The sequence below is a fragment of the Oncorhynchus mykiss genome, chromosome 11 (assembly GCF_013265735.2).
Source record: "Oncorhynchus mykiss isolate Arlee chromosome 11, USDA_OmykA_1.1, whole genome shotgun sequence".
Taxonomy (NCBI): domain Eukaryota; kingdom Metazoa; phylum Chordata; class Actinopteri; order Salmoniformes; family Salmonidae; genus Oncorhynchus; species Oncorhynchus mykiss.
The window spans coordinates 11,928,607-12,176,283 of NC_048575.1; the positions used below are offsets into that span (position 1 = coordinate 11,928,607).

At 42.8% G+C, this 247,677-nt stretch overlaps 1 protein-coding gene and 1 long non-coding RNA gene across 3 annotated transcripts; one reads left to right on the plus strand and one right to left on the minus strand.

Annotated features, from left to right (window-relative positions):
- Positions 1-22,406: 22,406 nt before the first annotated feature.
- Positions 22,407-232,734, minus strand: LOC100136701 (sodium channel protein type 4 subunit alpha). Of its 2 annotated transcripts, XM_036934870.1 has the most exons (28): positions 232,282-232,734; positions 199,927-200,235; positions 193,759-193,877; positions 188,467-188,556; positions 186,816-186,944; positions 183,124-183,215; positions 180,253-180,495; positions 172,478-172,541; positions 148,700-148,841; positions 148,404-148,601; positions 147,906-148,091; positions 147,261-147,599; positions 133,713-133,833; positions 133,064-133,302; positions 115,859-116,032; positions 114,581-114,937; positions 72,165-72,305; positions 71,582-71,926; positions 62,479-62,602; positions 56,470-56,624; positions 53,111-53,284; positions 50,773-50,895; positions 36,335-36,607; positions 34,688-34,741; positions 34,324-34,461; positions 34,121-34,225; positions 33,396-33,666; positions 22,407-25,343 (listed from the first exon to the last, which is right to left on the minus strand). In XM_036934870.1, the coding sequence occupies exons 2-28, from the start codon at positions 200,191-200,193 to the stop codon at positions 24,091-24,093; spliced, it is 5,916 nt and encodes a 1,971-aa protein (XP_036790765.1). In that variant the 5' UTR covers positions 200,194-200,235; positions 232,282-232,734; the 3' UTR covers positions 22,407-24,090. The 2 variants fall into 2 exon arrangements, with proteins under 2 accessions (XP_036790765.1, XP_036790764.1); XM_036934869.1 differs by lacking the exons at positions 193,759-193,877; positions 199,927-200,235; positions 232,282-232,734 and having other exon boundaries at positions 147,930-148,091; positions 188,467-188,551.
- LOC110535275 lies at positions 151,657-152,288 on the plus strand. Its single transcript, XR_002475232.2, has 3 exons — positions 151,657-151,802; positions 151,940-152,035; positions 152,169-152,288. It is a non-coding gene; the product is annotated as an uncharacterized LOC110535275 (long non-coding RNA).
- Positions 232,735-247,677: the final 14,943 nt, after the last annotated feature.

Below are 247,677 nucleotides of genomic sequence, written 5' to 3' on the forward strand. Positions count from 1 at the left end.
AGTTTGACCACCAGAGGCATCTTTGAGAAGCATTTGGTAGTATTCCATATTGGCATTACCAGTGAATTTAAAACTTTTTTTATAATAACATAGTATATGGGATTGATTTTAAGAAATTTGGCTTAATTAATGTGATTAATATTATGGAGTTTCTATTAAGAGGAAAAACAAAAAATTAAACCCTGAGGGTTTCTGTTAGGATGGAATGTAAAATATGGCAATGTATTGTACAACATGACAGTTGGGAGTAGGCTACAGGATTGGAGGATTCTAAATTGTTTTCCTTCATTAGACAACTTTGTTCCAATATTTTTGTAAATCAGTGATATTTATTCCCATAGTAATTCATTATGGATCCATAACTAAATCAACATCTGCATTTTGAAAGAGTCCCATGTTAACTATAGCATGTATTGTAGACTGCACAGCCACAGTGTGTTGTATATGCAAAAGTACTTTCTCACAACTATTGCGCAGACATTTAGAAACCAAATATGCCAATTTGAAAAATAAGCCATAGGAGATTTCTAAGCGAGACTATAGACGACTTTCGAGTAGTAGGACATGTATAAAAGCAACAGATACCATTAATTAGAAGGGGCTAGAAGCATCTTATATGGTGAGCTACCGAGTGACTAGGACAGGCAAGCCCCATACTATTGTGGAGGATATAATTCCTCCTGCTGCCATGGATATGGTTGGGACAATGCTGTGGGAATAAGCCCAAAAAACTATATAGACAATGCTTTTATCAAACAACACTGTTTTACGATGCATCAGTGACATGGCAGGAGATGTTTTGAAACAATTACTGCTTTGCATACAAGCCAGTGAATTCTATGCGTTACAGCTGGATGAATCAACAGACGTGGCAGGCCTGGCACAGCTCCTGGTATATGTCCATTACGTTTATGGGGGGGTCAATTAAGGAAGACATCCTCTTCTGGAAACAAGGACAACAGGAGAGGATATTTTTAAAGTACTGGACAGCTTTGTGACATCAAATGGACTTTGGTGGTCAAGATGTGTTGGTATCTGTACTGATGGCGCAAAAACCATGACAGGGAGACATAGTGGACTGGTAATGCGCGTGCAAGCAGTTGCTCCAAGTGCACTGAAGCACTGAAGACTCATGCTGCCAAAAGAATGCCTGACAGCTTGAAAGATGTTTTGGACACTACAGTGAAAATTATTCACTTTGTTAAAGCAAGGCCCCTGAACTCTCGTGTATTTTCTGCACTATGCAATGATATGGGCAGCAACCATGTAACGCTTTTACAACATATAGAAGTGTGTTGGTTATCAAGGGGCAAAGTATTGACATGTTTATTTATTTTTTTGAGATGAGCTTCAAGTTCTTTTTACTGACCATCATTTTCACTTGTCTGACCGCTTGCACGATGACGAGTTTCTCACAAGGCTGTCCTATCTGGGTGATATTTTTTCTCGCCTAAATGATCTGAATCTAGAATTACAAGGACTCTCCGCGACTATATCAATGTGCAGGACAAAATTGAGGCCATGATTTGGGTGGCAGGTAGCCGAAAGGTTGCTGGATCGAATCCCAGAGCTGACAAGGTAAAAATCTGCCGTTCTGAACAAGGCAGTTAACGCACGGTTCCCCGGTAGGCTGTCATTGTAAATAAGAATTTGTTCTTAACTGACTTGCCTAGTTAAAAATAAAGGTTACTTTTTAAAAAATGATTGAGAAGTTGGAGCTCCTCTCTGTCTGGACAACATATATGTCTTTCAATCATTGTATGATTGTTGTGTGCAAATGAACTCAAGCTTACGGACAATGTCAAATGTGATATAACGAAGCACCTGAGTTAGTTGGGTGCTCAATTACGCAGGTACTTTCCCAAAATGGATGACACAAACAACTGGATTCGTTATCCCTTTCATGCCCTGCCTCCAGTCCACTTACCGATAGCTGAACAAGAGAGCCTCATCGAAATTGCAACAAACGGTTCTGTGAAAATTGTATTTAATCAGAAGCCACTGCCAGATTTCTGGATTGGGCAGCTCTCAGAGTATCCTGCCTTGGCAAATTGCGCCATTAAGACACTAATGCCCTTTGCAACCACATACTTATATCTAAGATGGTTAAATAAAGAATGTATTGATTATTATTATTTGTGCCCTGGTCCTAAAAGAGCACTTTGTTACTTCCCATGAGCCGGGTTGTGACAAAAACTCACACTCATTCTTATGTTTAATAAACGCATTGTATAGTGTGTGTGTTGGCAGGCTTACAATGATGGCAAAAACAACATTTGAGAGTGTGCTGACCCTGGTGCTAGAGGGGGTACACTGCTGGAGGTTGAATGTTTGAAGGGGTACGGGACTATAAAAAAGTTTGCGAACCACTGTACTACGCGATATATAAAAAAAAGCTGTGTTAGACAGGATTACCTACACATACTGACCAGCTCAAATAGACAGAAGTGTTGCAGACCAATCCGAACTCATCCTTCGGCATGTCCAAGTTTGCTATAAGACACATGGAAGTTCACGTTCCAGAAGGTGTTTCTGCCAAAAAAATATGTTCAAATGGCTCTCCTGTGAAGTAATGACATGCGACATACACCTAGTTTCCTGAAACGAGCCACCTATAGTCAAATAAAATTGAGTAAACTGAAGGACTGTGGCTTTCTATAGGTCGTTGTCCTCTGATGAGACCTGCTCCAGTGGAGGAAGAGCTCATCTCTCTCATGTACAAACACTAATCTAATAGAAGACATCAAGGCAACTTCCTTCCCAATGACATTGATGAGGACATACAGGGAGTTGACTGCCTGGCTAATGTCGACATTTCCGCCACTGTCTGTCACTTGGCTTGGCTATTCTACGTTTCTCCCATACCACGGGTGTGTGTCCTGCCAGTGGTTGAGTGTGTCATGTACATTCACTCAGTTCCCACAGAGACATATGTCGATGTTGTCCGGGCATTTAGACATTTCAGACCAGGGTCAGACCAGGGTCAGATTAGGACCCTCCTTCACATCTTTACTACTAGGGTACATTTCCATAGTCTACAGTGTCTTTGGGTGACCCCAATCCCCTTGATTTCAGGCCCCCCAGATAGCAAATGAACACCTCATAAGCCCATAGCCACGGGAAGTAGGGGTGCAGCACCCCTTGAAAAATCTGAATTGACCAAATAAACCATGATTTTGTTGGCAGGAATGACAGGAAATTAGATTTAAAGTTGCAAAAATTATATCTCAGCCTCATAGCAAAATGTGTAGAATAGGAGGAAATTAGCTCAGGGATTCTTGAAAGTTAGGACCAGTGGCGACCCGTCATTCAGGATGCAGAGCCCCACATGTAAATTAATATTTTAAATATGTCACATATCAGTTTGAAAACAATGTAAAAAAAAAAATAATAATAATAAAAATAAATAACAAATAATACAAATATATAAAAGATATAAAACAAACCCCTGGGTGGCAGGTAGCCTAGTGGTTAGAGTATTGGACTAGTAACCGCAAGGTTGCAAAATCAAATCCCCGAGCTGACAAGGTTGTTCTGCCCCTGAACAAGACAGTTAACCTGCTGTTCCTAGGCTGTCATTGTTTCAACCTAGCTCAGTGCTTTCTGTGGTGGTAGGGCAGCCAGCGGAAAATAAAGAGCATTGGGGTTGATAATGTTCTCTAGTTGCACATCCGATCTGAAGATTACTGACGTCATGATTCAACCTAGTTTTTTTTCAGTTGTTTCCAGTTGTCTTGACAGCACCATAAATCCAGAGAATGTCAGACTTTGATGACAAAGTTTGATGACAAAATTTGCCCACAAGAAGGACTGCCACGCCACGCCACCTTCCTGTTCAAGTGAGCACAGCACAGTAAGGTGAGTCCAAAAATGTATTGTATGCCGCTGCATAAATTATGTAATATGCCAGGGAGATATGTATACTGTAGCTAAGAAAGTAATACTAAGTGTATGCTTTTAGTAACCCTAATAATTTGGTCCCTTTCCCCCTCATGACTTAGCCTACTGTTCTGACTTGGTGGTGTACATGTAGCCTAAAGCCTGTTTTAGAGAAATGTCATCATCGAATATTGTAAGAGCTTTCATGGTCTGCTTATATGACCCCTTTACTTGGTGTACAGGAAGAATACTGTAAGAACGGCCCATGTTCTGAATTCTATTGCTGTACATTTCAAAAGTGCTGAACAAATAGTTATGTTGACTATGTCCGTCTTAGCTCGCTCATTAATGTCTTAATCGAACTTACTCATTGCCTCTTATCCACTCATCGTTCCCTTATGCCATAGTTTGTACATCTCAAATGTCAGTAGAAACCACATTTCTTTCATCAAGTCAGCCATATCAGCTATGTTTTTTAAAAGGCAGTAAGTGAGGCTGAGTGAACTGTTTCGCTGCGAGATAAGGCTCCGCTGACAGCCAGGTGTAGCAGTGGTAAGGATTCACTACATGATTCACTACATAAAGCTCTGCTGTTGGGACAGCTTTATGTAGGCCCCAGGGGTGGAAAGAGTACTGTAAAATCCTATTCAAGTAGACATACTGTTACTTTAATGAAATTGTAATCAAGTGGAAGTTAAAGTACTTGAGTAAAAGTCAAAAGTAGCACATTTTAAAAGTACTCAGAGTAAAAGTTATTAAGTTACATCTAAAATAATGTTCTATTGAAATATTTGATGGTTCTTTTTATTTTCCTTTTACAAGAATGGAAGTTCTTGGAAGGTGTGACAATTGAATGCAGCTTCACAAACAAATCAATATATATAAAAAAAATCTATATTTTCTATATTCTATATTTCTGTATATGTAATATTGTTTACATGTAATGCTTGACAGACTAAATGTTTCATAAAACACCATAAAACAACCAACAAGATAAGATCCAGCACAGCTGACTTTAACCCTTGTGTAGTCTCAACATTCTGTATACTCCCCTTGTCCTAACGATAAAAAAGTATCCACCTTCACTAAACCCCTAAAATAAAGCAGCTTAATTGAATTTTAAACCTCAAATCTATTTGGCATGAAGAAACAACCTGTTGTTCATCACAACCTTTGTGAATATCTGTGTTTTCCCTCTTCACAATGAAGAAAGACTGCATTTAATCAATAGAGACACTACTTGTTTTTATTACAACACACCTGTCATAATTGTTTTCTTTACTAAATTTTATTGAAGAGAAACAATAACAGTCTTGAAAGTTTTTGGCAACATAGTGATATATTCTTATAAACTGTACAATGAGGAATGCAACTACAAAATACTAGTCTTCTCCCATTTTTTTTAACCATTGCCCCCACCCACAAGGTGTATAAACAACAACAATAAATAAGAATAAAATAAGATAATAGATACAAAACAAAAATGTGAAGAACATAAATCAATCAACTCTAATTAGCACATGTAGGACAGTATGTAAGTGTGTGTGCATGGACTTTGCAGATGTATTTCTCACAGCAGCACATAGTATTTGTTTAAAGGTCCTTTTTGGGGGGGGGGGGGGGGAAATTGGCATCTCCTCCTCTTGCCTGTCCCAGCTGCAGCCTCAGGTGGATCATGACAAGATTCAGACCCCTGAACAGCTTTCACAAGCGCTGCAGAGGCTGCTGTGCGGGGGAGGCGTTCCCTTCTTTGAATGTGTGGGGTTACAAGTGCCTTTCCCAGCTGCTCCAGGAACACCCTCCTCTTGTTCTGCTTATCAGGCATCCAGGTAGAGTTGATCTTGTTCCATATCACGAAGGCATTGTATGAGGACACATCAATGATGTTATGGAAGATGACCAGGGGCCAGCAGGCAGTCATCCTCCTGCAGCTGTAAGTTCCAATAACCTAGTCCAGGTTGTCCACACCTACTTTGTTGTGGTTGTAGTCCAGGATGATGGCTGGCAAACTGTCCTCATGATCACTGATCTCAGCTGTTTTGTGCAGTGTGCTCAGGAGGACCACATTCTATTTCGCAACAAAGCATCCTTTACTCATGCTGCCAAACATACCCTCGGAAAACTGACCATCCTACCGATCCTCGACTTCGGCGATGTCATTTACAAAATAGCCTCCAATGCCCTACTCAATAAAATGGATGCAATCTATCACAGTGCCATCCGTTTTGTCACCAAAGCCCATATAATACCCACCACTGCGACCTGTACGCTCTCATTGGCTGGCCCTCGCTTCATACTCGTCGCCGAACCCACTGGCTCCAGGTCATCTACAAGACCCTGCTAGGTAAAGTCCCCCCTGATCTCAGCTCACTGGTCACCATAGCAGCACCCACCTGTAGCATGCGCTCCAGCATTTATATCTCTCTGGTCACCCCCAAAACCAATTCTTCCTTTGGCCGCCTCTCCTTCCAGTTCTCTGCTGCCAATGACTGCAACGAACTACAAAAATCTCTGAAACTGGAAACACTTAACTCCCTCACTAGCTTTAAGCACCAGCTGTGAGAGCAGCTCACAGATTACTGCACCTGTACATAGCCCATCTATAATTTAGCCCAAACAACTACCTCGTCCTCTGCTGTATTTATTTATTTATTACGCTCAATTGCGCCCCATTATTTCTATCTCTACTTTGCACATTCTTCCACTGCAAATCTACCATTCCAGTGTTTTACTTGCTATATTGTATTTACAGTGCCTTGCGAAAGTATTCGGCCCCCTTGAACTTTGCGACCTTTTGCCACATTTCAGGCTTCATACATAAAGATATAAAACTGTTTTTTTTTGTGAAGAATCAACAACAAGTGGGACACAATCATGAAGTGGAACGACATTTATTGGATATTTCAAACTTTTTTAACAAATCAAAAACTGAAAAATTGGGCGTGCAAAATTATTCAGCCCCTTTACTTTCAATGCAGCAAACTCTCTCCAGAAGTTCAGTGAGGATCTCTGAATGATCCAATGTTGACCTAAATGACTAATGATGATAAATACAATCCACCTGTGTGTAATCAAGTCTGCGTATATATATGCATGTATAAATGCACCTGCACTGTGATAGTCTCAGAGGTTAAAAGCGCAGAGAGCATCATGAAGAACAAGGAACACACCAGGCAGGTCCGAGATACTGTTGTGAAGAAGTTTAAAGCCGGATTTGGATACAAAAAGATTTCCCAAGCTTTAAACATCCCAAGGAGCACTGTGCAAGCGAAAATATTGAAATGGAAGGAGTATCAGACCACTGCAAATCTACCAAGACCTGGCCGTCCCTCTAAGCTTTCAGCTCATACAAGGAAAAGACTGATCAGAGATGCAGCCAAGAGGCCCATGATCACTCTGGATGAACTGCAGAGATCTACAGCTGAGGTGGGAGACTCTGTCCATAGGACAACAATCAGTCGTATATTGCACAAATCTGGCCTTTATGGAAGAGTGGCAAGAAGAAAGCCATTTCTTAAAGATATCCTTAAAAAGTGTCGTTTAAAGTTTGCCACAACGCACCTTGGAGACACACCAAACATGTGGAAGAAGGTGCTCTGTTCAGATGAAACCAAAATTGAACTTTTTTGGCAACAATGCAAAACGTTATGTTTGGCGTAAAAGCAACACAGTTGAACACACCATCCCCACTGTCAAACATGGTGGTGGCAGCATCATGGTTTGGGCCTGCTTTTCTTCAACAGGGACAGGGAAGATGGTTAAAATTGATGGGAAGATGGATGGAGCCAAATACAGGACCATTCTGGAAGAAAACCTGATGGAGTCTGCAAAAGACCTGAGACTGGGACGGAGATTTGTCTTCCAACAAGACAATGATCCAAAACATAAAGCAAAATCTACAATGGAATGGTTCAAAAATAAACATATCCAGGTGTTAGAATGGCCAAGTCAAAGTCCAGACCTGAATCCAATCGAGAATCTGTGGAAAGAACTGAAAACTGCTGTTCACAAATGCTCTCCATCCAACCTCACTGAGCTCGAGTTGTTTTGCAAGGAGGAATGGGAAAAAATGTCAGTATCTCGATGTGCAAAACTGATAGAGACATACCCCAAGCGACTTACAGCTGTAATCGCAGCAAAAGGTGGCGCTACAAAGTATTAACTTAAGGGGTCTGAATAATTTTGCACGCCCAGTTTTTAAGTTCTTGATTTGTTAAAAAAGTTTGAAATATCCAATAAATGTTGTTCCACTTCATGATTGTGTCCCACTTGTTGTTGATTCTTCACAAAAAATACAGTTTTATTTCTTTATGTTTGAAGCCTGAAATGTGGCAAAAGGTCGCAAAGTTCAAGGGGGCCGAATACTTTCGCAAGGCACTGTACTTCGCCACCATGACCTTTTTTGCCTTTACCTCCCTTATCTCACCTCATAGACTTATTTTTCTACTGTATTATTGACTGTATGTTTGTTTTACCCCATGAGTAACTCTGTGTTGTTGTATGTGTCGAACTGCTTTGCTTTAGCTTGGCCAGGTCGCAAATGTAAATGAGAACTTGTTCTCAACTTGCCTACCTGGTTCTTCTCCTTGGTTCTTCTCCGGGCCGCCACTGGTCTGCTTCCCTGTGTAGACTTGCTTCTTCCAAGCGTAGCTGGATTGTGCGTCACAGACCACCCATATCTTGATGCCATACTTTGCTGACTTGCTGGGCATATACTTTAGGAAAGGACAACCTTTTTACGAAAGAGATTACTATCAGTAATTAGTATCACTGTCACAGAAAACAATTACATAAATCAATGATATTACAGCAATACATAATAAAATTAACTATGAAAATCACATTTCAGAATTGAAACTAAAAATGTACCTCTGAATTGAATGTACCTCCACTGTTACTTCAGGCCCAGGGTTGAAGAAGACGCTCCACCACTTCTCCCAGACCTCTCTTACCGCCATTTTGACCGCCAGGCCGCCAGTTCTCTCACACGTCTTGCAGGTCTTGACTCACGGTTATAAAATTCTTGAGAAAGTGTGAAAGACTTTCAATGGCATCATGGCACGAAAAATTGCCCTTCCACTCTCTACATCCCAGAGACTACATGTAGCATCACCTTGGGACTTACAGTTGAAGTCGGAAGTTTACATACACCTTAGCCAACTACATTTAAACTCAGTTTTTCACAATTTCTGACATTTAATCCTGGTGAAAATTCCCTGTCTTAGGTCAGTTAGGATCACCACTTTATTTTAAGAAGTGAAATATCAGAATAATACTAGAGAGAATGTTTATTTCAGCTTTTATTTCTTTCATCACATTCCCAGTGGGTTAGAAGGTTACATACACTCAATTAGTATTTGGTAGCATTGCCTTTAAATTGTTTAACTTGGGTCAAACGTTTTGTGCAGCCTTCCACAAGCTTCCCACAATAAGTTGGGTGAATTTGACCCATTCCTCCTGACAGAGCTGGTGTAACTGAGTCAGGTTTGTAGGCCTCCTTGCTTGCACACGCTTTTGCAGTTCTGCCCATAAATGTTCTATGTGATTGAGGTCAGGGCTGTGTGATGGCCACTCAAATACCTTGACTTTGTTGTTCCTAAAGTCAGTTTGCCACAACTTTGGAAGTATGCTTTGGGTCATTGTCCATTTGGAAGAAACATTTCCTGACTGATATCCACGTAATTTTCCTTCCTCATGGTGCCATCTACTTTGTTAAGTGAACCAGTCCCTCCTGTAGAAAAGCACCCCCACAACATGATGCTGCCACCCCCATGCTTCATGGTTGGGATAGTGTTCTTCAGATTGCAAGCATCCCCCTTTATCCTCCAAACATAACAATGGTTTTATGGCCAAACAGTTCTATTTTTGATTCATCCGATCAGAGGACATTTCTCGAAAAAGTACAATCTTTGTCCCCATGTGCAGTTGCAAACCGCAGTCTGGCTTTTTGATGGCGGTAATGGTGCAGTGGCTTCTTCCTTGCTGATCGGCCTTTCAGGTTATGTCAATATCGGGCTAGTTTTACTGTGGATATAGATACTTTTGTACCTACCTGTTTCCTCCAGCATGTTCACAAGGTCCTTTGCTGTTGTTCTGGGATTGATTTGCACTTTTCACACCAAAGTACGTTCATCTCTAGGAGACTGCATGCGTCTCCTTCCTAAGATGTATGACAGCTGCGTGGTCACATGGTGTTTATACTTGTGTACTATTGTTTGTACAGATGAACATTGTACCTTCAGGCATTTGGAAATTGCTCCCAAGGATGAACCAGACTTGTGGAAGTCTACAATATTGTTTCTGAGGTCTTGGCTGATTTCTTTTGATGTAGATGTCCTAACCGACTTGCCAAAACTATAGTTTGTTAACAATACATTTGTGGAGTGGTTGAAAAACGAGTTTTAATGACTCCAACCTAAGTGTATGTAAACTTCTGACTTCAACTATATACACACCCGCTAAGATTAACATCCCTATGTAGGCACGCAGGTCAATCTCATCCATTCTTTACCAGTTGTCTCCATATTTACGGAAACCCTCCAGATTTGTCATCTCAAGGATGATTTTTTTCGGTGGCTGGTGTGATGAACATGTAGAATGTTGAGGTGATGTCCTGGGCATGGGCAACTGACTGCATGTCTTGTGGGCCCTGGGGTCATCCTTATGACATTTTGTGCTACCATCCTGCCCTTGTTGTCATATGGTGACAAGGACCATGTTCTTTTTCTGTTCTTTGACAAAAATGTCTCTCTTTCAGCTTGGGGGATTTCTTCATCTGAAGATGATGCATCGTGCTCTGGGTTGTATTCTTCCCCATCTTCTTCTTCAGATACCTCCTCCTATTCTAAATCATTGTTCTCTTTTTCCTCCTGGACATCTGAAAAAATCAGATCTACGACCTCATGGCTTCAGCAAAGAGAGAATTGGGGGGACTGTTATCTGAAGCCCCTTTATAGCCTCTGACTGCATTCCCCATTAGTAAACATGACTGCATTCCCATCTTGAAAACATTAGTAATGCTTTCAAGAAATTTTTATTTTGTCTGAAAATGTGTTAATTTTGTCTGAAATGTTGTTTACTTTGTCTGTGAACTTGAGTCATGTGTGGGGTCGTGGAGGGGTCATGGAGGGAAGATGCTGCACATGCACAATAAAGTTTTAGTTTAGTCTAAGTTCAATCAGTAGCACACACAATCTCAATCTCTCATTGTGTCTGTGTGTGTGTGTCTTTGTGGTTTTTGTCGTTTGTCAATTATTTTATAACTGCCGGGTCAAAAATGACCCTAAGACAATCTTTGTACCCTGGTGGTGTACAGCTTTCATTGAAATATGATGTTGGTGATGTTTTACTTTTTGTAATGTTGGGGTCACTCTAGGAAAAGTAATCAAATTTCAAGTTGAAAAAATATCATTTAGGGGGTTTTCTCTGCTGTTAAACATAGTGGTGGGTCATTTTTGACCCTTAAGACAACACAATCTTCAACTTCACATACACAAATGTTCAAAGGGCATATGTTTTGTGGAACTACCTATTGAACACTTAACTCACTTCACTTCTCTCTGAATTTGCCATTCAGTTTCAGTAGGAGCAGATTTTCTAAGTTAATTGAGGCTCTCCTGGCTTGATTTGCATGAAGTGTAATCCAGCACAGCTAAAAAAAGACGCTCACCGGTGGCAGATGCAGCCAGGCCCGTGTTGAGTTTGATGGACAATTTCTTTAAGTACGGAAACAAATTAAGTAAATCCATTTTGTCCGATGGACTAGCAAGATACTCATCCAGCTCCCCTGTACCTTCTGACCGTTCAGTTGTCAGTGATGAGAAGAAATCCTCTTCATCAGATGAATGCTGCCTTAGATGCTCAGTCTCGTCCTGTGTGATTGTGTCAAGATGATTCTTCAGGTACAGCAAACTCTGTTGTATGTGGCTGACAACACAATCATAGTATTGGCATTGCAATAGCTCTAACACAGACTTCCACACTTGTTATTCTCAGATACTGAGATTGGTTTGAGTTGTTCAAATACATTCAGACCTAACAAATTCTCTAATGTTGAGGTGAGTCCATGTCTGGCTGTACCCAAACATAGTTATATGCAAAGGTTACTGTCCGGCACCTGTAATGCAACTTAAATAATGAAAAAATGAAAAACATAACAAAAAACAATTTAAAGAAAAGACCAAATGATATCATCCTATGGACAATGAGGTTAAAACCTTTTGGAGTAAAGAAATCATACCGGCTGTGATGACATCAGCTTTGTCCAAAACGTCTTGAACTTCGGCAGAAGGAATGCAGCAGCAATAAGCGGTGGCTCCTCCATCATTTCTCCAAAGCGCTTTTGGAGACCGTTCTGAATGGCTCTGATAAGTGGTAGGCACATTTGGCAAGATGCTTCCAGCCTTTGAAGTTTTGTTTTTAGTAAGAAGATCACTGGCAGCAGCCACCCCATATTCCTGTTGGTCTCAGACTGTTGAATATTCAAAGCTGAGACCAACGGCTTCATCACTTTGCAGTACTCTTTCAAGAAGGACATTTCTGCCGGGCTCAGCCTGAAAGATAAGGTAAGGTAAATGTAATACCTCTTAGAATTCTAACATTTCATGGACAATAAATATTACTGTAATAGGAAAACATTTTTATTGATTCAAAGAATTGCTACTCACATTTTCACTTTTAATTCGTCATACACATTTCTTATGGCATCCTCCCCCTTCTCTTGTATGATACGTGTGATCCACTCCACAGCCAGGTAAGTGGAGTTCCAACGTGTTTGATTTGGACGGATCAACTGCAGTTTGCACTCATTCTCTACAACTTCAGCAGCTAAGGTTGACCTCCCCGTTGTCCGCTAGCGGGACACCAGCTGACAACATCCAGGGAAATTGGAGGGCACGCAATTCAAATAAATAATTGTAATATTAAACATTCATGAACATTCATGAACATCTTATATCATTTGAAAGCTTAAATTATTGTTATTCTAACTGCGTTGTCAGATTTCAAATAGGCTTTACGGCGAAAGCATACCATGCGATTGTCTGAGGACAGCGCCCGACATCAACATATTTCTCAACCAGCACAGGCTTCATAAAATCACAAATAGCGATTAAATAAATCACTTACTTTTGAAGATCTTCCTCTGTTTGCAGTTTCAAGGGTCCCAGCTACAACTTGAATGGTCGTTTGGTTAGATAAAATCCTTCTTTACATCCCAAAAAGTCTGGTTAGTTGACGCCATCGATATCAGTAATCCACTCGTTCCACATGCAGACAAAGGAGTCCAAAAAGCTACCACTAAACTGTGTCCAAACAGGTAAAACAACTTTTCTGTTTAATCCCCAGGTACTCTAAAATGTAAATAAACTATAATATTTCATATAGCGCAAAAAAAAAAAAAATTCCAGTTGATTTTCTTCTGTTTTTCGCCTGCCATATCAATTCTGTTATAGTGTCAGACATTATTTTAATAGTTTTAGAAACTTCAAAGTGTTTTTACCAAACATGATTTTTGGCTATTATTCGAAACTCAGTGATCCAACCAGATATAGCTAGGTAATAAGCAAGCAAAAAAAGACAATGCACATACCTAACAATCCCAGGTCTCAAAATTCATTCATTTCACTTTTTAGCTATCTCCAACAACATACATTATGGGGATGGCTAGCTACTAGCCACCATAATGTCAATGCGGTAGTAGCCCGCACTACAGCTTATAGTTCCTTCAGCTGTGTAAAAGACATTGGACAGGGTTAGCTTCTAACTAGCTAGCAACAGGATGTGCTAGCTAATGTTAGCATTATGCTACAGATTAAATGCAACTGGCTAGTAGCAACACTTTTTTAGCTCCATAGTCTACACGACAAACGCCATTGATGGTGATGAAATATATGTATAATTTTACTTTTCATACCATTACATGTTTGACGCAGAGTTTTTGTAGTCAGCCACCTCCACCATCTTAGGTAAGTAGAGCTTACATTCCATCATTACACTGTCTCCTCTTCTCTGCTTGAAGCTGAAGTGTTCTTTGAGATGCTGCCAGGGATCGCCTTCCACATGGTCTTCAGAAGACCCAGCCTCTGGCTCTGTCTCTGTGTGTGTCTGAGTAGGTTCAGGAGACAATACAACTCATTAGGCTCCATTTATTTTTCAAGTTGATTAGGAAACTTGTTTTTTTTCATGGCACCTTTTTTTTACTGTTAGAAAATCATGCTACCGATCATCATTTGGTTTGCATACAGCTGTGATTGGGCCATTTTGGTGTGATGCGTGAAATTAAATTGTATTGGTCATGTTACTTGTCACTGACAAACAAGTGGACAGTTCTAGCTGCTACAAAAGGTGCAAACTTTATGTGCTTGCCATGATGATGTGTATCCTTTTTCTAGATTGTACTCTGTAACAGATGGTTTTGAAAAGATACCTAATTCAGGTGAAAATTCAGGAAACTAGACCCTATCCCTAAGTTATTTAAGTACTTTACTTCATTCAAAATGTACTTAAGTAAAAGTACAGCCTTTGAAAAATACTCAAAAAAGTACAAGTACACAGAAAGGCTACTCAATTAGAGGAACGTGAGTCATTGTAATTCGTTACTTCCACCCCTGGTAGGCCCTAACACTTTGTGGGCACCGTTTGTCTCTGTCATAGTGCAATTAGTATATTGTTCAGCGTTGTGTTGTATGCATGTGCTGGCATGTATTAACAATATTTAAATGCTAAAATTGCCACTGGCTAGGACTATACTTGTCTGACAGGGAAACTTAGTTTTTTAGCTTAAAATGTAAATTATGGGCAAAGGAAAAATATTTGTTTTAGGAATTTTCTAAATACTTTCAATATTGTTAATTTTCATGTCGGCTTTATGCTTGGAAATGCACTTGTCTGGAGCAAAGTATCCCAAATTTAAACTCTCCAAAAAAGTGTTTTACATTTGAAAAAACTGCCAATAATGAATGCCACTAGCACAGTCAGTGTAGTCAGCTCAGTTGACAGACCGTGCCTGTGCCTCGATCTAGGTTGGACAAAACTAAACATGGCGGTGTTCGTCTTAGCAATCTCACTGGAATTAAAGACCACCTTCATTCCTGTCATTATTGAAAGAGATTGTGATATCTCACATCTCAAAATAGGGCTACTTAATGTTAGATCCCTCACTTCCAAGGCAGTTAAAGTCAATGAACTAATCACTGATCATAATCTTGATGTGATTGGCCTGAATGAAACATGGCTTCAGCCTGATGAATTTATTGTGTTAAATGAGGCCTCTCCTACTGGTTACACTAGCGACCATATCCCCTGCGCATCCTTCGAAGGCACAGGTGTTGAAAACATTTCCGATACCAAATTTCAATTTACAACCATTTTTGTTTTTGTTTTTGTCTCTTGAGCTTCTTATCATGAAGCTTCTCATGAAATCTATGCAGCCTACAAATCCAGGAGGCCTACAGGCCGTATACAGCGTTCCTCACTAAGTTCCCTGAATTCCTATCGGATCTAGTAGTCATGGCAGATAATATTCACATTTTTGGTGACTTTAATATTCACATGGAAAAATAATAAATATTGTGGATCTCAATGTTTTTCCTCATAATCCTGGACTATCGGACCACCATTTTATTACATTTGCAATCGCAACAAATAATCTGCTCAGACCCCAACCAAGGATCATCAAAGTCGCGCTATAAATTCTTGGGACAACGCAAAGATTCCTAGATACCCTTCCAGACTCCCTCCACCTACCCAAGGACGTCAGAGTACAACAATCGGTTATCCACCTAACTGAGGAACTTAATTTAACCTTGCGTAACACTCTAGATGCAGTCGCACCCATAAAAACAAAAAACATTTGTCATATGAAACTAGCTTCCTTGTATATAGAAAATACATAAGCTCTGAAGCAAGCTTCCAGAAAATTAGAATGGAAATGGCGCTACACCAAACTGGAAGTCTTCCGACTATCGAAGAGCCCTCACTGCTGCTCGTTCATCCTTATTTTCTAACTTAACCCTCCTGTGTTCGTTTCATGTTAATTTATTCTGTGTTCCTGGTCCAAAATGACAGCCCCATTATAGCTGATTATAAATCCATAATAATACATATATTATCACCTAATGTTGTGTTAAATCTTTTTTATCACCTTAAGTTCTTGTGGACATTACAAGTTTTTAACTTCTATTTGCTATTTACGGCCTGTAGGCCTCATTGACCTGAGCTCATTAAACTCGTTTTTGAGTTTAAAAAAAAGCATCATGTGTTTTGTTTTTGTTTTGAAACCATTTCACATTTTTAAATAGTGGCAGGATTTTATGTCATCAACTCGGGATATGGTGTATCTCATTGGTGCTGGGTTCATCCTGATAACATTTTCAGCTGACAGCCGATCTCTCCTCTCAGGTGGGGATGAAGACCAGGACAAATTCCCATTCTTTGACCGGAATGTAACAACAACCTCAGCAGGGCCCTCTTCCTCATCACTGGATTGTTCCACATCGGTTGTCTCTTGTTCTGTGTTGTGTTCAACACTTCCTCCTCTAATGCATCTTCACTGTCAGTTTCCTGGCCTCTCTCCTTCTCACCAGTGTCATGATCAAAGATATGATCAAGAGCCTCATATACAGTATATCGTTTGGTCATTGTGCTGCCACAGAATGAATTGTGAGCCAGGCCTCAAAAAAGCTTTATATACCAGAGCTGCGAGAAAAGTTCTATATATTATTGAAACAATGTTGCAATTGTTTGTGAGAATGCCAAAAGGTGTGGTTCCCGTGGGGGGAAGATTCTATTGGGGAAAGGTTCATGTGGGGGTAGCCTAGAAGGGGAGTGAGGTGTGTGTGTGTGTGTGTGTGTGTGTGTGTGTGTGTGTGTGTGTGTGTGTGTGTGTGTGTGTGTGTGTGTGTGTGTGTGTGTGTGTGTGTGTGTGTGCTCAAACACATATGTATGTGGGGGTCTGGGAGAGGAAGTGTGTCCATCTGATGAATGGGCATGTGCCTGAACTCAATTTTATACACTAATTGCAGTCTCACCCATTCATTTCTAATGACCGGTCATTTTTGACCGGGAACACCACAAGTTAAATAAAACACTCAAAATGTATTTTGTGTGTTCAGACGCCCTGTGTGGACAAAGTCATGGAACCTTATGACAATCAGATTCAATTAAGTACATTTTTCAGAAAGAAAAACGGAACAATTCGACCGGAACACAGCAGGAGGGTTAATTGAGGAGAATAAGAACAATCCTAAAATTATTTTTGATACTGTCGCAACGCTAACTAAAAAGCAGCATTCCCCAAGAGAGGATGGCTTTCACTTCAGCAGTGATAAATTCATTAACTTCTTTAATGAAAAGATCATGATCATTACAAAGAAAATTACAGACTCCTCTTTGAATCTGCGTATTTCTCCAAAGCTCAGTTGTCCTGAGTCTACACAACACTGTCAGGACCTGGAATCAAGAGAGACACTTACGTTTTTTAATATTATATCTCCTGACACATTGATAAAAATAGTCATGGCCTCTAAACCTTTAAGCTGCATACTGGACCCTATTCCAACTAAACTACTGAAAGAGCTGCTTCCTGTGCTTGGCCCTCCTATGTTGACCATAATAGACAGCTCCCTATCCACCGGATGTGTAGCAAACTCACTAAAAGTGGAAGTAATAAAGCCTCTCTTGAAACAGCTAAACATTGACCCAGAAAATGTAAAAAAACTATCAGCCTATATCAAATCTCCCATTCCTCTCAAAAAAAATTGAAAAGCTGTTGCGCAGCAACTCACTGCCTCCCTGAAGACTAACAATGAATACGAAACGCTTCAGTCTGGTTTTAGACCCCATCATAGCACTGAGACTGCACTCGTGAAGGTGGTACATTTTAATGGCGTCAGACCAAGGCTCTGCATCTGTCCTCGTGCTCCTAGACCTTAGTGCTGCTTTTGATACCATCAATCACCACATTCTTTTGGAGAGATTGGAAACTCAAATTGGTCTACACGGAGAAGTTCTGACCTGGTTTAGATCTTATCTGTCCAGAAAAATATCAGTTTGTCTCTGTGGATGGTTTGTCCTCTGACAAATCAACTGTACATTTCGATGTTCCTCAAGGTTCCGTTTTAGGACCTCTATTGTTTTCACTATATATTTTACCTCTTGCTGATGTCATTCGGGAAACATAATGTTAACTTTCACTGCTATGCTATGCAGACAATACACAGCTGTACATTTCGATGAAACACGGTGAAGCCCCAAAATTGCCCTCCTTGGAAGCCTGTGTTTCAAACATAAGGTAGTGGATGGCGGCGAATGTTTTACTTTTAAACTTGGACAAAACAGAGATGCTAGTTCCAGGTCCTAATAAACAAAGAGATCTTCTGTTTGATCTGACAATTAATCTTGATGGTTGTAGGGTCATCTCAAATAAAACTGTGAATGACCTCTGTGTTACTCTGGACCCTGATCTCTCTTTTGACGAACATATCAAGACTGCTGCAAGGACAGCTTTTTTCCATCTACGTCACATTGCCAAATAAACTTTAGTTGGTGCTAAACACAGCTTCTAGATTCTTGACTAGAACCCCAAAAATTGATCATATTACTTCAGGGTTAGCCTCTTCCTGTTAAGGAAAGGGGTGATTTTAAGGATTTACTGCTAACCTACAATCATTACATGGGCTTGCTCCTACCTATCTTTCCGATTTTGCCCTGCCATACATACCTACATGTATGCTACGGTCACAAGATGTAGGCCTCCTAATTGTCCCTAGAATTTCTAATCAAACAGCTGGAGGAAGGGCTTTCTCCTATAGAACTAAATTTTTATGGAATGGTCTGCCTATCCATGTGAGAGACGCAGACGGTCTCGACCTTTAGGTCTTTATTGAAGACTCATCTCTTCAGTAGGTCTTATGATTGAGTGTAGTCTGGCCCAGGGGTGTGAAGGTGAACGGAAAGGCACTGGAGCGACGAACCACCCTTGCTGTCTCTGCCTGGCCGGTTCCCCTCGCTCCACTGGGATTCTCTGCCTCTAACCCTATTACGGGGGCTGGCTTACTAGTGCGGAGTCACTGGCTTACTAGTGCTCTTCCATGCCATCCCTAGGAGGGATATGTCACTTGAGTGGATTGCGTCTCTGACATGATCTTCCTGTCTGGGTTGGTGCACCCTTTGGGTTCGTACCGTGGGGGAGATCTTTGTAGGCTATTCTCGGCCTTGTCTCAGGGTAGTAAGTTGGTAGTTGAAGATATCCCTCTAGTGGTGTGGGGGCTGTGCTTTGGCAAAGTGGGGTTATAGTCCGGGGGTATAGTCGGACGGGGCCACAGTGTCTCCTGACCCCTCCTGTCTCAGTCTCCAGTAATTATGCTGCAATAGTTTGTGTCGGGGGGCTTGGGTCAGTCTGTTATATCTGGAGTATCTCTCCTGTCTTATCCGGTGTCCTGTGTGAATTTAAGTATGCTAGCTCTAATTCTCTCTCTCTCTCTCGCTTTCTCTCGCTTTCTCTTCTCTTTATGGGCATGAGCCCCAGGACCATGCCTCAGAACTACCTGGCCTGATGACTTCTTGCTGTCCCCAGTCCACCTGGTCGTGCTGCTGCTCCAGTTTCAACGGTTCTGCCTGAGGCTATGGAACCCTGACCTGTTCACCGGACATGCTACCTTGTCCTGGACGTACTGTTTTCGACTCTCTCTCTCTCTACCACACCTGCTGTCTCTAACTCTGAATGGTTGGCTATGAAAAGCCCATTGACATTTACTCCTGAGGTGCTGACCTGTTGCACCCTTTACAACCACTGTGATAATTATTATTTGACCCAGTTGGTCATCTATGAACGTTTGAACATCTTGGCCATGTTCTGTTATAATCTCCACCCGGCACAGCCAGAAGAGGACTGGCCACCCCTCAGAGCCTGGTTCCTCTCTAGGTTTCTTCCTAGGTTCCTGCCTTTCTAGGGAGTTTTTCCCAGTCACTGTGCTTCTACATCTGCATTGCTTGCTGTTTGGGGTTTTAGGCTGGTTTTCTGTACAGCACTTTGTGACATTGGCGGATGTAAAAAGGGCTTTATAAATACATTTGATTGATTGATACAAGCAAAAAATATACACACATACACAATAGATATACTCTTGGGGCACACACGAGAGCATGCACATAAGCTCACACACATATTTGGACACACACAATCACACAATTAAAGCTCAGGCTGTGTGCCATAAGACTTAGGGCTGAATTCAGTCAAACCTACCATGGAAATGTTTCTGCCATGTCTTGCAGTGTAAAATCACTGCTCTTCCACATGTACTCTGAAAACCATAAGCATTGGCGTGTGAACAAAATCAACTGCTTTTTTTCTTCTTTTTACAGTAACGACAGATGTGCATTCTTATCCTCAGAGAACCTCAGCGTCATCCTCTGGCATGACATTAGATGATAACCGTTTTAGGATTTTTCTGACAACAGGAAAAACATATATACTGTACACTGAACAAAAATATAAACACAGTAAAGTGGTGGTCCCATGTTTCATGAGCTGATCTTGTCTCAGAAATGTTCCACACGCACAAAAAGCTTATTTCTCTCAAATTTGTTTCCATCGCTGTTAGTGAGCATTTCTCCTTTGCCAAGAGAATCCATCCACCTGACAGGTGTGGCATGTCAAGAAGCTGATTAAACAGCATGATCATTACACAGATGCATCTTGTGCTGGGGACAATAAAATGCCACTCTAAAATGTGCAGTTTTGTCACACAAAACAATGCCACAGATGTCTAAAAATGTGTAGGGAGCATGCAATTGCCATGCTGACTGCAGGAATGTCCACCAGAGCTGTTGCCAGAGAATCTTATGTTAATTTCTCTAACATAAGCCGCCTCCAACGTTGTTTTAGAGAATTTGGCAGTACGTCCAACCTGCCTCACAATCGCAGACCATGTGTAACCACGGCAGCCCGGGACCTCCAGATCTGACTTCTTCACCTGTGGGATTGTCTAAACTCAGCCACCCGGACAGCTTAGGAAGCTGATGAGCATTTTTGTCTGTAATAAAGACCTATTGTGGGGAAAAACTCATTCTAATTGGCTGGGCCTGGCTCCCAGTGGGTGGACCTGGCTCCCAAGTGGGTTGGCCTATGCCCTCCCAGGCCCACCCATTGCTGCGCCCCTGCCCACTCATGAAATCCATAGATTAAGGCCTAGTGAATTTATTTCAATTGACTGATTTTTTTGTGTGAACTGTAGCTCAGTAAAATAATTTAAATTGTTGCATGTTGCGTTTTATGTTTTTGTTCAGTATATTTATAAGCTACAGCATAAATACTGCTTTCAATTCGATTGGATTGAGCCCTAAAACAGGTTTAGGGTCCATTTTGAATGTCTCCTTCTTGTTGCACATAGCAATATGCACAGTACAATGCAAATAGGCTTAAAGTAATTTCCTCTACTGTATTTAACATCTATACCTTTAATGTGAGTTTTTTTTCAGCAGTTTCTGTATTGTTGGCCCTACCTCATGATTTGATTATTTTAGCTTGCCTAATTATGTCCCCTTCAATCTGTGTTTGAAAATAAATGAATTACCAATTTACTGTTGCCAGAATGAACCCAACTGAATCCAAATTACATTATCTCTTTTCAGGGTTGTTGGGACCATCTGCATTCTAACCCTGGTGTGGTTTCTGCTTCAATAGCCAATCTTCCTTGTGTGACCATCCACTGGGCAAAAACTGGTTGAATCAACGTTGTTTCCACGTCATTTGAACCCCACTGAATCAATGTGGAAAACTCATTTTCAAAAAGTCCTCAAAACGTAAGCACATTTCTTTTTTTTTACCCAACTTTTAACCTAAATCCAATGAAATTGTGATTTTTTTGTTGTTGAATTCACATTGAATTTCAACATCTCACGGCACAATACTTCTCTCCCCTATTTGACCTAGGTAGTTTATGTGCATGTATTGATATGTAGGCTACGTGTACCTTTAAAAAAAAGTTCTGTCCTTGAAAAAAAGGTTGTTCTTGTCTATTAATGTTCTGTATTATGTCATGTTTCATGTTGTGTGTGGACCCCAGGAAGAGTAGCTGCTGCTTTTGCAATATCTATTGGGGATCTTACTAAAATACCCAAAATACCAAATACCACTTGAGTTCATGTTCTGAGCTACTGTAGCATGATGCTGCATTCCTTCTTCATGCCAAGTCCCAACGTCTTCTTCATGCTGCGGCATCACACTACAATCTATCGCATTCTTCTCAATATAATGTCACTCTCATTTGGCAAAATAAAGACTGCTTGCATAATACTGTACCACATGCCAGACCTGCATTCAAAGTATCTGTTTTCTTTCAAATCCCTGGATTGGGGGTGAGTTTACCCGTTTGGGACTATCTCATTACTTCCATGTCACCAGAAAAGCTCAATCGCGCACAGTTATTATATTATAACAGTAAAAGTATTTGAAAGAAAATAATATTTGAACCTGGGTCTGCCACATAAATGACTCTGAAATCAAAAGAATAATCAGTGATATTGTAGGCTCTCTTTTATTTCACAGGAGGTCGTTATCTTATATACAGAGGCATGTGTTTGCAAAGTACAAAAAATATTTTAACTTAAAGTACTAAAATGTATTTATAAATAATATTTACTGCAATGTGGGCATTACTGAGGCACTGCATTGTGGTTGAGCAGTGAGACATGTAAAGCCATTATCTACTGACTGCTGAGAAGATGCCTGTTGTAGGCTACTGCATTTATGACAGTTTATAAGAATGGAGAGAGAAAAAAACATTTTCTGTTCATGTCTTGGATGTTATTATGATGAAGCAGCTCTTGTTATGATGAAAACAGTACATTTATGACAGAGATGTGTCGAGTTGACTTTTCACCATGATGTTTTTGTGTAAAAATGTCCCCCCCTAACAACAAATAGGACCGCTCCCGAGTTCTAAACATTTTCCCCAATGTTCCCGATAAAAAGCATGCAATCAGAAATCTCTTTAGAAAAGTCCCCCGTAGACACTGATAAATAGCAGTGTGATCCCAGTCACTCATCCATGGCATCTAATGGGGCAACGATGTGGGTAGAGAAACAGGACAGGGGTACTGTATATACCAGGCACACACTGGATCTATTGCTACAGAAAACAGCCCTTCAACACACCTGCAACCATAACATGAATATATACAGTATATCATATTAAAGTTGAGCGGTGTCTTTTTTATTATTATTCTAGTCGAATAGAAACTATATGTGCCGGTATCAGACCTACAGTGGAGAGTAGTCTATGGGTAACCAAGAGAAGCTGAATGGCCTGTAGAGCAAACCAAAAAAATGCTGTACAAACGTTTACACTTTTATCTGTAAAATAATTCATTAAAAGTATCTTAACCATGAGATGTAGGTTTGATTGTCACATACTGATCTTGGTTACTGAATTGCTTCTTAGCTTTGTGTAACTAAGACCAGATCGTTATGAATGAAAAATGAACTAATATGCAGGGAGCCCGGGATATTTTGACATGTAAATGCAAGAGAAAAAAATGCTTAAAACAGTTCAAATACAGCGTTTTTTAATGTGAAAAGTTATTACCTGCCCGTTCGTCTTGTTACAGTGTGGAAGTATTCCCTTTCATGGTAAGCGACTCCAATTCAGAAGAGGCCATGTTTTTTTTTCTTACTCTAAAAATATCAAAAATAGTAATAATTGTACTGCTATGAAAGACTGGCAACATCAACAAAGTTATACTTACTACGAAAAATTGTATCCCTTTGTTTTTTTCTCCCACATCTCACAGTTATAAAACTGTTGATCATAAGGAATCACACCAATAATAATAAGACCTTTAATGAACTCATACGGTCAGGCATTCTTTGTAAATACTGATAAACTGTATTTCTTTTAGTCTAATAAATGATTATTACATCAGTGATATAATTGTTGTGACCCTGCAGAGGTTATTCATGCATATTAACTGTGAAGCAAACTTGACATGAGCAGGGTCAATGATCATCTAGGATTTACACACGCCCCCTTTGTGTACTCCCACAAAGCATGTTCACCAAAAATAAACAAATAATTTGCCTTTTCTCTATGAAAACCCCTAGCAGAACCACATGTACTAAACCAGGGTAATTTGAGCTATTTTACATTCGGTAAACAACAACAACAACAACAAAAAATGTAAAAGAGAAAAAAAAGCATTTCCTAGTCGCTGTTACAGAAATGTCTCACGGTCTCTGTCGGGGGCAAGGCAATGTTCGCTTAGGTCACTGTTCCTGGACTGTTTGAGAATTAAAACTTGGAAAAGTTCACTAGTCGCCCGTGTGACGCTGTCGTAAGACGGTGGAGAGGAGGTGGAGGACAGGGTCTCCATCAGCTCCATCTCAGGCCCCCCGTAGTGCTCCTTGATCATGGAGGCTATGAGGCCCTCTTTCTCCGGGGCGGTGACCCTCTTGTCCGTGGAGCTTTGCGTCAGATTGATCTGCATTGATCTGTACATGAAGGAGGCTTGCTTCATCTGCCTCCGCAACAGGTGCCGGCGGTAGCACCTCTGGATGACTGCTGCGGACATGTCCTCCTGTTTTCGCCTCAGCGTGGTGGTGATGGGCTCGTAGGAGATCTTGGATGGGTTGGCCATCATGAACTTCTCCTCCATTTGCTGCTTAAGAGCGTCCATCTCGCCCGACTCGCCCAACACACGCTTGGTGAAGGCAAACAGAATGTCCAGGCAGTGGATCTTGTCTCCACTGACCATGGGCAGGTCCATGGAGATCAGCTTAATCTTGTTAGGCTTGCCAATGCGCAGTGGCTCCGACAGTGTGTTGGCAAAGTCTGACAGCTTGGCGTACTCGATGAACTGCGTGGCCTCTGGGTCGAACTTCTCCCACACCTCATAGAACATCTCGAAGTCATCCTCACTCAGCGGCTCGGTGCTCTCCTCGGTGGCCACGCTGAAGTTCTCCAGGATGATGGCGATGTACATGTTGACCACAATGAGGAAGGAGATGATGATATAGGTGACAAAGAAGGTGATGCCCACTGAGGGGTTGCCACAGTTGCCCCGGGCGTTGGTGCCTGTGTGGACGAGGTTGGGGTTGCACTCTTCCGGGGAGTTGTTGAGGATGGGGCTGAGCAGGCCGTCCCAGCCCGCTGACGTGGTGATCTGGAATAGGCAGATCATACTGTTGCCGAACGTCTCGAAGTTGAACATGTCGTCGATGCCAGCCTGCTTCTTGACATAGGCAAAGTTGGCCATGCCAAAGATGGCGTATATGAACATGACCAGAAAGAGCAGGAGGCCGATGTTGAATAGGGCGGGAAGGGACATCATTAAGGCAAAGAGTAAGGTCCTTATTCCTTTGGCTCCACGGATTAGTCGAAGTACTCGTCCGATCCTGGCCAATCGAATGACTCGGAACAGTGTCGGCGACACAAAGTACTTCTCTATGATGTCAGCGAGAACGATACCTGGAAGATAGGGGGAAAAACATGAGATCTCTGTACTTCTAATTAGACCATCATTAACAGTAAGGCTAGCTCTTTCCCACACTACGCACGCAATATCATATGGAATTAGATTGACTATTGGTAACCAGGAGTAAATTAGGCTGAAGGACAGAGTCTCACTGCTATCACCAATACGCTTCCTTCTCCTTCATGTCAATTCTAGCTTCCCCAAACCCATTTACCAATGAGCTCATGATAAAGGCTTCCACTATTACTGGGTCTGCCTGCCTTCAAATGACATTCAAGTTGCCTCCAATCCCTCTCACCTCCACGACCACTTTACCATCTGTCCCTGATTTGTGACCCTCCTCTCCCATGGACCAGGAAGGTCACACCTGAGTTATTGATTGTGGAGAGGGGTTGGGGATCACCCTTTGGAGCCATACATTAAGCCCCCAACCCCCCACCAACCACAACCCTCTGATGCAGCACTTCAATCATGCCCAAATCACCCCCGCTGACAACCCTGATTGCTACAATTACCTTCACCTCAACAGAGGCATCCTTGCCCACGCATGTAATTTAGCATGGGGACGGATACTTAGATTCAATCTATATGTTAGCCCTTTGGTTTGTTTTAGTTCCCCATTAGGGCCATGCAGAACATACATGTGCCTCTGATTCATCAGATAAAAGCCCCACTTACTATCAATGACTTGATTGACATGATAGATAACCTTGCCAAATGGATACAAAATCTTGGATGCCAGAGGTGATGGCCAAGGTATATTGCAAAACACAATTACGGTTCTGAAATGTGTTCTTCAGGTATGACTTATTGTTTAGAACTAAACAGCAATCTTATCCAGAGCGACTTACAGTAGTTCCCTCTAAGCTGCACGCGTGTGCGGGTAGTAGCCCTGACACTATCGAGTAGACTGCCTTGCAGGAATATCAGCCCCCCGAGAGAAGCACGAAATTGAATTTCACTCAACTTTCTAGAGCCGTGTTCACCAACTGGTCGATCTCCAACGCATTCCTAGTCGATCACTAAACATTTCTGTAAAACTGTTGGCAGTAGGTGCACCCGATTCAGCTACCCTGTGAGATTTCAAAACGTTTAAAACCATGACTAGAGAGAGGCTGTCAACGAATAAAGCAATGAGATGCTGTTTTTATGAGTGAGTTCATGTTTAAGTTCTTACTCAGCATTGTCAACACTTTGTATCCAACACTTCTTTCTATAAACCATAAAATGCACGTTCTTCCTATTTCCACTCAGCGCTACAACAAGCACTGCAGCATTAATGAATAAGTCGGAAAGTGTCTCTATAGACTTGCGCTGTTGTTATTATTACCATTTGGGTCTTTTTTAATATCGAGGAACATTTCACTTTCTCTGTTCATCGGAGTAATAACATGAATTTGTGCGTGAGGCAGAAATAATGCGGTGCTAATCGAGTTTTGCCATCAGCTGGAAGACGGTGTCCCTTTTTGGTCAGTGTCAGTGGAGGAAAGGGAGAGTAGGGATGTTAAGAGGTGGACCCTCAGTCTGCTGCTCTCTCCCTACGCTGAGACTGACCATCAGATGCAGGCACCATCAGCTCAGTAAAAGAAAAATACAATTATTTAAAGGTATGCTCACTCAGCTGTGATTCACAAGTAATACATCAATGGATCTATTACTGGCGTGATCATATAGCCTACCTCAACTTTAAAAATGGCCTGAACAACATGTTGCATTGGCAGGGCAATTCAAGCAAACCCAATATGCTGTGATAATGTATTGGGCCTATGGCTTACTGTACAAACATCATTGTTACAGTACTGTTTTTAATTGGTTAATGTTGCATAGGCTTACATTTTTTAAGTCATGTTAATAAAACATCAGAGCGGGAGATCTCGGCTTGCATTTTGACTCAAAGTGATCGAATTAACGCAACAGTAGCCACGTTCAATGCAACAAAACAAAACAAACTATACAAGAGATTTTGTTGTAGGCAGAAAGCATCGGAGTAGGATTTTATTGCATTGACATGTACTACTCAGCCCGTACTCTACCGAGACCGGTGCGGCATAAACAATCAGAGCTACAGTAGGCCTATATGCAAGTAGACAATTGCCATACATGGATCTGTGCAATTTATTTTGAACTGGACTGTGTTCACAGCATGAACGGTTGTGAGTAGATACGCTTGTTTTGAGATAAAAGCGAGACCTGCATGTAGCCACTTCATATCCTTTGCTACTTCGTGAGTTATTAGCTCAGTTATAGATAATTTATAGTCAGCAATAGGAGAGTGATTGCTTCCTACAAGAGCAGAAAATGTGTACATTTCTCTTTGAAAAGAGAGTCAGGTAAAGGGTTAATTTTTGTCTTAAAGGGGCAGTGTTGTATTTTGGATAAGCTAAGTAGCCAATAGCCAGAGGGAAGCATAATTTGTCTGATTCTCTGTAATAATGGTATGGTAAAATGTATGCATTTTATTTTGTAAAGTGATTTATTGCATTAAGCAACACAACAACATTTTCAGTCACCTCCTTGTCCGAAGGACGAGTGGATAAACAGGTTAAGGTCAAGCCCTGCATGTTTTTTTTTCAAAGGTCTCATGGAATGTAGGCCTACATTGAACACCACACATTGGCTGCTACTGTAGACAGACTAGCTATTTCCATGTTAAAATGTTATGTGATGCATTTTCATTGTTCTTTTATGGTAAGCCACTCTGGTAGGCCTCCATTATGATCAAATAGACACAGTAGCCTACACGGCCACAGTAAAACTGTAACTTAAAGCGGGTACAGCCTCAGTGTTCACAGTAAACGCAAGCTGGAAGTTGCACAGAATTTTCATAACGTTCAAGTTTGCACTCAACAGACCTAAATTTTGCTCAGTGATAAAAAAAAATGAGAGGGAACATTGCCCATAACCCTAGCGTTTGCAAGCACCCAGGCACTAAAACTGAGCTACATGGGTAATCTGTCAATATAATATTTATTGGTCAATTTGAAGGTCCCAAGCTAAATGTCATTATCTGTGTATGAGCCAGCTAGTGACTTGGAATGCCTTGCTTATAGGCAAACAACCAAGGTCATGAGTTCAACTGTATCACCCAAGGATGTTGACCTGCCACAGCGGCATTAGCCGAGAACTGCAGTGCCTTCGGAAAGTATTCAGACCCCTTGACTTTTTCCACATTTTGTTCTATAACAGCCTTTTAAAATCGATTAAAATAAAAAACTCCTCATCAATCTACACACAATATCCCATAATGACGAAGTGAAAACAGGTTTTTAGAAATTTTAGCAGACAAAATTAAATATAAAAACAAAAATACCTTATTTACATAAGTATTCAGACCCTTTGCTATGAAACTCTAAATTGAGCTCAGGTGCATCCTGTTTCCACTGATCATCCTTGAGATGTTTCTACAATTTGATTGGAGTCCACCTGTGGTAAATTCAATTGACTGGACATGATTTGGAAAGGCACATACCTGTCTATATAAGGTCCCACAGTTGACAGTGCACGTCAGAGCAAAAACCAAGCCATATGGTCGAAGGAATAGTTCGTAGAGCTCAGAGACAGGATTGTGTCGAGGCACAGATTTGGGAAAGGGTACCAAAACATTTCTGCAGCATTGAAGGTCCGCAAGAACACAGTGGCCTGCATCATTCTTAAATGGAAGAAGTTTGGAACCACCAAGACTCTTCCTAGAGTGGCCAAACTGAGCAATCAGGGGAGAAGGGCCTTGGTCAGGCAGGTGACCAAGTACCTGATGGTCACTCTGACAGAGCTCTAGAGTTCTGTGGAGATGAAAAAACCTTCCAGAAGGACGACCATCTCTGCATCACTCCACCAATCATGCCTTTATGGTAGAGTGGCCAGGCGGAAGCCACTCCTCAGTAAAATGTCAGTCCACTTGGAATTTGCAAAAAGGCACCTAAAAGACTCTCAAACCATGAGAAACAAGATTCTCTGGTCAGATGAAACTAAGATTGAACTCTTTAGCCTGAATGCCAAGCATCACGTCTGTAGGACACCTGGCACAATCCCTACCGTGAGGCATGGTGGTGGCAGCATCATGCTGTGGGGATGTTTTTCAGCGGCAGGGACTGGGAGACTAGTCAGGAGGGAGGCAAAGATGTACGGAGCAAAGTACAGAGAGATCCTTGATGAAAACCTGCTCCAGAGCTCTCTGGACCTCAGTCTGGGGCGACGGTTCACCTTTCAACAGGAAAATGACCCTAAGCACACAGCCAAGACAAAGCAGGAGTGGGTTCGGGACAAGTCTCTGAATGTCCTTGAGTGGTCCAACCAGAGCCCGGATTTGAACCTGATCGAACATCTCTGGAGAGACCTGAAAATAGCTGTGCTATCCTCTCAACCTGACGGAGCTTGAGTATCTCCAGAGAAGAATGGTAGAAACTCCCCAAATACACGTGTGCCAAGCTTGTAGCATCATACCCAAGAAGACTCGAGGCTGTAATCTCTGCCATAGGTGCTTCAACAAAGTACTGAGTAAAGGATCTAAATACTTATGTAAATGTGATATTTACGTTTTTTAAACATTTCTAAAAACGTGTTTTTGCTTTTTCATTATGGGGTATTGTGTGTAGATTGAGGAGGAAAGAAAACTATTTAATCAACTTTAGAATAAGGCTGTAACATATCAAAATATGGAAAAAATGAAGGGGTCTGAATACTTTCCGAATGCACTGTACATACCGATAGCCATACATAAGCTACATATAGCAACCATATTTCAGTATAACTGCCAGTTAACTTCTTGGATATAGCACTATTTTAATATTTGGATGAAAAACATTCCCGTTTTAAAGAAGATATTTTGTCACGAAAAGATGCTCGACTATGCATATAATTGACAGCTTTGGAAAGAAAACACTCTTACGTTTCCAAAACTGCAAAGATATTGTCTGTGAGTGCCACAGAACTGATGTTACAGAAAAAAAACAGATAAAAATCCAATCAGGAAGTGCCGCATTTTTTGAAACCGCCTCATGGCAATGACTCCTTATATGGCTGTGAAGGAGCTAGGAGTCTTACGTTTTCCACATTTTCCCCAAGGTGTCTGCAGCATTGTGATGTATTTGTAGGCATATCATTGGAAGATTGACCATAAGAGACTACATCTACCAGGTGGTCGCATGGTGTCCTCCGTCGCAATTATTGCGTAATCTCCAGCTGCAGTATTTTTCAGTTTTCTTCTGATGAGAAGGCAACTGCCACCACTGATAGATTTTTTTTTTACATTTTTTTTTATTTCACCTTTATTTAACCAGGTAGGCAAGTTGAGAACAAGTTCTCATTTACAATTGCGACCTGGCCAAGATAAAGCAAAGCTGTTCGACACATACAACGACACAGAGTTACACATGGAGTAAAACAAACATACAGTCAATAATACAGTATAAACAAGGCTATATACGATGTGAGCAAATGAGGTGAGATAAGGGAGGTAAAGGCAAAAAGGCCATGGTGGCAAAGTAAATACAATATAACAAGTAAAACACTGGAATGGTAGATTTGCAATGGGAGAATGTGCAAAGTAGAAATAAAAATAAGGGGGTGCAAAGGAGCAAAATAAATAAATTAATTAAATACAGTAGGGAAAGAGGTAGTTGTTTGGGCTAAATTATAGGTGGGCTATGTACAGGTGCAGTAATCTGTGAGCTGCTCTGACAGTTGGTGCTTAAAGCTAGTGAGGGAGATAAGTGTTTCCAGTTTCAGAGATTTTTGTAGTTCGTTCCAGTCATTGGCAGCAGAGAACTGGAAGGAGAGGCGGCCAAAGAAAGAATTGGTTTTGGGGGTGACTAGAGAGATATACCTGCTGGAGCGTGTGCTACAGGTGGGAAATGCAATGGTGACCAGCGAGCTGAGATAAGGGGGGACTTTACCTAGCAGGGTCTTGTAGATGACATGGAGCCAGTGGGTTTGGCGACGAGTATGAAGCGAGGGCCAGCCAACGAGAGCGTACAGGTCGCAATGGTGGGTAGTATATGGGGCTTTGGTGACAAAACGGATTGCACTGTGATAGACTGCATCCAATTTGTTGAGTAGGGTATTGGATGCTATTTTGTAAATGACATCACCAAAGTCGAGGATTGGTAGGATGGTCAGTTTTACAAGGGTATGTTTGGCAGCATGAGTGAAGGATGCTTTGTTGTGAAATAGGAAGCCAATTCTAGATTTAACTTTGGATTGGGGGTGTTTGATATGGGTCTGGAAGGAGAGTTTACAGTCTAACCAGACACCTAAGTATTTGTAGTTGGCCATGTATTCTAAGTCAGAGCCGTCCAGAGTAGTAATGTTGGACAGGCGGGTAGGTACAGGTAGCGATCGGTTGAAGAGCATGCATTTAGTTTGACTTGTATTTAAGAGCAATTGGGGGCCACGGAAGGAGAGTTGTATGGCATTGAAGCTTGCCTGGAGGGTTGTTAACACAGTGTCCAAAGAAGGGCCAGAAGTATACAGAATGGTGTCGTCTGCGTAGAGGTGGATCAGAGACTCACCAGCAGCAAGAGCGACCTCATTGATGTATACAGAGAAGAGAGTCGGTCCAAGAATTGAACCCTGTGGCCCCCATAGAGACTGCCAGAGGTCCGGACAGCAGACCCTCCGATTTGACACACTGAACTCTATCAGAGAAGTAGTTGGTGAACCAGGCGAGGCAATCATTTGAGAAACCAAGGCTGTCGAGTCTGCCGATGAGGATGTGGTGATTGACAGAGTCGAAAGCCTTGGCCAGATCAATGAATACGGCTGCACAGTAATGTTTCTTATCGATGGCGGTTAAGATATCGTTTAGGACCTTGAGCGTGGCTGAGGTGCACCCATGACCAGCTCTGAAACCAGATTGCATAGCAGAGAAGGTATGGTGAGATTCGAAATGGTCGGTAATCTGTTTGTTGACTTGGCTTTCGAAGACCTTAGAAAGGCATGGTAGGATAGATATAGATATAGATTATCGAATAGATATGTGAAAAACACCTTGAGGATTGATTATAAACAACGTTTGCCATATTTCTGTCGATATTATGGAGCTAATTTGGAAAAAAGTTTGGCGTTGTAAGTGACTGCATTTTCCGGTGTTTTTCTTAGCCAAACGTGATGAACAAAACGGAGCTATTTCGTCTACACAAATAATCTTTTTGGAAAAAATGAACATTTGCTATCTAACTAAGAGTCTCGTCATTGAAAACATCCGAAGTTCTTCAAAAGGTAAATGATTTTATTTGAATGCTTTTCTTGTTTTTGTGAAAATGTTGCCTGCTGAATGCTAAGCTTAATGCTATGCTAGGCTGTCAATACTCTTACACAAATGCTTGTGTAGCTTTGGTTGAAAAGCGTATTTTGAACATCTGCGATGACAGTGTTGTTAACAAAAGGCTAAGCTTGTGTTTGAATATATTTATTTCATTTCATTTGCGATTTTCATGAATAGGAAAAGTTGCGTTATGGTAATGAGCTTGAGGCTATGATTACGCTCCCGGATACGGGATTGCTCGACGCTAGAGGTTAACAGACCCATGCAATTACATCGCAATGAGCATCATTGAAAACCCCTGATTATTTATGACATTTTTTGGTACTTTTGACCTTTTTTCTCCCCAATTGGTAGTTACAGTTATTTCCCATCACTGCAACTCCCGTATGGACTCGGGAGAGGCGGCTGTCGAGAGCCATGTGTCCTCCAAAATACGTTACCCTGCCAAGCCGCACTGCTTCTTGACACACTGCTCGCTTAACCAGGAAGCCAGCCGCACCAATGTGTCGGCGGAAACACCGTACAGTTGGCGACCCAATTCAATTTGCATGCGCCCGGCTCGCCATAAGGACTCGCTAGAGCGCGATGGGACAAGGACGGCCTAACCCGGACGACGCTGGGCCAATTGTGCACCGCCTCATTGATCTCACAGCCAGCTGCGACACAGCCTGGGATCAAACCTGGGTCTGTAGTGACACCTCTAGCACTGCGATGCAGTGCCTTAGACCGCTACGCCACTTGGGAGGCAGACCCCTGATTAATTAAGCCCAAGCAACAAACTCACCAACGATGGAGAGGATGACCACTACAAAGTCGAAGATGTTCCAGCCAATGGTGAAGAAGTAGCAGCGTAGCGCCACGATCTTGATGAGGCACTCGCAGGAGAAGATGATGATGAAGGCCAGGTTGATTTTGTTGAGTATGTACTCCATGCGGGCCGGCTGCTCGTCCGTCTCCACCATCATGGTAATCATGTTGAGCAGGATGAGGACCATGATGATGATGTCGAATGCCTGCTTTCCCACCAGGTCGAAGAAGAAGCCCTGTACTTGGTTCTGGGAGAAGAGAGGTAGTGAGTAATAGGTGTTATTTTGAAACGCAAGAGGCTTATGCACTAAGGTGAAGAAAATTGAAAGAATAGGAAACTTTTTTAAGGTTTGAACTTTTGTTATATATATTTTTTTTAACTATCCTGCCCAATACTTCGCCCAGTACTTTTTTTTAAACATATTTTTATTTCACCTTTATTTAACCAGGTAAGCTAGTTGAGAACAAGTTGTTATTTACAACTAATTTACAACTATCCCTATAAGATCCAGAAATACCAGTCATTGGAACACAAGAGGCTTATAGGGCAAAGAAAATAAAATGAATAGTTCCCTTTTTGGGGGGTTTTAACTTATTTTCTACTTATCTGGCATGTTATCAAAAATAAGCTAAAAGTTCCAAAAACGTGAACTATCCCTTTAATTAGATCAAGAAAATAGGGTTCAATTAGCTCCAGCTCACCAATGGCCTTGGAATTGGTTTCTGAGGCTTTTTAGACCCTAGCTTCTTCATGGCATTGTAGTACTTTTTCTGTTCCTCTGTCATGAAGATGTCTTGCCCACCTAAGTAAAGAGACATCCCTTTTCTGTTATTTTCACTGTGAAAATAACCCACTTTTTTAAAAGCTCATGGCATTTGTTGGCCATGATGGTTTTGATACTTATCTTTCGTTTCTGCTGGTTGAAGTTGTCGATGATGACACCAATGAAGAGGTTAAGGGTGAAGAAGGAGCCAAAGATGATGAAAATGACGAAGTATAGGTACATGTACATGTTGACCTCTCTGATAGGCTGTTCGTCCACCTAGTGCAGCCAGAGAAAAAACATGTTAGGACAATACACCGTTCAGCTACATACGTTATTCTGGTAAATGTTATGGTGGTATTACATCAAGGCATGATTATGACAACAACAAATATTTTCAAATGTCAAGTCATTTTTAAGACAGTCTTATATAGGCTTTATGATGGAATATTAAAATGTTAAAATCATGTTATACAAAACAAGTACATTGACGTGTAATACTTACAGCACGAGAATCCACTGCTGCATACATGATCTCCATCCAGCCTTTGAATGTAGCCTTGTAACAAAGGACATGAACGTCAATGAGCATGTGCCACTATCAACTTCAATGAGCATGTGCCACCATCAACTTCAATGAGCATGTGCCACTATCAACTTCAATGAGCATGTGCCACCATCAACTTCAATGAGCATGTGCCACTATCAACTTCAATGAGCATGTGCCACCATCAACTTCAATGAGCATGTGCCACTATCAACTTCAATGAGCATGTGCCACCATCAACTTCAATGAGCATGTGCCACCATTACATTCAATGACATGTGCCACCATAAACTTCAATGACATGTTCCACTATCAACTTCAATGAGCATGTGCCACCATCAACTTCAATGAGCATGTGCCACCATAAACTTCAATAACATGTGCCACTATCAACTTCAATGAGCATGTGCCACCATCAACTTCAATGAGCATGTGCCACCATCAACTTCAATGACATGTGCCACTATCAACTTCAATGAGCATGTGCCACCATCAACTTCAATTACATGCGCCACCATCAACTTCAATGACATGTGCCACCAACTTCAATGAGCATGTGTCACCATCAACTTCAATGACATGTGCCACTATCAACTTCAATGAGCATGTGCCACCATCAACTTCAATGAGCATGTGCCACTATCAACTTCAATGAGCATGTGCCACTATCAACTTCAATGAGCATGTGCCACCATCAACTTCAATGAGCATGTGCCACCATCAACTTCAATGAGCATGTGCCACTATCAACTTCAATGAGCATGTGCCACCATCAACTTCAATGAGCATGTGCCACCATCAACTTCAATGAGCATGCACCACTATCATCACTATATAAAGGCATACATAGGAACATTATTTTAAAATGCAAACGATATATGCTTGTATTTCTATATGACCCCCTTCAAAAAACAAAAACATACAGTCTCTACAAAATAAATACTGGCCATGTGCCATGTTAGAGCTGAGATGTTATGAATGGCAGTGGAAAGGATTTATATGTGCTTCCTCCTGACCGCATGGAGTGTCTTTCTAGACGGAGGAAGAAGGAGAGTGAGCGGGGTGCCCTACTTCATCACAAGTGAGTTCTTATCAGCCAGAAATCACGGTGGTGGGTCTTTTCGCCTTGGTTACGGGTTATTATTGGCTTTTGTGAATGACTGAGGGCCAGACTGTTTCCAGATGCAAATGGGGGAAGTTAGAATGAAGGGAAATCACAAGAAGGTGATGGAAAGGAGCTAAGTGAATTGTTGCTAGGCACCCACACCAACTAAGTTAAAGCGAAGAATGAAGTGCATGCACTTGCCATTACAGAGAATGTTGTGCATTTAGCAGTGATGGAGGCCATTATAAAGAATGTTGTGCTTTTAGCAGCGATGGAGGCAGAGAATGTTGTGCATTTAGCAGCGATGGAGGCCATTACAGAGAATAACATTCTCTGTAATGGCCTCCATCGCTGCTAAAAGTAAAAGCTTGCGACTTGTTGATCGATTCGGGGATCTCTGGACAGACATGGTGGGCAACGTAAAAAAGTATGAGCGAGGAAAGAACGTCTCAAACTGTGAGAAAAACTAAAAGGAAAGGGGAAAAAAAAGTCCAACTCACAACTTGTAAGAGGGCAAGGTAACCAGCGCCCACGTTGTCGAAGTTGACCTTAACTCTGGTCCAGTAGAACTGCGTGTCATTCATGGCCCGGCAGTCGGTCTTGTTGTTGACCATGGACACATTGTGGATGTAGCCCGTCTGGTTGACGCAGCGTCCGTACTTTCCGGCGAACAGATTGACCCCCATGATGCTGAAGATGAGCCAGAAGATCAGGCACACCAGCAGTACGTTCATGATGGACGGGATGGCGCCGATCAGGGCGTTTACCACAACCTGTCGCCATGGAAACACACACGTCAAGCGTCCATCTGCCCCATTCTGCTTTCACATGACACACTCCATACATGATGCCAGTAACTTAATCAGAGAAACTCATACCAGTGTGCACGTGCTTGTGGTTCACTTACTCTAAGTGCTTGCCCAACGCCCCCCCCCCCCCCCAAAACACGAAGTATATATACATTTCAAACTATTCAAACACACTTTGTAGAATAATCCCACCACCTTAAAAACATCACATTTCCAAAATTCATGCAAACTAGTGAAACTGGCAAATGAGATTAGAATGAGAATGTTTGTTTGTCTCATATTCAATCACAAGCAGCAGCAACTTTTTAAAACTACCCTGGTAAGATTTTTCCTGGTTGAGACTAACCTTAAAGTGCTAGACTAGAGGAACAGGAGGGTAGTGTGCAGAGCTAGGAGTTCCTGAGTGTGACTGCTCTAATAGAACGAGTGGATATTGGGGGTTTAGCCCTGCACATCCCTTAAGGTGTCACAAAGAAAGCTGCTGCTCACTCACTCCTCTGTATACTGTAGCCGGGCTGCACTTCCACTTCGCGTTCCCCACTGAGGAGTAGACCCAGACGTTTTCAAGCAGCGTGACGCCTTATCCCATTTGCCAAATTTACAGTGGAGGAGAGCAGCGAGCTCGGCGGACATCAGCCCTCCCATTTCCGACAGCATGCAAATTTCATGGGCAGGAATTCAAATTCATTCCAGTGGATGTCAGGGGAAATTATATACATATTAAAGGGCTACAAGCTAGGCTGACAGCTGTTGAGGGAACAGGAACAGGAGGGAACAATAGCCCAAAATCTTAACTTCCGTGTGCATGAACTGTTCGATGGGGTTTAAGGATGTGTTTGAGGGAATGAATAATGATTATGGAAATGTTACAGGCTAAACATTCATCTGAATATCTGTACACAGAAATGCATGTAAGAGAACGTGATAAGAAAATCAGCCACTTAAACAAACAGTGGAATAGCAATGAGATTTATATGAATACTGCCAGAAGTGAGAAACAACTTGTAAAGCAGTATCACAGGCAGGTAAAGATGTGAGAAAGGATACAAAGATTGGAATCAGATAATGGAAATGCTACATACTAAGTATACGTATTATGTACAGTTGAAGTCTGAAGTTTACATACACTTTAGCCAAATACATTTAAACTCAGTTTTTCACAATTCCTGACATTTAATCCTAGTAAAAATTCCCTGTTTTAGGTCAGATAGGATCATCACTTTATTTTAAGAATGTGAAATGTCAGAATAATAGTAGAGAAAATGACTTATTTCAGCATTAATTTTTATTTATCACATTCCCAGTGGGTCAGTCGTTTACATACACTCCATTAGTATTTGGTAGCATTGCCTTTAAATTGTTTAACTTGGAAAAACGTTTCGGGTAGCCTTCCACAAGCTTCCCACAATAAGTTGGGTGAATTTTGGCCCATTCCTCTTGACAGAGCTGGTGTAACGGAGTCAGGTTTGTAGGCCTCCTTGCTCGCACACACTTTTCAATTCTGCCCACAAATATCTATAGGGTTGAGGTCAGGGGTTTGTGATGGCCACTCCAATACCTTGACTTTGTTGTCCTTAAGACATTTTGCCACAACTATGGAAGTATGCTTGGGGTCATTGTACATTTGGAAGACCTATTTGTGACCAAACTTTAACTACCTGACTGATGTCTTGAGATGTTGCTTCAATATATCCACATAATTTTCCTTTCTCAATATGCTATCTATTTTGTGAAGTGCACCAGTCCCTCCTGCAGCAAAGCCCCCCCACAACATGATGCTATCACCCCCGTGCTTCACGGTTCGAATGGTGTTCTTCTGCTTACAAGCCTCCCTCTTTTTTCTCCAAACATAACGATAGTCATTATGGCCAAACATTTTTGATTCATCAGACCAGAGAACATTTCTCCAAAAAGTACGATCTTTGTCCCCATGTGCAGTTGCAAACCGTAGTCTGGCTTTTTTTATGGCAGTTTTGGAGCAATGGCTTCTTCCTTGCTGAGCGGCCTTTCAGGTTATGTAAATATAGGACTCGTTTTACAGTGGATATATATACACATTTCTACCGGTTTCCTCCAGCATCTTAACAAGGTCCTTTGTTGTTGTGGGATTGATTTGCACTTTTCACACCAAAGTACGTTCATCTCTAGGAGACAGAACGTGTCTCCTTCCTGAGCGGTATGACAGCTGTGTGGTCCCATGGTGTTTATACTTGCGTACTATTGTTTGTACAGATGAATGTGGTACCTTCAGGTGTTTGGAAATTGCTCCCAAGGATGAACTCGGGGAGGTCTACAATTGTTTTTCTGAGGTCTTGGCTGATTTCTTTTGATTTTCCCATGATGTCAAGCGAAGAGGCACTGAGTTTGAAGTTAGGCCTTGAAATACATCCACAGGTACACCTCCAATTGACTCAAATGATGTCAATTAGCCTATCAGAAGCTTCTAAAGCCATGACATCATTTTCTGGAATTTTCCAAGCTGTTTAAAGGCACAGTCAACATAGTGTATATAAACTTCTGACCCACTTGAATTGTGATACAGTGAATTATAAGTGAAATAATCTGTCTGTAAACAATTGTTGGAAAAATGACTTGTGTCATGCACAAAGTAGACTTGCCAAAACTACAGTTTGTTAAAAAGAAATTTGTGGAGTGGTTGAAAATCTGTTTTGAATGACTCCAACCTAAGTGCATGTAAACTTCTGACTTCAACTGTACATGAAGTATGGGCATGCATGACACTGCTATATTTATTAGCTTTTCTGGTAACACTTTACAATTATGTGTCCATATTCCTGTGTAATAATGCTGTAACAACATTGATTTAGTGAGAACTGGGCTTTTTAACGGAAACCCCTTGATAAAGACAGGCAATAATGATTGTATAAAATAAATCATTCAAACAGTGAGATATATTGTATGCTCCAAAAAAAAATGTAATACTTTTTTTCTCTCAGAAAAAGAAGGGGTCAAAATGATTGACACCCCTAAAGATTCTTATTAAAAACGTAATCAAAAGTTTAGTATTTGCTCTCATAATCCTAGCACTTAATGACTACATAAATCTTGTGACATGTTGGATGCATTTGCAGTTCATTTTGGTTGTGTTTCAGATTGTTTTGTGCCCAAGACAGCTAGCCTCCTCTGTTATTGGTAATGGTGAGAGGTTAGCACATCTTTGAACCTCTGTAAGTTTCTCACTCATCATTATTCATGATTATCCTTAATCATGGTAGCATCATCATTAATGTAGAAGTGTATAGAAACATATTTTATTCTTATCTATAATAAAAGTGACTCCAAAATGACACAAAACAACAGCTCTTGTTCAACCTCAGAAGGCTGAAGAAATGGTTATTGTTACCTAAAACCCTCACAAACTTTTACAGATACATAATTGAGAGCATCCTGTCGGGCTGCATTACAGCCTGGGAAGGAAACTTCCCCGCACACAACCGCAAGGCTCTCCAGAGGGTGGTGCGGTCTGCACAACGCATACCCGGGGGCAAACTACTTTCACTCCAGGAGACCTACAGCACCCGATGTGACAGGAAGGCCAAAAAGATCAACAGCCACCCGAGCCACTGCCTGTTCACCCGGCTACCATCCAGTAGGCAAGGTCAGTACAGGTTTTTTATTTTATTTATTTCACCTTTATTTAAACAGGTAGGCAAGTTGAGAACAAGTTCTCATTTACAATTGCGACCTGGCCAAGATAAAGCAAAGCAGTTCGACACATACAACGACACAGAGTTACACATGGAGTAAAACAGACATACAGTCAATAGTACAGTATAAACAAGTCTAAAGTGCCTTGCGAAAGTATTCGGCCCCCTTGAACTTTGCGACCTTTTGCCACATTTCAGGCTTCAAACATAAAGATATAAAACTGTATTTTTTTGTGAAGAATCAACAACAAGTGGGACACAATCATGAAGTGGAACGACATTTATTGGATGTTTCAAACTTTTTTAACAAATCAAAAACTGAAAAATTGGGCGTGCAAAATTATTCAGCCCCTTTACTTTCAGTGCAGCAAACTCTCTCCAGAAGTTCAGTGAAGATCTCTGAATGATCCAATGTTGACCTAAATGACTAATGATGATAAATACAATCCACCTGTGTGTAATCAAGTCTCCGTATAAATGCACCTGCACTGTGATAGTCTCAGAGGTCCGTTAAAAGCGCAGAGAGCATCATGAAGAACAAGGAACACACCAGGCAGGTCCGAGATACTGTTGTGAAGAAGTTTAAAGCCGGATTTGGATACAAAAATATTTCCCAAGCTTTAAACATCCCAAGGAGCGCTGTGCAAGTGATATTATTGAAATGGAAGGAGTATCAGACCACTGCAAATCTACCAAGACCTGGCCATCCCTCTAAACTTTCAGCTCATACAAGGAGAAGACTGATCAGAGATGCAGCCAATAGGCCCATGATCACTCTGGATGAACTGCAGAGATCTAAAAAGTGTCGTTTCAAGTTTGCCACAAGCCACCTGGGAGACACACCAAACATGTGGAAGAAGGTGCTCTGGTCAGATGAAACCAAAATTGAACTTTTTGGCAACAATGCAAAACGTAATGTTTGGCGTAAAAGCAACACAGCACATCACCCTGAACACACCATCCCCACTATCAAACATGGTGGTGGCAGCATCATGGTTTGGGCCTGCTTTTCTTCAGCAGGGACAGGGAAGATGGTTAAAATTGATGGGAAGATGGATGGAGCCAAATACAGGACCATTCTGGAAGAAAACCTGATGGAGTCTGCAAAAGATCTGAGACTGGGACGGAGATTTGTCTTCGGAAAGAACTGAAAACTGCTGTTCACAAATGCTCTCCATCCAACCTCACTGAGCTCGAGCTGTTTTGCAAGGAGGATTGGGAAAAAAATTCAGTCTCTCGATGTGCAAAACTGATAGAGACATACCCCAAGCGACTTACAGCTGTAATCGCAGCAAAAGGTGGCGCTACAAAGTATTAACTTAAGGGGGCTGAATAATTTTGCACGCCCAATTTTTCAGTTTTTGATTTGTTAAAAAAGTTTGAAATATCCAATAAATGTCGTTCCACTTCATGATTGTGTCCCACTTGTTGTTGATTCTTCACAAAAAAATACAGTTTTAAATCTTTATGTTTGAAGCCTGAAATGTGGCAAAAGGTCGCAAAGTTCAAGGGGGCCGAATACTTTCGCAAGGCACTGTATATACGATCTGAGCAAATGAGGTGAGATAAGGGAGGTAAAGGCAAAAGAGGCCATGGTGGCAAAGTAAATACAATATAGCAAGTAAAACACTGGAATGGTAGATTTGCAATGGAAGAATGTGCAAAGTAGAGATAAAAATAATGGGGTGCAAAGGAGCAAAATAAATAAATTAATTAAATACAGTAGGGAAAGAGGTAGTTGTTTGGGCTAAATTATAGGTGGGCTATGTACAGGTGCAGTAATCTGTGAGCTGCTCTGACAGTTGGTGCTTAAAGCTAGTGAGGGAGATAAGTGTTTCCAGTTTCAGAGATTTTTGTAGTTCGTTCCAGTCATTGGCAGCAGAGAACTGGAAGGAGAGGCGGCCAAAGAAAGAATTGGTTTTGGGGGTGACTAGAGAGATATACCTGCTAGAGCGTGTGCTACAGGTGCTATGGTGACCAGCGAGCTGAGATAAGGGGGGACTTTACCTAGCAGGGTCTTGTAGATGACATGGAGCCAGTGGGTTTGGCGACGAGTATGAAGCGAGGGCCAGCCAACGAGAGCGTACAGGTCGCAATGGTGGGTAGTATATGGGGCTTTGGTGACAAAACGGATTGCACTGTGATAGACTGCATCCAATTTGTTGAGTAGGGTATTGGAGGCTATTTTGTAAATGACATCGCCAAAGTCGAGGATTGGTAGGATGGTCAGTTTTACAAGGGTATGTTTGGCAGCATGAGTGAAGGATGCTTTGTTGCGAAATAGGAAGCCAATTCTAGATTTAACTTTGGATTGGAGATGTTTGATATGGGTCTGGAAGGAGAGTTTACAGTCTAACCAGACACCTAAGTATTTGTAGTTGTCCACGTATTCTAAGTCAGAGCCGTCCAGAGTAGTAATGTTGGACAGGCGGGTAGGTACAGGTAGCGATCGGTTGAAGAGCATGCATTTAGTTTTACTTGTATTTAAGAGCAATTGGAGGCCATGGAAGGAGAGTTGTATGGCATTGAAGCTTGCCTGGAGGGTTGTTAACACAGTGTCCAAAGAAGGGCCAGAAGTATACAGAATGGTGTCGTCTGCGTAGAGGTGGATCAGAGACTCACCAGCAGCAAGAGCGACCTCATTGATGTATACAGAGAAGAGAGTCGGTCCAAGAATTGAACCCTGTGGCCCCCATAGAGACTGCCAGAGGTCCGGACAGCAGACCCTCCGATTTGACACACTGAACTCTATCAGAGAAGTAGTTGGTGAACCAGGCGAGGCAATCATTTGAGAAACCAAGGCTGTCGAGTCTGCCGATGAGGATGTGGTGATTGACAGAGTCGAAAGCCTTGGCCAGATCAATGAATACGGCTGCACAGTAATGTTTCTTATCGATGGCGGTTAAGATATCGTTTAGGACCTTGAGCGTGGCTGAGGTGCACCCATGACCAGCTCTGAAACCAGATTGCATAGCAGAGAAGGTATGGTGAGATTCGAAATGGTCGGTAATCTGTTTGTTGACTTGGCTTTCGAAGACCTTAGAAAGGCATGGTAGGATAGATATAGGTCTGTAGCAGTTTGGGTCAAGAGTGTCCCCCCCTTTGAAGAGGGGGATGACCGCAGCTGTTTTCTAATCTTTGGGAATCTCAGACGACACGAAAGAGAGGTTGAACAGGCTAGTAATAGGGGTGGCAACAATTTCGGCAGATAATTTTAGAAAGAAAGGGTCCAGATTGTTTAGCCCGGCTGATTTGTAGGTGTCCAGATTTTGCAGCTCATTCAGAACATCAGCTGAACGGATTTGGGAGAAGGAGAAATGGGGAAGGCTTGGGCGAGTTGCTGTGGGGGGTGCAGTGCTGTTGACCGGGGTAGGAGTAGCCAGGTGGAAAGCATGGCCAGCCGTAGAAAAATGCTTATTGAAATTCTCAATTATGGTGGATTTATCAGTGGTGACAGTGTTTCCTATCTTCAGTGTAGTGGGCAGCTGGGAGGAGGTGTTCTTATTCTCCATGGACTTTACAGTGTCCCAGAACTTTTTTGAGTTAGTGTTGCAGGAAGCAAATTTCTGCTTGAAAAAGCTAGCCTTGGCTTTTCTAACTGCCTGTGTATAATGGTTTCTAGCTTCCCTGAACAGCTGCATATCACGGGGGCTGTTCAATGCTAATGCAGAACGCCATAGGATGGTTTTGTGTTGGTTAAGGGCAGTCAGGTCTGGGGAGAACCAAGGGCTATATCTGTTCCTGGTTCTAAATTTCTTGAATGGGGCATGTTTATTTAAGATGGTTAGGAAGGAATTTAAAAAATATATCCAGGCATCCTCTACTGACGGGATGAGATCAATATCCTTCCGTTTTACAGTGATGAGTGGAGGTCGTTTGACCGCTGACCCATTACGGATGCAGGCAATGAGGCAGTGATCGCTGAGATCTTGGTTGAAGACAGCAGAGGTGTATTTAGAGGGCAAGTTGGTTAGGATGATATCTATGAGGGTGCCCATGTTTAAGGCTTTGGGGAGGTACCTGGTGGGTTCATTGATAATTTGTGTGAGATTGAGGGCATCAAGTTTAGATTGTAGGATGGCTGGGGTGTTAAGCATGTGCTGCTAGGCGACCTAAACTGGAACGCGCTCTGAAGATAGATGGGTGGCAATCAGTTCACATATGGTGTCCAGAGCACAGCTGTGGGCAAAGGGTGGTCTATAGCAGACGGCAACGGTGAGAGACTTGTTTTTAGAGAGGTGGATTTTTAAAAGTAGAAGTTCGAATTGTTTTGGTACAGACCTGGATAGTAGGACAGAACTCTGCAGGCTATCTTTGCAGTAGATTGCAACACCGCCCCCTTTGGCAGTTCTATCTTGTCTGAAAATGTTGTAGTTTGGTAGGATGTGAATACAGTGGAGGTAAACCTAGGTTTTGAGTGATGAAGAGAGAGATATTGTCTCTAGAAACATAATTGAAACCAGGAGATGTCATTGCATGTGTGGGTGGTGGAACTAATAGGTTGGATAAGGCATAGTGAGCAGGACTAGAGGCTCTACAGTGAAATAAGCCAATAAACACTAACCAGAACAGCAATGGACAAGGCATATTGACATTAAGGAGAGGCATGTTTAGTCGAGTGATCAAAAGGGTCCGGTGAGTGGAGAGGTTGGTTGGGGGTCACAGCGATTTAGACAGCTAGCCATCGGTAGCAAGCTAGCATATGATGGAGGTCTGTTATTAGCCACCTCTTGCGTTCCGTCAATAGATTAGTGGGGTTCCTTGTGGTAGAGGGGATTAATCAAAATCACACAACAGCAACAATAATAAAAACAATATATATAGTTATAGAGGCCCAAAAAGAAAAAAAAAATAATCATAATAATAAAAAATAAATAAATAAATTGTCCGATTGTCTATTCAGATAGCAGCCAATAAGAAGGCCAACGGCTAGCAGGCCGCAGATGGGCGCCCAGGCAACGTCGCGACGGAGGAGCCAGCCGGACAACTCCCTCGGGTAGACAACGTCGGCAGTCCAGCTGTGAAGGCCCGGTGGTGCTCCGCGTAGGCAGCAAAACGGGTCCGGATAGGTGACTGCAGCCCAGGAGCGATCGATGGAACTCTTCAGCTGGCTAGCTCCGGATCAATTGATGTTTGCTCCGGAATCGACGAAAGCCGATAGTCACACGGATAGCAGCTAGCTAGCTGTGAGATCCAGGCATGAAAGTCCAGAGCCAGCGGTCGAAATCCAGGGACATGGAGAGAAAATCTGGTCCGGTATGTTCCGAGCCGCGCTGCGCCGTACAAAACTGCCGATAGACTCTCGAGCCAAAGGACAGCCGATGACCACAAACCGTGGTTAGCTGAACACCAACGATTTGCCAGCAAAGAAGCTAACTAGCTTCTGAACCAGCTTCTGATTAGCTTCTGGCTAGCTTCTGGCTAGCTCCCGGCTAGCTTCTGGCTAGTTTCTGGCCAGCCTCCTGGAGCCTCCGGCTAGCTTCTTGGAGGACCACTGTTCTGAGGTAAATAATACTTTTTTATAAATATAAATTGGTGAGGCGGGTTGCAGGACTTGCGCAACCGCGACATTCAAATGAGGCTGCACTGAAAACTAAATGGGACTATAGCAACTGTGTTGACATCAAAATCTTGGGTGTGAACTATGTTTCTATTCAAGCATTGATTGACATGGTAATGTCTCAATAGTACTGGAGAAAAGTTGAAAAAAAACGGACCCCTCCGACACTACGTTAAATTGTGACGTGTCATGACGTAACGTACAGCACGCATAAAGCAACTAATTATCTGTCTTACCTCTCTCCACCAGGTGTAGCACTTCTCTCACCATTTAAAAACAAGACAGGGACAGGGACAGGGTAAGGGGGATACCTCGTCATTTCTTGGTTCATCACTGCAAGCCATCGTGACTCTCAAAAGCCGCTGTTCACTTCTGAAGATAACTTTAGCGCCGCCTTAAAAACTTGTTTCAAATTTGACACAACTCTTTAAATAGGTATGTAATGACACATTTACATTTTAGAGGTTTTAAGGTGATAAGTTGGACAGATCGAATGAAAACCCAGCTTCCCCACACAACATCTCTCCTTCTTACTATCACGCATTAGATTCACTTCCCCACCCGCCATTTTTAAAAAGACCCGACGGAGCTCATTGCCTTCTTGAATCATGCAGAGATGGGCATCATGAAGGTCTCGTCAATGATTTTTTCGGAAAGGAGAGAAATTGTGCTTTACAATGGTATTGATATTATGGTATTATATGGTATCACGTTTTTTTGGGCGCTAAAATAAGGTCAATTGTACGGACCAGCACGATGTACACAAGTGAGTTAGTTAACGTTATGCATTGTAACATTACTGCATGATTGTAGCAGGTTTACTAATGCATTAGTTCTATTATCTATGTTGACTAGGACGATACTTAAGCTAATATGGGGACAACGATGTAGGCTGTGTGTAGCGGTTATGACATGGTATGGCAAGTTTTTTTTTCGGCTGGTCAAACACAGCTTATGTGTTGTGCATTGAAGTCCACAAGTGAAGAGAAGAGAAGGAATACAAAGTGGCTGTTATGAGAGTGAACTCTGTTTACACGTGATCAGGGGTGTATTCATTCCGCCGATTCTGTTGAAAAAAAAGTTTCTTAAACAGAAGCAAATGGAACAAAACAGGGATAAACATACCTGAATTTGTCCAATAGAAACTCTTGTTTGCAACTGTTGGACTAATGATTACACCCTAGATCAGATAGATGCATTCAAGAGTGTGCAAGGCGGTATTGAATGTCACTGTGTGTCATCTCAAATTTGTTTCTCGATCTGTGTGTACCTATGTTGTAAACGTTCATTCATAGGCTAGGTTGTAGCAACCTCATGATGGGTATAGGGACAATTCGAGTATCATGTAGTAGCTTAAACCTATTGCTGATACATTGAACTAGGTGAATGGAATATGAATGAGAGTCATCCAATGTGCTGTAACAGAAACATGAAAGAAAATTTTCCTCCCTCATCTTAAACGGCACTGACCCCCACTGGTATATACTGTATTTCATACCATCTATTACATCTTGCCTATGCCACTCTATCATTGCCCATCCATATGTATACAGTGCCTTGCGAAAGTATTCGGCCCCCTTGAACTTTGCGACCTTTTGCCACATTTCAGGCTTCAAACATAAAGATATAAAACTGTATTTTTTTGTGAAGAATCAACAACAAGTGGGACACAATCATGAAGTGGAACGACATTTATTGGATATTTCAAACTTTTTTAACAAATCAAAAACTGAAAAATTGGGCGTGCAAAATTATTCAGCCCCTTTACTTTCAGTGCAGCAAACTCTCTCCAGAAGTTCAGTGAGGATCTCTGAATGATCCAATGTTGACCTAAATGACTAATGATGATAAATACAATCCACCTGTGTGTAATCAAGTCTCCGTATAAATGCACCTGCACTGTGATAGTCTCAGAGGTCCGTTAAAAGCGCAGAGAGCATCATGAAGAACAAGGAACACACCAGGCAGGTCCGAGATACTGTTGTGAAGAAGTTTAAAGCCGGATTTGGATACAAAAAGATTTCCCAAGCTTTAAACATCCCAAGGAGCACTGTGCAAGCGATAATATTGAAATGGAAGGAGTATCAGACCACTACAAATTTCCCGAGACCTGGCCGTCCCTCTAAACTTTCAGCTCATACAAGAGGAAGACTGATCAGAGATGCAGCCAAGAGGCCCATGATCACTCTGGATGAACTACAGAGATCTACAGCTGAGGTGGGAGACTGTCCATAGGACAACAATCACGTATATTGCACAAATCTGGCCTTTATGGAAGAGTGGCAAGAAGAAAGCCATTTCTTAAAGATATGCATAAAAAGTGTCGTTTAAAGTTTGCCACAAGCCACCTGGGTGACACACCAAACATGTGGAAGAAGGTGCTCTGGTCAGATGAAACCAAAATTGAACTTTTTGACAACAATGCAAAACGTTATGTTTGGCGTAAAAGCAACACAGCTGAACACACCATCCCCACTGTCAAACATGGTGGTGGCAGCATCATGGTTTGGGCCTGCTTTTCTTCAGCAGGGACAGGGAAGATGGTTAAAATTGATGGGAAGATGGATGGAGCCAAATACAGGACCATTCTGGAAGAAAACCTGATGGAGTCTGCAAAAGACCTGAGACTGGGACGGAGATTTGTCTTCCAACAAGACAATGATCCAAAACATAAAGCAAAATCTACAATGGAATGGTTCAAAAATAAACATATCCAGGTGTTAGAATGGCCAAGTCAAAGTCCAGACCTGAATCCAATCGAGAATCTGTGGAAAGAACTGAAAACTGCTGTTCACAAATGCTCTCCATCCAACCTCACTGAGCTCGAGCTGTTTTGCAAGGAGGAATGGGAAAAAATGTCAGTCTCTCGATGTGCAAAACCGATAGAGACATACCCCAAGCGACTTACAGCTGTAATCGCAGCAAAAGGTGGCGGTACAAAGTATTAACTTAAGGGGGCTGAATAATTTTGCACGCCCAATTTTTCAGTTTTTGATTTGTTAAAAAAGTTTGAAATATCCAATAAATGTCGTTCCACTTCATGATTGTGTCCCACTTGTTGTTGATTCTTCACAAAAAAATACAGTTTTATATCTTTGTTTGAAGCCTGAAATGTGGCAAAAGGTCGCAAAGTTCAAGGGGGCCGAATACTTTCGCAAGGCACTGTATATTCTTATTATAAACGCGAATCTGACCGTCACCCCTGGTGAGACAAAACCACGACTTGTCAGTGAGAGCACCTTTTGCCAGTCGTGTCTGGTCCAGCGACGGTGGGTTTGTGCCCATAGGCAACGTTGTTGCCAGTGATGTCTGGTGAGGACCTGCCTTATAACAGGCCTACAAGTCCTCAGTCCAGCCTCTCTCAGCCTATTGTGGACAGTTTGAGCACTGATGGAGAGATTGTGCGTTCCTGGTGTAACTCGGGGAGTTGTTGCCATCCTGTACCTGTCCCGCAGGTGTGGTGTTCGGATGTACCGATCCTGTTACACGTGGTCTGCCACTGCGAGGACGATCAGCTGTCCGTCCTGTCTCCCTGCAGTGCTGTCTTAGGCGTCTCACAGTACGGACATTGCAATTTATTGCCCTAGCCACATCTGCAGTCCTCATTCCTCCTTGCAGCATGCCTAAGGCACGTTCACGCAGATGAGCAGGGACCCTTGGGCATCTTTCTTTTATTTTTTTCCCAGAGTCAGTAGAAAGGCCTCTTAGTGTCCTAAGTTTTCATAACTGTGACCTTAATTGCCTACTGTCTGTAGGCTGTTAGTGTCTTAACGACCATTCCACAGGTGCATGTTCATTCATTGTTTATGGTTAATCGAGCATTGGAAACAGTGATTAAACCCTTTACAATGAAGATATGTGAAGTTATTTGGATTTTTACGAATTACCTTTGTAAGACAGGGTCCTAAGTTTAGAAGCACAAACATTTCGCTGCACTCTGCTAACCATATGTATGTGACCAATCAAATTTGATTTGATTTCTATTGGGTACAAAATCTGACACACAAACAAAACAAACTGCAAATAAATCCCACACGTTTGTAGAGTCACAAACTTAATGTAGCCATTGCGTGGTAAGAATACGGGACCAAATACTCAACTTTTGACGACTTTATTCATAAGAATCGTTACAGGTGTCAATTTTGACCCCTACCTTTTGAGATTTTTTTATATATATTTTTATTAAACAAAATCATTCTCTGAGCAATTGAATTAGTATAAAATAATATAATTTCCCTATTTTTTTGGAGCATACTCAGCATTTGAAGTATTTATTTTTTACAGTCATTATTGCTCAAGGGTGTCAATAATTTCAGACCCTACCGTATCTGTCAAGGATTTACTTGGAAATGATGTGATGACAATAGGCCATTTTCTGTTCTAACTTAAATATGGTGTAAACATTTGGTATATGTTACCTGTTTTGATGATTCCTAAATGGTGATGTAGGGCCTAATAATGATTTCACTATGAAAGGTTGAGGTAAAAAAAAAGACCACAAAATAAAGCTTAATATGAAATAAAGCTTATCCAAATTGATCAAATTGATAATCTGGATAATGATGTAGTAGGGGAGAGTTGAGGGTAATTATGAAAACATAATTAGCTCTTCATGCTAATATTGCCACTTTGTGCTAATATTGCCACTTTTGGCTCCAAGGGAAAGATTGGCTAGGGATTAGTGGCGTTAGCTGGAGAATTAAGAGATGAGCAATTCATGGATTTGATGGCATTATAACACCATAAGAAGAGATATGAGTATTCTAAAAAGAAACTGAAAATTCTGGTAAGGAAAAGAAAGGGTGGCAACAGAGGTAGAGTGTGACAGATGAGAAGGTTCGAAGACATCAGGAGTGAGGGAGTTGATGAGTTAGAAAAGAGAGCGGAGAGATGACTCTTACCCGCATGCCTTCAAATCGGGACAGTGCTCTTAGCGGCCTCAGAGCTCTGAGGGTTCTAAGTGATTTGATGGCAGCGAAGTCCGAGTAGCCAAGCGTGTTAGCCACTAGGCTCACCAAAGACACCTAGGAGGATGAAGAAAGGGCAAGTACCCACATGGTTAGGGGGGCTGCCACAACCTGTTCAAAGAAATGTCAACACAGTACCTGAAAAGGAACACTGGACCACTCTGGCAAGTCCCTCCGGTTAGCAACTATGTTAAGGGTTTATAAGTCAACCCAGAGTGGGAGCATCGAGGTCGTCCTTTTAATATTCAAGGGGATATAATGTTCAAATTCGGTTATTTCATAGCAGAACATAGAATGGTCACAGATCTTCTGCTTTGATCTGTGTAAGAGAGAGAGGAAGAGAGGTCAATCAAAAGCCAACCTCAAAGCCAACCAGAAACTACAGTTCTAGGTGTCTACTGTGTACGGTCAGTGGTGGTGTTTAGGGGTCAGATTGGGCCTCACCCTTATGCCGGCAAACCGGGCCACCACAATGCTCACAGGGTCCTGAGGACTCGTGGGTGCCAATTTGCTCTTCATTGACGGCACTGGTCAACAGGCCAATCACTGATATCTTGCCAACAGTGAATCAAATTACTTACTTTTAAAAATGTAGTACAGACTGATCCAATACATACAGGTTTTTACACAAGCAAACTTGAATGTAGTAAAGTGGGTGGTTTTGAATTCCCTTTTGCCTCTCACAAATTAATATTCAACTGCCCTCCATGCACTGTCTGAGACTCATACCACAATCAGATAAATGACTGAAATGATTCTCCAAGGTTCACAGACATCTGTGCTTCGTCATGTTGTTTAAATGAATCACTGATTCAAGAGCAGGGGCTTTTTTGTGCTCTTATGCCTTGGGGTGTAAGAAAATGAATACATCACAACACTTTTGTTGAACACGATCAGCACAGCACACAGAGATGGACAGAGGGAGTAAACCCACTGGTGAGCTTCTTGCCAAAAGGGTTTGGTACTTCAGCACTTGGAGACCTTTCGGCATTACGCATACTGTTTCGGTATGAATTATAACACTTCGGTGAGGGGGTTTAAAGAAGATTCAGCAAGCACACGTACACATTGTGATTTCCCCTCCAAATCTAGATCAGGAATTTAGAATATTGAATCACTCAGGAGGAAACTGCACATCACCACCAGTGGTATGAATCCACCGTCACATTTCCGTTACTTCCGTGTACAACAGGAAGGCATGATCATTTTGAATTCCATGTTTGGTTATCTTTTCAATTCACTTCGTCTCACAATTTACATGAACAAAAGGCAATGAAAAGCGCTGAAGAAACACAGGCAATATGGCAGATTACATAGAACAACATCTGCTGCACATCCTAAAAAAAGATGCATAAAGGTATCATCTATCATTAGAAATAGTCCCAACAAGCTGTGTAAGGGGAATATGGATTGACTTGGCAGTTTTCATGGCAATGGTAAAACATGAAGCCATGCTGGAGAAATTTCCCTGGGGAAAAAATGCTGTTTACATCTATCTAGTCAGCTCTGGCCTCTTTTTCTTTCTTTCTCTCTCTTCTCTCCTCCTCCCTCTCCCACTCCACCACTCTTTCTCTTCCTTCCCCCCTGCCATCTCTCTCCCTCCCTTTGAGCGGTGTGTCTGTGTGCAGAGAGCAAACACTAATTGCTCAAGGCTCTCTCTATGCCTAAAGACTCTCTGCCACAGACCAATATGTCCAAACTACTGACGTGAACTCAGCTCTCATGTTTCTCCCCGAGGATAAAGTGGTAACAAATAAGTGACGTATGAACCCAGGGGATTGTGGTGTTGCTAGACTCGCTACAGGGCTGCACTGATTGGACAAAGCGTTTTTGAGAACAGCAGTAGGTCGGTGAGCATTCCAGAAATGTGCCCAATCCTGTACATACTGTACATTATGAGCAGTTTTCCCACATACAAATTAAGATTCCCTGACAATATTCTCCATTCAGCATCCTTATTAATTTGGGATTAGGCTTTTCTGAATCCGGCCCTATGACTGTCTGGCATGACAGCCAAGCCATCCAGAAAGTGAAGTGCCTCAATAATGTTCAATGTGTTGGAAAACTATTATTGACAGAGTAAGACAAGACAAATCAGGATTCCACATTGTCCAAGTCACAGAGCTTTCAGAATGCATGCGACAAACAGATCGATTGATCGCGTCTGACCAGATTATAAAACACAATCAAGTGAAGTGGGCCGCCGTTTTAGCAAATGACCTCATCGTCTCAACATCATGTCTGAGGGTTTGGAAATAAACATGGCACTTACATCCACAATCAGGAAATCCAGCCAGCACCAGTAGTTAGTGAAGTACTTCTTGAATCCGTATGCAATCCACTTGAGGAGCATCTCCAGAATGAAAATGTAGGTGAAGATCTTGTCGGCGTACTCCAGCACCACTTTGACCACTTTTCTCTGTTCGATGTAGATGTCCTCAAAGGCCTTCGAAAAGACACATGGGGAGACGAGCCATGATTAGGGCTTTTAAAATAGTCAATAGGCAATTAGTCTCATGCTGTAATTCTATGGAACGTCCCTAGTCTCGTAATCACTCGGCAATCAATCTTACCATAGCAATATTAATGCAGTATCTTAATGACATACATACTGACTGTGTGTATCAGTGTCTTATTCTAATCACTAGAAACTGGCAGTATGTATTGTTATGATGTGGGGGAAGGTTAGTGTTGGGACAGACACACTACCAGGATACACTTCCACACTCCATCCCCAGGTGGCAGCAGCAACTGGTTTAGATGCTGAGCCAAGCCTTTATTTGCCCAGACGTGCTGCCAATTAAGGTGATTGTCAGTCAGTGTCCCAGCCGGCATGGCTGTGAGGCTGCTGGCTTTGTTAGGTGGCAATTGAGTCTTTAGGTTAGGCATGCCTCCTTGTAGTTTTCTTTTTGTATGTTTACTTACGTCACCATCTGAACAAATAATAATCTGCTTGGACTGGCTGACAATGGGAGTCAAGACTGAGCTGGCCCTGGACCTGAGGTATAAGGTCTTCTGGGCACAAGCACTGAACACCTGGTCGCATATGCTTATGTCTCACATTTATGCACACATCAAATCAGGTTACAGACCATGTAGCTAGGCCTAAGATCCCTAGACATAATGAGTCAGATTACAGACCATGTAGCTGGGCCTAAGACCCCTAGACATAATGAGTCAGGTTACAGACCATGTAGCTGGGCCTAAGACCCCTAGACATAATGAGGTAGGTTACAGACCATGTAGCTAGGCCTAAGACCCCTAGACATAATGAGTCAGGTTACAGACCATGTAGCTAGGCCTAAGATCCCTAGACATATTGAGTCAGGTTACAGACCATGTAGCTAGGCCTAAGACCCCTAGACATAATGAGTCAGGTTACAGACCATGTAGCTAGGCCTAAGACCCCTAGACATAATGAGTCAGGTTACAGACCATGTAGCTGGGCCTAAGACCCCTAGACATAACGAGTGCAGCAAACCCAGTAGGCTAGTTTCTGGTTTCGTAACAGTATGTACCCATGAGGGAAGTCCACATGCTATTTTTACATGAAACCCTTTCAGTGATTTTATTTCACAACCGGAAAAATGATATATTTAAACAGTATGCATCAGTGTATAATAATTGATTGAGGCCTTTTGCATCACAGTTATTACTCAGATAATAAAGTTGAATGAGAACAACAAAGGGTCTTTACAGATGATAACATTTCTAGAATGAGGAACATTGAGTTGAAAAATGTCCAGTATTGTATAATGTACCGTACGCACATCCAATGACTTGTGGCTGCTGGGTACAAAAATAAACTCAGGAAATAATAGATACTCACACACTGATGAAAGCTCCCGTTGTTTAACGTTTCAAACCAAATGTCCTCGTCAGGCTTAACCCACATAAAAAAATGTGATGATATTTATAGATTCAACATAATAAGCAGGCGATACAGGCTGTGTCTTTAACTATACCTTCATCATAATACACACACATTGCACAGTAAAGCAACAGGAATATTCATCACTGTGTCAGTATCTATTCTTTATCATAATGACTAACATGCCGCACACATGGAATATGCCTCTGCATGCTTTTCTGTAGAAGAAGGAAAGTGCTATCAGAGGAAAATAAACAAAATGGAGTGCTTTTGCTGAGCAACAAGAGCACTCGCTAGCTAGACGCGTCGTCGTCATCGGAAACCTTTTGCTTTACTCTCATGAGGTATGCCGCCATGCACCCGAAATTAACGCCACGCAGGCTTAGCCTGCATACCCATCACCGGGCAATACCCAGGAGAAGGCCCACACTGACAGGGAAAGGCCCAGGAGAAACAATAATCTGCTTGGACAGAGATTGAGGAGTAGGAGGGTGGATGGAAAACGGGTTAGGGGTCGGGGCGGGGTGGAGGGAGAGGGAGGGGGGGGGGGCAGGCACTGGTAGCACAGCTGAGGTTTGGGTACGCACCGACCAATCCACTGCTAATTAGGAGGAGAGCGGAGAAGGCTTGACTAATCATTGATCTGACTCCTCTCAGCTGCATATCTGTTCATGCACTACATCACTGTGGAGGAGGAAATTGAGGACGATGAGGAGTGAAAGGGCCCAGGCAGATGCAATGAAAAGCTGCACCTCAACCAATCATTCCTTGTTTCTGTGTGCCCAATTTATTGCAATAGACACTTTGTTTTCAATGTTTTTATACTATATATATATATATATATATATATATATATCACAATTTGTCTTATTTCAATTTCGCCGGCTTGACATTCTCAGCTAGCTCTACTATGTTGGGCACTTCATGCCTGCCAACCTTGGTGTTAGATTGTAATAGCAGGTGAAAGAGTGATTGACCTTGTTTGTGAGCTGCATCCTGGAACAAATGGTCTTAGAGTTAGTCCTTGGAGGCTTGTAGGGTGCTGTCTAGGAAATACTGTACAAGGGCTCATGGAAATAACGCCCATCATAGTGTTAGTGTTATTACAACCTAAGGCCAAGGTTAGCACATCACAAAAGCTGATCAAGAGTCGGCCATCCATGTTAGCATCCTCCCGACATCAAATATGGGGTTTTGAGCAGTCTATTGGCTAACCTATTTGATGAGATTATCTTATTATTATCTTATTAAATAGCCTGGATCTTAGAGTAAATCATTAACTGTGGAGACAAAGAGCAATAAAAAAAGAGATGAGGTAACAAACAACTTGTATGATCAGAGAGATTATTCCTAAGCATCACACACAGCCGGAAGCCTCTACTTACAGCATATAACACTCTTAGAAGAAGAAAAAGGTGCCATCTAGAACCAAAAAGGGTTATTTGGCAGTCCCCATTGGCGAACCCTTTGAAGGACCCTTTTGGTTCCAGGTAGAACCCTTTTGGTTCCAGGTTCCTTTCTACAGAGGGTTCTACATGGAACTAAAAATGGTTCTACCTGGAACCAAAAGGGTTCTCCTATGTTGACAGCGGAAGAACCCCTTTGGAACTGTCCTTGTTGGATATCTCTGTCATCCCCTGTTTCCCCCCCAGTCTCACCCCACACTGGGTGGCCTGGCCTGGCATATTGACCATTCAGCAGGCAGGGCCGACTGCCCGACCCGACCCCCGCCACCCCTACCCAGCATGCACGCTGCTTACCAGAGCGCCGCTGCTCAGCAGGATCATAAAAATGATGAAGGACTCGAACCAGCTGTGCTCCACGATCTGAAAGCAGGTCTTCCTCAACCGCCACCATGCCTGGCCCAGGCCCGCCGTGGTTTGGATGTCACAGCACTGGAAGTGGCGCATGCATACTGGGGGAGAGAGAGAGAGAGAAAAAGAAAGAGAGAGATAGACGGATAAAGAGAGACAGAAAAAGAGAATGACTACTACATTGTAGGTGTACAAATGGCTACTCTATTGACTGATCAGTGTTTTAAAGAGAGAGAGAGAATGGAAGTATTTGACAAGTGTACTGTAATGTCAATGTCTATTTTTTCCAATATGTATCCAAGGCCAACATTTTACCCATTAATTTAATGATTCAATTAGTATTTCTGCGAACTCATCTTAATACACATGAATACACAAGTAATGACAGGAAGTAGTGAACTTACAGAGATCATAGCCCATGTGAGTGCTAGCTAGCTAGCACACCTTAGCCTAGTGGTTAGAGCGTTGAACTAGTAACCGAAAGGTTGCAAGATTGAATCCCCGAGCTGACAAGGTAAAGATCTACCGCTCTGCCCCTGAACAAGGCAGTTAACCCACTGTTCCTAGGCTGTCATTGAAAATAAGAATTTGTTCTTAACTGACTTGCCTAATTTAAAAATGACTTTATACTAGCTCTCCAGCCTAGCCAGGAGGATAAGGACCGAGTGTCTTTGCTAATCTCGACTATGGTTTTGGAGCAACATATTCCCTGGTATCAATTACTCTTTAAAAGCTTTCCAGCCAGAACAATGGCTGAGGCTGGCTGCTATGAAATCGCATTTGAGCCGTCAACCCATAATGGCCGCAGAGTCGACCCAGCTCCTCCATAACCGTCATCTGAGCCCCCCGTCCAAATGAATTTATTGCCTGTAAACTTAATAATGATGGGATTATGGTAACGGACCACTTGCAACTCAATTTCTAACGATGATCCCAGGCTCTTTCTTGGAAACCGCGGACGTTTTAGCGCCCTGGCACTGACATCTGCCAAGCAATTAATGGCCATCAACAAGAAATCAAGAGGTTTTATTGACTTTGACAAGGCATTTACAGTTATCATCCGGTCGATATACGGTCAGACCTCGGAGTAGAGGCATTTCCTAAGGGATGTCTTTTTTTGTTTTGTTCTTTGAGAGTACAAATAATGTAAATATCCTGTGTTGAAATGCTGCTACCTCTTCTCTGAGTGTAAAACGCCATGAATTGCCCGCATAACCTTGTGCATGTTTGAGTACACGTCAGCTTTAGGGTGCTGGATAGAAACTTAACGCAGGGTCAAGACAGGCCTTCTTCTTACAGTTTGTCCGTTTAGCTCAGTTACTGTACAGTCTATTGATGGTCTGGAAATCGATACAGTTACTTATTTTGGAAGATATTAAGATATAGGTTTGTTTTATTTTGCTGGGCAGCATTAGCTAGCACTAGTCAGGTTTACCTGCGCCAAAATGCTGGTATTTTTCATCCTATAGCCTGTTCTCTCTCTTCTTTTTAAATAGTGAGCCAACATGTTTTCAGCACTTTCATTTCCATGATTGATCAAATACATTTTCTCATGCTCTCTCGTCTCTCTGCAGCAGACATATAGTGAGCAATATCAGCTTGCAATACATAAAGAATCATTTTAATTGTACAAATTTTGAGAATCTCAATACATATTGTATTGCAATACCTAAGTATTGTGATATTTCATTGTGAGCCCCCTGGAAATTTCCAGCCCAAGTAACGTCCCTCTAATGATTTAGTCCCTCGAGCTATCGTTAGAAAAGTCCAGAGAGTTGTGGTTTGTTAGGTTGGCGGCCATTTTGTATGAAAAACCATTAGTCATGGCACGGAGACATGGAGACAAAACCAATGTGACATGAGCTTGCCCCAAGCGCATGCCTCAAATGTAAACAATGGTCCTCATGTATATAAAGTGCCTGCCCCCAGCCAAACTACAATGCTAGCGCTACCTCCTCTAGCTGTGAAACGACCCTGCTGAACCTGAACCTAAACTACTCCATGTTTCTTTCAACAGGGAGGCAACAGCCATGTAGCCTAGGTGTCTCTTTTTGCTTTAACCAACTTTTGTTGAATGGTTAAATCCAGTAACAACAGCAACAACAATTATCACCATTTGACTTTATTCTGCTGTGCTATTCCTGTCTGGTGAAAAGCCCCACGCTAGGCTAGAGACAGAGGAATTGATAGGCAGCTGTAACGTCCCAGTACGTAGCTCCGGGATTGATCTGTTTTCATTTATTTTATGGCGGAACACCACCATTTTGTCTTTCTTACGCAACCCAGAACAGTGTGAAGTATGGCCATGTAACACCTCTTCATCTACTCTCCAGTGACAGTACTTCTGCTTCATCCCATTCCCATTTTGGGGAAGCACAGGAACATGTAGTGTTCTTAGTGTTGAAGGTGTAGATACACAATCACAACTTACTACATGCTTGTGTTGGGCTTAACTATACTATATTTAAGCAATAAGGCCTGAGGAGGTGTGGTATATGGCCAATATACCACAAATCCCAGAGGTTCCTTATTGCTATTATAAACTGGTTACCAATGTAAATAGAGCAGTACAAATAACTGTTGGGTCATACCTGTGGTATACGGGTGGTCTGATATACCACGGCTTTCAGCCAATCAGCATTCAGGGCTGGAACCACCCGGTTTATAAATGCCCTTTTGGGCTTTCCAGGGTGCACATGCTTCTGTGTTGGCACCACACCTAACAAACAGGCCGTGGCTAAGTCTACCGTGAGTATCATATGATTGATAATAAATCAGTGTCACTAAGAGCCTGCGGTACTGGTGGGATCAGAGTCCCGCCCACGTCCAAGGAACACAAATAGGTTTCCATGGTGAGGTAATCAAACCATTAGGTTTGCATTTAGGATATTATGACGTAACCTTAATAGAGTCCTGTGATTAGAACTATCCACCACCCACACCTTTGAGTTTACTAGCATTCTGAGGTAGTACTCTGAAAGGAATAGAGGGTTTCAGCCTCTACTATAGTCTACGTTATTAAAGTAGTGATGGTGCTCTGGTTGTTTTTCTACGGATACTTAGACTTCCTGTGTAATCGAAGGAACACGTACACATGGTAATATGATACCTCATACACAATTCACACTCTATTCAATGAATACCTATCAGTGTCAGCATTCAGGAAACACCTCTTGTTCATTGAACCCAGAAACACTTAGAATTAAAGTATTTCACAACCACAGTGTACGTGTAATCAAAGAGTGTGATCCCCTAATCAAATCTAGATTAAAAACACTGTACTTTTCAACAATTACCAGACCTTTAGTAATGATGTTACCGCTATAAAATAAACATGTCGAAAGCTTTTTAGAACAACCTCCAACGATGCTGACCGTTTCAATGTACACTCAGCCAATGCTGACTGTTTCAGTGTACAGAGAATTACCACGATTGTCTCGGAGGCATCACGTGAGTGGTCCAGCGTACTAGGTTACCTCAGACGGTCTGAGGGGGTTGATTAGTTGGGACCAAATTGAATTCGGGGAGTCAGTCATCATCAAATTAACTAGAGTCCATTTTGTGCCTGACACGCCTTTTCAAATCTCTGCTGACACAGGACATTCAATTTAATGCGCCATTACCCTTTGAAATGTCACTTAATTGTTTAATGTTTTATATCAAATGGCCTCCACTTGAAGCAAAAGCCAACCATTTTGGATAGTCCCAAATAAATGTTTAGATTCGGGCTCACAGAGAGAGTGAGTCAAACCCTATACTAACATAAACTGTTAAAAATATACACATGTTTAGTTTGGACTGCAAAGTTATCATGACATACTACTATGCACATTTGAAGTATGATGGAAACACATTCATTGACGTGATTGACATGTTTCTGTTCTGTTTCCATTTCCACATACAGTATACGGATGAACCTCAGGTCTAAATCTGATTTTTTTTTCCCAAACAGTAGAGAATAATGCTGCTGATAATATTACATTCAATAATATTCCTTAAATGTGCTTACCTGTCTTTTACATGTCTTTACCTGTCTTTACCTGTCTTCTACCTGTCTTTTACCTGTCTTTTCCTGTCTTTACCTGTCTTTTACCTGTCTTTACCTGTCTTTTACCCGTCTTTTACCCGTCTTTTACCCGTCTTTACCCGTCTTTACCCGTCTTTACCTGTCTTTTACCTGTCTTTTACCTGTCTTTACCTGTCTTTACATGTCTTTACCTGTCTTTTACCTGTCTTTACCTGTCTTTTACCTGTCTTTTACCTGTCTTTACCTGTCTTTTACATGTCTTTACCTGTCTTTTACCTGTCTTTTACCTGTCTTTTCCTGTCTTTTCCTGTCTTTACCTGTCTTTTACATGTCTTTACCTGTCTTTACCTGTCTTTTACCTGTCTTTTACCTGTCTTTTCCTGTCTTTACCTGTCTTTTACATGTCTTTACCTGTCTTTACATGTCTTTTACCTGTCTTTTACCTGTCTTTTCCTGTCTTTACCTGTCTTTTACATGTCTTTACCTGTCTTTACATGTCTTTACCTGTCTTTTACCTGTCTTTTACCTGTCTTTACCTGTCTTTTACCTGTCTTTTACATGTCTTTACCTGTCTTTTACCTGTCTTTACCTGTCTTTTACCTGTCTTTTACATGTCTTTACCTGTCTTTACCTGTCTTTTACCTGTCTTTTACATGTCTTTACCTGTCTTTTACATGTCTTTACCTGTCTTTACCTGTCTTTTACCTGTCTTTTACCTGTCTTTTCCTGTCTTTACCTGTCTTTTACATGTCTTTACCTGTCTTTACCTGTCTTTACCTGTCTTTACCTGTCTTTTACCTGTCTTTTCATGTATTTTACCTGTCTTTTACCTGTCTTTTACCCGTCTTTTACCCGTCTTCACCTGTCTTTACCTGTCTTTTACCTGTCTTTACCTGTCTTTTCATGTCTTTACCTGTCTTTTACCTGTCTTTTCATGTCTTTACCCGTCTTTTACCCGTCTTTTACCCGTCTTTTACCTGTCTTTACCTGTCTTTACCTGTCTTTTACCTGTCTTTTCATGTCTTTACCTGTCTTTTACCCGTCTTTTACCCGTCTTTTACCCGTCTTTTACCCGTCTTTACCTGTCTTTACCTGTCTTTTACCTGTCTTTTACCTGTCTTTACCTGTCTTTTACCTGTATTTTCCTGTCTTTTCCTGTCTTTTCCTGTCTTTACCTGTCTTTACCTGTCTTTTACCTGACTTTTATCTGACTTTTACCTGTCTTTACCTGTCTTTACCTGTCTTTTACCTGTCTTTTACCTGTCTTTTCCTGTCTTTACCTGTCTTTTACATGTCTTTACCTGTCTTTTACCTGTCTTTTACATGTCTTTACCTGTCTTTACCTGTCTTTTACCTGACTTTTACATGTCTTTACCTGTCTTTTACCTGTATTTTCCTGTCTTTACCTGTCTTTTACATGTCTTTACCTGTCTTTACCTGTCTTTTACCTGTCTTTTACATGTCTTTACCTGTCTTTACCTGTCTTTTACCTGACTTTTACATGTCTTTACCTGTCTTTTACCTGTCTTTTCCTGTCTTTACCTGTCTTTTACCTGACTTTTACATGTCTTTACCTGTCTTTTACTTATGTACCATTGCAGTATACTGTATTATTAGTGCATGCATACAGTATATTAAGCTGCATGACTGTTTATGCTTATACCTCTTGCGCCAGAGCTCCCTTGAAAAAGAGATTAGTATCTCTGCTACTGTACATAATGGCATGATGTACTTTAGCATGAATTACTACAGTACCCATAATGCTCTCTACCAGTTTCATTTTAGCAAAGATGTTCTAACGAAAACATAATGGTGTCCTCTCTCCTTATTGACACATGGTGTCATAAGTGGATTACGAAACCACGCCCCCTTACCAATAGAATCTCAAGGGGGACTCACCTGATTAAATAAAGGACGGATAAGCTTACCATCAGGGAAGCAGTTGTCAGGATCCATGGTCTCTTCGGCCATCTCCGAATACTCATCCTCTTCCTCCCCTGGCTTCCTCAGATCCACTGTGCTGCCCTCTGAAAGGCTGATGTCATCCTTTACCTGAGGAAAACAACCAATCAGAGCCATGTTAGATGAAAATATATATTTATATATTACCATTGATATATTGGTAATATAGTAGAAGGTGATCTGGTAGGTATGGAGAGAGAATTGTTCTGTCTTTTTCTCCATCTATGAAAACCATTCAGAAGGAAATAATGAATAACTACTACTGTCATGATGACGATTGTCTCTGGACATATTTGATTTTCACATTCTGGTGCGTATAAAGTCTGGGTATGTCTAATATGACATCTAACCTGGCATTTCCTTTGTGGCTTTTATCGTATTGTATTTTACAGCACATCTTAATCTGCAGCATTTGTTTCAATCTGATCTGGTAAATTTCAAGTCAAGCAATCAGAGATCTGGAGTGAGATTTATAGCATCAGCCTTTAATAGACAGACGAGGTGTAGTAGGATGGATATTTAAAAACAAATTCAGGCAAAACCCAGAGACTGCATTGTTGAAAATGGACCGGTAAGGAAGCGTTTCACTGTTGTTTATGAAGCATGTGACAAATAACATTTGATTTGACTCTCTAGATTGGGATTAATTTGGATATCTGTTTACTCACAGATACACTATAAAAAGCTAGAGGTTGCCATGTTCACCTGTTAGTAAACGCTGAGGCAATACAAGACCAATCTACTTGAAGACACACTTCCAGTAACCCTGTGTGTGTGTGTGTGTGTGTGTGTGTGTGTGTGTGTGTGTGTGTGTGTGTGTGTGTGTGTGTGTGTGTGTGTGTGTGTGTGTGTGTGTGTGTGTGTGTGTGTGTGTGTGTGTTTGAGCATGTGTGTGTGTTTGAGCATGTGTTTGAGTGCATTTCAGAGTGGGAATGTTGATGGAGATGATGAGTGAAGCCTAACGCCTCGAACACACCCACAGTGTCATTGGGCAAAATGGAACACAGCATCATCTGGATATGTACTGAACGCAACAAAACTTCAACATTCACCTTCTGCTACCATTTTTGTCAAGCCGTTTACACATACAATTTGATGCATATGTTCAATAAATCCAATGTACGCACAACACAGAACGCACTAAGGAGCAACAGAAAGAGCAAGAAAGGGGGGGAAGAGGGAGAGAGAGAGACAGAGAAGAGAGGGGGGAGATGGATTGAGAGAGAGAGACAGAGAAGAAAGGGGGGAAGAGGGAGAGAGAGAGACAGAGAAGAGAGGGAGGGAGGGAAGAGGGAGAGAGAGAGACAGAGAAGAGAGGGGGGGAAGAGGGAGAGAGAGAGACAGAGAAGAGAGGGGGGGAAGAGGGAGAGAGAGAGACAGTGAAGGAGAGGGGGGGAAGAGGGAGAGAGAGAGACAGAGAAGAAAGGGGGGGAAGAGGGAGAGAGAGAGACAGAGAAGAAAGGGGGGGGAAGAGGGAGAGAGAGAGACAGAGAAGAGAGGGGGGGAAGAGGGAGAGAGAGAGACAGAAGAGAGGGGGGAGATGGATTGAGAGAGAGACAGAGAAGAGAGGGGGGAGATGGATTGAGAGAGAGAGACAGAGAAGAAAGGGGGGGAAGAGGGAGAGAGAGAGACAGAGAAGAGAGGGGGGGAAGAGGGAGAGAGAGAGACAGAGAAGAAAGGGGGGGAAGAGGGAGAGAGAGAGACAGAGAAGAGAGGGGGGAAGAGGGAGAGAGAGAGACAGAGAAGAGAGGGGGAGATGGATTGAGAGAGAGAGACAGAGAAGAGAGGGGGAGATGGATTGAGAGAGAGAGAGACAGAGAAGAAAGGGGGGGAAGAGGGAGAGAGAGAGACAGAGAAGAGAGGGGGCGGGCGATGGATTGAGAGAGAGAGACAGAGAAGAGAGGGGGAGATGGATTGAGAGAGAGAGACAGAGAAGAGAGGGGGGGCGGTGGATTGAGAGAGAGAGGAACCTTAAGACAAAGCAGATCTCTCTTGACAAGTGGCCGCTGTGCCTTACTCTCTTAGAGACTAACTGTTGAAATGCGTCCTGTCTGACGACACCTCTCTACTGAGGAGAAGGAATCATCCGTAAGCAACCTTCACAAACCACATCTGACCAGATACAAAGGCACAGGATGCGAGGAGCAGGAAAAAAGCCCTTCTTTACTTCAAAGGCTCGTGTTTTACCAAGCTGAAACATCTCAATTTACTGTACGAGGCCAACAACAAAGACGTGAGCCCCTGACACGGATCTTCTCCTGAAAGTAGAGACCATTTTACCTCCATAAGGATAATGATGATGGGTTGTATTTACATGTATACAATGCCGGATTGCACTTCTTTTCAATATGTCTCAGTGCAATACATTGTTGTAAGGGTAACTCACATGATAAAACAGTCCCAAATGTAGGGAAAATTATGAATAGTTGGACAATATATATTTTTTTAAACCTGTATTTTACTATTGAATACTATTGAACACACACGTAAACTTTTCCAACAGGTTTTCAGTCTTCAACAGTGTGTGACTTATATACAGGATCTATTTATTTTCTATATGGGTCTAATCCTGAATGCTGATTGGTTAAAACCACATTCCAGCCAGTGGTTTTCCATTCCATTCTATGCACTTGGAAAAATAATGGATCTACTTTTGAACTACCTATTTGCACCGGGACTCTGTGGACTGCTTGCTGTTTATCGCAGTGTCTGAGGTAAGGTGACAACACCAGAGTCAATGAGACAGTCATGCATAAACACAGAGTAAAGTCTGGGTAGAGGAAGTTCCAGGGTGACGAATGTCAGCCTTCGGCATAATAGAACCCTCAACGCTCTCCATCTTTAATCATTCTTTAATTCATATCCTTCATGGCCATGTGTCATTTAAAAGGATGGTGCACCCCAAAACTGAAGTATGGCCAATGTTTTTATATTTGTAAAGTGGGCTAAAGTGGAGCACAATCCATACCTTAATTCATCTGTTCGGTGGAATACTTTTTCATTTTGGAATTCCCTATGCATTTCCTCCACCCTCAAGGATGCTAGCCTTGGAGAGCACCGCTGAGAGAGAGAGAGGGATGACTTAACAGTTCAGTAGATGTTCTCAACTGTCCAATACAGCCATACAGCCATTCTGTACAGACAATAAAATGAGGCGGCCCTTCAACAAACAATCTTTACTCCAATTTCGCTCTCACATTCTCTGGGCATTAGAGGATCAGTATTATATTACCGCTGCCAATAACCCACGAATGCCCGACAATAACTACAACATCAATCTAAAACCAATACTGTACAGTCATTGTCCTGCTCAACTTTATGAACTTTATTTTTTCTTTTCTTTTTCCTCCTAAATAAACAGATAAACCTTTTATGTCATCTCATCTCTTGAGTTTTACTGGTCATGCCATACCTATGTCAGACTTGTAACAACATATCATCAGATGGACAGTACCTGTCATGCGGGCATCCCATGAGCCTTTGGGTTTTACAGAATCGTCAAGCTCAGCTAAGGGGGGCCCTACTGTGACAAGGTCAGCTATGTCTGGTAAAAGCACCGATGATGGACTCACAAACCCCCACGGTCCTGATACACATTCCAGGGGCATTGCCCCCCCCCCCCCCCCATATGACAGACCCATAAATAGCCCCTTTGGAGAGAGAATGGATAACTAACAAGAGTTAGACACACACACACACACACACACACACACATATCCCAACTCTATGAAACAGGACTCCCCTGAATGCATGTTTAGCCATGTGTTGTTGTCAGAAGCCACCTGCGGGTAGTCTCTTTTCCTCTACGGGGTTAAAGGGGGTTAAGAGTCAGGGGTCATGTACACATGGTGTAGTGTCAGGCATTAAGGGTGGCCATGAGGTATTTAAGGGGTCCCAAAGAGCGACACAATAAGATAGAAGAGAAACTGCCAAAGTAAATGCCCTGCTCGAGTGACACTCTTCTTGGACTGGCTAGCCAAAATTGGAGAGGTATGTTTTATAGAACGCACCAGGGAGAAGTCTGTAAAGTGGCTATTGTTGGCAGTGTAATATATGGATGAATAAGGAGGTATCCGTAAATGTCAATATGAACGACAACTGTTTCTATCATCACTACCCATAACACTCTGGGGTGCAGCAAAAACCCTCCTGCAGGTTAGGAGAACTCACACAGCAGGTTAGGAGATGTAACGTAGCAGGTTAGGAGAATTAGGTTATGGTTAGGTGTTGGTGAAAATGCTTTCCTAACCTGCTACGAAAAGTCACTTGCATTGAAGTGCCGTATCTTATGGAGGCTAACCCCCCCCCCCCCCCCCGAAACCCTAATCTACCCCACCTGATGCTAATGCTTACAAGGACCTCGACTGGCTGATAAGCTGAATCAGGTGTGTTACAACAGGGTTGGAGCAAAAACCTGCATACCCATTTCTCCCAGAGGAGGCTTGGCCCCAACCCTTATTTAGACATTAAGAGCCACTGACATGCTAGGAGAAATTCCCCGCCAAAACAATTTCAAGCATGTTTTCAGTCAATGAATTATACCAGAAAAAAGGTCTCATCTCATCATGTATCCCATTTCCTCTTCAGTCTCCTCTGGGATCTGGGGCGGCCCCGGTTGTTGCCGTGGTTGCTTTCGAACACAGCTGTGCGGCGTTACACAACCGTTGGTCCCTGGAGGACCCGAGCCATCAGAGCCGACGCTCATACCTCACACTTCCTGCTCTTCTCCACGAGTGACAATGACACGTTGCTGCCAGAGACGTTCGTACCCCTTATAGGTACCACTACGCCACTTAGAATAGATGGCCAACACATACAGTAGCTTCATCCCATGCTATTACTTTGGTTATCAGAACGTTTTAAATGACTCAACTGTGAATTGCTAATAACATGCAAATTGCATAATTTACTAGCACTGAAAGGAACATGATTGAAAGTTTCAACTAGTTTACTAGTTCAACCCAAACAAATCCCATGTTCTATCTGGAGAACGCTGAGGTATTTACCCTTGGGGTTAGCAGAAGTAAAAGTTAAGCACACTGGCAGGAAGTGTAGCACTGTGACGTGAGCATGGTCTTTCTATGTTTTTACAGGATTAGCCTTGCACAATAACCTTGTTAGTGGGATAATCAACATAGGCTTCCCGCTAAAACATTATCAAGCCACTAGTGACAGAGTTGAATTTACAAGCTATGGTTCTGATATACAATGGCTCAATGGTGTGAGGAAATGGTCAGTAACAGCTCCAGCCTCTACAAACACTCACACTCACACACACACACACACACACACACACACACACACACACACACACACACACACACACACACACACACACACACACACACACACACACACACACACACACACACACACACCCTCCGAGGTGTAAAAAGTGGTCCTGGCCTTGGCCCCCTGTAGTGATGAATCAGACAGACAGGCTGTTGACTGAGGAAGAGGTAAGGTGGGGGTCAGAGGTTAAAACATGCCATCTACATTTTCCCAGTCTTTCAGCCGGCAGTGACATAACAGCTCATATGGGAGGTTTGTCTGCATGTGTGCTAGCACTGCTTTTCTCTCACCCCCCCCCCCCAGCCACACTTTGACGTTAAGGAGTTGTGAAAGGGACGAGCCACGTCTGCCTCCGCTGCACACTCTCCACAGCAAAAACTAAAGCAGAGACACTTTGTTTCCTGCTGCTAACCTATATGAAACTCTTCATTTCCAATGTTTTGGATGTTTCTATTATTTATTTTTATTACAATAGAAAACATACACATACAAACGACAACATACAGAAATATCCACAACATCACCCCTGCCCTGTTTTGAATGTTTCTAATTCACTTGTAGGTGCTAACTAATGTTTCAGGGCAATATTCTCTCTCGCTGCCCTTTTCCTGACAAGGGATAGCGACAGGCACGCATCCGAGGCCACGGTTACATGAATAGATGCAGACAGTTGATTTTTATGCCATGTTTTCCCTTGTGGGCCACATCCCTGTCTGCATGGGAAACTGGCTAGGGAAACAGAGGGAACGGCACACCACCATGATCATCTACACATTGAGCCACAGCAAACGTTTAGGGAACATTTCACAAACGTGGAAACCTGATAAAGCCTCCATGGGAGACATGTACAGAACAGGTTGTTGAGAGAGGACAGGTGTAGAGAAAGATAAAACAGAGTGAGTGGGTGTACGGGCAGGTGTACCGAGATGTAGTGAGTGTAGAGATAAAAGAGGGAAAAAGAGAACAAGGGAAGGTGAGAAGACAGGTGCGTCGTGTGATTAAAGCAGGTGGGCAAGACGTAACCGCTCTCTTAAAACTGATTGGAGCACAGGTGTGCAAAGAAACAAACCAGTCATCTCGGTTTAGAGTGAGAGAGAGAAAGAAAGAGAACACAGATGCTTTTTGTCTCTCACTCTCTCTCCCTCAACAACCTGTTCTACATGTTGGTAATTCTGCATCATATTCCCATAAACAGTCATTGCTCTATATACTTCAACCTTGTAGTGCACACCGGTGGTATGCCGAGCCCTCTCTCCCTCTCTCCTTGCCTCAACTATTTTAACAAGTCAAATTACAGTTTTACATTTATTCATGGAGCCTTGCTCATTTCACATGCCTCCTTATCAACATAAATTCATCTTTGAAATTGACCATAACCCCCAGACAACAAAGTAACGGCACACGATCTAGCTTCCTATAGTGGATGCAGACACAGAGACAGTAACGTTAAAGACAAATGCAGGCAAACAAATGCACCTTGCCCTTAAGGATCTAATTCCATATTCCTGATTGGGCGGAAATATAGAGGGCCATTGTTACCAAATGGAAGAAGGACCCAATTGCCAAAATAGTAGTATAAATCTTTAGAAAGGGGTAAAATTGGACAGGGCATCCATTTTGGGAAGAGTCCGCTTGGGGCCAAATTGCTCTGGAGGAAACGAGAAAACAAAACAAGGCATGAAAATAGCCTTTGTGCGTGGGCTTGGAGTGGCTCACTTGGAGAGAGGGAGAGAGAGGGATAGGGATGGAGTGAGAGAAAGGGAGGAGGGAGAGCATGAGAGATAGAGGGAGCAAGAAAGAGAGAAGGCTTTCTCTCTCCCTCTAAGGCTCTCTCTCCTGTTATTAGCCTAGCTAAGCAACCTCTCGGGCCAGAGAGCGATTGAGCGAGAGAGAGAGAGAGACAGAGAGAGAGAGAGAGAGAGAGAGAGAGAGAGAGAGAGAGAGAGAGAGAGAGAGAGAGAGAGATCTACAATAATTAATTAATCTATCTGATCCTCAATTAGTAGACACAAACAAACAGCACAGCTCTACCATTTCATGAGCGAGCCGATGTCAGAGAAGCACACATGATAATACCTGTACAACAGGGAGGGGCAAATGGTGGCCAGCGGGCAACAGGCCCTCAGATTTTAACTTTTTTTTAAAAAATGCTATATTTTTTAAATCTTAGTTGGGGAAAAACTTACTGTTGCAAGTTAGAACAGTAGAATCCGCAAGATGCAATTTCGAAATATGGTTTTGCATCAGAAGTTTTTATCTTGTTATGTCACTGATAGTCATTCAATTAGCCATGTTACTGTCAGGGGGGGGGCATAGGTTTTGTTAGTCAGTCTCAATCAGATATCATATTAAAAACTACAAACATTTGTAGAAATGTGTAGAATTGCATGAAATGAATTATACAATTCCAAATATTGTCTCCACCCCATAGCAAAATGTGTAGAATTGCAGAAAACTAGCTTTAATACTGCAATATTTTCACTACGCGCAATGGTAAAATGAGTAAAAATAACTCAAAATGTCTCTCTGCTGTCAAGAAGGGGGCTGCTAAAATGTTTTGCTCTCAATGTGGTAGTGGCTATGCGCATTTGGGTACGCAGACCTGTGAGCAACTGCGGATTTTGTGTGGCCCCCACCCCATCAAAGTTGCCCATCCATGCTGTAGAGAGAAACAAGACAAACTCTGTCACGATTCCATTCCTACCACTAGTCTGCAATCTGGAGTCAATTACTAATTAAAGATGCAGTCCGGGATCTTAAGTACTTACCAATTCAGAACACATTGTACCAATTAGAATTCGTAACATATCATACGAATTGCACTTTTTCTTTGCAGGACGTAACATATCATACGAAATGGATGACGTAGAACACAATTTTCGGGGACCCATTTTAGCTCGTGAGCAATACTTTCAAAACTATTGGCTGAAATTATACAAAAGCTCTGGAGCATCACTTAAAAGTAGGAAATATTAGCTTAACTAACCAGGAATCCATCCAACCTTTTTATGCACGTAAAGTACATGTTGGATACATTTCTTTACGACGGGCCTGATTGAAACAGCACATTTGGTTAGTAAACTTTGCAAATGTCAACAAAACAAAATCCGCTAGACAAGGTGGGATCTTTTTGTGTCTGTAAAATTAATCATGCAAGAAATGGCGATGGAAGCATTTTATTCACAAATAGTGATATGATAACCATCATATCAAAGTAAACGTGGAGCCATGTTGTGTGGTCCTCCTACAACAACTGGGGAGGACATGCAGTTTATTAGGCTACTGATCAAATCAGTTATGATGAACTTCACAGGGTGGTGAAAGTGCAAGGTGATGAGCTTGATGCTCCTGTCCAATAAATTGCACTACACAGCTGATTCAAATAACCAAAGCTTGATGATGAGTTGGTTATTTGAGTCAGCTGTGTAGGGCTCGAGGGGGAGTACATTTGCTATAAAACGCAACTTTTTTGGGTGACAAAACCATCAGTAGAGTTGAAAACACATGGAAACATATTTAACTTGTATTTTGTATTCAGTACACGGGAATTTAACCGCAAAAGTTACCTCGTCATCACGCACAGCCTCTTATCCGCAGCAAGTCAATTGTTTTAATGCAGATTTTTAAATATTTGCATAAAAATCTTTCGCCAATTGGTTGGAAACCTAGTTCATGAGGAGATAACAATATCTGAATAGCTCGTATCGCAAAGATGCAGCTGATATTGGTATAGACTTTCCAATATCGGTACCCAACACTACCACCAACCCATCCTACCTGCTTGCTCTCCTCCACTTCCTCCTCCTCCTCCTCCGAGCTCTCGCTCTCATCCTCATCATCATCATCCTCCTCAGGGAACTCCACGTCTGATTCGCCAGGAGCGATGGGCACGCTGATGGTCAGATTGGGGTTTGTCATGTAGCTGTCATCGACCTCCGGGACCATTATCTTCTCTCCGTGGCGCCCGATCACCCCGATCCCTCCCCCCACCGTCACCACTGTCCCGTTGCCCACCTCGCCAAGCGGAGCACCGTGGCTCAGCCTCTTGAGCTTCACCATGGCCTTTGTTTCTTTTCTCTTCTGCCGTCGCCTCTTGAAGTTGCCGTTGAAGAAGTCGCAGATCTACAATGAAGTAATGAACTATGTTTACAAGATGTGATGAACTTGTATTTATTTTTGTATGTACTTCATTTTTTCCCGGTGATTCATTTGTTTGTTTGGTTGTTATTGGTTGTTTTATTTTGCCCCGTCGTACGTTTTGTGTCATATCTTACCTAGAATCTATGTAATTGTCCACACTATATAGTAAAAAAAGTATATCATAATTATGAAATAAAAACATATGAAAAAAGTGTCCGACCTGGCTTCGGAGCCAGCCCATGCCGCTTTTGATGCGACCAAGAGCGATTTGCAGGTTGTTCATCTCGCCGTCGTCATCAGGTGCCGAGAGGTTGTCTGAGCTGAATGAGCTGAGCAGCAAGGCTAGGAAGAGGTTGAGTACCTGGGAGGAGTAGAGAGGGAGATGAGTTTGAATAAAACCTTGTCCTTCTGTTTAGTATAACTAGGTAAAGTCAGTGATGAATATATGCCCAACTGGAGTCCTTAAGATGTAAGGGAATACCCCCCTGATTTGGACAAAAACAAATGGCGGTATATTGGCATTGGACAAACCATATACACGATGGTCAATACCACCCAATTTGGCGTTGATTCATGCAAAGTATATTGCAAATGCCATATGGCAATTGCCAATTGTAACACTTCAAAATTCCAATAGGGGGCGTGTGCGTTCCACCGGGGCATTTCATATTGCAAATGGCACCCAAGTCAACATCCAAAAGCCAAATTTTGAAAAATGACATTTTTTAAAAAAAACTTAAAAACCCTTAAAAAAGTGCTTTCTGGACCTTTTTTCGAAATTCTTTCGAGTTTTTTGTCAATTACACATGGGTAAGTACTGTATGAGTATACTTTTGTCATCATATATATATATTTTTTAAGTACATGCGCATAAGGCATATGTTTTGTCCATTTGCAATATGATTTCATAGGAAGTCAAAAGTCAAAAGTCAAAAATGTCAAAATTTGGTAAAAAACTTCACACATCCTTAAAAAAGTGCTTTCTGGACCTTTTTTCAAAATTCTTTCGATTTTTGTGTCAATTACACATGTATAAGAACTTTATCAACATACTTTAGTCATACTTTATTATCATATATATATATATTTTTTTACTTGTGCATAAGGCATATGTTTTCTCCATTTGGAATATGATTTCATAGGAAGTCAAAAGTCAAAAGTCAAAAATGTCAAAATTTGGTAAAAAACTTCATACATCCTTAAAAAAGTGCTTTCTTGACCTTTTTTCAAAATTCTTTCGATTTTTGTGTCAATAACACATGTATAAGAACTTTATCAACATACTTTAGTCATGCTTTATTATCATATTTTTTTTACTTGTGCATAAGGCATATGTTTTCTCCATTTGCAATATGATGTCATAGGAAGTCAAAAGTCTAAGTCAAAAGTAAATATTTTCCTCCGTGCAACTGATGATCTAAAATGTGCAACAAAATTTTTTGGATTTTTTTTGTTTATGTTTCCTTACTTTTTCAAAGTCACTGTGCATTTGCAATACGTTTTAATGGGCAGATACCATCACGAATTTGTCATGCTCAAAATTCAAACTTTACTTTGCTCAAACTATACCTTGGTCAACTTGTATTACATATTTCTTTTTGTTTTACTTGTGCATAAGGCATATGTTTTCTCCATTTGCAATATGATGTCATAGGAAGTCAAAAGTCAAAGTCAAAAGTAAACATTTTCCTCCGTGCACCTGGTGATCTGAAATGTGCACCTGGTGACCAGAAATGTGCACCTGGTGATCTAAAATATGCAACTGGTAACCCAAAAAAAAAATTTTGGGATGTTTTTTTGTTTATGTTTCCTTACTTTTTCAAAGTCACTGTACATTTGCAATATGTTTTAATGGGCAGGTACCATCACGAATTTGTCATGCTCAAAATTCAAACTTTACTTTGCTCAAACTATACCTTGGTCAACTTGTATTACATATTTCTTTTTGTTTTACTTGTGCATAAGGCATATGTTTTCTCCATTTGCAATATGATGTCATAGGAAGTCAAAAGTCAAAGTCAAAAGTAAATATTTTCCTCCGTGCACCTGGTGATCTGAAATGTGCACCTGGTGACCTGAAATGTGCACCTGGTGATCTAAAATATGCAACTGGTAACCCAAAAAAAAAATTTTGGGATGTTTTTTTGTTTATGTTTCCTTACTTTTTCAAAGTCACTGTGCATTTGCAATATGTTTTAATGGGCAGGTACCATCACGAATTTGTCATGCTCAGAATTCAAGCTTGTGATCTAAAATATGCAGCTGGTTACCCAACATTTTTTGGGATGTTTTTTTGTTTATGTTTCCTTACTTTTTCAAAGTCTCTCTGCATTTGCAATATGTTTTAATGGGCAGGTACCATCACGAATTTGTTTATCGAATTTGTTTATGTTTCCTTACTTTTTCAAAGTCACTGTGCATTTGCAATATGTTTCAATGGGCAGGTACCATCACGAATTTGTCATGCTCAAAATTTTTTAGATGTATTTTTTTTTGTTTCCTTACTTTTTCAAAGTCACTGTGCATTTGGAATATGTTTTAATGGGCAGGTACCATCACGAATTTGTTTATCGAATTTGTTTATGTTTCCTTACTTTTTCAAAGTCACTGTGCATTTGCAATATGTTTCAATGGCCAGGTACCATCACGAATTTGTCATGCTCAAAATTTTTTAGATGTATTTTTTTTTGTTTCTTACTTTTTCAAAGTCACTGTGCATTTGGAATATGTTTTAATGGGCAGGTACCATCACGAATTTGTTTATCGAATTTGTTTATGTTTCCTTACTTTTTCAAAGTCACTGTGCATTTGCAATATGTTTCAATGGGCAGGTACCATCACGAATTTGTCATGCTCAAAATTTTTTAGATGTATTTTTTTTTGTTTCTTACTTTTTCAAAGTCACTGTGCATTTGGAATATGTTTTAATGGGCAGGTACCATCACGAATTTGTTTATCGAATTTGTTTATGTTTCCTTACTTTTTCAAAGTCACTGTGCATTTGCAATATGTTTCAATGGGCAGGTACCATCACGAATTTGTCATGCTCAAAAAATTTTAGATGTATTTTTTTTTGTTTCTTACTTTTTCAAAGTCACTGTGCATTTGGAATATGTTTTAATGGGCAGGTACCATCACGAATTTGTTTATCGAATTTGTTTATGTTTCCTTACTTTTTCAAAGTCACTGTGCATTTGCAATATGTTTCAATGGGCAGGTACCATCACGAATTTGTCATGCTCAAAATTTTTTAGATGTATTTTTTTTTGTTTCTTACTTTTTCAAAGTCACTGTGCATTTGGAATATGTTTTAATGGGCAGGTACCATCACGAATTTGTTTATCGAATTTGTTTATGTTTCCTTACTTTTTCAAAGTCACTGTGCATTTGCAATATGTTTCAATGGGCAGGTACCATCACGAATTTGTCATGCTCAAAATTTTTTAGATGTATTTTTTTTTGTTTCCTTACTTTTTCAAAGTCACTGTGCATTTGGAATATGTTTTAATGGGCAGGTACCATCACGAATTTGTTTATCGAATTTGTTTATGTTTCCTTACTTTTTCAAAGTCACTGTGCATTTGCAATATGTTTCAATGGGCAGGTACCATCACGAATTTGTCATGCTCAAAAAATTTTAGATGTATTTTTTTTTGTTTCTTACTTTTTCAAAGTCACTGTGCATTTGGAATATGTTTTAATGGGCAGGTACCATCACGAATTTGTTTATCGAATTTGTTTATGTTTCCTTACTTTTTCAAAGTCACTGTGCATTTGCAATATGTTTCAATGGGCAGGTACCATCACGAATTTGTCATGCTCAAAATTTTTTAGATGTATTTTTTTTTGTTTCCTTACTTTTTCAAAGTCACTGTGCATTTGGAATATGTTTTAATGGGCAGGTACCATCACGAATTTGTTTATCGAATTTGTTTATGTTTCCTTACTTTTTCAAAGTCACTGTGCATTTGCAATATGTTTCAATGGGCAGGTACCATCACGAATTTGTTTATCGAATTTGTTTATGTTTCCTTACTTTTTCAAAGTCACTGTGCATTTGCAATATGTTTCAATGGGCAGGTACCATCACGAATTTGTCATGCTCAAAATTTTTTAGATGTATTTTTTTTTGTTTCCTTACTTTTTCAAAGTCACTGTGCATTTGGAATATGTTTTAATGGGCAGGTACCATCACGAATTTGTTTATCGTTTTTGTTTATGTTTCCTTACTTTTTCAAAGTCACTGTGCATTTGCAATATGTTTCAATGGGCAGGTACCATCACGAATTTGTCATGCTCAAAATTTTTTAGATGTATTTTTTTTTGTTTCCTTACTTTTTCAAAGTCACTGTGCATTTGGAATATGTTTTAATGGGCAGGTACCATCACGAATTTGTTTATCGAATTTGTTTATGTTTCCTTACTTTTTCAAAGTCACTGTGCATTTGCAATATGTTTCAATGGGCAGGTACCATCACGAATTTGTTTATCGAATTTGTTTATGTTTCCTTACTTTTTCAAAGTCACTGTGCATTTGCAATATGTTTCAATGGGCAGGTACCATCACGAATTTGTCATGCTCAAAATTTTTTAGATGTATTTTTTTTTGTTTCTTACTTTTTCAAAGTCACTGTGCATTTGGAATATGTTTTAATGGGCAGGTACCATCACGAATTTGTTTATCGAATTTGTTTATGTTTCCTTACTTTTTCAAAGTCACTGTGCATTTGCAATATGTTTCAATGGGCAGGTACCATCACGAATTTGTCATGCTCAAAAAATTTTAGATGTATTTTTTTTTGTTTCTTACTTTTTCAAAGTCACTGTGCATTTGGAATATGTTTTAATGGGCAGGTACCATCACGAATTTGTTTATCGAATTTGTTTATGTTTCCTTACTTTTTCAAAGTCACTGTGCATTTGCAATATGTTTCAATGGGCAGGTACCATCACGAATTTGTCATGCTCAAAATTTTTTTAGATGTATTTTTTTTTGTTTCCTTACTTTTTCAAAGTCACTGTGCATTTGGAATATGTTTTAATGGGCAGGTACCATCACGAATTTGTTTATCGAATTTGTTTATGTTTCCTTACTTTTTCAAAGTCACTGTGCATTTGCAATATGTTTCAATGGGCAGGTACCATCACGAATTTGTTTATCGAATTTGTTTATGTTTCCTTACTTTTTCAAAGTCACTGTGCATTTGCAATATGTTTCAATGGGCAGGTACCATCACGAATTTGTCATGCTCAAAATTTTTTAGATGTATTTTTTTTTGTTTTCTTACTTTTTCAAAGTCACTGTGCATTTGGAATATGTTTTAATGGGCAGGTACCATCACGAATTTGTTTATCGAATTTGTTTATGTTTCCTTACTTTTTCAAAGTCACTGTGCATTTGCAATATGTTTCAATGGGCAGGTACCATCACGAATTTGTTTATCGAATTTGTTTATGTTTCCTTACTTTTTCAAAGTCACTGTGCATTTGCAATATGTTTCAATGGGCAGGTACCATCACGAATTTGTCATGCTCAAAATTTTTTAGATGTATTTTTTTTTGTTTCCTTACTTTTTCAAAGTCACTGTGCATTTGGAATATGTTTTAATGGGCAGGTACCATCACGAATTTGTTTATCGAATTTGTTTATGTTTCCTTACTTTTTCAAAGTCACTGTGCATTTGCAATATGTTTCAATGGGCAGGTACCATCACGAATTTGTTTATCGAATTTGTTTATGTTTCCTTACTTTTTCAAAGTCACTGTGCATTTGCAATATGTTTCAATGGGCAGGTACCATCACGAATTTGTCATGCTCAAAATTTTTTAGATGTATTTTTTTTTGTTTCCTTACTTTTTCAAAGTCACTGTGCATTTGGAATATGTTTTAATGGGCAGGTACCATCACGAATTTGTTTATCGAATTTGTTTATGTTTCCTTACTTTTTCAAAGTCACTGTGCATTTGCAATATGTTTCAATGGGAAGGTACCATCACGAATTTGTCATGCTCAAAATTTTTTAGATGTATTTTTTTTTGTTTCTTACTTTTTCAAAGTCACTGTGCATTTGGAATATGTTTTAATGGGCAGGTACCATCACGAATTTGTTTATCGAATTTGTTTATGTTTCCTTACTTTTTCAAAGTCACTGTGCATTTGCAATATGTTTCAATGGGCAGGTACCATCACGAATTTGTCATGCTCAAAAAATTTTAGATGTATTTTTTTTTGTTTCTTACTTTTTCAAAGTCACTGTGCATTTGGAATATGTTTTAATGGGCAGGTACCATCACGAATTTGTTTATCGAATTTGTTTATGTTTCCTTACTTTTTCAAAGTCACTGTGCATTTGCAATATGTTTCAATGGGCAGGTACCATCACGAATTTGTCATGCTCAAAATTTTTTTAGATGTATTTTTTTTTGTTTCCTTACTTTTTCAAAGTCACTGTGCATTTGGAATATGTTTTAATGGGCAGGTACCATCACGAATTTGTTTATCGAATTTGTTTATGTTTCCTTACTTTTTCAAAGTCACTGTGCATTTGCAATATGTTTCAATGGGCAGGTACCATCACGAATTTGTCATGCTCAAAATTTTTTAGATGTATTTTTTTTTGTTTTCTTACTTTTTCAAAGTCACTGTGCATTTGGAATATGTTTTAATGGGCAGGTACCATCACGAATTTGTTTATCGAATTTGTTTATGTTTCCTTACTTTTTCAAAGTCACTGTGCATTTGCAATATGTTTCAATGGGCAGGTACCATCACGAATTTGTTTATCGAATTTGTTTATGTTTCCTTACTTTTTCAAAGTCACTGTGCATTTGCAATATGTTTCAATGGGCAGGTACCATCACGAATTTGTTTATCGAATTTGTTTATGTTTCCTTACTTTTTCAAAGTCACTGTGCATTTGCAATATGTTTCAATGGGCAGGTACCATCACGAATTTGTCATGCTCAAAATTTTTTAGATGTATTTTTTTTTGTTTCCTTACTTTTTCAAAGTCACTGTGCATTTGGAATATGTTTCAATGGGCAGGTACCATCACGAATTTGTCATGCTCAAAAAATTTTAGATGTATTTTTTTTTGTTTCTTACTTTTTCAAAGTCACTGTGCATTTGCAATATGTTTTAATGGGCAGGTACCATCACGAATTTGTCATGCTATAAAAATCCTGCAGGAATGTGAAATTGACTGGCCCGATGAACTCGGGATGGCTTTGCAGTGATTCTGGGTCATCTCAATCGCTCGTTTGGGTTGATTTCAGAATGTCGCTTTTGGTGATGTTTTTTCACTATAGAATCATATTGCAAATGTACAAGAGTCAAGTGGACAAGAGTCCATCAGTCAATTAGATATCATTCTGACCACCAAACTGATACAAACTGACACCAAACCCACTTTTTCCAACTCGTTTAGTAGCCAACTATTACATACTTCAGAGCTGGCCCAAAATTCACAACGCCTTCGGTACAAACCATAAAAAAACCATAAAACACGTAGTTACGTTCTAGCTGCGGGTCCATTTCTTATGTTATGTGTTGGCCTAGCTGAGGCGACCCCGAATCCCAAGTTTCGGCTCGATAGGTCATTTGGTGTCCGAGAAAAACCCTAATTGGTGCTGAAAATCCACTATTTTCCATGACTTGCTACGGGGTCCTTGAATGAGATATCGGACAGAAACGTTGGGGTCTGTCTATATGGGCCGAGACGTTCGCAATGCACCTAGTCTTGTGACTCTGGGACATTTCTAAATGTCGTCATTTTCGTGATGCAAAAATGAATTGAAGTTATTTCAAATGTACGAGGCTGTTTCTCGGTCCGAGAACCTTCTAGAGCCACGTAACTCACCACGCACCATCTACGGGAGGTCTAGAACAGGTTTCTAAAGTTTCGGAACTCTAGGTCCGACGGTTCTTTTTTAGCTCCAACAAAGCTAACTATTGGAGCCACTGTCTGTCTCTACGCACCCCAATACGTCCCTCCATCCAAGTTGTGTTTTAGTGCAATTTTTTTTTCCTTTGATTTTTTTTGGGAAAAATGACTGATTTACAGTTCATGGGGGTTGCCTAATCACACATATGAAGTTTTGGAAAGATCAGACTTTTTTAACCCTTCGAAACAGCCCCTGAGACACCAATTATGGCACTTCCGGTTGGCACAGGAAGTTATAAATCAACACATATCCTCATTGGGGTATGCTGTTACAGAATCCTGAGTTTTAAGTCCTTACGTTAAGAATTGACTGATCTACACAGGGTTGAATGCACTATGTCTATCAAACTGCATGCATTGTATGGGTAAACACTTTTAGGGGCATTTTAACCACTTCCGGTTGGTCCAGGAAGCTTAGAATCAACACAGGTAGACCTCATAGTGGCCTGATGGACTGGTACCGAAGACAGGTTCATACGGCATTCATAACCCACATAGGCCTCAGGTTGAAATTAGGGGTGCAGGCAATGTATTCCTATGGGGAGAGATGACACTGTAATCTGTGAGATCAAAAAACACTGTTTTACTGTGAAGGGTTAATGCCACACGGTCAAGGTTAGGCTTGTTGAGATCGGGAGGACCTTAGGAACATTCAAGTGGTGGAATTTTTCTTCTCACCCTAACGGTTCTCTCACTGTCACTCAAAAGCAAATGACATTGTGGTGCAGGCTTCATTTTGGGCCTTCTATTCTAATGGTTGCTGCGCCTAGACCGAGCGAGCTACGGTCAAGCGGGATAGCTCGTTGAACTCAGAACAGTCTGGAGACTATGGTGATGCCATTTTTTGTGTTGATTTCAGAATGCCATTTTGGTGATGGTCCCTCTCCGTTTAAACATATTGCAAATGTACAAAAGTCAACTAGCAAGTCAGTGTCCATCAGTCAATTAGATGTCATTATGACACCAAATGGATATCAATTGACACCAAACCCACTTTTTCCTACTCATTTAGTAGCCAACTATCACATATGTCAGAGCAGGCCCATAATTCACAGCGCCTCTAGTTGAAAACATAATAAAAAGGTAAAACACATAGTTACGTTCTAGCTGCGGGTCCAGTTCGGACATTATGCGAAGTCCTATGTGAGGCGACCCCGAATCCCGAGTTTCGGCTCGATAGGTCATTTGGTGTCCGAGAAAAACCCTAATTGGTGCTGAAAATCCACTTATTTCCATGCCTTGCTACGGGGTCCTTGAACGAGCTATCGGACAGAAACTTTGGGGTCCGTCTCTATGGGCCGAGCCGGTTTCAACGCACCTAGCCTTGCGTCTCTGAGACTTTTCTAAACGTCGTCATTTTCGTGATGCAAAAATGAATTGAAGTTATTCCAAATGTACGAGGCTGTTTCTCGGTCCGAGAACCGTCTAGAGCCACGTAACTCGCCACGCATCATGGCCCGGAGGTCTAGAACAGGTTTCTAAAGTTTCGGAACTCTAGGTCCGACCGTTCTTTTTTAGCTCGAACAAAGCTAACTATTGCGGCCACTGTCTGTCTCTACGCACCCCAATACGTCCCTCCATCCAAGTTGTGTTTTAGTGCAATTTTTTTTTCCTTTGATTTTTTTTGGGAAAAATGACTGATTTACAGTTCATGGGGGTTGCCTAATCACATATATGAAGTTTTGGACAGATCTGAATTTTTTAACCCTTCGAAACAGCCCCTGAGACACCAATTATGGCACTTCCGGTTGGCACAGGAAGCTATAAATCACCACATGTCTTGATTGACATGGCCACTTACAGAATCCCGAGTTTTAAGTCTTTACGTTAAGAATTGACTGATCTACACAGGGTTGAATGCACTATGTCTATCAAACTGCAGGCAGTGTATGGGTAAACACTTTTAGGGTGATTTGAACCACTTCCGGTTGGTCCAGGAAGCTTAGAATCAACACAGGTAGACCTCATAGTGGCCTGATGGACTGGTACCGAAGACAGGTTCATACGGCATTCATAACCCACATAGGCCTCAGGTTGAATTTTGTGGTGCAGGCAATGTATTCCTATGGGGAGAGATGACACTGTAATCTGTGAGATCAAAAAACACTGTTTTACTGTGAAGGGTTAATGCCACACGGTCAAGGTTAGGCTTGTTCAGATCGGGAGGACCTTAGGAACATTCCTATGGTGGAATTTTTCTTCTCACCCTAACGGTTCTCTCACTGTCACTCAAAAGCAAATGACATTGTGGGGCAGGCTTCATTTTGGGCCTAATATTCTAATGGTTGCTGCGCCTAGACCGAGCGAGCTACGGTCAAGCGGGATAGCTCGTTGAACTCAGCACAGTCTGGAGACTATGGTGATGCCATTTTTTGTGTTGATTTCAGAATGCCATTTTGGTGATGGTCCCTCTCTGTTTAAACATATTGCAAATGTACAAAAGTCAACTAGCAAGTCAGTGTCCATCAGTCAATTAGATGTCATTATGACACCAAACCCACTGTTTCCTACTCATTTAGATGCCAACTATCATATATGTCAGAGCAGTCCCATAATTCACAGCGCCTCTAGTTTAAAACATAATAAAAAGGTAAAACACATAGTTACGTTCTAGCTGCGGGTCCAGTTCGGACATTATGCGAAGTCCTATGTGAGGCGACCCCGAATCCCGAGTTTCGGCTCGATAGGTCATTTGGTGTCCGAGAAAAACCCTAATTGGTGCTGAAAATCCACTTATTTCCATGCCTTGCTACGGGGTCCTTGAACGAGCTATCGGACAGAAACTTTGGGGTCCGTCTCTATGGGCCGAGCCGGTTTCAACGCACCTAGCCTTGCGTCTCTGAGACTTTTCTAAACGTCGTCATTTTCGTGATGCAAAAATGAATTGAAGTTATTGCGAATGTACGAGGCTGTTTCTCGGTCCGAGAACCATCTAGAGCCACGTAACTCGCCACGCACCATGGCCCGGAGGTCTAGAACAGGTTTCTAAAGTTTCGGAACTCTAGGTCCGACCGTTCTTTTTTAGCTCGAACAAAGCTAACTATTGCGGCCACTGTCTGTCTCTACGCACCCCAATACGTCCCTCCATCCAAGTTGTGTTTTAGTGCAATTTTTTTTTCCTTTGATTTTTTTTGGGAAAAATGACTGATTTACAGTTCATGGGGGTTGCCTAATCACATATATGAAGTTTTGGACAGATCTGAATTTTTTAACCCTTCGAAACAGCCCCTGAGACACCAATTATGGCACTTCCGGTTGGCACAGGAAGCTATAAGTCACCACATATCCTCATTGGGGTATGCTGTTACAGAATCCTGAGTTTTAAGTCCTTACATTAAGAATTGACTGATCTACACAGGGTTGAATGCACTATGTCTATCAAACTGCATGCAGTGTATGGGTAAACACTTTTAGGGGCATTTTAACCACTTCCGGTTGGTCCAGGAAGCTTAGAATCGACACAGGTAGACCTCATAGTGGCCTGATGGACTGGTACCGAAGACAGGTTCATACGGCATTCATAACCCACATAGGCCTCAGGTTGAAATTAGGGGTGCAGGCAATGTATTCCTATGGGGAGAGATGACACTGTAATCTGTGAGATCAAAAAACCCTGTTTTACTGTGAAGGGTTAATGCCACACGGTCAAGGTTAGGCTTGTTGAGATCGGGAGGACCTTAGGAACATTCATGTGGTGGAATTTTTCTTCTCACCCTAACGGTTCTCTCACTGTCACTCAAAAGCAAATGACATTGTGGGGCAGGCTTCATTTTGGGCCTACTATTCTAATGGTCGGTTATTGTGTTATTTCAGAAAATCATAGAAAATCACAGAAATGTCGCAGAGCTCCGCAGCACACTTTAAAAAGATTCGTATGAACACCCTGCAACTGGATCTGTAACCGTTGAAAAAAAAAAACGCCTATTTGTGACCATCACCAATTTGTCATTGTTCCGTTTCTCTTAAATGACGACAGATAAATGGCTGGTTCTTTTTTTATTGACACCGGAGGCTCCTTGGCTTTGACCCGAAGTGGAAAAATAATTTCTCTACTTCCATTTTAAGCCTTTAATCCCAGAAAAATGGCCGTAGCTCAAAAACCGTCGAGGCCTAGACGCCATCCCGTTCGGGGCCAACTGCCCCTTGAGCCAAACCTACGCTCGCCAAGTTTCGGCTTCGAAATATTTTCAGTTTTTGAGATAAGGCCCCGTCGCGATTCGTGATGTTTTGCCAAATTGCCATATGATTCCGTATGCCATCTGGTGGGAGTGTCCGGGACGGCGGAAAAACGGTCCGAAACTTGTTTTTTTTTTAAAACGGGAACCGAAAGTCCGACAAAGTTCATTCGACGACTTCCCGGTAGGTCCGGCCCTACCGCACGGCCCGACGCCGACCGCGAATTTTACAAACGATTTCGGTAAGGGACCGTACATTTGCAATATGGACTTTCTCACTGATCATACACGAAATGCCGAAATGTTCCCTTAAGGTATGTTATTACTTTCACGTTGATTGAAAAGTTAGTCACAAACAACATCTTACAGTTAACCATACAGCTGGATAAAAAGACTAGATAAAGCTAGCCTGCGGGTTTGGTTCCTGAGTCGGTGTGGATGGAGAGGGCCCAGATGTGTAACACTAGAAATGTAAACAGCAGGAGTGATTTGAGCCCGGTATAAATGTCAGCCTCCAACTGGAACCGGAGATCTCCTTGTCCATGTTAAACAAGAGAACCTACTCCTCTGGGTTGTAGGGCTGTGTGGTTTTAGTGTGTGTCATCCGTGCTTGTGTGTGTGCCTGCCTGCATTTGCGGATGCGCGTGTGTGTGTGCATGTGTGTGCGCTTGTTTGATTAAAGTGCACGCGGCAACCATGGTCCCTTAGACACAGGGCCACTTTTCCTCGGTTTAGTAAATGTCAACCGTGCATGCAGTTTCATGATGGAGTTTCATTACCACCGTGTAATGATTACAAACACCATTTTGTAGTCAAATTTAGATTTTTCTCCATGTCCTAACATGAGCTTCACTAATGAAATCCTTTCTGTGATTTGATAGAGCCTATCAAAGTAACATTACAATTTTTTTCCCGGGGGCCGCATTTGGTCTTCAAAGAGGTCTGGAGGACCGCACTGAAAGTTAGTTCTAGTTCCTCTACGTCTTCTGTTTGACACCCCTGTCCTAAGACCTAAAATGCATTGTTCACGTTTACCTGAGACGGTTCTCTCTCTGTTTCTCCAAAGACTCATAGCTGTTGTAGCAACACATCGATCAAATCAATCCAAATCAATTAATTGTCATGTCATTCATCTGTTTCTTGATAAACATCCATTTATTATATCTCTGCAGCCAGCATCAATCAAAGTTGACAATGTTCATTGGTTCTGAAATTCTGAAATTTGGTGAAGTGAAAACCAAAATTGCCCGTGAGTGTCTAGCGTGTCCCCAAATTACCAAAGGGAGCGAACTATCACAGTGCGTGCGTTGTGCATATATTCATCCATATGTGTATGTGTTTATGTGTGTGTGTGTTTGAGGATGGGAGTTGGAAGCAACATAGCCCTGGACCCCCTGTGCCGGCCCCTCCCACCCCCTGTGCCCCATACCCATCTCGCCACGCCTGGTGCCCACTGTGACAGGTGTAATTGGGTGTCTGGTTTTTCCATTTTCTGCCCTGCTACACTTGTCCTTTACAACACACCGTCCATGACATTCTGCCTTCTCAGAGAGGGATACAGCAAAACACCATGTTGTCCACTGAATCGCCACCTCATCTTGCTTCCAACCATTCAATTTTTTTCAGATCAAGAAAAGGTGTCCTAGGATGTAGGCTGGTTTTGGGACGGGGATTTTTAGGTTTACAGGATGTGGTCGACCTTAGAAATGATGGACATTCAGATCTACCACCAACACTCCCCCATTGAGAATCCACAGGAGACACATCATAGCAGCTCCTCCATAAACACCTCATATCTCATCCCATATATCCCAAGGGACCCACTGTGCTGCACTGGGCAGATGAGTGCGTGTCAAATCGCCACACTCGTCTCGCGTGCTGATATGTTGTGTTTGTCGCCAGGGGATCCCTGACACACCTAGCCAGGATAGAATCAGTAATAAGCTGCTTTGTCATGACTGATGTATATATGGCGTAGTCTGTTGCTTTAACATGACTATAAATATATATGGCGTAGTCGTCTGCTTTACCATGACTATAAATATATATAGCGTAGTCGTCTGCTTTACCATGACTATAAATATATATAGCGTAGTCGTCTGCTTTACCATGACTATAAATATATATAGCGTAGTCGTCTGCTTTACCATGACTATAAATATATATAGCGTAGTCGTCTGCTTTACCATGACTATAAATATATATAGCGTAGTCGTCTGCTTTACCATGACTATAAATATATATAGCGTAGTCGTCTGCTTTACCATGACTATAAATATATATTGCATAGTCGTCTACTTTACCATGACTATGCACATATATGGCGTAGTCGGCTGCTTTAACATGACTATATATATATATTGCATAGTCGTCTGCTTTAACATGACTATAAATATATATGGCATAGTCGTCTGCTTTAACATGACTATAAATATATATGGCGTAGTCTGTTGCTTTACCATGACTATAAATATATAGGACATAATCAGCTCAACCCTCCTCTTCCAACCTCCATCCACCCGATGGTGTTACAATGAAATCCCCCCCCCCACACACAGAATTACCAAGGGGTAATATAATTTAAGCTATAGAGCTATAATGCTAGGATAAACCTTATAGGCTAATAGGATTTTATTTTCCAGACCAAATTGGCTATTATGCTGAATGTGTTCTTTTTTTATTTAATGATGAATTTGCATTGTATGGCTACTGTAGCCTATAGGGGAAAAGAACGACTGTACATCCAACTTGATTAGCAGATATAATGTAAAGGGGAATTCTCAATTCCCAATGGGATTAATAGGGACTCACAAACACCTCGGGATGCTCTTCATTTGGTGATGTCAGTCATTCAGCCAGTCAGTCAAACACACAGATTTGCGCATTGGCACACACAAAGACACAGGGCGGGTTTAGGGTCATGAAATATTGTGTGGGTTGCATAAAGAGAAAACAATACCTTAAAAAATGTCAATTTATAGGTTACATTTAGGTTTTTCTTTGATTATTTAATATGGCATTAGTGCGTAAGCCTAACCGTTAGGGCCGAACTCTACAGGCGCCAAATAGCCTACATACCAATAGCCAAATGCTATTGGGAACAGGCATAAAAAGTGAATGTCAGTCCATCGAGGCAAAAAGGACAAAGTCTGAGTTTAATTCAATAAGAGAAAAGCTGTGGAGAGTTGAAAATCAATAGAAGGCAGGGCCAGAAAAGTAATGTTTTGGAGAGATTAGTGGTAAAAGATAACGATAGCAATGCCTATTTGTGATTATGGTGAGGCGCTACAGTTGAAGTCGGAAGTTTATATACACCTTAGCCAAATACATTTAAATTCAGTCACAATTCCTGACATTTAATCCTAAAAATTCCCTGTCTTAGGTCAGTTAGGATTACCACTTCATTTTAAGAATGTGAAATGTCAGAATAATAGTAGAGAGAATTTCTTTCATCATATTCCCAGTGGGTCAGAAGTTTACATACACTCAATTAGTATTTGGTAGCATTGCCTTTAAATTGTTTAACTTGGTTCAACAGTTTTGGGTAGCCTTCCAATAGCTTCAATTAGCCTATAAGTTGGGTGAATTTTGGCCCATTCCTCCTGACAGAGCTTGGATGCATATTTTATGTGGTTGAAATACTAAAAGATTTTATGATGCTGATAAAGATAGCATCTCTACAGATCGAAATGAGCATTCACATTTTCTAAAGATGCTGAAAGAAATTGGATTTCTCCTGTTCCTGATAATTTTTTATGTCTACATTTGATGTATCATTTTACTGCAAGAAATCCTTAATTCTGCAGGAGTTAATATTAAGCATATGTGGGAGGTTATAGACCTACAGTCAGTGTCCAGATTTCAGTTTCCATTCAACCCATCTGAACAGTATTCTAGAGTCCTTTGACATGTGAACTCACAGCCTGGTCTCATAGACTAGAGGTAACATAGTAAATGTAAATTCGGCACTCAAATGAGTATGATATGTTAAGTTTGGCATGGTTACATAAGACAGAAGGTTACTTAAGGCAAATATGAAAGGAGGTTGGTTGGTCGCGGTGGATGTGTAGGCTTATAACGCAAATGTCTAGCAACTCAAATGTCGCGTGTTCGAATCTCATCACATACAATTTTAGCTAATTAGCTACTTGCAACTACTTAGCATGTTAGCTAACCTGTCCCCTAACTTTAACCCTATCCTTAATCCTTTTAGATAACCCTTCCCCTAACCCTTAGCCTAGCTAACGTTAGCGTTAACCACCTGGCTAATGTTAGCAACAACAAATTAGAATTCATAACATATCGTAAATTTTTCAAAATCGTAACATTGTTCCTTTCGCAAATTCAAAAAAAATTGTCCGAATTGCAATTTGTAACATATCATACAAAATGGATGCTGGACATCTACAAATGAATACATACCATACGAAACCTAACAACTAAGTGCAGCGTCTCGGATTTACGTACAGAATAATATGAAATGCTGTGAGACCAGGTTGCTTTTCTTAACTCAGGACAATGACAGGACAATGCCAACACATCACATGCATTTGTGTGCCATTAACTGCACCCACTGATGGTAGATGTACATCACCTCATTGCGTAATAATAATAGAGGGAACAAAATAAATTGTGCTCCTGGTTCAATAAACAAATCCCTTCCTTAACATAATCTGACCTTCACAGTTGGGCCTGCACAGATTGAGATTTATTTGGATTCACCTGCAGTGTGTGTTTTTGTTTTACTATCCTTGTGGGTACCAGAAGGCCTCACAAGGATAGTAAAACAAGGAACAGTTGGACAAGTGGGAACATTTTTGCAGGTCCCCATGAGGAAAAATGCTGTTAGGCTTAGGGGTTGGGTTTAGGGTTAGGGTTACAATTAGGATTAGAATTAAGGTTGGAGTTAGGATTAGGGGCTATGGTTAGGTTATGAGTTAGGAGTTAGGTAACGTTATAGTTTTATGGTTGGGGGGTTAGGGCTAAGGCTTAGGCTTAAGTTGAGGGTTATGGTTAGGTTAAGGGTTAAGGGTTAAGGGTTAAGGTTAGGGTTAGGGGTTAGGGAAAATAGGATTTTGGATGGGAATCAATTATTTGTTCCCCACAAGGATAGCAATACAAACGGCTGTGTGTGTGTGTGTGTGTGTGTGTGTGTGCATCTATAAATTGATTATAGTGTGTGATCAGCGGTAAAGATCTGGGATGGGTGTCAGTCACCATCCACATGACCCCTTCCTGTTCCCACTATCCTGGGATCTGATTGGCTGTCGCACATTTTCAACCAGTAATGGATCAACTAGTCATGGCATGAGCTGACAGTGCTGGGTGGACGACTTCATTCATAGATTTATAGATAAATTGTATAAATCTATAAATATAAATTATATATTTTTTTACAGTCAACCATGCTCTATACCTACTGTACAGGAATATCATAATATATCAAATATAATAATTTATATATAATAATTAATATATAATATATCCTCCATCTTTGTCAGATATATAGTATATACAAATACTAGGCACTTCATTTATCTTGGAATTTGAACCCCTGGTTCAACCCGGGATTGATCTTAACACAAAGGAACAGCTGTCCAATAGGGGGACACGGACCCTCCCACCCACATCCTGCGATAGGATGAAAAAATGAATAAAACATTTGCTAAATGTCAACGTTTCAAGTCAATTTGGTGGATCTATCCGAGGCAGAGAAGATGTTTTGACGTGAGGGGTATGTGTCTGCCAGGGAAGAGCAGCAGGATTTTGATGATAAACGCTGAAGTGGAAGGGGAGGGTGCAGTAATGTCAGCTGCAGTAATTCAGGGCCACAGTGAATGACAGAGAAATATGTGTGTGTGTGTGTGTCTGTTGTTGTACTTGTTTTCCTACCTTATCAGGACCCCAATGTCCTAACAATTCTATCCAATTCACCTCAATGTCCTGACAGGGTAGCAAAACAAGAACTTCGTATTGACTACTTTCTTATGTCATTCTCGCTGGCACCAAACGTTTAAAAAGAGTTGATAGGGGACAGAATGCGGCCGGACCATCCTATAATTACGTTATAATTTCAACGTGGGCGAGGATATTGGAAATGTATTCAAAGCTGTTGTTTTTACACAGGACAGAATAATTACAGAATAATTAATAACGGACTTTTTCCAACATAATATAGGTACAGCATATCGCCTTATTGTATAGGATACTTTTATTCAATTCAATACTGATCTTTAAAACAAAAGCCATTTAGGTCAAAATAATTCATATTAGCAAAATAAATGAAGGGACTAACAGTACAGTTAGATAGCAATCCAAACTGTACCATAGAGGCACAGAATACGTTAGAGGAAAAACAAAAAGAAATGGAGGAACTTATTCAAGAAAGATCAAGTGTAATACTGTATATTATAAAAATAAAGCAAACTGGATGGAATATGCGGGAAAACGCACCAAATTATAGAAATGCTACCAAAAATAATTTACTGAAACTTTTTTTAAATGACGGAGTCACCCATGATTCACAAAACCATATTTAGAAAGAGGAAGCAAAGTACTTTAAGCAGATGTTTTCAGTTCAGTCTCCTCCATCTTCACTAACCAAAGTTAATTGTAAGGATTTTTCTATTAATAATGTAAAACGAACAGCTGTACAGAAAGACTCAAGTGAAGGCTAAAAATACAGAGGAGGAACTTAAAGATGCAATTAAAGCCTTTAAGTCCCGAAAACCTCCAGGGCTGGATGGCATACCAGTTGAGGAATACCAAACCTTTTTTTATGTACTAAGAGGACCGTTATTAGCATATTTTAACCACTCCTATAAAAATGGTATATTATTAGATACACAAGGTCTGATTTCAATATTACTGAAACAGGACCCAAATATAAATATGGAGGCCCCTTACACTTACACACTTACACAACCAGTGTTGTGATGCAAAAATTCAAGCAAAATGTATAGCGCATATAATTAAAAAGGTATTGTCGGATATTATTCATCCTAATCAGATTTTTTACATTGGTGATACATTGGGGATAATATAAGACCAGTACCAGTAGTGCATTTATATAAACAACCCAGTTTTTTTTGTTATTCGGCAAAGGGTAACGTCTACAAAACTTAGTCCACTTTGTTCGTAACAGATTTTAGTTTTGGGAACAGAAAACTGTATTGAGATCAAATATTTCATTGACGAGAACATTGCAGAATGTCAGTTTTTGCCATGTACTGTCCATGTGTGAGTGATTGAAGCAGGGAGAACATGGCATGGCCTGGGTGGCTGGGGTCCCTGATGATCTTCTTGGCCTTCCTGCGACACCTGGTATTGTAGGTGTTCTGTAGGGCAAGCAGTGTGCACCCAATCGTGCGTTCGGCTGCATGTATCACCCTCTGAAGAGCCGTGCGGTCCAAGGCGGTGGAGTTGCCATACCAGGCTGTGATGCATCCCAACAGTACGCTCTCGATGGTGCTGCTGTTGAACACTGTGAGGGCCCTCGGGGACAGCCCAAATTTCTTCAGCATCCTGAGGTTGAAGAGTCGCTGTCGTGCCTTCTTCACTACGCTGTCCATGTGGTTAAAACATTTCAGCTTCTCTGAGATGTATACGCCGAGGAATTTGAAGTTATTGACCGTTACACGGCGGCCATGTTGATGAGAATGGGGGCGTGTCCAGCCTGGTTCCTCCTTAAATCCACAATAATCTCCTTTGTTTTCGTAAAGTTGAGGGAGAGGTTGTTTACCTGGCACCACGCCATCAGAGTGCCTACCGACTCCCTGTAGGCTGTCTTGTCGTTTTTGGTGGGCAGGCCTACTACTTTTGTGTCGTCAGCGAACTTGATGATGGAAGGCCACGCAGTCCTGGATATACAGAGAATAAAGGAGGGGACTGAGGATGCACCCTTGTGGGGCTCCGTGTTGAGGATCAGTGTAAAGGAGGTAATGTTGCCTACCTTCAACACCTGTGAACGTCCCATCAGGAAGTCCAAGACCAAGTTTAATATGGAGTAGTTCAGACCCAGGGCTGTGAGCTTTGTTAGGAGCTTATAGGGCACTATGATATTGAAGGTCGAACTGTAGTCGATGAATGTATGTATTCCTTTTGTCCAGGTGTGTAAGTGCAGTGTGCAGTACAATGGCGATTGCGTCGTCTGTGGATCTGTCAGGGCGGTAGGCAATTTGGAGAGGGTCAAGAGTGTCGGGGAGGGAGGAGGTGATATGGTCTTTGACTAGCCTCTCGAAGCAGTTCATGATGACGGAAGTGTGTCCTACTGCTCGGTAGTCATTCAGTTCAGTTACTTTCCCTTTCTTGGCCACAGGGATTATAGTGGGTATAGAGGCCTGAGCTAGGGAGAGATTGAAAATGTCAGAGAACACAATAGCCAGCTGGTCTGCACTTGCTCTGAGGCCATGGCTAGCGACATCATCCGGCAGCCTTGTGGGGGTTAACACGTTTGAATTACATTACATGTCCTCAGTGGAGACTGAGTGTGTAGCCCATGTTATCATCGGGGGCTCTCCTCGGCAGCTCAGGGTCATTGTACTCTAATCTTGAAAAAAAGGTGTTTATCACGTCTGGTAGGGTGGCGTTGGTGACCATGATGTGCCTGGGTTTCTTTTTGTAATCGTTGATCATTAGGAGCCCCTGCCACATATGCCTTGTGGCCGACCCACTGAATTGCTCCTCCACTTTATATTTGTCTCTATGCTTGTGTTTCACCATCTTCCTAAATCTGCATAAATCCTACTTGTACTGTTTAACCAAACTATTGTCCCCGGTCACCTTGACTTGATTATAAGCAGCATATAACCACCATAATTTGCAAATAAATTCATTAAAAATCCTACAGATTTTGCTGCAAAGAGACAGAATCATTACATCATATGTTTTGGTAATGTCCATATGTAGCCTGTTTTTGGTCCAATCTATCAATAATATAATAATACTCATCTAAAATGTTTATCTTTCATTTACAATCTGTACAAACTATGAGAATAGAAAGGTTCAGAACTTTTGTGAAACATCACAGCACAGTTGAAATATATATGGCAAATAGAAATCAAAACTGGATGGTGTTCAGAGATAGATGGGAGGGGTTGAGGGTAGCTGAAGGATGGGACTAAAAACAAACAATAGATAACTCATGTAAAATATACTGCGTCTGTAAAATTTATATAGTATGTATAAGCTGGAATTAGAAGCCTTAGTGTTGTTGTCCATTGGTTTACTCCAATTACTGTAGGTGAGGGATGGTAGGGTTAGGGGAAAATAATAAAGGAAAATATATTTAAAAAAAATATATATATATTATATATTTACAAATAAATGTATGGGAGATTGGTAATTATGCAGACAATTACATTGATGGAAGCGATTAAAGCTGATCTACCCCATAAACATGAGAACAAAAAACATTGTTGAACATTTTCCAGGTCCTGATTTGTTCAAATGCTATTTTAAGCTTAAGGGTTAGGTTTAGGGTTTTTGGGGTAGGGTTAGGGTTATGTTTAGGTTTAGGGTTTTGGGGGTTAGGATTAAGGTTAAGGTTAGTGTTAGGTTTAGGGTTATGGGGTAGGGAATATATGATTTTTAATGGTCAAGCATTTTTACTCCTCAAAAAGTCCTGACATTTCACAAAAATAAAGCTCTATGTGTGTGTCGGGGTTTGTGCGTGTGTGTGTGTTTGTTAGTAGTACCTTAATTGGGGAAGACGGGCTTGTGGTAATGGCTGGAGCGGAATGAGTGGAATGGTAAACAAATCACCTTTAACAGCCACAGCCCTGCTTCCCCCTCCACAGCCTGCTCCCCCCTCCACAGCCTGCTTCCCCCTCCACAGCCTGCCTCCCCCTCCACAGACTGCTTCCCCCTCCACAGCCTGCCTCCCCCTCCACAGACTGCTTCCCCCTCCACAGCCTGCTTCCCCCTCCACAGCCTGCTTCCCCCTCCACAGCCTTCTTCCCCCTCCACAGCCTGCTTCCCCCTCCACAGCCTTCTTCCCCCTCCACAGCCTTCTTCCCCCTCCACAGCCTGCTTCCCCCTCCACAGCCTGCTTCCCCCTCCACAGCCTTCTTCCCCCTCCACAGCCTGCTTCCCCCTCCACAGCCTGCTTCCCCCTCCACAGCCTGCTTCCCCCTCCACAGCCTGCTTCCCCCTCCACAGCCTGCTTCCCCCTCCACAGCCTGCTCCCCCCCCCCCCCCTCCACAGCCTGCCTCCCCCTCCACAGCCTGCAGTTCTGGACCTCTGACTCTGTCCGAGACCAGAGGCAATATCGCCAAGTGAAGACCTCAACCCACAAAGGCGCTATAATCGCAACATACACAAAAACGTGCACATGCACACACCGGCTGTGGCAGCCTCACATCTCACTGGGGGCAAACCGTGATGCATTCATCAATTTCCCCCGTGAAGGATTACAGAATGTTAGGAGTCCCATCCCACCTGAGCCCGACTCATTTAGCAGGAGCGTACCAATTAGTTTAGATTGGGTCAGGCCTTTACTCCAGATAACTGGTATACTCTCATATAAATCTGTGAAAAAACAATATAACAACCTGGCTAAAAGGAAACTGGAGCTCAAACCAAACCACGTACTTAGTGTATTGGGGCACAGCAACAGAACGAACCAAGTAAGGCTTCTGCATCGTAAGAGGTTAGCTCAAGACTAGGGGAGAATACAGAGATATGTTGTGATAGCCTCAAGGGCCTTGAAGGTGCTGAGGCCTGAACGACAAGGCAGCAGTCTAGCCCCATAGCTCTCTAATACTCCCTGTCTGCGTCCCTCTCTGAGACCCAGGGCAGCGCAAATGTCACCTGAATCAAATCGCTCATCACAGCATGCAGTCATGCTTCCCACAACAAAACACCAGACACTGACTTGTGTTAGAGAGATAAACCCTGAGATACGAAGGCAGAATATTTAAGGTTGTCGGGATTGAAAGAGTTATGACTCTGTGTCTTTCAGTTGTATCGATGTTGCCCAGAATTAGCCATCAGTTGAGTAAAAAGCTACCAAGCTAAAGCTCACTAGCTCTCTCTCGCTCAATTCAATTCAAGGGGCTTTTTGGCATGGGAAACATATGTTTACAACAGTAAATATTACACTTCCAAAATAATAGAGACATTCAAAATGTCATATTGTGTCTATATACAGTGTTGTAACGATGTGCACATCGTTAAAGTACAAAAGGGAAAATAAATAAACATAAATATAGGTTGTTTTTACAATGATATTTGTTCTTTGGCTCCCAAGTGGCACAGCGAGACCGGCACTGCATCTCAGTGACTACAGACACCCTGGTTCAAATCCAGGCTGTATAACATCTGGCTGTGATTGGGAGTCCCATAGGACGGTTCACAATTGGCCCAGCGTCGTCCGGGTTTGCCTGGTGTAAGCCGTCATTGTAAATAAGAATTTGTTCTTAACTGACTTGCCAGGTTAAATAAAATACTTTTTTTTTAATTCACTGGTTTCCCTTCTCTTGTGGCAACAGGTCACAAATCTTGCTGCTGTTATGGCACACTGGTATTTTACCCAATAGATATGGGATCTATCTCTGTCTGTCTGTCTGTCTGTCTGTCTCTCTGTCTCTCGAACCTGGGTGGTAGGCATACCACAAGACTGTTAGCACGCTGAGCTAAAGACCTGGGATTGGCATGAAGAGCTAATGCAAGTCTTCAGGCCTGAGGAAAATATCCTTCTTCCTTCATCGTTGTCTAATACCCTTTCACACTAATGTACCATCCCGAACCATACAATACCACCTCTGATGTTGTCTGCTGGAACTGTTCTGGATACGTAACCAGGCCAGCTCAGCTAGGCTCAGTAGTGTGAAATGGGTATATTTGTGTCTGTGTCTTAGTTTATTGAGGAGAGCAAATGATGTTTATTAGGTCACAATCTCCCAGTGGAGGAGAGTCTAGTGCCTTAGCCTGCCACCCGAACACACAGCGGGCAATGAACGTGCCCAATGAAGCATAAAGACCACTCTTCCAGTCCACTTGAGGCCCTTTATAATGAAATAATGCACTTCAGAAAACATTAAGTGCCCATGATAGTTAACGATGCCATCTAACTTGATTCACACGCCTCTGATTGATAGAAATGTGTACGGCTAATAACATAGCCCTAATGACAGAGAGGAGAGGCGCAGTATTAGATATTGTAATTACAACCAAGGCATTTTTGCATTAAAGCATTTTTTAAAGCGTTGTTTGAAGCGTTCTTAGAAGCGTTGTTAGAAGCGTTCTTAGAAGCGTTGTTTGAAGCGTTGTTTGAAGCGTTCTTAGAAGCGTTGTTTGAAGCATTCTTAGAAGCGTTGTTTGAAGCGTTCTTAGAAGCGTTGTTTGAAGCGTTCTTAGAAGCGTTGTTTGAAGCGGTGTTTGAAGCGTTCTTAGAAGCGTTCTTAGAAGCGTTGTTTGAAGCGTTCTTAGAAGCGTTCTTAGAAGCGTTGTTTGAAGCGTTCTTAGAAGCGTTGTTTGAAGCGTTCTTAGAAGCGTTCTTAGAAGCGTTCTTAGAAGCGTTGTTTGAAGCATTGTTTGAAGCGTTCTTAGAAGCGTTCTTAGAAGCGTTGTTTGAAGCGTTCTTAGAAGCGTTCTTAGAAGCGTTGTTTGAAGCGTTCTTAGAAGCGTTCTTAGAAGCGTTGTTTGAAGCGTTCTTAGAAGCGTTGTTTGAAGCATTGTTTGAAGCGTTCTTAGAAGCGTTCTTAGAAGCGTTGTTTGAAGCGTTCTTCGAAGCTGTCATGTACTGTCATGTTGTGTCTTGTCTCTGTCCTTTCCCTTCACCCTGTCTCCCTCTGCTGGTCGTTGTTAGGTTACCTTTTCTCCCCCTCTTTCCCCCAGCTGTGCCTTGTCTCCTCCTAACCACCTCGTCACCCCTTTTCCCACCTGTTCCCTTTTTCCCTCTGATTAGGTCCCTATATCTCTCTCTGTTTCTGCTCCTGTCTTTGTCGGATTCTTGTTTGTTGTGTTTCATGCCTGAACCAGACTGTCGTCATGTTTGCTGTAACCTTGTCTTGTCCTGTCGGAATCTGCCGGTCCGTCTGAGCCTACCTATGTTTGGTAATTAAAGAAGCTCTGTTTAAGTTAATTCGCTTTTGGGTCCTCATTCACGCACCGTAACAGAAGAATCCGACCAAGAATGGACCCAGCGACTTCGGATCCTCTCCACTCAGCCGTCGGGATCCAGGGAGCGATGCTAGGCAGACACGAGCAGGAAGTGTCTGCTGCTCGACATGCCGTTGAGACCCTGGCCACCCAAGTCTCCAACCTCACAGAACAGGTTCACCATCTCCGCCTCGATCCACCGGCCACTTCCAGGGCTTTCGAATCTCCGGAGCCCAGAATCAATAACCCGCCGTGTTACTCTGTGGAGCCCACTGAATGCCGCTCGTTCCTCACCCAGTGTGATATTGTGTTTTCTCTCCAGCCCAACACTTACTCCAGGAGCACTGCTCGTGTCGCCTACGTCATATCTCTCCTTATTGGACGGGCTCGTGAGTGGGGCACGGCAATCTGGGAGGCAAGGGCTGAGTGTACTAACCAGTATCAGGACTTTAAGGAGGAGATGATACGGGTTTTTGATCGATCTGTTTTTGGGGAGGAGGCTTCCAGGGCCCTGTCTTCCCTATGTCAAGGTAATCGATCCATAACAGACTACTCTATTGAGTTTCGCACTCTTGCTGCCTCCAGTGGCTGGAACGAGCCGGCTTTGCTCGCTCGTTTTCTGGAGGGTCTCCGCGCAGAGGTAAAGGATGAGATTCTCTCCCGGGAGGTTCCTTCCAGCGTGGATTCCTTGATTGAACTCGCTATTCGCATTGAGCGACGGGTTGATCTTCGTCACCGAGCTCGTGGAAAGGAGCTCGCGTTCTCCGTTGCCCCCCTCTCCGCATCACTACCATCTTCCTCTGCCGGCTCGGGTGCTGAGCCCATGCAGCTGGGAGGTATCCGCATCTCGACTAAGGAGAGGGAACGGAGAATCACCAACCGCCTCTGTCTCTATTGCGGTTCCGCTGGTCATTTTGTCACTTCATGTCCAGTAAAAGGCCAGAGCTCGTCAGTAAGCGGAGGGCTACTGGTGAGCGCTACTACTCCTGTCTCTCCTTCAAGATCCTGCACTACCTTGTCGGTCCATCTACGCTGGACCGGTTCGTCAGCTTCCTGCAGTGCCTTAATAGACTCTGGGGCGGAGGGCTGTTTTATGGACGAGACCTGGGCTCGGGAACATGACATTCCTCTCAGACAGTTAAAGGAGCCCACGGCCTTGTTCGCCCTGGATGGTAGTCCTCTCCCCAGGATTCAGCGTGAGACGCTACCTTTAACCCTCACTGTTTCTGGTAATCATAGTGAAACCATTTCTTTTTTAATTTTTCGTTCACCTTTTACACCTGTTGTTTTGGGCCATCCCTGGCTAGTTTGTCATAATCCTTCCATTAATTGGTCTAGTAATTCTATCCTCTCCTGGAACGTCTCTTGTCATGTGAAATGTTTAATGTCTGCTATCCCTCCTGTTTCCTCTGTCTCTTCTTCACAGGAGGAGCCTGGTGATTTGACAGGGGTGCCGGAGGAATATCACGATCTACGCACGGTGTTCAGTCGGTCCAGGGCCACCTCTCTTCCTCCACACCGGTCGTATGATTGTAGTATTGATCTCCTTCCGGGAACCACCCCCCCCCCCCGGGGTAGACTATACTCTCTGTCGGCTCCCGAACGTAAGGCTCTCGAAGATTATTTGTCTGTAGCTCTTGACGCCGGTACCATAGTCCCCTCCTCCTCTCCCGCCGGAGCGGGGGGTTTTTTTGTCAAGAAGAAGGACGGGTCTCTGCGCCCCTGCATAGATTATCGAGGGCTGAATGACATAACAGTGAAGAATCGTTATCCGCTTCCTCTTATGTCTTCAGCCTTCGAGATCCTGCAGGGAGCCAGGTTTTTCACTAAGTTGGACCTTCGTAACGCTTACCATCTCGTGCGCATCAGGGAGGGGGACGAGTGGAAGACGGCGTTTAACACTCCGTTAGGGCACTTTGAATACCGGGTTCTTCCTTTCGGCCTCGCTAACGCTCCAGCTGTCTTTCAGGCATTAGTCAATGATGTCCTGAGAGACATGCTGAACATCTTTGTTTTCGTTTACCTTGACGATATCCTGATTTTTTCACCGTCACTCCAGATTCATGTTCAGCACGTTCGACGTGTCCTCCAGCGCCTTTTAGAGAATTGTCTTTTTGTGAAGGCTGAGAAGTGCACTTTTCATGCCTCCTCCGTCACATTTCTCGGTTCTGTTATTTCCGCTGAAGGCATTAAGATGGATCCCGCTAAGGTCCAAGCTGTCATTGATTGGCCCGTCCCTAAGTCACGCGTCGAGCTGCAGCGCTTTCTCGGCTTCGCGAACTTCTATCGTCGTTTCATCCGTAATTTCGGTCAGGTGGCAGCTCCTCTCACAGCCCTTACTTCTGTCAAGACGTGCTTTAAGTGGTCCGTTTCCGCCCAGGGAGCTTTTGATCTCCTCAAGAATCGTTTTACATCCGCTCCTATCCTTGTTACACCTGACGTCTCTAGACAGTTCGTTGTCGAGGTTGACGCGTCAGAGGTGGGCGTGGGAGCCATTCTTTCTCAGCGCTCCCTCTCTGACGACAAGGTCCACCCATGCGCGTATTTTTCTCATCGCCTGTCGCCGTCGGAACGTAACTATGATGTGGGTAACCGCGAACTGCTCGCCATCCGGTTAGCCCTAGGCGAATGGCGACAGTGGTTGGAGGGGGCGACCGTTCCTTTTGTCGTTTGGACTGACCATAGGAACCTTGAGTACATCCGTTCTGCCAAACGACTTAATGCGCGTCAGGCGCGTTGGGCGCTGTTTTTCGCTCGTTTCGAGTTCGTGATTTCTTATCGTCCGGGCTCTAAGAACACCAAGCCTGATGCTTTGTCTCGTCTCTTCAGTTCTTCAGTAGCCTCCACTGACCCCGAGGGGATTCTCCCTGAGGGGCGTGTTGTCGGGTTGACTGTCTGGGGAATTGAGAGGCAGGTAAAGCAAGCGCTCACTCACACTCCGTCGCCGCGCGCTTGTCCTAGGAACCTTCTTTTCGTTCCCGTTCCTACTCGTCTGGCCGTTCTTCAGTGGGCTCACTCTGCCAAGTTAGCCGGCCACCCTGGCGTTCGGGGTACGCTTGCTTCCATTCGCCAGCGTTTTTGGTGGCCCACCCGGGAGCATGACACGCGTCGTTTCGTGGCTGCTTGTTCGGTCTGCGCGCAGACTAAGTCCGGTAACTCTCCTCCTGCCGGCCGTCTCAGGCCGCTTCCTATTCCCTCTCGACCGTGGTCTCACATCGCCTTAGATTTTGTCACCGGACTGCCTTCGTCAGCGGGGAAGACTGTTATTCTTACGGTTGTCGATAGGTTCTCTAAGGCGGCTCATTTCATTCCCCTTGCTAAGCTTCCTTCTGCTAAAGAGACGGCACAAATCATCATCGAGAATGTTTTCAGAATTCATGGCCTTCCGTCAGACGTCGTTTCGGACAGAGGTCCGCAATTCACGTCTCAATTTTGGAGGGAGTTTTGCCGTTTGATTGGGGCTTCCGTCAGTCTCTCTTCCGGCTTTCACCCCCAGTCTAACGGTCAAGCAGAACGGGCCAATCAGACTATTGGTCGCATCTTACGCAGTCTTTCTTTTCGCAACCCTGCGCCTTGGTCAGAACAGCTCCCCTGGGCAGAATACGCCCACAACTCGCTTCCTTCGTCTGCGACCGGGCTATCTCCTTTTCAGAGTAGCCTCGGGTACCAGCCTCCGCTGTTCTCATCTCAGTTCGCCGAGTCCAGCGTCCCCTCCGCTCAGGCTTTTGTCCAACGTTGCGAGCGCACCTGGAAGAGGGTCAGGTCTGCACTTTGCCGTTATAGGACGCAGACTGTGAGGGCTGCTAATAAGCGTAGAACTAAGAGTCCTAGATATTGTCGCGGTCAGAGAGTTTGGCTCTCCACTCAGAACCTTCCCCTTAAGACGGCTTCTCGCAAGTTGACCCCGCGGTTCATTGGTCCGTTCCGTATTTCTCGGGTCATTAATCCTGTCGCAGTTCGACTTCTTCTTCCGCGATACCTTCGTCGCGTCCACCCGGTCTTCCATGTCTCCTGCATCAAGCCCGTCCTTCGCGCCCCCGCTCGTCTCCCCCCCCCCCCCCCCCCCCCATCCTTGTCGAGGGCGCACCCATCTACAGGGTCCGTAGAATTTTGGACATGCGTCCTCGGGGCCGTGGTCACCAGTACCTCGTAGATTGGGAGGGGTACGGTCCTGAGGAGAGGAGTTGGGTTCCCTCTCGGGACGTGCTGGACCGTGTGCTGATCGAGGATTTCCTCCGTTGCCGCCAGGTTTCCTCCTCGAGTGCGCCAGGAGGCGCTCGGTGAGTGGGGGGGTACTGTCATGTACTGTCATGTTGTGTCTTGTCTCTGTCCTTTCCCTTCACCCTGTCTCCCTCTGCTGGTCGTTGTTAGGTTACCTTTTCTCCCCCTCTTTCCCCCAGCTGTGCCTTGTCTCCTCCTAACCACCTCGTCACCCCTTTTCCCACCTGTTCCCTTTTTCCCTCTGATTAGGTCCCTATATCTCTCTCTGTTTCTGCTCCTGTCTTTGTCGGATTCTTGTTTGTTGTGTTTCATGCCTGAACCAGACTGTCGTCATGTTTGCTGTAACCTTGTCTTGTCCTGTCGGAATCTGCCGGTCCGTCTGAGCCTACCTATGTTTGGTAATTAAAGAAGCTCTGTTTAAGTTAATTCGCTTTTGGGTCCTCATTCACGCACCGTAACAGAAGCGTTCTTAGAAGCGTTGTTTGAAGCGTTCTTAGAAGCGTTGTTTGAAGCGTTCTTAGAAGCGTTCTTAGAAACGTTCTTAGAAGCATTGTTTGAAGCGTTCTTAGAAGCGTTGTTTGAAGCGTTCTTAGAAGCGTTGTTTGAAGCGTTGTTTGAAGCGTTCTTAGAAGCGTTGTTTGAAGCGTTCTTTGAAGCGTTCTTAGAAGCGTTGTTTGAAGCGTTCTTAGAAGCGTTGTTTGAAGCGTTGTTTGAAGCGTTCTTAGAAGCGTTCTTAGAAACGTTCTTAGAAGCATTGTTTGAAGCGTTCTTCGAAGCGTTCTTAAAAGCGTTGTTTGAAGCGTTCTTAGAAGCGTTGTTTGAAACGGTCTTAGAAGCGTTCTTCGAAGCTTTTTTTAAACTAATGCTTTTGTGATTCTCAACATTTTCTTTCAGTTCTTTGTAATGAATTACACCAGATACAATTCTGATGATTTTACTAAAATGCAAACTTTCTCTTGAAAATAGTTATTCAATCTCAAGAGATTATAATGGTTACACACACACACAATCCCCCACCACTGCCACCACCTACCAATACACACACACACGTGTCTTGACCCGTGCTCATTAGTGTCCAGTCTGCAGAACCCGATGGGTATTATAATATCGTATTAGTATTAAGAGCCATCTGGGTGACCAAACTAAACCAGTCTTCTCTCTCCCAGCCCACCACCATGTCTTAGCCACCACCATGTCCTAGGCACCACCATGTCTTAGCCACCACCATGTCTTAGCCACCACCATGTCCTAGCCACCACCATGTCTTAGCCACCACCATGTCCTAGCCACCACCATGTCTTAGCCACCACCATGTCTTAGCCACCACCATGTCTTAGCCACCACCATGTCTTAGCCACCACCATGTCTTAGCCACCACCATGTCCTAGCTACCACCATGTCTTAGCCACCACCATGTCTTAGCCACCACCATGTCCTAGGCACCACCATGTCTTAGCCACCACCATGTCCTAGCTACCACCATCTCTTAGCCACCACCATGTCTTAGCCACCACCATGTCCTAGCCACCACCATGTCCTAGCCACCACCATGTCTTAGCCACCACCATGTCCTAGCCACCACCATGTCCTAGCCACCACCATGTCTTAGCCACCACCATGTCCTAGCCACCACTATGTCCTAGCCACCACCATGTCTTAGCCACCACCATGTCCTAGGCACCACCATGTCTTAGCCACCACCATGTCCTAGCTACCACCATGTCTTAGCCACCACCATGTCTTAGCGACCACCATGTCTTAGCCACCACCATGTCCTAGCCACCACCATGTCTTAGCCACCACCATGTCTTAGCCACCACCATGTCTTAGCCACCACCATGTCTTAGCCACCACCATGTCTTAGCCACCACCATGTCCTAGCCACCACCATGTCCTAGCCACCACCATGTCTTAGCCACCACCATGTCCTAGCCACCACCATGTCCTAGCCACCACCATGTCTTAGCCACCACCATGTCCTAGCCACCACCATGTCTTAGCCACCACCATGTCTTAGCCACCACCATGTCTTAGCCACCACCATGTCTTAGCCACCACCATGTCTTAGCCACCACCATGTCTTAGCCACCACCATGTCTTAGCCACCACCATGTTCTAGCCACCACCATGTCCTAGCTACCACCATGTCGTAGCCACCACCATGTCCTAGCCACCACCATGTCCTAGCCACCACCATGTCCTAGCCACCACCATGTCCTAGCCACCACCATGTCCTAGCCGCCACCATGTCCTAGCCACCACCATGTCCTAGGCACCACCATGTCTTAGCCACCACCATGTCCTAGCTACCACCATGTCTTAGCCACCACCATGTCTTAGCGACCACCATGTCTTAGCCACCACCATGTCCTAGCCACCACCATGTCTTAGCCACCACCATGTCTTAGCCACCACCATGTCTTAGCCACCACCATGTCTTAGCCACCACCATGTCTTAGCCACCACCATGTCCTAGCCACCACCATGTCCTAGCCACCACCATGTCTTAGCCACCACCATGTCCTAGCCACCACCATGTCCTAGCCACCACCATGTCTTAGCCACCACCATGTCCTAGCCACCACCATGTCTTAGCCACCACCATGTCTTAGCCACCACCATGTCTTAGCCACCACCATGTCTTAGCCACCACCATGTCTTAGCCACCACCATGTCTTAGCCACCACCATGTCTTAGCCACCACCATGTCCTAGCCACCACCATGTCCTAGCTACCACCATGTCGTAGCCACCACCATGTCCTAGCCACCACCATGTCCTAGCCACCACCATGTCCTAGCCACCACCATGTCCTAGCCGCCACCATGTCCTAGCCGCCACCATGTCCTAGCCACCACCATGTCCTAGCCACCACCATGTCCTAGCCACCACCATGTCCTAGCCACCACCATGTCCTAGCCACCACCATGTCCTAGCCACCACAGCCACCAGGAGATATTCACCTTATCCCTTTTTAGAGGCAGACAGGGACAATTAATTTGAACTTTAATAATATCCCATATGCTTGCCTAGCCACCACCCCTGTCTCGTCATCCTACTCACAGTCCCATTTCCAACACTGTCTTTTTACCCCGTCCTATAAATCACTGAATAGTTAAGAAAGTGCTCAAGGTAGAATTATGTTGTCCCTAGTCTATGATCAGATCTCCCTAACCTCAAACTAAATTTTTACCATTATGGGACAATACATATCTGAAAGAGTATCAGTGACAACTAAGGACTGGCACAGCGGTCTAAGGCGCTGCATCTCAGTGTTAGAGGTGTCACTAAAGACACCCTGGTTTGAATCCAGGCTGTATCACAACTGGCTGTGACTGGGAGTCCCATAGGGCAGTGCACAATTGGCCTAGTGTTGTCTGGGTTTGGCCGGTGTAAGCTGTCAATGTAAATAAGAATTTGTTCTTAACTGACTTGCCTAGTTAAATAAAGAAAAAATAAAAGGGCAACTAGTACCTACTCTCACCTTAACCACACTGCTAAACTTAAATTACATTTTTGTTTTCATGACTTTTATAAAACGATATAGCCAATTTTGACTTTGTGGCTGTGTTATCTAGTGGAAACCAAAAAGTGGGCCTGGTCGGCCATCTTGGATGAGGTCAGATTAGTACGAGGTCACTGAGCAGGTAGCTCCGGTGCCATAGTGTCACCTGTTCTGTATACCCTAATAGCTGCATACCTCCCCTGGCTTTAGCTGGGGAGCGACATGAGCCATAAATAGACCATTGTCTCTACAGGCCTAGCACACACACACACAAGCACGTAGATTTACACAGCCCAGTTATGACATTCATCAAATGGTCTTACCTATTATCAACTTAGAAAAAAGCAGTATAATACCTCATCAGATCAGTCTGGATTGGTTTTACTGTAAATGTACAACGAGGATACAACTGGAGAACCAACAGAATTTCATCAGTAGCACCAACAGATTTTCTTCAGTAGCACCAACAGAATTTCATCAGTAGCATCAACAGAATTTATTCAGTAGCATCAACAGAATTCCATCAGTAGCACCAACAGAATTCCATCAGTAGCACCAACAGAATTTCATCAGTAACAGCAACAGAATTTCATCAGTAGCACCAACAGAATTCCATCAGTAGCACCAACAGAATTTCATCAGTAGCACCAACAGAATTCCATCAGTAGCACCAACAGAATTCCATCAGTAGCACCAACAGAATTTCATCAGTAGCACCAACAGAATTTCATCAGTTGCACCAACAGAATTGGAGCAAATATTGTTTTCATGCCTTATACTCCCTTGAGGATCAGTGACATCTTGACAGAGAGGAGAAACAGCAAAATGTCCAGGGCAAAATACCAAAAAGGTAAACGTTAATGCACTGTTGATTGGTATTTTACCAACTCACACAGTCTAGCCAATAACCATGAGTCATACAAGACCAAGTACAGCCAACCAATAACTTCAACCGCAGACATTTTAGGATATCTTGACAAACTGAATCTCAATATTGTGTTTGATAACGATTGACATTTGACATTTGACTTGGCATTTGAAGCTGTTCTCGAGTAAAAAATTGACCGAAACCCTGTCGTCTGTATCCAAGCAACGAATGTTGTGACAACTGAATATTAAACTGCAACCAAACACGCACGCACATGCATGAACACACACACACACACACACACACATTGCGTGGTTACTTTACCCATCCATGCAAAATGATAGCATTTCTGTGCCGATAAGTCAAATGAATGGCTGGAAGGCATTAGCCTTAGAGCAGTGTGGCCCATATTCTCACTGCTAAACCCTTTGAGGGTCTGCATCATTGTCTCCCAAAAACCTTATCAAACGAGGGCTCTTTTTACTATGAATCCTACTGTTACAGTGAGGATCAGGGTCCGCCTATGGCTAGCCTATGGTATGATTTGAGACACATGATTCAGGATAAAAGTAATTAAAATGCATTGCGTCAATGAATTTCAATGCTTTAATATTAGTAAGTACTAAACCACTGTGTTATTTGATTAGACTATAGTGAGACTACCCTGGCAGTAAATTCTCACATGAATTCAATTCTAATTAAAAATGTAGTGATTATTTGGTAATATTAGAATTACTTGGTGATGGCTTTTTCTAATCTGTAGTAATATGCTTTGAGGAAAACACAACAACAAATCCCTAGAAACTGTTGCCATCAGAGACGGTGTGTAAACATAAGATGAATTTGGAAAGAGCAAGGTGTAGCAGGCTCCTGGTTGCCATACAGTTAGTGAGGTGCTAACTGCTGCCAGTTGTGTCTGGGTATTAACACCTAGCATAGTTAGGAGTCCCACAGGGCCAGGGTCCAATGGAAGGACACCACCTAACATGGAACCTTCCAAAGAGACACCTTAGGAGTCCCATACACACTTAAAGTAGAGGTGGACACACACATAAACACACATTTAGTATGACTGTCACTGGGCTTTGGGTGTGTGGCATTTAACACTCACTGATGAGAGCATGAGACCCAATCTCTGCCTTAGTTTAGCTGATCTGGTGATGAATTATTTATTTTACCTTTATTTAACTAGGCAAGTCAGTTATGAACAAATTCTTCTTTTCAATAACGGCCTAGGAACAGTGGGTTAACTGTCTTGTTCAGGGGCAGAACGGCAGATTTTCACCTTGTCAGCTCAAGGATTCAATCTTGCAACCTTTTGGTTACTAGTCCAACGCTCTAACCACTAGGCTATGAATGACAGTGATACTGTCACGCACTGACCTGAAAAAGCCTTTTATGTCTCTATTTTGGTTTGGTCAGGGTGTGATTTGGGTGGGCATTCTATGTTTTGTTTTCCCGGTCTGGGGCCCGCAGCGAGGGTCCCCAGTCCCGCAGTGAGGGTCCCCACACCAGAGGCCCTACCAAAGTGAGGTGGTACTCTGTGAACACCCCCCTGTTCTACATGGTACTCTGTGAACATTCCCCTCTTCTACATGGTACTCTGTGAACAATCCCCTCTCCTGCATGGTACTCTGTGAACACTCCCCTCTCCTGCATGGTACTCTGTGAACACTCCCTTCTCCTGCATGGTACTCTGTGAACACTCCCCTCTCCTGCATGGTACTCTGAACCCTCCCCTCTTCTACATGGTACTCTGTGAACACTCCCCTCTCCTGCATGGTACTCTGTGAACACTCCCCTCTCCTGCATGGTACTCTGTGAACACTCCCTTCTCCTGCGTGGGACTCTGTGAACATTCCCTTCTCCTGCGTGGGACTCTGTGAACACTCCCTTCTCCTGCGTGGGACTCAATGAACACTCCCCTCTCCTGCATGGTACTCTGTGAACACTCCCCTCTCCTGCATGGTACTCTGAACCCTCCCCTGTTCTACATGGTACTCTGTGAACATTCCCCTCTTCTACATGGTACTCTGTGAACACTCCCCTCTCCTGCATGGTACTCTGTGAACACTCCCTTCTCCTGCGTGGGACTCTGTGAACACTCCCTTCTCCTGCGTGGGACTCTGTGAACACTCCCTTCTCCTGCGTGGGACTCTGTGAACACTCCCTTCTCCTGCGTGGGACTCTGTGAACACTCCCTTCTCCTGCGTCGGACTCTGTGAACACTCCCCTCTCCTACATGGTACTTGTGAACATTCCCCTCTCCTGCATGGTACTCTGTGAACACCCCCCTCTTCTACATGGTACTCTGTGAACATTCCCCTCTTCTACATGGTACTCTTTGAACACTCCCTTCTCCTGTGTGGGACTCTGTGAACACTCCCTTCTCCTGCGTGGGACTCTGTGAACAGTCCCCTCTCTGTGGACACGAGTGGACCAATTTGAACAATCCAATAGCTGCCCTGAATGTGCTTGTAAATGTCTGCACAATATCCCCATGGCATGAATGTCTTGTTTTCACTCAGGGAAAGGGAGAGTGAGAGAGAGAGAAAGAGGGAGAGAGAGGAATAGAGAGAAAGAGAGACAGAGACAGAGAGAGAGTAAAAGGGAGAAGGGGGGTGAGTATCGTGGAGATCCATGGCAATAGCATTCTCTAATCCCTTGTTCTGGGAATCCTGTGAACGCGGTGAGTGCAGCACAAACACAGGTCATTACGCCACCGCCTGCCACTCTCATCCCCAGCAACAATGTTCAGAAGCAATCTGACTGGAGAGTCTAGACTAGAGAGTCTGTCCTCTATCCAGGCAGCTTGCCAGCATAACCCTACACCCCTGCTCTCAAACATACTGTATGTGGGCCATGGCCAGTAAGGTTCAGTTACAGTATACAGTGTGGTCTTGGCTTGGGGGGTTGAATATACAGGTGTAGGATCTTAATTCGAGCCAGTTTGCTACAACAGGAATAGAATCCTGCAGCAACAGGAAATTAGAAGTACTATGTGGATTATATTTAATGTATATTTTTTTGTAGGGGTAGATACAAATCAAGTCTGACATTTTAAAGTGGAAATTTCAAACTTTAGAAGCCTTTTTAAACATTGAATACACTACAGTACAAGTTAGCATTTCTCAGCAACAAAAGAGTGATCAAATTAACATCCTACATTTTTTACAGGGATAGGGGATGGTTATCTCCTTTAATTATCCCTTTTCATCTCGGTGTCATGTTACCTTACCAGCCTTGTACCTCTCCTCCCCTTCGCCTCTAACTTTGAAAGGTTGTTTGGACCACACACACGGTGGAAACAAATGTGTCGTCAGTCAAGAAAGAAAGAAAGAAAGAGAGAAAGAGACAGAGAGAGCGAGCGAGTGGGTGTTGTGCACGTGTGTGTGTGTGTGTGTGTGTGTGGGAAGTGGGGTCACTAAACAGAGAGAGATGTGTGTGTCGGAAGTGGGATCACTAAACAGAGAGAGATGTGTGTGTGGGGGAGGGTAACTAAACAGAAAGAGATGTGTGTGTGGGAAGAGGGGTCACTAAACAGAGAGAGATGTGTGTGTGGGAAGAGGGGTCACTAAACTGGTACTGGTACTGGTACCCCGTGTATATAGCCGTTATCATTACTCATTGTGTATTTATTCCTTACATAAAAACCATTTTCTCAATATTTTTCACTCTGCATTTTGGGGCATTTAAGCATTTCACTCTTAGTCTACACCTGTTGTTTACGAAGCATGTGACAAATAAAATGTGATCTGTCTGTGTGTCTGTGCGTGAGTGTCTGTGTGTCTGTGTGTCTGTGCGTGAGTGTCTGTGTGTCTGTGCGTGAGTGTCTGTGTGTCCCTATCTGCTGGGAGCTTCAATCAGCGGAGCAGATGATGCGAGCGGATATGCTCTGGGTCCCTGCACCTGCGGGGGTCTGGTGCTAATCAGCATTATTCAAAGCAGAACGGACAGCCTGGTAACTGGAGAGGTGAAAGTAGGCCCGTTATCTGATGGGCAAGCCTAGATTATATCCTGGGCTGTGTATGTATATGTGCCGGACCAGGGACCAGACTGGGTCAGGTTGCGCTCAATCTTTCAGCCTGGCTGAGTCACACCATGCCCGTTGTACATGCAGGTTGGTTTTCTCTTAGCATCACAGAGGCGAGACATTCATCATTACCAAAACTGTTGAATTCTATATGAATTCCGTCCATTGAATGACCTATGTAAACGTAATTCTAGGTAACAAGATAGCTTTAAAATAACATCAAATTGATCAGAAATACAGTGTAGACATTGTTAACGTTGTAAATAACTATTGTTGCTGGAAACAGATAATTTTTCAGGGAATATCTACATAGGCATTCAGAGGCCCTTTATCAGCAACTATCACGCCTGTGTTCCAATGGCACATTTTCAGCTGTGTTAACATAATTGCAAAAGGATATTCTAATAATCAATTAGCCTTTTAAAATGATAAACTTGGATTAGCTAACACAACGTGCCATTGGAACACAGAAGTAATGGTTTCTGATAATGGTCCTCTGAACGCCTATGTAGATATTCCATTAAAAATCCACCGTTTCCAGCTACAGTAGTCATTTACAACATTAACAATGTATACTCTCTTTTTCTGATCAATTGGATGTTATTTTAATGGGCAATAAAATGTGCTTTTCTTTCAAAAAGAAGGACATATCTAAGTGACCCCAAACATTTGAACGGTAGTGTATACTATATCCTATTCTACTGTATCTTAGTCTATGGCGCTCCGACATTCCTCGTTCAAATATTTATAGATTCTTAATTCCATTCCTTTATATTGGATTTGTGTGTATTGTTATGAAATTGTTAGATATTACTTGTTAGATGTTACTGCACTGTTGGAGCTAGAAACATAAGCATTTCACTACACCCACAATAACATCTGCTAATCACGTGTATGTGACAAATAACATTTGATTTGATTTGACAACACTTGAGACAATAAGGGACCTGAGGTAGAAGATCACTTGAGGTCAGGTCTGGATACCTAGACGAGTGCTCATTTTCTAATGAACCTCAGTATGACTCGAGTCTTTTGACGTTGACGTTGGTTGATCTGGATCTGTTAACACGCTGTCCCACATCAGACATTTTGTCAGCCTCCCGACAAGACACTGGCAGCCATGTTATGTTACACAACACAAGGTCTCGCAGGCCAGGCAGTACTAAGTCTCACCGACCTCCTTTGACTGCTCAGCTAAAATAAATATGACAGGGGGAGGGAGGAGGAGGGAGAGAGAGAAAAGGAGGTAGAGAAGGAGGGAGGAGGAGGGAGAGAGAGAAAAGGAGGTAGAGAAGGAGGGAGGAGGAGGGAGAGAGAGAGAGAAAGGAGGTAGAGAAGGAGGGAGGAGGAAGGAGAGAGAGAAGAGGAGGTGGGGGAGGAGGAGGGAGGAGGGAGGAGGGAGAGAGAAAAGAGGAGGTAGAGAAGGAGGGAGGAGGAGGGAGAAAGAGAGAGAAAGGAGGTAGAGAAGGAGGGAGGAGGAAGGAGAAAGATAAGAGGAGGTGGGGAAGGAGGAGGAGAGATGGAAGAGGCTGAGAAGAGGATGAGGGTGGCGGAGGAGGGGGGGCAGAAGGGGAGAGAGAAGAGGATGAGGGTGGCGGAGGAGGGGGGCAGAAGGGGAGAGAGAAGAGGAGGAGGGGGCAGAAGGGGAGAGAGAAGAGGATGAGAGTGGCGGAGGAGGGGGGGCAGAAGGGGGAGAGAAGAGGATGAGGGTGGCGGAGGAGAGGGGGCAGAAGGGGGGAGAGAAGAGGATGAGGGTGGTGGAGGAGGGGGGCAGAAGCGAGGAGGAGAGGAGGAGAGGAGGGGTCCTCTAACACAAGTGCGTAAGCAAATGACAGGCGCTGACTTGACTAAGGGACTGGGGGCGACCCCGCAGAGAAAGATAATATTAGCAGATACATTTGGCTGGGTAATTGTGGCTTCGTTGCTCGGCTGCCCCGCGGATGGAAACAGTAGTGGAGTATGTAGTGAAAGAGGCGACCACTGAGGACAGAGAGGACACTGTAAATAGAGAGCGGTACTGGGAAGACTGAGTACCACTCCATTCAGTAGAGAGCCTTGACTCATTTAGTCCCTAATTAAGTGGCTCAATGGGTTGGGGTGGGGTAGGGCAGTGGCAAGGATGTGGGTTCACTTCCTGCATGGTAATCATGAGGCATTTTGTATTTAAACAACCCCAACACATACAGTAGGAGACTTATACACTAACCCTCAGTATGGCATTGGGCTGCCCAACGATGCCAGTGTAAACTTCAGCACCTGTCTACATGTCAGTTAGTGTGGAAAACCCCTCACCGATGACAGCCTTAAGGACATGGAATTAGGTCTGCCAGGACAAAGTGTGTGTGTGTTTGTGAGTGACAGAGAGAGAGAGAGAGATACAGACAGCAGAAATACAGTCAAGGAGGTCAGCCTTGTAAGTGTGCAGATATCCCCAGGATCTAACAAAACTGTTGAAGTCAGCCTTGTAAGTGTGCAGATATCCCCAGGATCTAACAAAACTGCCAAACTCAGCCTTGTAAGTGTGCAGATATCCCCAGGATCTAACAAAACTGCCAAACTCAGCCTTGTAAGTGTGCGGATATCCCCAGGATCTAACAAAACTGCTGAAGTCAGCCTTGTAAGTGTGCAGATATCCCCAGGATCTAACAAAACTGTTGAAGTCAACCTTGTAAGTGTGCAGATATCCCCAGGATCTAACAAAACTGCTGAAGTCAGCCTTGTAAGTGTGCAGATATCCCCAGGATCTAACAAAACTGCTGAAGTCAGCCTTGTAAGTGTGCAGATATCCCCATGATCTAACAAAACTGCTGAAGTCAGCCTTGTAAGTGTGCAGATATCCCCATGATCTAACAAAACTGCTGAAGTCAGCCTTGTAAGTGTGCGGATATCCCCAGGATCTAACAAAACTGTTGAAGTCAGCCTTGTAAGTGTGCGGATATCCCCATGATCTAACAAAACTGCTGAAGTCAGCCTTGTAAGTGTGCGGATATCCCCATGATCTAACAAAACTGCTGAAGTCAGCCTTGTAAGTGTGCGGATATCCCCATGATCTAACAAAACTGTTGAAGTCAGCCTTGTAAGTGTGCGGATATCCCCAGGATCTAACAAAACTGTTGAAGTCAGCCTTGTAAGTGTGCGGATATCCCCAGGATCTAACAAAACTGTTGAAGTCAGCCTTGTAAGTGTGCGGATATCCCCATGATCTAACAAAACTGTTGAAGTCAGCCTTGTAAGTGTGCGGATATCCCCATGATCTAACAAAACTGTTGAAGTCAGCCTTGTAAGTGTGCGGATATCCCCAGGATCTAACAAAACTGCTGAAGTCAGCCTTGTAAGTGTGCGGATATCCCCATGATCTAACAAAACTGTTGAAGTCAGCCTTGTAAGTGTGCAGATATCCCCATGATCTAACAAAACTGCTGAAGTCAGCCTTGTAAGTGTGCAGATATCCCCATGATCTAACAAAACTGCTGAAGTCAGCCTTGTAAGTGTGCAGATATCCCCATGATCTAACAAAACTGCTGAAGTCAGCCTTGTAAGTGTGCAGATATCCCCATGATCTAACAAAACTGCTGAAGTCAGCCTTGTAAGTGTGCAGATATCCCCATGATCTAACAAAACTGCTGATGTCAGCCTTGTAAGTGTGCAGATATCCCCAGGATCTACAAAACTGTTGAAGTCAACCTTGTAAGTGTGCAGATATCCCCATGATCTAACAAAACTGCTGATGTCAGCCTTGTAAGTGTGCAGATATCCCCAGGATCTACAAAACTGTTGAAGTCAACCTTGTAAGTGTGCAGATATCCCCAGGGTCTAACAAAACTGCTGAAGTCAGCGCTACAGTCGGTAACACTGCATAGGCTTCTGTGACAAATGGTATCTAGACCTACTAGGCCCAGGAGGCCTAGGACCCTGTTACTTCCTTTATCACTGTTAGTTTCCCCAGCTGAACCCCCTGACCTTTAAAGGGGTGTCTTTTAATTACTATACATGTGGAGCAGGACTGTAAAACGAAGCAGTCACAAAACAGAACCCTGTGACCTCTCAACATTTCATCCCTCTGTGTTCCTTTGCCAAGGCTAACAAGGCTAACAAGGCTAACAAGGCCCCCTGTACACCCCTCCCACCCTGCCAAAAGCTCCAAACATGGCAGGTAGAGAGACATTGGTAGGAGGGGGATAAAGTGGAAGGGCAGAAAGCTAGTTGAGGCACTCACCCCCTCACTCACACAAGCACACAAACAAACACCCCATGTTTTTTGAGGACACTGAGTAATGTCAAACTTGGGTATAAGCCCTGAAATTACACATCATCTAGACGTTTCATAAACAACACAGCAAAACTAAATCAGTAAAAACAATGTGTCCAATGTTTTCCTTTAAACTCGAACATGCTACTAAATTACATACTATTTATAACCCACCCTAGCCAAAGAGACTGAGTGACTTAGTTTGACTTAGACAGTCTTTATAACCCACCATAGCCAAAGAGACTGAGTGACTTAGTTTGACTTAGACAGTCTTTATAACCCACCCTAGCCAAAGAGACTGAGTGACTTAGTTTGACTTAGACAGTCTTTATAACCCACCCTAGCCAAAGAGACTGAGTGACTTAGTTTGACTTAGACAGTCTTTATAATCCACCCTAGCCAAAGAGACTGAGTGACTTAGTTTGACTTAGACAGACATCATAACCTACCCTAGCCAAAGAGACTAAGTGACTTAGTTTGACTTAGACAGACTTTATAACCCACCCTAGCCAAAGAGACTGAGTGACTTAGTTTGACTCACCACTAGGTTCCCGATCACCATGACGAGCATGAAGACCAGGATGCAGAGAGGTTGCCCGGCCACCTCCATACAATCCCACATGGTCTCGATCCACTCGCCACACAGCACCCTGAATACGATGAGGAACGAGTGGAAGAAGTCCTTCATGTGCCAGCGCGGCAGCGTACAGTCCTTGGAGATCTTACACACACAGTCCTGGTAGTTCTTGCCGAACAGCTGCATGCCCACTACGGCAAAGATGAAGACTATGATGGCTAGGACCAGGGTCAGGTTTCCCAGGGCGCCCACCGAGTTGCCGATGATCTTGATGAGTGTGTTGAGGGTGGGCCACGACTTGGCCAACTTGAACACCCTCAGCTGTGGGAGGGGAGATAGTGAGACCAGCTGTTTGTTAGTTGTCTGAGAAATGAATTTAGAAATTAATGTTAACTAGAAGCTGAATCAAGAGATTTAGAGACAAATTATATTTTCTTTGTCCTATTCTCATGTTCGAGTTTAAACTTTCAGTAAAATGTTCATTTGTCACATTTAACTTTTTTGTGTAATTTTTATCCCCCCCTTTCGTGATTACAATCGTCTCATCGCTCACTGCAACTCCCCAACGGGCTCTGGCGAGGCAAAGGTCAAGTGCTGCAAATCATGACCAGCTAAATCGCGCTTCTTAACACATGCTTGTATAACCCGGACGACAGCTGCACCAATGTGTCGGAGGAAACACAATTCAACTGATGACCGAAGTCAGCCTGCAGGCACCCGGCCCGCCACAAGGAGTCACTAGAGCACGATGAGCTAAGTAAAGCCCCCCTGGCCAAACCCTCCCCTAACCCGGACAACGCTGGGCCAATTTTGCGCTGCCCTATGGGACTCCCGGTCACTGCCAGTAATGACCAAACCCCAGGCAACACTGTGATGCAATGCCTTAGACCGCTGCACCATTCGGGAGGCACACATTTCACATTTCTAAATAAAGAAGTGGCTACTGACTACAATTCAAATTATTCTGTCAATGGGATATGGTAGTAAAATGGGGTTACATAACTCAGGCTGGTTTAGTAACTGTTGAGAAGGACTTGCCAATGGTCTCACAGTTAGGGGGACTTACAGTTCGCATACATGTACAGTACCATTGGGTGAGAGACCTAACCAGTGACACTGTCAAACAGTGCAGGCTTTAACACACCCATTCCAGACAACCATCACCTACAAACACACAGAGAGACAGACAGCACACAGAGACAGAGATAGGCCAGAGGGGTGACATGTTAAATGGTTAAATACCAGTCTGAAGGACCGGAGAACGGACAGTCCCTCCACGTCGGACAGGCCCAGCTCCATGAGGCTGAGGCACACGATGATGCTGTCAAAGATGTTCCAACCTTGTTGGAAATAGTAGTATGGATCCAGAGCGATGATCTTTAAAACCATCTCAGCGGTGAAGATCCCGGAGAATACCTAGGAAACACAGACACACACAGACACAAACAGAGAGGGAGAGCTTAGCCTGGGGGTAGGAAACTTCAGAGCAGGTTAGAGTCAGAATCAGGCCTCCCTTGAACATGAAGCACTGCAGTAGGACACTGGTGGCTGTCGCTTTGCCTGATTGTCTCCCAATCTACTGATCTTATCCATCTGGAACCATCTGGAACCATCTGGAAGTCAGGGCTGTACTTGGAGGACTAATGGGAGCTGATGAGAAATGTTTTTAAATAAGATCTAAAGTATTGCCCAAAACCATCCTCTTAGATTTGTTTTTTGCCAATGCCTACCCATACAAGCACAGCAGCTCTACCTGCATCGTTGACAAGTGCACTGCACTCAACAAAAGGTCATTTACGCTTGATCCGACATCCGCAGCGTTTAGTGTGAATGTGATCTCAGCGAACGTCAGGGAAATTACCAGTACAATGTACCTTTGATTAAATCCCTGTCTTGCTGTTTTCTTCATTGGAGCATCTGGAACTGCGACATCAAACTGCACAGTTAATGCAACGTCAATAATAAAACTGAAACCTCAGACTGGGAGCTTTCCTGTATATTGAATTAAGACTCACAGCCTTTACTGCACACAGTGAGCTGGCTCCTGTGTCCACCTAATCTCCTTAAGGGGAAATCTGCTTATGATATCAGTTTTCAGATGCTGTTTTAGGAGCATCCTCATCTCTTTCATGTTAGCCACCATCGTTGTTTTTTCTTCCTTTGGCTGGACCACTATGGAGATAGGTATTGCCTCTTGCTCTGTGTTTGTGTTGTAAAAGCTAAAGCAGCTGACAGGTCTGCAGTATAGGTGTGTGTGTGTGTGTGCGTGTATTTGTGCTTTGCTTCTGTGATCTCTGTGTGTTTTCGTCTTGCAGCTCTCTGCTAGTTGTTCCTTGCAGACGTGCTCCTCGATGTGACACTGAGTACGTGACACACGGGCGGAAGGCGAGGGTGGAGGGGGTAGCGGGTGGACAAGGTGAAATCGTCATAGGGCACGTTTGGGTAGCCTTGAAAGGATCTGATCTGGAGTCTGTTTAGAATAGCTGGTTATGTCCACACACAAACACAAACTCACACACACACAGTGAGTGGCTTAGTGAGCAGTTTGGTGTGATTACAGCTGGGATGTTGACTGGCACTGAAGCCCCCACTTTCAGTCGCCTGGAGGGGCCCAATGTCTGTGTGTGTGTGTGTGTGTGTGTGTGTGTGTGTGTGTGTGTGTGTGTGTGTGTGTGTGTGTGTGTGTGTGTGCACGCGCCTGCCTACCTGCTTTGGTGTGTGTGTGTGTGTGTATCTATTCTCATTTACATGGGGCTCATTAAGCTCGGTACACAGCTCGTTATCAATGACAAGGTACTTCACAATCATACTGTTATTACGCTGTCAGGACCCGAGGATGAGACAGGGCGTTTATTATGATTGGGCGGAGGAGTATCCTGCGAGCGATGATGCTGCCGCTGCATCTCACAGAGATCAGTGCCAACATGAAGCCAGGAAGACGTCCAACACGACATGGCATCGCCCCAGAAAAGGACAACACATGGACATGTAGCCTACTATATGAATGTATTGAGTTTGTGGCTCACACTTTATTCTGATAGTCCCATATAGATGATCTACAGATGGCCATATAATCAACAAATGACTAAATATGTTGATAAACAACTGCTTGCTAAGGTTACGGTTAGGATTAGGGTTAGAATAAATGTTAGGTTTAGGTTTGGATTATGGTTTGGTGTAAGGGTTAGGGTTAAGTTTAGTTGATAGTTCATTGAAATTTTGTTGACACTTATTCAACATCTACTGAACATGCACAAACCATCTACAAACCATGTACTTGGGACTATCCATATAAAGTGTTATCAGTTTGTGTGCTGTACTGTATTGGTTTGGGGTAGATATGGTGCAGGAGACAATAACTTAATGTCTTTAGGATGAAGTTGATGTCGCCTAGTGTGATGCTCAAATTACTGTGAGTTAATAATAACAGTTTGCTTGGGTGAATGACTTTCCACTACTGGAAATGCGCACACCAGAAATGTGTTGAAAAATTAATTTACTTTGTTGCAATGTTATTAAAACGCATTTTCATCAAGTCTGTACTTCAAATTAGCATCTCTGTAATTCGAAAACAGATAATGAGTATTTACATTTTTGTTATTTAACCTTTATTTAACTAGGCAAGTGAGTTAACTTATTTGCAATAACAGTCTACCAAAAGGCAAAAGGCCTCCTGCAGGAACGGGGGCTGGGATTTAAAATACAAATAAATTAAAGAAAGATATAGGACAAAACACACATTATGACAGGAGAGACAACACAACACTACATAAAGAGACATCACAACACTGCATAAAGAGAGACCTAAGACAACAACATAGCATGGCAGCAACACATAACAACACAGCATGGTAGCAACACAACATGACAACAACATGGTAGCAACACGATATGGCAGCAGCACAGCATGGTAGCAGCACAAAACATGGTACAAACATTATTGGGCACAAACAACAGCACAAAGGGCAAGAAGGTAGAGACATACATCACGCAAAGCAGCCAGAACTGTCAGTAAGAGTGTCCATGATTGAGTCTTTGAATGAAGAGATGGAGATAAAACTGTCCAGTTTGAGTGTTTGTTGCAGCTCGTTCCAGTTGCAAGCTGCAGTGAACTGAAAAGACGAGCGACCCAGGGATGTGTGTGCTTTGGGGACGTTTAACAGAATGTGACTGGCAGAACGGGTGTTGTACGTGGAAGATGAGGGCTGCAGTAGATATCTCAGATAGGGGGGAGTGAGGCCTAAGAGGGTTTTATAAATAAGCATCAACCAGTGGGTCTTGCGACGGGTATACAGAGTGGGCCACGGCACTAACACTGTTTGTTCAACTAATCTCATATGTTAATTCAAATATTATTTGGGCATATTAACAAAAATAGTCTGCACAACAATGTTTTCAACTCAGGTATTTGATACATATGACTACATTATACATATTCATTTATACAGTAATTATTATTCAACATGTCCTCATCTGGGATTTGAACTCACAACCTTTTGGTTCATGGCATTCTGATCTTCCTGCTACTGTATGCCACCATGTCTGTGTCAATTATCAGTTCATCTCACTATTCTCTCATTATTTATTTCACTTGTTTATTTCAGAAATGTTGGGGTTTTCTGTATAGTTGTCTAATGTTTGTGGGCCATATTAACCTGTGTAAATGTTACTCCTTAATTACTCCTTAATCACAATAATTGCAACTATTTTCAACTATTGCATGTCACTAGTTCCACAGCCTTATTTAGTGAAAATGCCCAAATAATAATTTATAGTTGAATGAACATATGAGACAAGTGGAACAAAAACATAATTTTAAGTTGACTGAATTTTGCAAGTTTGGGAAAAGCTTTAATTGAAAAGTTGAGTAAAAAAAAAAAAAAAGCAGTGGAACCAGTTACTTACTAATAATTAGTTTAAACAACTACAATGTTTTTATAGTGAATGTTGTGTCACAAATGGTACTCTATTCCCTCCATAGTGCACTACTTTTGACCAGGGACAATAGGACTCTGGTCAAAAGTAGTGCACTATATTGGGAGTAGAGTGTCATTTGGGACACAATCCGAAGGCATGAAGGTTAATTATTTCTGTCAGGCCAAAGCAGCAGTAATGAGTAAGTGTTTAGGATGCCCAGGCAGACATGGTAATTGAATAATACTGACGTGTTGGTCTGAGCATGTCACGGCATCGTGACCACACAATTCATATCTCCTGTGATAAGAGTACAGCTGGAATCATTAATTGGTGGAACTGCCACGTCCGTTTGGGGCATTACAAAAACAAAGAAATTACTGCAAATAAACGAACACAGTTTTTTTTGGACATCATTGCCAGTGGTGATCCGTCATTCAGGGCAGAGGGCTTGGTAATGTTCTCTAGTTGCGTTGTGATTGGGTCAGTGTTTTGTCACTCTAGGGGACACTACATCACTGCCAAATCTAAGGGTAGAGCTAAAAAATTTAAGCCCCTTAGGTGCTGCCATAGAGTTACATTAGAAGTGCCCATCCAAGAAGGCTCATGGTCATTGGCCATAAAGTTATATCTACAGTAGCTTTGATTGGACTGATACTTTCAAAATCTTAGCTAGCAAGCTACCATTCCTCATCATGACCCTTGTCGACAATCAACTGGCAAATCCTTTTTGATCCTTGTCATATGAATAGAAATAATGAATAGAAATTATAGACAAAACGTATCGGTGCTCATCGGCCATTGGACATAAACATTACAAGTTGGAAATTGCAAATTCAACAATCAGTGGTTTTGAAGGAATCAGTGGCTAACTGCAGGCATCGCAAAGCAATCACTAGCTTGCTATTCAGTGGAGTGGCTGTGTGGTCCCAAGTCTGGATTTGAGGGTCTCTTTTCCAAGCTTAAAAAGATAAACAATCAACATTGGCCCTGCTGTCATTCTAGTATGACTTTTGCCATGCTTCTACCATGAGAAATGTCATCATCAAATACAGTAAGAGCATTCATTGTCTGCTTATATGCCCCCTTTATTTATCATACGGTTCTGACTTGGTGTACAGGGAGAATACTGTAAGAACGGCCCATGTTCTGAATTCTGTCGATATGCATTTCAAATGTGCTGAACAAATAGTTATATTGACTACGCCCGTCCTAGCTCATTGTCTTAATCAAAATTACGGATTGCCTCTTATCCAGTTGTCGTCCCATTATGCCATAGTTTGTACATCTCAATTTTCTGTAGAAACCACATTTGTTTAAGCAAGTCAGACATATCAGCTATGTTTTTATCAAAGGCAGAAAATAAAGTTAAATGAACTGTTTCGCTGCAAGACAAGGCTCCGCTGATAGCCAGGTGTAGCAGTGGTAAGGTGTTGGGACTGCTGTTTGTGGGCACCGTTAAAGTGCAATTAATGTATTGTTTAGTGTTTTGTTGTGTTGTGTAGTGGCTTTGCTGGCATGCATCTAAAAAAAAATATTGCAGTACCTTGATGTACATTTACTGTACTTTGTTTTGCACGCATTACTGTCCTCTGTTTCTACTCCATAACATCAACAAAACAATAACAAAAACAGCAAGGCACTGTTTTCTCCAATGTGGATTGGATCTTTAGGAAAGTGTGCAGGTTGTGTGTGAAGTCTACCCTCTTAAGGACACTGAGACAAGCAACGTTATAGTGAATAGGTCAAGTGAAGCACTGAAATGGCACCCTATTCCCTAGAGCAGAAGTGCTCTACTGTAGACCAAGCTCTGGCAAAAAAAACATACACTATATAGGGAATAGGTTTCTTTGAGGCGGCAGGTAGCTTAGTGGCTAAGAGTTGGGCCAGTAACTGAAAGGTTGCTGGTTCAAATCCCCAAGCTGACGAGGTGAAAAATATGTTGATTTGCCCTTGAGCAAGGCACTTAATCCCAAATACACCTGCAAGTCACTCTGGATACAAGCTGAAAGAACAGAATGCCATTTCAGGTGCAACCATTCTGTTTTGTGCGGAAAACCTAATACAAAAATATGTTTAGTGTTTTTGTGTTGTGCGCGTGGGCGTGTTGAATATCCCACAACGTTGAACCAAATTAGCTTGGTTTCCAGGCTAAATGGGAATATTAAAATGATATATTCAATCAGATGAACCTACTAAAAGACTGAAAGGACACACCTGTGTGTTGCCTATCTGCTGAATCCTTACTGAAAAAAACACATTCATGTCACATGATCACATGTGAAGTGTTCCAAAAACATGTTTTTAATCATGTGATTTTCCACGTGAAATTATGTGTTTTATCTGTAAGAGATTACTCATCTAACCGCTGCCTCAGACAACCTGTCTGTCACTCTCCCACCCCAAACAACTCACTGTCCTCTCACAGAGATACAGATGTACGGTTCTGAAAAGAACATCATGCCAGCATCCAACACACTCATGTGTCTATCTAACAGCCCGGAGGTGTTGTCCATACATCTGTCCAGCTGTGTCTGTGTGACTGAGGGGTAGCTGAAGGGCACAGGAGGACAGCTGGATGGGTATTGCTGTGTAAACTAGGGCCTGTGCTGTGCTGGCTGTGGCTGTGATAGTAACAGCAAAGAGTCCTGGCTCAGCATATATGAAGATATACACGCATGCATACATAAATGTATACAGACACACACACACACACACACACACGTGTGTATACAGAGACACACACACACACACACACACGTGTGTATACAGAGACACACACACACACACACACACACGTGTGTATACAGAGACACACACACACACACACACACACACACACACACACGTGTATACACACTCGTATACACACACACACACACACACACACACACACACGTGTGTATACAGACACTCACACACACACACACACACACACACACACACACACGTGTGTATACAGAGACACACACACACGTGTATACACACTCGTATACACACACACACACACACACACACACACACACACACACACACACACACACACACACACACACACACACACACGTGTGTATACAGAGACACACACACACACGTGTATACACACTCAAATACCCACACACACACCCACACACAGCAGAGTGAGGCTCATGCGAGCGGAAGGGCGGTGGGCGTGGGCTCAACGGGGAAGGGGGCAGAGAGGAGATGTCATGTGACAAGCACTCTCTGTGAAGCACGTCAACAAGGTTTCGCTCCCACGGTCAACACAATCCACGTGACTACGCACGCCCAACTGGCCTCGGGTGAACAGTCCACACATAACGTATACAAACACACACACATACGTGTGCAGATGGAAACATTTCCAACACACACATTTCCAACACACACACACACGTATACACACACAAACACACACACATACACATTTGGGAGAATTGAGGGGAAATAAACATCTTTGTTTCAAGGAGATTCCTCCCGTCATAACGGTAACATCAAAAGGTTAAATAATGAAACAATATTTCTGTAGTCCAAGTGGTTGGAGTGGTCCTTGGGCACTTATAGAACAATTATGTCAGATCAGTTGTGTTTTGTGATCCCATGAAGGACAGTATAATAACATAACTGAATATCTGAACGTGTATTTTTCCAAGTGATCATATTCACATCCAAATGTTGGTGAACTGACATAATTAAAAATGAAACTATTTGTGAGAAGATATAAAGTGATGTTAGCCTTCTAAATGAGAGAATTGTTTTTCATGTGAAGTCTTAACCAAGTCAGTGGCCACATCCACGTGAGTACAGACATTATGTCGGCGCCATGGAACATCCCTTTTCCCAGAGTGCATAAAACTCATTTCTGACAAAAATGTACATTAGACCAAGCAGGCGGACAGTGTTGAACCATACATCACGAATGGTTAGACTCCACCAGACCAGCTACGTGCAGCGCCAGCTGTACACGTTGAAATGGTTAAGAAAACTACACTTTCACAGTCTGCAGCTGTATAGGCAAAATAGTCTAGGAAACTCGACCGAAGAAGAGAAAGAAGAACAATTTCCTCTCACCACTATAGATACCTCTAAAGTATCTATCTTAACAAACCGAGCACGAGAACAACCGGCTGGTACTTTGAAAATATCCATTCTAAAATAACATTCCCATATCCAACCACCTGGTACGTCTGGAAGACCCGTTGTAACAGACACAACCAGAGACTTTCTGTCGAATTACACCCCAGACGGACCGATTCCAACAGAGACAACAAAGGCATGCAATCATAAATATATAGAGTGGCTTGTGAAAGTATTCACCCCCCTTTTGAGGGTTTGTGTCATGTGATTTACACAACAAGCCTACCACTTTGAAGATGCAAAATATTTTCTCTTGTGAAACAAACAAGAAATAAGACAACAAAAAAAACAGAAAACTTGAGATTGCATAACTGTTAACCCACCCAAAATCAATACTGTGTAGAGCCACCTTACTCAGCAATTACAGCCTCAAGTCTCTTGGGGTATGTCTCTAAGCTTGGCACATCTAGCCACTGGGATTTTTGCCCATTCTTCAAGGCAAAACTGCTCCAGCTCCTTCAAGTTGGATGGGTTCTGCTGGTGTACAGCGATCTTTAAGTCATACCACATATTCTTAATTGGATTGAGGGCTGGGCTTTGACTAGGCCATTCCAAGACATTTAAATGTTTCGCCTTTAACCACTGGAAAGTTGCTTTAGCAGTGTGCTTAGGGTCATTGTCCTGCTGGAAGGTGAACCTCCATCCCAGTCTCAAATCTATGGAAGACTGAAACAGGTTTCCCTCAAGAAATTCCCTGTATTTAGCACCATGCATAATTTCTTCAATTCTGACCAGTTTCCCAGTTCCTGCCGATGAAAAACACCTCCACAGCATGATAATGCTACCATGCTTCACATGTGGGGATGGTATATTCTCGGGGTGATGAGAGGTTTTGGGTTTGCACCAGACATATGGCCAAAAAGCTAAATTTTTGTTTCATCTGACCAGAGTACCTTCTTCCATATGAACATGAATATGAGCATGAATATGCTTATTTTTTCTTTAAGCAATAGCTTTTTCTGCCCACTCTTCAATAAAGCCCACCTCTGTGGAGTGTATGGCTTAAAGTGGTCCTATGGATAGATATTCCAATCTCCGCTGTGGAGCTTTGCATCTCCTTCCGGGTTATCTTTGGCTTCTTTGTTGCCTCTCTCTTGCCTGGTCTGTGAGTTTTGGTGGGCGGCCCTTTCTTGGCAGGTTGGTTGTGGTGCCATATTCTTTCCATTTTTTATCATGGATTTAATGGTGCTCCGTGGGATGTTCAAAGTTTTGGATATTTTTTTATAACCCAACCCTGATTTGTACTTATCCACAACTTTGTCCCTGACTTGTTTGGAGAGCTCCTTGGTCTTCAAGGTGCCACTGGCTTGGTGGGGCCTCTTGTTTAATGGTGTTGCAGACTGTGGGGCCTTTCAGAACAGGTATATATATACTGAGATCATGTGACACTTAGATTGCACACAGGTGGACTTTATTTAACAAATTATGTGACTTCTGAAGGTAAGTGGTTGCACCAGATCTTATTTAGGGGCTTCATAGCAAAGGGGGTGAATACATTTTTTATTTTTTTTATTTTAAACAGGTCTTTTTTTCATTTCACTTCACCAATTTGGACCATTTTGTGTATGTCCATTACATGAAATCCAAATAACAGGTTGTAATGCAACAAAATAGGAAAAACGCCAAGGGGGATGAATACTTTTGCAAAGCACTGTGCAATGCAAATTATATTTTCGAATGAACGGCCGATCGTGTGCAAAGTATTACCATTTCCATGAGCATAGTTACAGTGCCTTGCGAAAGTATTCGGCCCCCTTGAACTTTGCGACCTTTTGCCACATTTCAGGCTTCAAACATAAAGATATAAAACTGTATTTTTTTGTGAAGAATCAACAACAAGTGGGACGCAATCATGAAGTGGAACGACATTTTTTGGATATTTCAAACTTTTTTAACAAATCAAAAACTGAAAAATTGGGCATGCAAAATTATTCAGCCCCCTTAAGTTAATACTTTGTAGCGCCACCTTTTGCTGCGATTACAGCTGTAAGTCGCTTGGGGTATGTCTCTATCAGTTTTGCACATCGAGAGACTGACATTTTTTCCCATTCCTCCTTGCAAAACAGCTCGAGCTCAGTGAGGTTGGATGGAGAGCATTTGTGAACAGCAGTTTTCAGTTCTTTCCACAGATTCTCGATTGGATTCAGGTCTGGACTTTGACTTGGCCATTCTAACACCTGGATATGTTTATTTTTGAACCATTCATTGTAGATTTTGCTTTATGTTTTGGATCATTGTCTTGTTGGAAGACAAATCTCCGTCCCAGTCTCAGGTCTTTTGCAGACTCCATCAGGTTTTCTTCCAGAATGGTCCTGTATTTGGCTCCATCCATCTTCCCATCAATTTTAACCATCTTCCCTGTCCCTGCTGAAGAAAAGCAGGCCCAAACCATGATGCTGCCACCACCATGTTTGACAGTGGGGATGGTGTGTTCAGCTGTGTTGCTTTTACGCCAAACATAACGTTTTGCATTGTTGCCAGAGCACCTTCTTCCACATGTTTGGTGTGTCTCCCAGGTGGCTTGTGGCAAACTTTAAACAACACTTTTTATGGATATCTTTAAGAAATGGCTTTCTTCTTGCCACTCTTCCATAAAGGCCAGATTTGTACAATATACGACTGATTGTTGTCCTATGGACAGAGTCTCCCACCTCAGCTGTAGATCTCTGCAGTTTATCCAGAGTGATCATGGGCCTCTTGGCTGCATCTCTGATCAGTCTTCTCCTTGTATGAGCTGAAAGTTTATAGGGACGGCCAGGTCTTGGTAGATTTGCAGTGGTCTGATACTCCTTCCATTTCAATATTATCGCTTGCACAGTGCTCCTTGGGATGTTTAAAGCTTGGGAAATCTTTTTGTATCCAAATCCGGCTTTAAACTTCTTCACAACAGTATCTCGGACCTGCCTGGTGTGTTCCTTGTTCTTCATGATGCTCTCTGCGCTTTTAACGGGCCTCTGAGACTATCACAGTGCAGGTGCATTTATATGGAGACTTGATTACACACAGGTGGATTGTATTTATCATCATTAGTCATTTAGGTCAACATTGGATCATTCAGAGATCCTCACTGAACTTCTGGAGAGAGTTTGCTGCACTGAAAGTAAAGGGGCTGAATAATTTTGCACGCCAAATTTTTCAGTTTTTGATTTGTTAAAAAAGTTTGAAATATCCAATAAATGTCGTTCCCTTCATGATTGTGTCCCACTTGTTGTTGATTCTTCACAAAAAAATACAGTTTTATATCTTTATGTTTGAAGCCTGAAATGTGGCAAAAGGTTGCAAAGTTCAAGGGGGCCGAATACTTTCGCAAGGCACTGTATCAGCTGTATGTACGATAGTGGAGTCCTTTGTCTTTTCTCCTGCTCTTTCTTACATGCCCCTCCCTTTTCGTTTGGTGTAACAAGTCGTCATATCGGGTTTACCACTTGGGACTTTTCATTGCATTATATAGTACTCAATGTGTAAGCTATTCTGTTGGTGTGTTTATGTCATTCTCTGTGATTATTTAGTTAGTAAATAAATAATTAGGACAATTTGTGTATTGCATATTCATCATTTATGCTAGAGTTCGTGCAGATATCCAAGGATATTGCGACATTCAGAAAGAGACTGATAGAAGATAAAATTAATGAATGACTGATTGATGACTGAAATGTCAGAGATATTTATATCTTTAGAGTTCATTCGGAAACGGTAACTCATTAAACAAACTTTTTCCATGGTGTCCTAAGATTGCTGATGAGTTAATTGTTACATGAGTAATTTAATCATCGTAATAATTAAACATACTGTAGTTAATCGATTTGATAAAGCAATTGTCATCACATTAATGATAGCCAAAAAACACGACACAAGCATGCACATAACACTTAGAGAGAGAGCCAATATCTCTCCACTATAATAGGGATGAGAGAAAAATTCCTCTTCAAACAAATCTCCACGTACAGAGACAAAAAAGTTTTTCATGTGTGATGCTGCATCTAGCAAACTGGCAGTTATCCAATACAGTCACCAACCCACGACAGTTCAGACTCTCTATTTATCCAACACAGTCAACACCCCACGACAGTTCAGACTCTCTATGTATCCAACACAGTCACCACCCCACGACAGTTCAGACGTTTGTCACCAAGGCGATAATGACTTGCTGAAATATGGGAAAGACCAGAGAGGGAAGTCATTACAAATATAGTTGAAGTCGGAATTTTACATACACTTAGGTTGGAGTCATTAAAACTTGTTAAACCACTCCACAAATGTCTTGTTAACAAACTATAGTTTTGGCAAGTCGGTTAGGACATCTACTTTGTGCATGACACAAGCAATTTCCAAACACCTGAAGGTACCATGTTTATCTGTACAAACAATAGTGCGCAAATATAAACCCCATGGGATCACGCAGCCATGATGCCGCTCAGGAAGGAGACACGTTCCATTTCCTAGAGATGAACGTACTTTGGTGTGAAAAGTACAAATCAATCCCAGAACAACAGCAAAGGACCTTGTGAAGATGCTGGAGGAAACAGGTACAAAAGTAACTATATCCACAGTAAAACAAGTCCTATGTCGACATAACCTGAAAGGCCGCTCAGCAAGGAAGAAGCCACTGCTCCAAAAGCTCCATAAAAAGCCAGACTACGGTTTGCAACTGCACATGGGGACAAATATCGTACTTTTTGGAGAAATGTCCTCTGGTCTGATGAAACAAAAATATAACTGTTTGGCCATAATGACTATCGTTATGTTTGGAGGAAAAAGGGGGAGGCTTGCAAGCCGAAGAACACCATCCTAACTGTGAAGCACGGGGGTGGCAGCATCATGTTGTGGGGGTGGTTTGCTGCAGGAGGGACTGGTGCACTTCACAAAATAGAGGGCATCATGCGGAGGGAAAATTATGTGGATATATTGGAGCAACATCTCAAAACATCAGTAAGGAAGTTAAAGCTTGGTCGCAAATGGGTCTTCCAAATGGACAATGACCCCAAGCATACTTCCAAAGTTGTGGCAAAATGGCTTAAGGACAATAAAGTCAAGGTAATGGAGTGGCCATCACAAAGCCCTGACCTCAATCCCATATTACATGTGTGGGCAGAACAAGAGCAAGGAGGCCAAAGAGGCCTACAAACCTGACTCAGTTACACCAGCTCTATAAGGAGGAATGGGTCAAAATTCACCAAACTTATTGTAGGAGGCTACCCGAAACGTTTGACCCAAGTTAAACAATTGAAGGCAATGCTACCAAATACTAATTGAGTGTATGTAAACTTCTGACCCACTGGGAATGTGATGAAAGAAATAAAAGCTGAAATAAATAATTATCTCTACTATTCTTCTGACAATTCTCATTCTTAAAATAAAGTGGTGATCCTAACTGACCTAAAACAGGGATTAAATGTCAGGAATTGTGAAAAACTGAGTTGAAATGTATTTGGCCAAGGTATATGTAAACTTCCCACTTCAACTGTATCTGCTGTGGACACACATGCACATACATACACACACACACACACCAGACAGATTGTCCACTGTAGCACACAGTGGCCAGCCAAGTGGAAGAAAACTCTATTGATTTTGACACCGTTGGCCTGAAATGACTTCCTTGTTGGACTACTCCTGGTACCACACAACCAATTACATAACACCAACAATACCATGGCTGTGTCCCAAATGGCACCCTATTCCCTATATAGTGCTGGACTTCAGACCAGGGCCCATACCCAGCACTATAGAGAACCAGCATATATCATACAAACACACATAACTGGTTCCAGTGAATTGTAATGAATCGAAACACCATATTGACTTCATAATGTGATTGTAAACTCATTGTTGTGAATGATGTCTGTTGATGTGTGATTAACAGGTCATTTCACGGTTATTATCCCAATGGAACCTTAGCCCCTACGCCCTATGGAGGTTTGATACTGTGAAAATTCAGTGAGCCAATCAGTCAGCCAATCAGATGCTACTAACATACTACTTGTACCTAACTATTCCTCTCAGGTCTCCACAAGTGCATAAGGGGTAGAGGCTTGGGGTTCATTTAGGTTTGGGTGTGAATCTCAGTGACAATATCAAATCAAGTCAAATCACATTTTATTTGTCACATGCGCTGAAGATGTAATGCTTACTTCCAAGCCCTTAACCAACAATGGAGTATAAGAAATAGAGTTAAGAAAATATTTCCAAAATATATATATATTTTTTAATCTAAAAGTAACACAAGAAAATTACATAACAATAACGAGGCTATGTACAGGGGGTACCGGTACTGAGTCAGTGTGCGGGGGTACAGGTTAGTCGAGGTAATTTTTGTAAAGTGACTATGCATAGATAATAAACAGCGAGTAGCAGCAATGCAAATAGTCCGGACGGCCATTTGATTAATTGTTCAGTAGTCTCTGTTAAGGAACCTTTTGGTTCTAGACTTGGCGCTCCACTACCACTTGCCGTGTGGAAGAACAGAGAGAACAGTCTATGACTTGGGTGACTGGAGTCTTTGGGCCTTCCTCTGACACCGACTAATATAGGTCCTGGATGTCAGGAAGCTCGGCCCCAGTGATATACTGGGCCGTACATACTACCCTCTGAAGCGCCTTACAGTCAGATGCCGAGCAGTTGCCATACCAGGTGGTGATGCAACCGGTCAGCATGCTCTCGATGGTGCAGCTATAGAACTTTTTGAGGATCTGGGGACCCATGCCAAATCTTTTCAGTCTTCTGAGGGGGAAAAAGTGTTGTCGTACCCTCTTCACAGCTATCTTGGTGTGTTTGGACCATGATAGTTCTGACCTCCTCCCTATAGGCTGTCTCATCGTTGTCGTGTTCAGGCCTAACACTCGTCAGCAAACTTAACAACGGTGTTGGAGTTGTGCTTGGCCCGCAGTTGTGGGTGAATAGGGAGTACTGGAGGGGAATAAGCACTTATCCCAGATGTGTTGTTGACAGATGTGTTGTTGCCTACCCTTACCACCTGGGGGGCGGTCCGTCAGGAAATCCAGGATCCAGTTGCAGAGGGAGTGTTTAGTCCCAGGGTCCTTATCTTTGTGATGAGCTTTGTGGGTACTATGGTGTTGAATGCTGAGCTGTCATCAATGAACAGCATTCTCTCAAAGGTGTTCCTTTTGTCCAGGTGGGGAAGGGCAGCGTGGAGTGCGATTGAGATTGCGTGATCTGTGGATCTGTTGGGGCGGTATGCAAATTTTAGTGGGTCTAGTGTTTCCGGCATGACGGTGTTGATGTGAGTCATGACCAGTCTTTCGAAGCACTTCATGGCTACAGATGTGAGTGCTACGGGTGGTAGTCATTTAGGCAGGTTACCAAGGCATTCTTGGGAACTATGGTGGTCTGCTTGAAACATGTAGGTATTACAGACTCGGTCAGGGAGAGGTTGAAAATGTCAGTGAAGACACTTGTCAGTTGGTCCGCGCATGCTTTGAGTGCACGTCCTGGTAATCTGTCTGACCCCGCGGCTTTGTGAATGTTGACCTGTTTAAAGGTCTTGCACACATCAGCTATGGAGAGCGTGATCACACAGTTGTCCTGAACAACTTGTGCTCTCATGCATGCTTCAGATTTGCTTGCCTCGAAGCAAGCATAAAAGGCATTTTGTTTGTCTGGTAGGCTCGTGTCACTGGGCAGCTCGCGGCTGGGTCTCCGTTTGTAGTTCTTAATAGTTTCAAGCCCTGCCACATGTGACGAGCATCAGAGCCGATGTAGTAGGATTCAATCTTAGTTCTGTATTGACGCTTTGCCTGTTTGATGGTTCGTCTGAGGGTGTAGAGGGATTTCTTATAAGTGTAGGGATTAGTGTCCTGCTCCTTGAAAGCTGCAGCTTTGGGCTTTCTCTCAGTGCGGATGTTGTCTGTAATCCATGGTTTCTGGTTAGGATATGTACGTATGGTCACTGTGGGGACGACGTTGTCGAATCACTTATTGATAAAGCCAGTCACTGAGGTGGTATACTCCTCAATGGCATTGGATGAGTCCCAGAACATATTCCATTCTGTGCTAGCAAAACAGCCCTGTAGCTTAGCATCCGAGTCATCGGACCACTTCTGGGGCGGCAGGTGTAGCCTAGTGGTTAGAGTGTTGGACTAGTAACTGAAAGTTTGCAAGTTCAAATCCCCCAGGCTGACAAATCTGTTGTTCTGCCCCTGAACAGGCAATTAACCCACTGTTCCTAGGCCGTCGTTGAAAATAAGAAATTGTTCTTAACTGACTTGCCTAGTAAAATAAAATAAAAATTGTACCACTTTCGTATTAAGTGTTAGTCACTGGTATTTCCTGCTTTAGTTTTTGCTTGTAAGCAGGAATCAGGAGGATATAATTCTGGACAGATTTGCCAATTGGAGGACGAGGGAGAGCCTTGTATGCATCTCTGTGTGTGGAGTAAATGTCGTCTAGAGTTTTCTTCCTCTGGTTGCACATGTGACATGCTGGTAGAAATTAGGTCAAATTTAAGTTTGCCTGCATTAAAGTCCCCACTAGGAGCGTTGATTTTGGATGAGCATTTTCTTGGTTGCTTATAGCCTTATACAGCTCGTTGAGTGCGATCTTGGTGCCAGTATCTGTTTGTCGTGGTAAAGAGACGGCTACAAATAATAAAGATAAGAACTCTCTTGGTATATAATGTGGTCTACAGCTTATCATGAGGTATTCTACCTCAGGTGAGCAATACATCAAGACTTCTTTAATATTAGACATCGCGCACCAGCAGTTCTTGACAATAGACAGACACCCCGCCCTTGTCTTACCAGAAGTAGCTGCTCTGTCCTGCCGATGCACAGAGAAGCCAGCCAGCTCTATATTATCAGTGTTGTCGTTTAGCCACGTCTAGGTGAAACATATGATATTACCGTTTTTAATGTCCCGTTGGTAGGATAGTCTTAATCATAGATCGTCCAGTTTGTTCCCCAATGATTGCACGTTGGCCAGTAATACAGAGGGTAGTCGTCAGCAAATTCTTACAAGGCACGTTGCCCTCCTTCCTCTTTTTCTCCATCTTATCTTCATGCGGATGACGGGGATTTGGGCCTTGTCTTGACAAAGCAGCATATCCATTGCGTCGGACTCATTAAAGAAAAAAATCCTTGTCCAGTTCGAGGTGAGTAATCTCTGTTCTAATGTCCAGAAGCTCTTTTTGGTCATAAGAGACGGTAGCAACAACATTATGTACAAAATGAGTTACAAATAATGAGAAAAAACTAACAAAATAGCACAGTTAGTTAGGACAATAGTGGAGCCAATAGTTTTTTTTTCTCTGAGTAACTGACCTGACTAGGGTAAACCTCTAGGCCCTAAACTTCCGTGGTCCTCCAACAAAAATGGTGGGTAAAAATTTACACAAAAATGTTTCTCCAAGAGTTTCCTTTGTGCCCTCTCCTCTCCACTTACCAGGTTGCCTATGGACAGCATGCCGTTGAATTCGTCAGTCATGGGGTAGTGCTCCATGGCCATGAACAGGGTGTTGAGCACGATGCAGATGGTAATGGCTAGGTCCAGGAAAGGATCCATCACCATCACCTTGACCAGCGCCTTCAACTGAAGCCAACGTGGACTGCTTTCCCAGATCAGGTACTTGTGGGCAAACTCATACCAGCAGGGGTGGCACTTCTGATGCGACTCCTCCAGTTCTAGGAGGGGATGGGGGGGAGGGGGGGGTGCAAAGGAGTACATTTTCTTCAGGGAGGTTATCACAGTGTGCCTTTGCCAGATGTGGGTGGGGCCTAGCTTGGGTGCATGCATGTGTAATGAGGGAGTTTGATGAAGATTGATAGCAAGTCACTGAGGATGAGTTGGTAGGGCCTAATGTGTGATCATGACTCTGCTAATGTTTTTATCTGTCGGTGTAACTTTGCACTGTGGCTTCTGCCGCACAGTCACCCTCTATCTAGTCCATAGGCACGGCCCGTGCACATTTGAGGACACCGTCAGCCTCAATCCTCATAGAGGGGTAAACAGCAGATAAGAGGAGCTGATGGGCTCACACAATTTGCCCCTCAATGAGGCAGTGGGGCGAACAGCAGAGGACAGAGGACCTTACCCTCCAAGGCATCTGTGAGGTAGCTGGCGGCGCTCAGAGCTCGGTCCCTGCGTGCGTGCTCTTGTCTGGATACCTGGCGAGGGAGCAGCATGTTGCTCAGCTCTGTGCTGGAGTTAGGCCTCTGGAGGAGAAAGAACAGTTGATATATATATTGGTGAGGAGAGGTGGCCATATTGGTGAGGAGAGGCAGCCATATTGGTGAGGTGAGGAATCCATATTGGACAATATAGGCAGCCATATTGGTCAGGAAAGGTGGCCATTTTGGTGAGGAGAGGCATATTTGGATTATTCAATGCAGTCAAATTTAATTTAATTATCTGCTAGTGATTAGGAAATGACTGGGCCATAAGTCAGGGTTAAAGCTTCAATATGTACTTTATCTCACATTGATTCCACAGACAGGTCTTTCAATTTATGTCGGGTCAATGGCAGTGGCATGATTCAGGACAGAGGCAGGTTGGTGACATTTATCTAAGACACACACCCACACACACAGAAACATGCATACACATTGTTGTGGCAATTTCCTGTATTACCAATTGAGGAGAGTTACAAACCACACAACATTCAGAGTTATACTTAAACTTCATCTTTAATAATATGAGCTTTACCATAGCCCTGTGACTTTCAACATTTCACTATCTATAATGAATTTTTGAGAGTCCCAACATAATGGCAACTGAGATCTTTTATAGCAAAGATACACCCCTCTCAACTTACATGACAAACCACAGATCTTAGGAACTCTTCACAAAGGGCCGTTTACTTGAGAAGGGAGAATCCCTTAGCCAGATTGCATTCGCTATAAATTATTGCTCAGTTTGGTCTCTAAAACGAGGTTCTAATCTCATTCCTGGTACTTCATAGTACCAAAAACATTACCTCATCCAAGGCATAACTCAATTGTCAACTATATCTACTCCCATCTCAAGTAAAACCCCTCTTCTCCCCACTCCTGGGCAAGCTCACTGAGGGGAGTGACTTGCGCACAAACATTGTGGGGTCAATTAATTGGTTCCCCCTTAATCACGCCATCCCTTCACATGTTTTAACAGATACATTCACATATGAAGACAATGTTCCATCCTGTCCTCTTCCCTTTCTGATATTCTGCATAGCACCAGAGACATGTAAAAGACAAGTCTGACCTCTCCCCTCTCTGGGCCCCAAATGACTGAGCCCCAGCTGAGAAGGGAAAAGTGCAACTGCCAACACTATAGTCCAAAGGGATACATTCTAATGACAAGTATCTCACATAAGCATATTATGTAAATAAAACATCTTATTTATCTATGTTACCCAACTAATTCAGATTCATCCACCACAACATACAAACACACAACACACACATATCATCCCTAGTGTCGTGATATCCCTATACCTAGTATTAGTAGTGTTCTCTACACTTCAGATACATTATTACACCAGGATTTCAAATATGAATGTCGAACATTGTAAATGAGATTCAAATGTAGTTATTTATTTTGCTGAGGTAGGATTAAGGGAGGATCTATTGTAATTTTCCTCCAAACATCCTACATCTTTCTTATTCTGCAGAATAACAGCAGTCCACCTCTTACCGCAAATATAACAAGATACACATTTCCTTCCAGCTGAATGTGTGAATGACAGGGGTTATATTGAGTCCAATCAAAGCCTTCCCGACACAAATCAGACTCCCTCTATGATTACATAGCATCTCATTGCTGTCCCAGGTAGTCAGGCTGGCAGGCATGTGTGACGCACATCCCCAGTCTCAGGGCTCACATAAAACCACCCACTCACTGTTTGGCAAGTAGGGAATCCACCACCGGACCATTCACCATCTCTCCCTGGTGAAAGGAGAGCAGCAGGCCCCTCCACCAAAACTGCCACAAATGCTCGTTTAGCATTTGTCTCTACTGTGGGTTGCCATGGTTGCATTTTCAAGACTACTGGGTGTCTGTGCAGCACACAAGCACGCACAATACACTATATCATATGTATATACTGTATTCTATTCAAGGCTTGTGCTATATAACTACTGCCATACAAACCTTTCTATTCACATGCTGTTCATAATGTCTATACACACCATTATATACAGTATATTTATATTCCGGACTCTGACATTCCTCGTTCTGATATTTCTTAATTTCTTTATTTGTATTTTGGGGATTTGTGTGTATTGTTTTGTATTGTTAGGTATTACTGCACTGCTTGAGCTAGAAACAGAAGCATTTCACTTCACCTGCGATAACATTCTTTAAAATATATGTGTACGAAATCAATACAATTTTACTTTATTTGACACACACACACACACACACACACACACACACACACACACACACACACACACACACACACACACAGAGAGAGAGATATATCTGTATTAGCAGACTTAAGAGCATCCTGGTGTAAAAGCAACACAGAGGTTTATTATTACTGTATTGTCCTCCAGAGGACAATAACTCTGGTTATTAGTTCCTCCAGGATTTTGGTGTCATTTTTTGTGGTATTTGCACACAAAAAAAATGGTTTTGCTGTGGTAAATCTGACATTTTGCATGGCAGTATGCAATGATTTTGTCAAATTTCTCCCAAAAAATTGCTGACGAGGGAAAGAGTTTGTTAACATGTGGCTTGATTGAACTCTATTATGTGGTAAAGGTGCTGTGATTGGTTGAAATTGCAAGCCCTCTTTTCTAGTGCGGTGATCGGTCAGTTTTATGAGATAATATTGTGATGATTTGACTGTTTTATGTGGTAATAGTGAGTTGATTGGTTAAGTTTGCAAGACCAAGCATGATATGCGGGAAATGTTGATTATGCAAAAAAAAAATGGTGGTCAATCTCAAAATGATCAATGAACTGTGCTTGTTCTTTTGTTTTGGGTAAATATAAATTATTGGTAGTCCTTTGAAATAGAATCTTTTGATTTGATTTCTTTTCATCATTTGTTTATAGTGTATTCGGAAAGTATTCAGACCCCTTGACATTTTCCACATTTTGTTACGTTTTTAAATGTCCTCAGCATTCTACATACAATACCCCATCATGACAAAGCAAAAACAGGTTTTTAGAAATTTTTGCAGATTTATTACAAATAGAAAACATCCTTATGTACACAGTATTCGAAAATGAGCTCAGGTGGATCCTGTTTCCATTGATCATACTTGAGATGTTTCTACAATGGGATTTGAGTCCACCAGTGGTAAATTCAATTGATTGGACATGATTTGGAAAGAAACACACCTGTCTATATAATGTCCCACACTCTACAGTGAGTGTCAGAGTAAAAACCAAGCCATGAGGTCGAAGGAATTGTCCGTAAAGCTCCGAAACAGGATTTTGTCGAAGTTTGGAGTCACTGAGACTCTTCCAAGAGCTGGCTGCCCGGCCAAACTGAAGCGGGGGAGAAAGGCCTTGGTCTGGGATGTGACCAAGAACCCGATGGTCACTCTGACAGAGCTCTAGAGTTCCTCTGTGGAGATGGTAGAAGCTTCCAGAAGGACAACCATCTCTGCAACACTCTACCAATCAGGCCTTTATGGTAGAGTGACCTGACAGAAGCAACTACACAGAAATGGGCACATGACAGCCCGCTTGGAGTTTGCCAAAAGGCACCTTAAGTCTGTCAGACCATGAGAAACAAGATTCTCTGGTCTGATGAAAACAAGATTGAACTCTTTGGCCTGAATACCAAGCGTCACGTCTGGAGGAATCCTGGCACCATCCCTACAGTGAATCACGTGGTGGCAGCATCATACTGTGGGGATGTTTTTCAGCAGCAGGGACTGGGAGTCGAGTCAGGATCGAGGGAAAGATAAACGGAGCAAAGTACAGAGAGATCCTTGATGAAAATCTGCTCCAGAGCACTCAGGACCTCAGACTTGGGCGACAGTTTACCTTCCAACAGGACAACGACCCTGAGTACACAACCAAGACAACGCAAGAGTGGTTTGGGTGACAAGTCTCTGAATGTTCTTGAGTGGCCCAGCCAGAGCCCGGACTTGAACACGGTTCAACATCTCTGGAGAGACCTGAAAAAAGCTGTGCAGCAACGCTCCCCATCCACCTTGACAGAGCTTGACAGCATCTGCAGAGAAGAATGGGAGAAACTCCACAAATACAGGTGTGCCAAGCTTGTGTTTCATACCCAAGAAGACTCTATGCTATAATCACTGCCAAAGGTGTTTCAACAAAGTACTGAGTAAACAGTCTGAATACTTACGTAAATGTGATATATCAGGTTTATACTTTTAATAAATTTGCAAACATTTTCTAAAAACCTGTTTTTGCTTTGTCGTTATGGGGTATTGTGTGCAGATTGATGAGGGAAAAAACAATTTAATACATTATTGAATAAGGCTGCAACGTAAAAAAATGTGGAAAAAGTCAAGGGGTCGGAATACTTTCCAAAGGCACTGTACATGATACCTGGTCTGGCAATAGACAGGCAGATAGGTTGGTCACCTAAGGGGGACCTAGGCAGGGAAGAAACACAGCCAGCCATAGCCAGGGGATTTGGCCAGCAAATCTCATTGACCCAGGAGACCCTGTTTTATCTGGCTCTGCTGTGTGTGTGTGTGTGTGTGTGTGTGTGTGTGTGTGTGTGTGTGTGTGTGTGTGTGTGTGTGTGTGTGTGTGTGTGTGTGTGTGTGTGTGTGTGTGTGTGTGTGTGTGTGTGTGTGTGTGTGTGTGTGTGTGTATGTGTGTGTGTGTGTGTGTGTGTGTGTGTGTGAGAGAGAGAGAGAGAATGAAAAAGAGATATAAAAAAGGATCAGTAATGGAGATAGGGTTAGTGGAGTGCATTGACACCCATGCTGGTCTGACACCAGTCTGTTCTGAGAGCAGTCTGTTCTGATATCAGTCTGTTCTGAGAGAAGTCTGTTCTGAGAGCAGTCTGTTCCCTGGGAGAGAGGAGCATAATGTTCTTTATTTGTGCCCACACACACACTCGCACTCTCTGAAGAGCCAGATAAAACAAGAGGGTCCCCTGCGTCAATGAGATTTACTGGCCAAATCCCCTGGCTGTGGCTGGCTGTCCTGTGTGTGGTCTTGCTGTTCCCAGCCTGGGTCCCCCTGTTAGGTAACCTACCTATCTGACAGTCTACTGCCAGACCACACAAATGACTACAGATGAGGGGAAAAATAGATTTGAACCTGTCATTTCTTGTATCACTTACTGTTATTTTCTTAAAAAAAACATGCCTCATTGTAAGAAATTGCAGGAAGTCAATCAATAAAATGTTGAATTGTGACAAATTGTTGTGCACTAGAGTTAGAAGGTGTGATGTTATGGATTACTCTGAATAATAACTGTGGATGAATAACTTTTAACCATTTGAGTCTAAGCCATGTTGAATTTTAAGACCCTTGCAATATATACAAAAATAATTTGATCAAAACATGTATTTCCGCCTTACTGCTATTAGCCCATAAAAACTAATTGAATAACATATTCACTACATGGAACAGATAGCCCCCCCCAAAAAAATCTAAAGGAAGTTTGTTCTGTAGTGTCTATCTTATATCTGTCAAGAAAGATAAGGATAGTTTTATTTTTGTATTTTTTACATGTATTTAACCTGTTATTTTTGTCACTAAACAGTATTGATATGCAGTACCAGTCAAAAGATTGGACACATATACTCATGCAAGGGTTTTTCTTAATTTTTTTTTTTTTTTAAATATATGTGAGAATTGAGATAGAATTGAGATTCTTCAAAGTAGCCACCCTTTGCCTTGATGACAGCTTTGTACACGCTTGGCATTCTCTTAACCAGCTTCACAAGGTAGTCACCTGGAATGCCTTTAAACTAACAGGTGTGCATTGTTAAAAGTTCATTTGTGGAATTTCTTTCCTTCTTAATGCATTTGAGCCAATCAGTTGTGTTGTCACAAGGTAGGGGTGGTATACAGAAGATACCCCTATTTAGTAAAAGACCAAGTCCATATTATGGCAAGAACAGCTCAAATAAGCAAAGAGAAAAGACAGCCCGTCAGTACTTTAACTTCTTATGGCTGGGGGCGCTATTTTCATGTTCGGATGAAAAGTGTGCCCAGAGTAAACTGCCTGCGACTCAGGCCCAGAAGCGAAGATATGCATATTATTAGTAGATTTGGATAGAAAACACCCTGAAGTTTCTAAAACTGTTTTAATTACGTCTGTGAGTATAACAGAACTCATATGGCAGGCAAAAACCTGAGAAAAAATTCAACCAGGAAGTGGGAAATCTGAGGTTTGTAGGTTTTCAAGTCTTTGGCTATCCAAGAAACAGTGTACATTTGGTCCGATTGCACTTCCTAACGCTTCCACTAGATGTCAACAGTCTTTAAAACCTTGTTTCAGGCTTCTACTGTGGAGGGGAGTGAATAAGAGCTGTTTGACTAAGAGGTCTAGCAGAATGCCAAGTTATGAGCGCGGTCGTGAGAGTGAGCTACGTTCCTTTTCATTTCCAAAGATAAAGGAATTGTCCAGTTGGAATATTATTGAAGAATAATGATTAAAAACCTTTCTATACATCGTTTGACATGTTTCTACAAACTGTAATGGAACTTTTTGACTTTTTGTCTGGACTAAGTGCCTGCGCCTCGTGAATTTGGATTTGTGAACTAAACGCGTGAACAAAAAGGAGGGATTTGGACATAAATGATGGACTGCTGCAGAGGATAAGTTCATTAGAGTTAGCAGACTCAGAAATTGAAGCCCAAATAAATGCTTCACAGAGTTCAAGTAACAGACACACCTCAACATCAACTGTTCAGAGAAGACTGCGGGAATCAGGCCTTCATGGTCGAATTACTGCAAATAAACCACTATAAAACACACCAATAAGAAGATACTTGCTTGGGCTAAGAAACACGAGGAATGAACATTAGACCGGTGGAAATCTTGGTCTGAGTCCAAATCTGAGATTTTTGGTTCCAACCGCCGTGTCTTTGTGAGACGCAGAGGGAAAGTAATCTAGGGAAAGGGTGACTACTATGAAGAACCTCAAATATAAAACATATTTTGATTTGTTTAACACTTTTTTGGTTACTACATGATTCCATTTGTGTTATTCCATAGTTTTGATGTCTTTACAATGTAGAAAATAGTAAAATAAAGAAATCAGTAGGTGTGTCCAAACTTTTGACTGGTACTGTATCCTTCCATACATTCGGGCGGGTCTTGTGAGGACTGTGGGCTTCCTTCCTGAGAGTCTCACCTTTACACAGAGGGGTCATATTAGTGTGTAGCCAAAACTGTACGGATGCTTCACAGAAGTTGGCAGATCTGTTGTATCGACATCAGACGAGTCCCTTGATCCTTGTGGGGGTCGTAGAGCAAAACCTGAGAGTCATCTTTCCATAGAGGGGTCATACATGTTTTTAGGCCAAACCGTTCAGACGCTACAGAAGATTTTGTGAGAAGACAATTTTCTGGATGTCTCATGGTCTAACAAACATCACTCTAGCTCTCTTACCTTTCACCGCAGTTTTACATAGACGGATGAAGTGTATTGAGATGCATCCAATGCAACAAAAAACGGATATCTCTAGCTTAAACTGACGGATTATTATGTTGATTTTTTACTTTATGCTAAATACATTTCCGCGTGGGTTGGACACCAGTTGGTGTTGAAGACTTTCATTAACGATCAAGTTGTAATGCTTTCTAAATGCATATTTCCCTCCACCTTTATTCAGGTATTTGATTTGATTTAGGTTTGTGGTAAAAGGAAGGATGCCTTTGAAAGTATCCAAATAGGGCCCTAGTTTAGATATTTTTTAATTTCTTTAATTATTTGACCCCTTTTTTCTCCCCAATTGATAGTAGTAACAGTCTTGTCTCATCGCTGCAACTCCCGCAGGGACTCGGGAGAGGCGAAGGTCGAGAGCCATGCGTCCTCCGAAACACAACCCAACCAAGACGCACCGCTTCTTGACACAATGCACATCCAACCCGGAAGCCAGCCGGACAAAGGTGTCGGAGGAAATACCGTACAACTGGCGACCTGGTCAGCGTGCACTGCCTGGTCAGCGTGCACTGCACCCAGCCTAACACAGGATTCGCTAGTGCACGATGAGACAAGGATATCCCTGCCAGCCAAACCCTCCCAACCCAGACAACACTGGGCCAATTGTGCGCCGGTCGCGGCCGGCTGCGACAGAGCCTGAGCTCAAACCCAGAATCTGGTGGCACAGCTAGCACTGCGGTGCAGTGCCTTAGACCACTGAGCTACCCGGGAGGCCTAGATATTTTTCTTGAGGTCATGCAGAGCAGCATAATATCATGGGATATGTAAGATATGTACAGTAGCTATCCAGACCAAAAATAAGCACATGCTCTGTTTCACTCTACAATAAACCCTGTCAACACAAACACACACAGACACTCACACACAAACAGCCACACAGACACGCACACACAAGGCAGCGACAGCATGGAAAGTGATTCATTGAGTATTAGAGAAAATGCAATTGCATTAAGGCTCTTTCCTCTTCCGTTCCTACACAGTTGCTAACACCTCCGCGGGGTAGTGTGAATCATCTGTATTGAAAAAGCAAATCAAACCGTGTGTTGTGTTAATGTTGAGGAGCCCAGTGGGGAAGAGGGAGCTGTTAGCTGTACCAGTGTCACAGAGGTCTTGGCCAATGACTCCAGACAGCCAGAGGCTACTAAGCCCTGAGTCTACACTGCAGGATACGAGCCTGGCCATTCCTTTGATACAGGCTTATATAATAGTTATCCAGTTATCCACAGAGTGAATTCCCATGATGCACGTAGATACGCAACAACACACACAGACACACAAAGCAACTCAGTAACTCCACTCAGAACATGACGCCGTGCTGGATAGTCGCACGTACTTTGCTATGTTGTGATTCTTTTGACGTTTATCTTTACTTTATTTTCATGAAATGTCTGCTATCATTTTTTATAACCGACAATAACTTTGAACATCAGATTGGCAGTTACTTCCCAAATTCCTGCTGCAACTTCGACTTATCTGCGCTGGGCTCTTTCTTAAAATTCCGACCCAATTTTCGGGGTATGCAAGAGGAGCGTCAGCATTACAGAGGCAGGAGAGGGGGAGTCCTGGCGAGATTAAGGTGAAGGGAAAACCAGCCACCTCTTCCCGACTTTCTATTGGCCAATGTACAGTGGCTTACAAAAGTATTCATCCCCCTTGGCATTTTTCCTATTTTGTTGCATTGGATGGATTTCATGTCATAGACATACACAAAATAGTCCAAATTGGTGAAGTGAAATGAGAAAAATTACTAAAAATTAAAATTACTTGTTTCAAAAAATTCTAAAAAATAAAAAACTGAAAAGTGGTGCGTGCATATGTATTCACCCCCTTTGCTATGAAGCCACTAAATAAGATCTGATGCAACCAATTACCTTCAGAAGTCACATAATTAGTTAGATTACACACATGTGGACTTTATTTAAGTGTCACATGATCTCAGTATATATATACCTGTTCTTAAAGGCCCCAGAGTCTTAACACCATTAAACAATGAGCACCACCAAGCAAGCGGCACCATGAAGACCAAGGAGCACTCCAAACAGGTCAGGGACAAAGTTGTGGAGAAGTACAGATCAGGGTTGGGTTATAAAAAAAATATCCAAAACTTTGAACATCCCATGGAGCACCATTAAATCCATTATTAAAAAATGGAAAGAATATGGCACCACAACAAACCTGCCAAGAGAAGGCCGCCCAACAAAACTCACGAACCAGGCAAGGAGGGCGTTAATCAGAAAGTCAACAAAGAGGCCAAAGATAACCTGGAAAGAGCTGCAAAGCTCCACAGCGGAGATTGGAATATCTGTCTATAGCACCACTTTAAGCCATACACTCCAAGGAGCTGGGCTTTATGGAAGAGTGGTTAGAAAAAAGGCATTGCTTAAAGAAAAAAATAAGCAAATATGTTTGGTGTCACCAAAAGGCATTTGGGAGATTCCCCAAACATATGGAAGAAGGTACTCTGATCAGATGAAACAAAAATTTAGCTTTTTGGCCATCAAGGAAAACACTATGTCTGGCGCAAACCCAAAACGTCTCATCGCCCTGAGAATACCAAGACATTTAAATGCTTCCCCTTAAACCACTCAAGTGTTGCTTTAGCAGTGTGCTTAGGGTCATTGTCCTGCTGGAAGGTGAACCTCCATCTCCACAGTGAAACATGGTCGTGGCAACATCATGCTATGGGATGTTTTTAATCGACAAGGACTGGGAAACTGGTCAGAATTAAAGGAATTATGGATGCTGCTAAATACAGAGACATCCTTGAGGGAAACCTGTTTCAGTCTTCCAGAGATTTAAGACTGGGATGGAGGTTCACCTTCCAGCAGGACAATGACCCTAAGCCCACTGCTAAAGCAACACTCGAGTGGTTTAAGGGGAAGCATTTAAATGTCTTGGAACGGCCTAGTCAAATCCCAGACCTCAATCCAATTGAGAATATGTGGTATGCCTTAAAGATTGCTGTACACCAGGGGAACCCATCCAACTTGAAGGAGCTGGAGCAGTTTTGCCTTGAAGAATGGGCAAAAACCCCAGTGGCTAGATGTGCCAAGCTTATAGAGACATGGCCCAAGAGACTTGCCGCTGTAATTGCTGAGAATGGTGGCTCTACAAAGTATTGATTTTGGGGGGTGAATAGTTTTGCACGCTCAAGTTTTCTGTTTTTCTTGTCTTATTTCTTGTTTAATTCACCATCAAAAAAATATTTTGCATCTTTCAAAGTGGTAGGCATGTAGTCTAAATCAAATGATACATAACCTATTTAAAAAAAATCTATTTTAATTCCAGGTTGTAAGGCAACAAAATAGAAAAAATGCCAAGGGGGGTGAATACTTTCACAAGCCACTGTACAGTCACATGATAATAAAATGCATGATCTCCGATCGCGGATTGGCCACCAACGTGACTCTCGTAACTGCAATATTCTCGTCTTTTCTTAAACATGGCTTTCGGACAACTCAAGAAGGTCAATGGATTCTCCATTCACCGAGTGGACAGGACAGTAGAGTCAGGGAAATGAAGGAGGGGAGGTTTTTGCCTCTTCATAAACAACAAATGGTGTGCTGACTTGAGCGCAGTGGTAGTCTCAACCCATTGTTTACCTGTCTTGGAATAACCGATGGTCAAATGCCGACCCTTCTACCTCCCTAGGGAGTCTTCAGCTGTTATTGTGACTGGTGTATACATTTCACCTCAGGACAAGAAATATAACAATCTGGCACTTAACAAACTGTACAAGGCTATAAACAAGCAGGAAAACTTACACCCAGAGGCTGCCTTTCTTGTCGCTAGCTATTTTAACTCCGTGGCATTAAGACACATGATTCCCTATTTCCATTAACAAGTCTCCTTCGCCACAAGGTACAATAAAGTCCTAGACCATTGTTACTCTACCCACAACAAGCATACAAGGCCCTCCTTTGTCCGCCATTCAGCAAATCAGATCATGACTCCGTACTGTTTACAAGCAGAAGCTTAAACAGGAAGTACCCTTGACTCACTTTGTTAAGAAATGGTTGTCAGAATCAGAGATTATGCTACAGGACCGCTTTGCTAGCGCTGATTGGAATCTATTCTGACACCCCGGCGATATCCATCGATGAGGTAACCATCTCCGTCACCGGCTTCGTATGGAAATGCATAGGCAATGTTGTCCCCACAGAAGGTTTGACGCTTCCTCAACCAAGAGCCCTGGATTAACACAGAGGTTGGCGCTAAAATAAAGGACAGAGCTACCGCACACAGGGCTATCACAGACGACTCTGAGCCTACTGGTAAGGACAGGAACAAGTACAAGAAGTCCCGCTACGACCTGCACAGAGTCATCGAACGAGCAAAAGGACAATATAGGAATAAGGTGGAATCATATTACACAGTTTCCGATGCCCACCGCGTGGCAGGGCATCGGAGTCCATTAAGGATTACAAAGGAAGATCCAGCCGTGATCTGCCCAACAATGCTTATTTTTCAGATTAACTCAATGCATTTTATGCACACTTCGACAATAACAACACTGTGCGTGAGGTCCCCCCCAACCTAGAGGACTGGGTGATCTCACTCTCTGGGGCCATTGTGTGTAAGGTCTTTAATCAGGTCAACACTCGCAAGGCCGCGGGTCCGGACGGGGCTGCAGTGGAGCATTCCTCGGTGTCCAAATCTCTAAGGACTAAAATGGTCAACGCGCACAGTCATGAAGAAGGAGCAACAGAGCCTCTTCCACTCAGGAAGTTGGAAAGGTTTGGCATCAAATCCTCAAGTTATACAACTGCACCATTGATAGCATCCATACCAGACGGTGATCCGGACAGCCCAATATATCAATGGGGCCGAACTCCGTGCCATCCAGGACCTCTATATCAGGTGGTCTGAAAGGAAGGCCCGGAAAATCATTAAAGACTCCAGCCACCCAAGCCATAGACTGTTCTCACTACTTCCGCATGGTAAGCGGTATTCATGCATCGTCTGGCACCAAAAGGCTCCTGAACAGATTCTATCCTGAAGCCATAAGACTACTAAATAGCTAACAGAATGGCTACACAGACTATCTGAGTTGACCCTTGTATTTAATTTGTATGTTTGCACTGTGACTATGCACACTCTAAGGACACTCACACACACACTGACACTCCAACACACATATACTGTAACATAAACACATATGTATACTGACTCTACACATGCACACACACTCACATACAATCATAATTTACACTGCTGCTAATCTGTTTATCATACACTGAGTGTACAAAACATGCTCTTTCCATGACATAGACTGACCAGGTGAATCCAGGAGAAAGTTATGTTCCCTTATTGATGGCACTTGTTAAATCCACTTCAATCCGTGTTGATTAAGGGGGGGAGACAGGTTAAATAATTATTTTTAAGCCTTGAGACAATTGATACATGGATTGTGTATGTGTGCTATTCAGAGGGTGAATGGGCAAGACAACACTTTTAAGGGCCTTTGAATGGGGTCTGGTAGTAGCTGTGTCGAGAACTTCAACGCTGCTGGGTTTTTCATGCTCAACAGTTTCCTGTGTGTATCAAGAACGGTCTACCACCCAAAGGACATCCAGGGAACTTGACACAACTGTGGGAAGCACTGAAGTCGACATGGGCCAGCATCCCTGTGGAACGCTTTCGCCACCTTGTAGAGTCAATGCTCTGACGAATTGAGGCTGTTCTGAGGGCAAAAGGGGGTGCAACTTAATATTAGGAAGGTATTCCTAATGTTTTGTACAATCAGTGTATATCCTGGTGCCTAGTCACATTACCCCTATACATATCTACCTCTATCCCTCCAGTATCCCTGCACATTGTACATATGGTAATATTGGAGTTGACCCTGTATATAGCTTCTTACTTTCTCGTGTTCTTTTTCTTATTTGTATTTCTTGCTTGTGTTTGTTCTACCTTGTGTTATTTTTAATGCTACATTGATATTGAATACTGCATTGTTGGGTTTGAAGCTTGTAAGAAAGGCATTTCACTATACTTGTGCACGTGACATTAAAACTTGAAACATCAAACTCAGTACTCACACTCTCCTCCTTGACCCTCTCAATGGTGCATGCTGGGAGGCCCTGCGGGGTGACCCCGTTCTGGTCCATGGCCACAAACAGCTTCCCATTGATGTTGAGGAAGATCTGGGAACCCCGGCTGCCCGTGCTGTAGGTACTGGGCCTGCGTCTGGTGCTCCACGGGACCACCAGGGACCCAGCACGACTGTGTGTCCCCTCATTGTCCCCATGGACACTGAGCTCATCGTCGGCAAAGTCACCCTCTGAGTCTTTGTTCCGGCGATTGAAGTTAAATATACTGACGTTGCTTCCTCGTCTAGTGCGCGTGGAGATGGTGCGGATGAGGAGGGGGTGTGTCGGCTGGTGGGGGAGTGGAGAAATAGTTTTGAGTGGGCTATAAGGTAGGGACGTCTTCTGTTAGAAAAGAGTAAGATACTTGACTCAAACCCTGGAAATCAGATAATTCTTTGACAAATTAGGATTGCCTTTAATCACTATAGATTCAGAAAGGTGAAAGATCTATATACCAAAATACATACTTCTCTACAAAACCTGAAATTCTACTTCAGATTCAGCATGTTTTGTATTTATCCATAATGTTTTATCCATGATGAAACATCATGATTAAATAACAATCCATTACGAATACATAATTATGATATTTACCCTGCCCCCATCCACTGTATCCACCTTTAATGTTTTCACGTCTCCCTTCTCCACGTCTCCCTCGTTCTCCGTCTCCTCCACCAGCCCCTCTAGACTTCTCCTCCTGCTCTGCAACTCCTTGTTGTCAGGCAGAGCCAGGCCAGGGGACAGGTCCAGGAAAATCAATGAATCTGTGTCTTGAGCTTTCTGAGTAGCGTTGGAAGGCAAAGCGTCAGTTCATTTATTTTTACCTAGATTTGCTATGAAAAACATTTTCATGTATGAGTGACTGGGTTTCGAACCTGAGTCTTTTAGGTCTATCAAGGCTATGTTAGCCTGTTGAACAGAATCCTAGGGCCAACAGCTATAGTCCTTTTTCAGGATATTGTCTCATTCCAAATGAACAGAAGTCCCATACCAGTACCTGATAACCAATTTAAAGAAATCTGCAGTTGTATGTCTACAGTCCAAGTTCCCAAAGCATTAGCCATAAAATGACGACATGAAACTCTGTCTTACCTGCGCTTCCTTCTTGAGGCACTCCATGGCCAGCTGGAACTCCCTCTCTTTCTGCCAGGCCTCCTGGATAGTGGCCTGGTTCTGTTCCTCGTAGGCCATAGCCACCACAGCCAGGATCAGGTTAACCAGGTAGAATGACCCCAGGAAGATGACCACCACGAAGAACACCATGTAGGTCTTTCCTGCTGACCGCAGAGTCTGAGGAGGGATGGATGGACACAGGATCTTTCAGACTATGACCTGCATTAGGAGATCGTTTGAAATAAAGCTGACCATTTCCAGGTGTCCTTACTGACCTGGTGATAGAGGTTCTCCCAGTAATCTTGTGTCATCAGCCGGAAGAGGGAGAGAAACGCCCAACCAAAGCTGTCAAAGCTGGTGTAACCATAGTTAGGGTTCCTTCCTGCCTTCCTACATTCAAACCCATCTGGGCAATGCCTGGGGAGAAAACAGAAACAAAACATCAAGATAACGCCGTAAGGCTCTCGTCCAGAAACAAAACATCAAGATAACGCCGTAAGGCTCTCGTCCAGAAACAAAACATCAAGATAACGCCGTAAGGCTCTCGTCCAGAAACAAAACATCAAGATAACGCCGTAAGGCTCTCGTCCAGAAACAAAACATCAAGATAACGCCGTAAGGCTCTCGTCCAGAAACAAAACATCAAGATAACGCCGTAAGGCTCTCATCCAGAAACAAAACATCAAGATAACGCCGTAAGGCTCTCGTCCAGAAACAAAACATCAAGATAACGCCGTAAGGCTCTCGTCCAGAAACAAAACATCAAGATAACGCCGTAAGGCTCTCGTCCAGAAACAAAACATCAAGATAACGCCGTAAGGCTCTCGTCCAGAAACAAAACATCAAGATAACGCCGTAAGGCTCTCGTCCAGCAACAAAACATCAAGATAACGCCGTAAGGCTCTCGTCCAGAAACAAAACATCAAGATAACGCCGTAAGGCTCTCGTCCAGAAACAAAACATCAAGATAACGCCGTAAGGCTCTCGTCCAGCAACAACACCTAGCTCCTTAACACCTAGGCACTTGTGTAAAGCTGAAGGAATTGGATATGTTTAGGCAATATGGCAAAAAATTCCACTTAGCCTATGAAGATGGAGAGCAAGATGGAGCTGCAACCATATTGCTCATACCTAGATGATTATTTCAAATCTACCTGTGCTTAGGGGTTAGGAGCCAGGGTTTCTGGATGGGGCCTAAGATCCTAAAAAAAAAAAACACATACTAAAGGAAATGTAGAAAAAGATTGGATCTCGTACCAATATGCTGCCTCTTTAAGGTGACCCCATACGAGGGTTGGTTTGCTCCTAGCAGAACTAGGCTAGGTGGCCTGTGCTTTGCACTTAATGTGTTGTGAAATCTGTTGTGAAATGTACTGTAATGTCAACTGCCTGAACTGTTTTAATGTTGTTGGACCCCATGAAGAGTAGTTGCTGCCTTAGCAACATCTAATGGGGATCCATAATAAATGCAAGTACAAATACTCCCTTAAAAGACCTTCGCTTGAAAAATCTGGGGAAAAAAGTAATTTGACTGTTTATCCCTTTTGAGACACCATAGCCAGTATACGCTTCCTCAAAATAGTCTGAATAATCTTAGATAAATCTGTAATAAAATCTGACATTTATGCCGAGGATGTCTTAGTCTCACAATTTTAGATTTAACTAAGATGTTTGGTGCAGTATTTCGCAAGTAAAAAAAACTAAACGCCATCATAAAAACCTACCGAACACCAAAACTATCAAAAACTTCACAACAACATTTCTGCGTAACATATACGCAAACTGTTTCAACTGGGAAGCATGCGACAGGCTTTAAGTGTGTACAGTTCATGCACATTCATTTGCTTGTCATTGCCGCACAGTGAGCTCATCCTATGCCTGTTATCTTAGAGAAGGGGGGCCATTAAGATAAATAACTGTGTCCACAGGATTTATCCAAGCGACAAGGTCCCATACAGGTCATGGCAGTCACTTATTACAGATAATATAAATTCAGCAAGGGGAAATTTCACACATATAGTACATCAGCTTATCGGAGTAGTATGGGATTGTTGTTCAAAATATGTAGATGACATAATGGGACAGGTTTAGATGCTTTTCCATGACTAAACCCTCGTGTAGACAACACTTATCGGGCCTAAGAGGGTGATGTCAGCCCAGAGCAATGCCACTGCATGCCACCCCACGTTAGATATGCCCCCCACCCCCTCGAACCCCCATGACAGAAAGGTGAGTGACTCCGACACCCGGCTTCCTCTGAGACACGGACCGAGCTAGAGTGGCTAGAGGAGCTAGGGGGGCATGTGAAATGGGTGGGTGTCTTGAAGAGGAGTTGAAAGGACGTGGCGCCACCAACCTGCCATCACGCCAGTCACTCGTCCTCTCACACCACCTCAGCCCTTCACCCATCCCTGAAAAGCCTACCAGGCAACACGTGTCAACCAGGGATAGGATTGATTTCAATTTAATTTGAAATTCTAATTCAACTCTTGAATTCACTCATGAAGTGGAAAATTTATGTTGAATTCAATTTCAATTTCAACAGTTCAAGTTATGGAATTGGAATTTAATTGGAAATAGACTGTTTGGACTTTTTGAATTGGAATTTAATTGGATTTGTAAAAACAAAATCTTTGGAATCTTTTAATTATATTGGAATTAAATATTTTTACATTTGCCAGTTGATGGGCTTAATTCACATACTGTAGTATAAAAAATGTACTTCAGGGTATGTTTTAAATAATGTATACTTGTACATCTACAATTCCAGTATAGCTAGGCTGTCTGAACAGTTACATGATCAGCCTCAAAGCATGAGGGAATTTTAATTTGTGGACGTGTTGGGGTTAATATTGAATCAGGTCAATTATAATAATTAAATTCCCAACACTGGAATTGAGAGAAATTGAACCATCTCAGAATTCAAATACTGACCTGGAATTTGAATTGAATTAAATGGAATTTACAGGGAGAGAGAATTGAATTAGAATTGAATTTGTGGAATTAACCCAAACCCTGCAGGCAACATCCATCTCTCAGCGGCTTTTGCCGCGGATGTGGCATGTGGAGGGAGAGTGTGAGGGTGTGGGGCAATGGGCTCTATCACCCACTAGACACATCTTTGTGTTTCTGAGGACGTGTTAATGGACAGGCCCCACTTCAGCCTCTGGGACGCTCTTAATGGGAGGCCCTAAACCCTGCTCTTCCTGGCCTTCGCCTCATATCACACACACACACAAACACACACACACACATACCCCAACACAATTCCCATACAGTGGCTCGACATAAACACGTCTGAAGTGGAGATAAAACAGAATTTAATCTATCATCGTTTTTAAGATGTATTTACTACTTTTTCAATTTCAGAATCTACATGTAAGTACACCCTTTTCATGTTTTCTGTAATTGTTATCATGGCTGCATGTACGCAAGTCCATAGTTAGCCACAAAAACACGGTAGCTGAACAATGTTTTGTTAATTTCTAGTGGCATAAATCCTTATGGCCTTTCAGGAAAACCAGGAAAGAGTGGCAGGGATTACACCGAGGAAGATGAGCACTCGTGCTATCTATACAGGGGTGGATATACTGTACTCCTCCCTGCCATTGGTAATGCCACGCATCGATGTAGACGGAACGTTCTGAACGTTCTGAACTCTGTCATTTTGTGATGGTTCCTGTCCTAGATCTGTCAATCTGAGACCCAGATTATAATCTCACCTGTGTTTGCAATCTCTAACAGTGGGGCACCCAGAGGCATCAATAAAATGGATCTAATTTGAGCCAGAAATGCTGGACTACAACATGAAGAGGAACAGGAAAAACCTTTTCAAACATAACAATGCCTCACACTGTAATTAAAAGGGCCATGGTTTGGTTAAATTAATGTTTTCACCCTTCATCTCTAATTTGACGGCACAGAATGTGTCACTACAAACTTGGCAGTTGATGAGCCCCAAACATGCAACAGCTACAGAATCAGATCACTTTTATAGGATACAGGTCCTACCCTGCAATCAAAACCCTGCCCGCCGTTCTTGTTGTTATGTGTAACGTGTTGTGTTCTTGTTAGCGAGAGATAGGGAGGAGTCATTGAGCAGGAAGGAGTCACTCAGCAGGGAGGAGTCACTGAGCAGGGAGGAGTCATTGAGCAGGAAGGAGTCACTCAGCAGGGAGGAGTCACTGAGCAGGGAGGAGTCACTGAGCAGGGTGAAGTCACTCAGCAGGGAGGAGTCACTGAGCAGGGAGGAGTCACTGAGCAGGGATGAAGTCAATGAGCAGGGAAGAGTCACTCAGAAGGGAGGAGTCACTCATCAGGGACAAGTCACTGAGCAGGGAGGAGTCACTGAGCAGGGAGGAGTCACTGAGCAGGGATGAAGTCACTGAGCGGGGATGAAGTCACTCAGCAGGGAGGAGTCACTGAGCAGGGAGGAGTCACTGAGCAGTGGGGAGTCACTGAGCAGTGGGGAGTCACTCAGCAGGGAGGAATCACTGAGCAGGGAGGAGTCACTCAGCAGGGAGAAGATACTGAGCAGGGAGGAGTCACTGAGCAGTGGGGAATCACTGAGCAGGGAGGAGTCACTGAGCAGGGAGGAATCACTGAGCAGGGAGGAGTCACTCAGCAGGGAGAAGATACTGAGCAGGGAGGAGTCACTGAGCAGTGGGGAATCACTGAGCAGGGAGGAGTCACTCAGCAGGGAGGAATCACAGAGCAGGGAGGAGACACAGAGCAGGGAGGAGTCACTGAGCAGGGAGGAGACACTGAGCAGGGAGGAGACACTGAGCAGGGAGGAGACACTGAGCAGGGAGGAGTCACTGAGCAGGGAGGAGACACTGATCAGGGAGGAGTCACTGATCAGGGAGGAGTCACTGAGCAGGGAGGAGACACTGAGGAGGGAGGAGACACTGAGCAGGGAGGAGACACTGAGCAGGGAGGAGACAATGAGCAGGGAGGAGTCACTGAGCAGGGAGGAGTCAATGAGCAGGGAGGAATAACTCACCAGGGAGAAGTCTCTCAGCAGGGAGAAGATACTGAGCAGGGAGGAGACACTGAGCAGGGAGGAGTCTCTCAGCAACCTGTTGTTATGTGTAACGTGTTGTGTTCTTGTCAGCGAGAGATAGAAAGGAGTCACTGAGCAGGGAGGAGACAATGAGCAGGGAGGAGTCACTGAGCAGGGAGGAGACACTGAGCAGGGAGGAGACAATGAGCAGGGAGGAGTCACTGAGCAGGGAGGAGTCAATGAGCAGGGAGGAATAACTCACCAGTATCTTCAGCAGGGAGAAGATACTGAGCAGGGAGGAGTCACTGAGCAGGGAGGAGTCACTGAGCAGGGAGGAGTCAATGAGCAGGGAGGAATAACTCACCAGTATCTTCAGCAGGGAGAATATACTGAGCAGGGAGGAGACACTGAGCAGGGAGGAGTCTCTCAGGAGTCTCTCAGCAACCTGTTGTTATGTTGTTATGTGTAACGTGTTGTGTTCTTGTCAGCGAGAGATTAGAGAGGAGTCACTGAGCAGGGATGAAGTCACTGAGCAGGGAGGAGTCACTGAGCAGGGAGGAGTCAATGAGCAGGGAGGAGTCACTGAGCAGGGAGGAGTCACTGAGCAGGGAGGAGTCACTGAGCAGGGAGGAGTCACTGAGCAGGGAGGAGTCACTGAGCAGGGAGGAGACACTGAGCAGGGAGGAGTCACTGAGCAGGGAGGAGACACTGAGCAGGGAGGAGACACTGAGCAGGGAGGAGTCACTGAGCAGGGAGGAGACACTGAGCAGGGAGGAGTCACTGATCAGGGAGGAGTCTCTCAGCAACCTTTTGTTATGTGTAACGTGTTGTGTTCTTGTCAGCGAGAGATAGAGAGGAGTCACTGAGCAGGGAGGAGACACTGAGCAGGGAGGAGTCACTGAGCAGGGAGGAGTCACTGAGCAGGGAGGAATAACTCACCAGGGAGAAGTCACTGAGCAGGGAGGATACACTGAGCAGGGAGGAGTCACTGAGCAGGGAGGAGTCACTGAGCAAGGAGGAATAACTCACCAGGGAGAAGTCACTGAGCAGGGAGGAATAACTCACCAGGGAGAAGTCACTCAGCAGGGAGGAGACACTGAGCAGGGAGGAGTCACTGGCCAGGGAGGAGTCACTGGGCAGGGAGGAGTCACTGCGCAGGGGGGAGTCACTGGGCAGGGGGGAGTCACTGAGCAGGGAGGAGTCACTGAGCAGGGAGGAGTCACTGAGCAGGGAGGAGTCACTCAGCAGGGAGGAGTCACTCAGCAGGGAGGAGTCACTCAGCAGGGAGGAGTCACTGGGCAGGGGGGAGTCACTAAGCAGGGAGGAGTCACTCAGCAGGGAGGAGATACTGAGCAGGGAGGAGTCGCTCAGCAGGGTGGAGACACTGAGCAGGGAGGAGTCACTGAGCAGGGAGGAGTCTCTCAGCACTCCGGCAGCTGGGTGTGTGATTGGCTGCTATCCTATCTCTGGCCAGGGAACTGGGCATTCTGATATGGGGTTATTTTGGGCACCAGCAGTGAGCCCTGGCCACTGTCCCGTTAGGAGGATCGGGGGGGGGGGGGTTGACTATATCCCAAGGAAGATAGTAACTACCTAACGATTCATCACAATACGCTGTTGAAAAGGGAGCAGTAATGTACACTATATATAGTATATGCCAGTGGTTCCCAAACTTTTCATAGTCCCCTACCCCTTCAAACATTCAACCTCCAGCCCCTCTAGCGCCAGAGGCCAGTGTTTTTTGCCATCATTGTAAGCCTGCCACACACACGCACTATACGATACATTTATTAAACATAAGAATGAGTGTGAGTTTTTGGCAGAACCCAGCTCGTGGGAAGTGACAAATATGCTCTGTCAAAATGGCACCGGAAGAAATGGCAGCAGTTTTACAGGCGCCCAACCAATTGTGCTATTATGTGTTTTTTCACATTATTTGAAACTCATTTTGTACATAATGTTTCTGCAACCCTATCGTATGGCAAAAAAGAGCTTCTGGATATCAGGACAGCGCTCACTCACCTCAGATTAGACAAATATTTTATCTTCAACAAGCAAGGACAAATGAGGTGCCCAATGTAAACTACCTGTTACTCAGGCCCAGAAGCTAGGATATGCATATGCACGGTAGTACTGGACATAAAACACTCTAACATTTCCAAAACTGTTAAAATAATGTATGTGAGTATAACAGAACTGATATGGCAGGCGAAAACCTGAGAACAAAATCCATCCAGGAAGTGGGATATTTTTGTTGTGGGTACTTTTCAATTGAATGCCTATACAGTATGTAATGGGATAGGACCCAGATTGCAGTTCCTATGGCTTCCACTAGATGTCAACAGTCTTTAGACATTGTTTCAGGCTTGGTTTCTGAAAAAATGAGGAGAATGAGACCATTCTTTAGGTGGACTGTAGAAAGAAGCAGAGCTGGTTTGCAATTTCTCTGCAATTTCACCGGATGTTGGCCAGGTGGGACGCTAGCGTAAGAAGATAATGCAGGGAAACTTAAATCAGTTCTACCAAATTTCCATCAACATGTTAAATGTGCAACCAGAGGGAAAACAATTCTAGATCACCTGTACTCCACACACAGAGATGCATACAAAGCTCTCCCTCACCCGCCATTTGGAAAATCCGACCACAACTCTATCCTCCTGATTCCTGCTTACAAGCAAAAATTAAAGCAGGAAGCACCAGTGACTCGGTCTATAAAAAAGTGGTCAGATGAAGCAGATGCTAAACTACAGGACTGTTTTGCTATCACAGACTGGAACATGTTCCGGGATTCTTCCGATGACATTGAGGAGTACACCACATCAGTAACTGGCTTTATCAATAAGTGCATTGAGGACGTCGTCCCCATAGTGACTGTACATACATACCCCAACCAGAAGCCATGGATTACAGGCAACATTCGCACTGAGCTAAAGGGCAGAGCTGTCGCTTTCAAGGTGTGGGACAATAACCCGGAAGCTTACAAGAAATCCTGCTATGCCCTGCGATGAACCATCAAACAGGCAAAGCGTCAATACAGGGCTAAGATTGAATCATACTACACCGGCTCCGACGCTCGTCTTATGTGGCAGGGCTTGCAAACTACTACAGACTACAAAGGGAAGCACAGCCACGAGCTGCCCAGTGACACGAGCCTACCAGACGAGCTAAATCACTTCTATGCTCGCTTCGAGGCAAGCAACACTGAGGCATGCATGAGAGCATCAGCTGTTCCGGACGACTGTGTGATCACGCTCTCCGTAGCCGACGTGAGTAAGACCTTTAAACAGGTCAACATACAGAAGGCTGCGGGGCCAGACGGATTACCAGGACGTGTGCTCCGGGCATGTGCTGACCAACTGGCAGGTGTCTTCACTGACATTTTCAACATGTCCCTGATTGAGTCTGTAATCCCAACATGTTTCAAGCAGACCACCATAGTCCCTGTGCCCAAGAACACAAAGGCAACCTGCCTAAATTACTACAGACCCGTAGCACTCACGTCTGTAGGCATGAAGTGCTTTGAAAGGTTGGTAATGGCTCACATCAACACCATTATCCCAGAAACCCTAGACCCACTCCAATTTGCATACCGCCCAAACAGTTCCACGGATTATGTCATCTCTATTGCACTCCACACTGCCCTTTCCCACCTTGACAAAAGGAACACTTATGTGAGACTGATATTCATTGACTACAGCTCAGCATTCCACACCAGTGCACATACTGTAGTACCCTCAAAGCTCATCACTAAGCTAAGGATCCTGGGACTAAACACCTCCCTCTGCAACTGGATCCTGGACTTCCTGACGGCTGCCCCAGGTGGTGAGGGTAAGTAGCAACACATCTGCCAAGCTGATCCTCAACACTGGAGTCCCTCAGGGGTGCGTGCTCATTCCCTTCCTGTGCTGCCTGTTGTATTCGGCGCACGTGACAAATCAACTTGGACTTTTATTTGAGCTCTTATAGGATGAGGGCACAAATAATAACATAATAATAATCAATAATTTTGCTCTTTATTTAGCCATCATGCTTAAAACCTTATTTGTTAATTGAAAATTGAAAATTGTGAATAACTCACCACAGGTTAATGAGAAGGGTGTGCTTGAAAGGATGAACATAACTCTGCAATGTTGGGTTGTATTGGAGAGAGTCTCAGTCTTAAATCATTTTCCATACAGTCTGTGCCTGTATTTCGTTTTCATGCTAGCGAGGGCCGAGAATCCACTCTCACATAGGTACGTGGTTACAAAGGGCATTAGTGTCTTAACAGCGTGAATTGCCAAGGGCAAGAAACTTTGACTGCAGCCATTTCCAGAAATTTGGCAGTGGCTTCTGATTAAGTAAAATTTTCACAGAACCGCTTGTTGCAATTTTGATGAGGCTTTCTTGATCAGATATCGGTAAGTGAACTGGAGGCAGGGCATGAAAAGGATAACGAATACAGTTGTTTCGGGAAAGTACCTGCATAAGGTGTATCCAAGAGGTGTATCCAAGATGGAGTAGCAGTCAGACGTCTTTGTCTCGTCCCATGTGTATATAACTTTTTCTTTGCGTTCTTTTTAATATTTTTCCTAAACCTCAACTTCAAAATACTCTCCTGCAACACGCCTCACCCAATGTGGTGTGGATCTGTTTTTTTTCCTAAAGTATTTCTATTTTCATCTGAACTAGAATACCAAAGCTAGCTAGCTAACTAGCTACCAGCTATCAATCAGCTAACCACTGCGAGCGGTCATCAGCTAACCTTTAGCTCGGAAAGCTCTCGCCAGCTCGTACAACGTGCTTCAAACCAGAGCATACCGGACCTATTTTTCTCTCCATATCCCCAAATTCCTACAGCAAACTCCATCACTCCTTGGCTACAATATCTGTACCCCTTCTACTGCCGGTGCGGGGCACGGAACCCCACCGATCCTCTACGACTGGAATACCGACATCATCTGCCCAAGGATTCCAACAGGCCCCTCAGACGCGACATCCGCTGAAGGCCCATTCTGCTAACCTGCTAGCTACCTAGAGCTACTTGGAACCCTACTAATCGATGACTGGTCTATCAACCTCACCGCACGAAGAGGCAAAAACAGACTTACCCCCATAGCGATGTCCCCCAAAGGCTAACTTGCTAGCCCCAGTCTACTAACTGCTAGCTTGCCTGCCCCAGTCTGCTAACTGCTAGCCCCTGCTAACTGCTTGCTTGCTAACCCGGTCTGATAACTGCTAACTTGTTTAGCCCCGGCCTACTAACCGTTAGCCTGTTAGCATCGGCCTGCTAACTGTCTGAATCGCCGTGTCTCCCAGTCATCCCAACCACTAACTGGACCCATATGTTCACTTGGCTACGCATGCCTCTCTCAAATACCAGGAGCTGTGCCAGGCCCGTCAGGTCTGTTGACTCATCCAGCTGTAACGCATTTAATTCACTGGCTTGTATGCAAAGCAGTAATTGTTTCAAAACATATCCTGCTATGTCACTGATGCATCGTAAAACAGTGTTGTTTGATGAAGACATTGTCTGTATAATTTTTTGGGCCTTTTCCCCCAGCATTGTCCCAGCCATATCCGCGGCAGCAGGAAGAATTAAGTCCTGCACAATAGTATGGGGCTTGCCTGTCCTAGTCACTCGGAAGCTCACCATATAAGACGCTTCTAGCCCCTTCTTATTAATGGTATGTGTTGCTTTTATACATGTCTTACTAATCGAAAGTTGTCTTTATTCTCGCTCAAAAGACTCTGGTGGCTTATTTTTCAAATTGTCATGTTTCGTTTCCAAATGTCTGTGCAAGAGTGAAGGTTTCCCGCGAGAGAATAACGGTTAATGTGATTGGATGTTCATTATTTGACTAGGCTACCTGTATTTGACATTGTGTTTTTATTTTTGCTGAACAGTAGATGGTTTAATTTTATTTTTGGTAGTGAAACGAGGCTACTCAGGCGAGAAAAAAACCTCACCCATATGTATAGCCCTGTTGGAAAATATAAATGTACTGGTTGAAAATGTGAAGTATTTGGCATACCCCCGACGGCATTGCGTGTAACCCTGGGTGTAAGCGCAATGCCGTACCCCAGTTTTGGAATATCTGGTCTATACTATAGACCCTCACTCTTTAGAAAAAAGGGTTGTAAAATGGTTCTTCGGTAGTCCCCATAGGAGAACCCCTTTTGGTTCCAGGTAGAACCCCTTTGTGGTTCCAAGTAGAACTTTTGGGGTTTCATGTAGAACCCTCTGTGGAAAGGGTTGTACCTGTAACCAAAAAAGGTTCTTCAAAGGGTTCTCCTACGGTGATAGCCATAGCATCCTTTTAGGTTCTTGATAGCATCTTCTTTTTTGAAGAGTGTAATCCCAGGGAAATTATTTGTCAAGGAAGGAAAAGTACACCACTGACAATAGTACACAGTGTTGTAAAGTACTTAAGTAAAAATACTTTAAAAGACTACTTAAGTAATTTTTGGGGGTATCTGTACTTTACTATTAATATTTTTTACTTTTACTTCACTGCATTCCTAAACAAAATGATGTACCTTTTACTCCATACATTTTCTCTGACACCCAAAAGTACTCATTACATTTTGAATGCTTAGCAGGACAGAAAATCATCCAATTCACATACTTATTAAGAGAACATCCCTGGTCATCCCTACTACCTCTGATCTGGTGGACTCACTAAACACAAATGCTTTGTTTGTAAATTATTTGCTTATATGCTTTCTGGTTTGCTTAATATAAGGAATTTGAAATTATTTATACTTGTACTTTTACTTTTGATACTTATGTATATATACTACACTTACTTTGATGCTTAAGTATATTTAAAACCAAATACTTTTAGGCTTTCACTAAAGTAGTATTTTACTGGCTGACTTTCACTTTTACTTGAGTCATTTTTCATTAAGGTATCTTTACTTTTACTCAAGCATTACAATTAGGCACTTTTTCCACCACTGACAACAGTACACCTCTGACAACAGTACACCTCTGACAACAGTACACCTCTGACAACAGTAAACCACTGACAACAGTAAACCACTGACAACAGTACACCTCTGACAACAGTACACCTCTGACAACAGTACACCTCTGACAACAGTACACCTCTGACAACAGTACACCACTGACAACAGTACACCTCTGACAACAGTACACCTCTGACAACAGTACACCTCTGACAACAGTACACCTCTGACAACAGTAAACCACTGACAACAGTAAACCACTGACAACAGTACACCTCTGACAACAGTACACCACTGACAACAGTAAACCACTGACAACAGTACACCTCTGACAACAGTACACCTCTGACAACAGTACACCACTGACAACAATACACCTCTGACAACAGTAAACCACTGACAACAGTACACCTCTGACAACAGTACACCACTGACAACAGTAAACCACTGACAACAGTACACCTCTGACAACAGTAAACCACTGACAACAGTACAGCACTGACAACAGTACACCACTGACAACAATACACCACTGACAACAGTAAACCACTGACAACAGTACACCTCTGACAACCATACAGACCACAACACGGATGGAGACCAAACAGATTGGCAGCAGCAAAACAGTATTAGTGGTCTACATGCATTACAAACTAGTAGGCTATTAAAAGTATCAATGCAGCTGTGGAGGATTTATTGTAACATCAGATCGCCATATCTGAGCACATGGCCCATGTAGCAGACAGGTGTGTGTTCATCAGATTGGGCCATTACATCACATCCCCCCCAGTAGTTGGCCGATCATAGAAGAGAATAGAAGTGGGAGCAGGGGGAGTGAGAGAGCATCTGAGGGTTCCCTAGGGTCGCGGGGTGGAGGGAACATTGGCTTGGCTGAGAGTTGAGTCACCCCTTTCAGATCCAACTCTTCCACCCTGTGAAACAACAAAGCCCAGTGGGGAAGCCTTCAAAGACTGGTGGGTGGAGGAGGCTGCCTTGACCTGGAGTTCTCACAGCTCAGATTTAGGCATCAGGCACCAAATGGAAGAAAACATTTGAATATCCAGAGGGACTACCAAGACAATAAATGCTCACCCCCCCCCCCCCCCCCCTAATGTGCCCTAATGAACATGAGCCATGATTCTGACCAACCACAGGCTCAGAATAGCCAGGGCTGAGTCTTTCATTAGAGCTTGCAATGGAAAACTCTTCAAAAAATGTTGCAGTGGAAAATGAAAATGAGTGTTCTTAAGTCCAGTTTATCCCTCCCTGATTCAGTCTGCTTTTTCCATTTGGTATCTAATGAACATGATCCTGATGAATAACTCTGCAATAGGCCTCAGTTCTCACAAAACCACACTTCCTCCCGAGGTACTGATACAGACAGAGTGAACAAATCAGAAAAATAATACAGAAATGAACTAAGATTCCTACACTGGTAATAATGATGTTCAAAATGTTACGTCAAAGAGGAAAATGAATAGTTTGGGTGTATTTTGTCACTACATAATACGTGTTTTAGCAGAATTACAACGTTCACTGGAAATTCAACTGCAGATACAGTATGTCTAGTACTGTCTGTCTACTGTAGGCACCCATAATGTTAGGTCCTCTCATCTCACATAGAAACAATCTCATCATTACAACCTACTACTAGAGAGGTCTAGGACTGAGGTCTATGATAATGAAAGTACTTAACATTTCTATAGCAACAGTATCCAGGAGGTTGTTGCCCATGGAGATTGTTTTGTGACACCTCTCCGGAGGATGTGGATCGGCCTCTCAGGGATTGGAGGAACTCAGTGGAGGCAGGTAATATGATTGTTTTGTCATGATTTATGTTTGATTTTATGACTTTTCTTATTTCCAGTGTAGCTCGTGAAGATTAGGACGGATTGACTGATTAGGTAAGAATGCCATAAGATTTACTTTCACAAAATTGGCATTTATTAGATATTTCATATGTTATTCATGCATTTACAAAATAGTTTAGTTTCCTTTAAAATTATTTCATATATTGTTTATAAGTTGATAGAATGAGTTTATGCCAATTTAATTTATATACTGTAAGTATATTCAGTCTGCTCATAACCAGAATCCATAATAATTTGATAAAGGGAAACGTCTGATCAACGTTTATCTTAGGTAAATAAGCTATGAAGTAAAACGTCTGGAGAAACACACAAACAATAATACAACTACGACTATGCTGTTTCCAATCAAATACTTTTAGGTGAACCTGTCTGGCTTTTGACCAAAACCTAGAACCGTCCGTTTGGTCAAATTATAGGAGGCGGACATACTTATGTAATCTTACGAGCATCTAAAATACATCCTAATTACAGTTTATTAATATAAAAAAGTACCTTAATGAAATACATTTACACTCTGTAATTATCAGTGTAATACAAGCTTGCTGATGGGTCTTTATGAACATTTACAGTTCTAAGAAAATGACCAGATCATTAGAGTCCTTCAGCTGGTATCATAACTGGGAAAATGTGGCGTAGTTGTTAGCATACCCTTGGCCTATCTTAAAGTATTCTGTGAAGTAGCCCCCTGAATGGCCACCCCTAACGACAAAGGCCTATAGCCTAAACCAGTGATAATGCCATCCCCCAAAAAATTCTAACAGCAAAACTAGCCAGGAAAAATAACCAGAAAAATAAAGGCCCTTCAACATGCACTCGATATAAATGCAATTAACGAGCTGTTACATTCAATTTGATGACTCATTCGAGTAGAACTGGATAGAACTGGAGTAGGAGAAATACCAGGAGTTAAGAACACTTCAACGGTTCTATAGAACATGACACATACGGAGAGCTTAGTGGGGGGGGGGGGGGGGGGGGGGGGGGGGGGGGGGATCGTAAGTGAGAGGCAATAATCTTCACTTTGCAGTCAGGGTAGCCATTAACAACCCCATTAGAGTGAAGCCAGAAAGCTTCAAATGGATTAAATGTGACTTAAATGGAGGGAAAAAACATTCCCCCTCCATCCACGGGTCCCTACACCCCCATTTGGAATGCTCCGTAGAACTGCCCACGTCGATTGTATTTAGACTGAGTTAGACTAGCCAAAATGCATATGCCAATCTAATGTAACTGTCTGTAACACACAGGGAACAAGATAGTGAACAACACATTCTCATTGACTCTCCAGTATAGCACAGTTCTGACAGAGTTTTTGCACTTTTTCTTGGATGGGACAGGAACTAGAATGATTTTTGATAAGGGAAAAGATACCTCTCTGATGCATTTTGTCTCTTGATATCTGAACTATTAGTCCTAGGGTATGCCTGGGCCGTTGTCATCAAGAGTCTCCTAAATCAGCATTTCACAGGATTCTTACGATATTTTTTCTCAAAAGTTTGATAAATATGGGCCCAGATCCATGTGCATTTTGATTGACAGCCAAAAGTTCCGGTGAGTGACAGCCAGTGAGCAGTTGAATGTGGGACTGGCCTATGGTAGAATTGATTTCTTCAGACCTTTATTTACACTATGAGAGAGTGGCAGCCAGACCAGTAAACAAACAAATATCATTGTCTGTCATGTATTTAATATAAAGGGTGCTGTGTCAATACAAACTCCCAAAAGGCATTTGACAGTTCAACTTGGTTCATCTCCACAAAAAATACAATATATATTATACAGTGCACTCAGAAAGTATTCAGACCACTTTACTTTTTCCAGTGGTGTAAAGTACTACTTAAGTAGTTTTTAATTTATTTTTGGTATCTGTACTTTACTTTATTATTTATATTTTTGACTACTTTTACTTTCACTTCACTACATTCCTTAAGAAAATATATGTAAGGGAGTTCGTAACTGGCAGCAGGGAAGTCAGGCGCAGGAGAGCAAAACTGGGTATTCAACAGAGCAGTTTTATTTAAAAAAACACCGGAAAGCAGAACAATAAACAAATGGGTACAAAACCCGTCGCGCACCAGAGAAAACGTGCACATGCACTTACAATAAACAATTCTGCACAAGACATGGAGGGGAACAGAGGGTTAAATACACAACATGTAATGAGGGAATTGAGACCAGGTGTGTGGGAAGACAAGAGAAAAACAAAAGGAAAATGAAAAGTGGATCGATGATGGCTAGAAGACCGGCGACGCCGACCGCCGAGTGCTACCCGAACAAGGAGAGGAATCGACTTTGGCAGAAGTCGTGACAATATAGCTTTTTACTCCACACATTTTCCTTGACAGCCAAAAGTACTTGTTACAGTTTGAATGCTTAGCAGGATAGGTAAATAGTCAAATTCACACACTTATCAACCGAACATCCCTGGTCATCCCAACTGCCTCTGATATGGCGGACTCACTAAACAGAGAACATCCCTGGTCATCCCTACTGCCTCTGATATGGCGGACTCACTAAACAGAGAAAATCCCTGGTCATCTACTACCTCTGATTTGGCGGACTCACTAAACACACATGCTTCGTTTGTAAATGATGTCTGAATGTTGGAAAGTGCCCGGGGCTTTCCGTAAATTCAAAAAACAAGAAAATGGTGCCATCTTGTTTGCTTAATATAAGGAATTTGAAAGGATTTATACTTTTAATTTTGACAGTTAAGTATATTTTAAACCAAATACATTTAGACTTTTACTGAAGTAGTATTTTACTGGGTGACTTTTACTTTTACCTGAGTCATTTTCTATTAAGGTATCTTTACATTTACTGAAGTACGACAGTTGGGTATTTTTCCCACATTTTGTTATGTTACAGCCTTATAATACAATTGATTAAATAGTTTTTTTTCCTTCATCAATCTAAACACAATACCCCATAAAGACAAAGCAAAAACTGGTTGTTATACATTTTTGCAAATGGATTAAAAACAAAAAAATGAAATATGACATTTACATAAGTTTTCTCAGTACTTTGTTGAAGCACCTTTGGCAGTGATTACAGCCTCGAGTCATCTTGGGTATGAAGCTACAAGCTTGGCACACCTGTATTTGGGGAGTTTCTCCCATTCTTCTCTGCAGATCCTCTGAAGTTCTGTCAGGTTGGATGGAGAGCGTCACTGCACCGCTATTTCCAGGTCTCTCCAGATGTTCGATCGGGTTCGAGTCCGGGCTCTGGCTTGGCCACTCAAGGGCATTTAGAGACTTGGCACCAAGCCACTTTTGCACTGTCTTGAGTGTGTGCTTAGGGTCATTGTCAGGTTGGAAGGGGAACCTTGGCCCCAGTCTGATGTCCTGAGTGCTCTGGAGCAGGTTTTCATCAAGGATCTCTCTGTGTTTTGCTCTGTTCATCTTCCCCTCGATCCTGACTAGTCTCCCAGTCCCTGCCGCTGAAAAACATCCCTACAGTATGATGCTGCCACCACCATGCTTCAGAGTAGGTATGGTGCCAGGTTTCCTCCTGAAGTAATGCTTGGCATTCAGGCCATAGAGTTAAATATTGGTTTCATCAGACCAGAGAATCTTGTTTCTCATGGTCTGAGAGTCTTTAGGTGCCTTTTGGCTAACTCCAAACGGGCTGTCATGTGCCTTTTACTCAGGAGTGGCTTCCATCTGCCCTCTCTACCATAAAGGCCTGAGAGATGGTTGTCATTCTGGGAGGTTCTCCCATCTCCACAGAGGAACTCTGGAGCTCTGACAGAGTGACCTTCGAATTCTCGGTCACCTCCCTGACCAAGGCCCTTCTCCCCCGATGCTCAGTTTGGCCGGGCAGCCAGCTCTAGGAAGAGTCTTGGTGGTTCCAAACTTCTTCCATTTAAGAATGATGGAGGCCACTGTGTTCTTGGGGACACAGTGCTGCAGACATCTTCCCCAGATCTGTGCCTCGACACAATCCTGTCTCGGAGCTCTACGGACAACTCCTTCGACCTCATGTCTTAGTTTTTGCTCTGACATGCACTGTCAACTGTGGGACATTATAAAGCCAGGTGTGTACCTTTCCAAATCATGTCCAATCAATTGAATTTACCACAGGTGGACTCCAATCAAGTTGTAGAACATCTGAAGGATGATCAATGGAAACAGGATGCACCTGAGTTCAATTTCAATTCTTAAAGCAAAGGTTCTGAATACTTACGTAAATAAGATATTTCAGTTTTTTCTTTTAAATAATTTGCAAAAATGTCTAAAAAACTGTTTTCACTTGATCAATATAGGGTATTGTACGTAGATTGACAAAAAATTTGATTTATTTTATACATGTTGGAATAAGGCTGTAATGTAACCAAATGTGGAAAAAGTCAAGAGATCTAAATAAGTTCCAAATGCACTGTATTTTCTAGTCAATATTTGGAGGGGAAGTTCAAGCCTCTGACCACTTAGATGGGTGTTTGGGTTTTGGAGAAAAAAAAACACATTGAAAAAATAAAGGTGAGACATAATGTAAGGCCATGCAAGGCCACCAGATTTAAATCCTTTATTGTACCATTTACATTTTAATTAATGGCTAAAATAAGGTGACTAAATCAGAGCTTTGGTGACCAATCACCATGCACCAGACAGACAAAGCTTAGAATCTGTCTGTTTATCATTCGTGGACACAAGCTGTATCGTGCGTTTGGATTGGCCGTTATCTCTCAGAGAGACAGACAGATCTGTCGTTTGTCTTTTTGTAGCTGGAGGCAGATGTTACATTCACCGAGTCCCCAGCCCATCATAACTCACCCCAATGGACCGTTACACTGCTCTCCCGTTAGGCAGCCTCCCAATAACTCACAACCCCAATGTCCTTTATATGTTCAATATATTCCCAGTCTTACAGGAATAATCAAAAATAGATTTGAATGTTGATGATATCACGTTGTCAATTACAGCTGCTTTAAAGATAATGTTTCAAACATTTGTGGAAGGGGGAAGTTGAAAGCATGAGCTAGCATCACAGGCATTGAGGGCATTGGAGGTGGTTTGCATCATGTGTCAGCACATCCTTTGCTCATAAAAGATGGAGATTGCCTGTGTGATTGCTTGTGTGAGTTCCTGGAAAAGACATGGGCGCAATGTTGTTGGTATTCATTTTCCATATTTCTCTTGTAACTATAAAAGTAGGAGATGAAATTGAAAGTGGGGACTATTTTGTCTGTGAGCATGACCCGACCTGTCTATAACCCTGATATGATGCAACAATGTCAGATCACTGGTTCAAAGAGCTCATAAAACCACTTAAATGATACTCTTCAAATCTGGCAAAACAGACTTCAGGCACGAACCAAATAATAAGACAGGGACATCTAATATTTATTGAGTAATTGAATCTATACAGAACAAATATATAAATGCAGTGTTGGTCCAGTGTTTCATGAGCTGAAATAAAATATCCCTGAAATGTTCCAATATGCACTAATAGCTTATTTCTTTCAAATTTTGTGCAGAAATGTGTTTACATCCCTGTTAGTGAGCATTTATCCTTTGCCAACATAATCCATCCACCTGACAGGTGTGGCATGTCAAGAAGCTGATTAAACAGCATGATCATTACACAGGTGCACCTTGTGCTGGGGACAACAAAAGGCCATTCTAAAATGTGCAGTTTTGTCACGCAACATAATGCCACAGATGTCAAGTTTTGAGGGAGCATGTAATTGGCATGCTGATTGAAGGGATGTCCACCAGAGCTGTTGCCAGATAATTTAATGTTAATTTATCTACGATAAGCCGCCTCCAACATAATTTGAGAGAATTTGGCAGCATGTCCAACCGGCCTCACAACCACAGACCACGTGTAACCACGCCAGCCCAAGACGTCCACTTCCGGCTTCTTCACCTGTGGTATCGTCCGAGACCAGCCACCGGACAGCTGGTGAAACTGATGAGCATTTCTGTCTGTAATAAAGCCCTTTTGTGGGGAAAAACTCGTTCTGATTTGCTGGGCCTGGCTCCGCAGTGGGTGGGCCTGACTCCCATGTTGCTTATGCCCTCCCAGGTCTATGCCCTCCCAGGCCCACCCATGGATAGGCCCACTCATGCCTTCTCCCATGCCGAGTCATGTGAAATCCATAGACTAGAGCCTAACAAATGTATTTCAATTGACTGATTTCCTTATATGAACTATAACTCAGTAAAATTGTTGAAATTGTTGCATGTTGCGTTTCAATTTATATTCAGTATAGTTACTTACTTATTGATCTGTTTCTAATACATTTATCCATGTATTCATACGGATAACAAGTGCATTCCAATAATGGATACCTTCCAGTGGTGTAAAGTACTTAAGTAAAAAATACTTTAAAATACTACTTAGTTTTTTTTGGTATCTGTACTTAACTATTTATATTTTTTGACAACTTTTACTTTTACTTCACTACATTCCTAAAGAAAATAATGTACTTTTTACTGCATACATTTTCCCCAACAACCAAAAGTACTCATTCCATTTTGAATGCTTAGCAGGATAGTAAAATGGCCCAATTTACACACTCAAGAGAATATCCCTGGTCATCCCTACTGCCTCTGATCTGGCAGACTACCTGAACACTATTTTTTTGTGTTTATAAATTATATCTGAGTGTTGGAGTGTGCCCCTGGCTATCCGTAAATTAAACAAAACAAGAAAATCGTTCCGTCTGGTAAGGAATGTGAAATGAGCTATACTTTTGATACGTAAGTATATTTAAAAGTAAATACTTTTAGACTTTTCCTCAAGTAGTATTTTACTGGGTTGCTTGCACTTTTACGTGTCATTTTCTATTAAGGTATCTTTACTTTTACTCAAGTATGACAATTGAGTACTTTATCCACCACTGATACCTTCCAATAATGTCCTGCACCAACACAAACCATGTATTTGAACCCATTACAGTTGTTCAAATATCAATACCAGACAAGAAACAGAGACTTACAGTGTGGTAAAAAAGTATTTAGTCAGCCACCAATTGTGCAAGTTCTCCCACTTAAAAAGAGGAGAGAGGCCTGTAATTTTCATCATAGGTACACTTCAACTATGACAGACAAAATGAGAAGAAAAAATCCAGAAAATCACATTGTAGGATTTTTAATGAATTTATTTGCAACTTATGGTGGAAAATAAGTATTTGGTCACCTGCAAAAGTTTATCTCAATACTTTGTTATATACCCTTTGTTGGCAATGACAGAGGTCAAACCTTTTCTGTAAGTCTTCACAAGGTTTTCACACACTGTTGTTGGTATTTTGGCCCATTCCTCCATGCAGATCTCCTTTAGAGCAGTGATGTTTTGGGGCTGTTGCTGGGCAACACGGACTTTCAACTCCCTCCAAAGATTTTCTATGGGGTTGAGATCTGGAGACAGGCTAGGCCATTCCAGGACCTTGAAATGCTTCTTACGAAGCCACTCCTTCGTTGCCCGGGCGGTGTGTTTGGGATCATTGTCATGCTGAAAGACCCAGCCACGTTTCATCTTCAATGCCCTTGCTGATGGAAGGAGGTTTTCACTCAAAATCTCACGATACTGTACATGGCCCCATTCATTCTTTCCTTTACACGGATCAGTCGTCCTGGTCCCTTTGCAGAAAAACAGCCCAAAAGCATGATGTTTCCACCCCCATGCTTCACAGTAGGTATGGTGTTCTTTGGATGCAACTCAGCATTCTTTGTCCTCCAAACACAACGAGTTGAGTTTTTACCAAAAAGTTACATTTTGGTTTCATCTGACCATATGACATTCTCCCAATCTTCTTCTGGATCATCCAAATGCTCTCTAGCAAACTTCAGACGGGCTTGGACATGTACTGGCTTAAGCAGGGGGACATGTCTGGCACTGCAGGATTTGAGTCCCTGGCGGCATAGTGTGTTACTGATGGTAGGCTTTGTTACTTTGGTCCCAGCTCTCTGCAGGTCATTCACTAGGTCCCCCCGTGTGGTTCTGGGATTTTTGCTCACCTTTCTTGTGATAATTTTGACCCCACGGGGTGCGATCTTGCGTGGAGCCCCAGATCGAGGGAGATTATCAGTTGTATGTCTTCCATTTCCTAATAATTGCTCCCACAGTTGATTTCTTCAAACCAAGCTGCTTACCTATTGCAGATTCAGTCTTCCCAGCATGGTGCAAGTCTACAATTTTGTTTCTGGTGTCCTTTGACAGCTCTTTGGTCTTGGCCATAGTGGAGTTTGGAGTGTGACTGTTTGAGGTTGTGGACAGGTGTCTTTTATACTGATAACAAGTTCAAACAGGTGCCATTAATACTGGTAACGAGTGGAGGACAGAGGAGCCTCTTAAAGAAGAAGTTACAGGTCTGTGAGAGCCAGAAATCTTGCTTGTTTGTAGGTGACCAAATACTTATTTTCCACCATAATTTGCAAATAAATTCATTAAAAATCCTACAATGTGATTTTCTGGATGTATTTTTCAAATTTTGTCTGTCATAGTTGAAGTGTACCTATGATGAAAATTACAGGCCTCTCTCATCTTTTTAAGTGGGAGAACATGCACAATTGGTGGCTGACTAACACTCGTGCTTGGCACCGAACAGAACACAGATGGGTATTATTTACATTTGTAAATTCCTAGATCTTTGCCCTGGCAGCGTTGGCATCAAGAACTCCTCTCCTGCCACTCCTGCCCGCCGCTCCAAAAGCACTTGGCATTACAGGATTAGAGTGTCAGTGGAACGGGCCGCGCTAGAGTTAAGGGTATTCATTACTTCTATGTCTATGGACAATATAGTCATTTGATGAGTAGCCGGGTTGAGAATGAGACTGAGAATGTCTCAGACCTACATCAGAGGGTTTGGGACAACACAGATATCATGTGCAATGAACAGCCCCTTCGTCCCCAAGTCTGTCTGTATGTGAAAGTGACTTAGATGTTATTTCTTGACTAAGAAAGATGCCACATTTTCAAGGACACATGTTTTTCACCGTTGCGTACTCAGTGTAGTTATGTCCAGGCTCATTTCCTTCTTTACTGTTGACAAAAAAACTGCCGCTTTGTCTCCTAAAATGTACACTGTAAACTCTGTGGGATTTTAGAGGTCACAGTCAAGCAGCAACAGGTATGTTCTCCAAATCACCACCCCCATCTCAGTCCAAAATAGAGTACATCCCCTCGCCATTCCAAATCTCGGTACAAAATATATCAGAGTTGGGTTTAGGTCAATTTCATTTCACTACAGTCAATGTGGGAGATAAATATTAATTGTAGAAAAAATTACTACAATTGTGCAAATTTGTAAAAGTATTATCAACTGTAAAATGGAGTTGTCCCCAATCTTTAAAACACAAAGATCATCCAATGCCAAAGTGACACTACAAAGTTACACACCCCAAAGTTATGAGTTACACAAAATTACACTGAATTTATAAGCTGGGTTTACTTCTATCCACATTCCTACAACTGTCCTACAATAACTAAAGGTTACGCATTTTGACAGCAAAAATATTTTTTTTAAACTATGGGATTCAGTCCTTCTTGCACCTGTAAGACTACTGCCTAGAACACCAGTGCCATCCACACGACTCAAAAATACATTATCCCTCTGAGCTAAAGCCTAAACAAGGCATTAGCTCTGGGAGCTAACACAAGTGTTCCCGTCCAAGACAAGGTTACTCATTAAGCATAGTTTGGGGTAACCACCTCAGGCACGTAATAAACATAACCATAATTAACATCACTGTCAAGGCCCACTCTCTTGTTGAAGCCTATTGGCTCTCACAGACTGGGTGGTGGATGATAAACCCATGGTCTCGTCTCTCTACAGCCTGAGGGCAGCTGAGTCACCATCGGTCGCCATCACTCCGTTTTGCTGACTCACACCCTCAGAGCCAGGCTATCTCTGTTGACTTATCCACACAGCGACAGGCATCACCTCAGCCACCTAAACCTTAACCTCAGGGCCCCTTCGTGACGTCCTTTGGTAATGCTCAACGGCATGTACTAGATTAGAGTATACAGCATGAGTCTATGGTTCATGAGTCTATGGTTCACAAGGCTATGGTTGTACCATCTACAAGCCACCGTTATACTAGCCTGGTGGTCCAGTCTGTTTGGGCTTCAGCCATGCAAAACAAGATTAATAAGAGGAGAGCTGGCCACAGCACGTACAGAATGGGACCAGGCTATCATCACTCTAACCCACATTCATAATCACTGGCTTTTCTTCACTGATAGCAAGAAGAGCAAAGGAAGGATGAGAAAGAGTAGTCACTTACCCAGCATCACTCCCGTCCCCGCATATTAAGGCATCCTTCGCTCCCTCCACTTTGTAGTAGTTATCTGAAATCAAAGAAAATAACAGAAGAGGCCTGGATTTGATTCATTTGATTACAAGGATTAATTTGAATACACTTAGTAGTAGTTTTCAAAAATAAAAATAGAATATAATGGATGAGACCTGGATTTGATTCATGTGATTAAAGGGATTAACTTGATTACATGGCACTAGTATTGCTGATCCTACAAACATTTTAATCTTAAGGTCAAACGTCTGTCAGTGGCACTCAGACCTTATGACCAGAACTCCTGCCCTGGTTGGGGAAAGAAGTTTATTGAATATATTAATCATAAGGCATCAACATTGATCTTACATCAGTCCACCCTTAAATAACCCACTGGATGTACGATTTTAGCCATTTATCAAATTAAGAAAATGGTTTTGTTTCGTGTTTCACCCAAGCTTTTAGGGATCAATACCGAGGCCTGCCTTGGACATTTTACACTTGTGTAAGGTGATGGATAGCAGAGACTGCTTGAAGTTGAAGGGGATGGAAATTAAAGAATAAATAGCAATAGCATGACCCGTTGACTGTGTTGCTGCCGACTCCAACTAGAGCACACTAAGAGATTACAAGACCAGAAGGTTCCATGTCCACTCCAACGCTCCTTCATGCTGAGCGTTCCTCCATTTTATCTTGCCTCCTTTTCACAGCGTTTCAGCTTCACTGTCCCACTCTAGAGGGTTTGAGTGCCGTTAGACCACTATGGGGCTGGGAGAGGAGCCGCAGGAGGAGAGGGGCTGGAGAAGGGCTCGCCTGACGGGCACTTTGGCAGGCGGCCCGAACCCTCCGTCAGTTGTCGGCATTCCTGGTTTCAGCATGGCCTTAAATGTTCCTCCTTTATGGACCATGGACCTCTCCAACACGCACGCACGCACGCACACACACACACACACACACACACACACACACACACACACACACACACACACACACACAAAAGCCGGACCCCAGAACCACTTTTCAGTGACAGCCCAGAGCCACTCTTCAGCGACAGCTTTCACCTTTCACCACCATACTGTGCAGATTGACTAGATGTGTTTTTGAAAGATGAGTCTTACATTTTGATAAGGGTGTTTTGTGTATTTTTTTAATTCATTTTACATTATTGCTGTTTTAAAGAAAAAAACAGTAGACGCAATCTCAGGAAATGCCTTGTTGGTTTGGCTGTCTCATGTACTGTCATCTTTAAGCGTCGTACAATGTGCACCTCTTTGGGTCCCCGGGACCAGGATTGAGAAGCACAGCCTTTGAACAATGTAAAACATGTCCATGACCCTCTGACTCATCTACACATATGTAACTGCATGAAGTAATCTGAAAATGTCAATCATGAAATATGTAATAACTTGAAATATGTAATAACTTGAAATATGTAATAACTTGAAATATTGAATAACTTGAAATATGAAATAACTTGAAATATGAAATAACTTGAAATATGTAATAACTTGAAATACGAAGTCCGGCCACGTGACCATTCATGATTAGAGGAATGACTGTTCATTTAAACATCTGCCCCACATCAGTGTTGTGCAGCAAAAGTAAGCATGCCATAATCTGTGTCAGTGAGGGAGGACCCACTCTAGTTGTGCAATCGCTGCAGGGCTGTCTCTGTTACTGCCTGTTTGGATAGTGCAGTAAAGAGGACACTGGAATGGAACTTTGCCATGTCATGCGTGCCCATGACAAGCTTCTGAACTGCTGTGTGGGACTTTTTTCTAGGCTACAAATTATCCCTTACAAACATGTCATGTTATAGCTGCAAGTAGCGTTTTGTTGACACCACTGTCACACAACTGCAAGACTCATCCAAAGCTAAGAGACCCACGACCAACATCGTGACCATATTAGTGCAGTTAAGAAACGTCAATCGCTACGACAGTATGAGAGCCAGATCTGAGTTTAACTAGATGAAATCAGTAAAATACTTTCACTGTGCTGGATTGAGCTTGACTGGCACAATGTAGCCAATTTAATAGTCCCAAACATACATACTCTGCCCATCTGGCCCTACAGGCAGGCTAAAGCAAGCATTGAAAGTATTTGAAAGATTTCAAATACTGTTTGAAACCAGGTCTATATTACAGCACATTCATCTTATACACTAACAGAGACAAAGAAACCATGGCTTGTGCCTTGGCCCATAGCTCATATGAGAGGGCCAGCGCAGGTCAGGAACAAAGAAGAGAGATAACAATGAATCTAAGACCCTTTTATAAGAATCTGTTGTTAGGATTCAAAATCTGTCTCGTTGACCAATAGCTTTACTGTTGAGTTAACTTCCAATCAGATATCAGACCTACATGATGTAAAGACAACAGACCCTCTGCTTCAAAGAGGTGAGACTAAATGTGGGTGGGAGAGACACTGAGGTGTTCTGAAGACAACACACACGCATCGTTGCATACAGCTGATAAGAGTCACTTTGAGGGCAGTAATACCATTAAACTACTGCTGCAGTGTTGTTCACTGTCTCATATGCTGAGGATATCGTATCACAAGTCAACAACACACATAGCCTTGAGTGAAAACTCAACTTCACAGAAACTTGAGGCACGCCCACGCCATTTCATGAGTCTAATTAGATTGTGCCAGTCTTTACATCATGTAGGTCTGATATCTGATTGGAAGTTAACTCAACAGTAAAGCTATTGGTCAACGAGTCAGATTTTGAATCCAAACATCAGATGCTTATAAAAGGGTCTTAGATTCATTGTTATCTCTCTTCTTTGTTCCTGACCTGCGCTGGCCTCTTTCTCTCCCTCTCCTATGAGCCAAGGCACAAGATATTGTTTCTCTCTCTCTCTCTCTATCTGACCATGCTTAGAATAATGCCTTGTAATGTTGTTAATGCCTTGTAACGTAAGCTTTATGTCTTCTATGTGAATCCACTCATTTTTACAAAGCAATTAACTCAACTATAGTGTTCTATTACTGTAACTCAACTATAGTGTTCTATTACTGTAACTCAACTATAGTGTTCTATTACTGTAACTATAGTGTTCTATTACTGTAACTATAGCTTTCTATTACTGTAACTATAGCTTTCTATTACTGTAACTACAGTGTTCTATTACTGTAACTACAGTGTTCTATTACTGTAACTATAGTGTTCTATTACTGTAACTATAGTGTTCTATTACTGTAACTCAACAATAGTGTTCTATTACTGTAACTATAGTGTTCTATTACTGTAACTCAACTACTATTACTGTAACCATAGTGTTCTATTACTGTAACTATAGTTTTCTATTACTGTAACTCAACTATAGTGTTCTATTACTGTAACTCTAGTATAGGGTTCTATTACTGTAACTCAACTATAGTGTTCTATTACTGTAACTCTACTATAGTGTTCTATTACTGTAACTATAGTTTTGGCAAGTCGGTTAGGACATCTGCTTTGTGCATGACACAAGGAATATTTCCAACAATTGTTTACAGATATATTATTTAACTTATAATTCACTATATCACAATTCCAGTGGGTCAAAAGTTTGCATACACTAAGTTGACTGTGCCTTTAAACCGCTTGGAAAATTCCAGAACATGATGTCATGGCTTTAGAAGCTTCTGATAGCCCAATTGAAATCATTTGAGTCAATTGGAGGTGTACCTGTGGATGTACAGTGCCTTGCAAAAGTATTCGGCCCCCTTGAACTTTGCGACCTTTTGCCACATTTCAGGCTTCAAACATAAAGATATAAAACTGTATTTTTTTGTGAAGAATCAACAACAAGTGGGACACAATCATGAAGTGGAACGACATTTATTGGATATTTCAAACTTTTTTAACAAATCAAAAACTGAAAAATTGGGCGTGCAAAATTATTCAGCCCCTTTACTTTCAGTGCAGCAAACTCTCTCCAGAAGTTCAGTGTGGATCTCTGAATGATCCAATGTTGACCTAAATGACTAATGATGATAAATACAATCCACCTGTGTGTAATCAAGTCTCCGTATAAATGCACCTGCACTGTGATAGTCTCAGAGGTCCGTCAAAAGCGCAGAGAGCATCATGAAGAACAAGGAACACACCAGGCAGGTCCAAGATACTGTTGTGAAGAAGTTTAAAGCCGGATTTGGATACAAAAAGATTTCCCAAGCTTTAAACATCCCAAGGAGAACTGTGCAAGCGATAATATTGAAATGGAAGGAGTATCAGACCACTGCAAATCTACCAAGACCTGGCCGTCCCTCTAAACTTTCAGCTCATACAAGGAGAAGACTGATCAGAGATGCAGCCAAGAGGCCCATGATCACTCTGGATGAACTGCAGAGATCTACAGCTGAGGTGGGAGACTCTGTCCATAGGACAACAATCAGTCGTATATTGCACAAATCTGGCCTTTATGGAAGAGTGGCAAGAAGAAAGCCATTTCTTAAAGATATCCTTAAAAAGTGTTGTTTAAAGTTTGCCACAACGCACCTAGGAGACACACCAAACATGTGGAAGAAGGTGCTCTGGTCAGATGAAACCAAAATTGAACTTTTGGCAACAATGCGAAACGTTATGTTTGGCGTAAAAGCAACACAGCTCATCACCCTGAACACACCATCCCCACTGTCAAACATGGTGGTGGCAGCATCATGGTTTGGGCTTGCTTTTCTTCAGCAGGGACAGGGAAGAAGGTTAAAATTGATGGGAAGATGGATGGAGCCAAATACAGGACCATTCTGGAAGAAAACCTGATAGAGTCTGCAAAAGACCTGAGACTGGGACGGAGATTTGTCTTCCAACAAGACAATGATCCAAAACATAAAGCAAAATCTACAATGGAATGGTTCAATAATAAACATATCCAGGTGTTAGAATGGCCAAGTCAAAGTCCAGACCTGAATCCAATCGAGAATCTGTGGAAAGAACTGAAAACTGCTGTTCACAAATGCTCTCCATCCAACCTCACTGAGCTCGAGCTGTTTTGCAAGGAGGAATGGGAAAAAATTTCAGTCTCTCGATGTGCAAAACTGATAGAGACATACCCCAAGCGACTTACAGCTGTAATCGCAGCAAAAGGTGGCACTACAAAGTATTAACTTAAGGGGGCTGAATAATTTTGCACGCCCAATTTTTCAGTTTTTGATTTGTTCAAAAAAGTTTGAAATATCCAATAAATGTCGTTCCACTTCATGATTGTGTCCCACTTGTTGTTGATTCTTCACAAAAAAATACAGTTTTATATCTTTATGTTTGAAGCCTGAAATGTGGCAAATGGTCGCAAAGTTCAAGGGGGCCGAATACTTTCGCAAGGCACTGTATTTCAAGGCCTACCTTCAAACTCAATGCCTCTTTGCTTGGAAACTCAAAATAAATCAACCAAGACCTCAGAAAAACAATTGTAGACCTCCAAAAGTCTGGTTCATCTTTGGGAGCAATTTCCAAAGACTTGAAGTTACCACATTCATCTGTACAAACAATAGTACACAAGTATAAACACCATGGGACCACGCAGCCGTCATACCACTCATTAAGGAGACACGTTCTGTCTCCTAGAGATGAACGTACTTTGGTGTGAAAAGTGAAAATCAATCCCACAACAACAGAAAAGGACCTTGTGAAGACGCTGGGGGAAACAGGTAGAAAAGTATCTACAAGTATATCCACAGTGAAACGAGTCCTATGTCGACATAACCTGAAAGGCCGCTCAGTAAGGAAGAAGCCACTGCTCAAAAACCGCAATAAAAAAGCCAGACTACAGTTTGCAACTGCATATGGGGACAAATATCGTACTTTTTGGAGAAATGTCCTCTGGTCTGATGAAACAAAAATAGAACTGTTTGGCCATAATGACCATTGCTACAGTATGTTTGGAGGAAAAGGGGGGATGCTTGCAATCTGAAGAACACTATCCCAACCGTGAAGCATGGGGGTGGCAGCATCATGTTGTGGGGGTGCTTTGCTGCAGGAGGAACTGGTGCACTTCACAATATAGATGGCATGAGATGGAAAATTATGTTGATATATTGAAGCAACGTCTCAAGACATCAGTCAGGAAGTTAAGCTTGGTCGCAAATGGGTCTTCCAAATGGACAATGACCCCAAGCATACTTCCAAAGTTGTGGCAAAATGACTTAAGGACAACAAAGTCAAGGTATTGGAGTGGTCATCACAAAGCCCTGACCTCAATCCTATAGAAAATGTGCGGGCAGAACAGAAAAAGTGTGTGCAAGCAAGGAGGCCGACAACCTGACTCAGTTACACCAGCTCTGTCAGGAGGAATGGGCCAAAAAGTCACCCAACTTATTGTGGGAAGCTTGTGGAAGGCTACACAAAACGTTTGACCCAAGTTAAACAATTTCAAGGCAATGCTAACAAATACTAATTGAGTGTATGTAAACTTCTGACCCACTGGGAATGTGATGAAAGAAATAAAAGCTGAAAGAAATCATTCTCTTGTCACGCCTTGACCATAGCAAGCTGTTTATTCTCTATGTTGGTTGGGGCGTGATAGTGACTAAGGTGGGTCATCTAGGTGTTTTTGTATTCCTATGGTGGCCTGCTACGGTTCCCAATCAGAGGCAGCTGTTTATCGTTGTCTCTGATTGGGGATCATATTTAGGTAGCCATTTCCCCATTGGTATTCGTGGGATCTTGTCTACGGATAGTTGCCAGTGTGCACCAGTAGCGGCACGGTTCGTTTGTGCTTGTTAGTTTTATTTTGTTCGGTTTCGGTTTATTAAAAATATGTGGAACTCTACTCATGCTGTGCCTTGGTCTACTCCTTTCGACGAGCGTGACATCTCTCCACTATTATTCTGACATTTCACATTCTTAAAATAAAGTGGTGATCCTAACTGACCTAAGACAGGGAATTTTTACTAGGATTAAATGTCAGGAATTGTGAAAAACTGAGTTTAAATGTATTTGGCTAAAGTGTATGTAAACTTCTGACTTCAATTGTATATATAATATACTGTATATTCAAATATCAAATATAACTTCCCACTGCAGAGTATTCGTTGGGGTTCTCATTTTGGCACAAAGCTCAACTATGCAGTACAGGAAAACTCCAATAGACGAGAGGTCTTCTAATAGTGACAAATTAACGGACTGGCTGACAAACAGACTGACTGGCTGACTGGCTTGCTGACAAACTAACTGACTGGCTGGCTGACTGGCAGACAAATGAACTGACTGGCAGACAAACAGACTGACTGGCAGACTGGCAGACAAACTAACAATGGCTGGTTGGCTGACTGGCTGACAAACTAACAATGGCTGGTTGGCTGACTGGCTGACAAACTAACTGGCTGACTGGCTGACAAATGAACTGACTGGCTGACAAAGTAACTGACTGGCTGGCTGACTGGCTGACAAAAGAACTGACTGGCAGACAAACTAACTGACTGGCTGGCTGGCAGACAAACTAACAATGGCTGGTTGGCTGACTGGCTGACAAAGTAACTGACTGGCTGACAAATTAACTGACTGGCTGACAAATGAACTGACTGGCTGACAAAGTAACTGACTGGCTGGCTGGCAGACAAACTAACAATGGCTGGTTGGCTGACTGGCTGACAAACTAACTGACTGGCTGGCTGACTGGCAGACAAATGAACTGACTGGCAGACAAACTAACTGTCTGGCTGACTATTTTCAGTCTCCTCAAACATAACAAATCTTTGCTCTCAATAGGGGTCAACATTTTAAATAAGTGATACATTCATGAATCAATTAAAAAGGCATTTAACTGACACACAGTGCTCACCTTCGTCTGCAATAAAGTCTTTTAGTGAGGACCACGTCCGGTTGTTGCAGAAAAAGGTTGTGTTGGTGTTGAGGGTGTTGTTGACGCAGTGCGCCGTGCTGCGTACGCACTTCTGTCGTAGGTTACCCATGAAGAGCTGAAGGCCGATGAGGGCGAACACACTGAGGCAGAAAACGGTTAGGATCATCACGTCCGCCAGCTTCTTCACTGACTGGATCAGCGCACCCACGATGGTCTTCAGGCCTTCCCAGGAAAACAGGGGCAGAGGTCAATAGGTCAGCATGCACACACATGGAAATGGACATGGTAATTATCTTTGGCTAGCTAGCTCCGTGAAGTTATGGTTATTGTGAATATGTCATTTATTAACAAAACATTTTGAAAAAATTATTTAAAATTCTGGAAGCTACTTGTCTGGTTACTTTTTACAATCACATACAGTATAGTAGTAACAGTAACTTAAGTACAGTGTATTACTATGTATAATACATTATACAAATTACAACTATTGTATTAAGAACAATACAACGACTCACTATCCATAAACATGACATGGATTAAATATACTGTACAGTAACAAATTCAGAACATCAAAGCAACAAAGCCAAACACAACTTTAAGACACCAACACCACAGTGAAGACAAAAATAAATCTAACGCAAACAAACTAACCACAGCAGGAAGAAAAATTGTCTTGCGTTTCTTTTCGAGATTTCAAAAATGCACAGCAAATTCACAATGTATGCTCATTGACAACAGACACTTCCCAAAATAATAAGTGAAACCATCTAATTGAACTAGTTTTGGCTGGCTGGCTGGCTGACTGGCTAACAAACTAAATAACTGACTGACTGACTGACAAACCAACTGACTGACTGAAAAACGAACTGGCTGGCTGGCTGACAAACTATCTGACTGGTTGACTGGCTGACAAACTATCTGACTGGTTGACTGGCTGACAAACTAACTGACTGGTTGATTGGCTGACAAACTAACTGACTGGTTGACTGGCTGACAAACTAACTGACTGGCTGACTATGGCGGCTGACTGGCTGACAAACTAACTGGCTAGCTGGCTGGCTGGCTGGTTGATCGGCTGACTAATTTACTGACTGGCTGGCTGGCTGACTAACATATTTAGATTTTAACCCTGTCTCAGAGTGTGCCCAAAGCATTTTCAAGCTTTCCTAGCATGTTGTTTGCTAGCTAACTATATATCATCTGAGCCTATGCTATTATCTCACTATCCTGATTCCTACTGGATTAAAGGTAGTGTAGCTGGGGCAGGGTCAGAATGCTGCACAGTACAGTATGAACACAAAGAAGAATTGACAGACTCTAAGCCATCACTTCCACTCTGGCATTTACAGCAGACGGCGTGGGCCAAAGGAGGTCAGCCGTGAAGAGCCTGACGCACCATGTCTCTGAAGAGCACCAGACAACAGGAAGTAGTGGTGGAATACCTGGGCCATGACTGATGTAAATTAGCCCTTTCAGAGTAGATACTGGGTACCTATGGTACTGGCAATCCCTATGTGACATAACCAGGAAAAACTTCAGGCCCTAGTTAGGCTAAAGTAAAAAGTAGGGTTGAGGGTGTTTCCCTGGTCAGGTCAAGTGGACATGTTATGTACTGTCGGATTACAGATGTAGGATCTTAATTTAGCCAGTTTATCACAGCAGGAAAATAATCCTGCAGCAACAGAAAATGTGAATTATTGTTTGGATTATAATGAATTACATTTTTTGTAGGGGTAGATTTATTTTATATTAGATCAAATCAATTCGGACATTTTAAAGTGGAAATTACAAACTTTAGAAGTATTTATAGACCATGAATACACTACAAGTTTGCGTTTCGTGCTGTGCATGACATTTCCTCCAACAACAAGGTGATCAAATTAAGATCCTAAATCATATAGGATCCTGCTCAGAAATATACTGCACTATATGTTCCTAAGGGTACTGTACAGCTATTTCATCCAAACAAGATTTAGTCCTACTTGATTAGAGATCCGTTCTGAATGGGGAGCGTCTGTTGTGAATTGAGATATTATTACCATATGAAGTGGTATTTGACTATACCCATGCATGTTTGATGTTAAACACTAAGGGTGAATGAGACCTGTTGAGTTTAACCTTAATTTAACTAGGCAAGTCAGTTAATTAAGAACAAAATAGTATTTACAATGACAGCCTACCAGGGAAGAGTGAGTGTGTGGACCTGCCTTGTTCAGGGGCAGAACGACAGATTTTTACCTTGTCAGCTCGGGGATTTTATCCAGCAACCTTTTGGTTACTAGCCCAACGCTCTAACCACTAGGTTAGAGCCACTAGGCTACCTGCCACCCCAAAGGTAGCATGATCTTTGGGCTTCAGGCCAGATGTCATGCTGAAACTTTATCCATGGACTACATTCACTTTGTTGATGTCTATAGCATAGTGTTTGCATATAGCAGGTGGACGCAAGCATGGGTGCATGGCCACTAGATTTTTTAAATGTATTTCATTTTTAATTTTTAATAAATTACTGACATACAAACTTAACATCTTAATAGAAAACAAACTATAGGCAAACATATTCTATAGAGTACCTAAAAATGTGAGAATCCTCCATTTTGAATCAGAGGTTGCCCAACCCAAAGGTCTCATTTCCTACACCTCTGGCATTTCCACTCACTGGTTTTTTAATCAACAGAAACAAAAATGAAATGACAAGGGACTCTGTTCCAATAGCCACACTAGCAGGCCACTTTGAATGCATTGCTTCATCCTAAGTAGTGTGCTAATAAGGACGTATTGGAACGAAGCCGGGGGGTTTAGTTCTTCCAGCGGTGGGTGGTGTCTTAGTGTTTGAAACTCCCTTCTCACCTGGGATGACTGAGATAGTTTTCAGTGCTCGTAGGACTCTGAATGTCCGTAATGCTGAGACATTGCCCAGGTCCACAAATTCAGTAACATATCTGCAATAAGCGAAAGTCAAGCAGACACAATGACAAAGCACCAACGACAGGCAAAACACAACAGGTGAAGGGCCAGGATTGGAGGAGAGAAAAGAGGGGGGAATGTGGCTAGAGGTCAAGGGTCATAGAGAGTGGCTTTGGATTGGAGAGAGGTGGAAGACGGGGGAGGGGCTTGTACAGAATAGTAACAGTACGTGGACTGGACAATAGAAGATGCAACCCATTTTTTCGGTAACACTGCAGCAGCAGGGGAGACTCCCTCTTACCTGGGATTACCGAAATAGTTTTCAATGCTCTGAGGACCCTGAATGTTCGAAGTGCTTGGAGATTGCCTACTTTAACAGACTCGGTTAGCAACCTGCAGGATCAAATTACAGTTATTTGGTGAAACACAAAAAAGGAAAGATGACCGTAGGCTCAGCACTGCTCACTGTGTCTTAGTGTGTTGTTTCCCTGGAGAACAGGACAGAAACAGATATTTAGAGGGACCCTTTTGACCTTTAAGACTGCTGTTAGTGTATCTCCAAACCAAGAGACAGCTGAGAGCCCAGAAAATGTTGGGAAAAACCAGTATGGTGCCAGTCCATGTAATGCTTATGTGAGTTACAGTATATCAAGTCTTCTGTGCCAAAGTGGTTCCTTTCCCTAACATGGCACGTTATTTCTCTCGAGGACCCAGGCCCAGCCTACTCGTAGAACAGCAAAATGTATTTTCCCCATTTAACACAACCGCTCTGAATTAGAGAGGTTGCCTTAATCTACGTCCATGGCGCCCTGGGAGCAGTCGTTATTGGGGGTTAACTGCCTTGCTTAACGGCAGAACCGAAATTCTTTCCACCTTACCGGCTCTGGGATTCAAACCAGCGACCTTACGGTTATTGGCCCAAAGCTCTTAACCGCAAGGCTACCTGCCAACCCACAGGGGGATGACATCCCTCTGTTTCCATGGGAACCCACGGGGTTGGGGGTGTGGACATTTATCAGCGTGGTGGGGGGGTTAACTGCTTCTCCGATCATCAGTCTGAATTTAATAAAGCCAGCAACGGGAAGGAAGGTAGCCTGTCGTAGAAACTAGCAGGAGGGCTGCGAGGGTCGGTGACTTATGTGTTCCTGTCCTGCTAAAGATCCATCTGACCCCACAGAGGCTTCCAGTTCAAGGACGACTGGCCCTCTGGAAGGAGAGGTAAATAAAACTGTAGAAGCCAAAAGAGAAATCAGCACTTCATCACTGTACGGGGGGATTCATGGGGGGGGGGGGGTTCAAAATTGTTGCCTTAGAAAAAGGTACTGTGTTTAGACCATCCACAGTAGAAGGTCATGAGGAAAATGCGTTATTCAAAAAGCAACTTAAGGTGTTTTCTACACCCACACAACCAAAGCAAAATATAACATTTTGTCATTTCATTTAGGTTGCATTGCACAATTTTGGAAGTAAAAGTTTGTACTGCCACGGTTGGCAAAAAAAAGGATTGAATAGGATTGAAGTATGATATACCTCTAATACAGTAATGCAAATGTCACAGTCAAATTTTGAGGAAAATATAATTGTTTTATAATCATAAAGAGAAGCCCTCAATATTGAGGTCAAATATTAATTGAAGCTTCAGAGTTGAGGATCATTCCTCTTATCTGAGTCGTATGGCACTTTGTCAACTCAAATTAATCTCCAAGTGGATCAGTAACTAATCCCGATGTTAGTGATTTTCAGTTAATCATTAAGTAACATGGATGCATCAAAAAGATGTATCAACTTAAAACAACCAAGTTGTTTTCTAGAACTGTAGTTTCCTCCAATATTGAAGAACAAGAGGAAGTAAGAACAGCATCCACAAACTTTTACTTCCAGTGACATTTTCCGGTCGAATGTAAAGGGACTTGACAAAGGAGTATAGAGGAGAGATAGACGGAGGTCAGAATATAACATGTCAGACAATAAATATCATACAATACTCAAATACACTCTTCACACTGTTGTGCAAACCCAAACCGTACTCTGCTGGCTCAGATGTTTTCCTTTCACGTTTTTCATTCCAGCACGGTTACGTCAACTGTTACAACAACGGTTCCAACAACTGTTACAACATTGTGGATGCATAACCAAGCCAGCACAGTACAGCTTGGCTCGGCTCAGTTTGACTCAGCTCAATAGTGTGAAAAGAGTATTAGAGAAGGAATAAAAGGGCTTCTATTGCTTTGAGAGTTCAGGTTAGAAGGAATGAGAGGACAGGTTAGAGGGAATGAGAGGACAGGTTAGAAGGAATGAGAGGACAGGTTAGAGGGAAGGAGAGGACAGGTTAGAGTGAAGGAGAGGACAGGTTAGAAGGAATGAGAGGACAGGTTAGAAGGAATGAGAGGACAGGTTAGAGGGAATGAGAGGACAGGTTAGAGGGAAGGAGAGGACAGGTTAGAGGGAATGAGAAGACAGGTTAGAAGGAATGAGAGGACAGGTTAGAGGGAATGAGAGGACAGGTAAGAGGGAAGGAGAGGACAGGTTAGAGGGAATGAGAAGACAGGTTAGAAGGAATGAGAGGACAGGTTAGAGGGAAGGAGAGGACAGGTTAGAGGGAATGAGAAGACAGGTTAGAAGGAATGAGAGGACAGGTTAGAGGGAAGGAGAGGACAGGTTAGAGTGAAGGAGAGGACAGGTTAGAAGGAATGAAAGGACAGGTTAGAAGGAATGAGAGGACAGGTTAGAGGGAATGATAGGACAGGTTAGAAGGAATGAGAGGACAAGTTAGAGGGAATGAGAAGACAGGTTAGAAGGAATGAGAGGACAGGTTAGAGGGAAGGAGAGGACAGGTTAGAGTGAAGGAGAGGACAGGTTAGAAGGAATGAGAGGACAGGTTAGAAGGAATGAGAGGACAGGTTAGAAGGAATGAGAAGACAGGTTAGAGGGAAGGAGAGGACAGGTTAGAGTGAAGGAGAGGACAGGTTAGAGGCAAGGAGAGGACAGGTTAGAAGGAATGAGAGGACAGGTTAGAGGGAAGGAAAGGACAGGTTAGAAGGAATGAGAGGACAGGTTAGAGGGAAGGAGAGGACAGGTTAGAAGGAAGGAGAGGACAGGTTAGAGGGAAGGAGAAGACAGGTTAGAGGGAAGGAGAGGACAGGTTAGAAGGAATGAGAGGACAGGTTAGAAGGAATGAGAGGACAGGTTAGAGGGAAGGAGAGGACAGGTTAGAAGGAATGAGAGGACAGGTTAGAAGGAATGAGAGGACAGGTTAGAAGGAATAAGAGGACAGGTTAGAGGGAATGAGAGGACAGGTTAGAGGGAAGGAGAGGACAGGTTAGAGGGAAGGATAGGACAGGTTAGAAGGAATGAGAGGACAGGTTAGAAGGAATAAGAGGACAGGTTAGAAGGAATGAGAGGACAGGTTAGAGGGAAGGAGAGGACAGGTTAGAGGGAAGGAGAGGACAGTTTAGAAGGAAGGAGAGGACAGGTTAGAGGGAAGGAGAGGACAGGTTAGAAGGAAGGAGGGGACAGTTAGAGGGAAGGAGAGGACAGGTTCAAAGGAAAGAGAGGGCAGGTTAGAGGGAAGGTTTAGGGTCACACAGTAACAGGAGAAATACAGGGAGGTCTACTGTAACAAGAGAGATACTTACGCCATGACAATCACACTGAAATCCAGCCAGTTCCAAGGGTCCCGTAGGAAGGTAAATGGCCCCACACAGAATCCCCTTGCCAGAATCTTTATCAACGATTCAAACGTGTAAATGCCAGTGAAAGTGTACCTGGGTGGGTGTATGGGGTAAGGGAAGGGGAGAACAAAAGGTCAAAACATTAGCAAGCAATGGCATAAGCTAGGGTGAGGGACAACCCTCCCCCCTTCTTCCTTCACATGGTTGCCCCAACTCCAAGTGCAGTTCTAATAAAATAAAATGTAAAAAGAAGAAAGAAACCAAGAAGGAAATGGACAGAGAGGTAAACACGTAGCAGATTTAGGGAGACAGAGACACAGGACAGAAAGAATGAGAAGCACATGGACAGTACAGCACTTGTCAGCCCAGAGGGAATGAGACAGACAGCAAGCTCTTTGACAGCAGTGCTCCTTGATGAGTTAAGCAGGTCATCAAGACAAGAATATGCATTCAAATCCAGGATGTCACTGTAATGTATTGGTTTGGCTCAGACTGACGGGAATCATTGAACTGTACTTTACATTGACAGTATATATCAGTCCAAGTCAATACATTAGTCACTTAATTGTAACATCGAATAAATTAAAGAGAGTGAGAGAGAGACACTCTTCAGAGTCAAAGGACACTGGGATGAAGGATGCAGCATTCGGCGGAAGTGCACAGCCATATTCCTTTTAGTTTTTGTCATAGCTACTGACTCAGTTCTTCCTGTAAGGTTAATGGTTAACAGACTGTGACTGGCTCGGAGTCATTTCGTGCTACAGATTTTTCCAATGAGCCCCTTTTTGAGTGAGAATATAAACAGCCTGATTTGTAGTGTGTTGTTGACAGTGTAGATTCCATTTGCTGAAAGGCTGCCTTCATTAAAGGTAAACTTGGCAGGCTGACTCTGACTTAAAACAGGGTGGTTGCTTTAACACTACACTGGTTACATGTCTGTGGGTCAAATACACCTTGTCCATATGACAGATGCCTCTGCCTAACAGCAAATCCATAGTGTGGGATGGACTTATACTCTGAATGATTGAGAATAGAGAAGAGATAGATAAATAGATAGATAGATAGATAGATAGATAGATAGATAGATAGATAGATAGATAGATAGATAGATAGATAGATAGATAGATAGATAGATAGATAGATAGATAGATAGATAGAGAGAGAGATAGATAGATAGATATATTTTACCCAAGTCCAACTCTACTGATCCCATTTCTATAAAACTTCATCTGAATGATAATTCCCATTGCATCATTGATTTTGCTTTCAGTTGTTTGTTTATCGTAGTGGTTGGAATATGAATCCCTTTAATGAAAATTTAAGAAGGCATAAACGGTATGTGTCACCCATGGTTGTTCATTCCGATGCAGCATAGCAAGAGTGCAATTAGCAAATAAGCTGGGTACACTAAAATCATGAACTTACTTGCTAATTGTGGTTGGCAAGGCAACAAACACCTGGCAAAGCGTTACATCAGGACACATAGGGCACAGAGGGTCAATACAGTCAAAGAGGTTTGAGGGAACAGAAAAGAAAGAACACAAGAGAGAATTCACAGAAGAAGCTAGCGTCAATGCTGAGAGACAGAGAAGATGGGAGGACAAGGCATACTTACTCTACATACTTGGCCCAATACTCTGGTTCCGACATGGCCATGAAGCAACAGTTGGTCAAAATAGTGCACATTATGAACAGACTGAATAACGTGCACGTGGTTAAGGAAAATGGTGATTCAATAACAACATATACATACATCACAACACTACTATTCTGAATATAAAGACATAATGATTATGCCCTTGTTCCCCATTTAGGTTTGGTTTGACTGCTGTCATTATCACCGTCATTGAGCAGAGTAAAGAGAACAAAATAAAATTGCTAACACGTTATGGGAAAGGGAAAGGGGGGTAACTAGTCAGTTGTACAACTAAATGCATTGAACTGAAATGTCTTCTGCATTTAACCTAACCCCTCTGAATCGGAGAGGGGCGGAGGGCTGCCTTAATCGACATCCACGTCTTCAGTGCCTGGGGAACATTGGGTTAACTGACTTGCTCAGGGGAAGAACAACATATTTTTACCTTGTCAGTTTGGGGATTCAATAAAGCAACCTTTCGGTTACTGGCCCAACGCTCCTACCCGCCTACCCTGCTACCCGCCATGTGTTTTAAAGCTGTAATAACCCCAGTAACAACATTGTTGTTAAATACATTTTCAGTGTTGTAGTTGGATAAATATGACATTTACAGAAGTATTCAGACCGTTTACTCAGTACTTTGTTGAAGCACCTTTGGCAGTGATTACAGCCTCGAGTCTCCTTGGGAATGTTGCCACAAGCTTGGCACACCTGCATTTGGGGAGTTTCTCCCATTCTTCTCTGCAGATCCTCTCAAGATCTGTCAGGTCGGATGGGGAGCGTTGCTGCACAGCTATTTTCAGGTCTCTCCAGAGATGTTCAACCGGGTTCAAGTCCAGGCTCTGGCTGGGCCACTCAAGGACATTCAGAGACTTGTCCCGAAGCCACTCGTGCATTGTTTTGTTTATGTGCTTAGGGCTGTTGTCCTGATGTAACGCTTTGCCAGGTGTTTGTCCTGTCCCCCAGTCTGAGGTCCTGAGTGCTATGGGGCAGGTTTTCATCAAGGATCTCGCTGTACTTTAATCTATTCATCTTTCCCTTGATACTGGCTAGTCTCCGAGTTTCTCCTGCTGAAAAACGTCCCAACAGGATGATGCTGCCACCACCATGCTTCACCGTAGGGATGGTGCCACCACCACCATGCTTCACCGTAGGAATGATGCCAGTATTCCTCCAGAAGTGACGCTTGGCATTCAGGCCAAAGTGTTCAATCCTGGTTTCATCAGACCAGAGTATCTTGATTCTCATGGTCTAAGAGTCCTTTAGGTGCTTTTTGGCAAACTCCAAACGGGCTGTCATGTGCCTTTTCCTGAGGAGTGGCTTCCATCTGGCCACTCTACCATAAAGGCCTGATTGGAAAGTTCTCCCATCTCCACAGAGGAACTCTGGAGCTCTGTCAGAGTGACTATCGGGTTCTTGGTCACCTCCCTGACCAAGGCCCTTCTCCTCCGATTGCTCAGTTGGGCTGGGTGGCCAGCTCTAGGAAGAGTCTTGGTGGTTCCAAACTTCTTCCGTTTAATAATGATGGAGGTCATTGTGTTCTTGGGGACTTTCAATGCTGCAGATATTTGGTACCCTTCCCCAGATCTAGAACCAGGTTTGGCCGGGGTAGGCCGTCAGTGCACATAAGAATTTGTTATTAACTGACTTGCCTAGCTAAATAAAGGTTAAATAAACAATTAAATAAATATATAAAAAGATCTGTGCCTCAACACATTCCTGTCTTGGAGCTCTACGGACAATTCCTTCAACCTCATGGCTTGGTTTCTGCTCTGATATGCACTGTCAACTGTGGGACATTATGTAGACAGGTGTGTGCCTTTCCAAATGTCCCATTGAATTTACCACAAGTGGACTCCAATCAAGTTGTAGAAACATCTCAAGGATAATCAATGGAATCAGGATGCACCTGAACTCAATTTCGAGTCTCATGGCAAACGGTTAGATGAAGCTTACGTAAATAAGATATTTTTTTGTTTGAATACATTTGCAAAAATGTCTAAAAATGTGTTTTCACTTTGTCGTTATGGGGGATTGTGTGTAGAGTGATGAGGAAAATAGATAATTTTTTAAATGTTAGAATAAGGCTGTAATGTAACAAAATGTGGAAAAAGTCAAGGGGTCTGAATACATTCCGAATGCACTGTATGCGTTCTCCAAGATGTATGTTAAGTTATATCATCCAATTTGTATACTATTGTAAGACTGGATAAGATGAATGATACTATACGTCCTCTAATTCGTATGATATTGTTTGGCCGCTATTCCATTTATAATGTAACCTAACGTAACATAATACTGTACATTAATGGATGTACATCAATGGAGGGAACAGATTTAAGTACCGAATCCTACGAATTGCCCTGAGACCAGGTTGGGCAAAGTGCAAGCACAAAACAAATATTCTAACTGTTTGGTGGGGGGGGGGGGGGGGGGGCGAAAGCTAATTGACGCCAACAATTATACCTCAGCTGTTGGTTAGCCCTGGCCACCATGGTGCTGATAGAATTATCATCCCGCTCCCACCTCCCTTCTCATTTCATAGGCAGGATTAGATCATCTGCTGTGCTGTGTGGAGAGTGTTAACAGGAACCCAAACCGCTTATTTAAAAACATATTAAATATGCAACTTAAACTCACCCAGTGAGGTGGAATTGAGAAGGTGTTTATGGAAACTATGTGGCTTGAAAGTTGATTTCCTGTCCCAAATGTTCTATTTAGCCTATATTTTTGGATGCTGATTGGTTGATATGTCTATCAAACTTTTCTTGATAGAATAAATTGTCCCTCATTTGCATTAATAGTTGGGGGACTATTTGCAATGAGGGACTATTTGCATTAATAGTCCCTCATTTGCATTAATTAATAGCTACGCCAAAAGCAAATGGCTATTCGTATGGGAGAACTTTCTGCAAACTTATTGTTTCTTGTATTCATACACTCTTAGAAAAAAGGGTTCCAAAAGGGTTCTTCGGCTGTCCCCATAGGAGAACCCTTTTTGGTGTCAGGGAGAAGAACCCTTTTGGGTTCCATGTAGAGCCCTCTGTGGAAAGGGTCCTACTTGGTATGTGAAAGGGTTCTACCTGGAACCAAAAAGGGTTCTTCAAAGGGTTATCCTATGGGGACAGCCGAAGAACCACTTTAGGTTCTAGATAGAACCTTTTTTCTATGAGTGCAGGTGGTTCAGAAACACCCTCGGGTGATGAATAACTTTGACTGAGACCTGAAGATTCCTCATGCTAAGGCTTCAGCTCAGAGGGCTAGCCACAGGCGACCCAGGTTTAGAACCCCTGGTTAGTTACACAATCAAATGACCTACTGACAAAACAGAAGTGTCAAAATAATGGCTGCCGTATAGTCCTTTTGCCTGAGGAATAGTCCTTTTGCCTGAGGAATAGTCCTTTTGCCTGAGGAAGCACTGCATTACTATGAAGTACCTCTCTCATCCCGACAGCTCGTTTCAATTCCCACACTCACAGACAGCACTTTACTCAAATGAGTCACCATAACGATAAGCACCCTGGCTCTACAGAGGATTCCAGAGCTCCCACACTATTAATGAGAAAGTCAATTTCAGCATTATGTACAAATCAGACTGCTGCCAAAAAGCTGCTAAGGCCTGGAATCCCAGGGTTTGTTTATAAACCGCTAGAGTAATGTACACAGGCGTTTTCTTACGCGCTAACAGGCCTGTCAAACTGCCAGTCGTCAAAGTATATCTTGGCGGCAGCTTTTGCCTCAATTATCATCCCTTTATGAAATGCTTACTTAGGTTTTTCCCCGCTTTATGGTCTCATACGGCTTAATCTACAGACTATATTCTATCTTCTCTCTTTGATGACTTCACTCACAGCTTTGTAGTGCTGTACCCCCTTTAAAGTAAGAGTGTTCTGGCTACAACTTCATTGATCCCTTGTTAGTAATCAAACATGTACCCTGATACCTTATGACCTTTGTCACTGCACAGTGCTTGACTTCAACTGAACTAGGTGCCGGTACTCATTTTGGGTTCCGTGACTGCTTATATTTCGGTGCAGGAGCGCCACAATACTTTTAATATTCTATAAGAGGAACAAGCAGTTTAACATTTGAAGTGCTGGTACTCAGTTCCAGTGTGGGCTCCTGCCCAAGTCAAGCATTGTCACTACAGTACATTTCCATATGGGCTTTCCCAATCCTCTGAGCAAAGAAGCTGGTGTTGTTAGCTTGTCATATACAGCATCACTTGACTTAGCTTACAGTAACCATTCAGTCTATTACATAACCTACCATTAACCATTCAGTCTATTACATAACCTACCATTAACCATCCAGTCTATTACATAACCTACCAGTAACCATCCAGTCTATTACATAACCTACCATTAACCATCCAGTCTATTACATAACCTACCAGTAACCATCCAGTCTATTACATAACCTACCAGTAACCATTCAGTCTATTACATAACCTACCAGTAACCATCCAGTCTATAACATAACCTACCAGTAACCATCCAGTCTATAACATAACCTACCAGTAACCATCCAGTCTATCACATAACCTACCAGTAACCATCCAGTCTATTCCATAACCTACCAGTAACCATCCAGTCTATTCCATAACCTACCATTAACCATCCAGTCTATAACATAACCTACCAGTAACCATCCAGTCTATTCCATAACCTACCAGTAACCATCCAGTCTGATCACTCTTTTGTTGCTGAGAATTTTCCTGCACTGCAGGAAATGCTAACTTGTAGTGTATTTGAAGTTTAAAAAGGCTTCTAAGGCTTCCATTTTAACATGTCAGACTTACGTGCAATGAGTTCATTGCACATAAGGCAAGGGACAATTCTGTGTTGAGACATTTTCAAGAGATACTCAAATATTCTGATTTCAGAGTATAAGTCTAGTCCTGTTCAGAATCCTCTCAATCATTGATTGTGTAATAAAACAGTACACTACAAACTAATAGTGGGACTGATGCTCCCTCTGTTTACTGACGGTGAGACAGCAGGCAACACAAACGGCTCAAATCTGAGCAGCTCAACACCCTTCCCAGTCCCTATTTCCCCGATCAGTACACAAAGTCAACATAATTACAACGAGAATGACATGACAATCTATCTAGACAAACTGAACTAGAGTAGGCTCTTACAGGCTATCCCAAGGCTTTTTCTTCCCTCCCAAATGTTAAATCTCTGCTCATTGATTTTCATTTTGAAACCCACCTCCTAAAACAGACAAGAGTTGGTGGAATGTTGAGTGTTCCACCAGAAAGGATATGAGTGTACTAAAACCTTTATTGATGCTCTTCTAACAGGATGAAAGGGGCTAAAAATATAGAGTGCAGATGTGGCACTAAATCGGAAGATGGCCTTCCCTTTGTTCAGTACTATAAAAGTCTGTGGAGAAACAGGAAGTGAGATAGGCAGAGAGGAGGAGGAGGAGGGGGAGGGGTGATAGAAAGGGACAAGGGACAGAGAGATGCGTCATGGTTAAGGACAACATGGCATGGCAATAAAGATGTACAATAAACTTGCAGTGACACCAACCACACACTCACATCTACACACACACACATACACACTCACATCTACACACACTCACATCTACACACACACACACTCACACTCACATCTACACACACACTCATGCACACACACACACACACACACACACACACACACACACACACACACACACACACACACACACACACACACACACACACACACACACACACACACACACACACACAGGCACACAGGCACACACACACACACAGGCACAAACAAAAACACTGATTACGTGGCATAACGAGCAAGATGCTGCTAAAAAAAAGCAGGCCTATAGAACTCTTAAGGGAGTCTCCTCATAGGAGATACAACACAACACAGAGATGAGGGGGAATGATAACAGCCAACCTAGAATGTGCTGGAACTCCCATGTCCTCTATCAAACGCTGCTCTGTGTTTAAAGGGACATTACACTCAAAGTATGTCAGATGTTTTCAGACCTCAAATGTAGTCTAATGTGAAGATGAGTCCACATCCCAAGCCATCCGTTGTGTCGATCCAGCAATACGCCTCAACCACAAATGGATGTAAAACGTAAATACTAAACTTTAGAAATTATATGGTGCTTATCTTTTCAATGCATTTTGGAATGTAGCTAGTTGAATCTACGAAACAGATGGCCTGGAACATGGACTAATCTCAACAGAAGACCACTTCGGTATGAACATATTTGACAGATGCTGATTTTGAAGTATAATGTCCATTTAAAATTCAAGCAGGTCTGTTCACATGTCTGTTCAGGGTAGTTGAGAAAGTGTGAGAACATTACAGTGGCTGTAGTCACATCACTGGAGTGGAACATACTGTGAAGTAGTGTTAACGTTCCTCTATTATCCAGAGATACCGAACAATAAAGCTAACCCACTCTATACCACACGGTTGCACAACAAAGAAGTCTGAATATCTATCTACTCTCTCACTTTGAACTCGTGTAAACCTATTGGATCATCAGATAGCGAGCTCTACACCGTTTAAGATAAATGATGACAGCTTGGTTTTGTTTACACTGGAGATGTGCACCTGGGCAGATTTGGGGACTTGAGGAGGGAGGGGAGAGAGAGTGAGAGAGTGAAAGAGAGAAAAAGAGAGGGAACGAGAGATGGGAGAGAGAGAGAGAGAGAGAGAGAGAGAGAGAGAGAGAGAGAGAGAGAGAGAGAAAGAGAGAGAGAGAGAGAGGCATAGACAATGAGGAAGTGAGAGCGTTATAGAGAAATTGAGATATTGAGGACCCACAACTGTATCCAGCTGACCAGTCCACTGTTCCTAGGAGAACTACCTATCCTCAGGAGAAATAGCTTTTCACACACCCCTCAGCCTCTTTCTGGGTCCTGGGCAAACCAGCCAAAGCTACTGACTGATGAATTTTGAAAGAGTACATTTGAAACTGAGCATCATGAGAACCGTAGCTTACTCTAGTCCCTGTCCTTTTCACATACTGTAACGGTATAATTTCCACTCCCTGGGCAGCTGATTCAATCAAATCATAATGTATTTTCTCAACTGCTACACACTGAAATCACAACTCATGCCACAGCAACTACAGCCATAGCTGTCAGTTCAATTAGATTTATCCACCAGCTTAAAAGCCTAAAATCCTGGAATGCATGTTTAGTCTTACAGTAACCCCAGGGTTGCACATTTTTGTTCCAGCCCAACACTATCACACCTGATGCAACTGATCAAGGTGCTTGACGATAAGTCGAGTAAAGTTCACTCAGGACGTGCTAGTGCTGGGCTGGAACACAAATGTGCCACTCTGGGGGGTTTACTTTAATACGTACTAAATAGCACATGTGTCAGAGGAGTTTCTAAGGGTTTTTGCTCCTCCCTTGTACTTCATTGATGCATTAAGGTCACTAATAAGTAAGGAACTGCTTCGCCTGGTTGTCTAGGGTTTAATTGAAATTAAAAAACAAAAACCAGCCAACACTAGGCCCTCCATGGAACAGGTTTGACACCACTTCCTTTAAAGAATCACCCTCTACACCAGGTCTGCTCAACGCAGGACTTGGAGTGCCGAAACACTTCAGATTATTGTTTCTACCTGGTAGTAAATTGCACTCACCTGGTGTCTCAGGTCTGAATTAGTCCCTGATTAGAAGGAGAGGATGAAAAACAGAAGTGTTTCGGCCCACCAGTACCGACACCAGCCCTACTCAACACGGTGAGAGGGGCATGATCCCATTTCAAAGCAGAACTTTAAACACTTATTAGGGAAGAAGGAGTGTGAGGGAAACAGATAGAGCTAGCTGTAAAAGAAGAAGAAGAAGAAGGCGTGTGAGGGAAACAGATAGAGCTAGCTGTAAAAGAAGAAGAAGAAGAAGGCGTGTGAGGGAAACAGATAGAGGTAGCGGTAATAGAAGAAGAAGAAGGAGGAGTGTGAGGGAAACAGATAGAGCTAGCAGTAGAAGAAGAAGAAGAAGAAGGAGGAGTGTGAGGGAAACAGAAAGAGCTAGCGGTAAAAGGAGTGTGAGGGAAACAGACAGAGCTAGCAGTAGAAGAAGGAGTGTGAGGGAAACAGACAGAGCTAGCAGTAGAAGAAGAAGGAGTGTGAGGGAAACAGACAGAACTAGCGGTAGAAGAAGAAGGAGTGTGAGGGAAACAGACAGAGCTAGCAGTAGAAGAAGAAGAAGAAGGAGTGTGAGGGAAACCGACAGAGCTACCGGTAGAAGAACACGAAAGAGTGTGAGGGAAACAGACAGAGCTAGCGGTAGAAGAAGAAGGAGTGTGAGGGAAACAGACAGAGCTAGCAGTAGAAGAAGAAGAAGAAGAAGAAGGAGTGTGAGGGAAACAGACAGAGCTAGCGGCAGAAGAAGGAGTATGAGGGAAACAGACAGAGCTAGTGGTAGAAGAAGATGAAAGAGTGTGAGGGAAACAGACAGTGCTAGTGATGGAAGAAGACGAAAGAGTGTGAGGGAAACAGACAGAGCTAGCAGTAGAAGAAGAAGAAGGAATGTGAGGGAAACAGACAGAGATGGTGGTAGAAGACGAAGGAGTGTGAGGGAAACAGACAGAGGTAGCAGTAGAAGAAGAAGGAGTGTGAGGGAAACAAAGGGGCTAGCGGTAGTAGAAGAAGAAGGAGTGGAGGGAAACAGACAGAGCTAGCGGTAGAAGAAGGAGTGTGAGGGAAACAGAGGGAGCTAGTGGTAGAAGAAGACGAAATAGTGTGAGGGAAACAGACAGAGCTAGCAGAAGAAGAAGAAGAAGGAGTGAGAGGGAAACAGACAGAGCTAGCGGTAGAAGAAGGAGTATGAGGGAAACAGACAGAGCTAGTGGTAGAAGAAGATGAAAGAGTGTGAGGGAAACAGACAGAGCTACCGGTAGAAGAAGAAGGAGTGTGAGGGAAACAGACAGAGCTAGCAGCAGAAGAAGAAGGAGTGTGAGGGAAACAGACAGAGCTAGCGGTAGAAGAAGAAGAAAGAGTGTGAGTGAAACAGACAGAGCTAGCAGTAGAAGAAGAAGGAGTGTGAGGGAAACAGACAGAGCTAGCAGTAGAAGAAGAAAGAGTGTGAGGGAAACAGACAGAGATAGCAGTAGAAGAAGAAGGAGTGTGAAGGAAACAGACAGAGCTAGCAGTAGAAGAAGAAGAAGGAGTGTGAGGGAAACAGACAGAGGCAGCAGTAGAAGAAGAAGGAGTGTGAGGGAAACAGACAGAGCTAGAGGTAGAAGAAGAAGGAGTGTGAGGGAAACAGACAGAGCTAGTGGTAGAGGATGACGGAGTGTGAGGGAAACAGACAGAGGTAGCAGTAGAAGAAGGAGTGTGAGGGAAACAAAGAGGCTTGTGGTAGAAGAAGGAGTGTGAGGGAAACAGACAGAGCTAGCGGTAGAAGAAGGAGTGTGAGGGAAACAGAGGGAGCTAATGGTAGAAGAAGACGAAATAGTGTGAGGGAAACAGACAGAGCTAGCAGAAGAAGAAGAAGAAGGAGTGAGAGGGAAACAGACAGAGCTAGCGGTAGAAGAAGGAGTATGAGGGAAACAGACAGAGCTAGTGGTAGAAGAAGATGAAAGAGTGTGAGGGAAACAGACAGAGCTACCGGTAGAAGAAGAAGGAGTGTGAGGGAAACAGACAGAGCTAGCAGCAGAAGAAGAAGGAGTGTGAGGGAAACAGACAGAGCTAGCGGTAGAAGAAGAAGAAAGAGTGTGAGTGAAACAGACAGAGCTAGCAGTAGAAGAAGAAGGAGTGTGAGGGAAACAGACAGAGCTAGCAGTAGAAGAAGAAAGAGTGTGAGGGAAACAGACAGAGATAGCAGTAGAAGAAGAAGGAGTGTGAAGGAAACAGACAGAGCTAGCAGTAGAAGAAGAAGAAGGAGTGTGAGGGAAACAGACAGAGGCAGCAGTAGAAGAAGAAGGAGTGTGAGGGAAACAGACAGAGCTAGAGGTAGAAGAAGAAGGAGTGTGAGGGAAACAGACAGAGCTAGTGGTAGAGGATGACGGAGTGTGAGGGAAACAGACAGAGGTAGCAGTAGAAGAAGGAGTGTGAGGGAAACAAAGATGCTTGTGGTAGAAGAAGGAGTGTGAGGGAAACAGACAGAGCTAGCGGTAGAAGAAGAAGGAGTGTGAGGGAAACAGACAGAGCTAGCAGTAGAAGAAGAAGAAGGAGTGTGAGGGAAACAGACAGAGCTAGCGGTAGAAGAAGGAGTGTGAGGGAAACAGACAGAGCTAGCAGTAGAAGAAGAAGAAAGAGTGTGAGGGAAACAGACAGAGCTAGCGGTAGAAGAGGAAGGAGTGTAAGGGAAACAAAGGGGCTAGCGGTAGAAGAAGAAGAAGGAGTGTGAGGGAAACAGACAGAGCTAGTGGTAGAAGAAGACGAAAGATTGTGAGGGAAACAGACCGAGCTAACGGTAGAAGAAGGAGTGTGAGGGAAACAGACAGATCTAACGGTAGAAGAAGGAGTGTGAGGGAAACAGACAATTCTACAGAGTCTGTTTCCCTCACACTCCTTCTTCTACCGTTAGATCTGTCTGTTTCCCTCACACTCCTTCTTCTACCGTTAGCTCGGTCTGTTTCCCTCACAATCTTTCGTCTTCTTCTACCACTAGCTCTGTCTGTTTCCCTCACACTCCTTCTTCTTTTTCCACCGCTTGCCCCTTTGTTTCCCTTACACTCCTTCCTCTTCTACCGCTAGCTCTGTCTGTTTCCCTCACACTCTTTCTTCTTCTTCTACTGCTAGCTCTGTCTGTTTCCCTCACACTCCTTCTTCTACCGCTAGCTCTGTCTGCTAGAGATAGCTGTCTGTCTGTCTGTCTGTCCGTCCGTCCGTCCGTCCGTCCGTCCGTCCGTCCGTCCGTCCGTCCGTCTGTCTGTCCTGCTATCCTTCAGTCTGTCCTTTCCTTTACATCCTGCAAACGAACACACAAACACGCGCACACACAAACACGCGCACACACACGCACACTTCCTGAATCAAAGGATCAGTCACAGGGTCCAAACATGGGCATGGGGAATCCTTTCAACCCCTCCTCAAAGGCTCTGGCCACAGCCAGTTTCCATTAGGACTGATACTGACACATACATACAAGGTCACACACAGACACACACACAAACACAGACACACACATACAATTTCAGAGCATTCATAAGGATGGTCATTGTGAATACATCAGAGGAGGAAATTGGTTCAGATGTATAAAAGAACACGGGAAGATTCCAGTAATTGGAGTCGCACTAAAAAGGACATCCTTCAAGGAGGTCGAAAGCACAAAGGAAAGAGATGGCAGTGGTGATGTAAGAAGTGACACACACTTGGATACAAGTTTGATATTCTCAGGCATCCAAGCACATAAGTGTAAGGACACTCAAGACACACACAACACACTGACACACCCACACACCCACCCACAGCCCCCCTCGAGAACCCCTCCCACCCTCTTCTCACTCTCTGGTTCATGAAATAGAACGGGTCGAAGTCCTCCAGTGGGATGCCCACCAGGCCGTTGGGGATGTCGCCGAAGATGCGCGGCAGCTGTTTGCCGGCCTCCAGGTCGGCCCGGGGCCTGGGCAGCTCCACATCTCCCAGGTCCTCCTGGTAGTGCTTGGTGCGCCGGGCCTCTTCCTCGGCGATCCGCTGCTCCACGGCAGCCAGGGACTCCCAGGTAAACCGGTGCAAGCTGTCAGGACCCGGTGGTAGCAGCACGGTGGCCATCTTCTCATCCTGAGTCTCCTGTCCTAGGGATGACTTCACCAGCTACCAGGAGGGGAGGGAAAGAGAGAGAGTACGGAGGGGGAGATAGACAGAGATCGGGAGACGTAAAAGGTTCATCAACATGGCAGTCACACATGGGAGGGTTATCAACCCTGAAAGCAGACCGGAGTTAGCCTAAGGTCCTATTTGGTTGCTATAGTACTGTATAAGCAAAGCTTAGGGGGGGGGGGGGGGGGGGGGGGGGGTTGTCATTGATATAGCCTCCCATTCACCCCCATTATCTCTTCAGCACGGGCAATGCCTCTCTGTCCTCAAAAAAAGATGGTGGCGCCAGCTCTGTCAGGAGGAATGGGTCAAAATTCACCCAAATAATTGTGGGAAGCTTGTGAAAGGCTACACAAAACGTTTGACCCAAGTTAAACAATTTATAGGCAATGCTACCAAATACTAATTGAGTGTATGTAAACTTCTGACCCACTGGGAATGTGATGAAAGAAATAAAAGCTGAAATAAATAATTCTCTCTACTATTATTCTGACATTTCATATTCTTAAAATAAAGTGGGGATCCTAACTGACCTAAGACAGATAATTTTTACTAGGATTAAATGTCAGGAATTGTGAAAAACTGAGTTTAAATGTATTTGGCTAAGGTGTGTGTAAACTTCCGGCTTCAACTGCATCCTCCAAACACCACCTTCTCTGGCATTATCACTTAAATAAATGCTCATAAAGTTGTACTCAATATTCGTCTTCAGAATCACTTTCTGGGTCAATACACCCATTAAAATAGTCCTCAAATGCAGTATTTCAATGAGAGTCCACCACACAATAAGATATTAAAGATGTTAAACAACATCTCAGGCCTGACCCGCATTAAAGCTTATGGTAAATGTATCCCGTCCTGTTTTGCAGCTTTATAAACGAGTTCGATTAATCTGTGTTTGGCTCCTTGGCCTTTGTGTGGCCTCCTGCGCCAGTATACCATGCATCTGAAACCTTGTCTTTTATTTCCACACAGTTTTAGTTGTTCGCCGCAACCGGGCAGCCCGCATTGCACTGACCCCTGACGCAACGGACATTGTGCAGGGCTGAACAGAACGGCAGTACGCTTGGGTTGCTTTTCACCCCCTTACAGCAGAATCTTAACCAACGTCACGTCTGCCTTTGCTTTGGCAGAATCCTGCCTCTCTCATCTGTCCATGTTTTCACATCAAGCTCACATGACCCCTTATGTATAGTCTGAATAATTATCGTAGTAACCACCAGTCCAGGATTCATGTGTAACATGAATATAATCAACGTGTTCAGTGCTTGTATTACAGATATTTTGGGAAATATAAAGATAATTCAATGAGCGCTTGAGTTAATAACGTGTTGTGTTGTTTGCATTTGCTGTGTACATCCATTGGAAAGCATGGTGGCTAATTTAATGGAAACCTCTTATAATGCGTTGTTGTTATGAAGCCCAGAGATCGCATCGCAGACTTGGATATCCTGATAACACATCACCACTGAAACAGAATGACTGTACTGTACTGCATTGTACTGTACTGCACTGTGCCGCACTGTACATGCATCACAAGCAGCAAATGCAGAGCTTATTTATTTTCTCATGTCTTTTGTCTATAGGTCTTTATGTAATAGGCCTATTACGGTATAGGCAATGTGGGATTGTGTGCATGCGGTCATCACTGACTAACATCACAACGTGTGGCCAAGCAGACAAGAGAACAGGGCACCAAAATGGAAGAAAACAGACAACTTAACCCCCCACCGCTACACGGTCAGAGCTGTCCCCCGTTCTCAACACATCAGTGACCTGTTAACCCCCCACCGCTACACGGTCAGAGCTGTCCCCCGTTCTCAACACATCAGTGACCTGTTAACCCCCCACCGCTACACGGTCAGAGCTGTCCCCCGTTCTCAACACATCAGTGACCTGTTAACCCCCCACCGCTACACGGTCAGAGCTGTCCCCCGTTCTCAACACATCAGTGACCTGTTAACCCCCCACAGCTACACGGTCAGAGCTGTCCCCCGTTCTCAACACATCAGTGACCTGTTAACCCCCCACCGCTACACGGTCAGAGCTGTCCCCCGTTCTCAACACATCAGTGACCTGTAAACCCCCCACCGCTACACGGTCAGAGAACAGTAATGGGTAAGATGACGCCGACAGACATGACAGCTCTGCTTCTAGCTCCTATTTTTTTTTTTTTTCGCTATACCCGCAATAACATCTGCTAAATATGTGTATGTGACCAATAACATCTGCTAAATATGTGTATATGACCAATAACATCTGCTAAATATGTGTATGTGACCAATAACATCTGCTAAATATGTGTGTATGACCAATAACATCTGCTAAATATGTGTATGTGACCAATAACATCTGCTAAATATGTGTATATGACCAATAACATCTGCTAAATATGTATATGAGACCAATAACATCTGCTAAATATGTGTATGTGACCAATAACATCTGCTAAATATGTGTATATGACCAATAACATCTGCTAAATATGTATATGAGACCAATAACATCTGCTAAATATGTGTATATGACCAATAACATCTGCTAAATATGTATATGAGACCAATAACATCTGCTAAATATGTGTATGTGACCAATAACATCTGCTAAATATGTGTATATGACCAATAACATCTGCTAAATATGTATATGAGACCAATAACATCTGCTAAATATGTGTATATGACCAATAACATCTGCTAAATATGTATATGAGACCAATAACATCTGCTAAATATGTATATGTGACCAATAACATCTGCTAAATATGTGTATGTGACCAATAACATCTGCTAAATATGTATATGAGACCAATAACATCTGCTAAATATGTATATGTGACCAATAACATCTGCTAAATATGTGTATGTGACCAATAACATCTGCTAAATATGTGTATGTGACCAATAACATCTGCTAAATATGTGTATGTGACCAATAACATCTGCTAAATATGTGTATGTGACCAATAACATCTGCTAAATATGTGTATGTGACCAATAACATCTGCTAAATATGTGTATGTGACCAATAACATCTGCTAAATATGTGTATGTGACCAATAACATCTGCTAAATATGTGTATGTGACCAAAAACATCTGCTAAATATGTGTATGTGACCAATAACATCTGCTAAATATGTGTATATGACCAATAACATCTGCTAAATATGTGTATATGACCAATAACATCTGCTAAATATGTGTATGAGACCAATAACATCTGCTAAATATGTGTATATGACAAATAACATCTGCTAACACCCTGTAGTCTAGCACTCTGTAGTCTAACACCCTGTAGTTTAGCACAATGTGTTCTAAAACCCTGTAGTCAACACCCTGTAGTCTACCACCCTGTAGTCTAGCACAATGTGTTCTAACACCCTGTAGTCTACCACCCTGTAGTCTAGCACAATGTGTTCTAACACCCTGTAGTCTAGCACCTGTAGTCTAACACCCTGTAGTCTAGCACCCTGTAGTCTAGCACCCTGTAGTCTAGCACAATGTAGTCTAGCACCCTGTAGTCTAGCACCCTGTTGTCTAGCACCCTGTAGTCTAGCACAATGTAGTCTAACACCTAGTAGTGCAGCAACCTAGAGTCTAACACCCTGTAGTCTAGCACCCTGTAGTCTAACACCCTGTAGTCTAGCACCCTGTAGTCTAACACCCTGTAGTCTAGCACCCTGTTGTCTAGCAACCTAGAGTCTAACACCCTGTAGTCTAGCACCCTGTAGTCTAACACCCTGTAGTCTAGCACCCTGTAGTCTAGCACAATGTAGTCTAGCACAATGTAGTCTAACACTTAGTAGTCCAGCAAACTAGAGTCTAACACCCTGTAGTCTAGCACCCTGTAGTCTAACACCTTGTAGTCTACCACCTTGTAGTCCAGCACCCTGTAGTCTAACAAACTGTAGTTTAGCACACTGTCATTTAGCACACTGTAGTCTAGTGACCTGTAGTCTAACACCCTGTAGTCTAACACCCTATAGTCTAACACCCTGTAGTCTACCACAATGTAGTCTAACACCCTGTAGTCTACCACAATGTAGTCTAACACCCTGCAGTCTAACACCCTATAGTCTAACACCCTGTAGTCTACCACAATGTAGTCTACCACAATGTAGTCTGCCACAATGTAGTCTACCACAATGTAGTCTAACACCCTGTAGTCTAACACCCTATAGTCTAACACCCTGTAGTCTACCACAATGTAGTCTACCACAATGTAGTCTACCACAATGTAGTCTACCACAATGTAGTCTAACACCCTATAGTCTAACACCCTGTAGTCTACCACAATGTAGTCTAACACCATGTAGTCTATCACCCTGTAGTCTACCACAATGTAGTCTAACACCCTGTAGTCTAACACCCTGTAGTCTAACACAATGTAGTCTAACACCCTGTAGTCTAACACAATGTAGTCTAACACCCTGTAGTCTAACACCCTGTAGTCTAACACCCTGTAGTCTAACACCATGTAGTCTAACAAACTGTAGTTTAGCACACTGTAATTTAGCACACTGTAGTCTAGTGACCTGTAGTCTAACACCTTGTAGTCTACCACCCTGTTGTCTACCACTATGTAGTCTAACACCCTGTAGTCTACCAATATGTAGTCTAACACCCTGTAGTCTAGCACCCTGTAGTCTAGCACAATGTAGTCTAACACAATGTAGTCTAACACCTTGTAGTGTAGCACCCTATAGTCTAACACCCTGTAGTCTAACACCCTGTAGTCTAACACCCTATAGTCTAGAACAATGTAGTCTAACACCATGTAGTCCAACAGAATGTAGTCTAACACGCTGTAGTCTAGCACCCTGTTGTCTAACACCCTGTGGTCTAACACCCTATAGTTTAGCACAATGCAGTCTAACACCATGTAGTCCAACAGAATGTAGTCTAACACCCTGTAGTCTAACACCCTGTAGTCTACCACAATGTAGTTTACCACAATGTAGTCTAACACCATGTAGTCCAACAGAATGTAGTCTAACACGCTGTAGTCTAGCACCCTGTTGTCTAACACCCTGTAGTCTAACACCCTATAGTTTAGCACAATGCAGTCTAACACCATGTAGTCCAACAGAATGTAGTCTAACACCCTGTAGTTTAACACCCTGTAGTCTAACTACCTGTAGTCTACCACAATGTAGTCTAGCTCCCTGTAGTGTAACTCACTGTAGTCTACCACAATGTAGTCTAACTCCCTGTAGTGTAACTCACTGTAGTCTAGTGACCTGTAGTCTAGCACTCTGTAGTCTAACACCCTGTAGTCTAACACCCTGTAGTCTAACACCCTGTAGTCTAACAACATGTAGTCTAGCACCCTGTAGTCTAGCAGCCTGTAGTCTAGCACCCTGTAGTCTAGCACCCTGTAGTCTAGTGACCTGTAGTCTACCAACTTGTAGTGTAGTGACCAGTAGTCACACACTGTAGTCTAGTGACCTGTCGTCTAGCGCACTGTAGTCCAACACACTAGTCTAGTGACCTATAGTCCATCAACCTGTAGTCCAGCACCCTGTAGTCTAGCACCCTGTAGTCTAGCACCCTGTAGTCTAGCACCCTGTAGTCTAGTGACCTGTAGTTTAATGAACTGTACTCTAACACTCTGTAGTCTAGCACCCTGTAGTCAGTATAGCTGGAGTTCATTGAATGTAAAGGCCAGCTCGGCCAGCTTGACTGAGAGTCCATTTAGGCAAATACAATTCCTTCCCAAAATAGGGTTGGTCCACTGGAGTGCACTATATAAGTCACCAGGGGCATTGAACAAGTTAAATGGGCCTTGGATTCATTTCAAAGGCTCGCTGCCTACCCCGCTTGGGTCCTTCAGCTGCAGCACATGAGCGCAGGCGTCTAAAGTGAAGTCCGAACAAAAGGGATATGGGGGAAATACAGGGTTTACCTGAGGATAGGAGCGCAAAACTTCTGGGCCAGATGTCGATGATTTAGAACAGCTTGCTCACTACACACAATCACACACACACAGGCATGCACACGCACACGCACACACACACACACACACACACACACACACACACACACACACACACACACACACACACACACAAACAAAAACAACTGGGCAAGAGCAGAGAATATCACTAGGATGCTTCTTTGCAATGTAAAACACATTGCAAAATAGGACTTTGCCACTTTCAGCACTATGATTTCGTTATGGGGCAGATAAAGAGACATGAGGCATTATGATTTATATATGATGGGCAGATAAAGAGACAGGAGGGAAATAAAGAGGGAAAGCAGAGAGCCTATCAAGAAATAATTTCAAGTAGAGATCCCCAGTGCCTATTTCTTTGCTCTGAAATTACAACCCTCTCATTTTTTATATTTCTATACTTCTGATCATAATCAAAACGACATCACTGTCACTGATGTTTTCTTTTTCTGGTAGGATTGACAAAAGTGAGCTAAAGACCTAAGTCCTGGTCAGGTTACCTGGCATTGAAACTAATGGGATGAAAACAGTAGGTTATTCAGTAATGCACAACATGCAGATAGAAATATATTGTAAAGAACAAATGTAATTGTCTGCTGAGTAGAATTAGGAATCATGTCAGCGATATTTCTGTCTGAAATGTTATGAACATTTCACCTCATTGAACACACCACAGCTATTGTGCCATAACCCAGGAAAACCCCAACAAATCATAACTTAACCTAATCTTTATTTTACCTATCCCATTGAGGTCAAAATATTGCTTTTTCAAGGGAGACCTGGCACCTTACTTCAGCGCTGGGGTCAAGCCCACCACTCTCTGCCCCCCAATTCCACCCTAAACCCGTCTATCCTGGGACTGGGGATTGACCTGGTATTGCTTTGGGAAATCAGAAATAAAGTGCAACACATGGAGGAGCAGTGTACCAGCGGTGCCAGAGGCTAAGGGCTCAGTCAGAGCCTCTGTCCAGCCTATTCAACCGAAGCAGGGAGAATAATCTCTCACTTTACAGGCTGTCAACATGATTTGTTTATGTTTCCTATAAAAAAAATCCCAACATGTACTAGGATGTAAGAAAAGCCATAACCCTGAAGGGACTGACTGGATGCTGTGGGATGACTCGTCTTCATACCCACACGTTCGTGTCTCACCATCGTATGGTAGCCTGGGAGGGTGGCATTTTAACGTCATAGATTTAGCCGGTGGTAACTTGTGAAATAGACACTGGCTGGAATGCGGTTTTAACCAATCAGCATTCAGGATTAGACCCACTCGTTGTATAAATACATATAAACAGTTCATCGGGAGATGTGAGGAAATAATGTTGGTAGGTAAGAAACATTATTTGTTTTTCTGAAGTGTTACTGTGCAATTGACGATTCATTCTAGGATTTAAACAGAGTGACATAAATGGACAGAGACTTCGGGTGCATGTGCGTGTCAAGCATGACATTCTCACACTCACGTACCACGGTCAACAGAGGCTGACAGCGGAGTTATTCTTCATCGTGATTGTGTGTCGTGCACCTCTAACCTTGATGCTCAGTTCGCAAAGGAGCCAGTCACTGGAAGAAACACTGAGCCTTTCATGGCTGTAAGTCATCCTACAAAATACAGGCTTTGTTCAAATGATTCCATAGTCACCGTGATAAGGGGGAAAGGGGATCATACTTAATCAATTGTGCCGGCGTAATAGCGGACGGCTTCTTTATCATCAGTTAGTTATTACTTTAAAGGTCAATGCTACCGCAATGCTACCGTACCTGTAGACTTCCAGTCATTGTGCTAACGCTAGATAGTATTGGCTCGCGAAACTACAGCTAAGTTCCTTCATACTGCACGCAGTCACATATCCCTTTAACTCCCTATCAAAAGCTTCCAAGTTCCTCACTGTCCATATCACTAAGGAATTATCACAGTCCACACACATCAACACAGTCGTGAAGAAGGCACGACAACGCCTCTTCCCCCTCAGGAGACTGAAAGGATTCAGCATGGGCCCCCAGATCCTCAAAATGTTATACAGCTGCACCATTGAGAGCATCTTGACTGGCTGCATGACCATTTGATATGGCAACTGCTTGACATCTGACCGCAAGGAACTACAGAGGGTAGTGCGTATTGTCCGGTACATCACTGGGGCCAAGCTCCCTGCCATCCAGGACCTCTATACCAGGCGGTGTCAGAGGAAGGCCTTGAAAATGGTCAAAGACTACAGCCAACCAAGTAATACACTGTTATCTTTGCTACGGTATGGCAAACAGTCCCGATGCACCAAGGCTTGAACCAATAGGACCCTGAACAGCTTCTACCCCCAATCCATAAGAATGCTAAATAGTTAGTTAAATATACTGAACAAAAAAATGTATCCAACATGCAACAATTTAAATGGTTTTACTGAGTTACAGTTCATATAAAGAAATCAGTCAATTGAAATAAATTCATTAGGTCCTAATCTATGGATTTCAACAGTGGGCAGGGGCGCAGACATGGGTGGGACTAGAAGGGCATAGAATGAGTTTTTCCCCACAAAAGGGCTTTATTGCCAACATAAATATTCCTAATTTTCATCAGTTGTCCAGGTGGCTGATCACAGATGATCCCACACGTGAAGAAGCCGGATGTGGAGGTTCTGGGCTGGCGTGGTTACACGTGGTCTGTGGTTGTGAGGTCGGTTGGACATACTGCCAACTTCTCTGGAGGCGGCTTATGGTAGAGAAATTAACACTAAATTCTCTGGGAAAATTTCTGGTGGACATTCCAGCAGTCAGCATGCCAATTGCACAATCCCTCAAAACATCTGTGGCATTGTGTTTTATGACAGAACTGCACATTTTAGAGTGGCCTTTTATTGTCCCCAGTACAAGGTGCACCTGTGTAATGATCTTGGATCACTAACAGGGCCGTAAACCATGTGAGTATGGAACATTTTTGGGATATTTAATTTCAGCTCATGAAACATGGGACCAACACTTCACATGTTGGTTCATATTTTTGTTCAGTTAACCAATAGCTACCAGGACTATCAGCATTGAGCCTTTTTTGCAAAAATTATTTTGAATCATCACATCGCAGTTACTGTTTATTATCTATTATGTTGCCAAGTCACTTTACCCCTACCTATACGTACAGTTGAAGTCGGAAGTTTACATACACCTTAGCCAAATACATTAAAACTCAGTTTTCCACAATTCCTGACATTTAATCCAAGTAAAAAGTCCCTGCCTTAGGTGTTAGGATCACCACTTTATTTTAAGAATGTGAAATGTCAGAATAATAGTAGAGTAGAGAAAATGATTTATTTCAGCTTTTATTTCTTTCATCACATTCTCAGTGGGTCAGAAGTTTACATACACTCAATTACTATTTGGTAGCATTGCCTATAAATTGTTTAACTTGGGTCAAACATTTCGGGTAGCCTTTCACAAGCTTCCCACAATAAGTCGGGTGAATTTTGACCCATTCCTCCTGACAGAGCTGGTGTAACTGAGTCAGGTTTGTAGGCCTCCTTGCTCAGACACATTTGTTCTACAGGGTTGAGGTCAGGGCTTTGTGATGGCCACTCAAATACCTTGACTTTGATGTCCTTAAGCCATTTTGGCACAACTTTGGAAGTATGCTTGGGGTCATTGTCCATTTGGAAGACCCATTTGCGACCAAGCTTTAACTTCCTGACTGATGTCTTGAGATGTTGCTTCAATATATCCACATAACTTGCCTGCCTCATGATGCCATCTATTTTGTGAAGTGCACCAGTTCCTCCTGCAGCAAAGTACCCCTCAACATGATGCTGCCACCCCCCGTGCTTCATAGTTGGGATGGTGTTCTTCGGCTTGCAAGCATCCCCCTTTTTCCTCCAAACATAACAATGGTCATTATGGCCAAACAGTTCTATTTTTGTTTCATCAGACCAGAGGACATTTCTCCAAAATGTATGATCTTTGTCCCCATGTGCAGTTGCAAACTGTAGTCTGGCTATTTTTTATGGCGGTTTTGGAGCAGTGGCTTCTTCCTTGCTGAGTGGCCTTTCAGGTTATGTCGACATAGGACTCGTTTTACTGTGGATATAGATACTTTTGTACCTGTTTCCTCCAGCAACTTCACAAGGTCCTTTGCTGTTGTTCTAGGATTGATTTGCACTTCTCACACCAAAGTACGTTCATCTCTAGGAGAGAGAATGTGTTGCCTTCCTGAGTGGTATGACGGCTGCGTGGTCCCATGGTGTTTATACTTGTGTACTATTGTTTGTACAGATAAACGTGGTACCTTCAGGCATTTGGAAATTGCTCCCAAGGATGAACCAGACTTGTGGAGGTCAACAATTTGTTTTCTGAGGTCTTGTCTGATTTCGTTTGCTTTTCCCATGATGTCAAGCAAAGAGGCACTGGGTTTGAAGGTAGGCCTTGAAATGCATCCACAGGTACACCTCCCACTGACTCAAATTATGTCAATAAGCCTATCAAAAGCTTCTAAAGCCATGACATAATTTTCTGGAATTTTCCAAGCTGTTTAAAGGCACAGTCAACTTAGTGTATGTAAACTTCTGACCCACTGGAATTGTGATCCAGTGAATTATAAGTGAAATAATATATCTGTAAACAATTGTTGGAAAAGCTACTTGTGTCATGCACAAAGTAGATGTCCTAACCGACTTGCCAAAACTATAGTTTGTTAACAAGAAATGTGTGGAGTGTTTTAAAAACAAGTTTTAATGACTCCAACCTAAGTGATGTAAACTTCCGAACTATACATATCTACCTCAATTGCCTCATACCTCTGCAATTGTTCCATGTGTATACTGCCAAGTTATCTTTACTCATTGTGTATTTATTCCTTGTGTTCTTATTTTTCTATTATTAATGGGATTTTCTCTCTCTCTGCGTTGTTGGGAAGGACCCGTAAGCATTTCACTGTTAGTCTACACCTGTTGTTTATGAAGCATGTGACAGATCAAATTTGATTTGATTTTATAGGGTTACAGCATGTCTTTAATCTAGCTCCCTTCACTTAAAATGTGCACACACACACACACACACACACACACACACACACACACAGATGCGTTCACACACACCCTGAGCCTCGCTGAAACCGTTACATGCTTAATAACAAGGGGGTGAGGACAAAAAGCTATCATCGATGACTGGTGACCCCCCCTATTTCCACCTCGTGACAGATTATTCATCTGGGCAAGACAACTGTACCCGAACTGAACCCTCTGTGTAATCAACTCCCTCGCTCCGACCACAGGGTAAGAGGAGACAAGAGGGGAAGAGTGAAAAAGATGAGAAATGAGAGTAAATTAAGAAATAAAGAGGCTTGAAAGGAGGGGGGGTACGGGGTCACGTAGGGGTCATTGATTTGAGAAGTCATAGTCTCTCAGAATTGGCCTCAGACGCAGCTTGTGTGTGCGTTTATAATCAGTGGCACTGTTTGATTATTCAAATGTGTCCTTGGTGTTCTTGCTAACATGTTGCTTCATTGTTGATTGTTGATTTTTATTTATTTTTTACAAAATGAGCTCGCACTCTATTACTTAAAGGGATAGTTCAAAATGTCAAAAAGTTCTGTTACAGTCCATAGAAACATGTCGAACGATGTATAGAATCAATCTTTATGATGTTTTTAACATAAAACTTCAATAATATTCCAACCGGAGAATTCCTTTGTCTTCAGAAAAGCAAAGGAACGGGAGCTGCCTCTCATGTGAATGCGCGTGACTGAGCTTGTGACTGCTGGCAGACCTCTGACTCATTCCCCTCTCATTCAACACCCATTTTACAGTAGAAGCCTCAAACAAGTTTCTAAAGACGGTTGACATCTAGTGGAAGCCTTAGGAAGTGCAAGATGACCATTATCCCACTGTATCTTCAATAGGGGCTGAGTTGAAAATCGACCAACCTCAGATTTCCCACTTCCTGGTTGGATTTTGTCTCAGGTTTTTGCCTGCCATATGAGTTATGTTATACTCACAGACATCATTCAAACAGTTTTAGAAACTGTGTTTTCTATCCAATACTAATAATAATATGCATATATTAGCAACGGGGACAGAGTAGCAGGCAGTTTACTCTGGGCACCTTATTCATCCAAGCTACTCAATACTGCACCCAGGCATAAGAAGTTCATTTTATCTCTAATTCTTAATTTTGTGACTCCTCTCTTTGGCTGGAAAAATGGCTGTGTGTGTTTTTGTGACTTGGCTCTGACCAAACATAATCATATGTTGTGCTTTCGCTGTAAAGCCTTTTTGAAATCGGACATGATGGGTAGAATAACAAGAAGTGTATCTTTCATTTGCTCTATTCCACTTGTTAATGTGTGAAATTTTGCCTGCTGCCTTTTCAGCGGAATGTTGTCGAGGGGTGCCGCTAGCGGAACCCCTAGCCATAAGAAGTTTTAAGGCTGGAGGTGAAAGTGGAATAGAGTTTGGAGGGAGAAGCTTGAAATTTAGAGTGATAGAAAGCGGCTTTAGCAGCAGATACAGAGGAAGAGAAGGCAGAGAGGAGGGAGTGGAAGGATGATAGGTCCTCCGGAAGTTTAGTTTTCCTCCGTTTCCATTCAGCTGCCCACAGCCCCATTCTGTTAGCACGGAGTGGGAGGGGGAGGGGAATGTTGAGCCAGCTAGAAGAAAAGGGGGCAGTGAGAGTCAATTGATGCGGAAAGGGAGGAGAGTAGGGTCGAAAAGGTAGAGTCAAAAGACAAAAAAAGGAGAAAAAAGGATTTAGCCGAAAGGAAAGGGGATAGGATAGAAGAGGAGAGAGTCGTGGGAGAGGGAGAGTGAATATTGCTGTGGTGCATGACCATCTGGGTAGGTGCTGAGTGGGTAGAGTTGGAGGAGAGATGGAGAGAAAAGTACTGATTAGAGACATGGAGATGGGTTGCAGTGAGATTAGTGAGTGAACAGCCTCTAGTGAAGATCAAGTCAAGCGTATTGCCTGCCTTGTGAGGTGACAGAAAGGGTGAGGTCAAAAGAGGAAAAGGAGTAGGAAAAGGTGGAAAGAAATTAATTGAAGTCAGGTGTCGGGAGGTCAAAGTCGCCCAGTACGATGAGTGGTCAGCCAGTGTCGGGAAATGAGCTTATCGAGATGTCAAGCTCATTGGGGAATTGTTCAAGGGCACCTAGTGGATGATAAATGACAACAATGTTAAACTTGAGTGGACATGTGACAGTGGCTGCATGGAAAATCTCCAGAAATGAGTAGATTTGTGCCACCACTGCAACGACCAGATGCTCTCGGACTATGAGAGAACACACAGTCAAATGATGAGAGAGCAGCTGGAGTAGCAGTGTTGTCTGGGGAAATCCATGTCTCTGTCAGGGACAAAAAAGTGTAGAGACTGAAGGACAATATACTGTAGGCTGAGATTAACTCAGCTTTAATGACGGCAATTTGTCAGTTCCAAATGTTGCCGGAGATTAGGAATTCCACATGGGTAGTGCACGCAGGGTACACTAAATTAGAAGGGTTGCAGCCACGAGGTGGAGAGCGTCTGTAAAACCTTCAGGCAGAGGAGCGAACTAGGATTAAAAAAACACACATACTTGCCAAAGCTACTGAAGAACAAAATGAGATCATCTGAAAGTAACTAGGTAAGATACTCAAGTGAGAGAGTGGAACTTTCCTACTTTCCTTCCTCCAATAACTCTGCAGAGCAACTCGGCAGTGCCACTTGACAACTCTGCCACTTACAGATGCTTATGAAAAAAAACAGGAGCTACTGAAGTACTAGCACTAATTGCCTAGCAGAGGTGAAAGACACACCTCCCAGGTAGGTTCAGAAATTCTTCCCTCCTTATCAGAAGTAAAGCCTCTGTTTCACCATTTCACACACAGGAGTAGGTCAACTCATTGTCTGACAGCACATTGGGGAGGGTGTCATTTGATACACAAACAAGGACTGTATCCTGTAGGTACTGCCACCTACTTACAGTCTTGTATTTGTCTTGTCATGTAGGTTTGTATTTTTTTGTATTTTGTTGCAAATTAATCAAATTGGAAATCAAATTTCCCTATTTAATATGAATATTATTTTCTGCACAACTATCAGATGACACCCTCTAAAATATTTAATTGTAAAAAAAAAAAACACACCAAAAATTCCCTGACTTGATTGCCGTCATGAAAAAAAACACAGGTTGTAATATGGTTATTATCCGACATCTATACAACCATACAAACAAACCGTTTAAACAACACAAAAATGACCAAATGCCAAATGCTAGACGTTGGGATGAGCAAGCAGTGGAATACTCCAGCAATCCTGTTATTAATATCTCATCCAGAGGCAGTGGCAGGCCTGGGAGTTGGCCTGTGATCATGGAATGGTAGGATTCATAGGTGGTGTATTAGCCGTGTGTGTGTGTGTGTGTGTGTGTGTGTTAACTGAGTCATTAAGGTCGCCTGCCTTCTGACTGACAGGGACATTCACAGCTCAGGGGGGCGGCTTGGGCTTCGCTGCAGCTTAGTTTGGTTAAACATGTGAGACATCCATCTCGCTCTAAAGTAATGACCGCTGTCAGAGTGGGAAACAAGTACAGTAAATAATGAAGAACACCTGAGCAGATGGTTGGGTTGCGGTTGATTTACATCTGAAATCTATACTCTGTTTGGCCAGATCTACTCGGGTGGCAACATGGAGGCAACGTTTAAAAGAACATTAAAGCAACACTCATCAAGGATGACTCCACATGTCAGCACTGGAAACAATAGAATGGGAGGACTCGATAACCAAAAGAGAATCATTAAAATTACACTAAGGGTTGACTAGATTAAGCCGAGTCCTTGACAAAAAAAATCCAATGGAAAATCCATTGAAATAACTTTTAGTGCGAGACTAAGTTTATTCTATGTCTGGGAAACCAGTCCCATGTGTGGTGTTGTTCAGATTCAATTCCACTCTGGAGGTACAATAAAATGCTGTTTCACACCATTTTATGGTGATATGAATGCTGCCACATAATTGTGCTCTGGTTAATTTGACGGTTATTGACAAATTTCGAGAGGGTGACCGTGCTAAGAGGTGAAAACACTAGAATGAAAAATGAGGTGAATCGCAACATTAGAAAACACATCGTCTCAGTCAATCCCCAGTCAGTGTGTGGAGGTGGAGAGACAGAGACAAAGAGAGAGAGAGAGAGAGAGAGAGAGAGAGAGAGAGAGAGAGAGAGAGAGAGAGAGAGAGGGGGAGAGAGAGAGAGAGAGGGGAAGAGAGAGAGGGGAAAAGAGAGAGAGAGAGAGAGAGAGAGAGAGAATATCTCTCGTGTCAGCAGGTGGGCCTGTCCATATGGATGTTCTGTCTGTAGTGGTGCCTGATTTGAAAGTTCTGCCTGCCTATCTAGATGCCTGCCTGCCTGCCTGTCTATCTAGATGCCTGCCTGCCTGCCTGTCTATCTAGATGCCTGCCTAAATGCCTAAATGCCTAAATTGCCTGCCTGCTTGGCTGCCTGCTTGGCTACCTGGCTGCCTTGATTTTGATGTGATTACTTAAGATCCCCATTAGCCAACACCAATGGCAACAGCTAGTCTTACTGGGTTCCGACACAACGAAAAAGACTTTACAGACAAAATACTTTAAAATCTAAATACATTAAAAAAAACATTAACATGTAGTATGTGTGTGTACCTTGTTGCCTGCCTGCCTGCCTGCCTGCCTGCCTGCCTGCCTGTTTTTTGAAAGTCATTGGGTCAGTCTTTCCTGGGTTTGGCCCTAGCTCCAGCCTTATATCCTCAGCCTTATAACCTGGACTTTCACCTCGCCTGTGGAAGTGCTTCGCTGCTTCGCTGCTTCGCTGCTTCGCTGCTCAGCAATCACTTTTCTTTGATTCCCCCGCCTAAAGATTATCAACCAGCAGCTCGTCACCACCTGTGTCCTGTGCCTTTCAGGACGGTGTTGTTTCAGCCACTCTCGCACCATGCCGAGCCAAAGCCAACCATGAGTTATCCCAGGGCCCCCGTGGTGGACGAGTCAACTCTGATATTATTAGACTCCCTGTTAGACGCCCCTGCTAGCTAAATATTCACACACACACACACACATACACACACAGTTGCTGGTGTCAGTTGGAGTACGGTGACAGGTGTCATTCAGGTTGGAGGAGTCATGCATTGTGCATACTCTCATTGTCCAGTGTCATAGGCTCTGTTCCAATACAACAGCGGACCTTTCGCAATGGAACACAACGTGGTCTGTTCCAATAGCAGCACTAGCATATTATTTAGAATGCATACTCAATACATTGCTTATTCCAAGTGTACATGGTATGTTAGTATGGACAATGGCCATTGTCTCATTGGTTCTTATCCACATGCCTTAGGAGTCTCTTTTAAATTCTACACTATTTGGCAGTGAGGTAAAAGCCTACCCATTGGTTAAAAAGAAGAATAAAACGATGGGCTTCAACAAAACTGTCCAGTTAAGACTGTAAAAGTGTGAGAGATTTAACTGTCTTGGTCCAATTTTCAGTTTGGCTATATACACTATATACACAAAAGCCAAATTAGTGGATTCAACTATTTCAACCACACCCGTTGCTGACAGGTGTATAAAATCGAGCACACAGCCATGCAATCTCCATACACAAACATTGTCAGTAGAATGTCCCGTACTGAAGAGCTCAGTGACTTTCAACGTGGCACCGGCATAGGAATGCCACCTTTCCAACAATTCAGTTCCTCAAATTTCTGCCCTGCTAGAACTGCCCCAGTCAACTGTAAGTTATTTTGTTATGAAGTGGAAACGTCTAGAAGTAACAAGCAAAATGCTAGGCCACACAAGCTCAAAGAATGGGACCGCCGAGTGCTGAAGCACTTGGCGCGTAAAAATCACCTGCCTCTGTTGCAACACTCACTACCGATTTCCAAACTGCCTCTGGAAGCAACATCAGCACAAGAACTGTTCGTCGGAAGCTTCATGAAATGGGTTTCCATGGACGAGCAGCCGCACACAAGACTAAGATCCCCATGCACAATTACAAGTGTTGGCTGAAGTGGTGTAAAGCTCTCAGCCATTGGACTCTGGAGCAGTGGAAACACGTTGGAGTGATGAATCACGCTTCACCATCTGGCAGTCCGACGGACGAATCTGGGTTTGGAGAACACTACCTGTTCCAATGCATAGTGCCAACTGTAAAGTTTGGTTTGAGGAGGAATAATGGTCTGGGGCTGTTTTTCATGGTTCGGTCTAGGCCCGTTAGTTCCAGTGAAGGGAAATATTAACGCTACAGCATACAATGACATTCTAGACGATTCTGTGCTTCCAACTTTATGGCAACAGTTTGGGGAAGGTCCTTTCCTGTTTCAGCATGACAATGCCCCCGTGCACAAAGCGAGGTCCGTACAGAAATGGTTTGTCAAGATCGGTGTGGAAAAACTTGACTGGACTGCACAGGGCCCTGACCTCAACCCCATCGAACACCTTTGAGATGAAAATGGAACGCTGATTGCGAGCCAGGCCTAATCACCCAACCTCCATGTCCTACCTCACAAATGCACTTGTGGCTGAATGGAAGCAAGTCCCCGCAGCAATGTTCCAAAATCTAGTTGAAAGCCTTCCCAGAAGAGTGGAGGCTATTATAGCATCAAAGTGGGGACCAACTCCATATCAATGCCCATGACTTTTGAATGAGATGTTCGACGAGCAGGCGTCCACATACTTTTGGTCGTTTAGTGTATATATTCCCTCCATTTTCTTCACTCTTCTTGGCATCTCTCTCTCTCATCGTCCAGGCAGCTACAGTGATACATCTAATCAGACTGTCAGTTAGGAAACGCTGATAGAATTATTTCAAATCCATAATCTCCTTCCTGTCCACAGATGGTAGTTTACAGCAGTTTATATTTTTTCCCTTGGCATGCCACATTTGGTTAGAAAAATCTATGTCTAGGGTGCTGCTTCAGACTTAGGCCTCGGTTGCAGTTTGCTATACCTGGACCAAAACATCCCAAAAACAGCTTTACGTTTGTGACAATATAGTGTATAATACACAATTCCGAAACTCTTAATGATCTGCAAAAAAGCAACAGAAAATCAACAAATCGGATATTGAGTCCTTTTTAAGACAATTGGTCACATATTGTGTTTTTATGAGGCCTTCCCTGCATCGCAGAATGCTGTACTAATTAATGAGGAGAAATGGCTCTCAGAATCCCACACATAGACTACCTGTAGCTCAGTCATTTAGCAGAGTGCTCCGCTTAAGCCTTCACTGCACAGTATGTGTTCTTCATAATAAACTGGCTGATTTGAGCCTTGAATGCTGATTGGCTGACAGCCATGGTATATCAGACCGTATACCACAGGTATGACAAAACATTTAATTATACTGCTCTAATTATGTTGTTAACCATTTTATAATAGCAATAAGGTACCTCAGGGGTTTGTGATATATGGCCAATATACCACGACTAAAGACTGTGTCCAGCCACTCCGTGTTGTGTTGTGCATAAGAACAGCCTTTAACCATGGTATATTGGCAGTATACCACACTCCCTCGGGCCTTATTGCTTAATTAGACATCAATGTTCAGGTTGATTTTAATTTAGCTTGAAAAGAGGTCAGAAAGAATTGGTCGTTTTTGATAGTTTGTCTTAATTGTCAGTGTGTGGCGTCCACACTCCACAGTCAATCAGTTCTAATTCCACAGATATGGATACCATGAGAGCTATATGAATCATTGTTCAGCGCTCCCTGTCTTTGCCAATTACTTGTGCAGCCTTGAACGTCAAATAGGCAGTAGAGTGATAGTGTAATGGGCAGAAACCCTGTCACCCCTCTGCTCTAGTTCAGGGTGAGTCTCCACTCCCATCACAGTGTTTACTGAGCTACGGGGGACACATTGAGATCAAATTCTCTGCCAACGTGAGCAAAGTTCAGACTCTACAGTAGACAGATGGGGAGGAGGAAAAATGGCTTATGGCTTGGGTGTAGAAGCTGTTAAGGAGCCTTTTAGTGATCCGGTACCACTTGCCGTGCAGTAGTGTAGCAGAGAGAACAGTCTTCGACTTGGGTGAATGGAGTCTTTGACAATTCTTTGGGCCTTCCTCTGTCACCGCCTAGTATATTGGTTCTGGATGTCAGGAAGCTTGGCCCCAGTGATGTACTGGGCCGTACGCACTACTCTCTGTAGTGCCTTACGGTCAGATGCTGAGCAGTTGCCATACCAGGTGGTGATGCAACCGGTCAGGAGGCTCTCGATGGTGCAGCTGTAGAACTTTTTGAGGATCTGGGGACCCATGCCAAATCTTTTCAGTCTCCTTAGGGGGAAAAGGTGTTGTCGTGCCCTCTTCACAACTGTCTTGGTGTGTTTGGACCATGATAGTTTGTTGGTGATGTGGACACCAAGGAACTTGAAACTCTCGACCCCATACACTTTGACAGAGCACTATGTATTGTAAGTGAAGAGGCACAGCATTTCCCCCCCTTTGATTTTGTCCCCTTTGATATCCTAAAGGCATTCTCTTGATATAATGTGTATGTCATAACAAACCACCCACTTCCACTTTTAAGGAAATTCATAATCCCCTTCATTAGAAATGATTAAATTGTCCATCTTAGTAATAATGTTTTAGTAATAATTCCCCCGAGGCTAAAATGAGGCCTACTGAGTCAATGTCGAATCAAAACAAAGCTCACTGCTAGTTAGTTCTGTTCATTTCCTATGCATAACATCGTTACACATAGTCAAACACATAGCCACTACATACAGATAAAATACAAAAAGTACTACTACTGACATATTTAGAGTTGGTAATAGCCGAAAAATACAGGAATTTCAAACCCAAACCCTAAATTTGACCTAATATGTGCATATTTGAGACAAAGCAACAGCACGGGAAGCTTTGCCTTTGCCTAAATTCAACAAACTCTGTTTTGGCCCTGTTCTGGTCCTAAAATGACATGATCTTGATCATCCTAATAGCCTTTACATTGATTCGCTCCCTTTCCGTCTGTTTTATGGATGCAGAATTGCCTCACGCTCTCGCGACCCACTTAGATTCATCTTCTTTGAATCCTCTCCTCCCCACCTTGTCACAGTAGTTTCCTGCTAAAAGAGCAGTGTAGCCTCTTTAATAGAACTCAGGGCTTGATAAAGCTCATGCACTGTCATGAGGCTCGGTCTCATGCTTTTCTTTCTGTTTTTCTCCACATTACTGTCTTTTTTGGGTTGTTCAATCTACTCCAATCTGGTTTTATGTGTGTCTTGACTTATCGTTTTCATCTGTACTTTCAATACATTTGTACCGGATCAGCCTTGTGTTAAAAATACTTTATGGTCAAACATACACTTTGTTGTTACACACACACACACACACTCGCCTGTGCACACACACACACAAACGAACAAACAAACACACATACCCACTAAATCTCACATACACACAGGACATCATACCCAACTGGGCAAAAACTGTCAATAAGAATTTGTTCTTAACTGACTTGCCTAGATAAATAGAGTTTAAAAAATAAAATAAAAATAACTGTTGCGCTTTTCTACAGGATCTGTCTATTCTAGCATTGAAGTCTGCCAACCTCAGCACGGCCTGTGCTTGTCAGACATGGGAAAGAGCTTGACAAAACACTGTTGGAGCGCAGTGCATCTAGCTACTACAAGTGTGATGCCCATATTTCCCCTGAGGCTACTGCCGACATAGACCAGGGTGGATGCCAGAATCAGTGTGTGTATAATTCATAATGTATCCAAACTGGCTTCCAAAAATAGCTGTGTCTCCTCTCCTATACAATGGAGGCAATGTCACAATCTATGGAGAGATATGTACAGTGTTTCTCCCTTCCGTGTCTGACACATTTGACTTTGTTCAAAGTATGTACTGAATGATCAAATCAATTTGTATTTGTCACATGCGCCGAATACAACAGGTGCGCCGAATACAACCTTACAGTGAAATGCTTATTTAAAAGCTCGTAACCAACAATGCAGTTTTACAAGGGCATCCTGTCTGTAAACCACTGGTGTATAGCCTCAAAGCTAAGTGCCACCTCTACTCCGCGCTTTAACTTGGTTTAAACATCAAGATGGGTACCTAGGAATGATCTACTGACGAGAGAAACTGTTGAAACCTCAATGACAGCTTTTTGATTCACTCCAACAAGATATTTGTCAGTGGCGAATAAAAACCTCCACTTTTCTTCTTCTTATTTAGTTGGCATTCTGTAAGGTAAAACCACACAGGGTTTCAGACAATGGACTTCCTCTGTGGAATTGCATTTATTCCTGCGTCTTATGTTTATGTGTCATTAACATTCTTTTATAGACTGGGTGGTTCTAGCCTTGAATGCTGATTGGCTGACAGCCGTGGTATATCAGACCGTATACCACAGGTATGACAAAACATTTATTTTTAGTGCTCTAAAAATGTTGATAACCAGTTTATAATAGCAATAAGGCACCTCTGGGGTTTGTGGTATATGGCCAATATACCACAGCTAATGGTATATCCGCGTTGCGTCGTACATAAGAACAGCCCTTAGCCGTGGTATATTGGTCACATACCACACCCCCTCGGGCCTTATTGCTTAATTATAGTGCCTTTGAGCGTTATCAATGCCGCAAATCTCCAACTCATTCTTGTAAGTTCATACCGCGCTTGAACCCTTCTGACTGAATGCCGTTCGGCCTGCAAATCTCAAAGGAAAAGGCAGGGGACTTAGATTGCTGTTACTACTGGTGAGATTTGGTCATCTCCCTTTACATTCCCAAACCGGTTAGAACAGTGGTAGCACATATCTGTCTGTCTGACCACCAGTATTTATTCAGTCCTGGGCTCTTATGTCATGACCGAGTTAATCAAAACTCTCAAATACTAATTCCACTTGTACACACAATCATAAAGGCCTACTGATATCATCTCATGAGACCGTATTAGACTCATATTGTCTCATGGGACGAAGCGAAATGTAATCTTGTGCTATATGACTAACCTTACTCTGAATACAGCATTTAAACACTGCTACTCTGGTCAAAAGGGGTCATTCCATAACAAGGTATGAATCACTTTTCTTTGTCCCTTGACAAATGCTTGTCTTCTCAAAAGGACTTGGGAAGCTGCGTGATCAATATGCACTGAACACAAATATATACGCAACATGTAAAGTGTTGGTCCCATGTTTCATGAGCTGAAATAATAGATCTTAGAAATGTTACATATGCACAAAACAGTATTTCTCTGAAATGTTGGGCACACATTTGTTTACATCCCTGTTAGTGAGCATTTGCCAAGTAAATCCATCCACCTGTCAGGTGTGGCATATCAAGAAGCTGATTAAACAGTGTCATCATTGACTGTATGTTTGTTTTACTCCATGTGTAACTCTGTGTTGTTGTATCTGTCGAACTGCTTTGCTTTATCTTGGCCAGGTCGCAATTGTAAATGAGAACTTGTTCTCAACTTGCCTACCTGGTTAAATAAAGGTAAAATAAAATAAATAAAATCATTACACAGGTGTACCTTGTGCTCTGGACAAAAAAAGGCCACTCTAAAATGTGCAATTTTGTCACACAACACAATGCCACAGATGTTTCAAGTTTTGAGGGAGCATGCAATTGGCATGCTGACTGCAGGAATGTCCACCAGAGCTGTTGGCAGATACGCACACCTGCGCCCCATCATTAGGGCACACATGGACTTCATCAATACCCTGATTACTCCCCCTTTATCTAGCACTCCCTAGCATCACTATTCTGGCAGTATTAGTTCTGTGTTCATGTCAAGACGCTGCTCTTGTTTTGTATCGCTCTATGTTTATTATTATTAAACTTGCCACCTGCTTCCTGACTCCCTGTGTCATCGTTACAGAATTCTGCCTTTACAAATGAAAGCAGCAGGGAATCAGGACATTCCCAGATGATCGGTGAACAGGGACACCTATTTCACCAACACCACTACCAGCTGGCGCAACTGGGGATGGCTATGGATGAGGTTTTCTGCGTTCTTCAATGTCTCGACATTACCAGAGGGGAATCACTTCCAACTAGCGAAGGATTTTCTACCACAAGTCGAACCAGCACCCCAGCCTATCCAGCAGTCTGCCCAGGTCAGCGATGCCCATTTGTCCCTCCCGGACAAATATGACGTGGCTTTCTATTCCAGTACTCCCACTATTTCGCTCATCAGACTGGAACCCCCACCACTGAGAGATCCAACGTTGCCACGGTTATTTCTCTGCTGACCGGACAGGAGTAGGAGTAAGCTACGGCTGTCTGGGAGAGGAGGAGCTGGCTTCCTATGAGGGATTCATGGTTCTGTTCAGAGGAGTCTTCGATCATCCACCGGAGGGCAGAGAGGGGAGGTGAGCTCCTTCTCCAACTACGGTAGGATGACCAGACTGATGCGGAGTATGTCCTCACCTTCCGGACCGTGGCACTCTCCAGCTGAGGGAATGAACCGGCACTCAACACCCTATTCGGAAGAGGATTGCGCAAAGAGGTCCAGACCGACTTGGCATGCCGATACTACACCATCTCCTTTAACGCTCTCATCGCCATGGCCATCCTTCTGGATAACCTATTTCAGGAGCGTCGGCACCCCCATCGCCTCTCTCCCTCCTTCGTTGACCATTCTGTATCAGAGCCTGACTCCATGGAGGTAGGGGCCACATGCCTCCCCGTGGCTGAGCGATGCCATAGGAGACCGCTGGGGCTCTGTCCCTATTGTGGTCAAGAGGGGCACCAGCTTCAATGGTGTCCCGTACGTTCCAACACGGGGTCCACGAGAGCGTGAGTATTCCATCATCACTTTCCACCAAACCCATTTTAGTATCGATTTCACTAGCTGGCTGTCCCTCATCTACTATTTCTACAGTTCTAGTGGATTCTGGTGCCACGGGAATGTTATTGACCAGGCCCTTGTCGCCTGCCTGAACATCATCTTATACCTGCTCTCTTCTCCGGTTCAAGCGCTAGCTAATCAATCTGGGATTATCACACACATCACAACACCATGCACCTTTCACTGTGGAGTCCATACATCCATCATCAGTGCACCCACACAAAAGATAGACCTCCCATGTCTCCAACGCCATAACCCCGCCATCTCATGGTTGAGGATGACAATCATGGACTGGACACCCAAATGCCAGAGGACCTGCTTTCCCTTCCCCTGTGGTTCCACATAGGTTGAGAGTCCAGTAGTTACCCTTCAAGCCAACATCCCGGAGGTATACCAACACATGCGGGAGGTTCTTTCCAAAACCAGTGGCAACTGTCTCCCTTCTCATCTCCCCTGGGGCTGTGTCATCGACCTACTTGCAGGCTCTGCACCCCCGTGCAGCCGCATCTACCCTCTGTTAATGACTGAAACTAAGGCTACGAAGGAGTACATCTGTGAGGCATTCCAACAAGGTTTCATCCACATGTTCACCTCCCCTGTGTCGGCAGGCTTTTTCTTTGTGGCAAAGAAGGATGGAGGGTTATACCCATGCATTTATTACAGATGTTTGAATGCCATCACCACTAAATACCGTTACCCTCTCCCGTTGGGTCCCGGCAGCGATCAAACAGCTCCACGGGCCCACTTTTTCTTTTTTTACCCAATTGTACGTATGTAGTGCCTACAATCCTATCCGGGAAGGGGAAGAATGGTTGACATCTTTCAGCACAGTGTCCAACGACAAGGTAATCCACAAAAATGTTATCCATGTGCATATGACTCAGAGAAACTGTCTCCTGCAGAGAGGAACTATGACTTCGGCGATCAGGAGCTCCTGGCGGTGAAGTTGGCATTAGAGGTGTGGAGACACTGGCTGGACGGTGCCTAGGACCCATTTCTCATCCTCACCGACCATCAGAACCTGGAGTACATACTGCTGAACCCACTCCATGCATCCCTTTTTTTCACTAGATTTGACTTCAATCTGACATATCGCCCAGATTCAAAGAACACCAAAGCCGATGTCCCGTCTCTATGATTCGGGAGAGGTTCCTTCCCTGAGTGCACCCATAATCTCACCCTCGAGTCGTAGCCACCGTGGTCTGCGATGTACATGTGGACATTCGCCAGGCCTTGGCGAGGGAACCTGCACCCACTACCTGTCCTCCTGGGTGCATCTACATTCCCACGGGGATAAGGGATTGGCTGCTGACCTGGGTGCATCTACATTCCCACGGGGATAAGGGATTTGCTGCTGACCTGGGTGCATCTACATTCCCACGGGGATAAGGGATTGGCTGCTGACCTGGGTGCACACAGCTGTCGTCGTTGGACATCCAGGTATCACCCGCACTATCAATCCTTCTCCAAAAAGTAGTGGTGGTTCGCAGGACGCCACTTCCTACGTCAACTCCTGTTCCGTATGTGCCCAAACTAAATCTCCACGGCATGTTCCAGCTGGGAAACTCCTTCCCGTGCCTAGCTTCCCTGGTCTCATCTGTCCATTGATTCTGTCACTGATCTCCCCTCTGATGGTTTCACCACTATTTTGGTGGTTGTGGACAGATTCTCTAAATCCTGCCGTTTTATCCCTCTCTCTGGTCGCCCTACCGCTCTCCAGACTGTTCCATCAGGCCATCTGGCACGATGGCTTCCAGAGGACATCGTCTCCGAACGTGGCCCCCAATTCCCGTCACGGGTATGGAAAGCCTTCATGGAGAAGCTGGGGGTCACGGTCAGCCTCACTTCTGGGTACCAACCTCAGTTAAACGGGCAGGTGGAGCGCATAAAGCAGGAGCTGGGGAGGTTTTTGAGGAGTCACTGCCAGGACCGGCAGGGGGAGTGGGCCTGATTCCTTCCCTGGGCGGAGTACGCTCAGACTTCATTATGTCACTCCTCCACCGGGCTGACTCCCTTCCAGCGTTATCAGCCGGCCCTGGCTCTGAACCCCGAGCCAGACCGCAGCCTCTGAACCCCAAGCCAGCCCTGGCTCTGAACCCCGAGCCAGCCCTAGCTCTGAACCCCAAGCCAGACCGCAGCCTCTGCGGTGGACGAGTGGTTCAGGCGCGCAGACGAGGTTTGGAATGACGCCCCCATGATGCTCTGCCACCAGAAAGAGCAGGCAGATCACCACTGTAGTGAGGCTCCCATGTTCCATCCTGGTGATTGCGTCTGGCTCTACACCAGAAACCTCCCACTCCGCCTGTCCTGTAAGAAGCTGAGCCCCCGGTTTGTAGGGCCGTTCAAGTACTTCCGGCGGGTCAATGAGGTAACGTATTGATTATAGCTCCCCACTAATTACCGAATCTCTCCCTCTTTTCATGTTTCCCTCAGGCCAGTGGTTCCTGGTCCCATGGCCGTCCCCTACGACGGGGGGTACTGTCACTTCTACTCCCGCCCCGGTGCTCAACATCGCCGGTTTACTAACCACCGGTCCTGCCAACCCATCATCACACATACATCTGGCAATCCATATTATGCACACCTGCTCCCCATCGTGAGGCATACCTGGACTCTATCACTATCCTGATTACTCCCATTTATCTAGCATCATCCTTCAGGCAGTGTTGGTTCTGTGTTCATTTCCAGACGCTTCTCTTGTTTTGTATCGCTCTGTGTTCATTATTATTAAACTCACCACCTGCATCTGACTCCCAACGTCATCGTTACATATTCATCCAAATTGAGCGGTCTGCCATGTTCCCAGGGGGAATCATTAAAGGTAGAGATTACTGCGTGGCCATTGGCTAATCAGTGTTCTTAGCCACTGAGAGAGCTTGGATCAAACGGGACCCATAACTAAACTTAGGCTGCAGACAAATCCCTTGACATAGGGGTCATTTCCGACAAACGAGATGGGTATCAAACCATTCCTCATATCAACCCCCTGAGGCTCCTCCAGAAGGCACATGTCAAAACACTGACACACTCTTTGGGCTTTAAATGGGTCTCTTTAAGAGCTAGTTTATTGGTCGCCCAAAGGGGTTATTACAGTAGAGCAACAAAGATAGAGTGGGTTGAAAGACAAGGTGTTTTTTACAATCGTTTCCCTGGTGATTAGTGACAGGTCAACAGTGCAACGGCACCACCACGATTGGTGTGGGTTACACCACACACCAACGCGATTGTGTAGCCTGAAGGCAAAGTTGCAACAGAGGGGAAAATGCTCAAATCCATTTCAAATAAATCTATAAATGCAAATACAGTTCTTGGTATGGCACACTGCTAATTCTAGCAATGAGAGTTGTGAAGAAAGATCTGCTGACAGCTTGTTTAACCTACATGACCCAGAGCAGCTGAAGTCAGTACATCATACATCAGATGTAGGATCTTAATTTGATAGCCTTGTTGAAGGAGAATTTTCCCGCAATGCAGTAAAATGTAAAACCTGAAGTGTATTTGAGGTTTGAAATAGCTTTTCTAAAGTTTGTAATTTCCACATTGAAATTTCAGACTATTTTATCTTTGTTTTCTTTATTATTTTGGTTAGGTCAGGGTGTGACATTGGGGATTTATGTGTTTTTCTTATCTAGGGGTTTTGTATGTTTATGGGGCTGTTTCCTTTCTAGGTAGTTTTGTATATTTATGGGGGCTCTTTCCTTTCTAGGTAGTTTTGTATATTTATGGGGGCTCTTTCCTTTCTAGGTAGTTTTGTATGTTTATGGGGCTGTGCCTTTTCTAGGGGTTTTGTAAGTTTATGGGGCTGGTCCCGTTCTAGGTAATTGTATGTCTATGGTTGCCTAGATTGGTTCTCAATTAGAGGCAGCTGTCTATCGTTGTCTCTGATTGGGAACCATATTTAGGCAGCCATATTCTTTGTGTATTTTGTGGGTGATTGTTTCCTGTGTCAGTGTTTGTGTCACACGGGACTGTTTCGGTTAGTTCACGTTTATTGTTTTTTTTTTTGTATTTGTGTTCAGGTTGAGTTTTTCTTATTAAAAACCATGGACACCTACCACGCTGCGTATTGGTCCGATCCTTGTTTCACCTCTTCAGAGGAAGAGGAGGAAATCTGCCGTGACAATATCAACCGCAACAAAAATGTCCATTAATTATAATTCACATTTCCTGTCGCTGCAGTATTTTTTTCCTGCTGTAGGAGACTGGCTCAAATTAAGATCCTACATCTGTATGGCGATAGCAGCCAACGAAGGGCTCACAGTGTACCTAAAGTAAAGTCAGACCTATAGTTTGAGGCATACATCTGGGAATCTGTGAAATACCAAGATAAATATTTATGCACTTCCCCAGAATAAAAAATATTCCTAACAAGAGGAAAGATTCCTTTCTTCCTGTTTAGAGGAAATACAAGAACGGGATAATAAAAAACAAGCAGTCCGATAAATCACAGAAATATCTGTATTCACACAGAGAATACCATGAGCTGCAAAACAAATAATGAACCCGTGGTCATCAGTGGTGTCTGCTAGTAGTCATGGTGGTATCTGCTAGTGGATAGTCATGGCTTGCTTTGCTTTAGCAAAACAGACGCTGGTCATGTCTGAGAATGATGTGTTTCTACCATTGAAACAAACAAACAAATACATGTGGGATACAATGTTTCAACCAGGCCTGGTCTGCTGCCATGTAGTCCATACAGAAGTCTTGATATTTTGCCCAGAAATCTGTTCATCTGAGCTTGACATGTGGTTGGATTTGATACAGACACAAATCTTGGAATGTAGGCCTACTGTACCAACACAGTCCTTTTCATTTTCTGTTATTATACAAGATTTGATTATAATTGTAATGACACTCTCTTCAAAAATGACATTTCCCCAAAAAAGGGAAATTGGGGATACCTCAAGGTATCCAGCTTGGTAAAAGACCTTTGGGCAGGTTATATTTACATACATTTTCAGAGATGCTATGACTGGGAGATGTAACGTGGACATGCCCATTCTGTGATTGACTGGACTCCTTTGTGTCTCCACATTTATAGCATGGCACACTGAAGCGTTTGGAAAAACAACAATAGGGACCCTGATGAAACCTCGGATGAATCCTCCCCATAGGCTATAGCCCTTGTGTAGGCTTTAGACAAACAAGAGGCAAAACTTATAAGTGACATCCTTTCTATTTGTAGTGTTAAATAATAATGAAATTGGAGTATGAGAATGCATTCGCCCTCATTTCTTTCCCTCTCACAATGCTGGGGGTCGATAAGAACACAAGTTGAGAGAACATTCCAGATGCGCCTATTGCTGATAATAACAAGACTTCAACTGAGAAAAGCTTTTGCTTAGACTCATAACTATGAATTCATAACTATCTCTCTATATATACACACAAACAGGCAAGTGAGGCAGCGTGAGTTGTGGATGTCTTGCCAAAGGCGTTGATGATGTTTTGACAGTTTTATGCAAATACAAAGGCTGTTAATCATGCGCAACCCCATAGCAAGCATGCATGAGCCTGGTATTTTATATAACCAACAAACCCCCTCATAGCACAGTCAGAGGCTCCACTTCTGGATACCTGACATAGGGGAACATGGTGTGGGTTTGGAGGAATACAAGCAAAAGCTTCAGCCATAACATCGATCTGATGTGTGGTATGATATCACCTTAGTGGAGAATGCTCTGGACATAGCATATCCAAACATGTTGCACATTTCTGTTTTAATGTTTAAATGTCTTACATAAGTGCTGTGTCATTATGTGCTATTTTCACCAACTAAATATGGTGAATATGGTCGCCCCTTTGCTGCTTTAATAGCCTCCACTCTTCTGGAAAGGCTTTCCACTAGATGTTGGAACATTGCTGCGGGGACTTTCTTCCATTCAGCTACAATAGCCTTAGTGAAGTCGGGCACTGATGTTGGGCGATTATCCCTGGCTCACAGTCAGTGTTCCAATTCATCCCAAAGGTGTTCGATGTGGTTGAAGTCAGGGCTCTGTGCAAGCCAAACAAGTTCTTCCACACTGATCTTGACAAACAATTTCTGTATGGACCTCGCTTTGTGCACGAGGGCATTGTCATGCTGAAATAGGAAAGGGCCTTCCCCAAACTGTTGCCACAAAGTTGGAAGCACAGAATTGTCTAGAATGTCATTGTATGCTGTAGCGTTAAGATTTCCCTTCACTGGAACTAAAGGGCCTAGCCCGAACCATTAAAAAATAGCCCCAGATCATTATTCCTCCCCTACCAAACTTCAGTTGGTACTATGCTTTGGGGCAGGTAGCATTCTCCTGGCATCTGCCAAACCCAGATTCATCCTTCGAACTGCCATATGGTGAAGCGTGATTCATCTCTTCAGAGAATGTGTTTCCACTGCTCCAGAGTCCAATGGTGGTGAGTTTTACACCACTCCAGCCAATGCTTGGCATTGTGCATGGTGATCTTAGGCTTATGTGCGGCTGGTCATCCATGGAAACCCATTTCAAGAAGCTCCTGACGAACAGTCCTTGTGCTGATGTTGCTTCCAGAGGCAGTTTGGAACTCAGTAGTGAATGTTGCAACCAAGGACACACGATTTTTATGCTCTACGCACTTCAGCGGTCCCATTCTGTGAGCTTGTGTGGCCTAGCATTTCGTGGCTGAGCCGTTGTTGCTCCTAGACATTTCCACTTTACAATAACAGCACTTACAGTTGACAGGGACAGTTCTAGCAGGGCAGATATTTGACAAACTGACTTGTTGGAAAACTGGCATCCTATGAGGGTGCCACTTTGAAAGTCACTGAGCTCTTCAGTAAGGAAATTCTACTGCCAATATTTGTCTATGAGGAATCCACTCATTTGAAGGGGTGTCCACATACTTGTGTGTGTGTGTGTGTATATATATATATATATATATATATATATATATATATATATATATATATATATATATATATATATATATATACTAGCCTATATCTTATTCATGTTTTTAAATATGTATATATATATATATATATTCATATCTATATATAATTATGTTTTTAACATTAATCAGTTATTGTATTTCTATTATTTTTGTCCTGATTAAACTCTGTTATTTTGCAGCTGTTGAAGCAAATTATTTAGTACAGTAGGTAAAACAACATTTAAGCTTTAAAGGGTTTTAACCTAGTACGAGATTCGACTTTAACCGAATCCCCCGTTAATTGTCTTGACTTTCAGGACCTTGGACAAGAGCACAGCGGTTCGCGTCGCCAGGAAAACCACCGCGCGACAGCTTCCGCGTCTACTTAGCCAACTACATACACCTCGAAAGGTCAGTTATTCGGGAGAACAGCTCGCTGGTACATTGAACAAACATCTCAGTGTCACGGCTTTTGAACTGCGATGGCACTCTCAGATCTAGGCTACCCTGGCATGCGAGGCATAGCCTGCAGACACCTGTTGTCCTTTATTGTAAGTTGTCTTGACGGTGTATCCAATGCCGCTCTTAGTTGATGTTATCTGATGTTAAAACGTTTTTTAATACTGTAACCTATACATAAATTGGAATCACTCTTTGGATCACATAAAGACAAAGGACAAGCGTAACACTAACCAACACAAATCCCAACCAATTTTTTGTGCCAAATTTGAACAGAAAAACCACGACACCGTCATCGCTTTGAAGACTTGAACCTTTTATTCTACTGTCGTGCCCTTATCATTTCAACCCATGTAATCAACCAAAGAGTGCTTCTAAACATGATTACCAAGTGGGGAAACTAATCCCCCGTGCTCGCGCCACGGTGATTTCCTAACAACATATTCAAAGCATTAAGGGTTGCACATTTTCGAAAACCCTTTCCCAAATTAACATTATTACAACTTAAACAACTAGTAGCCAAGCCTATAATCTTTAAATCGTAAATGATAGCACAGGTTGTTTCACCACTTCATATGCCAAGTCAACTGTGTAAAATTATTTTTTTTAAACAACGCAACATATGTATTTAAATCTTAAACTGTAATGAAAAAGCTAAATTATCGTAGCCTAAGTATAATTTCCATGAATTATATCCCATATATGACATTCATTAGCCTATTTGAAAATATGAAATACCCTATTGGCCCCTCGAAAGGTTCAAATTAGTCTAACAGTCAACGTAAATCAATAGACGCCTATTTTGTGAACCATAGCTGAATTGTACAGGTTAAATGGGCTATGTTTAGTTAAAGAAAATGCGTAGGGCCAGTAGGAATCTAATGACATATTTTTGTTGAGGTTAGGAACCGGCACTGGACAGCAAAGGTAGATGAAAATAGTCTACTTACATGTGAATCTCCTTTATTTACAGCATTGCGTCCCCCAGTCTATTTCAACAAATTTTGGCATGTCCATCCACTGGAAGAGATAAGGCCATGTCGAACACTCTTTACACAATTCCAAACAATCCGAATACCTTATTTGAAAAGTGTTATAATTATTTCGAAGATATAATTTGTTTTGTTAATGCAAGGTGCACCCAATGATTCGAAAAAACGCGCGTATTCTACCAGTTGTTAACCCAACTCATTATTGGGCATATTTTTAACGGTTCTGAGTTGACCATTTATATTTTATTGCACTTTCCAATAAATAGACTCAAAATAAATGATTTAATATGCTCCGTGCAGAAAGTCGTTGTCCACAAAGCTGTTGATTTAGTCCAAGTAGTCTATAACAACTTTACGCGCGACGGTTTACCGCAAGAAGCGTCGGTGAGATTCTGTAACCTGTCTCGGAAAACAAGTCCGGACCCTTTGATTGCCCTTGAGCCGCGAAGTGAGGAAGTCAGACGTTCAGAGGTAACGCCTACTCCAATTTGTCTGTGCTGTTCGGACAGTACATCACATCATCGGCTGTGTTCTTCAGGACGGCACAAGGCTAATAAAGTTATAGCGGAGCATGCAATAATAGGTTACTAAGTTTAAATAATGTAGAGACGGAATGAGGATGAGCAAGAATGTCTGGATAATGAAATAGTTTTATTAAAAACTCCTTATGATGAGTCTGTGATCCTCCTAGCTTTAGACGTGTCACAAAAAGCACATTGCGCTTTTAAATAGCCGACAGTTGAAATATAGGCCTAGCCCTATAGGATTAAAGGGTTATGCCATTTGATTGATCTTGAATATTATTATGAACTCAACTATTAGTGAGTTTTTGCCTCATCTTAATGGAGACTGTATAGTGACTTGTGGAATCTGTTTCCCGATATAATTAGCTAGCTTAACCTTTTTTCAGGAAGTTAACATTAGGACCAATGTTGTTTTGAAAAACTAGACTCGCGGATTATGAGGCCAATCAGGATTATGACTTTTTCATGGGAACAAAAAATGTTTGCGCTATAGTTGATCCTTAATGGTTAGAACAACATGAGTCAATAATACAATATTATATAAAATCGAACACCCCTGTGGGTAGCCTATAATGCAGGGCTCTCCAACCCTGTTCCTGGAGAGCTACCATCCTATAGGTTTTCACTCCAACCATAATCTAGCGCACCTGATTCTACTAATTAGCTGGTTGATAAAATGAATCAGGTTAGTTCCAACTGGGGTTGGAAATAAAACGTAGATGAGGGTAGCTCCCCGGGAACGGGGTTGGAGAGCCCTGCTATGTGTGTCGATGCCTTGTGGCCTGCGTTTATACAGGCATCCCAATTCTGATCATTTGCTTCACTAATTGATCTTTTGACCAATCCGATCAGCTTTGAAAAATATCTGATATGAAAAGATCAAATGTGATTGGTTAAAAGACCAATTAGTGAGGAAAAAAAGATCAGAATTGGGCTGACTGTCTAAACGCAGCCCTAGTGAATCAAGCATTGAAATGTATTCCAAACCTGAGTTCATTACCCCCTCTGCTGGTAAAGAGTAAGAACAGCCTGACAAGTTTACATTACAGTAGGCCTACGAGTCAGCATCACTGCTACCCTGGTCCTAAGAGGCTGGCGAGCCATCTGCAATACAGAGATACTTAGCCTATATCACATGGAAGTCATAATGAATCAACTTGATAAATAATTTCAATAAGCATTTCTCTACGGCTGGCCATGCTTTCCTCCTGGTAACCCCAACCCCGACCAACAGCTCCGCACCCCCCGCAGCTACTTGCCCAAGCCTCCCCAGCTTCTCCTTCACCCAAATCCAGATAGCAGATGTTCTGAAATAGCTACAAAACCTGGACCCGTACAAATCAGCTGGGCTAGACGATCTGGACCCTCTATTTCTAAATGTATCTCCCGCAATTGTTGCAACCCCTATTACCAGTCTGTTCAACCTCTCTTTCGTATTGTCCGAGAACCCTAAAGATTGGAAAGCTGCCGCGGCCATCCCCCTCTTCAAAGGGGGTGACACTCTAGACCTAAACTGTTACAGACCTATATCCATCCTGCCCTGCCTTTCTAACGTATTTTAAAGCCAAGTGAACAAACAGATCACCGACCATTTCGAATCCCACCGTTCCTTCTCCGCTATGCATTCCGGTTTCCGAGCAGGTCACGAGTGCACCTCAGCCATCCATGCTCAAGGTCCTAAACGATATTATAACCGCCATTGATAAAAGACATTACTGTGCAGCCGTCTTCATCGACCTGGCCAAGGCTTTCGACTCTGTAAATCACCGTATTCTTATCGGCAGACTCAACAGACTTGGTTTCTCTAATGACTGCCAGAGTGTGAAATCGGAGGGCCTGTTGTCCGGACCTCTGGCAGTCTCTATGGAGGTGTCACAGGGTTCAATTCTCGGGCGGACTCTTTCCTCTGTATATATCAATGATGTCGCTGTTGCTGCGGGTGATTCTTTGATCCACCTCTACTGAGATGACACCATTCTGTATACTTCTGGCCCTTCTTTGGACACTGTGTTAACAAACCTCCAAACGAGCTTCAACGCCATACAACACTCCTTCCGTGGCCTTCAATAGCTCTTAAATGCTAATAAAACAAAATGCATGCTCTTCAACCGATCGCTGCCTATACCCGCCCGCCCAACTAGCATAACTACTGTGGACGGTTCTGACTAAGAATATGTGGACAACTATAAATACCTAGGTGTCTGGCTAGACTGTAAACTCTCCTTCCAGACTCCAGACTAAGCATCTCCAATCCAAAATTAAATCTAGAATCGGCTTCCTATATCGCAACAAAGCCTCCTTCACTCATGCTGCCAAACATACCCTCGTAAAACTGACTATCCTACCAATCCTTGACTTCGGCAATGTAATTTACAAAATGGCCTTCAACACTCTACTCAGCAAATTGGATGCAGTCTATCACAGGGCCAACCGTTTTGTCACCAAAGCCCCTTATACTACCCACCACTGCGACCTGTATGCTCTCGTTGGCTGGTCCTCGCTACATATTCGTCGCCAAACCCACTGGCTCCAGGTCGTCTATAAGTCTTTGCTAGGTAAAGTTCCGCCTTATCTCAGCTCACTGGTCCCCATAGCAACACCCACTCGTAGCACGTGCTCCAGCAGGTAAATTTCACTGGTCATCCCCAAAACCAACACCATCCTTTGGCCGCCGCCTTTCCTTCCAGTTTTCGGCTGCCAATGACTAGAACGAATTTAAAAAATCACTGAAGTTGGAGACTTATATCTCCCTCACTAACTTTAAGCGTAAGCTGTCAGAGCAGCTTACCGATCGCTGCAGCTGTACACAGCCCACCTGTAAATAGCCCATCCAACTACCTACCTCATCCCCATATTTGTTTTTGTTTTTCTGCTCTTTTGCACACCAGTATTTCTACTTGCACATCCTCATCTGCACATATATCACTCCAGTGTAAATTGCTAAATTGCAATTACTTACTACTAATTACGCCTCTATGGCCTATTTATTGCTTTACCTCCTTACTTCATTTTCACACACTGTATACAGATTTTTCTATTGTGTTATTGTTTGTTTATCCCATGTGTAACTCAGTGTTGTTGTTTTTGTCGCACTGCTTTGCTTTATCTTGTAAATAAGAACTTGTTCTCAAATGGCCTACCTGGTTAAATAAAGGTGAAATAAAATAAAAAATAAAAACCCTAACTCATAACCCTAACCTTAACCCCTTGCCTAGTTAATGTTTGGCACTTCACTAACATTAGCGTTAGACACCTAGCTAACGTTAGCCACAACAAATTGGAATTTGTAATATATCATACGTTTTGCAAATTATGAACATATTGTACCAATTGTAATTCAGAACATATCATACAAAATGGATGATGGAAATCTACAAATGAATACATACCATATGAAACATAACATATCATACTAATTGGAGTCTCTGTCACGCCGCCTCCCGCTCCCCCTCTCTGGCGCTCGAAGGGCGCCTGTCACCATTGTTTCGTGCATCAGTGTCACGAACCGGCTCAAAGCCCGTAACAAAGGGAGACAACGTGGAGATAAGGAGTAACAAAATATATTTTTATTAACTAAAGCAACTAAGGAAATTTTGTCGAAATTGCAAACCAATCAGGTACTGTTATGCACTATATGATGAATCCGGAGGCGAACATCACTTTGGTTGACTTTAATGAAACAATAATTAACATAACACAGGAGACTGTCTTCACTGGACTTGTTATGACGGCTGCACCAGGACCGACTTGCCCAATCACCTTTTAGATGACATCATGAATATCCTTGCACCATAAAATTGCTCCAGTCCAACACATCACCCTTTCTTTTAGTCTTTTAAGACGTGTTTCTAAAATGTTTACACTGTTTATAGTTCATCGCTCTGTAATAAACTTTTGTCTCCTTAACATATGACTTCATAAACAGACTTTTCGGACTTTAAAGTTCAACAACTCATGAAACATCAACTAATTTTCTGTTTTTAACTTTCCTTAAAACAGTCAGCCTCTTGTTTCTTCAACACTACCTAGATTCTACCCTAAGGTGAGCTGGGTGGACTGCAAGTCACCTTCACAGCTGCAGTGAGGTTATTCTGCTTCATAATGCAAGCTGTGTGTTAATTACTGCACATACTCTCTGTCAAGTGGTTTGACAACTCTGCCACGAGAAGTCAAGTGCACTGGAGTCTGTGGTGCTGTGACAGGAGTTGGGTCGGCATCTGGAACAGGTAGGTACAACTCCGTGTCACACTCTGGGTGTTTCTCTCCACCCTTTTCAGAAGTCTCTGAAGCACTGGGGAGGGGTTTCAGGTGGCGTGGATTCAGACTGTGGTGCAGAGCTGTCTGCCAAGCATGAACTGTGCTGGGCTCACACCTGTGGCTGGCAGTGTCATTGCTCTGTAGGTCATGAGAGCTAGGAATTGGTCAGCCTGTTTCAGGATCCCTTTGGCTGTCTGCACTGTTCTCTCTGCTTCACCATCTGCTTGTGAGTAGTGGGGACTGGTGGTAATGTGTTTGAAATCATAGTCCTTTGAGAATTGCGTGAAAGCTCTACCTGAGAACTGGGGACCATTGTCTGTAATTAGAATATTTGGGCATCCCCACCTGGCGAAGATGTTCTTCAGTTTAGCTCTTGTAGTTTCTCCAGACATGTCTTTGAGGTAAGCTATTCTATATATCTAGAGAAACAGTCCCCAACTACCAAGTAGTGTTGCTTGTTGAGTTCACATACAGTCAAAAGTTTAGAAACACCTACTCATTCAAAGGTTTTTCTTTATTTGAAACTTTTCCAGATTGACTGACCTTCATGTCTTAAAGCAATGATGGACTGTCATTTTTCTTTGCTTATTTGAGCTGTTTTTGCCATAATATCTACTTGGTATTTTACCAAATAGGGCTATCTTCTGTATATACCACCCCAACCTTGTCACAACACAACTGATCAAACGCATTAAGAAGAAAATAAATTCCACAAATTAACTTTTAACAACGCACACCTATTAATTGAAATGCATTCCAGGTGATTACCTAATGAAGCTGGTTGAGAGAATGCCAAAAGTGTGCAAAGCTGTCATCAAGGCAAATGGTGAGTACTTTGAAGAATCTCAAATATAAAATATATTTTGATTTGTTTAACACTTTTTTGGTTACTACATGATTCCATTTGTGTTATTTCATAGTTTTGATGTATTCACTAGTTTTCTATTATGTAGTAAATAGTAAAAAATAAAGAAAAAACATTGAATGAGTACGAGTAGCCAAACTTTTGACTGGTACTGTATGTCAGCTACTACTCTTTCCCATGAGCGACTGGGGAGTGGAGTGGTGATCAGAGGTTCCACCCACTGAGGAGGTTTGGACTCATGGCACTCTTTGCATGTACTGACTAGTTAATCCAGGCCACCACACACTACCTCTAGCTCGCTCCTGGCACTGGCCATTGTGTTTTTAACATCTCAGTTCTCATGTCTTGAGACACCACTATTCTATTACCATACAACACTAGTCCTTGTGAGGTTGGGAGGTTCTGTCGGGAGGTCTAGTAGGCGTTTACCTTTTCTGGCCCTTTGGTTGCATACTGTCACATAGTGTTCCACCATCTGCAGCTCTGCCGCTCAGTCTCCTGTGTTGTTATTTATTGTTTCATTAAAGTCAACCAAAGTGATATTCGCATTCAGATGCTTCATATAACGCATAACACTACATGTTGTCAGGAGATGATCAATGAAGTTTCCACCTCCAGAAAACTTTGACTTCGGTCGCCAAGAACACCTGCCAGAATGGCGCCAATGATTTCATTGTTACAGGATAGCAACTAAGCTAAACAAAGAGGATGGAGAGTAACAGGTTTGCACTCTGCTTTATTCGGTAGGGAAAGAAGCTGAACAAGACATTCACGTATTCTGAGGATGTCATGGGTAAACTGGACAATTATTTTGTGCCCAAAGTGAACACTATTCATGAAAGAGCCTGTTCTCATCGGTGCACCCAAAATTCCGCAAAACCCCCGAGGAATACATCAGAAGCCTATACGAGCTAGATGTTACCTGTGCTTTAGACACTGCCAAGAACAAAAATGTCCGTGACAGGTTGGTCATAGGGATATTAGAGAAGGAGTTGCCAGAGGAGCTTCAATTAATGCCTGACTTGATGCTCGACAAAGCGGTAGAGCTTGTGAGGCAGTCAGAGCAAGTAAAGGAGGATATTAGCGAACAAGTGGCTAATGCTAACGGTGCACAGCTCAGTGAAGAGTATGTAGTAGCTTACAAACGCAAGTAGCACAATGGAAAACAGAGACACAGAAACGGGCATGGACAAAACAAAGGGGCCAAAGCAAAAGACACAATGTGAACATGATAGGACGCAAATGCTTCAGATGTGGTAAGGCACATGCTAAAGAGGACAGGTGTGCTGCTAAGAATGCTGAATGCCGCAACTGTAGGAAGCTGTGGCATTTCCTGGTTGTTTGTCGCTCCCGTGTGGTCAACAAGGTTATTGCACCCAACAAGGTTATTGCACCCAACAAGATGACCAATCAAAATAAGCCTGAAAGATGATGTGGTGCCCTACAGTGTAAACACAGCCAGATGTGTGTCAGTGCCCATCCTCCCCAAAGTGAAATAGGGAGCTTGCCCGCATGGTAGCGAGTGGTGTGATCACAGCGTTCGGGGAAGCTACAGAGCGGTGTCCTCCTATGGTCTTGGTAACCAAGAAGAACAAAGACCAGCTGAGGGTTATGCGCTGTACCTGAAAAGGTTAAACAAATCAATGAAAAGGGAGAAATACATTCTACCCATCATAGACGATATCCTGCCAAAGCTTGCTGGTGCCAAGGTGTTTTCTCTTTCAGATGCAGCAAGTGGCTTCTGGCAGATTCGACTATGCAGAGAGAGTGCCAAGCTTACCACGTTCCTTTTGGAAGGTACTATTTCAACAGACTTCCATTTGGAATCACTAGTGCCCCAGAAATCTTCTAGCGTGAGATGACCGAGGTCCTGAAGGACCAAGAAGGTGTGGATATGTACATGGATGATATACTTATTTTCTCAGAGACTCCAGAGGATCATGAGGTGAGACTCCAGAAAACCCTATACACACTGGAGATAGGAGGTTCGAAGCTCAACTCAGACAAATGTCTACTGTGTCAGAAACGCCTTAACAACCTAGGACACAGCATCGATGAGAATGGCATTTTACCTGATGAGGCCAAGATCCAGGCCATCACCCAGCTATAGCCGCCAAGTTATGTGTCTAATCTGAGAAGGATCCTGGGTATGATTCACTACATAGGCAGGTACCTACCTGGTCTAGCCGATGTCAACAAACCATTCAACAACCTGCTCGAGAGTGATGCTACATGGACATGGAGTGCAGTGCAGGAGGACACCTTTAGGAAGGTAAAGCAACTCATCACAGAGTCACCTGTACTGGCATTCTATGATATGACAAAGCCTACCATAGTCAGTGCAGATGCCAGTAGTTACAGTGCCTTGCGAAAGTATTCGAAGAAGCTGATTAAACAGCATGATCATTACACAGGTGCACCTTGTGCTGGGGGACAATAAAAGGCCACTCTAAAATCTGCAGTTTTGTCACACAACACAGTCACAGGAATGTTTTGGTACGGGCAGGCATAAGCTACGGACAACGAACACAATTGAATTTTATCTATGGCAATTTGAATGCACAGAGATACTGTGCCCTTCATCAGCTGCCATCACCTCATGTTTCAGCATGATAATGCACGGCCCCATGACGCAAGGATCTTTACACAATTCCTGGAAGCTGAAAATGTTCCAGTTCTTCTATGGCCTACATACTCAGCAGACGTGTCACCCATTGAGCCTGTTTGGGATGCTCTGGATCAACGTGTATGACAGTGTGTTCCAGTTCCCGCCAATATCCAGCAACTTCTCACAGCCATTGAAGAGGAGTGGGACAACATTCCACAGGCCACAATCAACAGCCTGATCAACTCTATGTGAAGGAGATGTGTTGCACTGCATAAGGCAAAATGGTGGTCACACCAGATACTGACTGGTTTTCTGATCCACGCCCCTACTTTTATTTTTAAAGGTTTCTGTGACCAACAGATGCGTATCTGTATTCCCAGTCATGTGAAATCCATAGATTAGGGCCTATTTTATTTATTAAATGATTCCCTTATATGAAGTGTAACTCATAAAATCTTTGAAATTGTTGCATGTTGGGTTTATATTTTTGTTCAGTATACTTGGATATGTCCATGATAATGACATTGATGTGTGATTTCGACTAGCTCAGAAAAAGTATTCTGGGCACCGTTCACTCTATGGTTCTAAAGATCGAAATTCAAAAGTGAAACATTGTTTCCGAGGTCAGGCAGGCAAACAGCTAGGCTTATATTAATCCTCGCTGTACCAAACTAAATGCTAGGCTTATATTAACCTCGCTGTACCAAACGAAATGCTAGGCTTACATTAACCCTTGCTGTACCAAACTAAATGCTAGGCTTATATTAACCCTCGCTGTACCAAACTAAATGCTAGGCTTATATTATCCCTCGCTGTACCAAACGAAATGCTAGACTTATATTAACCCCCGCTGTACCAAACTAAATGCTTACATTAACCCTTGCTGTACCAAACTAAATGCTAGGCTTATATTAACCCTCGCTGTACCAAACTAAATGCTAGGCTTATATTATCCCTCGCTGTACCAAACTAAATGCTAGGCTTATATTAACCCTCGCTGTACCAAACGAAATGCTAGACTTATATTAACCCCCGCTGTACCAAACTAAATGCTAGGCTTAAACTAAATGCTTATATTAACCCCTATGTACCAAACTAAATGCTAGGCTTATATTATCCCTCGCTGTACCAAACTAAATGCTAGGCTTATATTATCCCTCGCTGTACCAAACTAAATGCTAGGCTAATATTAACCCCTGCGGTACCAAACTAAATGCTTATATTAATCCCTGCGGTACCAAACTAAATGCTTATATTAACCCCTATGTACCAAACTAAATGCTAGGCTTATATTAACCCCCGCTGTACCAAACTAAATGCTTATATTAACCCCTATGTACCAAACTAAATGCTAGGCTTATATTAACCCCCGCTGTACCAAACTAAATGCTAGGCTTATATTAACCCCTATGTACCAAACTAAATGCTAGGCTTATATTAACCCCCGCTGTACCAAACTAAATGCTTATATTAACCCCCGCTGTACCAAACTAAATGCTTATATTAACCCCTATGTACCAAACTAAATGCTAGGCTTATATTAACCCCCGCTGTACCAAACTAAATGCTAGGCTTATATTAACCCCTATGTACCAAACTAAATGCTAGGCTTAAATTAACCCCCGCTGTACCAAACTAAATGCTTACATTAACCCTTGCTGTACCAAACTAAATGCTAGGCTTATATTAACCCCCGCTGTACCAAACTAAATGCTTACATTAACCCTTGCTGTACCAAACTAAATGCTAGGCTTATATTAACCCCCGCTGTACCAAACTAAATGCTAGGCTTATATTAACCCCCGCTGTACCAAACTAAACGCTAGGCTTATATTAACCCCCGCTGTACCAAACTAAATGCTTATATTAACCCCTATGTATCAAACTAAATGCTAGGCTTATATTAACCCCCGCTGTACCAAACTAAATGCTAGGCTTATATTAACCCCTATGTACCAAACTAAATGCTAGGCTTATATTAACCCCCGCTGTACCAAACTAAATGCTTATATTAACCCCCGCTGTACCAAACTAAATGCTAGGCTTATATTAACCCCTATGTACCAAACTAAATGCTAGGCTTATATTAACCCCCGCTGTACCAAACTAAATGCTTACATTAACCCTTGCTGTACCAAACTAAATGCTAGGCTTATATTAACCCCCGCTGTACCAAACTAAATGCTAGGCTTATATTAACCCCCGCTGTACCAAACTAAATGCTTATATTAACCCCTATGTACCAAACTAAATGCTAGGCTTATATTAACCCCCGCTGTACCAAACTAAATGCTAGGCTTATATTAACCCCTATGTACCAAACTAAATGCTAGGCTTATATTAACCCCCGCTGTACCAAACTAAATGCTTATATTAACCCCCGCTGTACCAAACTAAATGCTTATATTAACCCCTATGTACCAAACTAAATGCTAGGCTTATATTAACCCCCGCTGTACCAAACTAAATGCTAGGCTTATATTAACCCCTATGTACCAAAGTAAATGCTAGGCTTATATTAACCCCCGCTGTACCAAACTAAATGCTTACATTAACCCTTGCTGTACCAAACTAAATGCTAGGCTTATATTAACCCTCGCTGTACCAAACTAAATGCTAGGCTTATATTATCCCTCGCTGTACCAAACTAAATGCTAGGCTTATATTAACCCTCGCTGTACCAAACTAAATGCTAGACTTATATTAACCCCCGCTGTACCAAACTAAATGCTAGGCTTAAACTAAATGCTTATATTAACCCCTATGTACCAAACTAAATGCTAGGCTTATATTAACCCCTGCGGTACCAAACTAAATGCTTATATTAATCCCTGCGGTACCAAACTAAATGCTTATATTAACCCTTATGTACCAAACTAAATGCTAGGCTTATATTAACCCCCGCTGTACCAAACCAAATGCTTATATTAACCCCTATGTACCAAACTAAATGCTAGGCTTATATTAACCCCCGCTGTACCAAACTAAATGCTAGGCTTATATTAACCCCTATGTACCAAACTAAATGCTAGGCTTATATTAACCCCCGCTGTACCAAACTAAATGCTTATATTAACCCTTGCTGTACCAAACTAAATGTTAGGCTGGAAGCAAGGGGAATTAATATGCGAGTTGAGATAAATACAATAAATTATTGGGACAGTAACTTGGATCATTTATCACCGGAGGCGCAGTGATAAAAGTGAAACTGTTAGCAGGAGTAGGTGTGTCTGTAACGGCCAATACAGCAAGGCATGGAACTCTGCTCGTCCAATCAGCATCCAGGATCCAGACAACCAGTTGTGTGTATATATATATACTGTATGGCTTAGGCTAGGTCCTACTACAGATGCAGTTAAAGCCAGAATAGTATTGCCCTGGGACTCTCACAGATGCAGAGAAGCACTATGCACAGATGGAAAAGGAGTGTCTCGCAGCAGTCTGGGCATGTGAGAAGTTTACCAGATATCTGTATGGCCTAGATACATTCACACTGCAGAGCGATCACAAACATATTATTCCACTGATAAACTGTAATGACCTTGACTTACTGCCTTTGAGGTGTCAGAGACTGTTGATGCGCATAATGCATTTTAACCCTACAGCCAAGTATGTGCCGTGGAAACAGCTTGTTTTAGAAAACACCCTTTCCAAACACTCCCAGGCAGCTGTTACACGAGAGATCACAGAGCTGACCAATGAAACCGAGGCCCATGAGGATGCAGTTCATCAACCAAGCTTGATGTCATCAAGAAGCAGACACAACAGTATGCAGAGCTGCAGATGGTGAAACATTAAGTAACATAAGACAGGAGACTGTCTTCACTGGAATTGTTTACGACGGATGCACCCGGACCGACTTGCTCAATCATCTTTGCATGACGTCATGAATATACAGTACTTGCTTGTAATAAAATAGTTCCAGTACAACAGATTGCAGGATAGATTCAAGCCCCAAATAATTCCTTGTTAATCTTAGTGTTTGGATTTTTATGTTACAATGAACCCGTCCTCCTATAGCTCATCCCACCCGCCTCCTCTGACATACATTCATGCAACACACACATCACAACTGCTGCTACCAGACTCTTATTATACTGCTAAATTTAAACACTTGCCCCCCAATCCCCCCTTCCCCAAAACACATCCCTAGCCGCGTCCTCAGGGCATGCGCAGACCAGCTGGCTGGTGTGTTTAGGGGCATATTCAATCTCTCCCTTTCCCAGTCTGCTGTCCCCACATGCTTCAAGATGGCCACCATTGTTCCTGTACCCAAGAAGGCAAAGGTAACTGAACTTAATGACTATCGCCTCGTAGCACTCACCTCTGTCATCATGAAGTGCTTTGAGACTAGTCAAGGATCATATCACCTCTACCTTACCTGCCACCCTAGACTCAATTTGCTTACCACCTCAATAGATCCACAGATGATGCAATTGCTATCACTCTGCACACTGCCATATCCCATCTGGACAAGAGGATGCTGTAAGAATGCTGTTTATTGACTATAGCTTAGCATTCAATACCATAGTACCCTCCAAGCTCATCATTGTGCTCGAGGCCCTGGGTCAGAACCCCGCCCTGTTCAACTGGGTCCTGGATTTCCTGACGTAGGATACTTCACCACTCCGCTGATCCTCAATACTGGGGACCCACAAGGGTGTCTGCTCAGAACCCTCCTGTACTCCCTGTTCACCCATGACTGTGTGGCCAAGCACGCCTCCAACTCAATCATCAAGTTTGCAGACAACACAACAGTAGTAGGCTTGATTTCCAACGATGACGAGACAGCCTACAGGGAGGAGGTGAGGGCACTCGGAGTGTGGTGCCTGGAAAACAACCTCCCACTCAACGTCAACAAAACAAAGGAGATGATTGTGGACTTCAGGAAACAGCAGAGAGTGCACCCCTCTATCTACATAGACAGGATCACAGTGGAGAAGGGGGAAGGTTCCTTGGCGTACACATCACTGACAAACTGAAATGGACCACCCACACAGACAGTGTGGTGAAGAATGCGCAACAGAGCCTCTTCAACCTCAAGAGGCTAAAGAAATGTGCCGTGTCACCTAAAACCCTCACAAACGTTTACAGATACACAATTGAAAGCATCCTGTCGGGCTGTATCACCGCCTGGTACGGCAACTGCACCGCCCGCAACCGCAAGGCTCTCCAAAGGGGAGAATCTGCCCAACGCATTACCGAGGGCAAACTACCCTCCCTCCAGAACACCTACAGCACCCAATGTCACAAGAAGGCCAAAAATATAATCAAGGACATCAACCACCCGAGCCACTGCCTGTTCACCCCGCTATCATCCAGAAGGCGAGGTTAGTACAGGTGCATCAAATCTGGGACCGAGAGACTGTTAAAAAGCTTTCATCTCAAGGCCATCAAACTGTTAAACAGCCATCACTAGTACATTAGAGGCATAGACTAGAAATCACTGGCCACTTTAAGGAATGGAACACTCGTCCCTTTAATAATGTTTACATATTTGGCATTACTCATCTCATATGTAGATACTGTATTCTATACTATTCTAGGGTATCTTAGTCACTTAATATTTACATATCTGGCATTACTCATCTCATATGTATATACTGTATTCTATACTATTCTAGGGTATCTTAGTCACTTAATATTTACATATCTGGCATTACTCATCTCATATGTATATACTGTATTCTATACTATTCTAGGGTATCTTAGTCACTTAATATTTACATATCTGGCATTACTCATCTCATATGTATATACTGTATTCTATACTATTCTAGGGTATCTTAGTCACTTAATATTTACATATCTGGCATTACTCATCTCATATGTATATACTGTATTCTATACTATTCTAGGGTATCTTAGTCACTTAATATTTACATATCTGGCATTACTCATCTCATATGTAGATACTGTATTCTATACTATTCTAGGGTATCTTAGTCACTTAATATTTACATATCTGGCATTACTCATCTCATATGTATATACTGTATTCTATACTATTCTAGGGTATCTTAGTCACTTAATATTTACATATCTGGCATTACTCATCTCATTTGTATATACTGTATTCTATACTATTCTAGGGTATCTTAGTCACTTAATATTTACATATCTGGCATTACTCATCTCATTTGTATATACTGTATTCTATACTATTCTAGGGTATCTTAGTCACTTAATATTTACATATCTGGCATTACTCATCTTATATGTATATACTGTTTTCTATACTATTCTACTGTATCTTAGCTCTGACATCGCTCGTCCATATGTATATAGTCTTAATTCATTACTACTTAGATTTGTGTGTATTGGGTATATGTTGTGTAATTTGTTAGATATTACTTGTTAGATATTACTGCACTGTCAGAGCTAGAAGCACAAGCATTTCGCTGCACCCGCAATAACATCTGCTAATCACGTGTATGTGACCAATAAAATGTTTTATATATATAATTTTTAAATGGAAATATTGGACTATAAATTGTGCTATCCTGTATTATACTCATGCTAACATTTATTATTCTATTCTACTGACATTTACCTGACATTTACTTTGTTTGTATTCTTATCTTTTATTATTTATTATTGTTGTTGTTGCATTGTCGAGAAGGAACCTGCAAGTAAAAATTTTGTTGGATGATGTATACTATGCGCACAGTTGGGTAGGTTACTTTCTAAATGTAATCTGTTACAGTTACTAGTTACCTGTCCAAAATTGTAATCAGTAACTTTTGGATTACCCAAACTCAGTAACGTAATCTGATTTACATTCAGTTACTTTTAGATTACTTTCCCTTTATGAGTCATTAGAAGACAAAAATGTATGTTACAAATTGAACTACATCTATTGCAGGATAAATCAATGTTAAAGTTTACATAGCTGGCCATATATGGATGTTAAAATGTACTTTATGGGTTGGTTATGTAGGCTTCTTCTAACCCATCGCTTTCTATTGCATATAATAATTATATCTTTACATGAACATATATATACTTTAGAAATCCAAAAATGGATGTAGCTACTACAGATTGTAGTAAGTCTATCAAAAGTGTGCAAGTTTTAAGTCTATCAAAAGTGTGCAAGTTTG

What these genes read in the sequence shown, in the direction of transcription:
- LOC100136701 (XM_036934870.1), bottom strand. Translation starts at nt 200,193, where the DNA reads ATGGCCACCGTGCTGCTACCACCGGGTCCTGACAGCTTGCACCGGTTT. An exon ending in TCTATTTCATGAACCAGAGA is followed by an intron (nt 193,878 to 199,926) that starts GTGAGAAGAGGG and finishes GTTTCTCCACAG; the next exon opens with ACTTTTATAGTACTGAACAA. An exon ending in AACCAATTCCAAGGCCATTG is followed by an intron (nt 33,667 to 34,120) that starts GTGAGCTGGAGC and finishes CTCTTCTCCCAG; the next exon opens with AACCAAGTACAGGGCTTCTT.